General features: G+C 41.7%; 31 protein-coding genes and 1 long non-coding RNA gene across 62 annotated transcripts; 11 read left to right on the forward strand and 21 right to left on the reverse strand.

Annotated features, from left to right (window-relative positions):
* Window positions 1–17,177: 17,177 nt before the first annotated feature.
* LOC6549222 lies at window positions 17,178–17,640 on the reverse strand. The gene has a single exon (XM_001974420.3). The coding sequence runs from the start codon at window positions 17,539–17,541 to the stop codon at window positions 17,353–17,355; it is 189 nt and encodes a 62-aa protein (XP_001974456.1). The 5' UTR covers window positions 17,542–17,640; the 3' UTR covers window positions 17,178–17,352.
* A 7,602-nt stretch (window positions 17,641–25,242) lies between these two features.
* On the reverse strand, window positions 25,243–25,880 carry LOC113564302. Its single transcript, XM_026980680.1, has one exon. The coding sequence runs from the start codon at window positions 25,706–25,708 to the stop codon at window positions 25,487–25,489; it is 222 nt and encodes a 73-aa protein (XP_026836481.1). The 5' UTR covers window positions 25,709–25,880; the 3' UTR covers window positions 25,243–25,486.
* A 42,344-nt stretch (window positions 25,881–68,224) lies between these two features.
* LOC6549221 lies at window positions 68,225–68,982 on the forward strand. Its single transcript, XM_026980683.1, has one exon. It carries the CDS (start codon window positions 68,342–68,344, stop codon window positions 68,906–68,908), a length of 567 nt encoding a protein of 188 aa, XP_026836484.1. The 5' UTR covers window positions 68,225–68,341; the 3' UTR covers window positions 68,909–68,982.
* A 3,632-nt stretch (window positions 68,983–72,614) lies between these two features.
* On the reverse strand, window positions 72,615–88,671 carry LOC6549220 (leucine-rich repeat and calponin homology domain-containing protein 3). Of its 2 annotated transcripts, XM_001974418.3 has the most exons (8): window positions 87,957–88,671; window positions 78,980–79,497; window positions 78,345–78,922; window positions 77,673–78,285; window positions 77,476–77,613; window positions 77,335–77,412; window positions 75,521–76,489; window positions 72,615–73,015 (listed from the first exon to the last, which is right to left on the reverse strand). In XM_001974418.3, exons 1-8 carry the CDS (start codon window positions 88,279–88,281, stop codon window positions 72,824–72,826), a joined length of 3,411 nt encoding a protein of 1,136 aa, XP_001974454.1. In that variant the 5' UTR covers window positions 88,282–88,671; the 3' UTR covers window positions 72,615–72,823. The 2 variants fall into 2 exon arrangements, with proteins under 2 accessions (XP_001974454.1, XP_015012090.1); XM_015156604.2 differs by lacking the exon at window positions 75,521–76,489 and having other exon boundaries at window positions 87,957–88,669.
* Window positions 88,672–89,084: 413 nt separating this feature from the next.
* Window positions 89,085–117,635, forward strand: LOC6549219 (restin homolog). Of its 16 annotated transcripts, none has more exons than XM_026981104.1 (18): window positions 89,841–89,907; window positions 89,984–90,316; window positions 102,255–102,317; window positions 106,417–106,536; window positions 106,667–106,708; window positions 108,283–108,438; window positions 108,502–108,717; window positions 108,781–108,946; window positions 108,999–109,176; window positions 109,400–109,465; window positions 110,226–110,336; window positions 112,538–112,648; window positions 113,202–113,268; window positions 113,337–114,793; window positions 114,851–116,848; window positions 116,914–117,044; window positions 117,205–117,413; window positions 117,483–117,635. In XM_026981104.1, the coding sequence occupies exons 2-18, from the start codon at window positions 90,052–90,054 to the stop codon at window positions 117,527–117,529; spliced, it is 5,403 nt and encodes a 1,800-aa protein (XP_026836905.1). In that variant the 5' UTR covers window positions 89,841–89,907; window positions 89,984–90,051; the 3' UTR covers window positions 117,530–117,635. The 16 variants fall into 16 exon arrangements, with proteins under 16 accessions (XP_015011928.1, XP_026836905.1, XP_026836906.1 ...); XM_026981105.1 differs by having other exon boundaries at window positions 109,403–109,465; XM_026981106.1 differs by lacking the exon at window positions 109,400–109,465.
* A 184-nt stretch (window positions 117,636–117,819) lies between these two features.
* LOC6549404 (DNA-directed RNA polymerase II subunit RPB11) lies at window positions 117,820–118,568 on the reverse strand. The gene is made up of 4 exons (XM_001974416.3): window positions 118,396–118,568; window positions 118,234–118,323; window positions 118,002–118,176; window positions 117,820–117,926 (listed from the first exon to the last, which is right to left on the reverse strand). The coding sequence occupies exons 1-4, from the start codon at window positions 118,446–118,448 to the stop codon at window positions 117,891–117,893; spliced, it is 354 nt and encodes a 117-aa protein (XP_001974452.1). The 5' UTR covers window positions 118,449–118,568; the 3' UTR covers window positions 117,820–117,890.
* Window positions 118,569–118,777: 209 nt separating this feature from the next.
* Window positions 118,778–121,660, forward strand: LOC6549402 (putative E3 ubiquitin-protein ligase UBR7). The gene is made up of 2 exons (XM_001974414.3): window positions 118,778–119,760; window positions 120,933–121,660. Exons 1-2 carry the CDS (start codon window positions 118,923–118,925, stop codon window positions 121,307–121,309), a joined length of 1,215 nt encoding a protein of 404 aa, XP_001974450.1. The 5' UTR covers window positions 118,778–118,922; the 3' UTR covers window positions 121,310–121,660.
* On the reverse strand, window positions 119,779–120,926 carry LOC6549403 (radial spoke head protein 9 homolog). The gene is made up of 2 exons (XM_001974415.3): window positions 120,373–120,926; window positions 119,779–120,315 (listed from the first exon to the last, which is right to left on the reverse strand). Exons 1-2 carry the CDS (start codon window positions 120,718–120,720, stop codon window positions 119,818–119,820), a joined length of 846 nt encoding a protein of 281 aa, XP_001974451.1. The 5' UTR covers window positions 120,721–120,926; the 3' UTR covers window positions 119,779–119,817.
* LOC6549401 (dorsal-related immunity factor Dif) lies at window positions 121,385–140,937 on the reverse strand. Of its 5 annotated transcripts, none has more exons than XM_015156601.2 (7): window positions 140,533–140,914; window positions 128,134–128,181; window positions 126,664–127,233; window positions 126,190–126,572; window positions 125,784–125,859; window positions 123,389–123,496; window positions 121,385–122,504 (listed from the first exon to the last, which is right to left on the reverse strand). In XM_015156601.2, exons 2-7 carry the CDS (start codon window positions 128,159–128,161, stop codon window positions 121,669–121,671), a joined length of 2,001 nt encoding a protein of 666 aa, XP_015012087.1. In that variant the 5' UTR covers window positions 128,162–128,181; window positions 140,533–140,914; the 3' UTR covers window positions 121,385–121,668. The 5 variants fall into 5 exon arrangements, with proteins under 5 accessions (XP_015012087.1, XP_001974449.1, XP_026835877.1 ...); XM_001974413.3 differs by lacking the exon at window positions 140,533–140,914 and adding an exon at window positions 135,457–135,987; XM_026980076.1 differs by lacking the exon at window positions 121,385–122,504 and having other exon boundaries at window positions 123,460–125,859; window positions 140,533–140,937.
* Window positions 140,938–141,538: 601 nt separating this feature from the next.
* LOC6549400 (protein CROWDED NUCLEI 3) lies at window positions 141,539–143,451 on the forward strand. Its single transcript, XM_001974412.3, has 4 exons — window positions 141,539–141,825; window positions 141,873–142,419; window positions 142,478–142,944; window positions 143,009–143,451. Exons 1-4 carry the CDS (start codon window positions 141,665–141,667, stop codon window positions 143,346–143,348), a joined length of 1,515 nt encoding a protein of 504 aa, XP_001974448.1. The 5' UTR covers window positions 141,539–141,664; the 3' UTR covers window positions 143,349–143,451.
* Window positions 143,452–143,479: 28 nt separating this feature from the next.
* Window positions 143,480–144,185, reverse strand: LOC6549399. The gene is made up of 4 exons (XM_001974411.1): window positions 144,123–144,185; window positions 143,914–144,072; window positions 143,691–143,855; window positions 143,480–143,635 (listed from the first exon to the last, which is right to left on the reverse strand). The coding sequence occupies exons 1-4, from the start codon at window positions 144,183–144,185 to the stop codon at window positions 143,480–143,482; spliced, it is 543 nt and encodes a 180-aa protein (XP_001974447.1).
* Window positions 144,186–144,416: 231 nt separating this feature from the next.
* LOC6549398 (embryonic polarity protein dorsal) lies at window positions 144,417–158,085 on the reverse strand. Of its 7 annotated transcripts, none has more exons than XM_026980279.1 (10): window positions 157,532–158,067; window positions 156,960–157,032; window positions 150,272–150,625; window positions 150,036–150,214; window positions 149,572–149,966; window positions 149,432–149,510; window positions 146,846–146,953; window positions 145,783–145,845; window positions 145,044–145,645; window positions 144,417–144,935 (listed from the first exon to the last, which is right to left on the reverse strand). In XM_026980279.1, exons 3-10 carry the CDS (start codon window positions 150,604–150,606, stop codon window positions 144,645–144,647), a joined length of 2,052 nt encoding a protein of 683 aa, XP_026836080.1. In that variant the 5' UTR covers window positions 150,607–150,625; window positions 156,960–157,032; window positions 157,532–158,067; the 3' UTR covers window positions 144,417–144,644. The 7 variants fall into 7 exon arrangements, with proteins under 7 accessions (XP_026836080.1, XP_015012084.1, XP_026836081.1 ...); XM_015156598.2 differs by having other exon boundaries at window positions 157,885–158,066; XM_026980280.1 differs by lacking the exons at window positions 156,960–157,032; window positions 157,532–158,067 and adding an exon at window positions 155,474–155,726.
* Window positions 158,086–160,590: 2,505 nt separating this feature from the next.
* On the forward strand, window positions 160,591–164,671 carry LOC6549397 (golgin subfamily A member 3). Its single transcript, XM_026980430.1, has 4 exons — window positions 160,591–161,125; window positions 161,189–161,398; window positions 161,557–161,846; window positions 164,391–164,671. Exons 1-4 carry the CDS (start codon window positions 160,901–160,903, stop codon window positions 164,668–164,670), a joined length of 1,005 nt encoding a protein of 334 aa, XP_026836231.1. The 5' UTR covers window positions 160,591–160,900; the 3' UTR covers window position 164,671.
* LOC113564280 lies at window positions 163,136–163,801 on the reverse strand. Its single transcript, XM_026980432.1, has 4 exons — window positions 163,622–163,801; window positions 163,512–163,559; window positions 163,318–163,446; window positions 163,136–163,254 (listed from the first exon to the last, which is right to left on the reverse strand). The coding sequence occupies exons 1-4, from the start codon at window positions 163,772–163,774 to the stop codon at window positions 163,174–163,176; spliced, it is 411 nt and encodes a 136-aa protein (XP_026836233.1). The 5' UTR covers window positions 163,775–163,801; the 3' UTR covers window positions 163,136–163,173.
* Window positions 164,672–165,790: 1,119 nt separating the features above from the next.
* Window positions 165,791–166,746, reverse strand: LOC6549638 (CD209 antigen-like protein E). The gene has a single exon (XM_026980587.1). The coding sequence runs from the start codon at window positions 166,736–166,738 to the stop codon at window positions 165,971–165,973; it is 768 nt and encodes a 255-aa protein (XP_026836388.1). The 5' UTR covers window positions 166,739–166,746; the 3' UTR covers window positions 165,791–165,970.
* Window positions 166,747–169,867: 3,121 nt separating this feature from the next.
* Window positions 169,868–183,482, reverse strand: LOC6549637 (protein bicaudal D). 2 transcript variants are annotated; one of them, XM_001974407.3, is made up of 8 exons: window positions 182,338–183,482; window positions 173,187–173,552; window positions 172,987–173,124; window positions 172,055–172,905; window positions 171,765–171,982; window positions 171,456–171,710; window positions 171,202–171,376; window positions 169,868–170,871 (listed from the first exon to the last, which is right to left on the reverse strand). In XM_001974407.3, exons 1-8 carry the CDS (start codon window positions 182,569–182,571, stop codon window positions 170,754–170,756), a joined length of 2,355 nt encoding a protein of 784 aa, XP_001974443.1. In that variant the 5' UTR covers window positions 182,572–183,482; the 3' UTR covers window positions 169,868–170,753. The 2 variants fall into 2 exon arrangements, 1 of the variants encoding a protein (XP_001974443.1); XR_003407947.1 differs by having other exon boundaries at window positions 170,840–170,871; window positions 171,064–171,376.
* A 214-nt stretch (window positions 183,483–183,696) lies between these two features.
* LOC6549636 (small glutamine-rich tetratricopeptide repeat-containing protein beta) lies at window positions 183,697–185,156 on the forward strand. The gene has a single exon (XM_001974406.3). It carries the CDS (start codon window positions 183,847–183,849, stop codon window positions 184,849–184,851), a length of 1,005 nt encoding a protein of 334 aa, XP_001974442.1. The 5' UTR covers window positions 183,697–183,846; the 3' UTR covers window positions 184,852–185,156.
* Window positions 185,157–185,197: 41 nt separating this feature from the next.
* LOC6549635 (apoptosis inhibitor 5 homolog) lies at window positions 185,198–188,192 on the reverse strand. Of its 2 annotated transcripts, XM_015156597.2 has the most exons (8): window positions 187,947–188,192; window positions 187,694–187,855; window positions 187,056–187,589; window positions 186,781–186,981; window positions 186,519–186,721; window positions 186,265–186,451; window positions 185,938–186,198; window positions 185,198–185,876 (listed from the first exon to the last, which is right to left on the reverse strand). In XM_015156597.2, exons 1-7 carry the CDS (start codon window positions 188,013–188,015, stop codon window positions 185,938–185,940), a joined length of 1,617 nt encoding a protein of 538 aa, XP_015012083.1. In that variant the 5' UTR covers window positions 188,016–188,192; the 3' UTR covers window positions 185,198–185,876. The 2 variants fall into 2 exon arrangements, with proteins under 2 accessions (XP_015012083.1, XP_001974441.1); XM_001974405.3 differs by having other exon boundaries at window positions 185,198–186,198.
* Window positions 188,193–188,513: 321 nt separating this feature from the next.
* On the reverse strand, window positions 188,514–191,123 carry LOC6549634 (conserved oligomeric Golgi complex subunit 5). The gene is made up of 4 exons (XM_026980877.1): window positions 191,053–191,123; window positions 190,365–190,988; window positions 189,241–190,311; window positions 188,514–189,182 (listed from the first exon to the last, which is right to left on the reverse strand). Exons 2-4 carry the CDS (start codon window positions 190,968–190,970, stop codon window positions 188,604–188,606), a joined length of 2,256 nt encoding a protein of 751 aa, XP_026836678.1. The 5' UTR covers window positions 190,971–190,988; window positions 191,053–191,123; the 3' UTR covers window positions 188,514–188,603.
* A 154-nt stretch (window positions 191,124–191,277) lies between these two features.
* LOC6549633 (ragulator complex protein LAMTOR3 homolog) lies at window positions 191,278–191,909 on the forward strand. Its single transcript, XM_001974403.3, has 2 exons — window positions 191,278–191,455; window positions 191,515–191,909. The coding sequence occupies exons 1-2, from the start codon at window positions 191,412–191,414 to the stop codon at window positions 191,843–191,845; spliced, it is 375 nt and encodes a 124-aa protein (XP_001974439.1). The 5' UTR covers window positions 191,278–191,411; the 3' UTR covers window positions 191,846–191,909.
* Window positions 191,910–192,266: 357 nt separating this feature from the next.
* LOC6549632 (glucosidase 2 subunit beta) lies at window positions 192,267–194,372 on the reverse strand. The gene is made up of 2 exons (XM_001974402.2): window positions 193,227–194,372; window positions 192,267–193,156 (listed from the first exon to the last, which is right to left on the reverse strand). Exons 1-2 carry the CDS (start codon window positions 194,227–194,229, stop codon window positions 192,513–192,515), a joined length of 1,647 nt encoding a protein of 548 aa, XP_001974438.1. The 5' UTR covers window positions 194,230–194,372; the 3' UTR covers window positions 192,267–192,512.
* Window positions 194,373–194,537: 165 nt separating this feature from the next.
* LOC6549631 (mitochondrial inner membrane protease ATP23 homolog) lies at window positions 194,538–195,661 on the forward strand. The gene is made up of 2 exons (XM_001974401.3): window positions 194,538–195,288; window positions 195,351–195,661. The coding sequence occupies exons 1-2, from the start codon at window positions 194,641–194,643 to the stop codon at window positions 195,549–195,551; spliced, it is 849 nt and encodes a 282-aa protein (XP_001974437.1). The 5' UTR covers window positions 194,538–194,640; the 3' UTR covers window positions 195,552–195,661.
* Window positions 195,662–195,994: 333 nt separating this feature from the next.
* LOC113564265 lies at window positions 195,995–196,398 on the forward strand. Its single transcript, XM_026980243.1, has 2 exons — window positions 195,995–196,245; window positions 196,306–196,398. The coding sequence occupies exons 1-2, from the start codon at window positions 196,179–196,181 to the stop codon at window positions 196,344–196,346; spliced, it is 108 nt and encodes a 35-aa protein (XP_026836044.1). The 5' UTR covers window positions 195,995–196,178; the 3' UTR covers window positions 196,347–196,398.
* Window positions 196,399–196,536: 138 nt separating this feature from the next.
* LOC113564344 lies at window positions 196,537–196,894 on the forward strand. The gene is made up of 2 exons (XR_003407933.1): window positions 196,537–196,661; window positions 196,727–196,894. It is a non-coding gene; the product is annotated as an uncharacterized LOC113564344 (long non-coding RNA).
* On the reverse strand, window positions 196,820–207,835 carry LOC6549251 (villin-like protein quail). 3 transcript variants are annotated; one of them, XM_026981077.1, is made up of 8 exons: window positions 207,535–207,835; window positions 207,354–207,402; window positions 199,703–199,912; window positions 199,443–199,645; window positions 198,470–199,382; window positions 197,406–198,404; window positions 197,148–197,345; window positions 196,820–197,086 (listed from the first exon to the last, which is right to left on the reverse strand). In XM_026981077.1, the coding sequence occupies exons 2-8, from the start codon at window positions 207,378–207,380 to the stop codon at window positions 196,973–196,975; spliced, it is 2,664 nt and encodes an 887-aa protein (XP_026836878.1). In that variant the 5' UTR covers window positions 207,381–207,402; window positions 207,535–207,835; the 3' UTR covers window positions 196,820–196,972. The 3 variants fall into 3 exon arrangements, with proteins under 3 accessions (XP_026836878.1, XP_001974436.1, XP_015012082.1); XM_001974400.3 differs by having other exon boundaries at window positions 207,354–207,835; XM_015156596.2 differs by lacking the exons at window positions 207,354–207,402; window positions 207,535–207,835 and adding an exon at window positions 201,846–202,350.
* Window positions 207,836–208,599: 764 nt separating this feature from the next.
* Window positions 208,600–209,426, reverse strand: LOC6549250. The gene is made up of 2 exons (XM_001974399.3): window positions 208,983–209,426; window positions 208,600–208,871 (listed from the first exon to the last, which is right to left on the reverse strand). The coding sequence occupies exons 1-2, from the start codon at window positions 209,422–209,424 to the stop codon at window positions 208,639–208,641; spliced, it is 675 nt and encodes a 224-aa protein (XP_001974435.2). The 5' UTR covers window positions 209,425–209,426; the 3' UTR covers window positions 208,600–208,638.
* LOC6549247 (dynein heavy chain 7, axonemal) lies at window positions 209,297–236,320 on the forward strand. Its single transcript, XM_001974396.3, has 24 exons — window positions 209,297–209,367; window positions 211,982–212,522; window positions 212,582–212,806; window positions 214,512–214,674; window positions 214,738–214,971; window positions 215,030–216,609; window positions 216,669–216,791; window positions 217,058–217,211; window positions 217,328–218,623; window positions 218,683–219,129; window positions 219,216–219,329; window positions 219,389–220,902; window positions 221,019–221,805; window positions 221,882–222,064; window positions 222,308–222,654; window positions 222,741–223,580; window positions 223,643–224,008; window positions 227,082–227,369; window positions 227,432–227,847; window positions 227,915–228,093; window positions 229,091–230,467; window positions 230,885–231,134; window positions 235,486–235,637; window positions 235,701–236,320. Exons 2-24 carry the CDS (start codon window positions 211,990–211,992, stop codon window positions 236,205–236,207), a joined length of 12,075 nt encoding a protein of 4,024 aa, XP_001974432.2. The 5' UTR covers window positions 209,297–209,367; window positions 211,982–211,989; the 3' UTR covers window positions 236,208–236,320.
* Window positions 209,919–211,691, reverse strand: LOC6549249 (elongation factor Ts, mitochondrial). The gene is made up of 3 exons (XM_001974398.3): window positions 211,065–211,691; window positions 210,693–210,941; window positions 209,919–210,586 (listed from the first exon to the last, which is right to left on the reverse strand). The coding sequence occupies exons 1-3, from the start codon at window positions 211,239–211,241 to the stop codon at window positions 210,056–210,058; spliced, it is 957 nt and encodes a 318-aa protein (XP_001974434.1). The 5' UTR covers window positions 211,242–211,691; the 3' UTR covers window positions 209,919–210,055.
* LOC6549248 lies at window positions 231,632–235,493 on the reverse strand. The gene is made up of 3 exons (XM_001974397.3): window positions 235,049–235,493; window positions 234,750–234,987; window positions 231,632–234,691 (listed from the first exon to the last, which is right to left on the reverse strand). The coding sequence occupies exons 1-3, from the start codon at window positions 235,233–235,235 to the stop codon at window positions 231,676–231,678; spliced, it is 3,441 nt and encodes a 1,146-aa protein (XP_001974433.1). The 5' UTR covers window positions 235,236–235,493; the 3' UTR covers window positions 231,632–231,675.
* A 6-nt stretch (window positions 236,321–236,326) lies between the features above and the next one.
* On the reverse strand, window positions 236,327–239,808 carry LOC6549246. The gene is made up of 4 exons (XM_001974395.3): window positions 239,368–239,808; window positions 239,252–239,311; window positions 238,956–239,190; window positions 236,327–238,897 (listed from the first exon to the last, which is right to left on the reverse strand). The coding sequence occupies exons 1-4, from the start codon at window positions 239,642–239,644 to the stop codon at window positions 236,395–236,397; spliced, it is 3,075 nt and encodes a 1,024-aa protein (XP_001974431.2). The 5' UTR covers window positions 239,645–239,808; the 3' UTR covers window positions 236,327–236,394.
* A 270-nt stretch (window positions 239,809–240,078) lies between these two features.
* On the reverse strand, window positions 240,079–242,738 carry LOC6549245 (cilia- and flagella-associated protein 91). Its single transcript, XM_001974394.3, has 3 exons — window positions 242,510–242,738; window positions 242,211–242,448; window positions 240,079–242,158 (listed from the first exon to the last, which is right to left on the reverse strand). The coding sequence occupies exons 1-3, from the start codon at window positions 242,736–242,738 to the stop codon at window positions 240,079–240,081; spliced, it is 2,547 nt and encodes an 848-aa protein (XP_001974430.1).
* Window positions 242,739–262,902: 20,164 nt separating this feature from the next.
* LOC6549244 (casein kinase I) lies at window positions 262,903–264,339 on the reverse strand. The gene has a single exon (XM_001974393.3). The coding sequence runs from the start codon at window positions 264,182–264,184 to the stop codon at window positions 263,000–263,002; it is 1,185 nt and encodes a 394-aa protein (XP_001974429.1). The 5' UTR covers window positions 264,185–264,339; the 3' UTR covers window positions 262,903–262,999.
* Between the last annotated feature and the right edge of the window lie 14,223 nt (window positions 264,340–278,562).

A 278,562-nucleotide genomic window follows, 5' to 3' on the forward strand; every position in this document is an offset into this window, starting at 1 on the left:
CGCATATGACGAGCGAATGCTTATAAGCTCAGTGGATGCGACAAAACAGCAGCATAAAAGTGACGATGACGAGGAGATGTCCTCCATGCTCTCCTCCACTGGCTGCTCCACGCGATGATGGCGTTCCGATGTTGTGCCCTGTTGCGAGGTGAAGATGATGATGATCATCAACCTCACGGTGATGGAGATATAGGCGATGCCGGCAAACAGTCAACAACTGTTTTCCAGCTGCAGTTTTCCTGCCATGTTTGATTGCCTCTCTGCCGGAGACGAAATGCGATGTTGATGCGGCTAGGAAATTTTTCCTTCGATTTACGAAATTGCAGTTGGCCCGATTGCATTTCTTATGTGCATCAATCGCAACAATGTGCAGTGGCAGCAGGATGTGAGCATTGCGTATCCGCAACTGTGTATCTGTGTTTGAGTGTCTGCGTAGCTGGGTATCTGGGTATCTGAGTATCTGGGCATCTGAGTATCTGACTATCTGAGTATCCGTATCCGAAGCTGTGTCTGTGCAAATTCTACGTGCAACGCGCCACACACATATGCGCATAAGTAACAGCTGTGAGGTGAGAAAATCGAACGGGGCCAAGGAGCCTTCCTCGCTTCCACATATCAACAGGATTTTATGGCAAAATCATAAATTTTCCTCGACTGCTCGGCTCTCGTCTTCCGCTATGCAATGCAACATCCGTTTCCGCAAGAAGTTGCATCCAAACCCCCGCACATTTGGCATACAGTGAACTATGAAAAGGCAAGCCGTCTTTCCCCTTTTTTCCTCGACTGTACAGTCAATCTTGGATTGAGGAATTACACGGGACTTAAAATAAAAACATTTTGACAGTATGTCGCTGTAAGTAAAATGGGTTATGCTATGTAATTTGTTATTTTACTATTAAATTCATTTCATAAAGTTTATGGTAGCCATTGAGTGCGTGGAAGTAAATATATTTAACTTTTTACTACTTTTAAACTTGTTCACATTTTTTGAGCCCTTAATAATTATGTTTTACTCTCAGTTCTTTTGGAAGACACCACTTAATCCCTTGCCACTTTCTCACATCTCTCCGATAAATGACAGGATCCTTTAGCCGTCCATCGATGGGATCTACCACTGTATTCCAATTGGAAGCGCAAACGGTTATGCATATTTATTAAAAACTGTCTGCTGCGATTAAAAGCCAATCAGACCAATTGCAAATTCCTTTTATTGGCCTACCACCCCTCCCTCTTCGTTCACTTCGGCCTCTATCCCCCCGCACTCCCCCTCGACAGGCAGTACTTTATAAATATTTAAAATTTAATTTTTGCATTTCCACACACACAGCCCAGTGCCTATCTCTTTTTCTCCCACTCAGTGTTGGTTTTGCAGTTTGGGTCTTTGGACCTGTAAAATTGTGGCAGGCAAGGTATGCACAACTTGTGAAAATAACAAATTGCCAACTATTCTCTTAAATTGTGCGTAGTCTGTGATTAAAAATTTACATGTATTTACATTAAATTCTTTTCCAAAATAATTCTAAGATATGCCAGACTAGTTGTAATTAACAAAAAATTACAAGCTAATACAAGTTAAAAAGAGTGCGTTGTGGGAAAAGATAGATACATAAAAAGAAAAAAAGGAAAGATAGATAGTCGTTGAAGTCTGCATATAATTCTGGCAGTAAGATTAAAATGAGTTTCCCTCTACCCCTTTTCCGATCCAACTTACTGCCTTTGCTGCGTTGCAATCGAAGCGTGAAACGTTCCAAAAGGCAAACACGTTGAGCGCAAATGTACCGCGTTTCCCTTTTGAGCCACCCACTGCTCCACCCACCGCCCACCACCCACTGCACCACCCGCCAAAGAACTCGCAGCCAAAACCAAACCAATACCTGGATCACCTGCAATCCCGTTGTGTTTGCCAGCCTGCGAGTGTGTGCGTGTGTGGGTGTGTGTGTTGGCAGTTAGCTAGAGCTTGACAGCTTGGCAAACAGTTAAATAAAGTTGGCATCTCTACACCGAAACCCCGCCCCTTTCCCCTTTGGGTGTGTTAGCCTGATTATTATACTCTACACATTGGAGAGAGTGTTTTCCATTTGGCTATCAAGTTTGTTTGGAATTCAATTTGACTTCCACTGAGGGGGGCAAAGTTTAAGTCTAAAGTCTTGGAAGTTGGGCCAAAAAGCATATTTATAAAATATGCTTTAATTAAAAGTTTGACTGTTTACCTTTTTTCGGCTTTTGCATTATGACATTGGTAATTGAAACACCAGCTATTAATGGGAAAAAACAAACTGCTTATATCGTTTCTCGTCTACGTAGCGGACTTAGTTGCTCCAAAGAGCTAATTTGATTTGGTTTGCACAACATTGATAAGTTTACCTAAATAGTTGTTTTTTACATGGCTACCATGTTAAGCTAAGCTGAAAATCAATTAAAATGGTGTAAACAACATCACGGGAACCAACAGCATTTGACGAGCTAATGATCAATGAACTATATAGCAATAAGTAAATTAATTGGCTTCAGGCAAAAAATTTAAACAGTTTGTGTAGGGAATAAAATTACACTGAATCCTTGTTCTTTAGCTTCTTTGAAAGTTCAATTAATGTTATGATATTTTTGCACACATTCTCCAAGATCTCCTTCTGGAACTGTAGAGCCAACTTAATTATCAGCCACTTCCCGGTAATATTACAATTTCATGACAATGACACAATGGGGCAGCTAATGAATATGAATTACACGAGTTTCATTCCCTGGGCCCGCTGGCCCCTTTCCCTGAATTTGTTTGGCCAAGGAGCAAACACGCAGCCAGCAGCACGAGCAGCAACAAACAAAGACACAAACAAACAACAAGCCGAACAAGACAACTGCAAACAAACACTGAGCTGATTGTGCGACAAACAAAGAGGTGGATAGGATACTCGCCCAGAAAGAGACGGTCAGAGACTTACCCACTTATGTGAGGCAGGAAAACTTATGCGACAAAGTTTCACCTACCCAGAAAGTCTGCTGTCCTTTTACATAAACTTCATGGTACTTTCTGCGAGTTACTATACTCGTACTCCACTGTCTTTCCGCGTTTTGTCCTCGAACCGAAGCAAACTTCAAGGGACAAAACTCACATAAATTACACGCGCACAAGCAGAAGTCACCAAATGTCAAATGCACTAAGGGCAAAAAAATGGAATACGCACCAACAAAAAATAAAACCCAAATTGCAGGCGAGCTGCAGATGAAAAGGAATATGCGCTGCACTCAAAGAAATTCACCACAATATAAGTGCACACAGTTTTTAATACAACTTTGCGAAATCAATCAACAAAAAGTGTACTCTTTTCAAATTACATTATCTTTCAATTATTACATTTAAAAATCGGGTAGCATAGTATTTGACAACGATAGCAATTCATTTGATCTAAGAAACCAAAAGCTTACTACCATCTCAGGACTGCTCCCTATTTAATTAAGTCAATTTTAGATGTCTCCGAAAATATTAAGTTTATATCAAATTGCTCTTATTTTCATACCAATTTTTCAAGGAATCCTTTTAAATAAAATATATAAGTACTCCTCGGTATAGAGTCATCGCCATCCGCCGAGGTCCAGGCGAACTTTCTGCGAAAGGAAATGCGGCCAATTTGTTGACGCCGCACTTCTTCCCTTTCGGGAAACCCCCTTTTCCACCCATTTGCCGCTATCGCGGCCTTCAAACCTGACAGTCGCCGTGGGCGCTGCAAAAATGAGTAGAAAAATGGCAGCAAAAAAGAGGAAAACATGACCAAACGAAAAGCGAATCATCGCGCAACAATATAAAACGCTAACTATGATTTATGACGCAGGCAAGGGTTCCATCTGGAAATTGCCCTCTTTTTGTTATGGAAAGTTTTACATTGTCGGCTAATTAAAATATTGGAAATATTTCTTTGTCGGGAGCAAATGTATACAGGTTAAAAAATTATATCGTTTATCATTGGAAAATATTGTTTTTAATGGATTTCAATTGTGTGATTTTTAGTGAATTTCATTTTACCAAGTAGATATCTGTACTTACGCTAATTGTACCCATTAATTGTAGACTAGAAGGGTATACGATTTATTCTTAATCTGGATCACTAACCGAGTCGATCTGGGCATTTCCAACTTTTTTAAAAAAATTTAAAAATCCGAGATATTTATTCTTCCCCAACGGGTATCTCATGGTCGACAGGGTTTCCTACTTGTTTTTAGTTATAAATTGCTCTAAATTGATATACAGCAGTTTTTATGCATATCATATGCTACCAAAAAACAGTCGAAAAATTAAAAAAAAGAATATGGAAGTTAAAGCTTCATTTCGTTGTTTTTCATAATAAAAAGTGTTCTTATTCGGTACAAAGTAGTATTAAATGGGCCATTACTGAAAGGGGATATAAACTTCGGCATGCCTTTAATGTTAAAGCTATCTTAATTTGTCAGCACGTTTTGATGTTTCCATGGAAATTCTCATTACCACTATTAGTATTTGCATCCATTATTTCGATAATCGAAACCTGTTATCCGATGGACTTGACTTCTCCATTTACTGTTATCCACTTGCCATCAAAATTAAAATCGGCAAGTTGATTGGTATTGGCAGAAGGGAAACGAGCAGCAGATGCCTTCGATGCTCATCTCAAATGCCTATTTGTTGGTCCATGTAATGAAACACTCAGGATGGAATGTGGTCGGAATGAATGGGCCAAAGTTAGGGGTCTGGCCGAAATGAAAAATCATGCAAATGAGTTTAGAAGCAAAATGACCAGCGGCCGAAAAGCAAACCCAACGAGGTGGAGTGTTGGGTTGGATGTTGAGATGCACTCGCGTATCTCTTTAAAAACCCCATTCACTTCTCGATACTGGAAATAATGGTCTCAATTTACAAAAATATATGGGTCGACACCTAAGATGCCATTCACATTATACAGAATATTATAACATTTTATTAAATAATGTACTCGTCTTAGGCTTGCACGGATAATTTTTAATAAGTTAACCGTAACACGTTAAATAAAGCTAAAGGGAGTAACTTCATGAAGATGAGGAAATGACCAATTGTGAGCAGAACGCCCCAGTTGTAGCTGAAAATGTGGACTCAAATGCGCAGCAACTGGGCGTGAGAATGCAATTTACTTACCACGGCACAAAGACTCGACCAAAAACGGGGAAATGGTTGGTTAACTGACGAACTATCTCCGGCCAGATTTGCAGTCAGAATCCTTGCAGCAGATGCCTGCACTTCAACGGCTTTCTGGTAGTCAAACAGAAGCCTCGGGCTGATTTGCTTCCATCTGTTATACTTTCTCCAATGCTTTCGCCTGCTTTCTTTGTCCGGGAAAAGTTTAACAAGAGTTGGCCACAGCAATTGTAATTAAAACCAATGCAAAGTCAAAGCAGATAAATATCTTCCTTAAAACTACAAATTTATTTAAATGGACGCGAAAGATTGTTTTGCAGTGACTTCCAGTAGCTCAACACGTCATTTTGCGGAATATCAACTTTATGCACTCACTGTCTATAATAACTACGTGAAATAAACTTAAAATGGCCATTTTTAAAAGCTTTAACTGTTGCTAGAAGTAAGACCACTTCACCAATCCCTGCTCCAACTTTTCATCCTGGCACCTCCCGTAACCCCGACTAACCTTATGGAATGACCAACTGGGGAGCTGCCATAATACAATTTATACGACAACACTTTGGTGCAAAGTTTATGCCCAGTGTTTACAACGTGCCATAAAAGCCGGACAATGCGTGGTCCAAAAGCGGGCGGCGAAAGTGGGGTGAAAGTTGGGTGAAAGTGGGGTGAAAGGTGCGAGGGGTGAGATATATGGTGGTTAGTTGGGCGCGTAACAAGTGCAGTTCGTTTAAGTGGTGCGGTTCGGAATAGGAGTTCATTGCCATGCTGGGTTAATTTTCTCACTCTTCCCACCATCTTGCCATCGCATTCTGCAACACTTTCGCCATCTCTTTCCACCAACAGCCTGCCGTCCCGCTTTTGCCATTGATGCCCTCTTGTTTGTCGCCTGAAATTGGCAGCTACTAAAAACGAAGTAATAAACTAACTCCAGCACACATACTCTGTGGATTTTTGCGGCTAAGTACGGTTATGGCTTATGGGCTATGGTCCACCCCAAATAATAACAAATATGGGGATTTTACAACACCATCCCCGATCCCCAATCCCCACCAACGCGCCGGTTTTAATGCCCCTGACAAGTGTGCGTTGTCATTGTGTGTGAATCGGGATTAAACTTCGTCTGGGGATTATTTAAACACATATAGTCCGAGCTGAAATAAACCGAACTGATTTTTAGTCTAGCCAAAAGTTAGACAGGCTATTAAATGTACGCAAAAGTTGGTGCTGGCTGCACTTTGGGATCAATAAATCTGTTTGCCAGTTATTAAGCAGAAGTTTTGTTTTTATGGATTTATATGACAGATTGTTTAGGGTAATACCAGTCAAGAAATATACGTCCTAAGCGGTTTACGGTAAAAATTGAACAATTGGCTATCAGAAAGAAAGAAAGAAAGATTTCTTTATTGTGATGAGTGCTTCAAACAGTTGAAGGAGATTTTGCTCCTAGAGGCTTCATCAGAACTTCCACTATAAATTCAAATATATTTGAACAAGTTTAGCGTATCAAACAAATTCTTCAAAACTAAAAACATTCAGACTAAAATTCGAGGCTGCTTCCAAAACTAACAGATATGTTTCCTGCATGCGAGTATCTTTTCATAGTGATAGATGGGTGGTTTCCCATTTCCAACCACACGAACTGAAGCTAATTGAGATGACAAACGCCAAACACATCGCTCCATCAGTGAGTCAGTGCAGCGAGTTAGAAATTGCTTTTCTGCTTTTCCAATTTCTTGCTTTTCCTGCTTTTTGGCTTTTCGGCGCGCTGTCTTTGCCCGACTTGAGTTCCTCATTTCGGGACCTCTTTTCCATTTTCTCGTCCAATGGCGGTTCGTGGTCGTCCTGAAAAGTTCTTGAACGGAAACGGACTCCGAGGGAGTGGCAGACTCATCGCGAGTGACTCGATTTCCACTTGAGTAAACATTAACGTGCCGGACGCTCCATTGAAATTCAAGCGAGCAATTCATTTCCACTTAATTTTCAACGCTCTTTTTTCACCAAATTTTTCCTTTTCTTTTTGTCTGGCCATTCCTTTTGGGCTGCCTGATTTTTGTCATTTCCCTTTTTGACTCGGTTGATTTTTTTAGCTTTTCCATGTTTTCTTTAACGAAATGTGTCGCAAATTAGTCTGAAGTGTCTCTCCAAAGGCAAATTTATGAAAACTTTGAGGGGCAAATCGTGTAATTTGTGGCACTTTGAGTGGTCAAATTGAAATCAATTAAATGCGGACCGGCACGTGTCACTTTTAAGATTTGATTAGCTTCCGTTTCGGTTAGCGTTTCGATTAAAATTAATGGCCTTTGGAGGGAAAACTTATTTGCCACATTTTCCCGGAGCATAACATAAATTTTCCGGCCTCAATTAAGAACGTCTGGGGGCTAGAACGTATCAATTCTTTTGTTTCAGCGCATCTGTCGAATACATTTTCCCATTGAGCTCTGTTTTTCTAGCTGATGGCCCAGCAATTGTTGGGCGACGAATAGCTAATAGCTAATTTAATTTCTTCTTTGAGGCCTAGGGCTCATTCCTTCCATTGGTCCAATTGTCACCTGGCCGGGCCAATTGATTAATTGGAGCCTGAAAATTAGCAGACCTAAAGCGACCGCAGGCTCTTTCAGCCTCTTGGTTTGATTACATTTTCAATTTTCGTGAAATTAAGAAATTATTTGAGCGGCTCCTGAGGGCCGGTTAAGTGTTACTTTCAATTTTATAAGAGAGTGAAATCAGTACTAAGTAAACAAAGGTAATTCGTAGCCGTAATGTTTATCTACAAAACAAGTTGATTATATTGATATGGATTGTATTTCTGAAGCCTTTAAGGTGCCATTCTCCACGGAATGATTTGCATTGCAAACCTAGCCAGTGTGTAAATCCTTTGATATTCCCTTCAGATAATAACATTTTCATCAACTTAATTATTTTCAAAGCTGGCAAAACTGAGAGAATTGCCACACTATATTTCGAGCTAACTTTTGACCGCCAAAAATTTAGAAGGTAGAGGGGACAGCCATTTCCAAAAGCAGCCGGCACTTTGAAATGCTTCTGAAAATGGGCTCGAAAAACTTTTGATTTACTGTAGGTAAATGTTATTGTTGCCTGCCGCAGCTGCCACTGAAGTTCTGACGATGTTGCTGCTTTTGCTGTTGTTATTTAGCAAAACTTTTCACTGCAAGTTGAGTTAATTTGTATTCTCAACTCAATTGCAAAAGTTTAACCGAGCAAAAGATTTATAAAGTTTATATGCAATAACAAGTCAAAAGGCTTTGGCTGTGTAGAAAATCACTAGCAGTTGGAAAAGCGCCACCAGTAACTGCAGAATACGAGTTCCTGGCGAAAAACAATAAACAAAGATGACTAGCGTTGCCGATTCGGGTGCAATAAGTTTTCCCGCAACAGAGAAGAACACATCAAAGGATCAAGCGAATTCGTGGAAATCCAAACGAACGTGGTGACCACTGAATACTTACACTTGTACAAAATAACTCAGGAAAGCAGGTTTTATTAATCCAAATTAAGCATTTCAAATATGTTTTCAAATTATTAATTTTTTACTGACTTTTCACAGCGCACACTGTATCGCGCCTTAAAAATAGCTACTCCGAAATAGATTGGGCAGCAAGTGAACAGTTCAGCTGGTACTACCCATCTTTTTGTCTGCCAAAAGGCCAAGAAGCAAGGGACAGAAAAAGCTGGCAAAGGACGGCCAGCTGGAGGCATTTGCAATCAGCTTTTGATAAGCAGCAAATGGCCAGTCAAATGATGACGAGTTCGATTCCCATTTGCAATCGATGCTGCTACTCCTCCGATCAGGAGGACATAATAACCGAGCTCGATTGGAGGCACAAAAAGTAGCAGACGATTCGCCGTCGATTGACTTTTATGCCACCTACTGCACCCGAAGGACGATGCAAAATGAAGGGAGAGGGGCGGGACGGGACGGGACGGCAGTGAAAGGCAGCAAAATTAGTTTGGCCTGCGGCTAAAAAGTCAATTTTCATAACAATTTCCGACTCTCATAATGAAGCTTCGTTTTTGTTGTCGATTTTACTGCGCCAAAGGGGCAGCGAAATAGAAGGAAATGCGGCGGAAAAACAAGCCATGAATAGCATAGCTTTGCTTTAGCTTCGATTATTCTGTATATCTCTTTAATGAAAACAATACGTACAATAATAAATATATTAATTTACAGGATGCCACAAGTAATGACTCCAGCTTAAAATATGCAAAGATAATCTAACTTATAGCCCAAAAAACAATAATAAGGTTGTTTTTACCCTCGTTTCACATAAAATGATAACCGCGCCATGTGTTACAGTTTAAGCCAAAATCGCAGTTTTCCCCGATTTTGTCCATGAATTATTTTCCAGTTCCTCATTTGTTTCGCCTATTATTCAAATACAGGGGCGTGGCACTGAGCTCTCCTTGATTTACCGTGCAGCTGCGACTACTCCACAAGGTTTTCCACGCTAGTTTTTCACCATTTACACCCTTTTTTTGTTTGCTACGCTGCCTTTATAAAATATGCATTTGCAGCATTATTAAAAATGGAAGGCGCATTGTTAGGGTTCCTGCTTGTGTAGGTGGCATTGAAACGGTGAAGAAAAGTTTGCAGTTACAGTTTCGCTGGCGGCACACGCGGCGTATGGGTAATGTCGGCTCTGCATATGCATAAAAGATTTGGACGCGTTCGAAATTGCTGCAGCATAATTTCGCATATATTCCGCTGACATTTTTTAATCTATGTTGAAAGTTTTTGTATACTTGCACATACTCGCATATCCGCGCGTTCACCAGTATATATGTATTTATTTCACCATTTGCATAAATCCCAATTGCATTGCACTTTTGCCTTCTTCGGTGTCTCAATGGCCAAATAAAATATCTTCGCTTTCGCCGCGCGACTCTTAAGATGCTCAGCTGGCTGCACTTTAGCCCCGGCCAACAACTCCTTCTCTGGCTCTCAGGATTCATAAAATGTGTATGAAGCGTGCAAAATGTTTTAAATTTATTACAATAAGACGAGCTGGAGTCGCGTCTCTGGGTCGTGGAACGCAAATGCGACATAAAACGCTAAAAGATAAAGCAAACTTAGCCAAGAAGCACGGCGGAAATCCGGAATGAGCAGGAAGTTCGTAATACTCTAAAATAAATAAGTCAGCTAAATAAGCTGATTCCTGAATGAGTGAGAGCCCGCTGTAAGCTACAAATTATATTTATTAGCTGAGCAAGTAATATATTTCAAACTTATTTTAAGAGCTTAAGTTTGTTTTCATAAATAAATTTAACAAATATGTTGTGCCATGCCACACTGTACTCATCCCCTTCCACCTCACCTTTAAAAGGGTATTGAGAATTCATGAACGAGGATCATATAAAATAAACTGAGGGCAGATAGCTATTCCGATTGGGTCTGGCCACTTTTTATGCGCTCCTTAAAGTGCGTCGCATAAAAACGACGACGCATGGAAGAATGTGTGCACAGGTGACCCCAACCGCTCCGCCATCCACCTCTGCCCAACACGACCTTTTACCCTCCTTTCTCCGGTGCTGAATGCAATGCGAGTGACAACACTCGAGGCAAGTTGGGAGGGTGGGCGTGGCGAGTGGGCGGTAGGGTCACGAGGAGGTGGAAGCTGATACATGTCGCTGGTTCTGCGCTTATGGGCCAAAAGCAGAAGTGCGTGAGTACAGGGGTCACTAAAAGTTAAGAAGATTCCGTGATCAAACAAGAGCGGTGGGAATGGACATTAACATTAAATATATTTTAATATTCTGTTGGAAAAATAGTTTACTTAACAATGTGCAAGTCTTAAATGCGTGTTCGTATACACATTAATTTATTATAACATGAATTAAGAACACTTGGAATGGTACTCGATTCGAGAAATTACTGTTGCTCATATTTCGGCTTCCATCGCGTCCTTTGTTTCATTTCTGCGTCTGTTCATCAGCGCCGAGTCCGCAAAGCCTCAACTTTCCATCTGCACGTACCTCCCTTCAAACGCATTTATTACAATGCTTTTGGGCCACTTTTTTCCGGCCTTTTAACTGAAAAATTGGCACGGCGCATCGCCTGGCATGCAAAGCAGTCGTTTTCGGGTTTTTCTTCATTTAGCCACCCAGTTTTCTCCGGTTTCTTTGTTGTTGCCGCCGCTCCTGGCATTGTCAGTTGCCCACGCGCTCATCCTGACATGGCTCAAAAGTCGGGGGTTGGACGGGGGTGTGGGTCATGGGTCATGGGACCCGTCGCCGGCAGTGATGTGGTCTGCTTAGCAGCACGGGAATACGCATCGGAATGCCACAAATCAGCCCTACATTTCATTAGGGCACCCTACATGCTGCTCAAAATAGCCTGAAATACTTCCAAAAAACTACAGTCGGACGTATTATTCTTGGTATTCTTACTGTCGCTATCTTTTTCAAACTAAGATAGCTTTAAGGCCAATCACAGCAGCAGTTGGGCTTAATCCTAGTCCCGTTCTAGGGCATTTGTATGGTTTATCAGCGAAGCGTGTCCGCTTGACCACCCACTTTCACTCTCGAATGCTCATTGAAGTGTGTTCAAAATCAATTAATGGCTTGTCTTGTTGCCCAAAGTTTGGTTTTGGCCAGAGGGAAAGATTCACGCATGGCTTCGGATTGTGTCAAGTGCAAAGCAAACAAAACTTCAGCCAGCGACCCAAAGGGGCAAATCAATTTCCCCATCCTGCGGTGCCCTGATTTCCATTCACTTTGATAATGAGATCAAAACATCCAATATACGAATAGTTGATTCGTTTCAGGTTAGGTCAATATTTGACTCGTTTTCAGCCACAACACACAACACAATTTTTCATGCCGCATCGCTCGAATGGGCCTTGGACTTTTCCCTTTTTAACTTCCTTTTTTTTGGAAAGGACTACTCCAACTCGGCACTGGCACTGTTCTGTTGTTTGCCTTGGTTCACTGAGTAGCCGCAGAAATTTCATTAAGTTCATCTTGCTGCCAGTGAGTGGATGACAAAGGGAATGGGTTAAATGGAAGCCAAAACGACCCCGAAAATATGCAAAACTGCAAAGGAAGGCGGAGTCTCGGGCAATATATTGCATCCCCAGGGAAGCCGAACTGCAGCTGTGTATATGGATGCAAGATGGAGAAGCCACACTGCGGGCAGAAAGTCAGATAAAGTTATCCTAAGGAATTTCAGCTTGGAATGTTTTTAATAAGATTGATAAACAGCGCGACATCAAATATAACAAGAAAATAGAAGCGAGTTAAAAGTACTCATAAGGTTTGGTACTGCAGGCTCGAAATACGTACCAGGAAACTTTCCTTTTGTGTCCTTTGGGTTCTGCTTCTAAATTCCTTGAATTTCCGCCCAAGTGTCCCTGAAACTCGCGCGGCACTCATTAAACATGCCGAACCCGAAGCGGATTCACAGCCGGAATCTGAATCCGGCTCTCAAATGCGGCCAACTGTTGCTGGAACTCAGCTGGGGACTTACTGCAGTGACAGGTCGCACTTCGGACCAATTATACGGTTTGTTAACACACAAAACAGGCAAAATGTAATTACACTTTCAGCTGGGAGCGGAGCCAGAAAGGCGATGCCGCCTTCGAAATCCGATTTAATATTGTTAACTGTGTGCAAAACTTTGTCGTTTCATTTTGGCAATTTCACTTGGCGCATCGAGTGCACGCAACAAGATACGACTATGCAAATGTCGCAGACGTTTGGCAAATGCAAATTGCAATAGCAGCCCCTACTAATGCAATTCCGCGCACTCCCCCCTGCCATCCGAGTGCCCCTACATAAAGCCGCTTTAATACCCTCCAACTAATGAGCCTACATTAAGGAAATTCGAGAGCGCAGCAATTTCGGAGGTGACACCTGCTGCTGATGCACTGAGCGAATGGGAAGTAAAGTTAGGCTGTATCAGCTGATTAGGGAAATATAAATGTATTTTAATTTGATATTTTAAACAGGCCTTGCCTTGAAAAAATCCCAAAATAAGCGCCACGCATATAATTTATTAGCCCTGAATAAAAATCACATAGCTGCTTTCATCGAAGACAGCTTGTTGTAGGTGAGTACTGCAGTTTGTCACGTAATTTATTAAAATGCTATACACACATGAACGGAGGGGGCGTGGTCGCCGGGGAGGGCGGCAGATTGAGCTTAGAGGGACAATTGGCGTAATCATCGTTATGCCATCGTCATAATCAGCGATGCCATTGTATATGCCTCGCCAGCAGCTCATTGATTTGCAATTATGGAACGTGCTACATTTGGGGGGCGGTGGGGATATCGTCCCAATCCTTCCGAAGGAAAGGGTTTCGCACCAATCCGTTCTCTTTGCGGCTTAATTTAAATCCGCACTGCGCTTTATTCGGCAATAAAACCATTAAATTGGGCGCTTTTGCTTAAGTGATCGAGTTAAACAGGTGGTATAAATATTACTCCTTAATCTCCATAAATAAGATTTGCAGTTGCACTAGATTTTCCGAAAAAATTTAATTGCTGCAGTAATGAGCCTTTTTTCCAATACCAACATTTAAACTTAATGTTTATCAGTCGCCTGTTTTCTTAAATGTTATTAAAGATATTACCCCAAAGCCTCAACTTTAATTCCATGAATTCGTTTTCCTTTCCGTGGCTTCTTGTCGCCATATTACAATGCTTAATTTTATTGCTCGCCTTTATTGTTGTAATTTTGTGAAATCTTCGCCTGTTCTCAGCTCCTTTCAATGCTGCTGTTTTCTTATGCTAAAAAACTTTTGCAATTGTGTGCGACTCGCTATCTGCGACGCCATTGTTGTGTCTGTGTGTGCGGGTATAAAAATTAGCCCCATTTTGTTTGGCTTTTGTGCTCTTCTAACCATTGCAAGGAACGCGGGGGGCGGACCTGCAGTAAATCAAAAGTTGAAAATTATAATAAAGTCACTTTTGCTGTTGCTATATCATTGCTGCCCCAAACCATTCCATTCCCATCTGTCTCTGCTCAAGTTTTATCAAGTTCAGTTGCAGCAGAAGCCACAAAAAACTTATTTCCTCGTGCTGGTGTGGCTAATAAAAAGGCAAAACAATTTAGATTAACTGTAAATTGTGTTATTTTGTTTAGCCAGTGAGTGGATTTGACGTCCTTGTTGCTGTAGCTGTAGCTGTTGGTAATGCTCGTTTGAGCTGGTAATTTGTGAGTGCCCCGAGAAGTAGGCAACACTTTTGAGAGCCCTGCTGAAAAGGAAGTCCATACAAAAATCCAGGCGCACTGTAAACGCTAAAAAGCAACTGGCAGATGGGCGTGGTGGCTACCAGCAGCTGCCATTGGGATTAATTATGCTTGAATAATTATGAGAAACATGAACAAGCGAATTTAGAATGGGTCCAATAATATGATTGGGGCTAAATGCGCAGAGGCTTGCTACAGAAATGAGTAACAGATGAACAATTCCCTAACCAAGTGATCCTCTATTCAAAATTTGTTCGCTCTTTGATTAATATATCTATATACGTGTATAAAAGTAATAAAAATACTCTGTTAAAGTAACAACAATTAATCACATTGAAAATTACTAAAATTATTATTTATTACTCATTAGCAAACTGCTTAAGCGACCCTTGGTAGTTTTGCATTGGAAAATAGAGGACTTGACTTCCGCAAATTTCTTGGGCTTCCTCCTCCGCATCCTCGCATCTCCGAATCGCTCGACCTGTGACATTTGACTTGCTTTCGGGGCTGGTTCTTTGTCTACGAAATCGGTTGAAATGGCCACTCAATGCGCTCTGTTAATTTTGCTCCACAAATGAAACGGGGACTCTGTGCAAGGACTTAGGCCGAGCTATCAGTAAATGCGCTTGAATTATTTATAAAAGGCATATTCATGAGCACTGGCGCACTACCAGCAAGGTAGGTGGGTGACTGCGAATCCAAGGGATTGGGAATGGGAATGGAACCTAGGGAAACGGAAATGTTAACTAGTTTGAGCAGAAGCGAAGCTGCTTGACAATGGCATTAGAATGTCGAAAAGTTTTAGCCCGGCAACCGCTTACTCACTCAATTAGCACGGTCAGCTCCCCAGCTTTTTATGCAAATCTCTGTGGGCGGCGAAATTCGTAATGGGGGCGTGGCAATGAGAGCCATTAGACGGTACATCAACTGTACATTAACTTGTCTGTTTTTGTTTCATTAGCAAGGACAGCAAGGGAAGAACACTTGAAAAAAAGGCCTCTTGAATCCTAACCTTCAAGTTAATTTATTTCATTTTAATTAGGCTAGACTGACTAGGCTTAAATAAAAGTATTTAAGAATGAACATGCATTTACAATAACTCTTTAAATTTATTTATGTATAAATAGAAATATTCGAATTTCAATAAAAAGGATAAGGAGTAATTACATTTTTGCTTCAGAATCTCTCAAATTTAATCATAAAATCGTGTGCACTTTGCAGCCAGCTCTCTGCTAGTGTAGGTGACTTTTGAGGACTGGTCCATATCCTGCGGCTTCTCAAGGCCCACGTCCTGGCAGCTTGACAGCGGCAGCCTCAACTGAAGTTGCAACAGCAGGAGGCGACCACAAGCCTTTAACAATGGCCAGCAAGGAGCAAAGGCGAAACCGAGGCAGAAATAATAGGGGACGGGGCGGCATTGCGAGAATGTTATTTGGCTTTTGCATATGGAACGAATGATGATGGCACTTTCAGTGGATTGCCTGAATATCGAGTGCGTATGAAAGACGCACGAGGCAAAAAGGAGCAATAAAATAACAAGAAATATGGCCAATCGATGAATGGTGGTAGTTGCACTTAAAGTGCAAGGTAAACAGCAAAGAAAAATATCTAAGGACGAGGAGAGTGGCAAGGTGGATAAACTTGCAATATGCTTTAACAGAATTTAAAGGACTCGTGCATCGCAGCTTACTGCAATGTTACTTAGTTCACTAGCACTTCCTGTTTCACATCGATTAACTATTAAAATGTAGCCATATGTAATGCGTAAATCAATTAAAACCCGAGTGACAAAATGACATTTCTGGCGGGCATCACTCAGTTTCCCCTGAGTTTCCACCTGCCACCCACTCTTTGGCTTTGTGCGTGTGGCATATGCAAATATGTGTTCATGCATCGCTACCTTGACTCGCTTTTCCCACTCCGCAGCACTCGCGTTTCCTCCGTACAGTTGTGCATGAAATGTTAAATACACAAATCAGGTCACGAAGATAAAACATTAGATAACTAAGGGGATTTAAGAACAGTCGGTAGATCTCGGTAGAGAGTCGCTTAAATAATTATAATTTATAGTGAAATTTATGGTGATATAGTGAAATTCAACTCGAGTTCGGGGATTTTCTAAGTGACCTAACTTTCAAAAACTGCTATAATTGTGGCCCCTGCTATTCATGTTTGTTGTAATCAAATACACTTGCACATCGGCAAAGGGAGTAGCATAAAAGTTAAGTAAATATATAAACACCATTCGGCTTACACATGCCTGCCTGTCAGCCTCTTTATTATTGTTGGATGTTGAATGTGGTTGCTGGTGATGTTATTGATATACGTGAAAATATATACGTATATCGACACATATCTGTGCCGCACACACGTAAATCAAAATGTTTGTAAGTTGAGTAAACAACATTGGAAATCAGTTATGTTTTACTGCATAATAAACTACCCAATAAATGACCCCGGCGACTTTTAACGCCAGTTCACTTTGTCGATTGCTTCGAAAAACGTGAATTTCGCTCTTTATTTTATTTTTTTATTTTTTGCACTGGCCTTTTGCGTAATTTTTACGATAAATTGCGCGTGAATGATGCATAAATCAAACGAAGTTGAGGAATTTTATATACGAGCGTATATATGAGCTCTGTCAAATGTATCGACCGAGTGAAAATTTACATAGCATCCGTTTTGGGTCCATCAAGCTATGATAAATATGTGCATGTTGCTTGGTGATAGGAGGGGGCGGAAAAATATGCACATGCATTTTTAACTGCGATTTAAGGATAACTTTCATGAAAATTGAGCTTGATGAATAAAAACATTAATTTGGATTGACGGCATTAACGGATTTCATTTGAGAGACAACTCAAAGAGCTTTGTATTTGCAGGGCAGTTCATAAAGAACACATGACTCCATAAAGAATGTATTACGATGATTTGTTTTTTTTTTAAATATTTACTTTTTACTTATGACACAGCAATTTAGAGCGGCCCACATTTAGGGATATTATTCCGTCGGATCTATTCGCTCCCGATTTATATGAAAGTAGGCCAGAGAAAGCAGGAAGACGGCCAATCCGACGACTCCGCACCAGAAGCCAAAGGAGCCGCAGTTGAAGCCATCCCGGTATACCTCGCAAATGTCCCCGCCAACAATTAGATTCAGCTTATCCTTGACGCCGGGTGATCCAGCCATGGGATATTTTTCCGGTGCCCCAAACTAGAGCCACAAATTTTTAAATGTTCCAAAGGCCGAGAGTAATTTGTGGGCCACAGGCTCCTGGGATTAGGATTGGGTTATGCCGTGCCTCCTCGAAAAAGTACGCTAACCATGATGAATCATCATGGAGGGCAACAGGATATGCCTGCAAAGTAATTGAATTTAGTGCTAATGATGGCATTGACGATAGCACATAATATTCGACATTAATTCAAGCAGACAGTAATTGATTGATTATTTGATTGCATTATTGTCAATATCACAATTGCAATTTGGTCGCTCCGCTTCAACGGCTCGTCCTGTGTATCCTGTGTATCTGTATCCTTGGTGCCAGTCGAGCCCGACACATTCGCGATATTGAATGTTTGTCGTCGTGCAACAACATTGATAATAATAATTTAGCACAATTTACACGATGACAGCCTTAATTAATCGATGCAATCGTGCCTCCAAAAGCAGTCGAATGTATATGCTTGAAATGGGGCTTATTATGGGCACTGGAAACAAAAATTAGCTGAAGGATATGCTTGTAAAATCTTAGGAATAAAATGAGATATTTCTTGAAATTATAAAGGAACTTGCTAAAATATTATTTTAGTTACCACAAATTCTTTGTAATACAGATTTCACCTGCTTTCCATTCCTTTTCATGTCAGTTCACTGGCTCCCCTGTAGCAGGTGAATATTCGACCTAAGAGCCAGATAAAACTTGCGTTTTGCTAAGAAAAGACGAGGGAAATATTTAATTTACATTTAACTTTCTGCCGTCCCCTTCCACTTAGCAATTATGTGGCCCAAGGAGATTCTAAGCGAAATGTTGGCGCCCTGCAATTATACAAAAATTCTTCTCGGTCTCGTTTCTTTCTCGTATTGCATTATTCATGGGCCGGGGCTAAGCAAATTAAAAGCCAGCTTCCCAGTCCAGCTGGCCAAATAATTGTTTGAAGTTCGCTCTTGGCCTGGCCTGTAATCTGCCGCAGTTTTGGCCACTAATTTCGCCCTGAGACAAAACCGCCTACCGAAAAGAGTACTCCGTAAGCACTAAGCTCAATTGAAATTGCTTTTGGGATAGGGAGGCACTAAGGAAGACTGCTCGAAATGCCGTAGAGTAATTGAAATATTGGCAGCGAGCTCAACTCGTAAATTATGCACTCGAATCCAAGCATAAAAAAACGAGCGAATACTCACAACAGTTCGCTGTGTAAACTTAAGATAGGGAAAGAGCCAACTTTTCCCGAGATTCCCTTTAATTTATAATTTATCAGTTTTGTGCTTTTGAAGCTGTTTTGGCTGCCCAACAAGAAAACTTTGATTGCGGTAATTAGCAAATTGTGCAACTCTCTCAAGGTCCATGCCCCATTTTTCATCTTCTACCTGGGAGGCAAGAAAACCGAAGTGGAAAGTTTCAGTGAAAGTGTACGTGTTTAACTGCACTACAGCATTTAATTGGATGAAAGAAGCTACTTGGTTTGGAAGTTTAATATGTATAAGTATGCTGTAAATTACAAAAATTACGTTTAAAAAACCTGATATTAGGCTTGATAATTATTTATTTATTTCATATATACTATAGTCCCAAACTAGCTGCTTAAACTACATTCCATTTTCGGTTGGGACGTGGGAGCTCAACTAAAGTTGTGTGAAAAGGGTAAACCAATTTGCTCGGGGCCCTAACATATCTGCTTGAATATATGTGTGCCGCACAATGAAATTGCCTATGTGGCAATATAGTTTCCTGCCATATAGCTACTGCAGCAGGTAGCATCAATTTTGTTCCCCCGCCCGGGTTTTGTTATTGTTACTTCGAGGCTGCCACAATCCGATGCCCAACCCCTGCTGCTTTTTTGCCAGGTAAAAACCTAAGCTAAGCAAACATACAAAAAAGTGTTAGTATGCTCAACGCGACTTTCGCCACCACATAACCACATCCCCCATCCCACAAAATGTCCTTTTAGCAAAGGACATATACACACATGCGTATGTAAAAATTTTCGACGTGATGTAAATTTCTATTGAATGCTGAATGGGCAGAAAAAATAGCTTTAATGGTCTTTTGGCCAGCCAAAGCGAATGGGGAACACGGAACATAGGATCCCGGACAAAAGACCAGGAACCGAGGCCCATCAGAATGGACGACATTTGAATGAATTGTCGTTGAAATCGGTTGACCAGGTGATACCGTGCGTTTGGGCACCCAAAACTCCTCTACATATGCCAACTGTTACAGCCTGATTATTTGCTGAATAATAACCAGGAATCAAACTGAAAGCTTGCAGTTTGAGATGAGGTAAGGAATACGAGGATTGGGTTTGGCCAGCAAATAAAGATACGTATGCTGATTGTCTGGTATAATTTCAAATTCCAAAAGGCTTTTGTCCGGAGAGCCAATTTACAATTTACAAGTAGATAGCCTAGAAAACTAATACAAATTTAATTTAGAACTGTTTTTTCCTTGTGAAATTTAATCACTTTCCACTGAAGCAATGGTTAATGGTTACTATACTCGTACACAAACAAGCACATCAACAATTGGCATAATACCATTCGAAATAAGTGCATTAGGCATTCAACCAACTTAACTGGTGAACAAAAACACATGTCGGCAAATCTATCAATGCCAAACAGACCAATCAATTTATCCGATTTTCCCGCCGACACATTTCCCATTTCCATCACTCAAAAAACACTTTAAACCATTTACGTTTTGTCATAATTGCAAATTCCGTTATCAGATCATCACGAATAAACACAGACGCTGGCACACAGGAAACATGACCTTTATCAAATCAAACTTAATTCCCATGAAATACGCATCATCTGCGTGCAACATCGTTGACCTTGCGCTTCATGCAAAGCAGCATAAAACTGAAAAGCAGTGAAAATTCCACACAATAACAGCACACAGCACAAATAAATCGAGAGATAGGGCGAAAAATAAAACACAGCGTGACATGTCATTATTGGGACTTTGACAGGCAAATTCCAAAATTCAAATATTCCAAATCGGGATCAGTGTCCGTGTGTATTTTGTGGAACTCGGGGAAAATATTTGAATATGTATGGTGAATTGTACTTTTGCATAATTTGGCATGTAAAACATTTACAACAATGCGAAGCGAGATGAGGAACGTGCTGTCGGGTCAGAGGGGAAAATTATGGAAATATTGCATCATGTGCCGCATGCCAGGAAAATTGTGCGGCTTTTCTATTTTGATTGCAGTTGATTGTTGTTTCGAACATAATACCCTGGTGATTGTGCGCGCTCCATCGAGCATCCAGTGTTTTCCCTCTTTTTTCTGCAAAATAGCATTTCGAACTGCATGAACTGCAGAGCTAATAAGTTATCAGTTAACTTAAATTGCCTAAATATAATGTATTATGTAATTTTAGGTATCACACATTTCCAACAATACCCAGCAAGCAATTGCCCTCGAATATCGGAGTTTTCCATGTACTTAGACAGCTCGTATTGGGGCTGCATTATAATTATGTACACATGCATGAAAAATAAGAAGTAATATCACATATGGATTGCACTCATGCAGCAGTGGTTCGGTTTTTTACCTGTCCCACGGCGAGCTCGTTGTTTATGTTTTGGTGTCAGGGAGCAAAGTGCAGTCGCTTCTGTATGCAAATATGCCAAGTTTAGAATGCGATTTCGAGTGTTTTGCCCGCTTGGGTAAGATGCCGCCCATAGCCATAAATCCATGTCATAGTCACTAAAATAGGAGCAAAGATGTCTCTAACTAACGTGCATTGCTTTTAATAAAATTGACAAAAATTGTGTAGTTATTGCTTGCCTTTCCTAGCTTAACGCATATGGCACGCACCTTCAGTGCCTTTTTACCTCAGCTTCTTGTCAGCTTGCTTACACATTTATCTTGTGCAAACATTTTGTTGTCATATTTATTTATCAACAAGCAGCTGAATGCGGCAAACTTCTTTGGCGTCGTCTCAAAACAGCGTAACAAAATATAATTCCATTCGCCCCAAAATTTATGTCAGCTTAGATACACATGTACTGTGCAAAATCGGTATGAAATCTGCGGCAAAGTATGTGCACTTCCTCACCAAATTGAAGGCGAACATCTTGGCTTAAAGCTGTCTTCAGGCTTTTGTTTATTTCAATAAAAAAGCAATTTATAAACCAGGCTCGCCTGATCTGCGACCGGAATTCCCGTGCCCCACCACTCGCCCACCTGAGTTATGCAAATATCTTTGGCGCAACCGAAAAGTGCGTCTGTCATATGGGTCATAAAAGACACTTTTTATTGCTCATTCGACAATATGGCTGCACCCTGGGCCCGCCCTTTTTGATGCCAAATCTAAATAATTTGGCAATTTCGTGCTGATTTTATTACAAGCCACAAAAGGGCAGACATTAAAAGGTACCTAAAAAAATAATAGCCAGCCAAGAACGCAAGTTCCCACGAGGCCGAGACATGTCGATAAGGTTTGATTAAAAATGTCCCATGTCATACATGGCGTATGAGCAATCTTTATCAAGTGCAGGGCAAACAAAAAGATCATTGCTTAAAAAGAATACAGGATATTTTAATACGTTTCCTATACCTGGTAAGCAATTTGAATAGGAAAATATTAACACAAAGCCCAACTAACTTGTTGTGTATGTTAAATCCAAATTATTTTGTACATTTCACTCTTAATTAATATCTAACCTAGCCTTATTTAAGAGACTCTTAAATGAACAAAGCTTTATAAAAACTACATTTTATAGAAGATGAAATATATTCCAGGAAGTCCTTTTCAAGTGACTTCTCATCCTGCACTTTTTTATTTTGTATCCAAAACTTTCCCCATCCGGCTGATTAAACTTTGCTACTGCACTTCAGTGAAGTGCAAGACAAGATGGAAGAAAAACTGCATGCGGTTGACTTAATTGCAGACATAAATTTATGCCGGTGGGCTACATGAATACCTGGGGCAAATGACTATAACTTTTTGGGAAATAAGGAAAATTAAATTGTATTTTCAGCAGCTGCAACGTTGTAGTGGGAAATTGTTTAATTTGTGTGCCATTTAACTAGCAAGGTTCAAACAAATTGAATGCACAAAAGAACACTCCTCAATGATATTTCTTTTTGATTATAAAATAACTTTTAGACGTGTTTTTTTGTTCTGGCCAACAGGCTGGACTGGAATAACAAGTGGCATTGTTACTGCACTCGGTATCTCTGTATCTGCTCGCAATTGATGGCCATGCCGTGTAATTAGCCACAAATTGTTTAGGCCCAGTTGAACAGGACACATTCGCAGGACGGAGAAGGGATACATACATGGAGACGGTGACGAGAGGGAGGCGGCAGGCGGGAAATGACACGAATGGAGCGGAAACCGAAATTTGTGTGCGCAAAACCAAAAGATGACACAATTTTGGGTGCCACTAAAGTGCTTTGGCTTGGGCATGTATTTTTCGTATCAGAGATGAGCATGTGAGTATAAATATTGAGAAAATTAAAGGGTAAAAAAAGGAATTAAATACTATTTACGTTATTAAATGGCAAATATGGAATACATAAATCACAGTCACGAGTATTACAAGTATTTTATGTCGTGAGTCCTCGCTCACGTGGCCAACTCCAGAGTGCATGTAAATCCTCTTCCCCCCTCGCAGTTTGCGCTCCCCCCTTTCAGCCCCCCCTGTACCGCCGCAATGAAGTAGACTGCCCATGTCCTGGCAAATTAAAATAAAATTTCTCTCCCATTTTTATTTGGTCGGTTCTTTCGGGCTTAGTCTGACCAACAAAATAATTTTTGCGTGTGTTTGGGACTTGCAACTTGTCGCCGCAAAATGAATTGAACTTTTATGGCTAATGACGTTGCACGTTGCAAGCGGCATGTTGCATGGCACACGTGTCGTATAGGCAATTACATAACATTTTCCGGGGACTTGTCCAACTTGTAATGCAGGGCGGTACTCTATCGACGAAACACATTGTGAGTTTCCAAATGTTGGGAAATGTGGTAAAAATGTAGGCAAAAATGGAAGAATGTGGAATACGAAATCTTTTGTTATATTTAAATAGGAGCTATAATACAAATTTCAACTTGAACTACCACTCAAAATAGATTTTAAAGAGATGAAAGTAGCGCACTTTTTTCGAGCATATAATTTGGAGCCCAATTTTTGCTATACTGTGCACAAAACCCTTACGAGATTAAAATTTTGCACATGACTCTGATATTATATTAAATATGAAACAATTTTTGGTATCCCATGTACATATTTTCGGTCTTCTGCCCTGGTGAAGCGGGGGAAAAATTGCTAATAAATTGCATTGAAATGTTGCGCATACGCAACGTGGCACAAGCGAAAGACAAACAAGTTTGCTCTCCGGCCACATCCTTGCATCCTTCGTCCTGTCCGCCTCTCTGTGTGCGTAACAGGTGCAGTGCGAACGGCAGAAGATGGAGAGGAGATAGAAACTGAGTTTTCTTGCCGTCTCGACTGCTGCTGCTTTTGCTGTTGATGCTGCCACAACTCAATTTATTTCAACATGTACTTTTGCAACAATGAATTTCACTTTAGTTGCTAATGGATTTCGCATAGAAGGCAGTCGGGCTGCAGTAGTAGTAGCTGTACACGGAAAGAAAAACTGCATTTGTGAACAGATAACATTTTTAAATTCAATTCAATTACATTACGATTTAAAAATATTAAAATGTATGTGTTAAAATCTTGTTTTTAGAAAATAGTTTGAAAAACATGACTTGAAAACAATTGAAAATTGCTTGAAGGGTGCTCATTCTGCTCAGTGTACTGCGTGGGTGTGCTGGCATCAGTAGTAGTGCCTTTTTGCCCCCCGTAAGGGTTGATTTTTTTCGGGTCAGCTGCTAAGGAACTGCGTCAAGTCCGTGTCCTTTCGCTCCTGTCTTCGGTGTCCTCGTGTCTGCGGTAATGCATTTTGTTTGCTCGGCTGCGGCAGCGCACCCACAATGACAAATGAAAGTTGACGCACTGCCTTATTGAGACAAACGAGGAGGGACTATGGAAAGGACTACGTCTGATCCTGCTATAATCATGCAAATTACCGAAAGGTTGCCACAAAATGAGCACTTTCCCAATCCCGCAGCAGCGTAATTAGAAATGCACCGAAGGAATAAGAATGGGCCCAGAGGCAGACCGGCTTCACCAATTTCTCGTCTATTTTTTTCATTTGCCTGCAGCGGAACACTTAATTAATTTTCTTTTAAATTACATTTGCCTGGACACTTGTATCAACATGGTCCTGCCATTGTCCTGCCCACGACTGATGCTCATTTCGAAGCCGCCAGACCGGCATTCAATTCATTGTTGACTCGATAGAGCAAACTCAGCTCCAGCTCCTGTTTCTGGTCTTATTTCGTTGCTGAAACAGCAACAATTGCATTTGCATAGTCTGCCAGCACATTGTTCTTGCAGCTAAGGACACTTGAAGTTGTCTTAGTTTCTGTGCCGGGCGCTCTGCCATTTGCCCCAAAATGCAGTTAACAATTGCGTATTACATGGCTGGCAATTTTGCGTCGATTGCGTCGGTGTGGGTTAAGCTAAGAAAGGATAATAAATTCAGCTGGAAAAATAAATGTTTTCCCAATTGCTTCAATAGGCTTTGGGGCACTTTAAATACAAGCCGGTTCACTTTAGTTCAATTGAATCCATTAAGGAGAAAGGACACCTACAATCAATGGTATACATATTCATTTAGAGAAACTTTAAAGAACACTTTACAGTGAGCTGATCTTCTTCGTTATCCTCGGAGTTGTTGTAGTAGGTCATAGTTTCACTCTTATTTCGGTAATTTGCATAATCATTAAACGTTCATAGTCCGCAATTAATTGAATTAACAGCACACTAACTGCAAACCTCACCCCCCGGCTGCATTTAATTTTCGCCCATTTTGGGAGACAATTTCAGTGCATTTCACTGCGGGATATTCATCAGACCGCAGTTTCCGCTTGCTGCTCTCCAGGTGATTTCCCCTCTTTCCCCTCCATTCCGGTCTCTTAGCTTTGTTGTTGTTGTTGTTGCTTGTGTGTGGCAGGAACCACTTTCGCTGTTGCTGTCATCGTTGTAGTTGCTATTGCTATTGCTACTGCGATAGCTATTGCTGGTTGGTGGCGACTCCTTAGTTACACATGACATGTGTCAGGTGCAATCAAATACGGTTTCAAAGCTTAAACGCTTTTGGCGCAATGCGTGAGAATTTCAAACGGTTTTCCGTTGCCACAGGAGCAGCTTTTGCCTCACGTGCCCCAATGTAGGCCTCGTGTCCCCCATCCAGCACTTCCATATTTACTTTTGTGGCATTGCTTACTAATTGAATTTATGTACAAAATTTTGAAACAAAAGTTTGTTGCCTCCAAGGAGGCGGAGTGTGGCGAAAGCAGGTTGCTATAAGGTGGCAATTCGAAGAACAGGCGCCACATGTGTGCGATTGAAATCAGTTCTGGCACTCGCTGCCTTACCATCCTTCGCGTTTCCTTGCCACATTTTCACAGCTTCTTTTTGGGGTTTCCCATTCTACCGAGGACATTTTAAAACAATTTGCTCGCCTAATTTCGAGACATGTAAAGTTTTTTAATTGTGTACAAATTGGCAACAATTTCAAGGCAGCAGCAAGCTCGACAAACTTAGCTCGACCCTTAAATACTTAGTAATACCAAATATATACAAATATTAACTTAAATGCAATATAAAGAAAAAATTAAAATCCTACATGCTATAATTGCTAAACACACTGGAATAAAGGAAACCAAATTATTTATCTTATATCATGTTTTTAGATTTAATTTCAAACGCGCATGGAAATCATATAGCCCACAAATTTTGCCCTGAAAGACGAGAAACCGAGAGACATTCGAAAGTCGTTGCCAAATTAGGCGTCACATGTTGCACTTCTCAGCCTGCCATAATTGCTCCTAATTAAAATGCGAAACCCGCTGCGAAACTGAGGAGAACTGCCAGGCATTCAATTCGAGGGAAGTTCCTCAATTTGGTTGCAATTATTCGAGGGACTCATGTGACTTAATATAAATTTATGCTCAAGCGTTGCAACCGAGAAAAATACTAATTTGCACTTGGGAAATGTGAGAAATGTGTGGGTGAGAAAACCGCAAAGAGGTGGTACGTATGTCCTTGTGTTAAATGGGATTTTTATGCAACACCAAGCTGACCACAAGATGCTGCTCACACACACACTCCACCCCCTCCCCCCGGATTGTGGCTGCAACACTCGACTCCTGCAGGATTCTATTGCCGTAAAGCTCATTATGGACCCGAGGAAATTGCATCTAACGCTTAATTAATGCTCGGCTTACAGCATGCGTCAACAGACATCAAAAGCATTATTTTCCGGCTGACATTGTTATGGTTCTTAGTTTCCACTGCACTTCAGCCCACCGCAGCCCCTCCACTTGCCATGCTTACCCCATTTGCCAATTGTAAACACAGTCTAGAGTCAACTTTTGTGGCTTGACGTGTTTGCGAGTGCGTTAGATTAAGCTCGACTGAAGCTGGGAAAGGAGCAAAACAAATATGAACCGGGGTTGGGTAACTGCAAAATAAATTGCAGTTCTGAAAGTGGAATAGTTCCCTGGTTGGAAATAAATTAGCATTACCGAAACCAATTCAATAGGGACATCCGTACAACTGCATAGCGCAAGAAAAGTAAATAAGAATGGAATATCATTATTGTATTTGAATATTATTATTAAAGCGCTTAGCTCATTGAAACATAATTAGTACAAGGTGCAATATTAGGAGTTAATAAACAAGCTACAAATCTACAATTTAAGCTGGAAAAAATCAGCATATAATTATTTAAGCATACTAATAGTTCGTACATTACCGTGCGGGCTTGAGATTTATCCAAGTTGAAATGTCCTTGCAGTGTCCTCATGTTGATGCTGATGCTGATGACGATGACGATGACTTGGACTTGACTGCAGTGACTTGGCGATGGCTTCTGGGCCTCACTTCCACTTAAACTTAGCGGTGAAGTCGGCCTCGCAAGTGGAAACCCAATGGGCAGGGTGTTTTGGGTGTTTTGGGGGTTTTGGGGGCTTTGGGTGTTTTGTGGGGCGGGAAGGAACTCAGGGGTTCCATGTGAAGTGTGTCATTGAGGCAAGGGATTGGTCTGAAATGAGAGGACGAGTGGAGCAGAGCATGTCCTTGCCGTGGCATGAACTTTTAATTTACAGCTGCACCTCCATCTTTACCCTCCTGTTTCCTCCGTTGATTTAATTTATTATGCAAATGTTTGCGCAGGCAAGACATCGAGTTGCTCTCGCTTGCCTTTTTTCATATCATCATAATTTAAGGAGGGGGCTACCGAAAAAATGTAGACGACGAACTTATGTGCAATAGTCGACTGGAGAGTATACTGCAAAATTTGCAACACAATTTTGTATTAATAAAACAATCTTTCAAATTGCTTTTGCTGACTCTAGCATTTAAATTGTAAGGGATTGTTATAATTTTGGATTTATTTATATGTAATGAAACTTAGCCTGCCAAAACAAACAAAATACATTTCCAATTTTTGAATTTTGTCATCATTTCGTTTGCTAGCCATTATACCTCTTCAAAGAGTAACTTGAGCTGGCGCCTAAGTGAGCGCCACAACAAATGACGGCAATGTCAAAATTTTCTCACCTCGATTTTTCATCTCATTTAGAGAAGCCGTAAGACGAAGACATGTGTGTGCTCACTTGTGTTTGTGTTCGGGTTTATCAGTCACATAATGCCAGCGTGCTGACATCATAACTTATAACTTGATAAATAACTATATGTGTTATCCCTCTTATCCCTTTTTCGGTAGCTCCCTTTGCAGACAAATGACTTGACTGAAAGCAAGAGCCCGAAAAAAGGGGGTGAAATGAGGGGGTTGGAAAACATTTATCCCCTTGTCAGAGTGTGTGTGTTAAGTTTATCCCCATCTTTCTTTGTCTGGAGCGTTTTTCAGCTTCTTTGCCACGAGGCTGCATCATTTTTTATGCTCATTTGTTGATCCTTCGTTCTCATCTTTAGTTTCGTAATTACTGGGATAATATTGTAGTAGCAAAATATTTATAAGCTGCTAAAGCAATTGAAAGTGTCAGTACAATAAATGCAGTATTTCGGTGAAAGATAAATATTTGCTCACCCTGTTTAATCTGCTCAGTTAAATTTTCCTGCGCTCGTTGATGCGTGGTGGAAAAGTTCAGCGCCAGACAACGTGACGTATGATCGTTGGCATGATATGTGACCACAATGAACTCAACCTTGCCTTTTCCACACCCAATCCCACCCCGTGCCACGGCCTTTTTGCTCGCTTTCCACCCTTCAGCGGCACATGCCCCGAATGTGAATAAAGTTTGAAAAATATTTTACACATCAGCTTTGGACATGGCCGAGCTAAAAACAGGTTGCACATGCAGTTAAGGCCCTCAGGCATCCTTCAACACAAACAAACGGCCAACACGTACACATACTCTTGTTTGCACGTGTATGAGTGCTTCTGGAGAACTCTGTGTATTTCAAACACAGTGCATTATATCGGTTTTATGTGGGCTAGTACCTTCAAATGGATACGTTGAGCTGAATTGAAGCAGAAGCAAAGAGTAATGGTTGATGGCAAGTATTGATTGTATTTATAAATAAATAGCCAGACTAGCCAACAAGAATAAGAATAAACAATACTCGTAGTATTGTTCTAATGAGGACCCAGTGAGGTCCGGTAGTCAAGCTAAAATGAGTCCTGGGCCGAGATTTGACCTGGCCAACTTTTAATCCGCCTGATATGGGGCACTTGGGCGGAAAACAATGCCCTGCATAGTTATAAAATATGCAGAAACATTAAAATGTTTTTTCACTACGCTACGCGGGTGGGGGAACTAATGAAATGAGTTAGTTATGCTCGGGGATCGTGCATTTTCCGAGCATTTTTCATAATTGCCCGTTTCAAAGGCAAATGAAAATTGCCAAACAAGAGGAAAGTTTTCCCTTAACCCCAATGGATATTGCGATACTTTCAATAGAAGCAGTAAAATGGGGGCGGCAGAATAAACAGTATTAAAAAGTTTCCATTCTAGTTCAGTCACTGGCTCGCTCTCTTTCTCTTAGTGGAATCCACTTAAATGTGTTTTCCAATTAAAAAACTTTTTTCCTACACTTGAAAATTCTCGAGCATGTGCGAAAATCCTTTATGCGAATTGCATTCGGCATCGGCATAGGGCAACAGTCGTAGAAAGAGGGAAGGGGTAGCAAAAACGAAAAGTCTGCCACTGAAACCTAATGAAAAGTGATTACAAACATGATAGATAAATGCTGACTTGCCACAGCAGACCGAGACACTCGGTGTTCGCCTCCATTCAACACTCCATTTCGCCAGGACTTTTTCCTCTCCAGTTCAGTTTCTTGAGTAAAACATCTTTCGGCTTGGCATTTGCCACTAAATGGTCAAATAAACTTTTTGGCACTGCTATCGCTGTAATGAACTTCTTAAGAGCTTTTCCATTCTACCGCTCCCCGCCATTGTCCCTCGCCCCTATCTGGCTTTAAACTTAATGAAAATCCATTAAAAAGTCCCACATTGTTGTGGCATCGCCCGGAATTATCTCACTTTCCTGGGTCTGCCTCTCTAGCGCTTCTCCGATTCTCCCAGCATTTCTCTACTCGGTGTCGCGCACGTGCTCAACGTGACGTATGCGTAATGTGCTTCTGCCTGACTTGAGTTGTGCGCTAGTGGTTTCTTTTGGCTTGCAGCGGGCCATTTGCCAGCCATCCACCGAAAATTGCAGCCAAATAAGCCAAATGGCTGAACAGGTTCAAGGCGAAAGCGGGTTTATCGTTAAAAATAGACGATGAAAACAAGAAGAGAGATTTACGAGTGGGTACCAAATAACTTGAAGGCGTAAACGCTGAAAGTCAAAAGCAATATCAATGGGCCTGATACTAAAATCCACTTTTAATTGAGCTGAGTAAAAATGTGTTTAGAGTTGCAAGCATATCGATTTATAAGCTTATCTTATCTTATTGAGGGAGCAATCCTAGAAACCGAAGTGTATTAACATGAAATCTATGACAACTTTATAAACACAAAATTCTGCCTTTCAACAAAATTCCTGGCAAAAAATCATGAAGCAAACTGGAAACTCGGAAATGTTAAGAGTGAATTTATGCCCAAGTGCCTGAAAGGCAACACCACCATTTCCTTACGCGCCATTTCAATATTTTTGAGGAAGCTTTAGAGGCTTTCAGTTACACACTCCTCCACGCACACCCTTAAAAACCTTTTGCTCAGATTCAAGGATCAAAAACAAAGGGCGAATCATTCACTTTGAAGCTGCTGTAAGCACCCACAAGTGTCCTTTTCGTCGGCCATTTCACCGGAATCGTTTTCCCTAGGTATGAGATTTAAATCAATGAAACACACATAAAACCAATAAAAAACTTTAAAGACCTAAAAGTGTCAAATGCATTTGGTATCCAACGTATAAAATATGAAATTGTTTTTCCCAGGACAAGATGATTGGAAAAAGGCAAACAAACAGTCGTATGCTGTAATTCATTGGAAAAGGGACACTCAATGTTTTATATCTTGCAGTGAATTTGGTTCATTTTTAACTTTTGGGTCAATACATTGATAAATATTTCGTATTTGTGGAGGAAATATTGGCCAGATTTTCGAACAAGGTAAAAGCTGATATCGCATAAATTTTGTTAACTTCTTGTTTAACTTTTGCAAGAGCCCGCTCAAGCTGCTCAAGGACTTTAAGCGCAGTACAAACTTCGAAATGGCAATCTCGTTTAGTTCGTAACGATGGCAAACATGCCACTCCCCTATACTCAATCTCATTTCGGCATAATCGAAGCGCTTGCCAGATATATCCCCTCTATCGCTCTGTCAATATTGATGCTGATGCATTGCCAAATACCGCTGAAGATGTCGCTAAACTGTTGCACTCAAGGTAATCGAGGGGCTGCTGGCGGCGAGGGGCGGGGCGAGTTCAGCGAGACAAGCGGAAATGACAAACAGTGCAGCGGACAAGGACTCCAATGCAACTTGCATGCCAAAAGCATTCCCACGCCAACATGGCGTCAAGGACACTGCGCAAAATGACTAGAATGAGTTGGTCTCAGAAAAAATCCGAAATTGGGGACTTGAAAATGGTTTGCATAAAGGTAATACCTAAGCACCTTATATAAAAACATGGCAGCTCGACCTAACTTGTTTCCTGGTCGTAACAAAATACACAAGCATTTTTGCCAGTGCGCCCATTCACCCGACACTTGGATCCTCTGCTGCTCAGTGCAGTTTCGCTTGGACTGCGTAATCTGACCCCAAAGACATTGCCAAAGGGTAGCTCCGCCACAGCCCCATGGCGCCACCACCCTCCCACTGCAAGGACACCCCGTCGCGGAACCGCAGAATCTGCTGCTCCTTGGCCAACCTGAGACAGGTACAACACTCACACCTGCACACACAAAACACCCACACCACCAAAACAGGCACACAGGGGGCTCAAGAGTTTCAGGTAAATTTACTTTAATCACTGTTAAGTGCAGAGGGTGGGTGAGAGGTTCTGGGGGGGGTAGCCGGAAGCGGGCAGCGAAGAGAGCAAAACACTTCAAAGAGCGGACGGGCTTTTGTGTTATGGTAATTACTGGTGTCACAGTAACAACAACAACTACATCAACAGCCGCGAAAGCTAAAAATTCAAACTGAGAAAAAAAGTTCAATTTTTAATTTGTATAATTTAAATTCATTTATTAATTTTAATTAATTTTAAATTTCAAATAAATGAAGTTGAATATTCATTGCCTTAGACCAAATTTATGGATCAGTGTTGTACAATACAATTTGAGGTTATAGCTCGCATCGAACTATATTTTATTGTGACGCGAAAACATTTCATTTAGTTTCACGTTAACTGAGATAACAGCATTTGTTTTGTTATCAGAAAGTTTCGCAAGTAATATGGGTGAGTTTTAGCTCCGTGTACAGCAGCCAGAGCTATGGAAAAGTCACAGCTCTGAGTGCACACTCGTATATCCTTTGAGCGGCTTCCTGCGTACCCATGCGACGCCCGCCGTCCCTATCCCGGCAGCCCCCTAAGCCATCCATCCCCACCTTAGCTTGAAATTAAAAACCAACAGTAGCCAAGGCCCAGTGGAAAGTGGAAAGTGGAAAGTCTCAGTGCCCGCTTAACCTACAATAACAAGCAAAGTCTTGTTGACATTTTCCCCATAATTACCCGTGCGCAAAGTGAAGCCAAATTGTTGATTTTATTTTGCATTATGGGAGTCCTTTTTTTCCTTCTGCTCGTCATCCCCATTTTAAATTATATTCCGGAAAGCTTACTGCAGTTCTTTGATAGCTAAAAGCTGCTGAAACTTCATTTATTCTGTTTGTCAGCGAGGAATTTGATATTGGTTCGGGCCTGACAAGAGCCCAGAATTTAACATACAGAATTTAACATAGATTCGGTTTTCACATGACTGGGCGCTTAACATTTCTGTTTCAGGCTCGTAACAGTGCCTGGAATATGTTACCCCTAAGAAGAGTTCATTCTGTGGAAGTAACAGGCGTTGTTCAGCCTGTAAGCTAACAGTGACTGTTGCCAAAGCTGCTTCTCTCCTTCGCGCCTCTGTTAGGTGTCCTTCTGTTAGTTAGCAGATGTTCTTTAAAATTATGTTACAGCAGGCCATTCTAATGACCTTTTGGCTTTCAATTCAAAGCAAATGAAAACCATTTTTAAGACATGCATTCTTTAATTGGAGCCATTTACCCACAATTAATTAAAACTTAAGTTCAGCGTTATTCGATATTATTTATGGAATCCAAGCTATTAAAGCAATCACCCATAACAATAGCCATCCAAAAGTTTAGTATTTTTAATTAAAGCTGAATTGTAAAGTTCAGTCTTTTTGCTCTTTCTCCAAAAACCCGGCTAATAAAGGAATATTATGTACAATAGACCACAATCGTATGAGCCACTTTCAGTAGCAGCCAAACAACTCTTGGTGCCAGCGGAAATGCATTTAAAAATTATACGAAAAGTCGGCAATGAAGGTGGGTACGTGTGTGTTACGCACAGCAGCCCGAACGGATCAGGAAAAAACAGATGGGGAAGGTGGGGCAGCGACATGAGGGGTATCCAACCAAGGGAGGACCACCCGCTGCCGTATCCATATTTGCATAATGGCTGTGCTGTTTCAAAAACTTGCTAAACACTCTTGATAGACAAGATAAAACACTGTGCTCGCCATTTTTGCGCATAATTTATGTTGGGAGGAGCATTCGCGGCAGGACGTCGGAGGAAGTATCTGTGCATTTTTCACCTTCTCTGTGGGCGGTTCTTTTATGCGGGCGTTTCGGATTCCGTCTCCATGCAATGATTTCACTTATTTTAATTAGTTCAACATTTTCCAGCTGTGAGATTTTTGCGGCTTACACGTAACACTGCCTCATTGTGCACTGGTTCTCGGCATTAATCAAGTGCAAGGATAACCATCACGCTTTGCATATATTTCATACGTGGGATTTCACTTACTTGGAAGGTGACATTAGGTGTTATAGACTCAAGCATCTGGTCTGAGTTTCAACAAATTAGTAGGTTACACCAAAGACTAGAATAACAAGATGCGTAATGGTCGTACATTGGTTCTGCACTTTTTTGAGGCGGCAATAATTACGAGAGAGCCAGCACAAAAAATGTTATTCTAATGATTTTGGTTATAATTTTTTTTCATAATAGGAAATGCTTGTTTATAGGAAAAGCTTACTACAACAACAGGCAACATAATCTAATGAGAAATTTAACTACACGATTATGTACAGCTTTTTACATATTTACATAGAGTTAATTTGTATGTAGCCCTAATACAAATTAAGAGAGAAAAAAGGAAAGGCATTAAGTCAAATTCCGGTCTGGGAGGTCTTGAGGGTGTTGATTGGTTATACTAAACTGTGTCACTGAGCATCATTTTTCAGCTTTTTGCATACGAATAATATTTACTTTGATTTGAAAACTAATTCTGGATTTTTTGTAATATTAAATTTGCAATTAATTAGTTGTTCTATTAATCAAATGATCATATACACCTAATAAAAAACGGCTCGACTTCGGAGCACGTTATACATAACGAGCAGGAAGAAACTGGATAATATAAATAAATGTTGTGTGCCCACACAAAAACATCCTTGAAAGAGCTGAAGAACTGGAAACGCACAGCAATAACTTTCTATAAATTCGCCTGTTTGATTTTATTCGGCATTATTCTGTGTCAAGTTCATTTCACAGTCATGTTTCTATGCACGCTGAACAATGAAGGCGAGGGCATATTTATTTTGATTGAAAAATAAATTGAATTGATGAATTTATTATGAAAGCAACGACGGGCAACACAATGGCATTGGCAACGCTTCCTAGTCCTAGTCCTTATCATCCTACGCATTCTGCTGCCACTGCCAGGCATCTCCAATTTGGTGCAGTGAAAATGTGCGAGTACAATATTATTTCGCCCCTCCAGCCAGGCCGAAAGTCCTCCCTTTGACACTTGCACACAGCAAACTTAAAATTTGATGATTTCTCCTTTGTCGCTGCTCTTGGCTCTATTCAAGTCGAAGTAAGGCCAATGAATATTTACTTTAAGCGCCTTATGCGGAGCTCTTTATATGCAGATTTGTGTTTACAAGCCCGCCCAGCCGAATAAACATGCCACTTGTACAACACGTGTAATTCCATCGAGTTTATTTGCCTAATCACAAATTCAATATGGCAAAGTGTATTGGAACAAATGCTAAGTGCTAAACATATTTTTTGCGAAAATGTTTCATACTTATGTTTATCGCATTAATGACAAAGGTGTCGCCTTGGGTAATTGGGTTTCGAATTTGAAAGTAGGCCATTTTAAGAAGTGTTTTATACGTTTGCTGAGTATATAACTGCCAAACATATTAGGCCAATATCCAGAGACTTTTTATTAGCTGTGAATGCATTTTCCAGTATTATTGAATTTTTGCAATTTTATACTCTGGCACTCTGGCACTCTGCATATATTGACCAACCCAATGACCTGCAGCTACTGCAAAATGTTGCAGTTCAAGAGGCTACGACAGCTGCAACAATAATAACAATATCAAGTGCGTACTTTATGACTTGACCTGGACCAGTTGTTGACATTTTGTAGTCTACACACTAACCAAGCAAGCAATAAATACATATAAAATTGTTTGCAAGGGAGTGCTATTAAAAGTAACTGCAAGAACTAAATGGATATGCAACTTTATAGCCTTTATAGTTGTATGACTACATTTAATTCTTTTTGTCCTTTTTTTATTTTTTTAGTGGTCTTGTACACAATCCTTCCAGCTGCTAAATGTTGCATGAATTTTCCGCCTGTTTCTTAGCCCTGTTAGTCTCCGATTTTGTCTTACTTTTGAGTAAATAATTGCTGCGGTTAAGTGAATTAAAATTGCTCCGGCCATTTTCGTATTTACAGAAGCGAAATGAAGTATTTGAAAATTGTGTTCTTCCGTTCTGTGTTTGCATTTTAAACTGTTAACTTTGATTCTTGAACTATGCCGAAGGAACTACAAAAATACAGCAACAATGATGCAGCTAAAACGTGTTTGTAGTAATAACATTTGTGCTTCCTTTTTCTCCATTTGGCCAGACGGCTTTTGTTGCCTTTGCTGGTTGCAGCAGCTTTGTTGATGTTGAATTTTGCAGGGAAAATGCGCTTAAAATCTTTACTTATGGTTTCCCAAGGCAAACACACAGACTCTGAAGGAGACAGTAAAAATCTCAGCAGGGGGAGTCTGAAAATCGTTATAGAGCGGTCGGGCGTTGTTCAAAATGTGCAAAGGGGTGGTGAACAAACACATATTGCGCATATGCCATGTTAACCGAAAGCTTGGCTCCATTGTCAACAGCTGCTTGCCGTCTTAGTCCTGGTCATGGCTGCCCTGATCCTCCGTCTTGCCTCTCTTTCTCCTGCCATTCACCCTCTCTTTCTCTCACTCTCTCTCTCTCTCTCTCTGTCGCTCTGTGCGCTCCTTCATCCTTCTGTCTCTTTCTGCCCCAGTTTTTAATGACAAATGACATGAGCTGTGGACGGTCTCTGCTTCTCTATTAGACTCGAACCCAGATTACACTGTTACATTTGTTACATTTATTTATTATTATTGAAAAAGGCGCGATATATATAAGGCATTGTAGTAAATACATGGAAAATATATTTAAATATGTCAATCTTCCTTTTATACATTTTCACGTTTTTCTCAGTGTAGAATCGTTCTGCACAGATTCTCACAGCTTTCTCTCCGTCATTGCTGGCATTGCTCTTTCCTGCTCACATATGCATAGATGAATAACCTGCCCACAACCCGCAAAAAATGTAATGAAACATAAGAGACAACAACAACAGCAGCCAGTTTTGAAGATGTCTTGTCCTGCGTCCTGCATGTGTGTGAGTGTGAGTGTGGTCCTGTGACAGTATGCATAAATTGTCTAGAGGAAGACAGCTGAGATTGATTTGCAGGCGACAGTTGCTAGTTGCTGCTGCTGCTGCTGCTGCTGCTAATGTTGATGTTTTCCTGCCGTTGTTGTTGCTCCTGTTTTGCAGTTGCTAATGCTAATGCACTAAGAAAAAATACAGATTACCTTTCAGTTCCAACTGTTGCAGTGGCGTAATACAGCAATACTTTTATTTCAAACGTTGTTTTGCTGAAAAATAAGGAAAGTTGAACATATATTACTTCGTTTATTAGAATTTTTAAATTCTAGAATTTTAAATTCACATATTGTACCAATAAATAAATTTTTTTAAGTTTTCTTACTGAAATTTCCTTTGAGAACAAAACATTTTGGCCTCAATTTTATTGTTCACTTAATTACTCCTTTTTTGCTGTGGTCCGCTTGTTGTTATTCTAGCACATTTCCCGCATCCCTTGACCAACATTGAAATTAGAAAATTTAAATTCACATGCTTTCCATTGCCGCCCGAAAATGTTTTCATTTCATTTTATTCATTTTTCACTCAAGTTATTTTAAGCAACAAGAAACAAGCGAAACCGTAAAAGAAAGGCGAAATTTGCATTTGCCAAGCAATTTCGATGGAATTCAACTTGGACAAGATATGAGAGAAAAATGGAAATAAAATTGATTAAATTGTTTGCAGTTTAGCCAGTAAATTCAATAGACACCCCAGCCCGTTTGCCTTTACACTATCAGCCGGGGAAATTATTAAAAAACGATTTTGTGGCAAGGGCTACGGGGCGGGGCTGTAAATAGGGCTCTTGCCACATCGTTGGTTTTTATGGTTTCGCGCACGCACAGAACTTTTGCGAAAACAGGCAACACCAATAGCAAAAGGAGCAACAAGACCCACACCAAAGCCAGTTACTGCCAACAAACCGGCAAACAACATCGGCAACTTTCTCTCTTCGAAAGTTTATGTACTAGGAAATGTCCATTATGTTCGGTAATCATTGGTACCGAGGGCCCCCTGTACTCATAAAATGAAATAAATCTGTGAAATACATTTAGATCTATAGAAATTGATTTTCTGAATTATATTTTTATTTTTAATCAGTCATAGGTGCCAATATTTTGTATTACAGCATACAATTCCATATAATATTATAGCCATTTAAGATCCTCTGATCTACAGTTTTTCCTTACTTTTAGCCATACTCTTGCACGTTGCACCTGAATGGCAGCAACATTCTGCACACCGGCTGCATTAGGGGCAGCAATTGCATTTGAGGTTTCTCCCATTATTCTGAAACACCAACAGAAAACTTTTAACCAACACAAAACTTTTGGAGTTGGCCACACCGAACCGCAGGCTTTCCCAATTCAATTGGTGGTTTAGGCCCGAACAGCCGAACGCAAATGCAGGCGAGCCAAATCAGAGAATGAAAATGTCTTTCATGCGGTGCAGGACTAACGAGAAGAGGGCTAAATAAACCCAGGCCGAGTGCAACATTAAGTGGCACATAATTGCTTAATCTCTGCGGCTCTTACACGACATTGTAATAATTTATTTGACAGCACCCGCCCGCCCCTCCCTTTTCGGGTAGTCCAGAGACACGAAAATTAAAACGAAAATTTTTCAGCCCGAGACGAGTTCTTCAACGACGACAACGTCAAGGCAAATTATGCAGTCAGCATGTCCCCGGGCAGGACTCTAAAAAGGGGTTAACAATACAACCATTTTCATTCCATTTTTCTTCTTCTTGTCCTGTTTTTGGTGAGGGTCAGTAGAGGATTTATGGTCAGCCCAGGAGCGGTTGCTAGACGGCATGAATCAGAACTGAGCTTTGGGGCCAGGTTTCCAGCCACCAAGGACTAGAGTTTGCAGTTTCGAATTCCCATTTTTGTGCAGTTTTTCGGGGATAAAATAAGCCGGATGAATTTAAGCATTGAGTTTATGAACTATATGCAAATGAGTACTAACGAGAAATTATCAATGCGCAGCAAACATAGTTTGCTAAGCCATAGAGTGATGAATAAGTTTCTAATTAAATTATAGCTTGTTAATTAACCAAATGGGCCAGTTCCCAGCGATGTTGAGTGTCAATTTTAGGACTTATCACTAATTACGTCTGCTTCTTTAAAAGGAAACAATAACACAAGTGCATTTGCAAGTGAGTCAATTTACACCTAATCAATGTAATATTGAAATGAAGTTGACACACACGGCTGCACTGCACACACATTGACATAGAAACAGGATGTCTTCAGTTTGCTGTTACTGCTGCTCATGGAAGTGCACTTGTGTGCGTTTGCGTGCTTTACAAATATGCTGCATAATTGCGGGCGCATTTGGAAGATTAATGGATTTTAATTAGAAAACGACCAAATAGGCAGCCGGAATCTTCGGCATTGGCGACCATAAATTTTACAGCTCATGATTGATTGATTGACCAATGCTCTATCATCATAATATTAAATCCGGCTGCTTGGATTCCGGCTTGTGGTTTAAAGATAGCAAAGGTCTTAATTGCGTTGGTTTGATATCGGTTGACTTGCTTTTGAGTTGCTCACCTGCCCCACGTTCATTGCTCTTCCTTATTCCATCATTTAATTACAAAATCAAAGCCTGTCAACACATACACAACTGTGCAGCACTGAAATTATCCTTCAAATATATTTTATTAAAATTGATAAGGATATAATTTCCAAGCGATAAGAAAAGCATGATAGATTTAACCGTAAAATTAATTGAATAGAACAAAAAAGACAAGAGAGAGCGCTGTAGTCGAGTTCCCCGACTATCAGATACCCGTTACTCAACATTCTTTTTGGCATTTCAATAAAAAAAGGCTAGAAAGATCTCGACAGAAGTCTGATCGAGAAAATTTGAACTTTATAGAGTTTGAAGCGCTTTCTTCAACCTGTTTCATACTTTTCAGCGAATCTAATATACCCTTTTACTTTACGAGTGACGGGTAAAATAAAGGTTACTTTTTGGGTTTCACTTAATATTTGGCAGTGTAACCACAAGGACGATATTCTTTTAAACGAATTTTCCGATGCTCTGCGTGTGACAGGCGGCTGCCTTAGGCGTTTATCTGTGTAACATGATGATATCGCTTTTTTGCCTTTTCCAGCTTTTGACGAGGGCGTGGTACAAAACCCACACACGCAAATTTGCACACGCACACTTAGCAAGTGCCGACAGGAGTATAAAATATTCAACCAACGCTGCTGTTGCACTTTTGATATATCGTTTCGAGTATGTGTTGCGTTTATTTACCCAAACCGAACTTCCAATGGAGTCGGAAAAGTTTCGGAAACCCGACACATGAAAAAACAGCGAAAAAGTGGCAACAAACCATGTTCATATTTTCAATATGATGTCATGTCAATAACAGTTGCCAGTATATTACCACTCACTGCCGCTTTTATTTCCCACACACCCACTGTCTGCATACCTGAACATATCAAAGGCATGGAAAAAGGATGTATTAAGTTCCCAGGAGCTTAAAACGCGGATCCGTCTGCAATGCGCTTCCAATTGAGGGAATGTCTGCTAAAAGTTTGCAACCAGGACGGGACGAGGGGTATTTCTTTTAGACTTGATGAGTTCTGGGAATTTTCCTCTGGGGATGAACAGATTTGTTGCTTAATTAATGAGTTGATCTAGCTAAAAATTAGTTACAGAAAAACGTAGACGTTAAATTTCCTATTAAAATGTAATGGAGACTAATAAAGAAATCTGTGAAATCTTTGTATGTATAGATATGGGTCCAACAGTATGGCAACGTTTTTCAGCCCAAGTCGACAATCAGCAGAATTGGAAGAGAAAAATCGCCCAACCGGAAGTGGGAAAAAAGTTGATCAAAAGCCGCCGGCTTGCTTACCGTTAGGACCTCCAATAGAGTTTTCCACTTTGCCAACGATTACTTGTTGTATTTTTCACGGACACCTTGTTTGCCAAAGAACCGCCGTTTGTCAGCCACAAAGTGAGAAACGCTACAAGCGCCAAATATTTCATGGGTAAGCTACAAACACCAACGAACACCAAAGAAAGGCAAAAGTGAGGATCCAGTTGCGGAAACTTACATCGCTACAGTTGGAAAAAAAGGAGGAAGTACCAAAATATATAAAATTATTTAAGTTGCCTTTTTTAGCCTATTAAGTATATATTTTTCCTTGGAAAAGTACATATTACAGCCCTATAAACCACATGCTCATAAGTATAGTACAATATTTCATGATTTGGTGGAAGTGTAGGCTTGTTTATTTGCATCGCCCAAACAGTTCGTTTCAAGAAGAGCAAATGGGAAAACTAGAGAAGCGGAGGATGCACGATTTTCTTTTTTTGGACGGCAGCCAAGAGAAAAGCGCAACACAAATACGCATATCAAATTTCTTAGCAGCGCAAACAGCAAACCGAGAAAAGTGTAGAGCCGAACAGAGAGAGAAAGTGTGTAAGTGCAGGACATGCCGAAAAAAATGGAGAAGTTCACACCAACACACACGAGCTGCATTTAAATGTGTTTGTGTGTCCGCACTCAAAGGACTTTTGACTTTGCGTGCAACTGAGCATATGAGCGTGATTTCTGCATTTGAGCTTTGCTGGGCATAAACGAAAGTGTGGCAAGGGGATTCAAAGGATGCGCAGGACAGTCAAGCGTCCAGTTTGGATTCACCCCACTTTCTCCGCTTTCCTCGGTCCTTGACTATGGCGCTCTTTTCGGAGCAGTAGAAAAAAGCCTGCTGAAATTTCAAGCACTTCAACGTACACAGAGAGAAAATTTAGTCGTTTGGTTCTCAGACGCTTAATATCATTAAATATTTCACTGAATAAACGTATAGTATATTTGTAAATTTTAAAATTGAACATCAGACAGTAAAGTAAAAAATAAAGTAGTTGGAACACCTCTGATTCCAGGCCGTGAGCGTTTGGCGTAGTCTTACACAAAGATTTACGTACGAAATGTTGACACAAAGTGCGTCAAAGTGGAATTGCATTTCGTATGTAACTTGAGTATGCTCTTTTGTTAACACGATGACGATGCTGATGATTTGGGTGATGGTGAAAAAGATGATGATGCTGGGCCACGCTCAGGCATTTTCCGCCTGTCAGCCTCTCCCAACGTCCCAAATTACGGGCATTTTCAACAAGGCATAACTCTGTGCCCCACACACAGTCGCACAAGTGGTTTCCTTGGTTCTCAAAATACTGTTGATTGTTGCATCGGTCGGTGCAAATATGAAACGACATTTTTGCACTCAAAAGTGCTGAGAAAAATTCAAAGAAATTCCAATTGTCCGAATGCCAAACACATGCAAATTTCTTGGCAAGCAAAATTATGAATAAAATTGAACAAGTTTGAGGCACACTGTGCTTAAAGCAAGTGTTTAAAGACCTATTTCGATTTAAATGGCCGAAGCTTAATCAATAGTTTAAATGGAATGGCAATGTCAATCAACTGGGGAAAAATTGTATAACTATCACTATTATTTTATTAATAAAATGTTTATTATTTTCAAATTAATTTTAATATATTAATATTAAGGTTTTGGATGAGATGCGCTTTATATTTTCCGTGAAAAGAAATATTCACTCTTATGGCCTATTTTATTATTGGTTTGGCTAACAAAGTAACTGAAACTATATATACTATTCAGCTTTATCCCCTATCCCAACTCTCATTAAATACTTAAACAAGTTCCCGTGATAAATTAAGACGCAATAATGCGCTGGTCTAGACTATCCTTCAAACTTAAGCCCAGAATTCTCCACCCACTCTCGCTCATCTTTCCACTTTCGTCCTTGTTTGTGCATTAACCCTTGGACTTAGCAGACTCCTTTGGACACCTTGCAAGTTCTTACCTTTTTTCCATTTGTGTGTGAATGTTTGTATAGAGGAGGCGACGTAATTACGGCAAACGGACGCCCAGGGGCACCGCCCACTCTTACATTTTTCAGCACTTAAGTGGCCTTAAACACCTGCTGATGCTGCTTGTTGCAGGTGCAACATTGTTGCCGTTGTTGTCTGTGTCATGTCCTCTGTAGTTGCTGTCCTGTTTTTAGCAGCCATTAGTGCTGCACCTAAAAACAAAGCGAGCGTATTTCTAATTTAAAAAGCCTAAGTATTATTTAACTTTGTATCAACTTAGTAAGCACTCTTTTAAATAAATAAATTTTATTACTTGTCACAAGAAATTATCTTATTAAAAATATTTTCAACATTTTTTAAATGAATCACATTTGGCTATGAAAAGAGTTTAAGCTCGTTCAATTTAGTTCTTTAGTATTCAGTATCATAGCGTTGGTGAATATTTGTTTCCAGTGCAGTTAAAATCCAAAGCGAACTCTACGTGACCATAAATAAAATTGACAAATGTGGTTTGGGTTTTTCTCTGGTTGTAGGTTGGTAATATTTCCTGGATAGCCAACCGCATTTCGTGCGAAAATCGCTAAATTAAGTTTGCTTTCGCTGACAAAAAATTGTTATGCAAATCGTGGAGCGGAATATTTTAGCAAATTATGTATTCTATATCGCGATTAGCTTGAGGCAAACTCAATTAGTTGAAATGCAAATCGCTCGAAAGGAAGACGTCGAAGTCGGAAAAAAATCGAACCAAGATAATGATTGGATTATCATTTTCATTATCGTTCCTTTTTTGTTTTTAGCTGCGAAAGTGAGTGGAATTTTTGATTTCGCCGGCAGGCAGTTGTAAGTACATTCGATAATCGCACAGCTTTTGTTTAAAAGCTTACATAACATTTAATTTGATTGCTGCATACGCTCAGGCGCTCAGACGCTCAAACGGCCATGAAAACATATTGAGCAGCAGCAACAAAAGGCAGCAATAGCCCCCATAAAAGGCGGGTTTATTAGCTTCCATACAAACACATTCGTAGTGGGAGTTTTGAGTGGGCGGAACATCTGGGGAGGCACTGAGGCGGACGGAGATCCTCCGGCAATACAGCAAACGGCAGGAAACAAAGTGGCCTAAAAGCACATCAGCCAACAGAAGCAGGCACTCGAACTGGAACTCGTTCAGGTGACAAAAGTTTCACGGTTTGAGTACACCAAAAGCTGCGCTCAAATAATTAAAATAATTAAAAAATTCTATACACCAGATTACCTAGATCTTAAAGATGCATTTATATTACGCTATAAGAAAATAAGCTGATAAAACTCTGAAAAATCGCATTATACTGTGATAATATATGAAATATTGGTTCGCCAGCTTTTGTTGTCCGTACAACTATACAACGCATGAACGACAATCAAATACTTGCGCATACATACCCATACACATGCGTCGCACACACAGATAGGTATAAGCACATACAATTCAATTTCCTCAAAATGCCGTATTTATTATTTCCTCATTGCATTTGGCGATGACGTCGTCGGCGGAGTTGGTCCGTAAATCGGAACAGTTAAGCAACCGAGAAGTTAACTCGGTGGGAACGGGGGGAACACATGCACAGTTGGGGTCAACACAAAAGCTACAAGCAATTGTTTTAGGTAATGATATTAAATATTTATATCATTCCATAGGAAGAAATACCTGCAAAATAAGTTCTAAATTAGCAGATAAATTGTAGTTTTAAAACTAAAATAATATTTGAAAAAGTCCCTTGCTTTTCCCACCGAATCATCTCAACTGTATTTATGAAATTCGACAATATTGTTGGCATACAAAAGGCAACATCCGCGCAGGTAAGGAAGACAGACGTGGTCTGTGGGCGAAGGGGGGCGTAAGGGGGGCAGAGGGCGGGGTGACTGGCGGAAGGAAGATCCTGTGTGCAAGGCTTTCGTGCTTTAAACAATGCGATAAAATGGTATTAGTCACGTTAAATTGAATTTATTTAAGCGCGCTTTTAGGCGCACCAGCGGGCAAGGCTCTTTTAAGCTGCCTGTCTCGCTCTAGCTGCCTCTTTCCCACGCTATCCGTATGGCCCTGTGTGTGTGCGCTTGTTTTGTATTTGTGTGCGAGAGTTAAGCCTCATTGTCAGCATATCCTTTGAGTGTTTTATGTTGCAGCAGAGCTGGCTTCAATTGCTACCTGAGCTTATCTCGCCGTGGTGCTATCTCCCTCGTCATGGCAGCCCCGCCCCTCTCGCTCTTTCCACCTCTCTATTAAATACGAAAATTATGCAAATTATGCGGCCTTATTAGATTTATTTGTGGCTTTCAGAAATACCTGTGCATGTGTGAGCGCTGGCTTTTTCCGCTTTCCACCGTTTTAAGTAACTTCCACAGGGATATGCATGTAGTGTTGGGGTGATGTGAGAAAGAGAGGCCAAATAATAGGCGCGCTGGCCGACAGAGAGGGCAGACGGGGTGCGAAAGAGACGGCGCGTGTTCGCTGGCTATTGGGGTGCCGGGAAATGATTTACGCGCTCCGACTGCGACGAACAACGCTTATGAGACAGTGAATTATGACTGCCGGTGGCGGTGACACTCTTTTGGGGGCGTGGCGGGTGGTGGGCGGAAAAGAGAGGTGGTAAACAAAAGAGTATGGTCATTAAGCAGCGAAGACTTTAACTATTTAATACTTTCATTTAAATGCACTAACAAGGAAATACCCTAATATTTCAGTTTAATAAATACTTGTTGTTTTAATAATATATAGAGTACAATATTTTAGCCAATATTTTGGGATTTTTCTAATAGCTTCGAGACCTAAACGCTCATCCGAACAGACAAATAGAATTATAAGCCTTGTAAGCCTAGCATTTTTTGACGTAAAAATTGGTAACTTAAATACTACTCCCGGCTAAGCTCCGAATTCCTTGACTTTCACTCGCATCTATGCAAATAATTCCCTGGGAATGTAAACAGCTCCGACAAAGGAACATCCCAGATGCAAATCCCACAAAAAAATGTGTTGATCAAGTGCAAATGCCCAACACAGCCACTAAACCATTGCAACACATATGCACATGTGCGTATTGGAGAGCGGAAAATGCAATTGAATGGGGGCGAAAAACGGAAACAACAGTAAAAAAGGATTAAGCCTTGTTGTAATTGTTTTGGTCTGAATCGGCTTTTGTTTCTGTCTCTTTCTGGTCAGCCCTTTCCCTCTCTCTCTCTCTCGCAGTCTGCTGGGTGTGCAGCTGCTCTTGCATAAATATTTAAAATTTAATTGAAATTGCGTTTGCTGCGAGCCATCGAGGGGGATGTTGGATTTCGGGTTTTGGGTTTTGGGGTTCGCTGAAGATCAAAAGACAAGCATTTGGCAGTTGTGGAAATCAACGCCCGAGAGCTACTAATACACTGAGGGAAATAGAGCGCTTTTCCGTCCCCTGGAGCGCCCGAAAGTGTAGAGACTGTCGAGGGGTGACGGTATCCGCTTATCGTCGTTGCTATCAACGATTCGAGCTTGTTTGCTGGTGTCCATTGGTGGTTCTACAGTGATAACATGACAGAAAAACCCTAAGAAACAAAAAATGTGTTAAAACATCTTTATAGTCAAAACAAATTACATTTTGTGCTGTTGTTTTCGTTAAAAGTTTTTAGCAAATCTACTTAAGTTGGTTTTTCTATTTGGTTATTTTCAAAGCAGTAATATCTCAGGAAATGTAAATACTTTTTGGTGTTACCTGAAAATTACGTTTAATTCTCGCTTTAATTCTCGCACTGCCAAGCTGAACTTTAACCGCCCAAATGCGCTTCCTTTTCGGCAAAAGGCACAGGCAAACGAAGTCCTGCCTGCTGGGTCCTGCGACACACAGTGCGTATGCGTTATACGGCTTGTTATTTATCTGCAGCCCATTGCTCTCGAGGCCATCGTTGCCATCGCAGGCACTCCGATGCCAATAAACAGGACCTAAAGAGACGGGGGCCATGATATCGGAATGGAGGCGGGGGGCGTGGTTGGGCGGCGGCACTCAAGGGCGTTTAATTGAATGTACGTGACACGGCACGAGCCATGAATGGATCGGCATCGAGTGGAATGCCGCCGTAGACACATTAACAGTGGCAATGTGTCTGACCCACCTTGACACCGTTCCATTGTTGCTGCAGTGCAGGTTGCCCACTGCAGGCTGCTGGTTGCCGATGTGCATGTTGCATGTTGCATGTTGCTGCTGTGCCCGCTGTGCGTGTGCCTGCTCCATCTGCCGGCCATAAATCAATGGAAATTACACTTGCCAATGCTCAGGCCGCCTTTGCATTTTCTCCTCGCCAGCTTTGCGTCGTCCCTCGATGCTCAACACATGCTTCTGCGGGGCTGGCGGGTTAACGAGATGATACTGGGCTGTAATTATGCTGAAGCTCAAGGAACTCATAATAATAGGACGATGCAATCGGTGAAACGGTTAAACATTTTTTAAATTTCTTAAATATTAAAATTAATATAATTTTTGAGAAATACTATAGGTTTCAGATAGGCAAAAATACACAGCTTATTTATTGTAAGTTAACCTGAAACTTACAGATGAAAGCATTTTGGCTTTTAATAAATGGGATCATTTGGAAAGTCGACTGCCCTTGCTATGATCATTTTCCACACAACAACCAGTACAGCTCTGCATTTAATCACTCACTCAAAGAATGCTTACAATGATATAATCTTTTCGGTGGTCCCTGTGCGTCCTTGGACTCCCCTTACATATGTATGTGTGCATATGCCGATGCAAATATGCTGCTGCTGCATGGGTTGCAATTCCCATGCATGTTCAACATGATTAATTTCTGTAATAACTCGATTGGAATCACGCGCCAGCAGCAACTTTTCCATCACGCATTCCACCAACATGCACATTCCCACTCACATACCAATCCAACGTTTACATTTGTATGCAGATATAGAGATATACATTTGTGCATGTCCCTAGTGGCCATATCCACGTCCCGTTTTTCGACGGATACGTGAGGACGATCGCAGGTCATGGTCATGACCATAAGGGATTCCACACGGATTACTGGGAATAGATTTCTTTAGTTCTATCATTATAAATTGGGACATATTCCTAATTTTATGAGAATTTATGCTGTTTAGGAACAGCCAAACTGACTTCAATACGAATGAGTTTAAAATTCAAATTTTAATAGACAGTTTCTCATTCTTTCAGATATTTTGGTTAAATACCAAGATTTTAAAAATAATTATAAATGATATTTTAGTTATTTAGTTAATAATCCACAAATATTTTCGAGACTTTGGGTAAAGGGAATTTTTCAACCATGTATGATGCCAGTTTTACTACACTTGCCCCTCCCGACCTACGCCCCTCCACTCGCTCTACACTCTGCGGCATTTAGTATTTGACTGCAGTTCGTCAAGCGAGCAGGGGCGGTGGGGGTTGTGGCCCAGGGGGGATTGGGCGCCCATGCTCTAGTTAAGTAATTTGCATCCGCATCGAGAACCCCCTTTTGCCAGGAATCACCCTGCCACCCATCATGCAGTTCAATAAGTTTTAATGCACTTAATTAATTCCCTGTGCGCTGGAGAGAGAGACGGAGAAATGGAGTGCGAAGGAGAGAGCAACGTTTGCCAGTTCAAATTGGATTTGAAAAATATTTCTTTTGCTCTTGCTGGAGTTTGTCAACAACATTAGCATTCCTTGCACTCAGATCAACTCCAGCACTCAGTATGTTTACCTAATTTAAGTTATTCTAATTCAATTAGTTCATCGTCTAATTAATCGCATTCGTCAGGGTTGCCATCCCTCAATTTATATTTCTATTCCTCGTTTTCAAGTCAAATGGAAAATGCAATTTAGTTGGGTAAATATGATGGGAAGGCTGCATGTTGTAGATCCAGACGATTGCCGGATGTTTGTTCAGCGCGTTGAGCATGTGAAAAAGCATTGGGATGATTGAGGAATATGATAAGACCGTAATTACATTTCAGATACTATTTGTTTAATAGTCGCTGGATAGTTTCGGCGGTCCCACGTGAGGCCTTTGATTACTGAAAATCCAGGAAAAATGTAAGTCAGTCACAAAGTAAGTCACAAAACATGAAATGGGTATAGGTATTTAAAATTGATAATCATTTGAATTAATTTTAGTTTGTAGTTTTTAGATTATGTTCTATAGTATAGGTCGAACTTAAACCATCCGAAGAGATAAAGTTAGTTGAGGCTAGGGAACATTTTGAAATCCCTATAAAGCGTACTTAACATTTTGCGGTAAAATATATGTATCCCGTTCACCATCAGCTGAAAATGAATCTTGACACGTCATTGCCTTGCTTCCACCACTGACGGAAATGACCAGTGGCAAATAAGGGACGCGGGTGGGTTTGGCCAAATCTCATCGTGCAATTCAATTCCCCGAGCTTTCGGCCCGGCTTTGCTTAAATTAAAAGCAAAGTCAGACTCGACTGCCAGTACAAATTGGCGGAGAAGCGTTTATTTGTCATAGGATTTGGCCGACCAGCCAAGCAGCGACCAAAAGCGGAGTGGCAGGAAAAGCGGCCAAAGTACAGTAAAAGGGGAAAATCGGAGCGGCAGCAAAGCAACAATACAAACAGCGCATTGACAGGCGCACCGAAAGGAATAGCGGTAAAAAAAAAGGTGACCCGCTGGGTGGCAGGTGGGTGGTGGTGGGGCGGAAAACCCGATATCCCGCCATGGACACAGCGGTTAGCAGTGGCGATGACTTAACGGATTTTCAATCTCAGTCGCTGCATCCCCATTTCCCATTTCCACCGACATTTCTCCTCGTCTTTGCAGGACTCAGCGCAACTGAAGTTGGCCAACAGGTTTAGCAGGGTGTTTAGGGTTAATGCGGAGTTGGTAACAATGCCAGCGCATTATATCAAAATAAAGGATTCATAACCATTATTTCGCTACCTCAGCTTTTGCACCTTTAAGTAATAGAATAATAAATAGAATGTTAAAGTTCTTCAACAAATTAATGATTAGTACTGATAAGGAACCATGTATAAGTGTGCTGTTCGATGCACCCTATATTACAGGGTATTGCATAGCCTAAGCTTGGAACAAGCCTTGCTCGGAGACCGCCAGTGTAACGGTTACGGCTGCTGGCCACTTTGCAGCCGATATTTATATTTATTTTATTTTCCTTGCTCCCCGGCTCCTCCCCTGGGCCCCCTGGCCAGTCCACCCTTTTTGTTGTATTTACACTGGACAGCGCTTGTTTGTTTGTTTGTTTGTCTGCTCGTCTGTCGCTTTCTCTGTTTACTGGCAACTTTTACTACGGATGGGCGGAGAACTGGACAGAGGAGGCCGACGGGGTGTTACATCCGCAATGCATTTCCTTGCGGAGTTAAAATAAATTGCGAATAGTAAAAACCACCAATAAATTGTCATTTCCGTAAGAGGGATATTACATTTTTTAAATTTATGAGCTCGTGTGGACTTTTAACAGCAACAAAAAAGAAGTACCAAAATAAAATAAAAACTCAGTGTAACCAATGTTTGCATGTCCAGACTTTTCAGTGGTACCCGTAAAGTTAAATCGAAACGGATGTTGCGAAAAAATAATGGCAATAACTTTCAACCGTTTTCCGCACGAACTTCAATTGGCGAGAACTTCAATCCGCCGAAATTCTAATTAACTGATAAACAAAAAGCCCACCCGCCAGTCCTAAGGACAGGCCTTTGGCCTCCAGGGAATATTCCGAAATGGAATATTGTTCATATCTATGGACATTGTGCAAATGGCCAAAAAAGCTGCAGCAGACAGCGCCGATCAGCTGACAAAAGGTCCGACCACATGGCGTATGTGTAATATGCAACAAACACTTCACCACTGCAGCGCAGAAAAAGCGACTGCAACCATAACAAATTATAATAAAGTTTATCGATTAATGTGTAAAACAAGGGGCAGCCAGTGGCCATCCCTCTGCCATTTTCCGCCCCGCCCCGCCCCTCGCAATTGAAAATGGCATAGTCATGTAATAATTTCCCATATGCTCCCTCCCACATTTGAATTTTCCCTCCGCTGGCCGGAAAAGCGGTTTTCATGGCAAATTTATGTTTGACCAACATAATTTTTTTTGCTTGGCAGCCAATCGATAATCGGAGAAAGGTCACTTTAGATTTTTAATGATTTTGTTTACATGACGCGATGTCGTTATTTAGATCACATAAAAATGCAAATGTCCTTTATTTAGTTTTTTCGTGTAAAAAAATTTTAGAAAATCTGAAATTGTAAATTTGTAACATGCTTAATTAATTTGTTTGTTAATTTTGACTTTACTTTTTTTTACATACGAAATGTGTTCTTTTGTTAACAAAGTTAATATTTTTTATAAAGCTTCCCTGCTGTACCCAAAAAGCCATAACTACTTTAAATATCTAGATTTTAAATAAATTAAAATTTAAGAGGAAAAAGTATTTCGATCACCTACAAACATTTTCCTTTTTCTGTTTTGTGTACTCTGCGGTTTTTGCAGCAATTTTCGTTTTGACATCTCTTTTGCACCAAACCCAGTTTTCCAGCTTTTTTTCGATGCAAAACTCGTAGATTATTATTTGCACATTTACCAATGCAAGGCGTGTGTATTTGTGTGTGTGTGCAGTTGTTGTTGTTTGTGTTATTGCCGTTGTGGGTTGGCAATTTGCATGTGGTTATGCGCAAATTTCATTGTTAAGCGCCGAAGCCAAAGCCATGCAAAGGGCAATTGCAGCAGCTCAGTTGAGTGCAGGTGTTCGCTGGCAGGACAAACAAACGGCTAAAAGGACTGGGGCAACAAAAAAAACACGACTGCATGAAAAAATTGTCCCCATCGAAGGCAAAATACCCTAGAAAAATAATAGTTTTTAATGCAAAGAAAGGGAAATCAACCACACCTAAATAACATTCACACTACTCGTAGAGAGTCAAGTAAATAGGTATTACCCTGTACTAATAATACTTACTTAAGCTATATTGTTTTGAAAAGTTTGGGGGCAATGAAGTGCAAAAATAACCTTATTTACCTTAGCATTTTTTTGTCATTTTAACAAGCATAATTAACTCGTTTTTAGCTTATGGCTTTTAGCTCTGCAAAAAGGCAATTCAGGTTTGAAATCGACACACAGTTTTGAAATGTCATCGGAAAACTAATGAGAAACTACCAGTTGTTATTTGCAATAAGTTGCGGCGACGAATCCGCACTTTGCCCATGTTTATGATAAGTTTTCGGAGTTGCAGCTCCAGTTTCGGCTAAATCTAGCCTCTCGCCACTCGAAATATGAATATTCATTCTGCAATTTGTGCATTAGTGCTTGCTGTAGGTGTTTTTGTAGTACTAGCTGTTGGTATTGCAGCTGTGGTAATTAGGTGCTAATGTTTCCCGGTTAGAGGGAGTGGGGGAGAGATGGAGAGATGGAGTGAGGGAGAGGGCTGCATGCAATTGGAGCAGTGCATGTAATTGGATGCGTCAGATTGCAAGCTAATTATAGGCAATGCAAATACAAATACCGGCAAGCCGCAGAAACTCATCCGATTAAACCTCTACCCATTCCATAGCTTCAAGGCGGTTTATGGCTGTTCCTTTTTTTGGACGGTGTATATATTTATATCCAAACTAATAGCTGCTTATAAATCTGGCCGCGCGCACCGCCTTAAGCCAAAGAATAAAAGCATAAAACTTTTCACGATAAATTTCACAAACAAACACCTGAGATACATCATTAGATTAAACGCAAAAGATACCGCGCAATGAAGACAAGCGGCGGAGGGCGGGAAAACGAAGACACAAAGAGGTTTCCTCGAAAAATCACCAGGGGGAGGAGATTAGCTTTTCCGTACAGTGGCGCACGACTAACAAAATTGTCTAAAATATACATATACTTCACTTTAGGGATTAACTAATACAAGTTGCTTCCAAAAATATATAAGAACAATCATATTTTCTGCAAAAATTAAAAAAAAAATGCTCTACTATATAGACATTAAATCGTGATGATATGAAAAACCACAAGTTTTTATTGCATTAGCCAATTCAATTGGCGAACTCCAACCAGAGATTACCTGTAAATCCTGTACACCAGCGATACTGCTCCTGATTTGCCATCCACAATTTTCCACTGCGAACTGGCAAGCTCATTAGTGAAAAATTACTTTGCGGTGACTTATGTCATTTTGCATGAATTTGTATTTGTGCTTTTGTTTCTCGCATCTACAGTGCTATTTCTGTTGGCTTTTACGCTGTGGCTGCTTTGCATTTGTGGCTTGCGGTTGGTCCTGGCAAAGAAATGGCTGGCCATGAATCATCATCTGCATCATTTGGCCGACAAAGACACCGAGAGACAGCGAGACAACTGTGAGGGGCAAATCCTTTGCCGGATTTTAAAGACAGCCAATTTTCCTCCTCGGTTACGTGCTGCAATTGCAAGGATGTCAAGCCATGCTTTGTGTGACTTTTGGCATGCAAATCATTGAACAAAATGCCAAACGCTCGGAGATTTCCCACTCAGTTTTTTAAACCGTAAAATATGTACATTTAATGAAGCCCGTAAATACGCAGACACACGCGTCATGAAATATTATTAACGCTGATGTTGCTGCTGCGGCTGGTAATTAAAAAATTTCTCATACGTCACGTGAGCCAATCTCTCTTGTTTTAATGTTTTTTCATAAATGTTACGCGTACGTTGCACCATGGGTGGCTGAAGTCAGCACTCAAATGTCAACAGTAAATGGTGAAATTTAATAAAACACAAAAATGAGCAGCCAGCAGAATGAAAAATTAAAAATTATAAAACACCCTGCGGACGCAGGCGAAAAAATTGTATTTATATTTCATCAGGCATTTAAACACTTATACGGAGTGTCAAATCTTTCTGTTGAAGCTTTAAGCCGAAGGGCTTAAAATCGTGTGCAGATCAGATGAAAATCTCGTTAATTTGTTGCGTTACTTGGCCACATTTACATGTCAAATATATATGCATTGAAAACAAAGAAAAAGGGCTCTCTCCAGGTGATTTAAGCGGTCTAATTACTTCAATTTTAAAGGAAGCGTAAACAATGTTCTTACTAGTTTACGAGTTTTAAAGAAATTCAATTTAATTACCTAAATGAGCTTTCTTTTTATTTTTGTTGGTGTCAATATAAAATCAAATGTAAACTGTAAACAAGTTAAAATGCAAATGCCATCACTCACTTATATATATAACAAACATACAAAATAAGCCCTCACGAAAAACGCAAATTTAATTCTGCAATAATTCTGGTTTGCGCAAAGCAAAACTCTGCATTTGACATTTTTGTGTTTGGGATCGGGTTAAATAAATTAAATTGTTACATGATAATCGCAAAAAAAAAACAAATAAATTGAGATAGAGATAAAAACAAGAATTGCCAGACCAAACGTTCCATCAATGAGGAATTTCAGTGTGTGCAAATTAAATTAAAATGCCAGTGCGCAAAAAGCTGGCGAAAGAAATGTGTTTTCTTGTTAGTTTTTCGCAGTTTTTTGATATGTGTGTGCGAGTGTGGTTACTGGTTTGGCCAGCAGATGGGTATGAAAAAAATAGAGGAGCAGTACTGAAATGGGCAGAAGGAGTGGCAATAGTAGCCTCGGCACGCTTCATATTGCTCACGCGCTTCGCTCCGCTTCTATTGAAGCAAAGGACGAAGGACGCAGGACGAAGGAAGAGCTCTCCTTTTGCCACCCAAGCCCCTCCATTGCAGTATTTTCATCAGCGCAGCGCGCACACCGCGTTGTCATTTATCAAAAAAGCTAAAGGAATATATTTGCATTCTGAAATATGGCATTTTTATTCATTGGTGTGTTGCATTTCGCAAAACGGCAACAACATGCTGCCATCCCTTCGCCCTGCCAGAATGAAAAAATTTCATATGAAATACGAATTCATAAGGCGAGAAATACGTGTGTGTGCCTGTGTTAGTTTGCGGTTAGCGTTGTGTATACGCCACGTTGCTCGCAATTTATTCAGACATTCACTTACATATAACCACATAAACACACACTCACAGCCGCACACTCGTTACATCAACACACACCTACACATGCTCATACATTTGCTTAATACTCGCCGGAAAGAAAGTTTTGCCCTAAGTGCATTGGCCAGTCCTTCGCCAAACTAATGACTGGCTGAGCTGCGAACTCTGAACTTTCTATGGCCGCAAATTTGATGGCGTGATCTGTAGTATAATCATAAAGCATACATATACTTATACTTATACACTTACACATTAATTTTTTTGAAATTAGTGCTGTTTGGCACTTGGATAATATTTTAACATCATTAAGAATCTTATGAAGCATTAATGTCAACAGACGTAACATTTTGATTATTATTATAGCTTTTCCTGTCTTTAATTAGCATTTAGAAACAATAGTGACATCCCAGCAAAGAAAACATTTGCCCAAACAAGTTGCTGTGCACAAATGAACACTGGACAGCCAACTAGTTCAATGCTATTGTAGATGAAGCTGTTCCACAAAATATTCCCCCAGCCATGCATAAAGACACAAATGGCCGGCATAAAATACAAAGCTTAATGCTTTAATAAAATGCCTCATGGGCTTACATACTCGCACACATGTTATTCAATTGCCAGCAGGCAGAAGGAGATCCTCTGGCTACGCCAACAAATTAAGCATTGACTACAGCTACGACTACACTATCCTGCGACAGAGATGGATGCTGGACCCAAGAAAGGGACAGCGAATTGGAGCACATGGAGCACGGCCAGCGGCACATGCAGCAGCACTTTAAGCACAGGTCGGGCTTAACACTCCACCACTCGTCTGAGTTCTCCTCGCCCAACTCCGACCCGCAACCACCTGCCAAAGTTACACTTTACTTGGCCAACAGTGTTTGCAATGGCCATCCGATACCCAGTGGGCGAAAAGTATGCCACATAGTCTGCCAACATAATGTTTGCATGAAAATGTACTAAGTGATTAAATAGGCCGGGAACTTTTTATTCATATCACATTTATTTCTTATTATCAGTTATCAAACTATTTTTGTTAATTTCCTAACATTTTAATGGCCAATTTTCGTATTTATTGAAGTTGTTTACTTAAAAAATTATTGCAATAAAACCCTTTTTAATAAGCATCAAGTTTTATGTATGTATATATACCAAGAATGGAACATTTTCTTTAAGCCGCCGAACCAATATTTTTCCCCGTTTGGTACACAACTTTGTGCTTGTCCTGTTGCCCTTCTATTTTACTCCTTACATCTGCTGGGCAATACTTTTCCGATGTTTACTAATTAACCGAAACATGCGCTTCTTGTAGTTACGCCCTACTTTGCCACTCCCCTTTGTGCCGCCCACATGAGCATGTGTTAGTGCGTGTCCTGAAACGTGCACATGTGTGTGTGCGTGGCATTGATGAAAGGCCTGGCCGAAATTCCAGCATCGGCTCTGTGTCTGTATTATTTTGCAATTAAGAATCTTCGCCCCAAAGCAACGCCCATATACTTTTAGCTTAACAGAGACCGGAAAAAAGAAGCATGGAAATCCAAAAGGAAGCGGCCATTTATTGGCTTTAAGGCTTTGGGCCGACTGGCATTACTCATTTCGCAGTCGTTGTTTTCTCTGTATACTTTTTGTCGGGCAAACACTTTAATTGCAAATTGCAAATTGCTCGTTGCGCATACGCCCCGTGTGTCCGCTGTTAATGAGCTGATAATGAATTTATTAAATTTACTACTCGTTTGCATTTTATAGTCCAGTCGATAGATAAATTAACTGTACGTTTGCTTTTTTTGCGGCGTTTGCTACTATTGTAATGAGCCAGCGAAATTATTTATTTATTATTTATGCAGAGACGAGCCATGTAAATTAATCCGAGTGTTGGTTCACATTTCGCCATATATACGATGTTAATTTATGCACTTTGTTTAATACCTTTAATGGTGCTATGAAGAAGGGAACAACAAAACTTTGCAACACATAAATCATTACCATTTACACAAATGAACAACCCACTGCACACAGACAAAAAATAACGATACAATAAGACCTAAAAGAGGAGTTTTCAATGTACTCTGCGATGTTTTTAAATTAAATAAATAAATTAGTTAAATAAAAAGGTAAACAAGTTTTGTATTTTCTTTGAACAGCGGGCATATTATACTTGTACAATGGCCATACAAATAAGAGATAATTTTATATAGAACTGTATATTATATTTTATTGCCCATTAATATACGCTAATCTACATCCTGGCTGTGGTTTTCCGGCTCGGCCATTCAAAATATAACATAAAATGTGAACAAGGCATATAATGAAATACAAATTAGGTGAATTTTATATTGATTTATTTATATGCATATATATGTATAATTTCTGCACACTTTTAACTTTTAATCCCCGGTATTTTACCCAACCCAAGTACCTGCGTTATGCCACAAAATTTGTAAGCATTTAATGCTAATTAATTTTAAATGCAATTAACTGCAGTGCTTGATTTGTTACTAACTGCCTTTTTTTACAAATAACAACACATATATTTCAAATTATATTATAAATATATATGCATTTTAATTGCCGTTTTATTTGGCTTAGCTTAAAGCGCAGTAATTAACGACGTGATGTGCATTGATACTCTTTTTTCTGCCCTCAAATTGCAGTTAAAATGTTGATTTAATTGGTTCAGTGAACTATGACGTGATGTTTGTGACCAAATAGTTGTGGCATTTTATTCCGAATTGATACATTTGTTATGCAAAGGTGAAACAAATTGTGATTTATAACGCGATTGAGATAGCTGCGTGCGGCTTGATATAATACCTTGACCAAGCTTGTTTTAAATATAGTATTTATTAATTCACCAGTTTGGCACATTAAAATAAATGTATTGATTTATAATTAACATCACATTACACGCAATGCATATTTTGTATACTGCAATAAAACAACAGTCCACAAATACATTTTCCATGACGACTAGTGTAATGGACAGCAATTTCCAAACCCCGCACAACGTGGATCACACTGTGCAAAAGTCAATACCATGTTTGCAAGTGTTGCTAGCATCCAAAAAGAGATTAGGTGCCTCTCCATATTTCTGAAACTTGAAATGGAACTGATTTTTTTAAAAGATACTCAATTTTATTACAAAATTACAATTGGCCTCGGCTTAAAAGGTTTCGGTATTCGGTTTACATAAATGTAGCAGAACTAATCGGATCGTTAAATGATGCTTGACCTAATTTTAAAGGAATATAAGCTTATCAGGCGTGGCTGAATCAACTTGAATTGGTATAAAACATTTGAATAATGTTAGGTACTCGATAGCAGCAAAGTGAAAACAAAATCATTTCATTCATTTATAGTTTCTGCATAACAGGTGCGTTCAGCTTAAGCTCTTTGTTCATAGCTATGTATAGGCATGATCTTTAACTAGTCATCCATTGTTGAAATAGTATTAGTTTTGGGAGAAAGTAAATTGATAAACTTACCTTACAATATTATTAATTTATTGTTTCACAACGGTAAGGAATGGAGCACCGCCTTGCAATGACTAAGACTATTGCAACAGTGCAAAGAAAAAATGAAGACATTTTACTAGACCACATTTTTTTGTTAATGGTTAAAACGCGCCTATACACACTTGAAGTACGAATGGAGAACATTTACCAATGTTAAGTATTTATATAGTTCATGGACTAATTGAGATGCTTCATAATGTAATCAAGGCACGAAGAGCGTTTCAAATTAAATACTTATATGGTAGAACCAAACACACTAGGATAAAAGATGCGTAACGCCATGCGATTTTTTTCCACACGATTTTTCCGGGCTGGCTCCAGGCTCTTTCTAATTTTTGTTCAAGAGCCAGAGGGAGAGCGCTCTAGAGCCAGCAGCTCTAGAAATTTTATGAAAAAATATTAATATTTTTCTGAAAAAAAAGGACAGATAGAGGAAAAAAAAAGGAAAAAATAGCGTAACAGTGTAGGGTAATCAATTTCTTTACATACATACATTCATACATACATACATTCATACACACACACATACATACATACATACATACATACATACATACATACATACATACATACATACATACATACATACATACATACATACATACATACATACATACATACATACATACATACATACATACATACATACATACATACATACATACATACATACATACATACATACATACATACATGCATGCATGCATGCATACATACATACATACATACACCGGTACGACATACATACCTACATACACCAGTACATACACTACATATACACTACACTCACTGCTCGACCGGTAAGAGAAAACTATTTTCCGACTCTAAATTAGAAGGCATTCCTTACAGTCTGCACTAGAACTAGTTGGGAATTATAGGGCTACAAGAAAATATTTTTCCTAAGCAAATAATCAAAGCGGCAATAATTATGTCTTCCGACAGTAAGTTAAACATTCTTCAGGCTTTAATTAAGACAATTTTTACTACTTTGTGCAAGTAACACATACACTGCATACATGCATACATACATGCATACATACATACATACATACATACATACATACATACAAACATACATACATACATACAAACATAAATGCATACTTACATACACCGGTACATACACTACATATACACTACACTCACGGCTCGACCGGTAAGAGAAAACTATTTTGCGACTCTAAATGACTTACATGCCTTACAGTCCTCACTAGAACCAGTTGGGAATTATAGGGCAACAAGACAATATTTTTCCTAAGCAAATATTTAAAGCGGCAATAACCATGTGTTTCGACAGTAAGTTAAACATTCTTCAGGCTTTAATTAAGACAATTTGTACTACTTTGTGCAAGTAACACATACATGCATACATGCATAAATGCATACATGCATACATACATACATACATACATACATACATACATACATACATACATACATACATACATACATACATACATACATACATACATACATACATACATACATACACCGGTACATACACTACACACACTGCTCGACCGGTAAGAGAGATTACTTGAACTATTTTGAGACTCTAAATTAGAAGACATGCCTTACAGTCTTCACTAGAACTAGTTGGGAGTTATAGGGCTACAAGAAAATATGTTTCCTAAACAAAAATCTATATTATTTGTACTCTGGCAATCGAGTACAAAGTACTCGTTAGTAAAAAGTAAAAACTCGAATTTTAGATTGCCTTAATATGATAATTATTTAATTACATCATAGAAATAGTAATAGGTGAATAAATGTACATAATAATTGTTGGGCAAATATAGACAATGGTTAAATCCTCTTGTTCAAGGTATCAACCTTATCTGAAGCATTGTAAGCAGCAACCCAGTCCAATGCGTTCTGCGTTTATTATTTATTTATTTAAAAATTTCCGCCTAGTCTCCGGTATGCTAGCCGCTATATTCTGGGCCCTCTTTGTGGTCCAACCTTTTTAGCCACTTTCGTTTTAATGTAATCAAATGAACGTGCCTCGCATTATTCTGTTGCCAATAAACTTCACGAGGCAAATAGATGAGGATTGGATACCAGTCCCCAATGGTTGTTGGATACTACTTTTCGGGTCTCGGGGGCCACCCACTGGATTTTATCGTGCTGCATTGCGAAATGGTAGTGAGAATAATAGTAATACATACTGGCTTCGACCGGTAAAACAATTATCTTAATTTTGATATAAATAACTAAATATTAAGAGTTTAAAAATCATATATTTCAATATCTTTTATTATTACAATTGCATTTTTTAATACACAACGTATTTCCAATCGAAAACATTTAAAATTAGTTAATATTTAATGAGAAGACTTAATTTATTATTAATTTAAAAGAAACACAACGTTTCTTTTATTCGATTTCCGCACAATTTATTTTAAAAAAACAGCTTATCTTACGAAAACTAAAGTTGTCTGAAGCCCATGATTTTAGAATTATTTTTCTCAGTGAGTATTCCCCCGACTCTTGGCCAACTCCCACGAACAATAACAATGAGCTGGCTTCGATTCTCAGTTGCTGTTGTGGAAACGCCTTTTCTTTTGGCCAACGTGTAAAATTGAAAAATTCTCTCAAGTAGCCGGCAACAGGGGAAGAAACGAAAACCGCAGGGTCCTCGAAAAGGTCAGGGGGTGGGGTGTAGTGGGCGGCAGGGTGTCCTGGGAGGAGGTGGCGGTCGCCTCTTATATAATTGAAAGGGACAACACGTCGAGTCGAGGCTATTAGGTTCGCTTTCTGCGCCGCTGCTGCGCCCTTTATCATTGCTCTTGAGACTCGGCGGCTAATGGATTTCAGTGGCACTCCCTCCAGATACACAGAGATATTGTATTTATGTATGTATTTTTTGGTCGTATATTTATGTATTTATTTTCACTTACAGTCCAAGTACTCGAAACGGCAAAGTAAACAATGCCAAACAACATTTCAATTCACATATCCGTACAGCGGTTCAAGGGCTTCCCCTAAAAGCACACCTCACCGCCCTCTAAACAGTAGTGAACTGGTCATGGCAAATATGCAAAATAGCTGAGAGGGAAATATTTCTATTATTTATTAACTCACACTCCCTATTTGCATTCGACTGTCCCCATCAACGATAGGGGATCTAAGAGAGGTGAAGGCACAATTTAGCGTACGAAGTGTGTTTAGAGGGAGTTTCCATATTTTTTTATTTTCTTTTTTTTTGGAATTTCCTCTTTTGTATATTTTTCATATTTTACACTTAGCCAGTGTCGAGAGACAGGATCAAGCTATGTCCTTTTTGTGCCACTCCATGCACTACAGGCAATCCAACCACTTTTAGAGTTAAATTATTCGCTTACACAGTCCGATTTGGCATTACCACAGATTATCAAGTAAAAAATATGGGCCTGCAACGAAATATGGGGTCCAATTATAGGGCCTTTCATCGAGCCAACCAGTCGTATACGCAATATGCATATATTTCCATTCTAATATATAACAATATATTCAAAACTATAAAACTTGGCTTTGCAACACATCTACCCGGTTTGCAGCTATATTTATTAATTTCATTAAAAACGTAAAATAAAATATATATTTTAATCATCTATAAAATTATAGCTTTAAACTGGTAGAAAATTATTATAAAAGTATAATTTTGTAAGTCCTTTTCAAACACAAACTACAAAAGTCTGTCAAAATCTATAGTTTAAAATCTCTCCCTTTGGACGCAACAAAGTGTGCTAGAAAAACGGAAATGCCGCGCACGCACACACTCAAAGAAAAAAAGAGTGAGTAGAAAATAAGAGTGTGAGTGAGCTGCGACATTGTAGAGCAGCTTCCATTTTTGTGTTTAGAACTCTCAATTGAATCTTGATGCACGTGCCCTGGCACAGAGCCCATATATAATTCCTGGGCGGACATTGCGATGGCATCGCATTCAGGGCATCCCCGGTCCCAAAGGATACAGGGTACTTGCTCCATGCCTGTGCCACACGCATCCCAATTTATTGGGCGGAACAAGGGGACGGTGGATTGCCGAGGGGGCTGGCAGTAGCCCAATGGGTTTTTCTTGTTCTTGTTTCATTCATAATAATTTTTATTATGGGTCATCGGCCATTTGTTTAACGCTATCCACATGCGAAGAAAGGGAAGAAAGGGTGTTCTGGTGGTTAAGTGGGTACAGCCGAAGGGCTCGGGCCCATTTCATGCAGTCCATCTATTAGAGAAAATGTATCCTGGGTCCGTTTTCTCATTTTCTCTGCTCTCCTTTTGCCGCTCCTCAATGCTTTTTATTTTCTTTATTTTGCATATTTTCATATTATTTGTTTTATTTATGGGTCCATGACTCTGATAAATGGCCGCAACTTCATCCTCCGTCCTGCCCACCTATCAACGTGTTGGTGTGATTTCTTTTCTTCACTAGATACCTTCTGAAGTTTCTCCGTTGTTTGGCCGAATTCGCGACATGAAAGGGCCAAAAATATGATAATGAAATATGTTTAAGTACCTCAAAACTAAAGGCCTACAACAATTGAGCAAATAATACTGCAAATTATTACTATTTTGGCATTTGGTTTACTCTAGAAAACGTATTTATTAACGACATGTTTCTTGCCACAAGTAAAGCTAAAATACAGAGTATCAAAAGTTTGAGCCTGCCATTTATAGCATTCGCCCACATTTTATCTACGCTTTCTCCGAAAATTATTTAAATTTCTTATGCAGGCCCTCGTACAAAAAGTGATTGACGGAATGGCACAGGATACAAAGAAGGGTGAGAAATACATGTGGGTCGGCGGTAGCAAATTGATAGATGTGCTGTCCGTCCGTTTCGAGGACCCGAAAGTGGCAGCTGCTCGTTGTCTGCACAAGAATTATGACGGCTAATAACAGGTCTAAGTGGTTGCTCTACGGTGTTCCATCAAAAATCGCATACAGCTGCTAACCAAAAATGCAATTGATTCGACATTTGGTGATGGTTTTCGACCATGGGATAAACCAAATATGAAAGTGCAGTGCGCAAATGAGTGCGCCACATGATTTATCGCTGTTTACATTTTGCTGTATATTACTTTTGGTCAGACGCAATTAAATTGAGCTTGATGCGGCATCAGAGTGAGGGCCCCATTTTATTTAATTTTTTTTTCTTTTCGTTGATTGTTCTGGGTGCAGATGTCAGGACATCCCGGTGTCGCTCCTCTCGAAGCCGAGATTCCACCCCTTTTGCATCCTGCCATGGTTCATCACGCTCGGCTACGTTTTCATTTTGGTTCAGTGTGCAGCGAAAAAGTTTTCCCTATGACAAAGTTTGTATCTGCGGATGCTCCCATCCTAACGTCCTTTCGTTGCGAGTGTTTTATTTAATTTCCAGCACGCGGCCATTCGCAATTGCAATTCAAATTCACATTGCAACGGAATTTTCGAGGGGCGACGTGGGCGTTGTAATTGGGCGGCGTTGCGGAGTGTGGGCGTGGCTGGGGTTTTGGCTTACTAACTTCCTCCTCAATTTTTGGTCCATCAAAGACACTGGCGTAGCTGAAATTGAATAGCTGTCCTGGGTTTTTGGGAAGCAGTTTGGTTTTTCGTTAAGCGTGGCGTCTAATAAATTACTTTATTGATTGATTTAGTTAAAGTGGTGAGGGTAGCTAAGAAATACGAATGTTTAAGAAATGCCAAAAAAATGTATTTAATAAGTAGCAATAAAAACGATTACCTTCTTAAATGCGTAAGTAATTTAAAGTCAATTTCAAGAATATGTAGAATATGATAGGGCTGACAACTTTTTGTTCTACCCATTACTTATAGGCCAGACACGCCCCACGTTGGGCGCCACTTTTTTACATTTAGCACTCCAATGTGCGCAGTGCTGCTGTTAAGCCAATCGTATTACTATTTGTTTAGTAGATGGTTAAAGTGGAACGCCAAAGGCTATGACCTAATTGATTTTATCCAAAATAGGTTAGTAACTCATGTCGAATATGTAACTCTGCGGGTTTCGTTTAACTGACTCGCAAACGTTTTGCTTAGCCAATTTGCAATTGTCTAGCTGAGCGACAGCCGGCAATTAAACATGGCTGCGCCGCAGGCGTAATAGCAAATGAAAATGTACCAAGCAAAATGTAGAGGATTGTTTGGCGGAAAGTTGTCGGCGCTTTGAAGCATTATCATCGTGTCTTGTCTTCTCCTGTGGCAATTCCATTGAATGTCCGCAGTCAGCCCACAATCTGTTTGTCTATATATATACACCTGATGATACTCCGCTTTTCGCATCCATTCGGGAAACTCCATGAGCATTTTCCACGCTCTTACCCTACTGCAGTGTGTGTGTGTTGGCAAATATGTCCTGCGTCTGTTTGCTCTTGTTGCGCTTTAATTTATGCCATCCAGCAGCAGTAGAAACAGCTCCTGTGGATGCACTCTACTGTTTTCCACCCGTTTTTTTCTCGTTTTTCCCCTCAAAACCTTCCTCAGTTTGTCTGTTTGGTGAAGCGAAACCTATTTTCTTTGCAGCTGATTGCATTTTATAGCATTGCAACCTGTCAGGCTAACAGCTTCAAACTCCCGACTCCTTTGGCCCAGGAATTTTCAGCTACACAACGCAACACCCGATCCCCCCTTCTTTTTGGCCAGTATCGCCCTCCGTGCTCTATGAATTTTTTAGCACCCCTCGCGTGCTGCGCTCAGGCTGAAAGAGCAAAAAAAGGCTGAAGACCAGCGGGTCAGGCAGTAAAATAAATAAAAGTTTATTTAGCGTGAAACCTACAGTTTCGGTACACTTAACTAAAAATAAAATCAATCACGTGAGTATTACTCATATTTTGCACATAAAATTCGATCAGACTTACGCACATTTAACTAAAGAAATAATAAATATAAAGCATTTTATGTCAGACCCCACTTTGCTTTTGAACATTTTATATAAAATTAAACTAAAATGGCATCCAAATCAAATATTTGTAAAATTTCACCGACTGAAAAATAAACGTCAAAAGTTAATATCTTGACCTAATTACGCAGAAACGACACACTTTTATTTTCATCCAATATCCGAATTTCCACATGATTTTTGTGTGCGTTTATTTGAAATGTATATTTGCTCACCTGGATTCGGCAGACATCGAATTTATTGGCACAAATCGCGTAACAATACGCGTTGCAGCTTTTCCGCTTTTAGCCATAATTTGGCTGCAATTGTTTTAGACCCGCGGCCACTTTTTCTGACACGAATTTCTATTTCTTTTTTAGCCGTCACCCTCTGAATTCGCCCTCTTTGTGTGCCAAGTGGCGTTATGCGATTCAAGTTGCGTTTAATAGTTAATGCAAAGCTTTTAAGCACCCAACAGCAGTCAACAGCAACAGCAAAATGGAAAAAATACAAAATAAATAAATGAAAAAAGAGGAAAACCAGCGCAAGAAATGCAAAAGTCACGCGGGGAACTCAAAGCCTCCCATACCCTCGAATTGGCACACATCTTGATTAAGTAGGTGGCAAGAACATTGTACGCCTTTCAATAAAATACATTCCTTTAGTTAGGCAGACTTTAGAATAAAATGGAAAATTATTAACAATAAGAAGCTTACGAGTATGTGCATGCATTGCAGTTTGAGTGTCTTTTTTTAGTTCAGTTCACTTCACTAAGCGTAACATTAAGTAAGTAATAGTAATAGTAATAGTAATAGTAATTTTTATTTCCGCTCCATACCTTGCTAATACTTGTAGGAATTTTTATAATGCACATATACCCGCTTCTTCTCACCTTTTAACGCTCAACTGGCTCTAACTGTTGGAATTAAATTTTTAGGATTTTCTATTGCAGACTGGGAGTGGGAAATTCCCGTCCTTTCAACTGCAACAAGGCGAAACAAGTGCGGCATGTAATTACATTAGCTTTTATTTCTATTATGCGCTCATAACGTATTTTTTATTAATGCAGCATTCCATTAAAGAACTTAATGGCGAACAAAAAAATAAGGGTCCTGCAAGCAGGACCTGGCGAGAAAATCGGAAAGAGGGCTTGGCCGGGTAATTAAAAATGATCGGAAAGTTGAGCCAACATAATGATGTGCTTAGCACAAGTACAGAGCAGTAGAGAGCTCGGTTGCCAGTTCCGTGTCCATTGCCCAGTGAAAATGATTTGCTCATTGGGCAGAAGAGATGACGATGACCCAACAAGTTGTTGAATGCTCAAGGACCTGTGGCAATATTTGGGTCAACAAGTCGCAGCTCACATCTGGAGCACACAAAAGCACTAAAAATGGGGCAGCACCTAAAGGTGAGTAAGGTGCACGTCATCTATGCATTTGAGCCACATATATGGCAGAATACAAACACTTATTCAGACTGTAACTCATATTTGCACAACTTTAAAGGAATAATAAACACCTAGTCTTGTTAAATAAATTTAAATGGCGCACATTTTCAGTTCAATTAAGTTTACCCAACCCATACAAGGCAAAAAATAAATTTAAAAGCTTAGCTTCTGTCCAATGTCTCTATTATGGTACATACAGTGAAAATTAGTGCAACAACTTAACAATTGAATATAAAATGACCCCGCGAACGCAATAACTTTAGCATTTAATTTATTTTTCATAACCCACAATATGCAGTCGCCCAACTGCAGCAAAACCAGAAAAAATCAAAGCTGAAAAAACACTAAAGAATATTTTAGCGGAATCTGCAATGGACCTACCATTATGATACACACAAAAAAATCAATTTCTTTTAATAGACAATATTCTCCTCCCGCATTGATATTCAAAAAATTTTTTATAAACTGGGTGAAGTTTATTAAAAAAAAGGATGATGGCAATCCACCCTTTCTGAGTGTCGCCGGGTGGCCAGCCAATATTTTATTCATTTCATTTTGACATAAACTGCGAAAAGTGCGGTGATAGAAAGAATTGTTCAATTTTTAGTTATTGTAAACGATCGGCCAAGTGTGAAAATGGTTTTCAGTTCGACTTTGAGTTTATTAAAATTTCTTGTCCGTCGCATTTTGCTATTGTTATGAAACGTCGAAGTTTGGCAAACGAACGAGCGCGATAACAGAAATTTCAGATATTTTCCATGGATAATTAAAGAAAATGGTTGAAGCTGAAAATTGACTGCGAAATCGAAAAGTGGAAACATTTAGTAAACTGCTTTTAAATTGGAAATTTAAAAAAGTCTTATGAATCAAATCTCTTATTTACTAGAACGGATAATTAACGATTATAAAGTAGTACCAACTAACAAGTACAACAAAAGTCAACTATGTTTACTCATCATATTCATAGTTTTATCTATACATATAAACATAGGTCTTAGAAAAATCAGATCAATTAAGCAACTGAACTATCTTTAAGTTAATTTTGTACTAAACACTCCTCCTAATCAGCCATACTAACTAAATAAGCTTCTTATTGGCAGACAGAGAAATGTAGGAAATTGCTATAAGAGGCGATGCTGCAGTTGGCAGCTTGAAACTTGGCCCAAAGCAACTTGGCCCGTCAAAAGTTTATGGCGGAGCGTCAATGCTATCGTCATTTTGCTTTGACTGCGCACATGATTATTACACGCGCTCACACACACTTTTTCACCCACACATACATACGCACCGTTTATACCCACACACTGACAGATAAACACATGCAAACTTTGAGCCAAAAACTTGCCGCAAAAAGTTTTTAAGTAAACGGAGGGGGCAAGCCGTAAAGGGTACGAAAAAATTAAACTAAAAACCAAACTTTAACTTAATGAAAATGCAATATTTGCGAGGGTTGTGGGTGGCCAAACTTTTCCTGCCTGCTGGCAATTTATGCACCAACGTAGGCCAAGTCAAGAAAATCAAAATGGAATCAAGTTTCACTGTTCTGTGTCCCTGATTTATACCATACACAATCAAAATCAGTAGTGTAGTAAGACTTTCCAAAGGCAAAAAAAGTCAAATACTCTTGATTATGGCAGAAAAGAATAGATCAAACGACTTAAGTCAGAACGAAGCCGATCCCGGGGATTCCGCTTTGAATGCAGCTGGCACCAAAAAAGATATGCACTTTCAGGGAAGAGGAAACAAATCTAGGAAAACGTCGTCTGAAATTAATAGGAAAAGGTCGAAAGCCTGTGAAAGAACATTTAAAACTGGCGAGAATCCAAAAAAGCCAAAGTCGTCACGGAATTTTGAGACAAAGAATATTTCAGGAAAAGTATCTGATGTCTCGCAGGCAGGCACTTCCCGAAATCAGGATGGTGAATCCCTAACCATAACCATCGATAAAGGAACAAAAGGTCGTCTGCAAACTGTCTTGAAACTGCTGGATCTTCTAGAGGGCAAATATGACAGTGATAGCGAGTGTTCGATGGATTCTAAATCTGGTTCAGTCAAAAGAAGTAGTCGACGACTGCAAGCTATGCAGGATATCTCGCACAGGGATTTTATGGGTCTGTGCAGGGATTGTCGAGCACGGTGCAGAAGTTGTGGAAGACGTCCTTCGGCAGTCCTTATGGCAAAACGTAGAAGATATTAATGCGGAAAATTAAAAATGGTATAACCGTAGATGGCAGATGCCTAAGTTTATAACAAATATATAACTTTTCTTACTACGAAGCACAAAGTACCTGATTTTCACAACTATATTCTTTAGCCGAACAAACGAGCTGCGACACATTCGAAAAAGAACTTTGCATCTTTTATGCCCTCCCCAAAAACACACAGATACTTTTTATGCGTCTCACAGCAATCAGTTTCTTTTTGTGCAAGTCTAGGGGAGTTGCTAGTTGGAAAAAGGGCGCTGGGATAATCCAAATCTCATTACGCGCAAGTCGTACTTAAGATTAAAAATAATTATTTCAATTTCTGTGCCAGGCCATCGTCACGTAGTCGCACAGGTGAGCTGCAGGGCGCTGGGAGCGGGGGGAGCGGTGGGAGCGGTGGGAGCGGTTGGAAAAAAGTGAAAATTCAATTAGAATGCGCCAACTTCATGTGAACAGGCAGCCAGGCGAGTCTAACTGTCTGGCTGTGGAGACGGCGTCCCTCTGTCTGGCAGGCTCCCCAAAATGCAGTGGCGGCATGTTTTATTACAGGTGGGTGGAAAATGGGTTGGAAAATGGGGTGGAAAATAGGGCGGAAAGTGGGGCGGTGGGTGTTAGTGGAGCGGCAAGGCGGAGATCCACCATCGCGTAATCCTTTTGCCAGCCTGCGAGCAACCACAATAATTTGATTTTACTTTGCTTTAACTTCATGAAAAAGTTTCAAGTTTTTTTGCCACACACACACACACACACACACACACACACACACCTCTGCTTGCTGCTTCTGATAAACTTTTTAATTTTGCTGCTGAAACTCATTTAGCGCAACGAAAGTGCGAAACTGCGGCGGCATCAGAGGATGATACGTGTTTTAGGATCGTCTGCTGCATATTTAATGGGGTCTGCAGGCCCCCACCAAAGGCCTTTTAAAGACCTTTTCCTACACATAGAAATATATATATTTGTATATATGTATGTATAAATATATATACTTTTTTGTATTATTTAAATTTTGCCTACACTGCGCCCAGGGCGCAATGAAAGCCGGAAAATCAACTGAGTTGGAACTTTGGCCAAACAAATTGCATGAAATTGCTACACGAACCGGATAAATACACAATCTACAAAAATTCATCTTCATTATAATGCCTGGTGGGGATGGAGTGGGTTTAAATGCATTTAAATAGGGCATAGCGAAGTGAATAATTCGGCGGCTTTTAAGCCACAAGCAAATTAAAATTGTTATATACTTTTGGTATAAGTCAAATTAAAGGATTTCTGTTTTTCGCAGCGATTTCGAATAATTCATTTATAAGTTTATTTAGTGTAATTCAATGTAGAAGCTGCATTTACTTAACTTACTTATTAATAGGGCATGAAATTTTAAATGTTCATTGTAATTTTTAATGGCAACCAAAAGCAACAATTTATCGTTTTGAAAATCAATAATTAAACATGAACTGTGGATTGCATAATTACCACTTTCTTCGATTTGGTTACTTCAACATTATTTTTTTAATTCATTTCGGATTAAAAAAGTACGAATCTACATCAAACACTCTGAAATGTCATTTGGCAAAAGCTGTCGCCGTGATTGCGTTTTCTAGTTTACTTTTGATTGCGTCCAACTTCAATTCGTGGCAGTAGTGAATTCCTGAATTCGGAACACAATAGTTGAAAAGCTATCCCTTTGCCAAGGTAAAATATTTTCCGATTGCTAAAAACAATGAAATGCAATTTTTTCGCCACAAAAAGAACAGCCAAACATTTCCACCCCCCGTCTTGCTCTTTCAAAAAGCAATTCTATTTGATGCGGTGGTAAAAGTGTTTGGATTTGAATTAATAGGATTAGAACGAAATGACTTTCAATGGGGGTAAATAAATTAAAGTGCTTTTTGCCATTGAATTGAATGCAAATGTTGATTCCGTTTCGTTTCTCAAAAGGGCTATGAGCAAACGCACAAGAACACACAGAGCTGACAGAGTTGATGTAGGAGCAATCAGATTATTTGGCTAAAAAATATTTCCGCATGTAGCAGCAGCAGTGGAAGTCATTTTAATTATCTCAATTCCCCAGGGCGCAGTTCAACTAATTGCCCTCTCCTGAGGCGGTTTTCCAGCGGAGGGGTTGTGGAGTTGTTCCGATGTCACAATTAAACTATGGCCCCAGCCGAGGGACACCAAAAATGCCGCCCATAACACTGAAAGGAATTCGAACAAGCTATATTTTGAGTGACCAAATGTATAATGCTAATGAGTACGATTGTTCTCGCTATAAGCTGAATAAGCTATAACCATATTTTCATATAATTATGTGTAATAACAATGAAAAGCATTGAATTGTAATAAAAAACAAGCCAGGAAATGCACAAAAACTATTGAAATATTTAAATGGTACACACAGTAAAGTTTTTCTAAGTGCACCCTGCCACTTTGGGGCGCTTTGTTCCTTTGCCTTATCAGTGGCTGCAAACGGCAAAAACTGCCGGAGTACCCCTAATAGGAAACCACAAAAAAAGTCCGGAGCAAACTGAAGTTCAGAAGAAGGCGCGTGTTGTTTGTCCTGGAAAAATTAGGCATTCCGTGCGAAATGTAGATACGAGATAATCATTTTAATAAATTTCACAGTGATAAATGACTCGGAGCCACTCGATGCCTCCACTTGCTCCTGCCCAGGTCCTTTTATTAGTCCTGTGTCCTTGTTCCATGCCGTAGGCTTGAATTAGTAATAGGTGCTGCTTAGCTTATGTGCTGACTAATTGATGAGACACAAATAGCAGAAAGTTTCTGCTGTTTTTGCTACTTGCACAAGAGCATCAAACTATTACCCTTACTAAATAATATTTAAGCAAAATACTTCCATACAAAAGTGTTACTATTATTTAAAACCTACTTTGAATACGTAACATTTTTTGTTGAATATTGTTCTGCAGTTAACTTTGCCAACATTTACCAAAATGACTGTCATTGGAGCAGCTGCTAAACAGAACTGGCGGATGTGTCGAGTGTTTTTAATTTTCGCTTGAGCAGTTTTGATTCCGCTTAAGCCTCCCAACCACCCAAAAAGTCAATGGTTTGTTTGGCGCATTATGCAAATTATGAAACTACAAAAGAAACTTTCAGGATTTTTACGCCATTTTTTGTTGGGCCACAGCTGTTGACATTTTGTGCCAATTTTCGTCGAGCAGGCAAGCAAAAATATTTTCCCCGATTAAAGGAAAATAGTTCTTACTTATGACTGACAGTTTTTCTCCGCTTTTATTTGATATATATTGTATTTGTATAATCCAAGACTTAGGGGTCTAGTACAATTCGATTCGTAGAAATGATGCAGCGCCGGTAGAAAATGTGTACCACAGTTAATCGTAGATCTACATCTAAGCTACATAATAAATATGCCATAATAATAATTCGATAAATATCTAAATATTTGGATGTTCATACATATGTGATTCATACTTAAAACAGTATTCAATATGCAACTAATCGCTAGTCGTAATTTTGGCCCGATATTTCGCTCGTATGGGTGTGATAGGGAAATTTTAACAAAAAATACAGCTGACGATTGTAGCACATGTATAATTAAATCTAAACAATTGCACAAAACCAAAACTCGCATAAATAATTCGTGACTTGTGTGATTTGATTCGATATATGTTCGATTGTTTTGTGCTCTTTGTATTTTGGTTTCTTTAAGTGTTCCTTGTGAGTGTTGTTGTGTATCTACATAAATGAACTACGAACCTAGAAAAATGAGTGACATATAGGTATCAACAAATCATACATTTGGCATGTACTTTATGTAAGTGTGTATATGGCGGCCATTAGGAAACCCATTTCGCGAACTCATCCAGAATATCAGGAATATCCTAGAGTCCCGATTCCACATCCACGTCCTGCTTCCACCGATCCTAAGCCAATGGCGTTGGCGACATTGTGGCACGTGTCGTTCTGGTGGGCGACTTCGTGGGCGTGGCGGCTCCACTGCTGTTGCCACTGCCGCAGCCACCATTTCCATGAAGCCGGAAAAGCTCACCAACCGTAATGGCCACTTGGACGGCACCTTTTCCCTCCAGCACGTCGGCAGCGCAGCAAATTAGATTCTACAAAAATAAGATTTACACAAATACATTAAGTTTTCATAGGGAGGTTGAGAACAATCTGGAAAACCTCCTTTGTGGTATTTTTGTAGCAGGCGTTTAATAAAGAAATGTGTTATTATTTCCCTTATACGGAAGTCAGATATAAACATAAATGCAAACTGTGAAAGTATTCAAGTATCAAGTTTAAGCGAACTATATTTAAATTGGCCATAAATAAAATAGGTTTGTGGTAATTAAATTAAAAGTTAATTTGGTTTTTAAGTCCTAAAACACATTGCTTTCATTTAGTAAAGTACCAATTTCCACAGTTTGCAAGCAACTGGAGCAGGTATGGGGCAAATAATAAAGCATCGATGGGTTGAGTCTTAGCTAAGACGCAATTACTGTAAAACTGTAAACGTGTAGTTTTTGGTATATTTTTCGTATATTTGCTCTTTGATTTCACTTGTATATATAGCGCTTATTTGACATTTTGTGCTTAAATTTAAATGCAACGGGATTCATTTTCATTTGGTTTGGAAGTATATGCGTATGGAATATTCCACTGACAAATGTTGACAAAAAGTTTTGGCTTTAATTTGTATTTTGGAGATTTCTTATATATTTTTAGGTATATATGCATGTTAAATACGTGTTGTCTTTCATAAAAATGTATGACTGATTACAGCTGCCTCAATGCTTTGTCTTCCCTTTAATAATTTTGTTAGACAAAATATATGTTTCTGATTTTAGACGCTAGATAAATATATATGTTTATCTTTTACTTCTGAGTGTTGGAGATTGTGTTTCTTTTAGAAATTTGATTAGATTTCAGTTTTCATCGTTTAAGTACAATAGTATGCCTAAATTAATAAACTTATAATAGTGTTAGGAATGCTGTAAGCACATTTTGAAATTAGGTCGTGTGAACTTGTTTGCAAATTAAATTGATACAGAAAGCGTCGTTTGAAAAATTATTGCTTTTAGAAGGATAGATTGTAATAGATCATCTGGGCAGACTAGACTGTCGCCGCTCTTCATTCAAAGGCACTGTTTTGTGATTATTATTTATATTTAAGTGGTCGTTCCTACATGAAAGTGTGCGCATTTGAATTGGATGAGAAAATAAATTTATGTTTGGTGTTGCACTTTTTAAATATTCGGATTCTTTGTTATTTTGACACAGTTAATTTGTACATAAAAAGTACTTGCAAGATGGAATTAGTTTGTATGCTCTGCTACCTTTATAATGTATTCAAAAATCATTAAAACGCAACATGACTCACTTAATGCTGTGTACCGGACAAAATAAACTTTTCTCTAACTTCTCTCTGGTCAAACGAGTCCTTTCAACGGGTACATTGGTTGGCTATAGATTTATGTCTTCAAATATAACTGCTACAACTATTTTGAGTGTCCCTGCTTCAAGTAAAACCACACAGCTTCACCTTCCTCCAGTAGTTCCATTTCACACTTACTACAAGAGTTGGCTGTCCATCAAACTGTAACAAGTGTCCTTCCTGCCCTTTCATCCTAACCTTCTAACTGGTACATGTTATTGTATATTGTATCGTTCCTATGTCTACAATAATTCAGTTTTCTTATGAATGGAACTTAAATCGATTTAGTTTCGTTGTAACTTAGGTCAATCATACTTCAAATGGTTTGCAAAATTTAGTGAAATGAAGCGCATTGTTAATGTTTTTCAGTTCATGTCAATTTCCAATTTTTTCTTTAATTCTAAATCCAATTTAGAGTTCAATAGCTTGTACATGAACTAGGAATATGTGGTTACGGGGGGTATTTGTAAAACGGCTATATTTGAATTATTTTCTACGGGTATGCACAATCGAAGTCGTTGAAAGGTAGCTTTGCTTAGAGTCGAGTTATATGTAGGTGATATAAAAATAAATATGTATTTATGAAATGCTAAATATAGTTCAATAATATATATATGATATAATGATAATATTTAGTCCAGAGATTATTATAAAATTTGTTTATCTTACAGCAGTCATTATTAATTGTCATAAAGATTCAGATTTTAGTTTTAAATTATAAAATTCTATTAAAATAAAAACATAATACTAGAAAAGGTTTTTTGAAAGGAACTTTAGGTTGAAACGCAAAAAGAGCATTTGTAATTTTTGGAACTTATATTTGAACAATTCAATAAGAATATATTTTATATATGATTGTGCACACCCTAAAATAATCAAAAATAAATACGAGCCAAATATTGATTTGAAGTCTTTACGTTTCCTCTCATTAAATGCCTCAAAGTTTTCTGTTGTCTTTTGGGGAATTTCAATTGCTTAGGCTAAAAACTAGGTATAGAATGCTTCATAAATAGTGGAGGTAATCCTAAGCCATAAACAAAAGCAGCCTCAAGAACTCACTACCAAGTGGAAAAGCGCAAAAGCAGCTTTAACTCTATTGTTTTTAGATCTTAACTCTACTGGCAAACCAAGGCGCTAATAAAATGAAGCTGTACTATATAGACTAGCCAGGCAGCGGGAAAAACACCAGCCAGAGGAAGGTGGCGATGAAAACGCATGACAGGATCACTGTCAATGTGTGGGAATCGTGCTTTAATATTGAAGATCCAGCTTCGATGGTTTTTGCTTTTATTTTCTGCTCCAGCTCCAGTTCCTTGGTTTTCTCCTTGGGTAAGTAGATGCTGAAGACCTCCAGCTTTTGTTTCCCACTCTTTTGCTGCTCGAAGAACTCGATCCGCTTGCTGATGGCTTCCTTGGTTGCGTTGCCCAGTGCGACTGCATCCTTTGGGTCCTCTGACTTTTGCTGATGCGGTTCCTCTTGCTTTTCGTCTATTATTTGATAATGACCCGCCGGTCCTGCAGCGGCCACATCGTGCTCATTCTCCACAATCGTGTGCAACATTCTATTGTTATTGTTGCCCTGGAAGTTATGCTGACCATGGGCACTGAGCAGATTGTGTTTTATTTTTTCATATGTTTTTTGCTTGGCCTTCAGCAGCATTTGACCCACAGTCGCTAGTTGCTGCTGCCGCTTGCCTATATCATCATCACGATCCTCAACCCCATCATCATTTTCAGCCCTTGGCTGGCCATTCTCATACAAAACATGCTCTAGCTGCTGCTGTTGCTGCTGCAACTGCAACATCTGTTCTTGCTGTTGGCTGCAGGTAGTTGGCTCACTGAATTGCTCTTGCTCGAAGTGTTGCTGCTCCAGCTGAAGATGATGATGAAGCTGCTGATGATACGGATTTTCATCCATGGCAATCAGAGCGGACACTGTGCGCAGTAGGGCCAATGCATTGGGCACTCTATTAACATGGTTGCTGCTGCTGTTGCAATCGTCGCTGCATTGCATGTGGCTGCTGTCATTGCTGCTGCTGATGCTGCCATCATCTTGGACATAAACATCAGCATCATAGTCATCGTCAGCACGGGGCAATTGTGGTTGTTGCGGTTCAATTTGTGGCACAACATCTTCACAGGAGCAAATCAACTCCTGCAACCAACACCAATAACAGATGCATCAGTTTCTTGTTTGTATTCTGGGGTATTTTATGTGGGTGTATGTGTATGTGTTTGTGTAGTGTGTTTTGTGTGTGTTGGGGTTCAAATACACTTAAATCTAAACTAAAATTGTCTAGGACAAAAAGCGTTTGGAAAGCACTCAGAATAATAAAGCATTCAACCAACGCCACCTTGAACCTTGAAGCTAAACAATAACTAGAGCTACAGAACAAACAAATTCAGTGTACAGTGCATCTTGAGTCAAGTGAAATATAATTAAATAAATATCAGTCATTTTTAATCTTGTAATTGCATTAAATTGTCAGTAATCAGAATGAAAGCTAGCTTCGGCAAACCAAAGCTTATATACCCTTGCAGTAAATATACTTCTCGAAAATTAAGTAATTACCGAATTAGAACACTGCATGTTTTCAAAGAAAGAAAACATGATTTCTTTTCTATTACATATTTTTAATTAATCTTCCGACTTCCTTGCCAACTACATGATAAAGCCCTTCTTTTTTGACTCTCAAAACTGATGTGTTAGGACACTTTCTGATTAAAAACATTGAAGTTATATTTTTTCATTTAATTTTTAGTTATTTCTATGGTAGCTATAACAAGTATTACCGGACCAAAATTCTGCCTGGAATAGATATACGAATCAAAAACTAAAAGACTAGTTGGCGTAGACACGACGGACTTCTGACTAAAATCAATTTGCATTCTGCAAGTGTATACAGGTATTTGTTTAATAATAATTGAGTTGACTCCTTTGACTTTCACGTTTCAAAATGCACTATACTTTTACAAGAAGGAAATAATTTTTCTACGCACCTCATCTACGCCAATGCGTCGACACGCCTCCAGAAAATTATCCACATTCCGCCGGCACCTGGCCATTGTCAACTTGTTCTGAAATGCAGAAAACAAAAATATATAACAATGCAAAATGAAATTAAATCACAGAACACTCACGACACCGGGAGATGGCACATGAATGCTGGCCACCGATCGCGGACGCACATAGTTGGCCAAATGGCACAGAATAACACCATCCGTCAGGGCAGAGGCTATATCCACAGGCAACGTCATCTTCAGACGCGTTTCAATGATCTGTATAAAGAACGAGTTAAACTAGAGTCCTCACTTTTAAGAATTCCGTTCACACTTACAGTTCTCAGCTGCGACATCAATTCGGTTTCCTCCCTTTGGCGATCAAACTCCCGGCGCATGGTGAAGCTCAGCTTCTCCGCGGGGATGTCATGGTTCCAGGTCACCGAGCGATGTGTCTTGACTGTGCCAAGTTTGGTGGTGGAGCTCACTGGTGATTTGATGGTGGTGCTACTGGCGATTCCCACTGTTGGTGGCACTCCTCCACCATTGGACGTATTAAATTTGCTTGTGCCGTTCTTCATGGGACTCTGTGGCTTAACGTAGCCCAAGCAATCCGATGAGTTTGCGGAGGGAATGCCGGATGTGGATGCTGGCTTTATTTCTGTAATCCGAGAGGGAATCACCTTCTGGATGGGTTTCTTTGGTATAACAACATCATCGACTCCATTTCCGTTTGCGCTTCCATTTCCATTCCCATTGTGGCCAATTTGGTTGCTATTCTGTTTCATAATAGACTTTGGCAGTGTGTTCGAGGAAGATCCGTTTGAGATGGCCGGCGGTGACGGAGAAAGATCTTCGTCGTCATTGGGACTGTGGTTGGCATTCGGGTGCTTTTGCTTATACACGCTGATCTCTTGGTTTCGCTGCTGCTTCAGGGCCTCCTTGTACTCCCTTTTTCGGAATGAAATCCACAAATTAAAAGTTGATGAGCTAAATACTTGTCTACTTACTTGTAGGTCTGAATATTGCCAAGCGCTTTTCCGGACTTGCCATTAGCGTGGTGAACAGTTCGCTCCTGGTGGTCCAGCATTATGTCGTCGTCCTGATCTGGCGACGATCCATTACTGGAGCTATTCGAGTGTGCATAGCTCAACTTGCAGGGCGATGCTGTGGGACTCAAAGTGAGACTCTCATCCACAATGGTACTAGTGCTGGAGGTAAGGGATGCGTCCATTAGATCCGCTTGCGAATGAACCGCACTTGGCAGCGTCCTCGGCAAAGTGGCAGCCGCCGAATTGGAAACGCAGTGCAGCGGTGAGTCCGTTTTCGATTTAGTAGGAGCATCGTGCGACCAGCGCTTGTCCAAACCATCGCTGGTGTTATATCCCGAGTCGACTTGATGTCTCCGCTGGTTGTTAGTGCTGCCAGTGGTGCTAGCTTCGAGGACATTGCCGCTGGAATTGTGCCGCGGGGCTCTTCGCAATGTGGTGTATCCATCATAGTTGCCACCTGACCGGGATCCCTTCTCGTCCTTCGTGGCCTGCGTTTCCAAAAACTTGAACACGTGCACCAGTCCGCGCATGCAAAGCTGTAAGGTATTATTTTAAATATGGCATTCGTGTATAATATTCATTATATAACTCACACTAGCTGGAGGCGAGGTCAGAGGATTGTTCTCTAGCTGAAGCTCTACCAAAGTGCTCATGTGACGAATCTCGAGTGGCAGACTAGCGATCTTGTTGTTGCTCACGTCCAGTGAAATCAAACTCAAGCAGGTAAGCTCCCTGGGCAGATACAGCAAGTGATTGCTCCTCAACGAAAGCGAACGCAGAGATCTAAGCTCCCCCAGACGAGCGGGCAGATTGGCCAACTGGTTATACGAAGCATCCAGATCGGTCAGTGTCTGATCCAATCGACCCAGTTCATCTGGTAACGAAGACAATCGATTGTTGGAAACCAGCAGAACCTGAAGAGGCAGGAAACAAATCTCCCGGGGCAGCGAGGACAACTGATTGCTGCGCAAATCCAAATAGGTTAGCGATGATAGCTGCTTCACCGACTCCGGAATGCTGCGAATCGTATTGTGATACAGTAGCAGGGTCTCCAGGAAGGCAAAGGTAGTCACTTCCTCGGGCAGCTCGGCGAATCTGTTCCGGGAAAGATCTGTAAATGGAAGCAGAGGGAATACATTAATTTGTATCCAGCTGGGGGATGTTGAGTGAACCCGAACCCTGTTCCATTTGACACGCACTTCCATTTCCATTTGCACTCCACGCCACAGTGGAGCGCCTGACCTCAATCTGCCGGCAATTTGATTCGCCCCTTTCCAGCCAACAGAAAGAGTAATGCTAATGAGACCGGATTACTCGACTTTTGAACTCCCTCGGCTCTTTTCGTTTTATTTGTATGACTATAGAATTACAACAAATAATAACTATTAAAAAAAATACATATCGCAGATTTCCTAACATGTTTTGAAAAACTGGTACGTTTTTGTCTTTGGGGAGAGTCGAAGATTTTGAAATCCCAGCATACCCTTTGCAATACCGGAGAGAATTCCAAAAAGTGGGCAAGTGCGTTCGGAGTGGGCAATTAATTTACTAAATGAATTTGCATGCAAAATGAGCGCAAACAGCACGAAAACTGAGACTTTGTGGGGGAGTGGTTATGAATAAATCAACAAAAAAGGAGAAAGAGAAAAATACAGAGGCGGACTAGTAGGAAGTTAATATTAAATTTAATATATATTTTACATTACTACTTTTTGTGTTTATAATGACGTTGATTGTAGCATTAGTGAGAATACAAATTGGAATATAATAACTTGACAAAACAATCGTTTTTTTCTGTGTTTTTTTTTAAATCAAAGCAAACGTAATCAACGTTAAATTGTGTGCAAAGATTCGGGAAAACGGAATGCAAAATTGGGCAGATCGAGATAAGCGTTTAGAGAAAAGAATTTTTAATTTAAATCGCTCATATTTTCCAAAAAGAGAAAAGCTTTTTATATCCGATATAAAGCCACCTGTTTTGAAGTTAATTGCAAGAATATTCAGTTCGATAGGGAATTGAGATCAAACAAGGAAATGATTTTCAGCCAGCGGATGTATTGGACTTGTACCTCTGCCAGCTGAACAACAGAATTTTAGATTTGACTTGTAATTACAAAACTCCGTATACCTACAATGTATTTCAAATGGTAGAAATTTAGTATGTGAAAATTTAAGTAAGGTGTCTGCTGCTCTTTCAAGTAGTTAAAGTGCTTGGCCAACAGTGCGTAAGAAGTTGGTGAGTTTTAATAGCCATATCGTTAAAATTAACGACCCGCGGACCAGTCTGGTATTGCCTCCCCACCTTCCTTCAGGCGCATTTTACGCAACTTGCCAAAAACACAGTGAAAACCAGAAATGAGCAACTGATGGGGCAACCAAAACTGGCTAGCCTGAGCAAGTGACTGATTGACTGACTAACTGACTGAATAACTGACTGCGGACTGGCGACAGCTGCGAACTGATTTACTGAGACTAGACTTTGTAGACTAAGCACATACATCTTCCTGCGAACAAAGCCGTTGAATGAATGGGAACTTGACTTCGGTAGCTTCTAGACATTAACCTGCCACATGGAGAGCTCCTACTGCTGTTGCATACAATATGAGCTCACAGTGATGCAACGCTAGGAAGCGGCAACAGTTCTACACTAACAGAAAAGGTAAACATGTGCGTCTTACGAATGACAAAGAAATATTATTGAACTTCGCCTAATCAACAACGTATACTAACAGTACTAAACTCAAAACTATATATCTGAGCATATCTAAATAGCTGTATGCAACATGCAACATTTTTTTCATGAGTGCATAATCCTTTTCTTTTTTTTTTGTTGCATCCTCTCAAGTTGAATAAACCTTTGCCGGCCAATGACGTCGGGATGAGATGGCTTGGGTTGAAAAGTTGTTCGAGGATGCGGAAATTGGATTTCCCCGATGCGGAGGCATCAATTTAGGACAAAATGGGACCAGGAGCGACTTTGTACTTTGAACCTGCAGACCCGTGACGAAGATATTTTTTATCTCTAGCGACACCTGCTCAATTCTGCTTTCACTGGCAGTTTTCCAAGAGTTTCCACTCTATTTCCCCGCTCATTCCCCCTTTTTATGGCCCACAGCTGGCTTTTGGCCAACTTCAACGCAATGCGACAGGCGAAAATGTGTTTTTTACGTCTCGCAAAATAAATCAAATTGTTTGACGCGCCGAAAAAAATTCAAAGTGCCATCATTGTTTTGTTTGCATCTCTTAATATTCGCGTTACTTTTTAATTTTCATTTTTATCTGCCCGCCTGCCATAAATACTGCAGAAATTGTCCTCGCACCACGCAGCCATTTCATCCAGCCAAAAACGGGGTGCGCCTGGGGATTTGGAACAAACATGGATTCGAGCAACGCCCAAAGTCAACTTTGCCAACGGGTACGGACAGCCGTGGAACATTTGATGATGTAAGTGGAGCAGGGAACGTCTCGGTTATGACGCTCCTTGGAGGTAATGGAGATCCAAGCCATTACATTTACATAAATTCCTCTGAAAAACTGAATAAGCCCGTGGAATTTGGTCATTACTTATGCCATACATAAATAAATATCTAAAAAAAAATTTGCAGTTTATTATTGCCATATATTAACAGTTTAATGATTGACGAGAAGATTTATGCCATAAATAGATAGATTTGAAGATAACGTTGCTATCTGTTTGATATAGGCAAAAGTTTGATAAGGCTTTATTAAGCGAAATTTCAGAAACCTATCCAAAGTATCCATGTCCGTAGCTATCTGAAGCCAATAAATATACATAAATATTAAAAACAATTTGTTACTACTAGATTTCTGCATTTTAACAGTTCACATCCGCACATACCCTGCTAGTGAAAAAGTTCAAACCACAAAAAAAAAAAGGCATGTGGCAGACATTGACTGGCATTTCCATTTTGAAGGGCGTGGGCCCCAACCGGAAGAAGCAAAAAATTAAATTGATGGCGCTCCAACTGTATTGGCAAATGGAGCTTTATATCGTTGCCCTCAGCTGTTTCATTCCTCGCAACTCTTTGGTGTAGCCATGTGGGCGGCGGAGTCTCCATCAGCACGGAATGGAGCTGGAGCACGGTGCCCATACCGTAGCTACTTTATTTGGCTTGCGGGTTATTTTATTTTGGATGTGGAAGCCTCCACATGTCTGCACATTGATATTGACTGACCATTAGGAAAACGAAGGGGCACAAACGGGCACAGTGGATTCTATTGATGGATTTATTGAAATTAATTTGTCTGAGTGTTATTGCTAAATTGGTGGGCCTTAAGTGGGGCGATGAAAATATGAATCATAAGGCATAGGGCAGGAGAAAATTAATGGGAATTTCGGAAGCATATGCTGGAGCAGGGAGCCAACTATATCTATATATTTTACATGAATGGAAGACACACATAAATGCTGATAACTATTTTTTATCGCAGAACATTTTTCCAGAATCAAAATATAAGCAATTCTTTCAGACTCAAAACCCCCAAAGAGGCCACTTAGCAATAAAGTTTTGTTTATTTATATTACCCTCTAGAACTGTATTGGAAACCACTTGAGAAAACCACTCTCATATATAGGGCAATGTCCCAACTATCAACATGAATAATATGGACAATAGCGTTTGCTTATTGCTCCATCGATTGATTACTTTTTGATATTGAAAGCTGGAAGCACTCAAAACACAGATACACACAAGCATGCCGATTTTAAGTACCAACACAAGCACACACGCCCACTTTCCTAGAAAAGTCTGTTCCACTTTGTTTACTGTAGACGCTGCAATTTCGCGTAGCATTACTTCTTCATCGCCAGCCAGCCTGTTCTCCATGCTCATTTAATCGCAGGGCAAACAGTGGAAATCTGTGTTGGCCAAGTGTAAACATTCAGGAAAACAAATATTTAACAAATGTTTGGAAGCAGCTATGAATTCGTTGTTTTTCTGGTGCTGCTGATTAATGTTTTTCCTTTAAATTCAAAGTGTAACAGCTGTGTTATTCTCAGTCACATATTTCCAATGCAAAAACAAACAAAGGAATAAAAGGTTTTTCTTACAGTAGTACCTCCTACGTAAAGGACTTTTTGAAGTTCAGATATCGTAGTTTTTAACCAAAATGTAACTAGGCATATGTAAATATGTTTGCATTGAGCACATTTATCATTCTATAAAATAATAATATACGAGCTAATAATTCATTGTAGCGTGTGCCCACTGTAGCTCCCTTGTAATCAGATCTATCTTTTTGTTCTCTTAGATTCTCTTTTATGAGCGCGTGCTGTGCCCAGCAATTAAGAAACTAGAAACATTTGCCCGTCGCCTGTTAGATAATGCTTACATTTATAAATTAATGGAAATGACTCAATGCATAATACGCGTTTATCTGTGTCAAGTTTGCACTGCCCTCAATTTGCCAAGATATGTATGTATATATATTTATACATAAGTCGTTCAACTGCAGATAAGCAAATTGCATTTATCGCTGAAATAATATTGTTATTTTTAGCACGCAATAAGCAGAATGAGGGTGCGTTTAGAAATGGATATAATATAAGGGGTACGTGATCCATGTGCAATGGCCAGGAATTGTGTGTGTACATAGTAGGTAGTTTCTGCTCATTGAATAATTTGTTTACTAAGAAGCTTTCAGCAAGACATAATATTAGTGTGGGAAAGTCCATTTGAAAATATTCCCAGTAGCTAATTCTTTTTAATTTTGTGCACTTTCCACATAATATTTTTTTCTTTAATGCCAAAAATTTCTGTGGGAAGTTAGGCTGTTAAACGAAGATAGTGTGTGCTGTTCAATTGTCTGTAATGGATTGGTTAAATTTTCTTTCACATATCAATTTCTAGGGTATTTATTTCACAATCGACTTTCGGGGGAAGTTCTTTATCATGATACCATCGCAAAGTCCAACGATTTTTTTTTTATGTTTTTCTTTCTGCATTGTGCATGCAAGCCATGAACCGTGCAGTTTGACAGCCACTGGAGATAAGCGACGTGCTGCGGCGGTCGCATTTCCTCTTTTGTCTGCTGCAGACGGAGAATAAATAGCAATAAAAGTACAAAAAACCAGACTAGCTGTCTTTTTATGCCCCATCATATTTACAATGCAAACAACAAATATACGCGTCGGATACACACGACAAAAGCATTTCCCCTCGCTCTATAAGTTTGCTGTTGTTTTGTTTGCCGGTACTTTGACTTCCCCAAACAGAAAAGATTTCTTGTTCTCGGTCACTTGGCAGACATTTCACTCAGTCTACAAAAATATTCATGAAAAGTATTATGCCTGCAGGAAAATCCGCACCTAGTGTCTGCTGTAAGAGTTTCAATAAACCCCTTGCTATTAATGATTTGAATTATAGTTTTGTTAACTTCCCAGCAACTTACCAGATTGCAATTACAAGCATTACAACTAATAACTATATGTAACTTAAATTCCAACTTTGGCAAAGGTTTATTACCATTATATCTTACTAGACCTTAAGTAATCCCAAAGTACACGAACAGTGACTTTAAAAAGTAGGGTGGAAACCCTGTATTATAGCACTGTGAATCCACTTAGTGACGAAGGAGACCAGCAGTTATTTTGCGACAAACTAACAGACTAAACTGGTAGATGGTTAAATGAAGTTTGCGTTATACAGAAAGAGTAATCCTAAAACTCCCTGTTAATGGATAAAAAAATTGTCCTATTGGGCACTACTCCCTTTAGCAGCTCAAGTAAAGGAAACTGCTGTGCACTTAGTGACGCGGCACTGGTGTATTGGTATACGAAATAGGTTATTTTGTAAGAACCTCCCTGACTATGGCTATAAAAACTCCAAGTGGGCAGCACTATCGTCAGCTGCTGATTCCTAAGCCGGCGCCAATGTTGCGGTCTGCGCAGCTGCTGTTGCTGCTGCTGCGAGTTGAAGTTGCTGCTGCTGTTGCTACCTTCTTGCATTTCCTTGGGCTTCTCTTCTCACAATTTCAGCTGAGGCCAGCTGCAATTTTGTGCCCGTTTTTGCTTTTTCCTTCTCGATGCAATTACTTTAAACAATTTCCTGCTGTTGATTTTTCGCTCCACTCGATTGACTCTTTCTTGTGCCGGCCTTTGTCTAGGTTTTGTTTATGGTTCTGTTTGATTTGCGTGACACGCGTGTTAATTAAACGCCCCAAAGGAATGCACTGCGAAAAAGTGTGGGTGGGGTGGCCGCAACAACAAATGATTTTAGGAAATGCTGACAGGCGCCTGCCCATTCCTCTTAACTTCATGCCATTTCGGGGGTTGCAAATGGCATGCGTGCAAATAAAGAAAGGAAAATGGTCGTGTATCCCCATTTTTTCAGCTTGTGCTTCTGTTTCTTTGACTTTCTTTTGCTTTAGAATCATCGATTTCTTGGAAACTCGAAACCCTTGTGGTTGCAAGCCATTAAGGCTAAGAGCCGTTGCCACCTCTTAAGGTCCACCGCCCCCACATGCGAAAACCCTTCGCCGAGGGTGGCTTCACTTCATTGTTCTCGAAGAGGCAATTTGTAGAGGTTCTTCGCTTGGGTGTATTTACAAATATTTTCCCTATAGATTAACCCTTAACGAGAGGTTCAACGTATCTCGATTTCCCCCTGTTTACCATTTTCCACATGTCCATTCACACCAAATCCAGCATTTTAATTAGTAATTAGTCACGCCTTCGCAGCCGATGACTCAATTGCTGGTGAGAAAACGCATAAAACTTACTCGAAAATGAACGGAAAACCGGAAGCTCTTTGGCTCTCCAAGTGGGGAAGTGTTTTCCAAAGAAGGGATCGTTTCCCCATTTCGAACAGATAGCGCGTGACCATAAGTCACGGATTGTCACAGCTTAATTCAAAAACCAAGTCACGTAGAAGGAAAACGGGGAGCAGAGCGGATTGAAGGAAATTAAAAATATATTTCCTAGGTTAGGAAGGGAAAAACTTTGAAAATTGTTTACAAACTGTTTATAAAATATTTGATCTCTTTATTTTAAATAAATTAAACACTGCTGATATCCTAATGTTCACTTTCACTACAAGAAAACCACTTAAATTTGTTACGTTGTCTTTTAAATAACGAAGTGCAACTTTCAATTTAGTTTACTTAATTTATTAGTTTGTATCTGCGTTACACAAAGTAATTTTAATTGAATTAATGGTAGACAAACTACACGTTCTGAAAACTGCACTTTGTTTACTTTTGTTAATTTTCAATTGTCGGATGATATATAAAAGGCACAGGGTATGTGGAATTTTTATTGAATTCTTTCCCTATTCTTATACCAAATTAGTTTTCAATTTATGACACAATTTATTTTTATCTCTCTGCCAAGGCAATTAATCTTCGCAGTCCAAAAATAAAAAGTTCCCTTCTATTCCAGAAGTTTCCATAGAAAAAACATCAAATACAGTGCGTCCTCCGAAAGGCGACAAGCATGGTTATTGGCATATTACTATTCATTATTAAATATTAATAATACCTCTTATGTAGATGGAATTTTCATCGTAAAAGAAGAAAAGACAAAGAAGCTAAAAAAAATACTGTAGCATTTTATAGTTTAAAATTGTTATCATTTCAATGAACATAATCTTATGTGGAGGATGGCTAAACGATAGGATATAGATAAATTGGCATATCTTGCTTTTTCAGCGATTAGAATGACAGCTAACCTCATGTACGCGTCCTTTCGCCTTTCACGGCGTTCACTGTATGTGTATACAACAAACACAAGTGAAAATCGATGAGAGACATGTCCCGTTGTGAGAACATCTGTTCGAGGGTAGCAGCAGCTGTGAGAGGGGGCGGGGTCCTGGGAGAGGAGAAGGCGGTGGATTTTCTGGGTGGGTATTTCCCATTTACAATTTCTCTGCTGGTGCATATTTTTTGGCCCTAACAAAAACGAAAGTTGGTTGAACTTCCACGAAATGTTCATGCCGGCTGCAGCGAAAAAAAGTAATAAGTAAGGATAACACGAATAGTGCAAAGTGGCGGAGAGCGAAAAACGGCGGTAATTATTGTCCTTGAGCGCAGTGCAAAAAGGGAGAGAATGGGAGAGCCGAAGAGAGAAAGAGCAGCTGATGGGAGGACAGAAAAGGAGGAAGAGGATGAACCTCCGACGGCTGCTGCAAATTATTGATTTTCAAACCACAAAAGGAAACTTTGCCACTGCAACGGAGATGGAAAAACTTCGTTAGCGCACCGGCAACACAACTCCTTTTCTTAAGTGCCGCACCCTAAAGGTATACATATGCGATATTTAGTTAAATTAAAGGCTTTATCAGGCTTTAACAAAACTAATTTTTCACTAAAAACCATTTCCAAACCTGTATGGTTAAGTATGAAGTATTACCAACCAACATTTCTATTAGGATTCAGTATTTTAACATGCAACTATGTATATGCCTTTCCAATAATATTTTATTCAACTTTTTTTTAATTCGATTCGTGTATTAAATATGGTTATCTGATGTTCTATGGCCATGGAACCTGCTTGTAAAGCACCTTTTCTTTGTTCTCCCTTACGAATATACACTGTACAAAAGCGGTACGCACCTGCGATGACGGTGTCGGTAAGAGAGTACTTCGTTCCAGTCCTGGGAAAGTCCTTCAGCTTGCGATTGGTCAGGATCAGTTCGCCGCTGAAGTGCGCCTCTTCCAGGATTCGTTCCAGGGAGCGCGTCAGCTGGGAGTGGCTGAGCAGGGCGGACGAGGTGGAGGAGGAGGTGTTTCCAGAGTTGCCTATTCCAGATCCCGATCCCGATCCCGCTCCAGATCCAGATCCTGGAAACGAAGCCGACCCGCTGCCGATGGCGCTGCCAGCGGCGCTGCCGACGCCGACTGCGACGCTATGTAGGCGTTGGTAAACCGTTGCTGCCATTTCCCGTGTAGGCGTGGCGACACTTCCACACACTTGCACACGCACACACACACACGCACGCGCTGAACTATCACACCGATAAGGAAACGGAGCGGAGTGCCGACAGAAACCGAAACTAGAAACTAAATTCGCTCTACTGCAACACACGCATCTCGATTATTTTCCATTTAGTGTCCGTCTTCTTGGCTCATTGATAAGATTTCTCGGAATTGGCTTTTCCTTTTGCGGCTTCCTTCTTGCTTCCTCTTCTTTGCCTCCTCGCACACACGCGCACTCACACACGCACAAACTCACGCAGCGACGAGCAGCAACGCACAGCGAAAATCGAACAACAACTGAATCGGTTTATCCGATGTTTCATGGGCAGCGCTAGAAACGTCGCGTGTTTGAGAGCAGCGTGCATGTGAGCACTATCGATAAAATACCACAGTGTTATCGGCACGCGAGCGCTCGATTCCTATCGCTATTTGAAATGTCGACAATGTAACTGTTAAAAGATATTACCTTAATGGGTTATTTATTTATCTTTATCTTGCTTTATTAATATAACGGAACATTTCATTCATGATATTAAAAGGAAAAGGGCGTATAATTTAAAAAGTAATCCGGCACTCTAGCACGGCAATAATCGATCGCCTTATTTCAACTCTATATATACACAGAATGCCTTACATACATCATGTTGAATCTAAATGTTCGTTACCCATGGGTTTGAAACATGTGGCTCATTTCCTACAGGGTGTTTTGGTATGACCGCAGTAGGCGGAAAATACCTCGGCTATATATAGCCGCGACTATCGATAGGCGCACTGCACTGGAGCTGTGCTCCCATCCCTAGCCCAGTGCAACAACAAAATTCCAACGCAACGCCAACGAAGTGCAAAAAAAAAGCCCAAAATTAGTGTAAAACCGTACAAAAGAGCCAAATCGCGTATATTTCTAAATCGTTTTGCAGTACAGCATGTAATGTACGCCAGCGTACCTAAGTACTGTGTGTGTGCGGTAAACACACAGCAATAACAGTGCGTTTTCGCGTCCCTTTCACCCTTCTCGCCTGCTTCCTCTTCTATAACTGTGTCAAATCAGCAACAACAATAAAATATAGAACAGAGCTGAAGCGCGCGTGTGTTTGTGTGCGTGTGCGTGTGTGTGTGAGTTGCACAAATTGATAAGCAATTTGATTCTATTTAATCTAGTTTAAATCAGATGAATATCAGCGCAAGCAGCGCAACAGGAAATTATAAATAAAAAATTACTAAGCCATATAAATAGAATACCCTTGAGTGATTTTGTTAGCCGCATAAAATTCAGCACATATTTTGGTTCCGCATTTTTTGAAAATATAACGAAGTTCTGGCCAACGGGAGCAGCAACAAAAAGCGGTTTTGTTTGTTTTTCAAGCTCAACGAAAAAAAGAATAAAAGAAATCCGCTCTCAATCAGCTGTTTTAAAGCAGCCGCCTAAGTGCGAGTGAGATAGCTGCCTGCGCGCCAAAATAAAACAACAGCAACAACAAAAGTGGCACAGTGGTGCAAAACCTAGCTGAAATAAAAAATCTTTTAATTTTTGTAGCAAAAAAATTTAAAATAAAGGAAAATTAAGCGAATTATACCTAGATTTGTTAAGGTAAGTGATCAGCATTCAATTCATTCCTTCAATTCATTCATTCAAATGATTATCTATCACATGTTTCTTCCCCAAGTTTTTTAAATCGTTTACTTTTAATACGCGTGTGTCCAGATAAGTGAAGTAATTAGATTAAAGTGAAAAATGAGTGATGAAACGAGCGTTTCTGGCGGGGCAAGTGCCCCTTTTCCATCGCCAGTTACTGCGGACCCGGAACCTGGAGCCACTGCCTCCAAATTACCGGGTCCCATCAGATCGAATATTCCCACGCCCGCTGCTTCTGGCACCGGAATCCCGCAGCCCAGCAAAATGAAGGCACCATCTAGTTTCGGATCGACGGGTTCTGTTTCCAAAATCGGAAGGCCGTGCTGCAATCACACTACTCCCAAATCGGGTCCACCACCAAGAGGTAAGTTTCAGTCTTATTGTGCAACAATCTGAACCAGTTAGTATTGTGGCTCACAGAAAATATGTCATTTATAAAGTATGACTATAAGGGCTTTCTAATTTATTAGTTATCAATTTTATTAGCCAGATTTGTCCATTTTTTAAAGCAAGATGGAAATAAAACAAATTTAGGACACCAATGGGTAGTCAACAAGATCCCCTTTGAAATCATTGTCAATGTCACATAAATATAAACATCTCAACTAAGTACATCAATTTCACAATTAAAGAAAAGGGTTTTTACCGTTTTCCACTTTTATACGCGAGGAAAAATCCTTAAATTTATTTGCTTTACGAAAAAATGTTCAACTAATTACAAACAACCGACTATAGTTTCACAAAGTGCTCATGATATTGAAAAACTTGCACAAAATGAAAATTGTGGCAAAACAGAAACCCAAACAAAATGGTGAGTTTAACATCGGGCGCATTAAGACAGCATTATGCACTTTACTTCGACATTGAAAAGGGGTCATTACATATAGCTTAGTCTAGCTTCAATACCCGAGATTTGAATACTTTTGTGTTTACAACTTGGGCTCAACCCAGTCGAGCATCCACCTACATAGGCACCCACAAGATATAGCTTGCTATATACTATACGCGAATGCAATGATCTAATGAAAACGATGAAAGACCCACTCACTTGCTAAAAATATACGTATGTATGTACATATGCGCTGACCCCACCCATTTTGAGTGCACTTTTTGCACTACATTGAACTTTGCAATTATATTGGGAAAACTCGAATAGATAATGTTAATTCCTCTTAGAGAGCGAAACCATTTATAACATCAGCTTGTAATTCCCACCGTCAACCGTTTCGTGTGGTAAACAAATGCTTCACTTATCTCAATTATTTAATCGTTTGAGACACCAACGCGCAGCTGAAAAATAAACAAAACAAATTGCCGCCCACTCTCAACTCTCGATCATAATTATAGAGCTGCCCCGAAAAGTGTTTTTTGGCAAGGAGAATTATGGCCAATTAGGCAAGAGCTGCTACCATTTAATTGATCCGCCCAATGTGGCTCATTTCAGGCACGTAACCACACCGCAGCCGTCAACATTCGACGACCCACTAGCCCATATAGCAAACGATCTGCCAAACGATCCACGGATCGATTGACGGGTTTTCTATTTCGCGGGCACACGCGTTCCATATCCGATTGGCAGTCGCACTGCAACCGCAAAATCGTAGAAAGCCCCCTGCAAATTTACCCAAAAACGCAAAAATGTGTATTCTAAGGTTACAGATAAAACTGAGTCACGAGGTGTATTTAATCCGTACCGTAGGTGTGAACATTTTCGCACCCATCAAAATAGTTTACACGGGCCTGTGAGCACTGTGTCCGTTTTGATTAGCACTTTGTATTAGATTGGTTCTATAACTAGTTTGTAATATAATTACCATTTTGGACCATTCATAAATTATACCCGTTACTCGTAGAGTAAAAGGCTATACTTGATTCGTTGAAAAGTATGTAACAGGCAGAGGAAAGCGTTTACCATATAAAGTATATATAATCTTGATCAGGATCAATAGCCGAAGAGTCGAACTGGCCATGTCCGTCCATCTGTCCGTATGAACGCCTCGAGCTCAAAGAAGCTGGGTTCGGGAAAATGGAATTTTTGAAATTTGAAAGGTGGAATCGTTTGCCCATCGTTTGCCCATGTTTGCCCACCAATTAGTTTTTTTTGCCCACGTCCAGTTTTGAAGATATGAAATTTCGAAAATTTTCGAAAATTTTCGAAAATCAAAAAGTTGACTTTTTTGAACTTTTTTTTTTTTAAATCGCAATAACTTCGTTTGCCCACGTTTGCCCACCCTTTAGAATTTTGAAAAAACTTTTAGTTTAGAAAATATAAGGCCTTAAAGAATTATGCATTTTCCACCTACTAAAACTAAATATTTTCAAAAAAAATCTTTTGCCCACCCTTTAAAAATGGTTCTAAACGTTTGCCCACCCTTTAGAATTTTGAAAAAACTTTTAGTTTAGAAAATATAAGCCCTTAAGAATTAAGAATTTTTCATACCTCAAAACTAATTATTTTCAATCAAAATCGTTTGCCCACCCTTTAAAAATTGTTTTTTTCGTTTGCCCACCTTTAAAAAAAAATATTTTCGTTTGCCCACCTCTTAAAACTAAATATTTTCAAACAAAATCGTTTGCCCACCCTTTAAAAATGCTTTTTATCGTTTGCCCACCCTTTAAAATTTGTTTTTTTTCGTTTGCCCACCTTTAAAAAAAAATATTTTCGTTTGCCCACCTCTTAAAACTAAATATTTTCAAACAAAATCGTTTGCCCACCCTTTAAAAATGCTTTTTATCGTTTGCCCACCCTTTAAAATTTGTTTTTTTTCGTTTGCCCACCTTTAAAAAAAAATATTTTCGTTTGCCCACCTCTTAAAACTAAATATTTTCAAACAAAATCGTTTGCCCACCCTTTAAAAATGCTTTTTATCGTTTGCCCACCCTTTAAAATTTGTTTTTTTTCGTTTGCCCACCTTTAAAAAAAAATATTTTCGTTTGCCCACCTCTTAAAACTAAATATTTTCAAACAAAATCGTTTGCCCACCCTTTAAAAATGCTTTTTATCGTTTGCCCACCCTTTAAAATTTGTTTTTTTTCGTTTGCCCACCTTTAAAAAAAAATATTTTCGTTTGCCCACCTCTTAAAACTAAATATTTTCAAACAAAATCGTTTGCCCACCCTTTAAAAATGCTTTTTATCGTTTGCCCACCCTTTAAAATTTGTTTTTTTTCGTTTGCCCACCTTTAAAAAAAAATATTTTCGTTTGCCCACCTCTTAAAACTAAATATTTTCAAACAAAATCGTTTGCCCACCCTTTAAAAATGCTTTTTATCGTTTGCCCACCCTTTAAAATTTGTTTTTTTTCGTTTGCCCACCTTTAAAAAAAAATATTTTCGTTTGCCCACCTCTTAAAACTAAATATTTTCAAACAAAATCGTTTGCCCACCCTTTAAAAATGCTTTTTATCGTTTGCCCACCCTTTAAAATTTGTTTTTTTCGTTTGCCCACCTTTAAAAAAAAATATTTTCGTTTGCCCACCTCTTAAAACTAAATATTTTCAAACAAAATCGTTTGCCCACCCTTTAAAAATGCTTTTTATCGTTTGCCCACCCTTTAAAATTTGTTTTTTTCGTTTGCCCACCTTTAAAAAAAAATATTTTCGTTTGCCCACCTCTTAAAACTAAATATTCTTGCATCTCACAATTCGCACGGAAATCTTTCTTTTTCTCTTTCTTCCTCCCAAAAAACGATCAGAGACTTGAGGTTTCTTTGCATATAACCAACATATACATATAAATAAAACACACATACACATTTTCGGTTCTGGTATCTGCACTGAAAAAATCAAATTGAATAAAAAATGAAAATACATATTTTTAATGCTTATGAAAACTCCAAATTATTTTAGATAATAATACAAATAATACAGATAATAATAATGCAAACACATATTTGTTTTTAAATAATACCTTTTTTTCTGGGTTGTATGTATGAAAAACAATTTGCTAGCAACGAAACGTACAACTGATTTTTAGCTATTTAGCAGTCGGACAGCAACTTAACGGTTAAGCATGTGAAATTGTTGTTGCTCATCATACAGAACTAGTGAAGAATAAGCAGAATACACAATATTGTTTTTGTAATATGTACGCATGTATGTATGCATAGCCAATGCGGCAAGTACCACGTGTGCGTATTTTAAAGGGTGGGCAAACGATAAAAAGCATTTTTAAAGGGTGGGCAAACGATTTTGTTTGAAAATATTTAGTTTTAAGAGGTGGGCAAACGAAATATATTTTTTTTTAAAGGTGGGCAAACGAAAAAAACAATTTTTAAAGGGTGGGCAAACGATTTTGATTGAAAATAATTAGTTTTGAGGTATGAAAAATTCTTAATTCTTAAGGGCTTATATTTTCTAAACTAAAAGTTTTTTCAAAATTCTAAAGGGTGGGCAAACGTTTAGAACCATTTTTAAAGGGTGGGCAAAAGATTTTTTTTGAAAATATTTAGTTTTAGTAGGTGGAAAATGCATAATTCTTTAAGGCCTTATATTTTCTAAACTAAAAGTTTTTTCAAAATTCTAAAGGGTGGGCAAACGTGGGCAAACGAAGTTATTGCGATTTAAAAAAAAAAAAGTTCAAAAAAGTCAACTTTTTGATTTTCGAAAATTTTCGAAAATTTTCGAAATTTCATATCTTCAAAACTGGACGTGGGCAAAAAAAACTAATTGGTGGGCAAACATGGGCAAACGATGGGCAAACGATTCCACCTTTCAAATTTCAAAAATACCATTTTCCCGAACCCAGCTTCTTTGAGCTAACGCCTCGATCTCAGGAACTACAAAAGCCAGAAGGTTGAGATTAAGTATGCAGCTTCCAGAGACATATATTTCATCTCCTTCGCACTTCCACTAGCTGAGTAACGGGTATCTGAGAGTCGGGGAACTCGACTATAGCATTCCATCTTTTTTATAATTTTTTTATGTTATAATGTTGTAGAAATTCAAAAAATTAAGAAATTTCCCAAGGATAAAGTTCTAAGCTCCATAACTCAACTTATCTTAATCGAATTTTGACGTGTTATACCTCTAAATGTTTCTAATACAATTCTCTAAAAATCTGCATTTAAATTTAGAAATCCTCTATGTAATTTTATTGATGTTATGATTGTAGAAATTCAAGAAAGCAATATTCTCTCCCCTACCTTGCACGTATATTAGTTTTCAGTGCCCAAGTTTTGATATATTTTGTTTTGTATTATTATTAACATGAACCATATTTGGCGAGTAAGCGAAGTGATACACAAGATTGGCACAAATAGTTGGACTATTTTGTTCAAATTAATGCAATTGCTTTAAGCCAACTCAGTTCCAAGCCGAACGCCTTGATCAGCTGCCTATATCAGCTTTCTAAAATCTCTCCTGGCATTCTAAAACAGACTGTTTGACTCTTTGCCAACTCGCGTCATTTGCCCGGCAACACTCAATGCCAAAAGTCGGCGAAAATGTGCTGAGCTCGAAAGCTCGAGAAAACCTGGCGACCGACCGGCCGGCAATCTTTCTCTACGTCGTTCCCCAATTGAATTTGTTCTGCCGATGACACAGAAAACACACTCAAAACGTATCTGCTAGCATGTCGCTGAGTTCAGATATTTTGAGGTGTTTTTGCGCTGCGCATTTGATGCCGGGTTCCGTTCTCATCCGATCTGATTTGAGCATTGCGGTCGTGGTGCTCGTGGATGAGCTTATGTCACTTTTATTGGTTTCGATCGGAAACAAAAGTGGAGTGAGCCTCTTAGCCACCCATAAAACAGAAAGCTCATTTGTCTTCGCATTAAGATAGAATCGAAATCGCGTTCGGGATTGACGTCTAATGGATGAGCATCGTCTGGCAGGGGATTACTCCATTCGATTCTAGATTGAGCCCAGTTCTGTTTACATCACCGACTCAGTGGGAGAGTCAATATTGATGTTATGATTAACCACTTTTTGTCTTACTTATTTGACTTCACATCATTAAGTCGTTGAAATCTTTATAATTGAAGACACGTGTTGAATATTTAAACCGAAAACCTATCGGGTTTCAACCAACAGCAAATAGTATCTTTTCCAAAAGGAAATTTACAGTTATGCGACTCGTGTATTTTCCATAGTTTAAAACATTCTATGAAATACACGCTCATTGAACCACATTATCTATTTGTGCATTGTCTTAATAGCTGACTCACACAATAATCTAATTATTCTGATTCTGATTAACTGGCATTTAGCAATTGAAATTTAGTATTACCACGTTGTCAATTGTTACGTGGAAACTTTTAATTTAATATGACTCAAACCGAGTTTTAAACTTTATCAAGTGAATCAAAACTTTCAACAGTCATTTCGAAAAATTCGTAAAATTTAACCAAATGTGCAAAGAAACTAAAGAAAAAAAATAAAATAAAACTTCTTCTTTTATGATATAAATAAATCAAAACTTTATCAATTTAAAAATGTTTACATTTTATTCCTTGAAATTTGCAATCAAAATATAACTATAGCAATAACTAAATATTTAAGTTTTTTTTATATCTATAAAAACAAATTATAAAAAGAGATTTTATGTTTAAAAAACAAAATTACAAGGGAAATCTAAGGGGAATCTTAGTTGTTCAAACCCTTGACTTATCTTCTTAATTATTTTTGTGCCGTTAATGCACTTTATTGGAAAGTGCTGAAAACCATTGAGTTATCGATCTATATCGGATCGAAAAAAGCGAAAATGCAATTGAAGCCATGTGGCAATTCTTTGTTTGCTGGATTAACTCAGTTGGCGCGTCCGTGCAAAAGTCGAAAATAAAAACAATTTTTTACGGCTCCTACTTTACGCGACGTTTATTCAATAAAAACGCTGAAAGTGTGGAGCTATTGCCACAGTGTTTGCAATTCAACACTGGCCAACAAAGCTGCGATGTCGGATTGGCAGTCGGCTTCGTCGCTCTCTCGCTGCGAAAAAAAAGTATCTCAAAGTTTGCGCTGGCTTCGCTTCGCGATTGGCTCTCGACGTTCAGTTACTTGAACGACTTTTCGCGAGGCGGACGTGTTTCAGACGCGGAATTGCAGCTCAGATGGCAACCAATTGAACTTGATCGGCTCTATACTATAGCTTATATAGTGAACACGCAAACGAAATTGAAAAATCCAAAATAGAAGCCAGCTTTAACAGAGACTAATTTATTGTTATACAACTCACAAAAGGTGATTTGGCGTGCCAGGAAAATTACAAATGAAAATTACCAATTTAAATCGAAAACCCCAATTAAAATTTAAGGCTCTCAAAAAAGAACTGTAAAGGCAAAAGTTTTGTGAACCTTTTCTTCTGTCCTTGCCGATGCCCTAAAAGGATACGAGTTTACTTCAGTGCAAGATATTTTCGGAAACTTTTGTTTTTCATATTTCTGGCGACAGCCTTTGACCTTGGCTTTGTCTGGTTGATAACCAATTGTTAATCAAATTTATTCTTTTGTTCCTACGTGAAACTATTCTTCGGCTTTCAACACAGTGGCCTCATAAATATTTATTTCCATTTGTGTCTTAGCCAAACCCAGAATATTTTCATTTTTTTTTGTTTAATTTGGGTTTATTGAGTTTAGAGATAAGATACAGCGTTAGTTGATATCTCCCCTTTAAACTGTTTGTTTATCATGTAGCCGATTTTCTTGCGCCTGGCCCATTATGTCTACTCAATTTAATAGCAGCGATAGTTCGGCATAGGGAAAAAGGCTAAAAGTAGTTTTATATTTTTCAGTTTTACTTGTTTTACCTTGTTACTTTAAATATAATTATTTGTATTTGTAGCGCAGAAAAAGCAAGTGGATAATAGCAAGGAGTTGGATAATTTTAATTAAAGCTGAAAGCAAGCGAACTAAACTAAAGATATTATAGGAATGTGGTTTAGAAACGATTGTTTGTTTTCATCGAAGCAACGTTTCTTCCAGAAACTTGAAAATAATAGAAGAAACGACTTTACAGACAAGGTTTGGCCCTTGGCATTTGTGCTTATATGTACTTTTGGCCCTTTCCATTAGCCATTGTGGATGTACTGAGAACGAAGCTAATTACGGATTTTCCGCTGGCATCCGCTTTTTCCTGTTTACAAGTGCTTACGTAAGTAAATTGACGCACAAAAACTTGTAAATGGACTAAGCACGTGTCCCCAACCTCTCTCTCATTGAAATGTCGGCTAAATCGCCGAGATAACCTTAAGGCATTCTATATCTCCAATATCTACGATAAACTCTAAGCGACAACAAAAGTTTATTTGCCGAAACAGCAATAACAAAGTTCGCTTGCGGATTGTATTGAAAATTTGCGGTTAACCACTAATTAGATATACAAATTTGCTATTGCTGATTCGTATTTTGACTGAAAGAGGCACAAGCGCTGATCGGTCTAAAAATACGTGCATACATATGTATATATGTATATATGCGAAATGGAATGACTTTCACAGCGGCAATATTTGCATATTGCCTAAGACTTTGATTTTTAGTGCAATTTGGTTTTTGTTTTATTTGTTTGTGGTTTTGGGGCGCGTCGTTGACGTCTTATTGCCAAACCAAATTGGCTTCCACTGGCGGCCAACACCATATGCAAATTTCAATTTTTTTATTTAGTTGTCTGCAGCTGACTTTCTTTCCGTCTTGCGGCTTTCTTTTCACTGCCACGTTCCGTTCGCATAACGCACATTTTGTCTCTCAATTGTCTAGGCATTTTGTACCAGTCCAAGTCAAGTGCTTTCATTCGCCTTGGCATTGTTTTTGCTAACTGGTATTTTATCAGCTGTTATTATTATTTTGGTTTCGTTGAGAGCGACGCAGAAATGGGCTTTTTGTTTATTGATAAGAAGAACACATTTTTATTTTGGGTTCCATTCTCACTTCCACGCGACATTGCCAGCCCAAAACTCTTCAAATTTTGCTGTTGCCACGCTATCTTTGAATTAGAACTGAGCGTGAGATCGGCGCGTTATTTCGCTAGGTAGTGAAATTGTTACTCTTTTTTGATGCCAAACTCATTTGTTATTTACAAAATAACGGAGAGCCAGAATGCAAGATAGCTGGTTTGAATGTGTACTTGATAAAAGAGGAATTTGAACTAAAATCTTATAAGCAAATAGAGAATTTAGAGATATAGAGATTTTATTTCGGAATGATTAAGGCTTCAAAAAGAGTTTCTACGTATGTAAAAAATTATATATATCCAAATATTTTGTATATTTAATATTAAAATGTTATATTCATTCGTTCGAAGTTGTATTTAGCTTCTTATTCTTAATACTCAATATTTAAAGGTAAATATTGAAAGTAAATAAGACACTTTACAGTTTAAAACGTAAAAAATGCACAAAAGTTTCGAGGCTACTGCTGCTTACACAAATGGAATGGAAATATGGAGACTTTGTATTTAGAACCAGACATTCACATAAAGATTACACAACCCACCTGTAAAAAGTTGTGGGCGGGTGGGTGCGATGTCATAAAGCCTTTTGAAGGCATCACCTTGACAGACTGATCATCCCATCTGTCCAACTGGGATACATACCCATATATTTCACACCGACTTCCGAACACATTCTATATACTTTTATATATTTGCTGTGGATCCCTCCACCGGCAATAATGATCTGTCGTCATTCCACTCAATTTAGTCGGTTTGTTTGCACAATGTTATTGTTGCCGTTGGCGTTTGTTATATTTGATTTATATTTATATATGTTTTTGAAGCTCCCCAATGAGCTCAGCTTGGTATTTGTTCTGGAAATGTTGGCATAGACGACAGGTCGACTTTTCGTGGGTGGTATATGTGGCGTATGAGTAATGCATCACGTATACGCACATTTGCGCCATGCTAATTTGCATTGCACTTTGTATGACACTGATTTAGAGGCATTTAATTGCGGTAGATTTTCCCCGCCTAATTGCGTTTCACACGCCTTGAAAATGATTTTTAACTTATTGTTTCGCCTGTTTTCTTTGCTTTTCCGCCGGCGGCACCTTTTACTTTTTTTCACCGACTTCCCCGGCAATTAAATTACAGTTTCTTTGACTAAACACAAATCGGTAATGAAAAGAGAAAAATTGAAAAAGGTGTAACCACCTTTGGCTAATTAATTTTTATGGTCCGCACCCGGTTTCTTTTTTTCGATTATGAAATGATATTTCAGTTTGCACCTGTTTTGCTTGAAAATCTTTTCAAATGATTTATTGTCACAATTGAGTGAGCCGAAGACTTCCTCTGGATTTTCGTGTAAACAAACCCATTATTGCCTTCATTTTTATACCGCTCTTCTTATTTTTTTGCTTAGTTTTGGCCAGCTTATTTGTTTGTTTTCTTTGTCGAGATACTTTTCTGCTTCTAATGAATTTACGGCCTTCAATGTTTTCGTAAGCTTAATGGAAGTGTTCATTAAGAAAAGTGAATGGCTCTTAGAATGCAATGTCCCAGTGTTTAAAAAAAGAACTACAATTTTAGCAACTAAGGCACACATTTTTCATGCTTTTTATAAAAGGAATACCTTTCCCTCTTTAGTTTATTTTCTTGTTTCATCAAGTACCAGCCAAGTTCTGCTCAAATGCCTAACAAATAAAGTTTAAACAGCATTTTAATCACTTTCCTTCAATTTTGTGGTTATTTTCTGTGTTCTCCATGTTTGCCCATTGTTTTGCTTACACTTCAGTGCTTTTAATTATTTCGTATGCAATAAAAGAACAGCAAAAGTCAAATAAATTAACACGTCACTTACACAATTCTCGGACCGAACACTTAAGTCTCGCTTGGAATAGCCTCAAGTGCTAAGTTAAAATGCTCAACAGAAATGCGTACTTTAATATATTTTTTGCAGTAAACGATTTAACGATTACCGCTCAAGGGCCTAAAATGTATAAATGAGGTGTGGAGAAAACGCTTTCCTATCAGTATACCTTCACGATAAAGACTTAAATGCCTAAGAACTAATTATAATTTATTTGTACTCAAAAGATAAGCAAAACACTAATTAAATTTTAAAAATAATAATTTAATACCAACTTCACAATATTGAAAACTTTAGTGACTCCCATTTGAGATGATGGATGTTGGGCTCTCCTTTAATTATGACATTAATGTCTATTTTGGACTTTTAAATACAGTAACAAATTGCGACACGCCCACTTGTTTAAGTCTGCGATCGAGCGATCCATCCAAAACAAAACAAAATAAATTCCAATCGTATTTATGCGTGGGTTGCACAACCGAAATATTTTATGGCAACTGACCAAATACAAACCAAATTACTTTCAGCATTCTTTGCGGTGGCTTTTTAGCCATAAGTTTCTGAAAGAGACTCTTCATACTTCAAAATAGCAAACAAACAATAATTAAGTTGTTTTTGCTGCTTATCTCAAGATCGAAAACACACGCGTCCGTTGGAATATTAATTATTCACAAATAAAACATGAGAACACTGAAGTTGCTTATTTGACTAACTTACCTCGTTGGTTTGTTAATTATGGGTATATAATAAATGGGTAAACAATATATTGATTGCAGGTGGAAAAGTCAAATGTCATTCGTGTTTGAATTTCTGTTTTCTTTCGCTTTTTTGTAGGTCATTAAGTGGTGTCTAGTTTCGTTCTCTTAAAGGAACTTGTTTTTTCAGATTTTGATGGATTGCTTTAGGTAAAATGCAAATTTATGCTGCCGAAACCGAGGGGAATTCTATATGATCAATTTTATAGTCATTGAGTATTGTGGATCAGGGACTGCGCGCTTAACTTGACGGTGTTGATGATATCTTCATAACAACCACTTTATTTATTAGACGTTTAAAACCGATTTATTTAAAAATCTAATTTTGTTTTAACTTTGCATTTTGTATGCCAAATGAATCAAATTTTAAATTCGCCGCAACAGAGTTAAAAATGTTGTAGATGACTGCAGACATTTGGGTCTGCGGAAACGCTTTGCAAAGCGACCAATAAGTTTTATTTCTTCGAAGCCATTTCAAGAAACCTTCACCGAACACTCTCCCGGTTATCTAATCTCTTTAAAATGAAATACGACTCTTTTTGGGTGGGGAGGTTGATCTGCCAGAGCGACCCATAGCTAATTGCCACTTTGCACTTTACATTTTCTTTTTGCCTTTTATTTTACACAAGTGTTTGTTTGGCCGAGCTTTCTTGGCCCGTTACCATGGCCTGAATTCGCTTGGCTTAGCCCCCAGCCCTATGCTGTAATTATAATATAATTTTAAGCTAATATGTTTTGTGCTATTTAATTTGCCATGCTCACTTTGCGTCCCTTGCGCTTGTTTCCTTTTTTCCGTTTATCATTTTATTTTTAGAAACCGCCAGCATGAGTCGTGAAAGCGATGACAATTTGAGTTCGATCAATTCGGCTTATACAGGTAAATATGTTTTTACGTTTCACTTATATTTAAACTGATGCATTCATTTGTTATTTTAAATTGGCATCTGTTCAATGCGTTTCATTTAATCTCTTCCCATGACATTATTAATTTATAATTAATACTCAATTAATTGCTTGTTGATGTGGGCGAAATTAACACATCCGTGTTAACACCTTTTTGGGCATGACAATATTAGTTTCGGAATTTAATGAAAATTATTTGCAAGGCTAACAATATCTTTGAATTTTACGCCATTAATAATTCATTGACATTTAAAGATATACGAGTCAGAGTTTATCAAGAAAAGGTAAAGGGGTTCTATTTAAACTAAACAAATTAAAACATATCAAGACTTGCAATTATTTTAAAAAACTGAAACTGCAAGAAAGTAGCTAGATACAATCTGAAGATATATCTATTAATAAGCAAGTAAAAGCAAAATTTAGAAACTGAATTGTATACACATTGAATCTTATCGGACCTGTTTACTTTTATCGACCTAGAAATCATTTCCATTTAATTGAGAATTCGAATACCTCAATGTAATTTGTGTTAGCCCTGAAAAACACACTGTTCCTTCCTCCCATCACTTTTGGTTCAGTGATCTCCCAACGAACAACAGGCATTTCATTGCCTTATCTACTTGTGTATGCAACATCTTCCCTCAGATAGGAAAAATGTCAAGTCAAGTCTCACGATCTACGACAGTTCCCAGATGGTATCTATTTACCAATCAGGGACCCATCGAAATCAACCCTAATCAGTCATAATTTTAATCGTTTTTTGCCTTAGCCGTAGGGCAACTTCATTAGGCTGAAATCGTCTTTATAGTTGCTGTGTTCATTGGAATGTTCATTCAACTGTTTGCCCTTCTGCCACATGTGTTTTTGTGTTTCGCATTCGAAACACGTTCTAAACTTAAACAAATTTTAATTGTAATGCGAAATACGCGACTCAATCAGGCGCCCAACCGGATTTTTTTTTTGGGTATTTGCTATATAGTAACATCTATAATTTATAGTATATGGGACACGCCTTTAGGCGATCAGCCCGATCAGCTCACGTAAGCATCTTCATCGGGGAAAACCAGTTTTCTATTTGGTGAAATTCTAGTTTGTCGCTCAAAGATTCCTGTTGAAAACATTTAGCATTTAAAGTAATGGCAAATAAATATTCAGATATATGCATTGTCGATGCAATTATTGTGTGGCCAGAACAATGAGCAAATTAAATCGATTGAGATAAAGAATGCTAGAGCAGGTACAGTGGCCATATTTTAAAGCGAATGTGTAACGATTGAAATACACTAATTCAAGATGCCCGGAAATACAAAGATAAAATCAGGGCTTGTAACTAAATTACTTTCAGCCCCACCTCTGAATAAAACTTGTATTTATAACCGTGCTATATTTACTCAGATGGCTTCCCTCATTAAAAGCTTCACTGTAAATGCTCAGTGGAAATGTTAGTTCAGCCCACAGTGATCGGGACTTTGAGATCGGCAATCAGCAGCTAATAATCAGTTTTCGTCGGCATTTCCCACAGAGACTTGCAGATGGATTTGCATCTAACACGCCGAAAAGTCATGTAAGTCATGCGCAGTTCAAGTTGTGAAAAACTGATCGACATGTGGGTAGCCAAAGCTGCAGGAACAACTGTCAGAATTCGGTTAAAATGCAGGGAAATACACTCAAAACTATATTTAGGATTGGGAAAAAATAGAATCGTGCTTATCCAATGAAGACTTTTATAGCAAAATCTTTATTTTTTATATGTTTATTAAATAGGATTTTATTTTATTTTCAAAAGGAGTAGCACACTTTTTTACCGTGTAGAAGCCCACATTAAAGCCACTTACGAATCGCTCAGAACTGCATTGCAACCTACACAGGGAGCTGGAAGCGATGGAGAGGAGACTGGGAGGTGTTTCCCAGAGCTGCACAGTTTAGTTTAATTAAATGTTGTTTAATCATCTCAGAAGATAATGTGCTATTGACATGACCAGCACTGTTGGCTGTGTTGGCTGATTTATCGCTGGTCAACGCGCGATCGATCCGCCATAAATGGCTGGCGAAATATTTGTTTTCGATTTCGAAGTATCTCCCTGGCTGCTTCATTTTGGCCAGAATCGTGAGCAAAGTGGGTCGCAGCCGGGCCGGGCTGCCTTTTGGCCAAGTCAAGTCAACTATTGGCGGCGCCACACTCCACTTGGCGTTGGCCTGGTGAGCGGTGCGGCGCTCTTTGATGATTCATCTGTCAGATACATGAGTTCATTAGCAGCGCTGACACTGAATGTCAACTGCAAGGAAATTGTTTGTCATCTAGGTGCGTGCGTATTTTTAGAATGACGACTTTTCACAGTTAAATGTTGCAAATGAAGTGAGGCGGGGGAAAGGTGTTTCAATTAGCGAAGGTAAAGTCAAGTCTGATTTATTGCCTGGCATTGGCTGCTTTTACAGCCATTGCATAAAATACGAGCAACCGAATCGAACACAGAACAACAAAGCCAGTGATTAGTGAAAGTTTGCAAATAATTGTTTCTTTTTTTTGTTTTAATTATTCGAAAAAAAGGGAACCACTCACAAAAATACACATACAAACTGTTACAACGCCCAATTGAGATAATTAAAAAAAGTTGTTACGAGCATGTAGGATACAGAAAATAAATTGCTACCGTCATGATGTATAATAGCAAATAATAACAAATTGTCTTGCACGATCGGCGAACGGTAGCGACGGCCAGCATACGAGTATATCTGCCAGATACAATATACTCACAATTGAACCTTGAAGCCGGCTGGTCCGGCCAACTCATGTCATGTCACGGCTGGGCCAACGCAGTCGGTTGATTAGCCAAAAGCAGTGGTCCCCGAGATATGAAGCCGGTCGAAAGCATCTTCAACACACTCGTACTCAAGCAGAGCATGTCCGAAGTAAATCTCAAATGAAGAAAAATTAAAAAAAGGAACGGGGAAAATAAGCGCAATTTCAACTGGCAAAAACACAATTAACTACATGACGTAGACCGAAGTTTTCAAAGCGCACAACTGAAGATGGCGCTAGTGCACAGGAAAAAAAACACGTTTAGAAAAACTATTTAAAGTATCATAAAATCATTGGTTGAAAAATATTAAAATATGGCATGGTTTTGCTTTAGAGAGAGCAGTTTTTTTCCGTGCATCAAAGAGTAAGTGGAAACCGAAATCGTGCAATTGATAAATTGAAATCTTTTGTCGATCTGCTTCCTTTTCGACAATTGCAATTGTGTTTTCAAATCCGCTGCTGTCTGTCATTCAATGGCTTTGAAAACGTTACCAAACTGTCGACAATTTAATTGATTTATGCTTTTATAGCTCTTTCTCGTGGAGTTTTGGCAAAAGTATGAATTGATTTTGAAAGTTGCAGTTAAAGGAGACAATACGTTACACACAAGATCCACAAAGCATTGGACACACACAGTTTAGAGAATGAATGTTACAATGGTTTATTGATGAATAAATTGAATTTATAGCACGTCATCATTATGAGTTTGTTCATGTAATTTTAAAAAAATACGAACAAGGGGTAACTTTTTTGTTTGTATTGTTTTTATAACCAGGAGAAATTTTATTAACGTGTTTCATTACAATCATATAGCAAGCACACGCCAAACTCTTTCTCTCCACTCAAGCCATACTTATAGATACATACATATGATTTGAGCTTAATAACATCTCAGATTACCGTTCGCTATTTTTTGTGCTGGCATCTAACCTTTACCACAACTGCTTGCGGCTAAGATCTTATTAAAGACAAGAAACCCTAGCACACAAGCTGTCGAAAAACTTTCACAACCCAAAAGAGCAAATTGGGCTTAACACAAATGCGCTAATTTTTAACCAATACCAATATAATATCTATATAAATAAGATACACATATAACAAAGGGGAAAATGTCAGGAAAACTTGCTGCACAGCTTGCTCAGTTAACACCCACAACACGAAAACACAGCGAAATGCTAAGCAATTGCCAATGCATTTTATGGACTCACATTTGGGGCGACTCGTGTATATATGTATGTACATTTGTATATCAACAAACCCGTCCTGTCTATAGATCTCTATCAAGAGACTGTCAGGCGCTTCACGCGATCTTCACTCTCACCCACATCCGACTGGGATCGCTTTTCGCCCGCTCGACGCTCGCAAAAATCGGAGGCTGGAAGTCGCACATCTTGTAAGTTCTTGGCCGCCATCGTCATTGTGCCAGCCGCATGTATCTTTGAATGGTATTTCGTATCTGTATCTGTATTATTTCTGTTTGTTTGTTTTGCTTTCGTTACTGCTTGTTGTTTTCCAACGCCAAGATGATTATTATCTAGAAGCCACTGGGCGGCGTCGCAGCTCAGGTAAGCATTCGCTACGATTGTGGGTGGACATAAATGAAACTTTGAGTTATACACAGGATTTTGTATGGGGAACTTTGTGGCGAACCATTACGCTTTTTTGCATTTATTTTGTATGTGTACCGAAAATACTTTTGCCAGCTGTATCTTGTAGCTGCAGAGCGTGTCTAGTTCTAGCCATTTGCGCAGGTGGCTGGCGTTTATGTATCTATGCATCTAGGCCAGTTGCTCGCTCCTTAAACGGCCATTCTGCAGAAACGTTAGGAGCGCAAATTTATGGCCAAACTGTCAAGTAATTCCCATGCAGATGGCATATATCTCGGCATCTTCGGTAGCCACAAGTATTGTCAAACCAACAAGGCCTAATGAGCCACTGCAAACGTGTTTAATGTTACCTCTCACTGTGGGCGTAATTGCGCCTCTAATGAGCCAGTGCTGTGACAATATTTACACTGCATTAATGTATCAAGTCAAGGTCTTTATAGGGTTAACTATGCGCATTTTATTTAATGGTTGCCAAATTAAATTGGCCACGTCTGTGGATTAATGAATTTGGGGCAAGATCGTTACGGTTTTAATGTTAATCAAATTGATGAAGAAACGTAATCCATAAAAACATGAAACATTATTAAAATACAAGGGGAACACTTTGAAAAGATTGGGTTATGTTAATTTTAGTGAAGGGATTTGATTATTTATTATTTATTGTTTTTTTTTTTTTTTTTGAATACCACCTGAAAGATTAATATAATATGTAAACATTAAATAATTCATTTAAAAAGTAAAAATAATATAGTGGTACCTGTTTCGTCATAACCAGTTGTTTATTTAAAGTTGTAAACGTGCTTAGCAATATGTTTTTTAGTAACGAAGCAAAAATCCTATACATAAATTCAGCAGCTAGCAAAATAATTTCACATTTAATATAAAATACCGATTTATGTTATATGAACTTATCTGAATGTGACTGAAATGCAGTTTGCAGTCCAGTTCATTTTTAGCAATGGCAATGGGAAAATTGTGAGCAAGTTGCCATATCTAATAGACGTGGGTGGATGCAGTCAACAGCAAAATTAAATTAACTGGCACGACAGCCAAACTTGGCAAAATGTTGTTATGACTTCACTGAGCTGGATGCAATTTTTATTTAGCTTTTTAATCCGCTTGTTTCCTGTAATTTTCCACTTAATGCTTTTCCCTCCCGGACACAGTAGATATAAATGGGTATTTAAAAGTGAAATCGGAGGGAATTCATTGCCACTTTTAACTTAGAAGTGGAATATTGAACAGCTTGCAAATGTCAAGTTTACAATGCTAAGATCCGTCGAAATAATTTATATTCATTATGCGGGGGATCGTTTTCAATGGTTTTCCATTGAGCAGGCGATATGCAAATATGCCAAATGACATCATTCCCAAGTGGAACCCAGATAAAGAATGAACTGTATTGGAGAGATAAATGAACACGCAGTCTAGCCAATTTTAGCATTGTTTTTAGACAGTACTATGATTGATGACCTAACGTATGATACTAATGGGACCCCCCAACTCGATATTATTGCTTTTCCAACGGACAGATCACAACAGCACCGTGCTGACAGCAAACACAGAGCAGTTCATCATTGGCCAGCGGGTTTGGCTGGGTGGCCTTCGTCCCGGACAGATTGCCTACATTGGAGAGACACACTTTGCACCCGGCGAATGGGCGGGTGTTGTCCTGGACGATCCTAATGGTAAGGATGGGCTCCATATTCTCGCTCCTAAAATTCCTTATTAAAAGTTAATGCTTTTACCAGGCAAAAACGATGGCTGTGTGTCGGGCAAAAGGTACTTCCAGTGCGAGCCGAAACGAGGCATTTTCTCACGCCTCACTCGTCTTACCACATATCCCATGTCCGGAGCCCAGACGCCGACCTCTCCATTGGCCAAAACCTCCCCGGACAGATCGCGCACGGTTTCCCCAACTGCGAGTGTTCGCAGCTCTATGCTTCGCAGTCCCGGCATTGGAGGCAGTAAGTACTGGATTTACGATTAACGAAAAAGCAGTATCTTTACAAAAACTTGTGTATCTCTAGAAAATGGAATGGCCGTGGGTGATCGTGTGATCGTCTCCTCTGGATTTGGCAGTCGTCCTGGCATCTTACGCTATTTGGGAGAGACACAGTTTGCTCCCGGCAACTGGTGCGGTGTGGAATTGGATGAGCCCAGCGGCAAAAACGATGGCGCTGTGGACGACATAAGGTATACCCATAGAAAATGACAGAATCCACGAGCTAATCCACCCTCTTTGCAGATACTTTGAGTGCAAGCCCAAGTACGGGGTGTTTGTGCCTATAGCGAAGGTTTCGCTGTCGCCGTCGTCCAAGAAGACGCGACTTTCGAGGACCGGATCCAGGGAGTCGCTCACCTCGATTGGCACCATGAACAGCATCGCCACCACGGCCACGTCGCGCATGCGCATGAATGCTCAGGTATAAGCGGTGACCTCGAAGGGATCACCTCACCACCCAGTTCTCCCACAGAAAGAACACCCACAGTACCTACAAAAAAAAAAAAAAAAAAGAAAAAACACACACCGTTCTGGTTCTGTACTTTGTTAATTTTTATATTTTACCCACTAACCTACTTGTTAATTTTTTTGAGCCCTGGTACTAACGCGTTCCAATTCTAATCGCAAATCCCTTCCGTTCCTAGCAGCGCAAGTCGAGCACGCCCGTTAAGCCAATTTTAGCGACGCCGAAAAGCCAATTTTCCATGCAGGTATGCTAACTGTTCTACAAGATCCACAAATAAATTGTATGGTACTCGCTGATGGTTTTCCTTTTCGCTCTACAAAAAACTATTAGTTTGCCGAGCTGTAGTCGCTGTTAGCAAACCCAACCCATTAACGTTAAAATGTTTTAAGATATTGTACGCAGAATTTATGGTTTGGCTATTACCTATTTCAAATTAGGGTATAAAATGTACAAAGATTTTGACGTTAATGGATCTGTGCATTCTTCTGTATAAATGTGGTTTAACCCCTAGAACGTAAGCGTATAACTAACATAAGACACTAACCCACACAGAACACAACACAAAAACACACCCCAAACAAAAAAAACCCCACCAAATCAAACTATGTAAATTAATAATAAATGTATGCCTATGAAGTCTCGATGCATCTTATGCCATGTGTTTGAGTTGGTTTAAATCAATACAATAAAAATATTTAAATACTTCCTGCACGCTTTCGCTGTTCAAGTGTTGATTGTTCAATGTTTTTGTTAAATTTGCTTTTTTTTGCATGTGTGTTCGCTGTCGCCGGTAAAAGGTAAAGCCACAACAATGTAATGAGTGTTATTGCTACCAGCCGCACCCTATTTACCTACCTGTACATACACCCACACTATATATGTATCCGAATCTGTATCTGTATCTCTCCTTCTTGTATCGTAATCTGTGTGCCCAGGCATTTCATAAAAGCTTGCTTTGTCCTCTGTGCTCTGTTTATTTTTTGGTCGATCGATCGACATTGTAGGATCTGCTGCGCGAGAAGCAACAACATGTGGAGCAGCTGATGGTGGAGCGCGACCTGGACCGCGAGGATGCCCAGAACCAGGCGCTGCAGCTGCAGAAGAACATCAACGAGGTAATTATCTTCACCGATACCATGTACGCTCCGCTGCCCTATGCGGATAGATCGCGACCCTATCGACCCGCCAAGAAGTCGAGGGTTAAGGTTCCACACCAGCAACAGCAACACGTCTGGGTGCCCACCACCCTGAGCAGCAGCATTACCACCAGTACTAGACCAACCATAGCAGCAGCAGCATGCAACAGACAGCCCCTGCAGCAGCAGCAGCAGCAGCAGCAGCAGCAGCAACAGCCACATCTGCAGCAACAGCAGGCCAAGCCAAAGAAAGTTTGGTTTTGCGATAAAAAGAAACTCTTTCCAGTTGGCTGAGTTTCAGTTCGAGTTTTGGGCCCAGTCAATGTTTGCTCAGTCATTTGTGCAGTTTCGGTTTCGATTAATTGTGTTTTGTTTTCGTTTGATTTTATTTTTGCATTGCACCCGCGCTGGCTGTTTACAAACAAACATACACAACCATTTTCACTTTTTCTTGATTTTTCACAAATGTTTTTATGATTTTCGCCATTCTCGTGTGTTTATTTGTTGTTGATTTAACTCAAACTCATCTAATTTTTCGCACGTTTTCTTTTATGTTCTGTTCTTTAACCACAGTGAAGACACAACTCATCTCCAATTGTCAGTCATTCTCCCAAATTGATTCATCAAATTAACTTGGAACGCTGAGAAGAGTACAAATTTCATAAGTTTAACTAGGCATGAAAGGTTTTGGGGGTTCAACAGCATTTAACTCGGTCAAAATTCGGCTAACAATGGGTTAAGGTTATTGTTGAAATGTATGCAAACTAAATTGATTTTACATCAACCTGTATACATAAATTGTATAATTAATATTCTTGCATTTTGTGCTGGCGCAAAATTTGTATTTACCAATAACTTGCATTCGCGAAGTTTGAATGTGCTTGAGATAACATTTTGTTTTATTTTCCATCCAAAAAATTTCATGAGTTCATCTCAGATTTTTACACTTAAATTATCATGTACGCAATCTCAAATTACAGCAAGAAAAACGCAAAAAACCTATATTTTAATTATTTGCATTGTTTATTGGCACTTCGCACTGTTAGCTTATCCACACAGTGCTTTTGGAGAAAACATCTAGCACACAAATATACCCTATTATGGCTGAAAGTTCCCTATATTTTAGCACGGACTGTTCACTTTTATGTGCTTTTCGCAACCGCTTTTGGGGATTTTCTAGAAGACGACTGTCTGGGATGATTGAGTTTTGTGCTTTCTGTTTGGTTTTGTTTTCAATAAATTGTTTGTGTTTATATTTATATGCGGATACGTGGTAGACTTTTCTATTTGTCGAGCGCACTTGTGAGTTTGAGTGTTAAATTAGCAACAAAATTATCACCTGAAAGCCAAATCCATATTTCCTTGCCCTGCTCATCCACTGACCTGTCCATCCTTTTTAACGCAAAACCAAAACGACTAAATCTGACTACCTATTTGACCAAAATTATGCTGGCCCTTTGGAATTGAAATTCTGTTTGCACAAGACTATTTTTGTATGATTCTTATAGCAAATACTGATCGAAGCGGATCGCTGGAGACGCCTGATAGCGAGACACAGCATAAAGGTATCCGATCTGCGACGCGAGTTCCGCGGCTGGTCCGGAAAACACGAGAGTCACTGCATCCTGCACAGTGTCCTGACACCGCTGCGCATCAAGTAGAAATCCGGGCTAGAGGGATGGGCGACCACAGTGCTCAAAGCTATTCGATTCGATGATTTTTGAATTAACTTTCTTCGCACCGAGAAAGGAACCACTGAAGACAAAGTTGAAGTCTGCACAGCGTTTTAAGCTGATACAACCAAATAAAGAATTAAAGATCTTTAAAATACTGAAAAAAAAGGAAACCCTACAAAACGAAAGCCAAGCGAAAAACCAAAACGAATAAAGTTAACTTAAATGGTTTAATTGGCGTAAAAACATTAAAAACGAAATTTAAAGGAAAAATCGGATATTGGAAAAGTTGACAATTTTCGACCGTTTCGACGAAAACGAATTTTTCTTGCTGTTGGTTTAGTTATTACGAAATATACGATATACACTTAAATACTATCTACATATATAAAGAAAAATACATTAACAATATGCAATCATTTATAGAATCTCCAAATGTTGTTTTATTTATGGTTTTAACTTGCGTGCTAATCTCCTTTCCTATTTCTTTGACCCTTCGATCCTCAGCTGAAAGCAAGAATCGTTGAATTGGAGTCGGCATTGGGCGATGAACGAAAGAAAACTGAGGAGTTGCAGTTCTCCATAGACGAAGCCCAGTTTTGTGGCGATGAAATGAATGTAAGGAATAACTGAAGTCGAGTCTGGAAATGTACATTGTCCTGTAATGGGAAAGTAACAGCTTTGTGGGGTTGAAAAGTGGTTTTCAGATATCATTTTTAGTTAACTATATTCGCGTTCTAATTCTTAAATTCTGAAATCATTAAGAAACGTAAGGCTCATAATGCAGTTTTGATATTTGAATTTTGTAAAACCATGCTTTTTTATTTAAGCTGCAAACTAAGCTCATCATGAATTTGTATACGTGTTTTCAAGCGTTTGCAGAATCTAAAAGTATGCTATAGAAATATTGGCTAAAACAAACTCCTAGGTAAAAAAGATTGGAGGAGGCTCAATATTACGTCACCCACTAGAAGATAGTAGATAATGCAATAGAATATGACAAACTAACAAGCAGAATTTAAATATAGTAGCCAATAAAAATATAGTGGCTAGCGGTTATTAAGTGGAAAAGTCATAAATCTTCAGGGAATGAGTAGAGCAAGTCAATGTACATTTCTATACACTAAGCACAAACAAGGCCCCTACTAATAATATGATTCCTACATAATAGGCTCAGTCCCAGGTCTACAAGGAAAAGATCCATGATCTGGAGTCAAAAATCACACAGCTGGTGTCCGGTAAGAAAGAACAATATTTAATTTTATGCGAATAACTCGTAATACCTTCCTTGGTGCATCCTCCTTAGCCACGCCAAGTCTTCAAAGTCTACCACCACCCGCTCCACCTTCAGATGATAGCGCTTTGAAGGAGGAAATTGCCAAGCTGCAGGAAAAGGTGACCATTCAGCAGAAGGAAGTTGAGTCGCGGATTGCGGAGCAGCTGGAGGAGGAGCAGCGATTGAGGGAAAATGTGAAGTACCTACAGGAGCAGAACGCCACTCTGCAGACCGAGTTGGTGTCCAAGGATGAGGCCCTGGAGAAATTCTCCCTCTCGGAGTGTGGTATCGATAATCTCCGGAGAGAACTGGCACTTCTCAAGGAGGAAAACGAAAAGCAAGCTGAGCAGGCTCAGGCTGATTTCACGCGAAAACTGGCCGAGAAATCCGAAGAGGTGATACGAGTCACTTCTGAATTGCAGAGCCTGAAAGCGGCATCCGATTCCCTGGAAAGCGAAAGGGTAAACAAAACCGATGAATGCGAAATTCTTCAAACCGAAGTCCGAATGCGGGATGAGCAAATCAAAGAGCTAGTCCAACAACTCGATGAGGTTACCACACAGCTCAATGTACAAAAAGCGGATAGTTCCGCTCTGGATGATATGCTTCGCCTGCAAAAGGAGGGTACTGAAGAAAAGTCGACTCTTTTGGAGAAAACCGAAAGGGAGCTAGTGCAAATCAAAGAAGAAGCTGCGAAAAACCAACAGGAAAAAGAACAACTTGAAAAGCAGTTATCAGATTTAAAGCAATTGGCAGAACAGGAAAAACTAGTCAGGGAAAAGACTGAAACTGAAGTCAATCAAATAAAATTAGAAAAAGAAACCGTAGAACAGCAATTGGCCTTAAAACAAAACGAACTGGAGGACTGCCAAAGAAAACAGTCAGAAACAGAAGTTTATCTTCAGGAAATCAAAGATATTCATAGCAAGAAGGATTTAGAATTAGTTCAATCTGGTGAATCCTTTAAAAAACTGCAAGAGCAATTAGAAGAGAAAATTCAAGCCCATGAAAAACTGCAAACTGCTTTAGAAGAGCTAAAAAAAAGTCAGGAGACGATCATAAAGCAAAAGGAGCAGGACATCCAGCAACTCCAAAGCAAGTCAGCTGAATCCGAAGGGTCTTTAAAGGCCGTACAAGTTCAACTAGAGCAACTTCAGCAACAGGCAGCCGCATCTGGTGAAGAGGGTTCCAAAACAGTGGCCAAATTGCACGATGAGATTACTCAGCTCAAGTCCCAGGCTGAAGGAACTCAGTCCAATTTAAAAGCTACGCAATCGAACTTGGAAGCTAAAACCAAACAATTGGAGTCTGCAAATAGCAGCCTAGAGTGTGAGGCCAAGAAGTCAGCCAGTCTGCAGGAACAGGTCGCCAAACTTAAATCTGAAGTGGAGGAGACGCAGGCAGCACTCAGTTCATGTCATACGGATGTGGAATCCAAAACTAAGCAACTTGAAGCCGCAAATGCAGCTTTGGAGAAGGTCAACAAGGTAAGTCCATGTTATAAACAAAGATATTATATTTCTTACACTCCTTTAATCAAACAGGACTACGCGGAATCCCGGGCGGAGGCATCGCATCTGCAAGATCAGGTCAAGGAGATCACCGATACGCTGCATGCTGAGCTTCAAGCTGAACGTTCGTCCTCCAGCGCTCTTCACACTAAGCTGTCCAAGTTCTCGGATGAATTAGCTACAGGTCAAAAGGAATTGACCAGCAAAGCAGATGCCTGGAGCCAGGAGATGCTGCAAAAAGAGAAAGAACTGCAGGAGCTGCGACAGCAACTTCAAGATAGTCAGGACTCGCAAACAAAACTGAAAGCAGAGGGAGAACGGAAAGAAAAGTCTTTCGATGAATCTATTAAGAATCTTCAGGAAGAAGTCACTAAGGCCAAGGCGGAGAATCTAGAGCTAAGCTCTGGCACACAGGCGACCATAAAGGACCTGAAGGAGCTACTGGAAATCACCAATGCGGAGCTACAGCACAAGGAAAAAATGGCTACCGAAGATGCGCAAAAGATTGCCGACCTTAAGACTCTTGTGGAAGCCATCCAGGTGGCTAATGCCAATATATCAGCTACCAATGCGGAGCTCTCCACTGTATTGGAAGTTCTTCAGGCGGAGAAGAGCGAAACGAATCACATATTCGAGCTCTTTGAAATGGAAGCTGACATGAATTCAGAGCGGCTGATCGAAAAAGTTACTGGTATAAAGGAGGAACTAAAGCAAACGCATCAGCAACTGGATGAGCGACAGAAAATGTTCGAGGAGCTGGAGGTGAAATTCAAGCAAGCTCAGCAAAGTGAACAAAATTTGCAGCAGGAGTCCCTGACTTCCAAGGAGCAACTTGCGGAACTACAACAGTCCTTGCAAGAACTTCAAGATTCAGTAAAGCAAAAGGAAGCACTTGTCCAGAACCTGGAGGAGAAGCTTAGGGAAAGCAGTTCCATCATAGAAGGCCAAACCACTTCCTCTCAGGAAGTACAAGTAAGGCTAGAAGAAGCACAAAGCAATGCAAAGAAGCTACATGAAGAGGGTGCCAAATTGAACGACCACTTACAGCAGCTGCAGAAGACTCAGATCGAACTGTCTGAATCCCTTAGGGAAAAAGATGAACTTGTGCAGATCCTAGAGACAAAATTAAAGGAAAGCAATGTTCAGTTGGAAAGCCAAACTTCTTGTTCAAAGGAAGCCCAAGATAAATTGCTGGAGTTACAGCAGAAGGAAAAAAGTTTGCAGGAAGAGGCTGCTAAATTATCCGGCGAACTGCAGCAAGTACAAGGGGCCAATGGAGAAATAAAGGATTCGCTAGTAAAAGTGGAGGAACTAGTTAAGGTGTTAGAGGAAAAGCTCCAAGCCGCCACCTCCCAGTTGGAGTCCCAACAAGCGGAAAATAGGGAACTCCGGGAGTTGCTGTTAAAATCGCAAGAGAACGAGGGAAATCTGCAAGGAGAATCTCTGGCAGTCACAGAGAAACTACGTCAACTGGAGCAGGCCAATGGAGAGCTGCAGGAGACGCTATGTAAAAAAGAGAATAGTCTTAAAGAACTTGAGGGTAAACTTCAGGAAAGTGGTTCTTTATTACAAAGTCAACAGAAAAGCCACAACGAACTTCAGGATAAGTTAGAAAAGGCCCAGCAAAAGGAGAGGACTCTTCAAGATGAAACATCCAAGTTGGCGGAGCAATTGAGCCAATTAAAGCAGGCTAATGAGGAGCTCCAGAAATCCCTGCAGCAAAAGCAGTCACTCTTAGAAAAGGGCAATGAATTCGACACCCAGCTGGCAGAATATCAGAAAGTCATCGACGAAATGGACGATGCGGCCTCCGTTAAGGCCAAGCTGCTGGAACAGCTTCAAAATAGAGTTGTGGAACTGGAGGCCGCACTTCATCAGGCCAACGAGGCCCAAAAGACTGCTTATCTGGAGACTAAGGAACTGAAGCGTAAGCTGGAATCGCTGGAACTGGAGAAGTCCAGGGAGATTTTAAGCCTTAAGACTCAGATGAATGGTGCGAGCATTAGGTCCGGAAAGGGAGATGAACTGGAGGTGGGTTTCTTTCTCTAATGCAAATAAACCATATTTTGTAACTAATGTCCCTTGTTCCTTTCTAGTCGCTGGACACGGAAACCAGTCTTGCCAAGATCAACTTCCTGAACTCAATAATTGCTGACATGCAGCAGAAAAATGATGCACTCAAGGCTAAGGTGCAGACGCTGGAAACCTTGCCAATGGATTTCACCAAGTGAGTTTCCTTCTTTTCTTCACGACTTTGGTTGGTTGAAGCAATGCCGTTTTTTACTCTGTAAAGATAGAAATAGAAAATGTGTATCAATATATCGTAATACTGGATTTTGTAAAATGTGACCTAAAATTATATTTGTTATTCATGTACCATATTTAAGACCACATGCCTTCGATGTCCTGACCAAGCGCAAGCCGGCTCCCAGACTTTTCTGTGACATCTGCGATGAGTTTGATCAGCACGATACGGAGGACTGTCCAATCCAGGCTGGCGAGGATCGGGACTACTCCCCCCCGCCATCCGAGTCCAACAACAACGAGAAGGAACGGAAGCTACCTGCACCCAGGAAATACTGTGATTCCTGCGAGGGTAAGTAACATTAAATAAACTATACAAATACCTAAGTTGACCAATATTTAACATTTTTCCCAATTGCAGTTTTTGGCCACGATACGAGCGAATGTGCCGATGATGAAACCTATTAGCTCTAGTTAAATTCTAAATTATTATATCCATTTTACTTTGTTTTAGACTCCATAGCATAACCATATTGCGAGATCCATCAGATGAGATAACTTTTACCTCAGCAGCGCTTCACTCAATCACACAAGGAACATTCTCTATTTCAAATTGTGATCTTGCGTTATGCACACATTCATGGATAGTAGTCTATTTTAAATTGTTTTATTTATTGAATGCGATTCGTGGCAAACACACAATCGGTTGTTTTCGTCATTTTTGAGTGTATACATAGTGTAAAAAATAAAATCAAGAATGTGGAAGAAGAGTCGTCCATAGTTTTATTGGGTTTTCATAAGTCTAAGGAATTTATTGGTAATTATATGTTTAATCGCCGCCCTCCTTCTTCTCCTTGATGGCGTCCTGGAACAAAAAATAAGTATGGATATAAGAAATCAATATTAAAGGGTTATTTCTAGCACAGATTGTATGTAATACTTTGAAACGCTCTTCGAAGAGAGATAATTCTGCTAGAAGATCGGTAATGGCATTCATGAAGGCTTCTTGCGGCGAGTAATCGGCCGTCGTCTGGATGCGGATAACGAACTTGTGCTCCAGAGGATGGGGAACCTTGTAGCCGGCAAACAAGACATTGGGATCCTTCAGCAGTTGGCTGCAGAGCAGAATGCACATTTAGTTTCTAAACAGCGGGGCTTATGCAGCAACATACTTGCGGATCATGTTTCCCAGCGTGTGATCCTCCTTGTTTATGGTGAATATAGCCGCGTTGGTCACTTTGGTGTCCAATTCCTTGATGATTCTGAAGCCGCGCCATACAAACACAAATACGGGTTACAGGTGGTCATTGGGGAGGTTCGTCTCGTTTACTCACTTTTTCTCGCCTTCATAGAGCAGAAATGACTCGAAGGTCGGCGGTGCGTTCATTTTGATGCCTTATTTTTCGTTAGCTACAGCAAATTATTAATTGTTTATTAAATTCAGCAGCACGCTCAGCCAAATTCTGCGGTACAGTGTTGAATAACGTGCCAGTGCACGGCACGCTAGAGTAGCTATATCTAGCTAAAAGTAGCTAGAAACCCTCACCTAATTGCTTTAGCATACTAAATTTAATTTGCAATATATAAACATTTATAAATTGAAAATGACATGTCTTCTAAAATGTTAATTGAAAATAATTTAATTTGCTCTGTTTTACGGCCATGCATAACACGTACTTTGCAACGCAACCAAAATTGCAGCCGATAGCTATCGCGTAAACAAGCTGTTGTCGGCCATCCCTAAGTTTAGGTGGTTGAATTATTTGCAATTTTCATCCAATCGCGCCAAACGCTGCGCATTCCGCGACTTTCGAGAAACTGACACGAAGCCAAGCTCAAAATTCCTTGTTAAACTGTTGAGATGAGCGAGTTGAATGCCAAAGATGGTGCCCACGAGGTCGACGAGGCCAATCCACTGGAGCAGTCGACCATTACGATGCTGGATGTCCTGGAACAGGAAAAGGAGCTGGAGGACGAATACGCCGCAGTGCTGGGCGCCTCCGATGAGAAGTCCTGCACTTACGCCAAGGGCGCCATCGGTCGGCAGGCCCTGTACTCCTGCCTCACCTGCTGCCCCGAGGCTCGCGAGGATCTGGACAAGGCGGCAGGAGTCTGCTTGGCCTGCTCCTACCGCTGTCACGAGCACCACGAACTGGTGGAGCTCTATACCAAGCGGAATTTCCGCTGCGACTGTCCCACCCAGCGGCTGGGCAAGTGCTCCCTGAACCCACAAGTCGAGGGCATTCAACCGCGCAACGTGGGCAATCTGTATAACCAGAACTTCCAGGGGTTGTACTGCAAGTGCAGGCGACCCTATCCCGATCCCGATCGCACCGTTGAGGAGGTAATGCTGCAGTGCGCCATCTGCGAGGACTGGTTCCACTTGCCGCACATGAAAGCGCCCGGTGCCAGCGAGAAGTGGCTGGATGTCTGCAGCGAAATGATCTGCGATGGCTGCATGGATGCCAAGCCCTTCCTAAAGGACTACGCTGGACTAGCGCTGCAGCCTGTGGTAGATGATGTAAAGGAGGCCAAGCCGGAGGCTGAGGATCACCAGCTGAAGAACGAGTTGGATCGCAGCATCTGCGATATCATGAAAGTCCCTGAAGGCGAATCTCAGCCAGAAGAGGGCGAACCCAGCCAGAAGCGCGCCAAACTGGAGGATTGTCGCAGGCCCAAACCAGCCAAGCAGCACCAGGGTGAGTAAATTGATATATTATATGCTCCAAAACACAAATTTTAATGCAAAAGCAAACTTAATACATGAAAAGCAGGTCAAAGTTCTTTTTGCCATCGCCCATGTAAAGGAAACCATGCTTGTGGGAGTTCATTTTGTGAAAGAATGTCATGCCCAACCAAAGGCACGACTTGATTATCACCAAACCCTCGTTTCGTTGCATATTCAGGGCAAAAGCCTGACACAGTGGTATTACACAGTCAATGGTGTCCAGAAAGTCAATAGCATAGTTATAGTCGCTCCTCTTGGCCAAATTGACTTTGAGATCATTGCGGGGCAGGCGGTAAAGCTGGTAATACGATTGGTTGTCGATTTGCAAGTCATTCAGACCACGAAACATCTGGTTGGGTATAACACGGCCGTCCGTCATCTTGTAAAAGGCTCCCCGTGGACAAATGGCACACTCCTCCGTTATTATAAACACAATGGCTGCCAGCCTTTCCTCCTCCTTCAGCTTGACCACTTCAGGGCGGCTGATACCAGCCACCTGATTCGCGACAATGTCAAAAGTGGGGTCCTGTGTGGGTTCGATATGAAAAACCAATCACCAGCGTATTTTGCACTATCAACTCACCAGCTTAACGTAGGTCATCAGGCTGGGATCTCCTATAAATGGCTCCCTGGCCAATATAGTCGCCTGAAAGATCTTGGGGCTCTGTACAAACGGCAACAACTGCCACTGGAACTGGTCCAGACTGTAGAAGTACTTGCGATCCTTCAGGCAGTCATTGGTGTAGCCGAAGGCAATGTAGTAATCGTTCTTGGTGGCCGTAATGCGACCCCAAAGATACATGCCCGTAAAGCGGTTGTCATTTTGCAAAGTGATCAGCGAGTTTTCAATCAAGATGCGCTGCTCCGGCGAAAGCTTCATGCCACAGTACATTAGGCTGTCGAGGCCTTCAGTGAAGAACTCCAAATTCATGACGATTTTATCCTGGCAATTTAAATGTGAAGTGTTGAAATAAAATGTGGATTCCAGTGGCACGAATATTTGAAAGAAATCTCAGAACCCTTAAATGTCGGTAGGGGAAATTTCTTGTTGGATGGTTGATTACATGGCATGAATAGCTCAGCACAAACTCTTTGAACTGCCAATTTCAATTATTTAATCCTCTCCCCTTTTCCTCTTTCAAGGAGCCGCTTTCTGGACTAATGACTGGCGAAAATCGCTCTGCCAGTGCTCTGAATGCCTGTCGCTGTACAAGGAACTCGCCGTGGAGTTTCTGCTGGACGCCGAGGACTCGGCGAAGACGTACGAGGAGCGCGGCATGAAGCGGGCGGAAGAGAATTCCAGCTATGAACAAGGAATCCGGGCACTGGCCTCCATTGACCGGACACAGCAAATCGATGCGATTACCGAGTACAACCGCATGAAGGACAAGCTAAAGGAATACCTGCAGGCATTCGCCGCTAGCAAGAAGGTAGTGACCGAGGAGGACATCAATCGTTTCTTTGCCGGCATGCGCAATGAGAATAATGCCAACCTGGGTCAGCCCTATTTCTGCCGCTAAACAGTTACCACTCTAAATTATTATAGTATTACCCACATTCCCCCATGGAAGAGAAACATACATACATACATCATGTAAATTCCTAAGTTATTTTTTATTGAAACAATTTACTTTATATTCAACTTACTTGTGTCAACAACAAAAAGTCGTAACAAGGCATAGGGCAATGAGATTCGCATTTCCCTCTATCTGCTATCTATCCAAACAAATTTATGTACATCGCGGTGAAGTAGAATTATATAAGACAGGCTTTCTGTTGAAGTTCATCTTGGATTGAGACCTTTTTACATAGCTCTAATTGGTTAATTTCCGGTATATTTTATGAATATATGTACACTAGTATTTAGCAAAGTTATTGTTCACTTGAATGTCTGAATTCCTAAGCTGTTGAGCTCAGCCTCAATGCCCTGGATAAGTTCGTTGGTGTCGATGGGCGCCATGCCTATGCTGCCACTAATTAGATCACTGAACGACTGGATGGGTTCATCTGCCAGAGCTTGCTGCTGCTGTGGCTGCTGTGGCTGCTGCAGCTGATGTTGCTGGTGGTACTGCGACTGTTCTGGCTGGGATTGGGCCAAATATGGAATGGACTCCGGGTGCGATTGAGGCAGGAACTGCTGACTCTGTTGGTACACCTGTTTGATACCAAAATTTCCTTGTGGCGGTGAGCTTATGGCACTCATTTTTTGACTTAAGAAGTCATTGTTATTGTTATTAACCAGTATGTTGTTGTTATTGTTGATTGGAGTCATGGAGCCACCACTGAAATGGGTGGGACTACACCCGTTAACCGGAAAGTTTGAACCCTCCGGCAGATAGAGATGGTTATTGCTCTGTCCGATTTGAAACGGCGGAATGCTATCCACTGTGCTGCAGTTGGAACGAGGCGATGCGAAATTCCCATTAAATGGGAAGTTTGTAGCATCTGGCAAATATAGATGATTTTGCTTCTGCCCGATTTGCATCGGCGGTATGCTATCCACTGTGCTGCAGTTGGACCTAGCCGATGCGAAATTGCGTTCCACTGACGGACACTGGCTACTCTGGCTGTCCATGTCCATAAATCCATTCTCCATCTTGATATCCTGCACGAAATTGGGACTACCGCCGGGAAAGATCAAAGGCCTACCAGGCGACACCTGTGCTTGCGGTGCTGTGGTCGCAACTTGTGGAGTGGGAACCACCGTATACTGGCCTAAAAAATAAGAAGAACAGTGTTAGCCGTGTGTTTGTAGTATTAAGGAGAAGAGCGCTTAACAACGGAAAAGCATTAACATAATTAAGGCAAAACTGAGGTGAAACTAAAGCAATTTGCGGAAACTCAAAAAGGACGACAGCAAGCCACAACATCAACTTGCCTTGGCAGTATCCACTTACATTATTTGATGTCCAACTTTGGTGGCAAAAATGGAGTTCGATGAAAACTAGACAGAAATTTAAGGGGTAGACACTTTTTCGGTTGTCCGAATATTTAGAGATACCCTTGCCATTTAAACCTTTTGCTTAAATTACTAGATTTTTGATTTAAAAACTAAAAATTTAAATATGAAAAATGAAGGTGGCGGCAAAAGGTTTTACAAGATTAGAAAACAAAAACATCTTAGCGGACGAATGTAATCGTTATAAACTATTCAAACAAAGTAGTACCACCTTTTTATTCGATTTCTTTGCAGGCAAGGGCATTTTAAAATTTTAACAAATTACAAAATAGTTCAATGTCACGACTTTTACGAAAATCTTTTATTCATCAATGTTGAATACAATAAGTATGGGTGAAACAAACATTTTTCTATTCGAACGACCTATATTAATAAATGGTTCTTCGACTACAACGTAACATTTCCCAACAATTCTGAGTCGACAACAACTTTATCCATTGGTCCACAAGTTATTAAATCCTGTACTATCAGTAGTGCGTTTTCAGCAAACATTTTTGCCAATCAATATAACCATCGAGAAATGAGTGTGTGTGCTTTTGCGTGGTAAATGTGTTTTCTAGGAACTGCATAGATGAAAGGATTCTGAGAAGGAACCCAGTCCCAGCACCAGTATAAATGCGGATAATTCTTGAAAACTTACTGGAGTTCTTAACCAGCTTGGATGGATAGAAATCGGTGCTCATGAGACTGCGCTTTAGGCTTTCGACTGTTTTTTGGGCAACCCGGCGGTTGTGCTTGGTTAGGAGTTCTACAAAGATATTTAAATTTAAGGGCGATTAAAAAAGATACATATACAATTGAATTTGGTGAGCGATCTCAGAGTTGCTTATCTAGAACGTTCTGTAAGCATTATAACTTATATATTTGGTTTTGTAATTAATACTGAAAAAGAAGACGACTAGAAAAGTTTAATTTGCTGGTGCAGTTGTGTGTTTTGTTGTTTTGCACTAACTAATGATAGGGTTTCGGTAAACTGATTTGATTACGCTTCAGAAAGGGTATTTTTAGCTTCGACAAACTATACAAGATCTTCATTTACTTTTTTAAATTAAGCCTTGGGAAACCGCGCATTTGAATGCCTTCAAGGTTTAAAGAAAGTATCTTGTCCCCAAATCAGTTATCCGTAACCCTAAGCATCTACTCCAAGCCATTTGCCTCCGCCAACCGTCGTGCTATTTCATCCGCACTGAGAAAATCGGTCGTATCCACTCCGCCGGCCGCCGCACCACCTGCTGCTCCACCATCGCCGCACTCCCCGCCAAATGGTGGCTCCGGGCTTTTGCTGGTGTAGAGAGCAAAGTGTTCCGCCTCGGAGAGATCCACACTGGGATCCAGCACCACACCGTAGGCGCCCTCGCACAGATTCTTGATGCTCTGCCTGTCGGCAATGGCTATCAATTCCATATTGCCGTCACTAATGGGTATATCCGCCAGCTGCAGAGTGCTCAGGGTCTTCCTGTCCAGCGGTCGCCCGTAACTAAGGGTGCTGGCATTTGAGTAGCTCTCCGGGCGCAGCAAACTGTTCTCGCTGTCGCCCCCTTTCAGTGGTATGTGGATAACATCCGCATCCAGATAGGCAGGTCTTTTTCCCGATACACTGCTTGAACTGCGACCGACTGGCTTGCCATTTCTGCCCTCGCTCTTGCCCAGTGGCTGCATCGATCTCGTGGAGCTGCGATTGGGATCTCCCAGAGAGAAGTGCGCAACGCTCGGTTCCCTACTGCTAGTCGGTGTCGTGGCCTTTGATCCGCCTGGCAGTTGCTTATTGGGGCTGCCACCAGGCGTCAGAGAATCCTCGTCATCCGCCTTGCTCCTACGGCGGGAGAAGAATCTCGAGAAGAAGCCCTGACGCTTCTTAGGCGACGCACTTGGCGTTGGTTGCCTTTTGGTGGGACTTTGATCAGGGGTTCGCATTATAATTATGGGCGAAGGTGTAGTTCTATTGGAGCTTAGGCTGCCGTTTCGCGATCGGCTTACAGATATAGAATCACTGACCGCACTCAGATCCTGGGAGTTTCTCTGCGGCTTGGGTGGCAAGGGAGGCAATCTCTGATCGAAAACGGGCGACGGAGTTCGGGGTGGCAATGGCAGGGGCGGCGAGGAGGGGGGCGTGGCTGGTGTCTGAGCAGCGTTCACTTTTATCCTGGGAGCTGGTGGATTTGTCAGCACCACCAATTCAGCATCATCTAGCTGACCAAAGGGATTGGTGGCCGGATAAGTCGGGGCTGTCTGCTTGCTTTCTTTGGGCAACGCTATGTCTATGGGATTATTAAAGGCAATTTGCAGGCTCGTGTAAGTGGCTGTCTCGTCGAAGTTTTCGTCCAAATCCATAGAGGCCTGGGCACTGGCTGAAACCATTTCCGGTTCCTTTTCATTTTCGGGCAGCTCTTTCACGGCGGGATTCTCGAGGGTGTCCCGGCGGGAACCATTGGCCAAAAGACCGTGGGCCTCCTCGTCCAGTTGGTTCGTTATGGTCGTATTGGCAGTCAAGCTGCTGACATTGGTGAAAGCTGTTTGGGCCGTGCTATTGGACAGGGATTGCGTGTCCCCGTTCTCCACCGTCAGGCTATCCGTTCTCTCAAACTCGCTGCTCTTCATCCACTCGGTGATGGTTTCCACATTGGAGAGAGGTCGCGATTGCAGCTGCGGATGCTGCAGAATCTCCTCCATGGGCGTGGATGTCTGGGTGCAGTCGTCGGCCAGTTGGGGCAACAATTGCGGCACTTCCAGCTCGATTTCCATGTCCGGTTCGTTATCGTTATCCGTGTACTCGGTGACCGTGCCACCATCCATTTCGTGCGATTCACCCCTCTGGCGCATTTGCATCTTCTTGACGGCTATCTCGAACTCGTTGAGAGTTCCCGAACTCTGTTGGTCGTCGGATGACACCGTGTTGTTGTCCTCCTCCAGATCCATCGGTGGGCATGAGTATTTCGTGGCCGTGGTTTCGCTGTCTAGGGAAAGGATCTGCTGGAACACGTCCAGTTCCTGGCGGCGCTTCAACTTGCGCTGCAGCCGCGCAAAGGTTACTGTACCTGGATTCGGGTAGTACTCGAATGGCAGTGGGGCACTCGTCGCTCCGTCCGAGGGTCTCACTAGCTTCAGCTCCACCTGAAAGGGAGGCATACGGAGGATATGATACATTTCGTACTAAAACATATAAGGAGGTTAAGGTAAGTGTATAAATCTAAGCAAATGATGTTAATTTGGAACGCGAAAACTATTTTTAGTACATTTGACGTGATTTAAGTCCGTTATATACAACATCGGAAACTAGTCTGGTTTCTTCATTATATGCACATTTTAAATGGCCGCTTGACATGCACATGTCATTCCAGTCATTCGAGTTTTTAGATAATTGAGATAAGCTTAAATAAAGTATTCAAATTGTTACAGCTTGAATTCAGCATTATGTATATGAATCCATACAACTGAACTTACATTAACGCTTTGTGTGATCTCGGTGTTCCTGTAGCGCGGCGTCTTGAAAGCTATGGCCATCTGCTTGAACACGTCCGTGGGTTGGAACTCGGCGTTGGCGAACCACGTCTCCCGCCCATCCTTGTCCGTCTCGTAGAACCGCACCTCGATGTCGTCCTTGGCGATCTTCTCGCACAGCATGATGATCTCGTCGCCGCCGTTCGCAGTGGCCGCGCAACTGCACAGCCGGGTGATGGTCAGCTCGTTGCTCTTGCCGTAAATCGGGGAGGATACGATGGGCTTCAGGGGCACTTTCGAGTTGCCCACTGTGATGAAGGCCTGGTAGCAGAGGCGCAGCTCATACCGATTGATCTTGTCGACCTGGTCCTTGTGATCGAATTTGGCTGGGAGAAAAGAGTAAGCAAAGGGGTTATTAATGAAGTTGGAGTTCCAGATGTTATTTTTATGATTTCAGTAACTTGCGTATATACTCACCATTGAAGGGATCGATGTTCCGCCTCTCCCTCTCCACCAGCGAGTCGCGCATCTCCAGCTTCTTGGCGCACTGTATGCCCACTTTTTGGAGCACCAGCCGCCGCTCCTCCGGCGGCAATTTCTTCTGGTAGATGCCCGACTTGCAGGCATCCGCCTCCTCCTTGCTGACCAGCCAGTGGGGATGCTGGCGATAGGGCTCGTCGCTCGTCACACAGGAGACCACGATGATGACGGGTCCGTCGTAGTTGCACACCTCGATGGTGGGGAAAGTCTTGCCCGTATCCGAACTGGAGCTCATGCCCGGAATCGAGCCGGCGGTGCGACCCTCGCATTTGTAGCGAAAGCGGATTATATTGCTCGTCGGCTGCTCCACGATGCGCAAGTGGGGTCCACTTGCACTTGGCTCGGGCAGATTCTGTAGGTGGAGTGGAATGTGCGACGGCATTACCGGCAGGGAAGTCGACTGCGATATATTGTGATGTGCAGCACCGCCTCCGCCAACTGCTCCTGCCGCACTGCCTCCTCCGGTGGCGCCACCATTCAACTCCATGCTGGCATTGATAATTTCCTCTGAGGAAGGTAAGCATTAAACAGAAATCAATAAGTCAGAGTGCCAGAAACAATTTAGCTTAGGTTAAGGAAAGAACTGAATAAGAAAGCTCGAAACGCCCTTCAAGATTAAATAGAGTGCCTGCGCATACCGATTTCCTTAGACAACCAGGTAGTCACCCTTCTTACAACAGAAATATTTGTTGCAAAGTATCTCAAACAAACTTCTCGCTCATGAGAATAATATTCTTCTTTGCCCTGACATATCTCTAGGATTTTTAAATCCATTTCATATCATATTTACTAAAAGTAAGTTGTATTATGAATAGTATAGATCCCTGTGATAGTACAAGTTCTTATTCGTCTTTCCAACAAAACATAATTCACCCTGCTAAATCGAAATAGAAAAGTCAAATTGCGGGTAATTTGTATCCATCAGATACGCATGTATGAGGGGCATTAGGTTGCCATTGTTCACTGCGGAAGGGTGATGGCTCGAAGGCTTCCTCCTTCCAATTTAGTTCAACTTTGTTTTTGCCAGATGTCGACTATGCGATGACGAGGTCTGACGTCAAAACTTGCGCAGCTTTTTGCCAGACTTATTATGCCACTTTTTCCGATATTTGTTGTTGCCGCTGGCGTTTTATGCCGAGGGCAACAGCAACACCAAAGTCTCTATGGCCAGGCCAAGAGCAATAACAATGTTCAATTAGCCACTAAAAATTCCCCACAAATCTGATGCCTTCTGGATGGGCTAATTAGGCGTATTGTCGATTGACTTATGCCCACAGATTATTCATTACCCAGACCTCTTGCTCTTCATTTTTTAACCCAGGATGGGCATTAAGGGGCTCTAGATGGGGATAGGGTAATATTAATTGGGGTTAGTATGTGCCACAATTTATGGGTGTTTGTACATACGTATATCGCCAAAAGCCTCCTCAAACATTGGATTACACTGTTGATTGCCTGAAAATTAAAGCAATGATGGATTGTCATTATTTTTTTGCATTAAGCTGGTGTACAGTGATGGATTATTTTAGCCTCATAGATAGCACTTGCTTTGTCTGTTTTTGATGTATTTTGTATTTGACGTATTCTACCAACGAGTATGTTTTACATAAGTTTGCAACGAGCATGAATTTTATTTTTGATTTTATAATATATACAGCATCATATTTAACATATCACATATGTAAGGCATAAATCTGATTGATTCCACATTAAAGAAGGAGAGCTTCAGCTGGGACGTCGCCTAGATTAAGTCGCTTACTTATGATACCTATACTCATAGTTAATTGAGGTGGGGGAACTCCTAAAACTTTTGCAAGAACTCAAAGTGTAGTGGGATTTTCAAAATCAATACACGATCTGATTTGCTCAGTAGAAAAAGCCAATTTCCCTTGGCAAAGTTGTATTATCTTTGGATTTTTTCTTTTTCAAAATGTCTGCGATAAGAAAATCTGTTTGGTAATAATCTACTAAAGGTGGCAGTGGGGAATCTCTCAGTATTACTTTGGGTTTATTTTGGTGATAGGGTTATCAATAGGTATACACGTCTATTTTGAGGAAATTAGTGGAGTCATTTAAGCTGTGTGTTCCGGCTTTCAATTTAGCCAATTTTTATTACGATTTAAATTAACAAATACTTTTATTAAAGTTCTTTAGAAAAATCCAATATAAATAATAGAAATAGTTGTTTTTGTATGCAATTAGTAATGTAAAACAGTATTTAGCTAAGAATACGATTTAATATGGTATATGGTATATTGGTATATGGTATGGTATATTAAATTGTATTCTTAGCTAAATACTATGTTTTACATTACTAATTGCATACAAAGACAACTATATTTATATTGGATTTTAAGGTCATGGTTTTGGTTGAGGGAAAGTACTTAAACTTTACTTTTAAACTTTTATAAAATATAATGTAAATGTAAGCTTAGAGTTCTTGGCTAGCACTTTGCCATTAGTTCTTCGTTCCCAATAATTAAGTCAAACATATGGCTTTACCACTAACGATTTCCCCTAGCCTTCGTCCTTTTTTTATGTATGTATGTAGGTATGTGTTTAGATACCAGCTACTGCTGTATCGATCAAGGTTATCGTTGTTGGTCGCTTGTTGGGGAGAACAACAGTGTGGGTGTAATGTGTATTTAATAGCCGTGGACTATAAAGAGGCCAAACAAGTCATTTTCCCAGACACATTTTCCCAATTTCGCTCTACTTTCCGGCACTGCAGTCAACATATGTCGAAGTATTTTGCATTTTCTGCACATAACTCAACTTTTCAACAAAAGAAGAGCACACACTCGAGCACTGAGAAATAAAATCCAACAGTCTATTGCTCCAAATGCCAAACGTTGGCGTATACACTGCACGAAAAAGCTTTCAAAAGGCGCAAGAATTTTTTAAGAATTTTTTTTAAAGAATTTTATGTATTAACATTTTTAAAGCTACAAATGATATTATTTTAATCGATTAAAATTGGAAATATATCTTAAAAACTACTATGTAACTACTTTATAATTTAGAAAAAAAAAGTTTAATTACTTTATGTTCATCAGTGTTTGACCACTTGGTTTTTTTGAGTGCAGCACCAATACAACCGCTCACAGAGACATTCGCACACACGTGGGGGCTTGAAAAATTTGCATATGTTAATTTTGTTTACATTTATAGCCTTGCAAAAACAATTTGTCCGCCACTGGATTTCCTTTGTTGTTGCTGTCACTGTGTTTTTTCTGTTTCGGTTCTTTTGCAATTCACACCACTCGCTTACACTCACACTTCGCCACTGAGGGCATGTCCTCCGGATTTGTTTACGAACCGCATGGCGCTTTATAGGTCCACTTCTCCACCTCAGGACGACCAACCCCCTCCCCCTTGCCGTGTGTCGAACATCTAAGCGGAGTAATAAGCAAATGTGGCCACAAAAAAATAATATTGAGCGTTATATATAAAGATAAAGTAAATTGGTAGAAAACTACTTTCTTAACTTCCAGAAAGGATTTCGCAAATGCTGAGTAAAGAGCTTAGAGCCCAAAGTACCCCTTTATTATTATTAACTTGCTTAAAAAATTTGTGCTCAACACAGATTACTTAAACAACATTTTTTAAATACATTATATCATTTTGGTGTCGCAGCTTTTTTGAAGTGTAGACGCCGACGTGGGGCAAATGACATCAGGAAACTTTTAAGTATTTGGCGCTAGCTGCGGCTTAACTGCCACCGACAGCAGCAGCATCGCTTTGCCCCAGCTCGCTAATCTCTCTTACACACAGCATTACACACACCACCACACAATGGGCAACAGGACGTGCATTAGGGATGTCCTGGCGGTGGGGTGAAGGGGGTCATTTCAGCGCCACCGCTTGAATTTTTAAGCAAAGGGGTATCGATTGTCCTGCTTATGGGCATAAATAATAAAGGAACTCAAGTGTGACACACGCAGTAGGAAAGAAAAGTTGGCTTTGCCAAGTAACTTTAAGTTCATTAAATAAGAGGGAATATAGTTAAATAAGGAGTAGTTTCTTTCACATGCCCAAAATAACAATCAGGTGCGATATGTTCATTAAAGCCCTTCCCAAATCCTAATCCAGACAGTCATTAGTGGCCTGAGGGTAAAGTGCTCCTAAAATAGAAAAACAGGCTAATGGAGAAGCTAATTGACTTAGATTCGCCGCAAAGGATATAAGTATAGAATTTTAAGTATGTCAATTAGTCCTTTAAAGAAAGTTTTCGCCGAAAACGGTTTGTTGTCATAGAAATTAGGTTATTGGTGTTTTATTTTAATGGAAAGATTTAAATAATAACTTTTACAACCCCTTTCTACGCTCTACATTGAAAAAGAATTATAATTTAAACTTTTGAAGCACATTATTTGAGCTTAACGAGTTTTCTGAAAATTTAAATGTCTTGCTTCAAACATCGATATTCTAAAAGAGTTTTTCCTTGCTCTATGGATTTGTTTTTTAGATTTCATTAAGTGCCACAAGCGCAAAAAGCTTTCTAAAGCGCCTAATTGCTGGGTTCATCTCCATAGGTCCTGCCACTCCTCAGGACCTTCGCCCACCATTTTTCTTGTCTAGCCTCAAGTTACTGCCTCTGCCGGAGCTCTTCAATTTGGGAATATCTTAAGCTGAATAATACTTTAAGACAGACCGGGCTAGCAACTCTCAACGAGGAAAAGAAAAACCGCCACGCACCAATTTAAATCGCATTTAGGCTGAACGGAGGGTTGGAAAAATTCTGGTGGCATAAATCAGAGCTACAAATTGATGCGTAAATAAAGCAAACAAGAAAGGATGTCGCCAGCCGAATAAAAAGTGAGCAAGGTAAAAGAAAAATGTTAATTAAATGTTGTCAAAAATAGACGGCACCGGGAATGAAGATGTCGGTTTTGAGTTACGATACAGTCGCTGGATCGTATCTGTATACTGGCAAGTAATGATGGCTATGTGACACACACACACACCTACGAGTATTTCAGTAGCTAGAACCTTGTCACGTGCCCAATCGATTGGAAAATCGCGTTCTGAACCGAAAATAAACACACAGCTAAATAGGAGAATATAATGGGAATGGGAGGTGGAATATGATGAGATGGGATGGCTACAATCCCAAAACTCACACACACTCACACACTGCGCAGGCTGACATGTGTGCGTGCCTAGTCCTGCCGGTGTCCTGGCGGTGTCCTGGCGGTGTCCTGAGTGCCTTGCATTATATTCGGTATGTGCACAAAAATTAAATTCAAATAAAAAGTTTCTCCACAGCAGCAATTTCGCCTGTCGTCGAAAATGGGTAAAAAAAAAAAATGAAAACGTCTCCCAGCCCCGAGAAAATCAATATGCGTTGGAAATTATGATTTTCCTCTAGTTCTTTGACTGTGTCCTTCACTGGGCCATGCCCCCGCTGTCATTTGCAGGAAATCCATTTGGCTTTCTGTATGCACGGCATATATAAATAACTAATGTTTGTTTACTCCTAGATCCGAAGTTTACTGAGGTCACAATCTATTGAATTAGTTGCTAATACGGGCAACATTTTGGTTGGCTGTGCTATTTATATGACACTTGGTGGTTAGGTGTAAAAAAATATTTACTACAGAGAGTGCAAACTTATTTGTTATAAATGGAATACCCAGTTTTTCTAAGATCTATATATAAAATTCTGTCCCTTAATATCGCACTTAAAGAATTTCAATTTTGGTAATTTTTATTTCATTTTGCAGAAATTCTGATGAAATAGTTGTTTCCCTCCTTTAGTTTTCTTATTCTGATAGCTCCAAATTTTGTATACAAAACTGCTTGAATGGTTCAGTGCAGAACTTTGAATGGGACTAGAAATAGTTGTTTGCCCTTAACTATAACATATGCGATATTTGACAGCATTTATAGATAAAGCAACTATGAGATACCAGTGGGTGTGCGAACGCGAAAGTTCTACATTCTTTTTAGCGTAGCGATAAAAACTGGCAAGCTAAAATAATAAAATTAAAAAATAACCAAAAGAATTCAAGGAATGGTTGTTTGAATTGTTAGCTATATTTTCAAATTTTACTTTATATCACTTGAAAACGTTTTATGCATACAACTAATTAAAAAGTAATTAATTCGGTTACATTTTGGCTTCGCTCATCACCACCTACATATATTTGCAGCCAAAAGTTAAATTGTACAGTGCCAATCGATTTTCATTGCCTTTCAACCAAATCAAAGGAAACATTTTTGCAGTCAAGTAAATAATGCCCGAGCACCCAAAAAACATTCCCAGAATGCCGAGCCAGACCACATCGCACCAGACCTCATTTGCCCAAGCGTTGGAGCCATTTCCATTCTAATGGCCAAGACAAATCGTTCGTACGTATGTACATTTGCTTTCGGCCAAGGAAAACGACCGACACGCGATGCCCGAAAATTGGAAGAAACCGCAGCATTTAATTATTTTGCTATAAAACTTTTCACGATTCAATCAATTCAGATTCGGTACAACATGGCGTATGCGTAATGGGATTCAGATATTTTTTTCCCTTCCATTGTTTGTGAAATTTGGTGGTGGTGTGAATTGTTTGTAGAACTTGGGCTGCGGTTGGGGATGTAAATGTGAATGACAGATCATTTTAAAGTTTGGTTGGCTTTTGTTCATGCGGAAAAACAGAACAAATATATAAAGTATAGTACTTATTCTTACGGCGGGTTATCAGGGAGACTAGAATATAAAGCCATTCCGGGAATTTCTACTTATTAAAGTTCAAACCTTATCAGTTAATTGAAATTAGTTCAAAGCAATTGCAGTTGCCTTTTGGGATCTTTCGAAAAAGTTTACAAATATTGAATAAATGCTCAAGGTGAGTTTAGTCTTACAAGAAAAACAACTTAGGAAAAGTTAATATACTTGTTTTAAGATAAATACAGTTTCGGCTTGAGTACTGGAAAGTAAAAATACTATAAGCTTGGAAGAAAATAAGCAAACAAACTATCTGTCATTTATTATGCATAATTATTTAATTAATGAGTGGTGCAAAGATTTTTAATCATTCTTCGCAACATATACTTAACCCCCGCTATCCTTTTGGCCATTTCTACATTGTTTACAGATCCAACACAAATGTGTTCAGCCTGTGACCTTCCTACTGCCGCGGGCATTTAATTTACAATTACTTTCAATTGGAAACAAGTCTGCTTAGTACAATCGGCAAAGTTATAGCTATAAGCAAGACTGCGACTTTATATTGTATGTAAGCAATCGCACACACATGGGCCAAAAGGTGTGAAAAGTGCGGATTTTGTTTGTGTTTCGTTTTGTACAATTACTGAAAACAATTCCGCTGCCGTTGGCATCGGTTCATCGCCCAATACAAGTTAGATAGCTGCTGGCTGGGCGCAGATAAATCGATATTTAAGTAAGTTTTGACCATGACTGTTCCATTTCATTCTATTTTTATGGATTCCGAACCGCCCAACAGGCGGAATGTGTGCGTGCGGATAAGGCAAAAGTCTTAAAGACTTTATGGCATTTCGTGTCTTTCGATTGCAGTTCCAGTTCCACGTTCAGGTTGTATATTCCCTTGATTACAAATGAAATAAACGAAATCTTCCAGATGCCACCGCGAATTTTTATAAACTTTTTTCGTGCCGATTTCAGTTGTAAAAATATTTACATTTTGTTAATATAAATATTAGCATTTGCGTAGATCTTTTCGCCCATTGAGCGCATTTTCACAAGTGAAAAATAATTAAATAGAAACTGACTACCCTCCTCCTACTTTCCTTCTTTTTTCCAACGCATTTAAAATTGTCAATACAATTAATTGAAATATGAAGAAAACAGCTCAAGCAACAATTTGATTGCGATAAGCGGTATATTCTTTATAGTTGCATATATAATATTATTGCTCCGAGGAGGAAATGCCTTCTCAAGGGTGCAGTTCCGGCATACGTTATGTACAAAGTATGAAATCTGAACCAGTATGTTAATGATGTTAATCGTAGTCGACTAATCAAACCAGAAAGCAGCACCAGGATTACTAGTAAATACCAAACTGAGTGTTATTCTCCTTTAATAAATCGCAGTCAACCGCCTTCATTGTTTTCAGATTTATTCGCACATATTATACGCCTGTTAGGTTGAAAAACTGAACTTACACTAGCAGAAATATATATTTGCTGATAAGCAAAAACTTACAATATTATCAGTTTATAGTGGAACATCAGCGAAAAAAAACATTTTTTAAATATTGCACAAAATCTATATTTAATATATAGATATAGCTATGCCTATAATGTTCTGGGTGTTTACGGTCAACCAGACAGGAAGTAGATGAAATAAAAAAAATTTATTTAGTCAATTTCCTGGTGTTTTTATGGACAGCACTAAAAAATACAATTCAAAAACAAAGTTCTCTATGTTTTTTGCGATTACGTACAATGCGCCCAGTGAACACAATTGCATTTCTTTTTCACTTCGCAATTAATAAATACAATTTTTTGCACGCGGCATTAGATAAGTAATTGCCCGCACCAAAAATCGTGAATTTATTTATGTATCTGGGATTAAAATTTATGAATTCCGCCAAGTCGCTGGCAGTTTTTTTTTCTTGCAGTGTCATTGCAATCGAACTTGATACGGGAAGCTGTCTGTACCTAAGTCTCTAAAGACGGCTTGTGGACCGCGTACTTTACAAACTGCGCCTTAAACTAGCTGATTTTACTTTCAGAAAATGTATTATAGCTAACCTTTTATGGTGTAAGTAGGTGTGCGGCAAAATGATGTTATTTATTTTGTTTTTTTTTGTTGAATTTGGATTCTTGATCCGAATGCACTGAGTCGGCCAGAAATCGAATTATCTCTTTGTTATGTCGACACGTGTAATTAATTGAATTTGTCTTTTATGATTGCCTGCTTTTCGGTTTGTTTGTCGGCCGTGTCGCGCGCGCGCCAAAAAAAAAGGTGAAGAAATTAAAAACAAAAACAAAAGTTGCTCCCGCAAACGCCGTTGTTGCTCAGCTCATGTATTTTACTTTCGAGCTTTGTTTAATTTTATTATTGACACTGCAGCCGCCTGCTTAGAGCGGACATTGATTTATACACACATCTGTAGTTCACGTTGTAGTTGTCGTGCTGCGTATCATTAACCACTACACTGGCATCTATATAGTCGCGTGCGCCTTGCGCAATATGCGTTGTATGTGAATATGTGTATACTCGTATATCTAGTCGGCGGTTCACGTCCGTCGGCGGCCAAGTTCAGATTGAAACTGAGCGCTCCGCTTCGCACTCGGTTGCAAGAGAGCTTCGGAACGGCTTCGCTTGCTCAGGTTCCATTCTCAGCTGTTCGCTCTCTGCGATCGCTCTCCCTGCACTCAGTGCAGATACTCGATACGTATTACGTATACGTCATACGTATACCTCATACGTATACTTGATGAAAAGGTACTGCTGCTGATATGATGGTTGCTGATCGGTGTGTTCATGTTTAGTCCTGCTTAACTTTTCCTTTATTTATTTTCATTTGCGTTGTGCGTACTCAACGTTTCGTTCTCTCCAATGTGTTTGTTCAAGTGCGTTCCTATGACGCCATCGAGCAAAAAAAATGGTTATAGATTTTTAAGTGGATTTGGAAAAGTGATGAGATTTTTATAACGCTCTGCAGGTGTTTCACTTTCGATTTTCGGCTATAAATAAACATTGATTCCTTTAAAAATGGTGTAGTTGTTGCTAGGAATGAAACTGTATTGATACGAATGGTCTGGAAATACCATAAAAATTCGGAATCCTGAGATGTTATTTCACATGAACTCTTTTCTCATTAAAATTCATTCGTTTCTGGACAAATCAAGATGAAAGGTATCTTAAAAGATCAGATGAGAGGAATATCTATACTTTTTGTGTATCATTCGCGATTCTATGATGAAAAGTCCAAAAAATAATCATCAACTATTAGCCAGATGCATAACAATAGATCCATTTATTTAATATAGGTATGACAGCTGAATATTTTTATTGATTTTCCCAGGAATTGACAGACCTGAAACGAGCTCGACCCTCGGCAAATGTAAATTATAAAATCTATACAACGTGCTAATTCACGCAAGCAAAATTCCCAAATGAGACCGAAAAGAGATTTGCCAACGTCTAAGGTCGAACTGAGTTATTAACTCAATTTTTGGCTTCTGTTCCATAGACAGATTTTAGTCATTTAAATAAACACAAGTGCAGACCGAACACGTAGGGGAAAAATATTTGCAGTTAGCATTGCCAATCGGGTGGAAATATTTCGTTATTGTTGTGCATGAATGAAAATAGTATAAACTATTTCTGCTGGCTCACGAATTTTTGAGCGAAATACACAGTTTCCATGCAGCGTGGGAAAGCTGCGGACAAAATGCATTTTGTGAGCCAATTTCCCGGCCGCAATTTACATCTATATAGGATTGCAATAAAACCTAGAACACCTCAGGACTTGCAAAAATAAAAATGCAATCAACAGGCAGCAGACTAAACTAATTCAGCTCTGGTTTTTGTGAGGTTTAATGTTAGAAAATAAAATAACGGAAATAGGCGATTTAAGGAAGAATATTTCGACCTAACTTAAAATATACCAAAACTTTTTAAACATGCTAATATCAAACTATCAATACCGAACTTGAAGTATTTTGTTTTTTATCAAAAAATATCCCGCGGAAATTTGTTTTAAATTGCCTAGGGATCACTAAAAAGGCTTTTGTCACGGTTGCGCCTATATCCATACATGTATGACGTATGACGTAGCAGCCACTGTCAGTGAACATATCAGACGTCACAGAAATCTCGAAGTTTTTAACAAAACCCCCGAAGAAGAAGAAGAAGAAGAAGAAGAGAGAAGTCAAAGACTCCACCTGCGCCCAAGCGACTCCCCCTGCAATTCTGGCACATGTGCGATTCAAGGTCACGCGTGTGAACGGGAAAGAGAGCGGGAGAGAGCGAGGCAGAGAGACTGCAGAAAAAACAAAGCCAAGCCCCAAAGAAATCGGTCCGTGGAAGGGGGGGAGGCGGGCTTGACGGTGGAGCGCATAGTTGAGCAACCACTTGTTGTCGCTGCCGCCTTTATTGCTCCTCTTCAGCCAGCACCAGTTTAAGGCCACCAAATGCGCTGAGAAAAACAAGTAGCACTTATATCTTAACGAAAGGCATTCAACGATTTTTTTCATCCTACATATAATATCTAAATGGATTTAGTTGCATTTATTACTTTATTGTTCAATTTATTGGCTAGCATTTTATTTAAGTATTTTATTAAAATATAAAAAATCGTATCTTCATATTTCCAAAACTTTTTTTCCAAGAATTATCAATTTTTTCAAGATATGCATATTTTTTACATATCTATTAGATAATGTATTATAAGATGGATAGTCCTTAAGCTAATACTTTAAAACGATACTTTATCGTTTCTTCAAACGATACTTTTTTGTCAGTGATTGGACTAAGTCGAAATGTCTCTGCCGCCCTCAAAAGAAGCCCAGAAACAAAGCGCGTAGTGCATTAACATTCAAGACATTCGGCGAGAAATAATGTTGATAAGCCAAGGAAATAGATGAGGGGGGGCATATCAATAGCACGAGCAGCAAAACTACCAACGAACTCGAAATGTTTGAGTAGCAGAAAAACGATGATAAAGAAATGAGTCAGCCTAGTACGCCGAATTCAGATGCTCTTCGACAGCCATCGCCACGCGTGGTATCGACATACATGCGCTAGCAAACTGAATTCAAGCTAATTTTGACAAATCTCCACGATGAAATGAGCTATGGGTACTTGTTATAGAATTAATAGGAATAGCCCTAGCATTCCAATCAACATTCCAAGCATTAAATCTATTATCTACTGTCTTGATAGACACTACTTATTTTAATTATCACCGGAAATGGCATTTAGGTCAATAAATTTAAGTCTAATCTCCTTTTTTTAGAAGCAATTACTTTGAAGAGCTTGGCCAAAACAAAAGAAAACACCCTGCGAATTGGCAAAACTTTGGCGTGACATAAATGAAGAAAACGTTAAGGTGAAACAAAAACCAGTCCGTCTGCCTTGTCTTGCTTTTTGGCTTTGCGGCACTCGATTGGCTTTTGGATTCCCCGAATCGACGATGAATCATCGCCCCACCAATATACGTATACGTAATTTCTGCGGCTCACCAAACACAATTGTGCCGCTCGCACACAATCACTTTCGATTGGGCCTTATATCGGGTGTACGTGTGTGTTTTGGTGTTTGCCCATGCGGAAATCGGCCGAGAGAAAAGCGCTGGGAGAGCTCTGGCGAGATCATCAGCTTCGGAGAGGGGGAAATTTGAGTGGGGGGAGGCCAGCCTGCCATTCCAGTTCCCAGTCCAGTCACTCTGCTTACCGCATTACATAAGTGGTAACTGCAGGAGTTGTTTATAAGGCCATGGAGTTCCGCATGCAACGCGCAGATTTTGTTACCGATATTGGCAGTATCTTACAGGTGCAAATACGTCAAATAAATTTGTACAAAAAAATGTGTGAGTAAAAAAGAGAGTGTAATTATAAAATTATTAAATATAACATATATTGTTTAAGTTAGGTAAATTGTAATGGTTTACGGAACCATGTTCTTACATTTTTCGAAGTTTAAATATTTTAAAATAGATTTTGGTTTGGTTTCACAAATTTCTCCCTGTGCACACATCTTTTTTGCGACCATATCAAGGTTGTCACAAGTTAAGGTAACGCAAACACAGATGGAGAAAGACACCACTTTTGTGTTGTCTTAGTCTTTTAAGGAATAAAGAACAACATCATCTTCAGAAAAACAACAACTCAGAGCGCAAACACTGTTAATTAATTAATGTGTCAGCGTTTAAAAAGCAAGAGTCGTGTGGGCTAATGTGGATTAAAACTTATTGGCATTTTTCTTTAATTCAGAGTTTTATGGAATTTGCAGTTGTGCATTGCTGCATTGCTTTTCCCGTTCTGTGAGTGTGAATTAATTGTTCAAAGGTCAGTTTTGTTGCTGCACTTGGCTTCGTTTGTTCACTTTGAAAATGCCCTTTATTTCCCAAAAAATGAGTTCTACACTTTTATACAATGATATATAACAAAGATGATACAATAATTGATACAATAGGATGGCATAACACACTCAATCACAAACAGGTGGAAAATATACTTTTTAAATGTAAAGATTTAAAAAAACCAACAATAATTTGCAGATATTTTATAATTCCGTTTGTATTTCCCTCAAAATGAAAACGATTTGTCACCGTGCTATAAGTACATACAAAATGCACGTATAAAAGCTCAATTAAACCATTATACTAATGTTAGTTTCTCGGTAGTATTATCTATTTATAGGATAATATGATTTAACATATGTATTAACACTGTGACTGAAACGTTTTACTTTTTAACCCTTAATAATGCATTACTTTCCTAGAATTTTACAACGAGAAATCTCGGAATTAGAGGCGCGCGCCGATTTAATAAAAATTGATTCCAGTTAACACGTCAGTATCTTGATATGGGCTTTAATAGTATTCCAGACTGAACCGCAAAACAGGTCACCAGAAAATGACGCTGATTTGGTAAATGATCGAGGGGTGATTTAATACTTGTAATCAAGTAACTTTTTCCCCAACACGTAAGCAAATGAGTAAGATTCCGGGATACCTGTTTAGGTTTTAATAGATCTGCTGGGATAAACCCAATTTCATTGATGTTCTGGCTTAGGTGAATACGCTCTTAATTATTTATAAACAAAACGGAATTTTGTAATCGCACAGCGCTAGATTATTTATAGGCACAACTCACCTAAATCAGAATTTCCAGCCGTGGCAATAATTCAATATGCTTTGTTTGATTTTCGATATTTAGTCGAGACTTTCGAATTTTATGTTCGATTGGAATATTTCGTAGTCACAAACACGTTCACACAGATATGTATATACACTTTGAGCACTTTTAAATGAGATTTTTTCAACTGAATTTTATTTACATTAATTATTCAATGGTTTTGTATTTCGCTTTGGACGTTACTTTTTCGAAATCGCAAGTTTTGGTCGAATTTTGTTTAGGTGGATTTTTGGAGGAGGCGAAGAACCGTTTGCCACCAGCGACGAACAGTTAATGAAGCCGCCGACGCCTTGGCCAACACGCAGAGTAGTCTTTCACCCACCACCTCCTGCACAACCCCCAATCCACCACCCAGCCACCCCCCACAGCCAAAAACAACAGCCTACCAAGTTGTCGTAGGGCCGAAAGCTTGTTCTGCCTGCGCACACGCCGCCACAGTGGTGAGTTTGCGGAAAAAGCTCAGTGTGGTGAACTCGGTTCGAACGCATATTTGGCGCCCAACGTAGCGGAAACTGCGGCCCCAGGGAAATGGGCCGCAAAATGAGAAGCCGGAAGCTGCTAGCGCATCATTTTCCTTACAATGTGTGAGAACCAAACCGGATGTCCTGGCCAAGGGGTCGGGGCACATCGCAGCAGGATATCGTTTGCCTTTGAACCCAATGCCTACTTGCGCTATGACTTTACAAAGGAATTCCTTTTCTTACCTATAGAATAAAAAACGTATGCTTACAATTTACTTGTAATTTGCCTAAGAAAATATAGAAAATTGTTTTTCTTGGTGTATCGGCTTTATATTGACTAAGTAGTATCTTACAAAAAAAATTTTGCTTATTCAATGTGAATTATTTTAATATTTAATATTGTCTTAAGCAAACCCGTTAACTTTTGCTTAAAACGAAACCTATGACAACACATACTTTTTAATTACAACATTAAGTAGGCCCCTTCCTTGACTTCATTGGATACTTCGTGTGCTTCTATTGCTTAAATTCAGTTTCTTATTGATTTCTGTTCGTCTTGAGCAATTCACAAAAGTTCTTGTCAGCTTGTCATTGCTTCCAAACAAGTTTAAAAATTATTTTTATTCGGTATGTTCCCGAAAAGTCCACGAATTCGCCAGGGCAAACAGACTGGTTTGACCAGAATCCCTCAGAAGGGATCGCCCCGAACCGTTTACTCCAAATCTCTTCTTTCTGGACAGGCAAAGAAGCGCCCCATTTTGGGACAGCGCTACTTGAAAAAGGAGAATGCGTAAGTTAAGAAATAGTTGAGTTTTTCATTGTGTAAGCCCCTATTAGCTTGGCAGACAAAAACAAGCAACAGTTGCAAAAAATACCCGAGGCGGTGCTACTGACACCCTCTTCCTCGGACAACTCCTTGACCACCACAGTGTCTAGTTCTGGCCAATCGGTTTATTCGATTATGCCCAAGACCAGTCTACTCAGAGAGCCCTCCTCCTTGACCCCCTACTTGACCCTCAAGCGTCAGCAGACCTCGACCTTGCTTAATTTCCGAGTGCGCAAATCGCTTTCCCAAATGGATTTCAAAGAGGCGCGTCGCACGGGAAACTATCAGGTGGTGGCCCATGTGGGTTCGCCCCGGAAAGCTGTTCAGCAGCAGTCGCAGGAAGTTGATGGTGTCTCGGGATTGGAGACCAAGATGGCGAAGTTGGTGCTGCAGGACAACGCCCTAATTGAAGGACAGATGAGCTTTGTGGTGGGTCCAGATCAGGATGCCCGAGTGGCCAGCTTGAGAATCTTTAACACCATTATGCTGCACGCTTGGCGCAGGAGGCGAGAGGAGGTTCGCCAACTTACCGATCAGGTGGAGGACTACAAGAAAAATGTATGATAATCAATGTTTCCTAATCGTAAGTCCTTATACTAAAGCCCTGATCCTCCAGTTCGTTAAGATTCGCAACCAATTGCACGTTTACAATTCCCTCTTTTCCGTGGAGAAACGTCGCAACGAAACCTTAAATGATCAGCTTAGGCAGTCCTTTCGTGAAAATGCCCAGATGAAACTCTCCTATGAAGAACTAAGTGTAGTGCTAGAGCAGACCAGAGCCGAAAAGGAGAAGCTTGCCGAAGAGCTGGCAACCAAGGACCGGGATATCGAGAATCTCCAGGAAATACAGCAGCAACTGAAGAGCGAACTCTTCCATGTGCATTGCCAGCAGCGGCAGGAGCTTGAGCAGTTGACTCGCTTGCAACGCGAGTACCAGGCAAGCCAATCCGCTCAGGATGAACTGGTCAGCCAATTGGATCAGCTCCGTATCGATCTGGCCCTCAAGCGTGACTTGATCGATCAGTTACGCGAAAGCATGGCCAAGCTGCAGGATCTCAAGCGGGGATCTGACGAGCAGTTCAGGTGAGTAAACCATACTTACTTGTACAAATGGGGTTCCATAGTGATCAACAATCGAATCCATTAGCAAAGTGCTGGAAAAAACGTTGAAACTTGAGCAGGCAATTAAGGAAAAGGAGGAGCAGCTGGTCACCCTCCAGAACTGCCTGGCCGCCACCTTGGGGCAAAGGATCCGCCAATGCTTCGCCCAAAGTCAGGCCTATCAGCATGCCACCTATCGCATGCTGCACTTTGTAGCCCACTACATGCTACCAGGTACTCCGCCACCTGGACCTTCGCTTCCTGGGGCGGTAAGCAAGCTGAAGGGTTTTTTTTTTAGGGGCTCGCAGCATGAGGTGCACGGTATAGATAGTTCTACAGATCTGGAGGAGGCCGGTAAAGGTCAAGAACAAGATAAATTCACCTAAAAGTTACCTTTATTTCGTTTTTTAGAGTTGGTATTTTCAATATTTTGTTTCGATTTTCAATATGTTACCTTTACATTGCTTCATAAATCATAATTAATCCTTATTTCATTTACTTTAATGCGCACCGTACATCATGTAAACGAGAAGTGGACCCTAACACTGACTCGATTTGAACCATTTACAATCCAGTTGCTGTTAAATACATAATCGCCCTCGGGAAATGGTATATATCCGGTAAACTGGTGGTGTACGAAGTGGGTGGGCAGCCTGTCCACCAGAAGGTCGTGCTGGAAAAGATCTCAGAAATGGTACAGGATCAACATCAGGTATGAAAAGGCTTACATCATAGGGACAGGAGTGGTTGATGTTTGAGTACGGCTTGAATAAGGAAAAGAGAAATGAAATCATTCTATTTCCGGCATCAGCCACCATCTTACAGCCGTCAAAAGTAATGTTTTGGTTAAAGGGCATTAGACCATTTGATCGCTTGCGTAATGCCAGGTTCACCTAAAAGTAGTACTAATTTATTAAAAAGGTTTAGGCAGGTAAAATCTCTATCTCGCACCGTAAATTGATGTACAGGTATCTTAAGGAGCCGGATCTTGAGTGATAAGTATTTGTAAGAGCGATTCGCAGCTTTCAGAAAGCAATATTCGATGTTACTAAATTCTTCGTCCATTGAAGAACATTTTATATTGGTAAATTCGATACGACGACTTTCCAGCTTAAAAACAATGCAATTAGGGAAGCACTTGCACTGTGAATTGTACTTACGAAATGCATTTCATAAAGCATTAAAAATATCACACCTGCTACTACAGTATAATGTAGGTTCATCTTAGCTTATGATTCAGTTTTAACAACAGTATCGATACGATTTTTGGATAGAACTGAAGCGGACTACTTTGCTTAAAGCCATTAACAACTCATTATTTCAAAGGCAAATTAAAATTCAATTATATGCATGGCAAATTTACCCACCGATTTAAACACATTCGTCGATTAATGTAGATAGATATTTAGAACAGTATTGTTTTTGCCAACCAAAACAAAATTAGTTTGCCATAATTGATTATTACTTTCTGCTAAAACGATTATTTTATTCATATTTAAAAAACCTTACTTCCTACAAAAACACATTACATTTCTTCTTAGGACTAGTTATTACAGCACTAAACAATCATTTAGACGACGACCAGGTCGGTTAGGTTTAATTCTACAACATTATCATATCATCATCCTACTGCCTCCCCCGTTTTATGCTCTGTCTGCATTGGATTCGTTTTCAAAATGGTATTACGTGGATATGGAGAGATTTGATATCTGCAGATCTTCCGAGTTGAGGCGCAGTATCTGCTGATCCTCTGAGTTTATGTGCACCAACTGCCCGCTATCGAAGCTGAGCAGATTGCTGAGCGTTGGCCCATTATTATCCGCTTGGTTGCCAGCGGCGTTATTATTGTTATTAAGGTTGGCATTGCCGTTGTTGGGATTGTTATTGCTGGGCGCATTGTTGTCGTACTGCTGCTGCTGCTGCTGCTGCTGCTGCTGAAGTTGCTGCTGCTGGTGAAGCGTATGCTGGTTGTGCTGTAAGATGAAGGGTTTTGGGTTAAAAAAAAGCCATTGCCGTAAGAAGTTCGATATATGCATATTTAATTTCGAAGTATTTCAAAGTAGGCTTCTTGCTTTACCCACCAGATGATTTGTGGTCAGGTTCCAGTGCAGATTGTTGCCGTTGCCAGGACCTCCGCCCGATGTCAGCAGGTTGTGCATGGTGAAGGGATTGTTGAGATTGCTGAGATTATTGCTGTTGCCGTTGGCAGGTGCTGCTCCTGTCGCAGTTGCTGCCGCTGCTGCCACAGCTGCCGCCGAGAACTTGCTTTCCCAGCTGTTGCCTCCGGGATTGCCAAAGGGATTGGCATGGAATTGCAAGGACTGCTGCTGTTGCTGTTGGTGTTGCTGGTGTTGCTGGTGCTGCTGATGCTGTTGCTGCTGCTGCTGCTGCTGCTGCTGCTGTTGCTGCTGGGCAAGGACCTGCTGGGCAAACGGATTGTAGTTGCTCCCCAGATCGGGTGCTGCATATTGCTGCTGTTGCTGCTGCTGCTGCTGCTGCTGCTGCTGCTGCGGGTGGTTGGGCGACATCAGTTGCTGCTGGCCATTGGTGGGCGTCACCGCCATGTTGTAGGGCGAGGGCGTGCTGTTGTGGTTGTAGTTGCTCGATGGCGACAGCGGCTGCGGCGAGGGGGTGAGCTCGGGAGGCGCTCGATAAGAAAGCCCGAAGGGCTGTGGCGAGGTATCTATAAGACGAAGCGAGCAGTACTTAATATACGTGCATATATGGAACAGTCGAAACTTCATTTGGGAGGTAAAAATAGGGGATATTGTGTTTATGGAAGTTTGAACTTGGGTTTTAGTTTTCATGCTCTGAACTCACCTCTTGGTTCCGTTTTAATGGGCGGTATGTTTTGGGCATTCCAGCAATTCATGTTAGTTTGTCCTACAATAAAACAAGCATTCAGAGTTACCAAAGAGCAAATCAAACATAAAGTTAAAATCAAACAGCAAACAATATTACGCAAAACAGATACAAGCCAAAGAAAGAAGGGAATCATAAAATATAAGATAGTTTTCAGAACCGTTAGTGGAACAAAGCAATTACAGACTCTGCCTGGCCAATAATAAAATAAAAAAAGTCGCTGTCATTGCTAAAAACTAAATGAAAATAATAATACGAAGTCATGCAATTAGCTCTTCAAAACAAAATAAAACAGCCAAAAAAACGAAATAAACTTTTGCGAATTCTGATAAAAACTTACTCAGAACTGTAAACACTTTTCCGAAGTAAGAAATCCTAGAGCAAAACTTACTTCAACCTATAAGCAGTTCCTTTTTAATAAAAAACCTGTATTTTATTTTTGAATTTTCTTGTTTTTTTTCGGTTTTATTAAGCTACAGTATTTTATACAAAATATTTTTACCAAACTTGTAATTTTCCGTATATAAAAATATCAAATATTCTTCGCATGTAAACGAGTAGAAAAGCGACAAAAATTTCATATTGATTTCAAATCAATTTCTCTTCCTTGACTATAATTTCGACTATTCGTGTAAATCAATATATAAATATAGCGAGGACATTCTTCCCTTTACGTAGATTTCATGGTGTTCTGGTTGAGTGGATTGTGCATTGATTGAGTGCTTTCTAAGAGTTTCTAAGAGTCTATTCGAGTAATACGTCATCAGAGGCGATGATTTGTTAAGTAGTCTTTGGTATACCGAAAACATCAAATATATGATGATTTGAGGATTTGACTAGGTAGGATTCAGTTAGATGGCTGGCATCTCAAAACAAAGTACTCGTATGTACCCAAGTGGATCCAAGTGGATCCAAGTGGAGCACATGCACATGGTAAAAGTCGACTCAAAGTCGCGACAGACACAATAGAGGATAGAGAAGACCGACACCAGTTTAGGAAAAATCTCAACAGTCAACTTACTGCCATCCTGGTGGTCATTCTGCAATTGCTGCTTCTGCTGCTGCTGGAGCAGCAGGTGCATGGGATCACCGCCAGTCTTCTGACGTTTCCGCCTCAAGTGCGCTGGATCTATAAGACAAAATATACACACCGTGTTGTAGGTACATGTGATCGAGTTTGCGGTTTCAATTTAAACAATATATTCGCTTCCATTGGAAAATCTTACGCTACTCTGAAAATTGAGTGTTTTCGCTTAAATACAATAGTTAGGTTGGCCCCTTTAAATGGGCCACCTGGACAACAAACAAATCATTGGGTTTGACCCATTTCTTGAGGGTCTTTTGCCTGGTATCACTTACAAATTATTTGGGGATACTTTTAGCACAATTATCAATTATAAAACAAATTCAAATTCATGAAGGTACTGAAGTCATTGCGCTCCAGCCAGCCTTACAACAAGTGGACAATTTGTGGTGCCAGGGTTTACGGAAATAGTTTCCCGGAAATACAATACAATTTCCACTGGCTTGAAGCCAACTTGCTTCGTTATGGGGTTTCGTTAGAGGATTTTCCTCGGTTCGTTTGCCTATAAGGAATATAAACAATCAAATCAACAAATCTAGATGCCATTTGCAGCGGCCAATCGCTTGGCCACCTCATCCGGCGTTAGGATCTCGCCAGCATCCACGGGAGCATAGTAGGCGGAGGTCTCATCAAATTCACTGGCCGCCGCAAGTGGCGGAATACTCGTGTACAGGGCAAAGTGCTCGGCCTCGGTTAGGTCCAGATTGGGGTCCAGTTGGACATTGAAGTGGCCTTCGATGGAGCTGACCAAATTGTGCAAGCTTTGTCGATCGGCAATGGCAACCAGTTCCATTCCGCCCTCGCTAATTGGTATGTCAGCCAGCTGAAGGGCAGATGCAGTGCGTCTATCCAATCCTGCTCCCACCGAAATCGTGCTGGATTGGGAGTAGCCCTCTGTTCGCTGCTGCTGGGGCAAACTATTGGCACTGTCACCTTTCAGCGGTATGTGCACCACATCAGCATTTAGGTATGTGGGTCTCTTTCCGGAAACACTGCTCACACTTCTGCCCACTGGCTTGGCCAGCTTTGATCCTGGTTTCTTGGCCTTGACAGGACTGGATTTTGCAGGCGCCGGACTCGAGATGAACGGGGCGGCTGACTTGGAGGAGCGCAGAGATGCCCTCATCGGGTCCTGCATGTTAAAGTGACCTATACTCGGCTCCCTGCTATTTGCTTTGGAATCCATTACGGAACTGTTCTCCTGCCCCTGGGCCAAATCTGGTTTGCTCTTGCGTCGCGAAAAAAGCTTCGAAAAGAATCCCGGTTTCTTCTGCCTGGGCAGAGTATTGAAGTTCGGGTTCTTTGGAGCGGGAGGGAGTCTTTTGTTTAGCGGAGACTCGCCTGTAGATGGCCTGGTCTGAACCGTATTGGCCTCGATTGAACGATTCTCAGCATTGCTGTCCTGCTTTCGAATCCTTTTCGGTGGCAATGGCGGTAATTTCTCCTCTTCTGGTGGAAATGGAACTGTAAGAATCGGCGGCGGGACTGGAGGAACTGGTCGCAATGGAGTCGCCGGCTTACGGGCCTGTGAGTTCACCTCCACGGGATCGTAATGCTGATGGGCATCTTCGGGAGCGCATTGCGACATGGGGGGAGTTGGAGGCATGATGTCATCCATGGGTATGAGGACGGGATTCTTGAAGGCAATCTGCAGGCTCGTGTAGGTGGCCGCGTCATCGAAGCTATCCTCCACCTGCAGCGGAGCACGACCCTCAAATCCAGCCAACTCATTTTGTATGGTATTCTTGTACGTATCCCTCTGAACCTTGAAGTCCGTGTATATCTCGTCCAGTTCAGCCACGGTCTCAAGGAGTTCGTCGAGGGTCTTATCCGTCTTAGATATCTCAAGGGCGGAGTCCAATACATCTGCTTCAGCTGTGGGGCTGGGTTCATGGACTTGCTGTTCAATTTCGCTGGACTTCATCCACTCGGTGATCTTATCGTTGGCCGTCAAAGGACGTGGCTCCAAATGCTGACCCAAGTCCAGTTGCTCCAGTTCCCGTACCTTCTCATCGATTATCGTGTCAATCTCTTTTTCCTGCTCGGATCGCAGGCGATGGGCCTCGGCTTCTGCCTGAACATCCGCCGCCTCCATGTCCTCAGGAATATGATCAGAGGCGTGATCGGGCAAACTATCTAAAGCCTGATCGAAAGATTGCTGCTCTGGTAGTTCCTGATCCTGCTGCATCGGTTCCTCCAGCTGAAAAGATTGCTCCTGTTGTTGCTGCTCTAAATATTGCTCCTGCTGACATGATTGCTCTTGTATATATTGCTCCTGCTGCACTGACTGCTCTGACTGCTCTTGGTCAAGAGATGGCTCTGACTGCTGAGATACCTCTTGACTAAAGTCCATTTCCAAGGGTATCTCACGTGGCACCTCTATTTTCGGTGTATCCAAATCGATAACCTCAATCGTTGGCGCCTGCACTTCCCGCTTGGCGTCCAACCTGAGGATCTGCTGAAAGAGATCTTCGTCCGGCTTCCGCTTGAGGTGCCGATGAAGATTCCAGAATGTATGTTTACCTGAGTCCATTGGCACGTACTCGAAGGGCAGGGCCTCGCTGGTAACTCCATCCGAGGGACGTCGCAGTTGGATGAAGACCTAGGGAACATATTTTATTGGAAGTGCTGCTCTGAACCGTTCTAGATTAGCATTTACTCACCTTGGCGGGCTCGGTGATGTCCAGGGTATGGTAGCGCGGCGTCTTAAAGGTAATGGCAGTCTGCTTGTGGACATCGGTGTGCTGAAAGTCACCATAGGCCTCCCAAACACTCTGGCCATTCTTCTCCTCGAAGAATCGCACGGAGATGTCCTCCTTGGCCACCTTCTCGCAGAGCAGGATGATCTGGGTATTGCCGAGGACGGTGGCCGAGCAGCTGCACAACCGGCAGATGACAAGGTCGGACATGGCCTTCTTATCGAAGATGGGCTCGGAAACCACCGGCGGCAGTGGCGAGGTGAATCGACCCTTCTGCTCGCTCTCCATGAATACTTGAAAGCACAATCGCACCGAATTCAGATCAATGCTCGAGGGCTGGAAACGATGCGAAAAGCCAGCTGAAGGTAGCAAATGAGAGTGGTAAGTCGGTCGGTCCTAAATTATTTTTCATTGCTAACAAGACTCACTCTTGAACGGATCCACGCGGATCTCCTCGCGCGCCTTGAGCGCCGCCTCAATGTCCTTCTTTTTGACACACTGGATACCCAAATTACTGAACACTGCTCGCATTGTCTCACTATTGATCTCCAGTGTGCAGACGCCCTTCTTGCAGCCCTCCTTGCCAACTAAATTGTGGGGATGGGGACTGAAATGGAGGGTATTTTGAATAGCATACATTATAGATACATTCAATTCAACTCACCGATATGGCGTGTCCTTGGTGACGCAGGAGACGACAACCACGGCGCGTCCCTTGTAACCCACAATCTCGATGGTCGGATACGTCTTGTTCTCCGGCGTGGAGTTCACGCCCGGAATGGAGCCCGCCGAGCGGCCCTCGCACTCGTAGCGGAACCGCAGCGCCTTTCCCGCCGGCTGCTCCGTGATCTTTACGTACGGTTTCTTCCGCACATTTTTCGTGGACTGTGACAGTTGCTGCTGCTGCTGGGCGGGCAGTCCGTTGTAGTTGAGGCTCTGTTGGCCATCGGCCGCTGGAACCTGCCCAGGAGCGGCTCCATTGTTCTGGTTGGGGAACATGACGTGGCCGAAATATTAACTGAAATTAAATAAAAGGAATATGCGTTAAGAGAAGCCTTGAAATATTTACACACCCATTACTTATAATGTGAACCAACTTGTTAATTTCAGAAGAAAAAGAACAATATTTTGATTGAAATATTTGGTAATATTTGTTCCTAATGCATATGGCTTTTGTGTTGCTGAATAGTATCTATCGTTACATCGTCCGCCCTTCCAATTTAAAGTTATGGCCAATGGCAACGAGACACAATTCCTTGGCAAGCAATCGAAGGCCCCCAGACACGCCAAACGATGACGACGCTGATCGAAAATAAAGCCCGCAGACTCGTGCAGTGATCTGCTTTATAAGAAAGATTCTCCTGACCACTGGCTATGACGAACCGGACCGTAAAACGTCTGGCAGAGAACGGAAAATGTGGAAAACTCTCCCGCAGACCGCACTTTTCTGCGTGGGTGGTAGTTTCTGTCTGCGATGCACAGAATTAATTACACTTTTTAGGGGTCATTAGGTAAATTGTATATTTTCATAATTTGCAGCGGCGGCTGATGCATTTGCAGTGGGTGCGTTTCTCGATCTGTTTCTCCTTTTGGCCGGGTCCGGGTCCGGCCCCGGTCTGGTCCGGTGTAGTCCGGCTAAAGCTCCGGACGCCTTGTTTAAAAATAACATTTTGCGTAACGCGGCCACAAAGCGACAAAAACTCTGCCTCCCATATATCAGGTGGTATATGTAGATGGGCCGCGTATATATACTTGTACATAGATCGCCTCGCAGATTGGCCTCCCCGGAGCTGGGATGGCGTTATAGTTTTATTTGTTTTATTTATCGCGAGATTGGAGCAATTCAAACAAAACATTTTATCAATGATGGCGCGGAGCATTGTCAACGACTCGCTTGCCGATCATTCCAATACGCACTAAGATCTACTAGATATAGATGGCTGTGTGACCTCAGAGATTGTTCTCAGATCGTGTCTAGACATTGGTCTGCCGTGGGCCAAAGACGTCAATGGCTAAAAACAACTAATGCCCATGCATTGGTCCGAACCAAACTGAGCTGATTTGTCGGGATAAGGGGATAAGGGGAGCCAGGAAACGTGTGCCAATTCTGTTGATATATGCAAATTTAAATTACAGGAAAAATATTTAAAAAAAGTTGTATGACCGAGGCTAGTTTCAAATTGATACCATATAAAGGATAACATTTATCTGCCATTAGCCACATAGTCATCAAGAGTAAAAGATAGACTCATGAGCAGTTTAATCTGTAAAATGCATAATATTTATTCAAACAAAAGAAAAACATAGTCGATAGCAGCGATAAAGGTTAATGTCCTCATATATGTCATCATGTACAATATGTACATATATATAACTTGTAGCCTTTTAAGTAGTTTTGTTTGAAAATTGCTATAAGACTCCCTACTTTTCCTAACATTTGTTTTAGCTTATCAAAATTTATACAGATACCATTCACATCTGTTTTATTTCTAGCGGAATTCGGTTTTCCGATCGAAGTTTCGCAGCTGCCAAGCACTTGTTCTGCGTCAACTAGAAATATTTTTCTTATAAATCAAGTCCATTGGGACAATGATCAAAATTAATTTAACGAAATAAAATATCAATGGACCCAGCAGAACGAAATCCTACAGATATATAATAAATCAAAAGTCTTTTCCCACGTGCTGATATTTTACCATTATTTTAATGAAATTTGGTTTCGCTTGAAAATCAATTGACGAGGACAAAAACCAATCAGCGTGCACAAAATATTGGGGGGAGAATTACGTCATGAAATAATTTAAGTTTTGGCGAATATGAAAAGCTAGTTGGACAAAAGCCAACAAATGTAATACATATGCAATTCAGTTCATGTATATATTACACACACAAATTTATCTTTATTTAATTTATGAGAATTGGCGATTGATCACCTTTCAGTTATCACGGCCAAACGTTGATGGAAAAAAGTTCACCACACAGATAAAATAGAAAATGTTCCGATATTCAATAGGTTTTATTATATATTAATAATATTATTTACAATACGAGTTGACGAGTTTACGAGAATGAGTTGTTTTTATAACTTTTTAATCCGTCTTTTAGTTTCTAGCTTTGGTCTTCAACTGAGCACCTATGTATCTACTCGTATCTATAGGTGTTACCGAGAGAAATGTTTTGTAGAACCGATCAAACACACGCGGAAAACGTCTTGAGTACTCGCCAAATGCCTGAACACTGAACAGAGAAAATGTTTTTGAGAAGAAACACAGAATTCTTTACGCACTCCTGCCTAGCAAAAGTTTTGTCGTCGAGCTTTCTGCTATTTTTATTATCACTAATATTTTAAAAATGTATTTTCTTAACATTTTTGGCTTGTGAGCATACGTATGTACATATGTGTGTATATTTGTATCTCGTCATGAATTTATTGCTTTGCTTGCAAGGAATTTTCTCTTTCGACGAGCAAGTTGTCCCAATTCTTGAGGAACTTTTACTTGCAGCGTGTGGCAAGAAAATGAAAATTCAGACTTCATGTCCGATGTCAATAAACTTTTGCTGGCAATTGTGTAAACGAATTTAAGTTATTGAGATTGGACTCGCCTTTTATTGATTTGTAAGCGATTGACTCTAATGTTAATGAAAGCTTGTTGCTTTTTATTACAATGTACATAAGTTGTTACTTTGTATTACTATGTTAAGAATATTTATGCTTCTATTTGCCGGGTGATATATTCGAGCACTTTGAATGAAAACTAAGTAAAGTCGGATAAAAATTCCATCGAACTTCTGTTTGTTGCTGTTCACACTTTATAATGTGTTGACCACAACGAAAATGAGTCACCTTTCATTGAATCGCACAAAATGCGCCTAATCTAAGCAAAAGATGCAAAGGTATCTCAAAATCTAAAAATTAACATAAACTGCATTAACAGTGTATCGTTTGTTTTTGCAGTGAATATAAACAAACTATTCAAGTACATTTGCTTCTATCGACCGTATATATAGTAGGCATATGGTTTTGGGCTTTGGGATATATTGGCATTTCCGTTTCAATATCCACGCAAAAAAAAGAAAAACGAAAGAAAGAGTCGCCACTTGTCACCGTTCAATCTACCTTGAGCACTTGGCGCCAGTTCAGAAAGCTCTCTAATGAGTTTGTAAAACCCAATTATACGATCTATGCTGGGCAGAGGATATATAAGATATAAGTACATATGCCTCTGCCAGAATGAATGAATGCATTATATTCGTACGAAGCAAAATATCTCGATTTTGACTGGGCCGCGAATTTCCACGAAACACAATGAGTCACAAAACAAATTTCTTGCTATGTACATGCATAAACATATATACTGAAATATGCCAGGAATTTGCTCGTGTGCCACCCACTGTTGGCAAAAATCATTCACTAACTACGTGATTTTGTCATTGAGAACGTATGGAATTGAACTAGAATAGGTCAGTTACCCTGAAAATTAAATCGTATAGTTTGAGGATATCATAATACCGGAAATTCCCATAGTTTCCAATCGATTAAAATGAATAAATCTGCGACCAAATTTAATTGCAATACGAGTTGACGCTTTTTATACGATTGTTTCAATCGCAGCTATGTATGTATTCGTATGTACATACATACATATGTTGAGATTAGAACCATTTGCAACCAAACAAATTTGCCACCGTTTAGTTTATTCCCGTCAGATAGAACCTGCAGAACGGTCGTATTTAGTCTGATAGTGCTCAGGTGTAGCGTAAAAAATCCGAAAAAAAACTCAAAGATAACCGAAAATAAGATTAGAATATAAAAATACAACTGCATGACGATGGCCTGAGGATGTATCGATAGCTCGTTTAAGTGTTATGCAGACGGGTTATATTGTATCTTCTGATATGGTTTTGCCCTTCATTTGCTCAGAACAATCCGCACGATAGTTTCAGAAGTATGTATGTATATAATCCTAAGCGTAAGCCACTCGTTCGGCGATAACTACTTTTGGCGAAAAATAAAAATGTGAGGTAAACAAAATAAAGCAAAAACTTTTTGTTTCGATTATTTAACATGCTAATTTTATGCAATTTCCAATAGCTAAAGCACACAGAAAAAAGTTCTTTTGGCGCCAGCACCACAAATTAAGATTAAGATCAACATCAAAGCATCAATAGCAGCCAAAAATTCCTCAGTAAAACGGGTTCCGCAAAAAAAAAAATAATAACTCCAGACAGACAAATGTATTTTAACGATCGTTGGCGTCAAGCAATTTACAGCTCAAATAAAAATAAATAACCGATATGCTGACAAATCGATGGAACTATCTAGTTGCCAAAAGTTATGTTATGCATGAACGCAAGAAGTCCTTATCCTTATCCTTTTATGCCAGCCCAAAATATGCTGGTTAAATTAGCAGATCGGGGATAATTGTGCACATGTGACTTCCGGCAAAAATGCAGATATCTTATCCGTATCTCCAATTATAACGGACACGCTTTCTTATCGAGTGGTTTAAATGATATTTGCCTAAAATAGAATCCCTATTGATTGATGATTTGCATAGAGGGCCTTACCCAGCGTCAGATCGTATCAATCATGGGTCGGATTTAGCATACGGGGAAACTTCCAGTAGATATACGGAATATCATCTATTGACTTGGCCTTAGATCTCTGTTAGCACACAAATCTCTACTCGAGCTTTGTAAATCGCCGATGACTTGCTGGAAACGATTCCAGCGACTTTAGCGCTTTGTTTTTCTTTGGTCCCGAGACCAGACTCTGATATCATGAGTCATCACCCGGTTTGCATTTAACTTGGCTGCATTTCGCGAGTTTACACCGCATTAGCTAAAAGCCTTTCTTCATAATTACCTGCGAATTAAACCAAGGACCAGTGAACACTCATGACGTATTTTCTTCTTTATTTCTTTTTTCTTTGGCCACCACTCAACGCACAATAATCGCACTTTGTTCTCTAAAAAGTTGTAATTTCCAATAGACTAGTGTGCAGCGCCCAAAAAAATAATATCGAACCGCAAGTGAATTTGAAAAGTATTTTTGAAATAACTGAATGTTATCGCAAACACGACCGAAGGCGCATCGAGTCGATCTTAGAATGAAACAATTGAAAACCTCTCCGGCGTATTTGAGTGGCCGCAAAAAATAAATAAATACAGGGGCAAAAGCTTTTCCACGAGCCCCACCCCCTCGGACCCCAGGCCCCTCACCACCCACGTGCTCGTAAGAAACTTTCATTTATGGCGACGTCGAAAAGCCACTGCGACTGCGCTGCCATGTACACAGGTGTTTCGGTTGTATTATTTAAGTTTATCGTTTGCATTCACCGTAGATTATTTAATACGCAGGTGGGTAATTGCACCAAAAAAAAAAACACCAAAAACTGCCGCTACACTGCAAAGGATGTTCTATGGGGTTTTGGGAAATCTATACCACAAATTGCCATGCTGCAATTGTGAGCCATTTCAAGTTGAACCGACTTAAAAACTTTGAGTTCTTTCAGAAATTTTGTACATACATATGTCAAAATGCCAAAATGTCGAGTTCCCCGGCTATCAGATACCCATTACTCTGCTAGTGGAATTGCGAACAAGAAATTTCAACATTTTTCTTGCATATCGAAAGAAATACGTGGACAAAATAATGAAACTACAAATAATCTTGAAACTTGTTTGTGGGCGTTGCAATTTTGGGCGGTTTGTAGGCGATAGAAGGGGCGTGCCAACATATGAAAATATTCTGCGACTATGTATGTCTCTGAAATCTACATGATAATTCTCAACTTTCTAGCTTTTATACATAGTTCCTGAGACCGAAGCGTTCATACGAACAGACGGACATGGCCAGGTCGACCGGCTAGTGATCCTGATCCCTGCACTTTATAGGGTCGGAAACGTTTCCTTATTCCTGTCACATACTTTTCAAGGAATCTTGTATACTCTACGAGTAACGGGTGTGAAAACTACGATTGAAAAATATTATTAAGCGAGCAAAGTGACCAGTCTTGTTTTATCAGACTTCATATGTGTGAATAATGGTTGATAAATAACGATGTTATTGCTGTAAACATTGTTCCGAAACGGGAATGCTGCCAATGACTCAATATGGTTATATTTTGTTGAATAAAAAATGAATTTCCTTGTAATGATATTTTGCAACTTTGAAAGCAATAGTGGGGACATACATGTATGTATGTATTGTATGTATGTACACTACAAATACAAATATCGAGACCCTTCTCGAAGAACCCAGCCATTAGGATTTTCCACCGCACTTAATAAATCCGCGTTATCAAAGTTCACAATCAATAAATAAAGCTAGGCTCTATAAGGGGACTCACCTTAGTCAAGGAGTGATCTGAAAACTTGCTATAGGCATTGATCACACTGGGTTTGTTAAGTACAATCGGACACCTGAAATTCAACACGAACCAATAAGTACACTTTTATTTGCATTATTTGTTTAATTTGTATTTTTTTTTAATTGGAAAATTAGTCAGATGCAAAGGCGAGCTAAATAAGCCATTTATTTATAGTTGAGAAATATGGCGCTTTTTTCATGTTAATGTTAACACGCACACACACACACACACACGCACGGGCAGGAACCGGTTTATTTATTATTTTTTATATATAAAATATTTGTCTTCTCTCTCTCACTTTCTCTCTTTCTGATTCTTTTTATTTTATTCTTTTTAACTTTTGCGCGCGCACAAAGCGGGTGCGATAATATCGATAATAACGACAAAAACAACGGATGGGGGAGAACAGTTCGAACAGAAACTAATGAAAAGTTAAGAAATCGAAGACCGAAGAAAGAGAGAGTGGGCAAAGAGCGCGAGAGAGACGTGACGTCGATTTCTTCTAGGGAATTCCGGGCTTTATGCTTATGCGATCATCGACTGAAGACTACCTTTTGGTTTTGTTTTTCGAATTATTCGATTACTATTATTTTATAGTTTAGTTTAATTTGTTATTGCGCTCTGGCACCCATTTTCTTTGACGATTCTTGCGATGTCTGTGGTTAAACTGTGGATGTGCCGTGTAATCTAATCGGTATACCGTTCAGTTTTAATCAAAGTTATCAATACGTGCGACCGAGTTTTTTTTTTCGTTTTTTGGTCCGTTATATTTGTGGCTCTCTTTTTTGTCACTCGTAATACGAAAAAGCAAGTGAAACTTGCTTAGAGCTCAATTGAATTTATGCGTTTTTATGCAGCTCTTTTACTTTTCTTTTTATTTTTATCTACTGGTATTTCAACCTGCCTTCAAACTCTAGAAGAGCAAAAGAGAGCGTGAGCTTAAAGCACAGCGAAAAAGGTAAATAAGCCACAATTGGACGTGGAGATAAAATCCCCGCAACACACGCACTACCAACCGATCTCGACGCCCGCGATTTGAACACTAACTCAAAAAACTGCCCCCCAAGAAGAAACGGACGAGCCAAACATTCAATACCGTATGCGCCACTAAAAATACCGCAAAAGTTGCAGATCGCGAAGCTTTCAACGGAGTTAAGTCGCCAGTTGTCAGCCCCACAAGCTCTGCTCTGCTCTTCGTCGACTTGACTTAAGCTCAGAAGAGAGCCAATCCGGCGAAGAGAGCGAGATCTGCCTCTGCGAGGCTGAGTCACTTACGATTTGAGTTTTCCACTTGCTACTTATAGCTGCTAACTGATGTCTACATCTTCCACAAATCCGAGTTTCGAGGAATGCGCGATAATTCCATTATGACGAAACAATATATGTACATATTTCATTAATTTATATTTAAGTGCGTTTATCTGACTGAGATAGTTTTGTCGGTATGCAGGCCAATTTTTTCTATTTAAAGCTTTTAAAATGTGTCACCTTCTTAACCCAGAGTATATACTGTATTGAAGGAGTGCTTCAATAATTGCATCGAATAACTCTTTCAGGGAAATGAATCAAATGGAACATGAAGAAAGTATAAATTATACGGTTTACTTTTTATTTTAATTCGATTAAATAAAGCATTTGTACAAAATTATGTATAGTTTACGTTTAGTTAATGAATCCAAGAAGAATTGAATTAGGAGTTTGTTTCCAAAATGAGCTCCGTTTAAAACGGCAAAACTGCATGTACATAAACGTACAAGAAAGTAAATAATGGTTTATTAATAACGAAAAAAATGCACATCCAACTGTTATAGTCGAGTTCATTTATCTCAGTGTCTTTCACTTGTGACTCATCTCCACGAGCGACCGCCTCCGAAAAGCTTTTTAAGACTTTATGAATGAAACAGCACGAATCACTTACTATCTGTGAGTGTGTCTGCGAGCCCACTTCCACCCATGGGGTTGGGGCCTGAATCAGCGTACGATTCCTGGAAAAGGATAATATCCTGCGCCGGCATTTGTTGTGGCATTAATTTCCACTCCGGCAGAGTCTCAATGCCGTGACTCACTTGCTTCGTGCTCAGCATTCCGGAGCAGCTTTCACTTTCCGGTCGGAGGACCTCTGACATTCAAGATTGTTCCGCGGAATTTCATAATGTTGCTGATTAGCCTTCTCGGGAAGTGGGGTCAGTACGGTTGATAGTGGAATGTATCAATAAAAAGGTCGAACCTTAGATAAGGCTTGATTTTTTTCGGGTTTTGTTAATTAAACCAAACATTTATAATGAAATAGATCATGAACATACATATATGATGAAATATTACATGGGAATAGCGCAGAAAGTAAAAACTGTAATGTATCAATTTTTATATGTTCAATATATGACAGATAAGGATTTTCAAACTACTTTTTTTTGGGTATTAAAAAAAATTACTGAAACAATGTGAAATTAACTTTCTTTGGAAGACATATATCATCAATCATGCGCTTTTAACACTTGTAATGCAGAAATAATATTATCTGAAATTGGACAGTCGATGACTGAAGATCTACTTGCACGCTGAAAAAGTTCATCCCCGTGCGACCGCTACCTAAAAAAGGGGGCTTTCCGCCATTATCGTAAATCGTTATCAAAAACCACACGGGCACAAAGGACATGCAGCCTGGCAGACTTACATACATACATACATACATAAGCGCACATGAGCTAAGCACGAATAAATAGGAATTATGTCAAATGTTAGTATTGAAATTCCACATAAATTGCCATCGCCACCCGTTGCATGGGAGTGGGAATCGCGGGACTAAGCCAACTCGCAATGTCTTGATGGCACGAACGTAGAACAACAACCCGGTTAATGGAGTCCAGACATCGATCAAACAATGGTGGAAAAGCTCCCACTCACACAAAGCCAGCAACCAATTGCAGCGGGTTTTCCATGAAAATCACGCGATATTCGTCCAGTCCCGCGAGGTAATTTTTAATGGATCCTGCCCCCTTATAAGCTGACACGTGCTGAGGCAGTCGTTTTCATGTACATACATGTGTACCCTGTGTATACGGGGCGTTATTGATTTTTCCGGTTGTCGGACTTTCGCCTTAAACTCTTTGAACTTCCTGTGGCACGTGTCCTTGACAGCGGCAGGGCAACTAACCCGACAATGTTGTCGGTGTCCCATTCAATGTGAAGGCTAGAGTGAAGTTGGTATTTACCCCCATAGCCATGTACAGATTCGTCTGCTTATAAGCCCTTTCACTGTACAGCTAACCACGCCTCTGCCACAAGGACCTTGCACAGGTTGTGGCAGCCAGTGCGTCTGGTATTTCAGTCAATGAGTTGCATAAGCACACCGACCGATTCACGAACTTGGTAAATAATAATTCCACAAAGCGTTAAAACCAATACATATATTTTTTTGATTAACAATTTTTTTATAAAGACGGCAAATACTCTTGTTTAATCTAACGCATCTCGTAAGTCCCATTTTTTAAATCCATTGAGAGTTCTGCTTAGACAATAAAAGTAATGAACTGTCCAGTAATTTAGTTTAATAATTAAATAAAATAATATAGTATTTAATATATGAGTGGGTATTTTAAGGAGTGTATTGCACTTCGACACAGTATGTTAAGCCGAAAATCCTTGAGCACCATTCGAGTGTGCGTGCAAATCGCCAGTTAACCCCTGATGTCCTTGGCCGATTCCACGTATTTGTTGCGAAAAAACCAAGGAAAGCTTATGATTTAACTGCTGTACACTGAGGTAGCGTTGATTAAAACTTCATGATATTTCTAGTCTTTTTTCGAACTGACAAAATATTTAGTAGGGAATGTAAGGCCAATTTTTGTATATTTTTGAATTTGCTATAGCAAACGCAGACGCTATACAAGAAAATTTAAGTTTTTTTAACACTTTAATACATGACTGAGTTTATGGATAGGCAGGGTGCTTATAGTAGCTCTTGGGCGATAGCAAAAGCCCCAGAGGATCAGCAACGGGTGATGGTATCCACACCGCAACTGTGCACCCAAATGAAAACGGCTGCCAGCCTGAAGGTATTCACCATGGTAATGTTGCACTCGTGGCGCCAACGGCGAAAGGAGGTTCGTGAACTCCAAGAGGTGGTGCAACGCCTTCAGGATAACGTTAGTATTGGCGGTTTTATCAATTTTGTATGCTACCTATAGGATAATTTGACCACTTTCCAGTCCATGAAGTCCAAAAACCAACTGCACGTATATGGCACTTTGGTACGAGTGGAGGAAAAGAGGAACAGGGAACTTCAAATGAAGCTAAAGCAATCAACGATGAGCATTGACCAAGTGAGGTCCTCCTGCAAATCCCTCGTTAACTCGGTCCGTGACCTCACAACAGAGAAAAATCGATTGCAAACGGACTTGGACCAGCGCTCACAGGAGGTAAGTTGGATTAACAATTAGACAATAAGCAACAAGAAATTAGTACTTTATTTAGTCAGGGTCCTTAATTTACGAAAATGTGCTAGCAATTATTTTAGGAGTTGTGAATGTGTGTATTTAATAAGAGAGAATTCATAGAAATATTCCTTGATTTACAGTACGATGAGCTGGAGGAGATGTCTGGCAAAACCCAACGCCTGCTCTTCACCGCCTACATGGAACAATCCCACCTGAAACAGCAGCTGACCGCGGAGCAGGGCATCAGGCGGAAACTGCAGGCGGAAAAGGAGGAGCTCATCCAGGAAGTGGTGCTGGCGGAGAGCAGAGATGACAAGTACCGCCAGGTGAGGGACTGGTACCAGCATCAACTGGATAAAAAGAATGAACGCATTCATATCCTGAGTAGGAGAATGGTTTCGCTGGAGGAAGAACTGCGTGACATCACAGAGTAAGATTCAATTTTGACTTACAAAACTTGCAAACTTTTTGACTTGCAATATTTTGACCTATCGACACATCCACTGTTTTTACCTATTTCTATATTATTCGTTCAATATTCACAAACATTTATTTGGTGAAGGCAAACAGATAGTTTTATTTTGTGCATCCAGTTTGAAGGGCGATTTAGGGAAAAGAAGCGCCAAGTTGTTGGCACCAGTTTCAAGGATAAATTCAAAATGACACAAATGACATTTGGTTTAATCAGGGATCCTCCGGCCCAGTACTCTCCTTTGAGGAAAAGAGCAACAACCCAAGGATACTGTGCTGGCCATGCTTGATAAGAGGTGACTCCTGCTAAACCTGAAAGCCATTTGGGTTGCTAGTGCCGCAATGCATTGCATAATCCCTTAATCTGGGTTATTCCTGGCGGGTCCGCGTTTATTCGATGGTAGTCTTGGATTATTATCTTTGGGGCCATTTGGTTCAATTAAAATTGCACTACCAGGCTTTTCTTCGCCTATAAAGTTCTGCAAATAGTCACGAGAAGAATAAATATTATAGAAAAACATTTTATAAGCTTACCTCTCGTAAAACTGCACAGCAAATTTGATTAGTACCGCATTTTTTTGAGCGGTGATCAAATTCTGATTCCGTATGCATTGCCCATGAGGACGTTTGCTAAGAGTAGAGTTCCGATTGCCCCCCAATGCCTCATGTTTGCTCCAGAAAACTGAGTACACGGCAGGATGGGGGTATTATTATATTTACATCAGCCGACAAATATATAGTCGATATTCCAAAGAAACGACAGAGAACACTAAAGTCAAGTCCCTCGATTTTCAATTTCCCATTACTTAGCGAGAGTTGTGAGGGAGAAATTTCAAAATTCTTTTGAAATATCGAATGAAATTAGCAAGAAAAAGTATAAAATAAAAAAAGTGAGGAGGAAATATTAATTTCCATATGTAAGAACCATAAACTTCTATAGTTCCCGAGATCACACAGTTCATACGGACAGCCTGACAGACGGACAAACGGACATGACCAGCTTGATTCCTATCAAGTTTATACTCGTATAAGCTTTATAGTATCTGATAAGCTTCCTTCTTGCAGTTATATACCTTTTAACATACCTAGTATACCCTTTTACTCCGCGCTTACAGGGTATAAAACATAAGAAAATTGCATTATATCAAACAAGCTCCTGTTTTATTCAATGAGAGGAAAGAAATACAAATATACAAAGAAATAATCATCTGAAATATAAATTTGATTGAATAAATTCTTGATTTTGATGTGACATGAAGATTCTCTCCTCCGAGGGAAAGAACAATTTAGACCCACGGGGTATTCCATTCCCTATGTTGGGGTGGCCAATACGTAATGGGCACGCTCTTCTCTTCTGAAGCAGATGACTGGGAAAAGTTGAAAATGTAAGCTGTAACATATCCAGAACTACAATTTAAAAAAAAACCTACTTTAGGCTCTACGATCTGTGCACAACAGACTTCATTGTCTTTGCACACATTTATCTGTTTCGCGACTAAGCACAGGTCTCTGTGAACACAATCGTTCATGGGATCGCTCTCCTCTTCTGAAGCAGATGACTGGGAAAAGTTGAAAATGTAAACTATAACAGATCGATCCAGAGATACAATTTAAAACAACTTACTTCAGGCTTAGAATCCGGTTGCTCTGGTCCTTCTGTGCAAAAAATATTCTGCAAATAATCAAATATTGAGTCGAATCTACGCACAGAGCTTCTCATCAAAATATATGCACATCTATGATAATGTCACAATGAATTTCTTGGGTTTTGCACATTGGTATATTTTTCGGCACCGAGCACTGGTTGATGGGAACACAATTCGTGCAGGCTTCGCCCAAAATGACGCTAACTAAAAGAATAGCTGCTGTGGCTACGATCGACTCCATGTTCGCTCGGGATGATTAAATGGACTGAGACACAGAAGCTGCTTTGGTCGTGTACACAACCCAAAAAACTCTTATCAGTCCAAAAAATAAAAATAAGTAAAGTTCAATTTTTTACTTGCTATTCAAGAAAAATAATACGAACATATAATTTGCTTTTTAATAAGGCAAAATGGGTGTACTAGATTTGTGGTAAAGTGTGTAACAGGTTTTATAATATGTATCAGATCCTATATGATCCTATCCTGACCGTATGAAGGTCGGCTATAATTCCTTAAAAGTTAAGACCCATAATAACGGTTATCAAAAATCGCCATACAAATCTCATTTATCTCCTGAACATTTACACAACCGCCATTAAAACGAGCCAATGCCAACTGAGTCTCAGTTTTAGAAGAATTAACTCCTGCTTATCACAAAAGCAATGTTTCAATGTCGCCAGAGTTGTGAGCAACATATGTATATTCAAATTGAAACTGAAAAAACATTTTCATTAATATGTATACTTATGTAATAATCTTAAAAAAACATCTAAATCCTTTTACTTTCGTTTTGGTTGAATTATAATACTATAGGAAATGACACATTGTACTGACTAATCTATTTTTATTCACTTAAGGCGAACTGGAGAATTGGAACAATTGCGTAAGAGTGCTCAACAAATGTCAAACGAAATCACAGAGTTGCGCCAGGAAGTCAGCCAATCTCGCACCAGTTTTTTCAGCATCCTCGGTCATTCCAGTAGTCGTCCAAGTCTCAAACGTCTCCAAGACCATGTGATTGCGCCTTTTCAAGGATGCCAAATGTGGACCAAGCTTCGACGCTGTTCCTTGAAAGTGATGTATTTGTTCGGTTTGTATCTGCTGTCCGGAATGCCCGTCAATCATCATCGAAAATAAACCAAATTTAATAAACTTTCTATAAAAATGTTACCAAATGAATCTCCAGGAATCCTATATTGCCTCGAAACTGTGGAGCAGATGCCTTCCGGAAGTGACTTTTCGAATTTCGCAAATATTTTAATTTATCGGCGATAAAAAAAAAACCCTCTCGAGTAAGAAAATATTTGATATGTTGATTTCAGACTAAAATTGTGTGCCAGCGGCGATGTGACTGTCACGATCCTTGAAAAATTGGTTCAATTTTCACTTTTGTAATATACGAGTCGATTTTTGTTGTTCCCTGGATGGATTTGAAAAGAACTGTTTTCGTTTTCCTAAAAATCGATTCAAAAAAAGTCTTTGTTCGGGCCTCTAAAGGTAGTTCTCCCCTTAAAAACTGTTTTATTTTTAAAGAAAATGCGGATTGCAAATTCAAATTCGAATTCCAATTTTCAATTAAAGCGCCACATGCGGCCAAGCGCTGTACCAGAAATTAACGGGCCTTTCCATTGTCTACATGTCCATATTCTACATAATACATTTTACACATATTACAATATGTCACAACGTTACTTATTTCGCTTGTGCTTAACTGGGAGACGTTACAGATGCTACAGAGCAGGGCAGATTTCTTTGGTTACATAATCAAAATCGGTTCAATCACATAAGGCAAAGGAATCACAGTTAGCAAATGATTGGATGATTTAGGCAGCCAGGAGTTTAGTTGAAACGAAGGATCTTGAGAATTACTACATTACTAATCAGATAATGTTCAAGGACCCAGACAGAGAACTCAAATGTAAACCGAAATCACTCAGATTGTTCACAGGCAAGATAAATCGCCGAAGAAGACACAGGATTTGGTGGAGAAATCCTTTTTCGTGCCAAAGTTGAAAGTCAAAGTGCTGAAGGTAATTGGAAGTTGTGTTGAGTGCATTTTAGTATACGCAAAACCAGGTATTCCTCCGGAATATCTCAATCCCATTGATAAGGAGACAAACCACTTATCACTTATCATATATAGATTACGTAAGAGGTACGTAGGACAGCACTGGAGTACAGGAGAGAGATGGGCGGTAATATTTGGTAACCCATTCAGGACCATGGTGCAGCTTTCACATCACATTTGTTCAAGGAATATTCCGACACACAACAGATCCATCATTTATTGATCGCTATAAGTGCACAACCCTGGAAATCGGTAGAAGCATGTGGGTAAGGTTCAGCAATTGATAAATAATATCGAGCCAGGAGGCACTAAAGTATCACCGATCAAACTATTAAAAACTTTGACTGTTAGTCGGCAGTTCCGAGACCTTTAGTCCAAGCTATCATCGTCCGACTGGCAAATAAAGTAGCTCAATCCTTCGCATTTATTGTCGTACATCAGTCCGTCTAAAAGATCAACGCAGTGCTGATCGCCGATGTTATTCGGCTGACCCGCTCTCCACTTGAAGAAGCTGGGTTTCTTGCCGGAAGCAGATACCCTGAAGTCCCCCTCCTTCGCCAGATCGGTGATGTCCAGCCAGTAGTGCCGCTGCTTGTTAAGCTTGGCCTTGAGGGAAGCCAGCTCCTCCGCACTGCGAATGGTGGCCAGTTGGGCGCCCATCTGGCGACAGCAGCTGACAGCCGAGGTCCAGTTCCTTCGCCTTTCGTCCTCGATGTAGAAGTACCTCGAACCGATCAGCTCGAACTTGGGCGGAACTATTTTCCTATCGAACTTGGTGAGTATCCGCGACAGCGCCGCCTGCTGACTTTCCAGCCTGTCCAGCCTCGCTGCGATGTCCTTGGGCAAGCTGCTCGTCCACGATTCCTGCAGGACCTGCTGACTGATGTGTATCGCCGTCTGCATACCCTCGATCCTGGCCAGTCTCGCCTCCGTTTCGTTTGCCTGCAGAATACTCGAGGTCCATTCGTCCTGGTGCCTGGCAATGTGATCCAGCATGGGGGTCAGTACTGTGAGGCAAAACGCGCCACATTGATGCGGCTCATCCTGCAGCAAGCACACTGACTGCGTTGCAGCTGAAGAGACGCGCGACTTGCAGGCAACAAGTGCAAGTATCAGCGAAATACTGAGCTTCTGCATATTCTGTATATCCGCAAACAATGAACACCGAACGCTCTCCGAACGCGCTTAAGTAATGCCCGCCAAAATGAGTACGAGGTTAGCCCATTTGAATATTGCTTTTAATGGCATGCATTTGGTTAATTCTGTGTTATTCAATTCAACCCAATAAGAGTGTGCTTGCACGACATTTGGTCTTGGTTGCCAGCTTAAGAATCGGTCCTTGCTTTCTGGAGGCCGTCACGAATACGCCTTTATTTCGATCTGTCCAAGTGCCCAGCCAATATCTGGTTATTGGCCGGAGTTCGTTTTCGTTTCGGAGCACTCCTACTTGACCGCCCTTTTTGGCGACAGGTTTCTCCGACATCAGTCCATGATTTTGTCTCATTGTGTCTCAAGTATCTGAGTCCAATCTTCTGGAAATCAGGCGGCACGGTATTGGCGGATTCAAGTCTCCTCTCGGTGGCAATTACATTCGCCGCAATGAAAATCAACAGGTCCCAAACATCCTGATCCTGATCATCCCATCATCTTCACTATTTCTTCTTGACTGTTCTTCTTTGGCTGGAAGTTGGCGTACTGATCATGCAATGCTGAGGGGCATCGCTCAGGACCCAAACGGACTTGCTAATGGAGTGTGCCACTCCGAGAAGGATGGAGAATCCAACGACCGGGCACAAAAAACTGGTTCGCAGCACACACATGTTGCGAAAAACTCAATTGGCACATATTTGCCGGATTTTGGGCTAGGAAGCTAAACGAAAAATGCATAGGCAAGAGCCGTAAAATATATATTTTAGGGAATCAACATCTTATTTTTCTAAAAACAAATTATTGAAAAAAAAATGTTTGCCATAAAATACGATTAAAAAATACGATTTCAAGCGAATAAAAATTAAAAATGAACTAAAGCATTTTTATACGCTTTTTGGCAGTAATGACTACGATATATTATTATTACTATGAAAAATAGGTTAAATTTCAATTTTCACTTTTGTAAAAAAGTTTTTTTCATTTCCTCACTCTAAATAATTATTATATGGATTTGAAAAGAAATCTTCATTTTCCAGAAATTTAATCTCGATTTATATTGATAATAGGCTAAGCAAAAACTAATCGAGTTTTAGTACAATGTACCTTTATGGGCATTTTAGTGGCCATTTTAACGTTTTGAATCAAGTCTCAGCTTTATTGAAATTTTTAAAATTCATACTGACTTAGAAACGGAGAAACATGATCAGGTTTACACAGTAATATAATATATATACGTTATAAACGTTTTCTTTCTCCATGATAACGGGCTTAAAATAATATACCCCATCCCCTTAGGTGACGGACCTATTTAAAGATGTAGTGCAAAAATAACCAAACTGACTATGTAAGAGATTTTTAAGATATCACTCTGAACGGCAGTCCACGTAGTGACGAAGCCGTCCTAGCGATTATGCGAAGGCAACTACAAAGTATACACGAAAAATTAAAAATCTGTCATGAAGAGTGATATTCTAATGGGAAGGTAGTGCAAAAACTGAAGGATTTCATTCCAAGACTTTGAAGTTTAGAATACTTAAAATACTTCTGCACTTCGAGTTATAGATACACTTTTTAAAATGTACTCATTCGGCTTCCTTTATTATAAAATGCACTCGACCATCAACAGATAAATATTTTGATAAAGCGTGTCGAATGAGTAAATTATATTTTATATAATACGTCAAAAAAGTTGTTGTCAGAACTTTTGAATTTACACGCACTTCTTTTTAACCTCTTTAACAGGAGTTTTTGTTTGATTTGATATAAGAAAGGAATCAATATTGTAATAATACCATCAAAAAAACAATCCAAACTCATATTTGCTAGTTTGTTTATTTTCACATATTTTGCAATGAGTATTTGTATAATTTATTTTTATTTCTGGGCTATCCCTTGCACACTCGGTTGCATTTTTCATATGTCCACAGTTACCACATGCAAAGTTATTGCAGTTTGCCGGCATTTTATCATAAAACTTACATTAAATATCCTTCAAATCTTAAATTCAATTGCTTCACTATTACACTCTTTCTTAATCTTTCGTTTGGGAAATAGAAAACTATTTATTTTGCTTTCACTTTATTTCATTTCATTTCTGGCTATCAATAATCTCTAATTGAAGAACTCTAGTCTCGAGTTAATTTTATGATTTATGTAGTACGCATATTGGCTATCAATACTTTGGCTTGTTGGATCGATGTATGAGTTGAATGTGATCTCGGACTTTTGCTTGGACACGAAACTTAAAGTGAGTTGTTTCATTCCTTCGTTATTGGTTCAGTGAGTTGCGTAAATAGACTTTGTATTTTGTATTTGTTCGCAAAAAGGGACGGTAAAAATTACAATAAAATCATTTGAAATATGTATGCAACTTGTTTTGTTCGCTTGTTTATCATTCGAAATATCTACTGACTTCAATGTGTATATAAATATATTTACAATTAATTAGAGGCCTTCTCTTCACTTTTCTGGCACGTTGCATAATTTGTATAGGCAACTCCAAAGAGTTAATATGTGAATGCATGAATGGACGTTGTGTATCAGTATGTGTGTATCTGTGTTTATTTAAATATAAATTCAATTTAATGGCTCGGTAATTTACACAATTCATGATCTTGTATATAAAAATTTCATGTAGAATATCGATCTTCTCCGATTGACAACGAAAACATCAAGAACCCAAAAAAAGCAACCAGGTTTGTAGGTCTTAGGCTTTTTGGGGTGGATTAATTTAAAAACACTACAGAAAGTGCTCTGACTGATATCTCTACCTTTTATGTTCAATTAGCTACTACAATAATATTCTTTAAACTTTAACGCTACTCTTATGTTGGTTAAGCTGCTGGTAATCACCATAGTTATTTATTTCTGATTTAAACATATAATATTTTCAACGCTGTTGGACTTTTTGCTCGACTGTCTGAAGTAAATCAATAAAATAAATTCTCATCCATTAAGTTCTTATGAATGTGTAAAAGGAAAAACATCCTCCTGTTTTCCATACTTTTGGGCGTAGTTTCATTATCTTCTTCTGAATCAACGTTCGAACAATTTAAGTTTGTGGACATTGAAAGGGAATCCACCCTTAAATTATAAAAATAAAAAGAAATTAAGTTGTTTACTTGCTTAATTTTGTTGTGTTGCAATTTATTAATTGTATTAAATAATAATGCACAAATCATAAGTTATGTTTGCAATTAATATAACTAAAATAGCCACAAAAACTTAGTTTTTTCAATTGCAAATTATAATTAATTTCCTACAATTTCTTCATTTCATGGCGACCAATTGCCGCTCAATAAATACAAAAATCTTCATCATCATTCAGAATCGTCTTTGAGACGTAGCCTGTGCTACTCTAGATTCAATGGCTGCGAGCCATGGCTAATATACATTTCGAAAAAGAATCTGATCTCTTGATTTTTACGTACACCTTTGTTGGCCACTCAGCTTGAACTGGTTCTTGGAAAAATACTTTCGGTTATCGGGCCGTTGTCAATATCAATACCTTCTGCTCAACATCCACTTATGTATCTTTTTAGTTTGTCAATTTATTCGCTTGCGCACAGCGTTGTTAACAAAAATCAAAAAATCATCGCGAAAGTTAACAAACTCAGATCAAACCAATCAGACGTCTTCAAGACAAGTACGCCAGTGGTTTATAGAAAAATACAATGCGTAACGTTATTATTTAATCTTCTTTAAAGTTTTTGTTTTTAATTAAATTAATTGGACGTTTAAGTAACTAACCGTTAATAACTGTTTGTTGCTCCCTTGCCTAACACAAAACTTTCGTCTAACTAAACTTTCAATAAATACAAGTACAATACAAACATAGTTATAGTAGTTGGATAGAGCTGGGATATAGCTTCGTTCTCAAATACGTTAGCAGTATATCATGTGATTTTTGGAATCTCTCTATTCCGCAGGAACTCCAACGATTTTACAACTTAAGCAAAGTATAAACCAAAGCCAGAAGTTTACGCTGCACGCTGATCTTATGTTAGAATGGGTTGGCGTTACTGCTTGCTGGATTCCTGCTCGAAGGCCTCGTGCTGAAGGAGGACTTGCCGCTCGTGCCACGCTGGGCGGGCATCGGCCGACGGACGTGACGCATTTCGCTGTTGGGAGTGAACAGGATATTTGTTAGTTGTTAATTGTTAATTGGAAACATACATTTAATCAAATAAGCTAAATCAAATTAAAATATTAATCAGCGCACAACGGTTTCTCATGAGGTTAGGCGGTTTCCAGCAGCAGGTTAGCAGGCGGGCGTGCATGCAACAAAATTTCTGCCACTTGCAGGGGCTTACCAATTGCTGGATTCTTAGGGAAGTTTCAGGGGGAAATCAGGGATATTGGGAGCCCTAATCAAGAAAAGGATGAATGTGTTTTTGCTTGTGACTGCGAGTGGTGATGCAGCTGACGTTTAACGACCCAAATGCACCCACCGGTCCATTTCCATCTCCTCGAGTCGCTGAGTGAGCGCCAGCTTCTGCTGGACAGCCAAGCGCAACAGCTGGTTTAGAGTCTTTTTCTCCTCCTCTGCTGCCTCCAGCTGGCGGTTGAGATCATCCACCTGGGTCACATACTCCTCGCAACGAGCGGCGAACATGGCACGCAGGCCTAAAAATATTGGGAATCATTGTAAGTATATATGAATCATTAATCATTTCGCATAGAAAACTATCTTTCAGATACTCACTTGAGAAAGTGGCTGCATCCTCCTTAAGAAGCCTGAGCTCATTACGTAGCTTGGACATGGTGTCGCTGACAATGATCTTCTCGTTCTCGTACTTCGACTTGAGATTGGTCAGGGCTACCTCAGCGGTTTGCTTGTTTGACTTGAGCACGTTGCGCAGAGTTCCAATCTGTTCGCGCTTCACGGACAGCAGGCTCTTCAACTTGACTATCTGCTCCTGCAGTTCTTCCATCTCCTCTGTGTTAACCTTCTCCAGAGCTGAAATATATCGAATTTAATGGAAATTTCGATGGCTTTGAGGCGAACACATACCATCGCCACCCTCGGAGCGGATTTTGTGTTTATTCAAATCAATGGTATGCTCAACAGCCGTCTTCAGATACTTGATCTGATCGCTGACTGTATCCACATACTTCTTAATTTCAACGGAATCCGCCAAGCCTTGCAGATCCTCGACGATTTGCGGCTTAGCAGTAAAGACATCCGATTTGAATTGCGACTGGATGGCAGTCAAGGAATCGTTCTCGAAACTGAAACGGTCAAGTTAAGGAGATCAACAAGTCGCAATAAAAATTTTATAGATTTTTATCCATTTAACTTACCTCATGTCATCGGTCTTATGATCGAGCAGAACACGCGTTGGTGTTTCTCCGTTGACTGTGCAAACTAGGTGATACAGCTGCGCCAGATCGTCGCTTAAGGCCACCAAAGTACTGCGAGCTGAGCCCAGACTTTGGCCAGCGTTTTGAGAGATGTGCGTAAGAGTTTGAACATCACTCTGCAAGTCCAGTGACTTTTGCTCGGTGGCAAGAAGCTTGTTCTTAAGATTGGTCACCTCGTTGCGCAGCGTAGTGGTGGCGTCCGTGTAGTTGAGTCCCTTCTGCAGTTCGGCAATGTCAGTCTTAAGGCCATCGATCTCCTTCGCGGAGAGCGTAAACCAGTTGGCGTACTGCGAGATTAACGCTCGCAGCTGCTGCTCTAGTTCATCCTTCTTCTGGTCACCTTCCTTGCCCTGCTCTTTCACATCGATCTGCTTCTTTAGCTGAACTAGAGCATCGACATGGGCTGCTAGAAGAGCCAGTCGAGACATAAAGTTCTGCAGCTCGTTTTGTGACTTGTCGAGACTCGACTGAGCTTCCCTTAAATTGGCCGTCAGATGAGTCTTCTCACTCTCCATGCTTTCCAACTGCTTCTCGAGTTTCTTTAGTTCGTTCAGATGAATCTCCGAGAAGAGATCGCATTTGGTGCCGTCGGGAGATTTCAGTTCGGTGCTCAGATCAGCCTCCAGACGCTTTAGAGCCAGATTTTCCTCTTCACCGTCCGAGTTGTTGCTGGCGTTGTCTTCCATGTTGCTGCGTATGCTGTAGGCGAGGTTGCTGATGTGGTACATGGACTCACGGTTTAAGTGTCCATCCAGCTCCTTCTTCAATGCATATTTCGCCTCACGTTCACCCTATTAGACAGCCAAATCAAGTTATTTTGAATAATCGGTAGAATGTTTACAAGAGTGCTCTTTGAAGGAGCATATATTCACCTGCAAGGCCTCTAGCGCCTCCTCCATTTGCTTCTCGGCAATCTTCTTAAGATTTGCTAGCTCGTCGACCTGTTGATTCAAAAGCTCAACTTCTTCGGTGAGACGACGGATCTCATGTTTGGCACCTTCAAACTCCACCTGGAATATTTAAACAAATTGTCAAAAGACATTTTTAACAAATATTTGTATTCTGACTGTACCTGTGAGCTGCGCAGGCTGGAGACCTGCTTTTGCAGCGATATGTTCTCCTCCTCCAGCTCCGAGTATTCGCTGAGCATTCGCGTCTCTCGAAACTTAAGGTCCTTCAGCTCGGACTTGAGGCGCAGGCGGTCTGCCTCGCTGTCGCTCTTGTCTCGCCCAAAATCCGAGTTCTCCTGCAGCATCCTATCGCGTTCGTTCCGAACCCTTTCCAACTCATGGCGCAGTTGCTTAAGCTCGTTCTCCAGATCAAAGATTTGGAGGTTGAGCGATGTCTCCCTAGCTGCGGATTCGTTCAGCAGTGCGTCCTCCTGCTCGATGCCCGTCTTGTTGGTCACTTTCTGTGAGGTTTGAAACTTGGTCAGCGCCTGGAAAAATCACAAAAAGAGGAGGGGGTCGATATGAGTAACTGTGCGGAAAGCAAAGTAATCATAAAAGTTTCCTGCCTGCCCACCGAATGCCGGCGATTTTATTGCATTCATTTGCATGTCCCACAACACAAGGGTAGAAATTTGGGGGCGTTGGCCACTGGGGAAGCGCCCCAGTCTGCTCCCTGCATTTCACTACGCTGTTTTATTATATTCCCTATCTGAGATGCCATGGAAAAGGTATCATGTAATATAATGCATATATGAGGTATGATGTATATAAATATCATAATATTATATAAATGCATTTTCTTTTTAATTATGGCGTGAAATATATATTTTTTTTGGTTGCAGCACAAAGTTAAGCGTATTTGGAATGTACGCATGGCCAACGTTCGTATTTCGTTGGGGAACGTCACTTCCTTCGTTCAGATATCCCAGTAGTCCAGATGCGCCACTGGGAATAGGAGATGCGTTAGCCCGCAATTATTGGATTTTGTTAATTGCGACTGTCTCGCTGTTGGTCGTGTTATAACCGCCCAAGAGCACATAAAGGTTAACGGCGACCAGGGACACACCCAGGATTAAAAGCCAGCGGAGGTAAACACGAATACAGAATGTTTATGGGGCCGGACCAAGCCCTTAACTGGGCGCTGGAGACCCTGTCCATATGGACAGTCGGGCGTAGTGAAGTGGTTCGTGGTGGTATATAATCCTGTGGCGGCTTTAATTGAAATCTCAACCCCTAACGACGCAGCTCGTACGGATTTTATTTTGAATGGCGTCCATTTGGAGTACGTGCTTCGCAAGTTCCACCATCATCAGCATCATCATCATCGCCATCAAAATTGTGCCCAAACGAGAGTCTCAAGTGGCACGAGTGAAATGACCACGATTCACGGATTTGGCCAAACGGAAACTGCATCAAGTCCTGGGAAAAACTTTCCTTTGGCCTTACTCTCTTAAATGCCGTGTAATTAGCAGGCGGCATACAAATGAGTCTCAGTTTCCACGCCGCATCCTTAACCCCTTGATGAGCTACCGAGTTCCCAGCTCCTAGTTCACATCGCCCCTACCCTCCTCCATTCCCCCACCATAACCCCTTCACTCTTTTCGGTTCTAGCTTATTCAAGCCATATAATTATCGTTGTGCGACGTCAGTCGCTGTTCTTGCTTTTGCAATCTCTATTTGACAATCACACGCCCACAAAGTAAACCCAAAAAACCCCGCATTCAACCCACTTTGAGCCAAGTGCATTTCGTTAATTAGTGTAATCCGAAGAAGAAGAGGGAGAAGAAGAAGAGGCAGAGTGGGGGCATTGGGAAGCGGAGAAGCGGATGGGCTTTACTACCAGAGAAAGCAAACAAAAGGCCAAGGCGGGTCCAAAGCCTCGGATGGAATTTCAGCTGCCTAAAGCTGTCACACATTCAGGCAACTAAATTGCAAGGCACCTCTTAAATTAGAAAGAGACGGGCAAGAAGGGCTAGAGGGGGACGGGAAGAGATAGTGTGAGATAATCATGGAACAAAGGTTCTACACTAGAGGCGGCTTATCTCAGATCTCTTATCTGAGCTATTCAGCAATAATCCGACTTTAATTAACGCGAGTTTGCTATGGATCTATTTTATAAATCCAATGAATTTGAAAATTAACATTTTAATGGCTTACAAGGCTGTTTATAAGTTGAGTGATTAAAAACGTGCTAAAACAGTGAATTTTGAATGTATGTATGTATGTATGTATGTGGGTATGTATGTATGTATGTTTGTATGTATGTATGTATGTAGTGTATGTGTTACTTGCACAAAGTAGTAAAAATTGTCTTAATTAAAGCCTGAAGAATGTTTAACTGACTGTCGGAACTCATAGTTATTGCAGCATTTAATATTTGCTTAGGAAAAATATTTTCTTGTAGCCCTATAATTCCCAACTAGTTCTAGTGCGGACTGTAAGGCATGTAAGTCATTTAGAGTCGCAAAATAGTCCACGTAATCTCTCTTACCAGTCGAGCAGTGAGTGTATTGTATGTACCGGTGAATGTATGTATGTAAGTATGTAGGTATGTAGGTATGTAGGTATGTAGGTATGTAGGTATGTAGGTATGTAGGTATGTAAGTATGTATGTATGTATGTATGTATGTATGTATGTATGTATGTATGTATGTATGTATGTATGTATGTATGTATGTATGTATGTATGTATGTATGTATGTATGTGTGTGTGTGTATGTATGTATGTATGTATGTAGTGTTTTGTTACTTGCACAAAATAGTAAAAATTGTCTCAATTAAAGCCCGAAGAATGTTTAACTTACTGTCGGAACACATAGTTATTGCCGCTTTTAATATTTGCTTAGGAAAAATATTTTCTTGTAGCCTTATAATTACCAACTAGTTCTAGTGAAGACTGTAAGGCATGTCTTCTAATTTAGAGTCGCAAAATAGTTCAAGTAATGGAAAAAAATTGTATGGCGTTACGCATCTTATTATTCTAGTGTCTTTGGTTTGCTGGTGTTTTTAAAGATATTCCTGACGATTAAATAGACATAAAGCTCTGCTTGATTTCTTGCAGTGCTCTAGTTTGTTCAGTGGCGCCATCTATCGGGCACAGGCCACAAACAAATGACGGCATAAACTTTATGCAAATTAGAAAAGATTTTTAATTAACTTGCGTAAATATTAACACAGTTTACAGAGGCCAGACAAGAGCAGAGCAACCGCACGCCACTTGGCATAGGCCAGACACCGGGTCTGCTCCTCCTGCCCACCACCCCCTTTTCGAAGCACCCTGCCCCACTTTGTATCTGTTGGATAGCTGCACAGTGGTGCTGTGCCTGTGGTTTCGATTAGAATGAAGGTGGCCTATCCGCCCAAATAGCCTACGTACACACAGACAAAATACTGTATGCCTTAAAGTATTAAAAAATCAGCGATATTTCAAAAAATCATGAATTACTATATGGAAATTTGAAAGCATCCATTCAGAAACACATACCCATGTAACATGCGTTTCCACAGATTTCATAAAACTCAAAGCATATAGCAACAATTAGCACGGATATGTTTTCCCAGTGCATGTGCAGATGGACTCCTCGCAGCAGCAAAAGCAGCTGTTGCCATCAGTTCTCCGGATGACTGCAATGAAACTCCTCCTGGCCGGGACCACTAAAAATAGAGCAGATTGCCCACATTATGGCGCCGATGAGCTGAATTTTGGAGCGCAATGTGTGTGTTGTGAGGGAGAGCACTTAGGTGGCAGAGCCACAGTACAACAACAACAACAGCATCAACGACATCGGGGGGCGAGACTATAACAATTTCCTCCTGGTCACAGATGTGGGTGGCTCGGGCTGTACTCCCGCTGTGCACTCCCCAATGCTGATAAAGTATGCCATGAATGACTGAACAGATTGTGCCGAGCGGGGGGAGGGCGGTGGACGGTGGCGACACCACGCCCTGTTCGTTAAATGGCAGCTTCACTCTCATGGAACGCAGGCGAATTTAAATGTGAAACAGCCTGCGAATGCAGTAATAACCGCGTGCACAGAGGACAAAAGCTGCGCTGAACGTTTAAGATAACGTTTTAATAAAACCCAGAAGCGAAATCAATGGGATAGTAACATAGTTTGTGTAAAGAAAACTAATTTAAATAAGTAAAAGCCTTCGCTCAACATAGTCCTTTTTTTTCGCAGTGCACCCCTTTGGTGGCTGTGCGCAATTTTAAGCACAACGCACATGCAAACAACGAGAGCCCAAAAAAAGAATGGCAAATGGGGAAATGGAAAATGTGAGAACGACGCATTTGTGGCCATCATGTCAATGCACGAGCTTGACACTCGGTCTGAATTTGAAATGTCGCCTAAATCGACAAAAGGAACGGCGGCCGGAAAAACGACGTAAACTGCAGGCGGAAAAATGGGAAAACCTGTATGTGGGAAAATGTTGATGCTGCGGAAATTTTCAAGCTGCCGCCACAATAGGACTCAAATTATGCTCTTAACGAAATGGGAATGCCCGAATATTCTGGCTTTACGGGTTGGAAAACAAAGAAAGCTGAAAAGAATACCCTTTGAATTTCGCACTAACAGGATGCAAAGAAAATCTAGTTAACAGCAACCGCACCCGCGAGTTTGCTAACAATGAAGCTGGATTTTTAAACGACGTTTAATGCAGCACAGCCTATGTATATATTTTTAAATATTTTTCATGTTAAAAATGCAGAAATGCTGTAGAAAAATTCCAAGTTCCTCAAATCGATGCCAATTCTAAGTATCAAGTTGCTATGATTATGATTTGATTATATTATTTTTTACTGCTTTCCTGTATATTCACCCCAAAAAATGAGCAAAGAACCGAATCATACATAGAACTGAATATTTAAATTGATAAATATCATTAGGTCAGAGCACGGGTAAAAAATGTACGTAAAAAGATAGACCTTTGAGATTCGTAGTATTGATTAATAAAAATAAGCAGCATTCAGAGATAACCGGCTGAAATATTCCACAAAAAGTACACTGCCTACATAATAGCGCGCAGCAAACATCATCAGGAAATGCGAAATGGACGCAGCGGGCCATGGGAAGTCCTTGAAAGCGCGGAACTATAAAAAGGAATAATATCCATTTGCTCCTGCTGCGAGTATCTGTGCCTGTGCTGCATCATATACTGTACATATGTGCTGGGCAAATATCTCAAGCGCATTTAAGAGCCAATAGTCAGCGCAGCGCTTTCCAGGACGTGTTGATGGCGGCGGTTCATCCTTTTGCGAGCTCATTGCATCTGGCATCTGGCAGTGCTCCAATTCCCCGGCGAGCCTTTGGCTGGGGCCAAAAAGTTTACGCAAATAAATTGCAGCGCATTATGCAGCAGGACGAGAAAACTGCAATTGTCACAACAGTTTTACCCTTGCATCCGTGCCCAGATTTTCGCTCATCATCATCGTCGTCAGCGTCGTCAGGAAAGTACAAGTCTGTGTGCGCATTTACATTTTCATTGCTGGCAATCCATTGGGGAAAATCGGAGGAGGAGCCATTGCGGAAAAGAGGGCGGAGATGGCCTCCGTTGGCGGGAAATACAACACTTTTTTCCTACTCATTTCCCTTCAGTCAGGCCAGACAGCGGCGGAAACTTGTTTTGTCAGTGCTCAAGCGGCGCATTTAACCCCTGCCAACCCGAGTGCCGGTCCTCTTAACCCATCCACGGCCCCGTTCCGGCCGCTATTGTGAATGTTTCAGTTGCTCCTGTCCGGGAGTTGGCGCTCCTCCGACTGCCAGTTTGATTGCCATAGAATTGCAATTTGCGCCAAAAGAACAGAGCATCAGTGTCAAATCATTATACATTTTTTCTGCTCATTCCCACTCCGTTTCCTCTGACCTCTGGCTTTGATGTTGCTGGTGCTATTCTAATTGTTATTGTCTAGCTGGGATTTGGAAAGGATAAGCATTTGGCAGGACGCCGAGAACCGTAAATTAAGGACGTATTTGGGCAAAGTGTTGGAGAATTTAGATTACTGCTTTGATTATCGTGCAGCAAAATGTAAATGTTTGTAGTTCTGCTGTTTGCTTGTGTTTTTTAACATTTCGAACAGCAAGACTTGCACTTATTAAATTTATAATAACCCTCAGAAACAATTCATGCATTTTGAAGAACAGTTTGAGTTTTGAACAAACTTTTACAAATTTCCCCCAGAACTTCGGTCCACGAGGATCTCTTGCCGCAAACAAAAACCTGAACAAATAATGCCATTAATTATTAAATTTGTGTTAAAAACTTTTTGGGGCGGAAAGTAGCAAAGTCAGGCAGCCGCAGAATGCCAAAATACGCTGCACTCTGGAATGTGACCACCGGACGACGGGGTGTCCTTGGTGGTGGCGCGATGTGAGCCATGATGTATGGCCACCACCCGCGCCCAAACCCAAACCCAAACCCACTCACATGTGGCACAAACCAGGACATCGCCCATATAAGGGGCGTACATGTGTTGTTGCCACTGCGTTCGTCGTTCGTTTTATGGCCCTTGTTTCGGAGCCTTTTAATTGCCGCAGTTACAATCGCCGAAACAACAACGTGTTTTACCGCCCCATCCGCATTGCATTGTGGCACTAACTCTCTGATTCAGCTAACTGAATAAATTGCCAAATGCGGCTGACAGTTTCGACCGCCCGATGTCCCGAAAACTGGCTAAATATTTGTATTGCGGTCCTGCAGTTGCAGTTGCCAATTTGCAGTCACAGTGATGGCACCACAATTAGCACTTTCTTAATTGGACGTATCAGCAGATTGAATTAAGTACATGTTACACAACATTTACGAGTTAAATAGGCTGCTTAAGTCTTTTAAAATAATGCAAAAAAAAAATCAAGGACCACCAGTGCTTATATGTAATATATTATTTAATACGTATACACATTAATTTGGAATAATAATAAATTAAAGAAGGTAATCCACTTTAAGAAGCTATCCAATTTGCTGCACCAAGTGCTTAAACAGCTGCCCATGCCAGAGTTTTTGGAATTAGCCCTCTAGCCTCTGGACCTCGGAATAATCGAAATTCTATTGCATTAAAACGCAGTCGATGGGAAAATTTTTCGCGCCTGGGGCTCTTTGGAAAATACCAGGTTAATTTCAGTAAGCTAATTTGCAGCCGAAGACGGAAACTTTGCCCTCCTCCGCTGCCGTCCCCGCTGATTTATGTCACTTTATGCTGGGGTCGCCCACGGCAGATATCTTGATTGCAAGTGGAAATATGTCCCCCGTCTGCACATAGCTTACATACCCTACCCCTTCTTACTCTGTTTGTGGGAACACAAAATGCCCGCAGTGACGTGCTGGTCGGCGTTGCGAACATTTTTTGTAATTTTTAAGCATCCATTAAAATGTGTGTGTGGGTGGGTGCGGGGTTCCTGTTCCTTTGGCCTCGCACTCTTTTTGTGTTCTCGTAAAAGTTCAGTTGAGTTCAAATCCAACAAGCTGGAAACTATCAAGCCCCTTGCAAGTGCACCGCCACCTGTCCAACAATTAATTGGCAGGCTTTTTGTTCCGCGCGCATAGAAATGCATGAATATACGTATTACGCACATACGGCCATTTGTAAAAAGGTAAAAAGGTGTTGCCTTGTGGGCTATATTGTGTGTGTGTGTGTGCAGGTGTTAACGCCCTCGTCGGATTTTAATTCCAGCTAACTTTCAGGCCCTTGGGTTATGGAACTTTATTGCACTGCTAGCTACTTGGGGATTCTAGAAGACTATGCACCTAATACATTAGGTGCAACCAAAACATCAAGATGTTGAAAGAAATCTAAATTTAACAGCTGTGATACGCCTACCATATGGGTTTTTTTATTTGCGTAATACAATAAATATGTGTGTACTTGTTCTGATCTTTATTTAAGCAGTTGTATTTGCTTTATGCTTTAATTAACAAGATTTCAACCTCTCGTTTTATTTACCCTTCTCCAACAAAATCGGCCAATCACACCAACTTTTTGTTTGGCAACAAGCAAAACAAAGCAACAAGAAGCTTGGGACAACAGTCGGAAAAGCCAAAGCACGAAATGATAATAAACGGCAGAATGATTATGGACTGCTTCCCCCATTCGATTTTTACCGAGGAAAGGATACAACTTTCCCTTCCGTCTGGCAATGCAGGAATCCACGGCCAGGAATCCACGGCCTGTGGAAATTCCAAAGGAAGTGCTAGGCGATGGCAAGGACTAATTGGAAAGGAAGGGTGGCAAAGGAACGGGGAGATGGATGGAGTGGCGGTGTAAATGAGGCGCATGGGGCGCTAAAAAAGGTGTAAGGTGAAATGGCAAGCGTAGATTGGCCGTATTGCAATCGGCCAACTAAAGACAGGCGATTTTTGGGCCCGAACCATGTTTTGTTTATACCAGCGACAAATGGAGCGAGATCAGTGGAGGCAAGAGAAAGATAAAGAAAACAGAGCTTTGGTAAATAAATAATTCTAGCAGGTTTTAAAAACAAGTCAACAGAGAAACCTATAGTGCTGAGTCGCGACTATAAGATACCTCTTACCTATCGCTTTCTTATATTTGTTTTACGAACTGTTAGTTAACTTCGAATAATATCTGGCTCAAACTCTTGAGTCCGCTTGCCATTCTCTTTGGCTTTACACGGACGGACAGAGAACAGACAAACCGATGGTCTTGGCCATCTCCATTTGGCTAGTGATCCTGATCAGAAATATATATACTGCATGGGGTCCGAAACGCTTCCTTCTATTCCTTAATCTTCTATTAATATCGCAGCTGGTTGAAAATTTTGAGATCTGGTTTGTAGCCCAAAGCACGGACTTGAATAGTTCACTCAATCGAATGACTGAGTCATCGCCCTAAGGCGTTCCACTGTATGTGTAGGTACACAAACAGCACGTGACCATATGGCCAGTTTCCGATTCCATGATCAGAGAGCGAATCCCAATTATTTCTGCTAGACCAGACAACGGACTGCACAGAGCGACAGAGTCGCTGGAAGAGAGTCGAACTGGCCAACAGGTGAGCGAGTTAGTTTGCCAGCAAGACAAATTGATGGCCGTTGTGAAAAGGTTTTCTCTCTCTATGTAGGTGTGAGCCCGAAAGTGTGTGAGTACGAGTGTGGGCCAGTTGGGCGATAACCGCCGACTGCTTGGAAACAGATCAGAAAACTTAGCGACAGTGGAGGAAATTGACGGGCACTGCAACCCATTGAAGCACATAAAAACCGCGTTGAATTGAAGGAATTGAGTATAGAAATGACGGGTTGGTCGGCATGGCAGCAAACTCACCTCCTGTGTGATGTCCAGCTCGTGGCGCGTGTTGTCGTAGAGCGTCTCCAGTTCCTCGCACTTGTGCTGCAGGGCGGACTTCTCCTCCAGCAGGGACAGTCCGTACTGGGCGGACTGGGCGCTGGCGGAGGACACCTGGTCCAGTTCGCGCGTGAGGCGCTCCACCTCCATTTGCAGATCCTGTACAGATTGGCCCGCCGATGGGACGTTATCCGCGTTGCTGGAGCTGGACATGGTGATGATGGATGGATGGCTGGTATCCTTAGTGGTCGGGGAAGGGGGGTGGTGGTGGTGGTGTTGGTGGACGGTACAGCAGCCCGTGGGCGTGGCAGGTGATTCTTCTCGTTGTTGCTGTTATTGCTTCAATCCTGGGCGGAATCTTGTCGATACAATTTTATGTTTTGGAGGGAAATCGATAAAAGTCGATTTGTTTATGCCGCACTTTTTTTTGTTGTATTTTAGTGCTTTTTTTTTTAATATTTTTATCGAAACCCCACCACTTACACAACTCCACTCGCGGTGTGCTTTTTGCGTGTGTGCGTGCGTTTCACCTTTTCTCTTTTCCGTGTCTATGCGAACGCGTGTGTGTGTGTGTGTGTGTGTGTGTGGAATGGTATCTGTGTGGGTTTTCTCCTCTCACCGCGCTAAATTAGTAAATTAAACAGCGCTTAATGGCCAATTAACCGTGCGCTTTTAACGGCAAATAATTCTGCACTATATATGTAAGTCACACACACACACCAGCGCACTGTCGCACGCACACATTGGCGCTTATAAAACAGTTGGCAGCAGAAACTGAAACGCAGCGCAGGAAGTTGTTTCAATTAACTCGAAAAGAAACAGCCGAAATGACATCACACAATTTCCCCTTTCCTTTCGTTCGCTGGCGAAGTGGGAGTTTTTCCCATTTTCCCTGCGCTTTCCCCGTACGCACGCCGTTCGCTGCTCTCTGCGTAATCTCGTTATCCGTTGCACAATTGCGGCGTAGACGGCTTAATCGGTCCGGTCGTCGATGGAGGCGAAATTTTCAAGCAAGTGCAAAAACAAATTTTGTCCGCAATCACGTCGATTCTTGGCAATGTTTGTGACGGAATTTCAGTGCGACCGCAGGCTAAACTTTCGATAATGCGGGCTCTGGGGAAAAGCGTTTAAAATGCTCTAGCTCGGACTCGAACCTCGCGTGAGCAATAATACGTGTTTCCACTATTTTTAGGAAATGATTTCTGGTACAGCTTGCAAGAACAATTTGAAGTAACAAATTTATTTGTTATGCGACCTTATACATAATTCAGCCGAAGCATGGCTTGCAAACTGGTAGGACCTTTTCCGAAACTTACCTATAACACTATCAGAATGATAGACGATACTCGATACACGTCTCACAGCTATCGGGCTCTCTGGCACTTCGATATTTGAATTCATACTCACATTTCGCCTAATCACATTTACTTTTTCAACTTGTCGGTCGTTCGAAATCGAGCAAGCACAAATATAACGAACAGAGCCAACATGCCGGACGCAGTGCAGCAGAGTTTTGTGCGTAGCTTCATCGACTACCTGAAGAAGCAGGTGGACGTGATGTCTCCGGACCAGAGCGAAAGCATCGAGGTGGCGATCCAGTGCCTGCAGGCGGCGTTTGACTTGGGCGATGATGTGGAGGCGGTGCCGGTTGCGGATGGCCAGGAGCAGGCCACCTCACAGAGCACCACTGCGAGTGCACCCGACAGCGATGCGGTGGCCAGCGGCAGTGCTGGCATCGTCCCCAAAAACAACATCGATATGTTCGAACTCTTCCAGTCGCTGTATACCGAGCGCAATCCGGAATCCCTGGCCCTGGCCGACTCCATCAAGAACGAGGGCAACCGGCTGATGAAGGAGAGCAAGTACAATGAGGCACTGTTGCAGTACAACCGGGCCATTGCCTTCGATCCCAAGAATCCGATCTTCTACTGCAACCGGGCTGCAGCCCACATCCGGCTGGGTGATAACGAACGCGCCGTGACCGATTGCAAGTCCGCCCTGGTCTACAACAACAACTACAGCAAGGCGTACTGCCGCCTGGGCGTGGCCTACTCCAACATGGGCAAGTTCGCGGAGGCGGAGCAGGCCTACAGCAAGGCCATCGAGCTGGAACCGGACAATGAGGTCTACAAGAGCAACCTGGAGGAGGCCCGCAACGCCAGGAATCAGTCGCCCTCGTTGTCGCGAATAAGAGACGACCTGGGCTCCATACTGTCCCATCCAATAACAAGGAATTTGTTAAGCAACGCCGAGATCGACGTGCAGGAGCTGCAGTCATTGATCCAGAATCCGATAGTTATGAGTACCATTGGCCAGCATTTCGCCAACACGGGCAACTTGCCGGCCCTGCCCAATGACATGCAGGCGATGGTCCATAACATCGCCAGCCTACTGGCGGCCAGCCAGCAAGGAGCCGGTGCTCCCAATCCGAATGCCGATGACAATTCTGGCAATGATCAGCAGCCGGGCAATCAACCTCCACCGAGCACCTAGGGGGCTGGACAGGGGGGCTCCCAGCCAGGATCGGCGACACACAGATAAGTTTTTAAGCTGAAACTATAAATGTATTTTTAATGTTTGAAAGGCTTTTATTAACGCATATATACATATATATTTTTATTAATGGTAATAAAAAAATGCATAGAATACGCCGAGAGGCCCTGACGGTGCAAATTGTCGCTGTTGTAATCGAATTTTCAATGGATACCAAAAGAAAATGCGTTGCTCCATATTCCTCGAGTGAGGCTTGATGCCTATAGTTTTAATTCATTCTTTCTAGTTCGCTCCACGTGGCGTTTTCCCAGTGGCTAAGTAAATAAAACAAGCCTCCGAAAGTGCATGTATTTTAATGTTGCTTTTATTGAATTCAAGAAATGTATGCTTTCTATGTGGTTTCTTGCTGAGTTGCATCTCTAAGTGGTACAATTGTTAATTTGATTACATGTTAAATAAAAACTAATGGTTCAAAACAATTGTCGATTTTCCGACCAATTTGTCGTTTGAAAATCATTTTCTTCAAATCGGTCAACTCGTTTTTCCGCCGACTTGAAACTATTTTATATATTGATATTGCGGAGTTGATAACTGGTTATCGTTATAATCTTATATTTATGCGTTTGACAGAATTGAGAGTAGAAACTGGAGCGTGATATAAATTCAAAACATTGCCAGCGCCTTTTCTTGAAAAGTATGAAAAAAAGGCGTGGCGTGATTCGGAAAATTTCACACTTATTTTAGCAAAAACATTTTTCACGAAAATAATAAAAGCAATGCGTGAGTGTGTGAGAAAAATGGATGTAAAAATATTGCATTTACTTTCCGTGAGAATAAGTTGCGCTGAAATGAAACAAAAGGGAGACAGTTAATTGAAAATTGCATGCAATACTCACCATTTTCCGGGCCAAAAATATATTTTTTTGTTTCCTTTAAAATGCTCAATTGCTTGGTTGCAGCATCGTTTCTGCGTTTGTTTATTCTGCACGAATCCAATATCTGGTAGTGTTTTGTATGTCTACGGACTAGGGACAAACCATTCAAGTGAAGAGTTCTTTGCTGCTTTTCTTCCTCTCTAATGTTTACTTAGTACTTGTTGAATCTCCTGTTTCTGTAGCCGCCACCTCCACCTCCGCCGCTGCCGCCGCCGCCACCGCGTTGTCTCGTGCGATTGTTGTTTCCGTAGTTTTGGTTCACCTTGTTTGAGTATTTTCCAGATGGCGGCGAGTAGAACTTCTGATCATTGGATGCCCGCGCTTTCTTCTCTGGCTCCTGGTCCTTTTCCTTGCCGTTCGCAGCTCCTTTTTCCCCAAAAGTGATGGGTGCATGGCGCTTGCCAAGCTTGCTCTGAGCGCAAAAATATAATTCAAGTTTTTAAATATTTTAGGTGGAAAAAGTAGCTAATGTCCTTACATTTTTTGGCACAATCCAAGAAAGCACAATATCATGCTTGAATATGGGCGGCGAATGAAATAGATCCCGGATCAATACGTTGATGTTTGATGTTGTCTTTAGTGCCGTTTGCTTCAGTTGGTTCTCCTCCGTTTTGAGCTCCTCTCCAGTCTTGCCCTTGAGCGCCTCCTCCAGCTTCTTAATATAACTGCAAGCGGGCAAGTATTATAGGTATAATAAATTATAAATACAGAATTGCAGTTGTAGAAGCCTACCCCTGTGTTCCCCTCGCTAGATATTGCAATCTAGCTCGGAAGTCTTTTAGCTTCTCCGCATCCTCGACGAAACTTAAACTATTTGGATGATTCTTTCCCAGTGTGTGTAATGCGTACAGCAGGCACTCGGCGTGCGAGAACTGAAACGACGGCGGGGTATCTCCCAGATCCTCGTCGCTCAGCTTTGGCAAAGGCATGTATTCCTGCAACATATTTACATGTTATTCTCTCGTTTTTGCTTTACCAAGTACCAAATACTCACCAGTAATACATGGTAGACTGCATTTATGCGTTCGCTGGCATTGTCGAGCTTGTCTGTGTTGGTTATCATCTCGGCGAATACCTTTAGTAATCTAAGTTGGATTTGATCTTGCGACACTGCAGTTGCGATCATGTTCCAGGTCTTGATGGGCAGCAGTTTATCGCAAACGTGAGCCACAAAGGCCGTGGACTTGATGGTTTTCTATAAAATGGCAAGAGATTCGATTTAAAAGCTCACAAGAGTTGCAAATTCATTTGCAGTTATTGAAAAATTACCGAAAAGTAAGGCGCCGCAGCAGTGGCACACTGAATAAAACGCTCCACCACCTCATCGTCTACGGCAATAATGTCTGTGTCTGTGTTATTGAGCTCCGCCTGCTCCGTGGCCAGCTTGACGAGCTCAGCGTGTCCTGTGATGGTGCTTCCTAGTTTGGTGGCTCCCAGAATGGTCATGCATAGATGGAACTCATCCGCGGTGACATCCTGCAGAGCCTTTTTGATCTCCTCCACGATAAAGTCCTCGATTTCCTTGGTAATGACTGTGGGGCCCATGGTCAGCAGCTTGGTGGCTATGAACTTGAGGCAGCGTTCCCTTGTCGTTTCATCTCCGGTGGCGATTTGTTGAAACAATCCGGTGACGGAGCTTTTGGTGTCCAGCTTTATGATGGCCAGCAGAGAGTTGTTGACCTGCTGCAGTTCCGTGGGATCGTCCAGGATTAACAGCTGGGCCAGAGTATCTCCCACTCGGATGGTGGCATCTGCGTTTCCCTGACACAGTTTCGGCAGATCTTTGATGGCCTGGCGGCGGATCTAAGCGGATGCAACATGGTTAGTATGCGGAGTAATCTTATGTTGTTAAACTGAGCCAGTGCATGATCTAGGTAGCTTTATAGGCTTACTAGCGTTCCACCCACCTGTGTGTCGTCATCCTCGCACAAGTCAAACTGCGCGTCGATGGCTGTGTCGGCCAGATCCGGAAAGTGTTTGAAGAAGTTTCCAATGAACTGCGACGCCAGGCGCTTCTCCTTCGACGTGCCCTTCACGGCCTTAAGTATCTCCGTATATTCATCCACATGCTGCAAGATGGTGAAATAAAGCATAAATATGTGTGTACATACATATATCATATACCGTTCTTTTGCGGCACGTTTTCCAATGGCGGCTTACCTCGGATATTTTATCGCCCGCCTCGGACAGAATCTCGTAACATTTGTACAGTCGCTCTATGTTGTCCATCCTCTTGGCCGATAATCACTATATTTGCGTAGTTTTCAAGCGTATGTTGTTTACTTTACACCGTATTGGCTTCAGCTAAACTGAGTGACAGCGTTTTTCCCTTAGATTTTCACGTTGCAAACAAAATGGTGAGCGGGAGAGAGTGACCAGAGCTCCGGAGAGCAAAAATCCAGAACAATAATATATCGATATCCCATAGGAAAAATGATTTCACCGTTATTTTGCGATAGTCGATAGATATAACCTTGAAAAAATTTTATATCTACCGATATTCTGAAAGAATTATTTTCTAAAGAGGAAATTCGAAATGCTTTATTTAAATCACAAATAAGTAATAATTATTTTTTGGAATAATTTTTAAATGCTGCAGTACAAATCATTAATGTTGAATTAGCGAAAAACTACCTACTAATAATAGTAATTATTTAAATAAATGACAATAACCAACAGGCCAAATTTATAGTACTTTGCTTCATTTAGTGCACGGAACAGGCTCAATTCCAATTGTTGTGAATGGTGTCATACGTTTATTATAACCACATTCGAACTCTTACGTACTTAGTTATAGATACAAAATACATTAGGCATTTACGGAATTGCCTTCAAGGCCTGTTCAAAATACGCCACCATCATGGGGTAAACTTCGTCGTACTGCTGAATATTCTTCCGCCTGGCATTGTCCCGATACCGCTGCAGTGCTCCCGAGATCAGCTCCAGCTTCTCCCGTTCAGCCGTGTGTCCATCGAGCCATTCGATCAGACGCTCGTTGGACCAGTTGGCCGTGGTATGTGGCGACTGCAGATCCGCGCCAGCGTGTCCGAAGAGCAGCAGCAGCACTATATAACTGGGTACTAGAGAGTCCTCCCCGATTGTCTGCTTCACCAGCTCCTCGGCCGTCTGAACGATCAGCAAGGACATGGCTCTCAGCAGGCGCGAGGGCTTCCCCAGCTCGGCGAGATTAGGGCAAAGGGGTTTCAAAGCCTGCTCCATGTGCTGGCAGTCTTGCTTCAAACGCTGCCTTCCGGAGGAGCTCAAAGGCCGCAGAATGCACACGTTATGCAGGAAGAGCTCTATGCAACGTTTGGCCAGCTCGTGACCACACTTTTTAGTCATCTGCTTGTCATCAAAGAGGGCTATGTGATGCGACCAGGATCGGTTGACAAACTCCTAATAGTTTGATTGAGACATATTACTAGCACCTGATCAAATTCAAGATCTCACCCACCTGCAGTTCCTTCATGTACATCGACGGACCTGTGGTAGACATCCTCTCCGAGTTCAATCCGGGCTCCCTGTGCATACTCAATACAATGATGCTAATGGTCGTAATAATCGACTCCATTATCTGCTGTAGAATGGTGCCGATCAGCAAATCAGCCTGTTCCAAGGATCGCGATATAATCTCCCTGGCTGTACCCGGTGTCTTTTCAAATTGCACTTGAAGATCACTAAGCATGCGACGCACTGAATCCTTATAGTAGAACAGAACATTCGCCAGCTGAGTGTTTTGCTGCTGCTGCAGGTTGGGCAGATCCACGACCTGCTTAGAATCCGCTCCCAGCTTGATTTGAGCCTCTAGTTTTGTGCACAATTCTTTGCCGCAGGCTGCAAAAACATTTGCTATGGCATTCGTGAGACGGGAATCGATCAAAGCAGCACTAAGCTCAGTTGAAGCAACACGAATGAAATTGTCCACAGTTTCGTTGCCGGGTAAATCGACTCCCGCTAGACAGGCCTTAAAGTTGGCAGCACACTTGCTAACGTAGCCCACTTCCAGGGGAGCGAATAGCTCGTTGTCAAACTGAAACTCGCCATGCAGACGCTGCTCCAAGCCACGAGCGGAGGTAAGGAGCTTCGAGAGTCCCTCCTGAAGGGTCTGGGTAACATGCTGGGGGCATTCGTCAAAGGATTTACGCAGCAGCTGCTGCACCTGCTGCCAAAAACGCTGCGGAATGCACTGATCCGATGATTCAGATGTATAACCAAACTGGTTGATCTGCTCGAGGGCCGTTTTAAGCAGCTTGATTTGCGTGCAAGTCTCAAAAAGTTCATCATAGAGCAGCCAGTGCAGAGATTTCCAGAACTTGGCCCGGAAGTTTTGAGTGGTCGTCAACTGGGGAGTTTTTCCCGGTCCCCTCGAGGGACCTGGTTTGCTCACGTTATGCGTAGGCGATTTGTTCAGCACAGATATATCGTTGCCAGCAAAGCACTCTTTAAGAGATTGCTCCATGTCGGCAATAAAGGTAGCCAATAGGTTCTCCAGGGATTTTTCCAGCGTATTGAAATTCATAAAGATCTGAGGAATAGGGACTGTAAAGTAGGTGTTAGAAAAATGTTTGTTATATCCACCTTCAGAGCATTAACGACTTGATTTTCATTGCGCTCCTGGAGCCCCGTGACCAACTGCATCTGCGTGAGGTTTCTTATCTTCTGAGCAGAGCTAATTACATAAGCTCGCTCCTGCTGGATAAAATCAATGTCCTTCAGCTCCTTGTCTTCGATAAGTTGGCCCAACTCAAAGTGGATTTCGGCCAGGCGTAGGACATCCTTGGTCCCTTTTAGTTTGGCCGTGAGGTTCAGTAATGTGCCAGCCGAGCGGAGCAGGTGACTGACATCGTGCAGACGCCCCAGCACTTGCGTTTGGTTCTCCACCTGCTGGTACTGCGTGTCCACCTGGTTCTTCAGCCGGTGTCCAGTTTCCCTCACCCGCTGCACATCCTCGGCGAGCGCGTTTAAAGCCGCATCGAAGCGTCCTGCGTGGGTGGCCTGCTGCAGTAGAGCTCCGTGCTTGTCCCGCACCTGCTGGTGCAGCTCCTCCTTGGTGTTCTGCAGTTGTTTGGACAGCTCCTGAATCTGCTGGCCAATTGTCAGGTGAGACATGGATGCGGTGTAGTCGTCATCATCTGAAGCCGCTGCGTTCGGGGACTTTGTTGCTTCCGGGTCTTCAGCCACCATGGTACAGGAAGGTTTAATCTACGGTAATTCGAATTAAAAGCTTGTACTACACTTTTGTTTCCATTAGTTGCAGCGATTTTACATATTACAAACAAACTGTTTTTCCACGCAACCAAATGCGGCCTGCAATCGATAAATTTCCAAGTGTGCGTACTAAACATTTTAAAGGGGTTTCAGCTAAACAAATAAAATGTATTGTTCGAAAGTCTAATAAGCTTATACTTAAATCGAAAATTTAATCACTAACCACGTATTTTAATTTCATTTAGTTTAAATTATTTGATTATTTTGTTTGACCCCCGACTACGCCCCTGAATCTTGAACTTATCGATAATTTGGGTCAGCTGTTGCTCAGTTTGTTTTGTGTAAATAATTGGATGCGGAGAAAAACTTATTATTATTGCCATAAGTTTTCTAGTCTTGCACTATAGCACAAATCCCATGTCGGACGACATCAAGAAGTATTTAGACGGCCTGCTGCAAAAGTAAATATCCCACTAGAAAGACTTTCCCGGTGCAATTTTCTTATCATTTTCCCCCAAAGGGTCAGTGGGCTGTACGTTATTCAGATTACGGATCGCGACGGAGTGCCCCTCCTGCGGGTCAGCCAGGAGAAGAACGTGGACTTCGCCCTGATGCCCTCGTTCATACCCACATTCACCACCGCCTGCGACCAGGCCAGCAAACTGGGATTGGGCAGGAACAAGACCATCATCTCCATGTACTCCAAATACCAGGTGGTCCAGATGAACAAGCTGCCGCTCATTCTGACCTTTGTGGGCGCGGAGAACTGCAACACGGGACACATTCTCGCTCTGGAGCACCAGGTCGATGGCTATTTGGAGGACATTAAACAGGCTGTCACCGAGGCCTGAAATTAGTTTACACTGTAATATGCATACTTTTAATATTTACTAAATGTTTATACTTTATTGAGAACAGAATTAGTTTTTGGGAATCTCAGGAGCTAGTCTAAAACACCATTGTACAATTCCGGGAATTTACATCTTTCACATTATGCGAAGGGTGTTTTCAAAAATGAACAAAATTCCGAGTCCCCCGTTTCGGCGACATTTTTTTGTTGCCTAAATGTGTACACCTAACTAAATTTCTTCATATAGTGTTTCCCTTATAATATACTTTTTACTACACCTTGAAAATCGTCTGTGCTGAAGTATCACGAAAGTACAGGGTAACCTAGAATACTTATATGTTTGAGCTCAAGGAAACCGACTTTGAACGAATCGTGCATCCCAATACTCAATTGCGCAGCGTTTATTGATGTGCTTCGCTATATCTCTTTTAAAAATACTAGGTGTTTACACTTTATTCAGAATGAAACTTGATGTACTTTTTGCTTAAATGCATATGTATACTGAGTTAATTTGCTACAATTCTTGATGGTTTTCCTGCTGCAGTTTGGGAATGATCTCGACAAAATTGATATTCTCCTTTAAAACTAAAATACAATCCCCAAAACTCTAGTCTACGCATGCCAAGCATACACATTATCCTTCGGCTCCTCCTCGATTGTTGAAGTTTTCAGAGTTCGTCGTGAAGATTCTCCGCCTCAGACTGGAAAGCTTCGCTGTCGCAGGCCGCGGGAGTTTCGAACTCAAAGTAGTATTCACAGCGGTTGGGTTCGCTGACGGCAGTGATCTTGGGTTCCAAAGCACAACTGATGTTGATGACGGCCGAACGGTTGGGGCCATTCCAGCAGGCAGCTCCATTGGTGTACTTTTGCTGGGAATACTGCTTGGGCTCTCCACTCCATTTATCCCAGCGACCCAGCGTAGTTTCAGGCCCACCACTCCTCGACTTTTGGGAAGCCCGATCGAAGGGACACAGAGTGTACACATACTCCCGATCCTCAAAGTTGTAGCACTGGCCGTCGTGTACAGCCCACTCCTCGGTCAGGCCGTAGCCCTTGTTGTTCTGCTCGTCAATCTCGTTAACCTCTTGCTGGATCTCGCGCAGGCTGCGGTCCACTTCCTCAAGAGCATTCCGTGCCTCATTGGCCTGCTGGACCAAACGCTGCGTCTCCGGATCGTAGTTAGGTGGCGTGACCTCTTCCACATCCGGAGAGGCTTCGCCTACGCCCACATCTGGTTCCTCATCGTCGTACTGATCCTCCTCACCCTCTTCATCGGCTTCAATATCTTCATCACCAGCGAGCTCAGCTTGTTCTGGAATAGTTCAACAAAAGAATATTCTTATCTCTGCTTTAGAAGCTAAATTAAATGCACTTATCATTACCTTCGCTTAGCTTTGGTGGAGTGGGCTTGATCTCTTCGGTGGTGACCTCTGCCTGCTGGGCAACTTCCTCTGGCTGCGGCGGTTGGAACAGACCCTCAGCCAGCATTTGCAGAGGCTTAATCCGTGGCCAGGCCAGCGTTACAAAAGCGTCCAGATCCACCCGTTCGCGCTCGTCCAGGAAGTACTTGGCTTCCTCCACAGTTACCACGCCGTTGCGATCTCTGTCCAAATTCATGTCGACCATCAGTTCGGTGACCTCAACGAAGCCATCCTTGTTGGTGTCATAGCGCACGAAGGTGAGAGAGGCCTCTTGGCGCATCTGCTGCGGCTCCCGCTCCGCCTGAGCAGTATCAGCATCCACCTCCCGCTGTTGTTCCTTAAAGATTTCAATGGCTTCTGCCTCCAGAGCCTCAGCGGTTTGCTTGAGTTGCTCCTTTTCGGCGCGCAGGAGTTCCTGTTCCTTGCGTCTTTGGTCCAGCTCAAGGCGGCGCGCCTCCCGCTCGGCCTTCATCTGCTTGCCGCGGGAAATCATCTCCAGACGCCGCACAGCTCCACGCCTATACAGCTCTGCTGCGTTCCGCCTTTGGACAGCAGCCGCTGCCCCGAGTTCCAAGCAGGTATTGGGGCAACCGACCACCTGTGACTCGTCGCTGCCATCGCAGCAGTCACAGATGCCGTCCTGCACTTGGGAACTGGGTATATCCACCGGCTGGTGGCCCTTGTTCAGACAATGGAACCGGCCCTGCGGACAGGCCGAAGTGCCCGGCTCATCGCTTCCATCCGCACAATCGCAGTAGTCGTCGTTGATGTGGGTGAAGGGTATGCTCCGGCTGCCATCCAGGCAGGTCCAACTGTTTTCGCCCGCCCGTGGTTGGTACAGTGGAGCCTTGGCCAGTGAGACTCCCAGCGGACGTGGAACCTCGATGGCAGAGCCGCCGTCCAGGGCCATCAGTGCCACCACGAGCGGCACTAGCACCATTTGGCTGAGTTGCAAGCTTTGCATTTTGGCTGTGCTTAGTACTACTCCTAATTAATCTCCTATTTGAGCTGCCTCCCGAGTGCTGTAAACCTTACGTGGAATTTGCTTTGGTTTTTTACGAGTCGTAAAATGCCGGTGCAGCACTATCGATGGCAATGGAGACAACTATCGATAGCAGCAGCCAGTGGCGGGCTTTGAAATGGCTGAAGGGGTTTCGTTTGCATGACCAGCACGGGGGAATTGGTTAATGTATTTTAATTTGATTAAATTTCGTTAAGGTATTACGTATTATGGTATGATGCAAACTTACTTTCGATGGGTTGAAAACATCCAGTACTGCTGACCCACTGTCCCTTCAGCAATGTGGCAACGCTGCCAAATCAGCTGCCGGTTTGTTATTTAATCAAGGTGGAGGACTAAATAGCCCATGAAATAATGGAGTTCCTGACTAAAGTGTGGGCCAAAGAGGCAACTACGCCGGAAGCATTAGAAGCCGTCACCGGCGCAGCTCAGAAAAACCCACAACCAAAGGCGGAAACAGCGTCTGCCAGCAAGGAATCCACCGAAGAAACCACAACTGCTCAGAAGGATTGGGGCTACGACCTTTATCCGGAGCGGAGGGGCGAGACCTTCAAGCCCAAATGGACACGGGTCTTGTTCGGATTGGAGGGGCAGGAGAACATTGATCGCTTCAAGTGCGAGGAGAATGTCTACTGGTGTGTTAAAAATGGCCCGCTGGTGAAACTGATGATGGGAGCCCTGAAAAGCTCCGGTTGTCCCATCGATCTGCGCCGACACATCTCCTGCGAGGTGTGCGACCCCACGGTCACCGGCGGCTACGATCCCAAGCTCAACCAGATCGTGGTCTGCCAGAATATGGCCAAGAATAAGAGCATGGTCCATGGAGTGCTCACCCACGAGATGATTCACATGTTCGACTACTGCAATAACGATATGGACTTCCGGAACGTGGACCACCTGGCTTGCACAGAGATCAGGGCGGCCAACCTGGCGCATTGCTCCTTTTTGAGCGCAATGTTCCAAGGGGATGCCTCGCCCTTTAATGTGAAGGAGGCGCATCAGGTGGGTTCTATACGTTGCCCCTCTTCGAGCCAAAATATATAACTTTATTATTACTTTTTCAGAACTGCGTCAAGTCCAAAGCCCTGGCGTCAGTGCTCGCTGTGCGCAATGTATCCAAAGAAGATGCCGTCGCTGCTGTGGAACGAGTTTTCCCCAAATGCTATTCAGACTTGGAGCCCATAGGGCGGAGAATCCGCCGCAATTCGACGGACCAACAGAAGGCTTTCATGGAGGCACCCATGTATGGCTATGATGTGTATTAAATTGTTTTATATGGCTTCTTTTTTAAGTACCTACACAATGTTTAATAAAACTATGTTTAACGCTCTGGACATTTTGAATGTCACGCTGCCAGACAGTTTTATATTTAAACGTAATCGCTTGGTTATTTATTAAATTATGTACGATTAACCATGAAATGTACCAAGTTCATAAGATAACTTCGATTAGTACAATACCCAGCAGCAAAATCGTATATAAAACAGGCTGTTAAGACTGATGTTTTTAGTGCAAGTTCTAAGAGCAGAAGAAGCAAGGGCATGGAGGATTGTGAAATTATTGGAATGATATTCGAAATCATTGGGGATATGCTGTTTGGCAGTAAGTTGGAGGATTTGGGAGAAGAGGAGCTGGATAAGTAGTATATAAATAGGAATTTTTAGTCAATTTATCAATACGTAAATGGAACTCATCTAAAAACTCGTTTTTACAGGTGATACCTCATCAGATTATGACGATGATGAGTCAAGCACCTAGATTATTATAATCCGCAAACCTAATAGAAGTAATCAAGTGAATTATTCCATAATATATACAAAATAAATTAACCTTCAAATTAAAGCTATAAATACAAAACAAAATTGTGAAACTACCAAAGTACAACCAACAATATGGACTTCTGTGAACTGCCGGAAATATTTTTGGGCTTCCTCAACGACCTCTTCTTCTCAGACATAAGTAATGCATTTGTAATATTACCAAATAGGGCTGTAATCATATTATTTCTTGTTTATAAAGCCGATGAGGAGTACTTTGGCGATTATTACGACTACTATTGAAATAGACCAGCGATCGTGAGCAAATAAAGTTGATATGAGCATTTATCTGTAAAAGCTTTTCAATAGACATACACGTATTATACTCGTATATTTTATGTATTTTTGACCCAAATCATGCAATCGTTTCTGAATCGTATTAAGTCCGAATTGGTTGAGCGTTTTTGTCATGGCTCATTAAAGGGGTATGGGTCAAAACAGCTCTCGGGCGGCAATGCCATTGTACTTGGTTACAAATCGTTGACAACACCGGATCGAAAATGTTTTGGGATCTACTCGGTGGAATTTTTGAGTTTCTTTTCGGGCTCTTGTTTCCTAGTAAGTATACTTTGGTCACCCAATATTAATTTCAATGGCCATATATAACTATCTTTGTTTGCCAGGTTCCGGTAGTGGGGACGAGCCAGACTCCGAGGAGGTGGAAACCACTTAATGGCCTGGCCTACACATAGGTTAATTAATATCTTTCAATGAGATGATTTTCATGTTTTTGCTTTATTACATCTACGTAAAATTTGTATGTTAAACATAAATTGCTTCAACAGCTACTATTTCTTCATAGTATTCATTATAAGTGAGGAGTATGTACAGTGCGCACTCGTTACACGCAATTCAACAAGTTAATGAGCCTAAAAAAGTTTGAATTGCTTTTTCAGCTCCATTTTCTTCCATTTGGGCAGCTCGTCAAATTCATAAAAAGACATTTTAAACACTGACACGAAATCATCGTGTGTGAGATGAACCTGCGGGTGGAAAGCAGACGTTAAAAAGCCGATATGGAAATTGATGTTTAGTTGAACCCACCTCCCTCTTTAGCGGATTAATTTCCGGTGGCAGCATATCCATCTCCTGGATGAGCACGGTTAATGGATACTTTTTGTGACCATCAAAGTCCTTCTGTCTGTTGTTAAGAATCTGAGCCGATCCATCGCTGGCGATGCTACAGGTGCTGGGCACTTCATTTCCCAGATCCCTCCGCATTTTCTCGTAGGAGAGAAAGTTCTAAATTATACAAAATAATTAGGTTAACATATGAAATCTTAAAAACCTTTTTTTATTTACCTTGCCGTAATCGTTCTGCCAGGACTCAAAGAATCCCTTAAAAACATTTGGCTCCTGAAACTGCCTGACCACGGCTAACGCTGTCGCTGATCTGCGTCCGAATGGCGCATTCTGCACATAGCTTTGGGCAATGGCTGTGTAGCGTTCCTGGTTTGGAGCTTGCGATCCCAGCCAGACGTAGGTGAGGCTGCCAGTGTCCAGAATATAGGTGCAATCTGAACTGAGATCCTGCTGATCGAATCCGAGAATCTCCTCGTATCTCAGCGAACTCTGTTGCCACCAGACCAGAAATAGTTGTACAGGAGGTCTCGGTTTGCTCGGAACACTAGTGTTTAGGTAACAATTATTGCTGAGAGTGGGTGAAATGTTTCCACCGTTGGAGCTGCCATTGCACATGCTTCCTGCGCCACTGCTGCTACTAGTGCTGCTGGAACATGAGTTCCCATTTCCGTTGATCACTAGAGTTTGGTTGAAGTACATAGCGACCGACTGCCAGAACTCCTTGCTTTCTTTGCCTTCGAGGACCAGAGAGTTTTCCCCCAGTAGAGCTCCCACCGATTTGGCCATCTCGCGGGCGTCTCCCGTGCTACTTTGCCCGCACCACACCCACACATGGTTCGTTTTGATCACATAGCAATCTTTGGAGCTGATCGATGACAGATGTGTCTCCTCCACAGCCTTAGCATTGTAGCTAGCATCACCGTAAACTTTCAGCAGAAACGTATCCAGCAAGACGTTAGAGCTCCCATTGTAAGGCATCTCGCTCCGCTGACCGCGCATGATAATAAGTTTTCCCTCGAAGATCTGAAGGAAGTGCGGTGGCTCATCGAACTCATAGAGCTGCACAAACATTCCAGGCTCATTGAGAGCATCAAAACTGGCCTTGGCAAACTTGTCCGCCCGGGAAATCGATTCCGCAGAAGCTTCCGAGCCATTCCACTGGTAAATGATTGTTTTTATGCCAACGGAGGCCAGATCCGCGGGAACAACAGTAGCGCACTAAAGATTATTGCAAGAAAAGTGAATTTTAAAATTGTCAAAACAACAACTGAGCTTATTCTTACCTGGACGCTGTACTTGACCACGAAACTGGCATTGGTGGTGAACACAACCGTTTTTGAGATGGGTACCTCTTGCACCTGATCTCCCATAACACGGTAGATTATTCTTTCACCCCTGCCATCGTCAACGAGCTGTGTATCTGCAGCCATTTTAGGGCGTTCACATAGGGAATGGGCATCTAGTTTGCCAAACTTTGTGGATACTGGCTTGTGTCCCCTGGTGTTCTCCTGCCAAACATTTAGCCAGTTGGCAAAGAGGCGCTTAAACTCCACCGGTTCGTGACCCTCCAAAACTCGCACCACCAACGTATTATCCGGATATTTCTTCTTTTTAACAAAAGCCCTTCCATTTCCCATGGCAGAGAGGGCATCCGCTTGGGGTGCCTGCGCTCCCACCCACAGCCAAATGCTCTGGCCGTAATTGTCCAGTAAATAGACTCCATGGGCATCGCTTAGATCATCTTTGGCTGGCATGCCCACATCCAATTGATCCAGATGCAGCCTGCCCCGTTGATTGCACTTATAGATGCGGAATTTATTGCTGTTGTAGTCGGCGTATTCGCTGACCAAGTGACTGGCCTGGCAGACCATCCGTTTCTTGAGCGGAAGCAGGGAGTTCCACAGCTCCTTATTCTCCTGGGACATGGCCTGTTCATATCCATCATCGACTATTGTGATTGGCGATCCACTGCAGTGCTTTTGGGCCCAGTCGAGCGCACTTCGCCGCTCGATTCCCGAACTGGAGCGGCCTATCCACACGTAGGTAAGGGTATCCGTCTGAAGGACCATTATGTAATCAGAGTTAAAGTGCGACCAATCGATGGTGGCCACCTCAATGGACCGCAGCCATTTGCGGGCGTTCAATTGAAAAAGGCGTGGCCTCTTGGGCGCGTTTATTAGAGCAGCCGATCGAACACTGAAAGGGAATCAGTTTTATTTTTATTTTTCCCATCGGCCAGAAAAGCAGAAGACTCACTCGTAACCCTTCTTGAAATAAGAAAGAAATCTCGCACTCTCCAGATTCTGGGTCTCGCGGTAAATAGAGGATGTGTTTCCCAGATAAGAGTCCAGCTCCTGAATTTTATGGACCACGTTGGATCGATTCTGCTCGCTTACATTCTTTCCCAACCAGTAGTGGATATATCGCTCAAGAATCACATTCGGCTTCTGTTCGCGTGTCTATAAACATGAATATTCGTTGAAAAGTTGGTTAAACAAGCCACGTAAACTACTTACGATGGTTTCGTGGTTGGCATAATGCCCCGACAAACTCGCTGCATAGATAATGTATGCGCAGCCATCGTAGAAGGTTCCGTAATGTGATCTTGGGACTGCCTCCAGGCGATCTTCGTCTATTTTCCAAAGTGCAAAGGTAATCGCATGTTTGGCCACCTTCCGAAATGTGGCATCCACCTTTAAATCCGGAATGGTGTTGGGGCGGACCTCCTTGAATAAGTAAATATTTCACATTTTTAGATTACAGATTCTTCAATTGAACGATTTTTAAATCATTAATGGTGTTACGTGCTCTGCTTAATAGTGGAATTTAAAATCACATTTCTGTCGCATGTTAAAACTCTTGAGGATTGCAACCAATCGTACAAGTCAGGTTTATTAAAGGAAATTTTAGATTCATGTGCAATTACCATTCGATGCTCCCGTTTTCTCTGCCAGGTGACAATGTCACAAGCAGGTTGTTCGAACAGCACTTGCCACGACATTAAACACCTTTCAAACGACCGCCAATTGTTGCTGTCATGAGACACTTTTCACAACCCCAAGGATGAACGCAAAAATTGAGCAAAAATTGAGCAAAAAATTGCTAAAAATTAGCGAATGAAAAGCAGAAACCCGAATCCGAGCCCGAACCCGAACCCGAACCCGAACCCGTCTGCAGAAGTGCTCTGTGAAAAAGTGAACAGGGACGGGCGTGAACCACATCTAACCACATCACGTTGGTGGTGCAGCCAGTTTTTGTTGGCCGCCGTCGAACATTAGGTTTTTATTTATTTATGGAACGCAGCAAAGTGGAAAGTGGTTGGCAGCCATTGGGTGCATACAATAGACGCAGATGCACTGCATCTTCATCTTCATCTTCCTCTCGATCTCGATCTTGATCTCGGCTAGCGGTTTGGGGTCATTAGGCTGCCTTTGGCTAATTAATGTTTTGTCTGGAGTCTGGAGTTTGAAGCCACGATTCATTTGGACGCCACATAGCTACATGATTACATAGTGGCGTGCTCAGTGACCAAACACAAGTTCATGCTTCGCCGGGCAACGCTTGCTACTCCCACAAAATGACATTTCATAGAAATCACAATAGTAATGACTGCCTTTTTCTGGGCCTGCTCATAAAAAAGCAATGCATAAAATGCGCTGCACACCACATAACATAACATAAAGGCATTTTAATTGTCGCCTGCGAATGGTGAAATAACTCGGATTACTTTAACTGGGCGCTGGGGGTTAACCAGGTTTTCCAGCTCTCTGGCTCCATGATTGATTGATCTTCGCTGCTGACAGCTAAACTACATTTCTCATGCTCTCGCACAAAAAATATAAAAAAGTGCCACTAGTAAATTTTCTCTGCGACCGCTTAGCAAATTATAACATTTTTTCCACACTTTGTTTTTAGAGTAGACTTTCACAGCCGCCAATTAGCAACAATAATCTAAGCGAAAGCTGATCGCCGAAATGTTCTAAACAGAATGCCGAATACCGAATAATTTCAGATTTCAGACATCTATCTTAAGTAAAGATTGGTGCGCAGCTCCAGCGACAGCTATTGTGTTAAATTTTTACTTTCCTTGCGGTGCAGCTATTAACTTGATGGATGATGCTCAAAAGTTTAATTGTCGGCCATCGATTGCTTTAAACACTCGAAGAATTTGAAGCACCTTGCATTCACAATACAAGAAAGTTTGAAAATGTGTAAGTAATTGAGGTTTGCATTTGGAGTTTTAAGTAACTGATTTGAAGGACTGATTACAAGGAAATTATAAGGACAGATTTACAGCGAACTTTCTTATATCGTTTGGATAGAAAATAGAAAATAAATTGACGCCAATGATGTTGAAAAACTTGTCCAATTGATTATATCAAATAAAAGACTGTCAATTTCCTCGTGAAAATCTTTATTAATTTCACCCCTAATTATTGTGTCAACAAATCTTTTACAAGACCTGGGCAAACACCATCGTCAAACAGAAAATTGATTTGTAATTGATAAGCAAATAATGGCCAGCTCGTAATTATCAGCTGAAACTTGCTAAATAAACTTGTACAAGCTGAGGATCGGGCCAAGATACAGGTAAATATAGGAGAGCTGATGGGAGAGATTCGAGACGCGAAATATGCATAATGAAAAGCCAGTAGTTACCGTTTCCTTTGGTGACAGCGATAGCTCCATGTGCGCGAATGTATCTGTATCTGAAAGATACTGCACAGCTGCCTTGAACTAGTTTTGTTTCTCTCAAAACTGATGGCAATTCCAATGGAAGCCGGCAGAAGCGCGGCTCAAAGTGAAATCCTTGCGAGTTTTCCTTTTCCCAGCGCTTTTTAAATGCGAATGTCGCCGCACACTCACTTCAAACACACACGCAGCAGCTTAAAAGCGAACCGATGGATCAAAAACTGAGATACAATTTTGAATGGGTGTTGATATCCCAAAAACGTAACCGAAATAAAGGCGAAACTGAAAGTTAAGCCAAATGCTAGCCTGGATTCAATCCGATTCGATTCGATACGGTTCGTATTCGTTTTCCAGACACTCGCGGTTCGCGTTCTTTTTCCCCTCGAGGTTTTCCCGAGCCACTTGCGAAGCGTCTTTGCCAGCAGAAAGCCAACTGCAGACTGGTCGCCACGAAATGCCGCGCTCCAAGTTTATGGCCAGGCCAGCTTCGGAGTATCGCAGTATCGCAGTATCGGGCCAATAGCTCCGAGCCAAAAGAGCAAGTGGGAAGCTCCAGCGACTGTGTGACTCAGAAATGAATGAAAATTATCAGTTAGATTGTCGGTTTTCCTCTCCAACCTTTCAGTTTCCAACCGAACTGGCTGAGAAAAGCAGAAAGCGCAGCGCACTTTGTTGCGGTTTCTTGGCCGTTTCTTTAACTTGGCCCGGGTCTTGCTCTTGCTCTTTCTCTTGCTTTTGCTTTTGCTCTTGGTCTTGGGCCAACGAAACCTGGCTCTGGGCTAAAGACTATTCCAATTCTTACGGGGTGTTTGCTAATTCCTTCTATTAGCTTTCTGCGGGTTAACATTTGCTTGGATGAGGGACTTTTGCTGGTTCCATCAGCTAACGGCAGTAGTTTGGTAACAATAAATGCCTTATACTTTCAGCTCAGAATGGAGCTTAATTTCCAGATTGTTTTCTTTTTTATAAAATAATTCATATACAGGTTTAATCTGTAGCATTAAAGCATTAAAGTTCCAAATGGAAACTTAGACCTAGCAACATTCGCTGCCCCTCAAAAGAGTATCAATGCTGCCACCCAGTGGACTCCACTTCGTCATTTTGTGTCCAGAAACGACTTGTTCCCCGCTGACTCCACACTTTCCGCTGCACTGACATTCTCCGCAGGCAATCAAGCACAAACAGAGGAGCTCGGCGATAGGGGAAGTACTTACTTATGTCCATATCGGTGTTGTATGTTATACTCCATCGATTTGCATCTCTCGGGTTTCCTACGGCTTTTGTCAACCGAGCTGACGCGCTCGACTGGCTTGAGTCCTCACTTTTATGATTTATGTTTGGAGACGGGCAGACGTCCATTTGACGGCCATCATTAACACGGCTGGAGGGGATCGGATTTTGGGGATCGAGGATGGTGGTGCCAACTGCGCCGGAGAAAAGTGCTTAAATTATTTCGGGGGAACAATTTGGCAGCGATTTGTTTGGTAATTCAGAGCCGAGTTTCGACTCAATTAAGTCAAAAATGTCTTGTGTATGACTCGGTAATGAGTCGAAATGGTTTTCCAGTGTGTTCCAAAGCGTGAAAGACACTAATGGGTCTGGCCCAGAGAACCGTGTATCTTTGTATCTCTGTATCTGCGTATCCACGTATCCGCATCTTGGCAAGACAATGCAATGCCTTTCAAAAAACAAAACACAACTCTCTTTGCTGGCCATGTTTCATGTTTCCATGATGTTTTCCCCCAACTCTGGCCAACTCAAAACTCTGACAAGTTCAATCAACCGTTGAGGTTGAGGCGTGAACTGGGGAAATGCGAAAAACATAACTAAAAAATGAAAGCAATTGTATATGAAAATGTAAATTGTAAATGCAAAGCATTTTTTCCAACTGAAAATGTGCGACTTTTAGCATGATGAAAAATGCAATTTACGATTTATGATAATTACACACGTCAACCCGCAAGAAGACAAACGACCAGGCCAATTGACTTTTCCTTTTAAGCCGAAAAAAGGCAGCAAACCATTTGATTGTTTGCCTCTCTTTGTTGCCAAACACATTAAGACCATTTTGTGGCCACACGCGACATTTACGTAAAGTCTGGCAAAGCGTCTGAAAAGCGACTGAAAAGCAACTGAAAAGCGACACAATAATGCAACATCGACTTGTGGCATTTTCATTTTCCGCAACTGCCAACGGGAAACGACCAGTCGGCAATGTACCGCTTTTGAATCTTATTTTTCTCTTATTGTTTTCCTCCGTTTTCCCTAGCGGTGATTGTGCCAATGGATCTTTGCTCTTTTCCAGCCTTTTCATTAGCCAATTCTGAAGATGGCCAAGGAATGGCAGGCATGCCACTGTCAGTGGCTTCTCGATCTTCGGTCTAAAAGCGGACCACATTAATTGCCAGCTGCTCCAGATCCAGGTCCACATGCAGGTCCAGATTCAGGTCCAGACCAAGCTCCAGACCAAGCTCCCAGACGACTCCTCTCAATGGGAATCTTCTGGCAGTTTAAGCCATGATCGATGCATTGGAAAGTAAAGGTGGGATAGAAGTAGTATAGCATATATCTCTCGACGAAGAACCACTTTTACGAGATACTTTAAATATGCCTACCTATTTTACGAATTTAGCATAAGTTACATATATAAAGTTGGCTAATAGCTGAACAATTTACAGTTGTAGCTATAAGAGTTACTGCATCGTAAAGTTTAAACCAATAGTTTTATGCTTATGAGCGCGGCTAAGAAAAATAGTATGCCGGTTTACTTTTCCGTATTTCAATAGATAATTGTAGTTATCTAGACTAGACTTTGAATGTCTTTTTCTTTATGAAGTGATTATAAGACTTTATGGTTAAAGATTCCATACAAAGCTGCAAATTGAAATGTGATTTAAGAACAACATTGACAAAATGAAAATAAAAGCATATTAACTTAAATGGTCGAAAGACAAGTAAATAAGCAATGAAACACTTAATTAAAGTTAATCAATCTAAAGCATTTCTATCGAGCAAAAGAAGATCATTGCATCTACGCTCTTTTAATTGCGCTTTTTGCCAACTGTAGCGTTTTTTAAGCCAAACACGTCGGCAGATCGGATAGCAAAAACCGAATATCAATAACAATAACAGGTGTTTTGGCTGGCAGTGCTTTTGATTAGGCATTAATAAATGGTTAATTAGCTGCGATAGGCGGGCACAAAGCTGGAGACCACAAATCATAATGGTTTCGAACGGCGTTCGATCTTTGGATTGAAAATCGAATTGGATTTTCTACAGCCGCAGTCGATTTGCCGCACTTTTCACGAAGTAGCTACCGCAGATGTTGTTTTCCACTTCTTCTGTGGTTTTTACTCCCCCCTTTTTGTTTGCCACTCGAGGCAGCAATTTGGTATTGTCGGCTTCCCACGCCAAAAAAAAAGATTAAAAAAAAACCAAAAGCTAAAGTGTGGGTGAATTAAGCACGAAGAGTTCAAAAATAATTTCTTCATTGAAATCGTAGGAAGTGAAAAGTTGGACAACAATTGCGCTGGAAGCTGAGCGTTTGGGAGGCATAAGCAAGGTAACCCTGCCTAACGGTTACTTAACTGTTACTCCACATGCAATTAACCCGGAGTTAAAAACTGAATAATGCAAATATAACCAGATTCGGTTCGGGTTCAGCTGCGCAAATGCCGAGATAATCTATTAAAAAACAAAGAAAACACTCGGACTACACGCAGCTGTGCTGCAATAACTTTCTAACTAAGGGGTCATTCGTCTTAATTATCACACGAGTGGGAAAAGCGTTTGCTCGGAAATTCATTAGGCAGACCCTTAAAAGATAGCCGGGCTATAATCAAACGCTCCTCTGGACCAAGATCCAAACAAATCCAAATTAGTGGGGGAAAAGCCATAAAAACATAAAGAAAGCTGCGGATGGGCTGGGCCACGAGTTGCGTAGAAATTCTTCCCACCTTTATGGGTTGTTTGCCCTTTTATGTAGATGCTGGCTTAGATTCTTTGGCTTCGTGCTAGTGCGTAGTTCGTCGCAGTTCTCCCAAGATCGCGTTTCACATCTCGACATTTAATCACCGGAAGCTATCTTCAAGCATCGCCAGAAGCCCGCCTAATTAGGCATAATCTGTTTTGGGGTCAACATTTCTCGGGGTTTCCAGCTGGGCGCCACGGATGAATCCATTTTCGTTGTGCATTTCATTAGTTTTGGTCCGAGTTCGTTTACCATTTCCCGTATTACATTTTCTTTGTCTGGAGTTGGCCAGTTAGACACGTTGTTTGTGTGCTGCCTGTCTTCCAAAGATATGGTAAATTGGAGACCGCATCGTTTCAGATTGAATGGAAAGTGAAGATACTTTGTGTGCTCTGATTCATCTGTTTGCCCCAGCTCACTTTTATTCTTGGAACAGTAGCGATATGGCCATTAATTGATGAGAAGATGGAAGGTCGAGAGTACTGAGCTCTTATCAGAGACATTGCCTTGATACATTTGATAACACCTATGGCATGTTGATATAAGGAAATTAGGTGATCTAAATTATACTTTGTGGAAAAATCATACGAATAGGAAATATTAATTTATGCATAATACGATGTCAATGGGTGATCATGACTTAGGGATAACAGATTGTAAATATTCCCGTTACTCGTAGAGTAAAAGGGTATCCTAGATTCGTTGAAAAGTATGTAAAAGTATTAAAAGTATGTTCCCGACCATATAAAGTATATATAGTCTTGATCAGTCCTGACCGTCCGTCTGTCCATCTGTTCGTATAAGCCCCTCGATCTCAGGATCTACAAAAGCTAGAATGTTGAGATTAAGCACGAAGCTTCCAGAGACATATACGCAGCGCAAACTTGTTGTCCAAATGTTGCCACGCCCACACCCACACTTTTGAAAAATGTTCAAGAAATATAAATTTGCCAAATTATAAATTGCCCACTCAAACGCCCACAAACCGCCCAAAACTGTCACGCCCACACTTTTGAAAAATGTGGTATTTTTCACTTTTTTATATATTTTGTAAATTTCTATAGATTTCAAAAAATTTTTTCCACGCTCACACTTAAAACAATTTTTTTTTTATTTTATCATATTTTTCCCAATTTCTACAGATATTCCGGATATGTTGAAATTTGTCGTTTGCACTTCCACTAACTGAGAAACGGGTATTTGATAGTCGGGGAACTCGACTATAGAATTTTATCTTGTTTTGCATCTGCGCTCGGTAAAGTGGATGATTTTGCTTAACTCCCCTGGCTCACCCTTTGAGTTACCACTGTACTTCAAGATCAAAATATCCTTTATACATACATTGGTTAATTGGTTCGATTGGGTAACGAACATACATATCTTGTTATCGATTTCAGCATCAGTTGCAAATGCATCTCGACATCGCTGTTTTCTTGCCGCACAAACGCTTAATTAATTACTTTGCAACATAAATGTGTGGCAACACCTAATTAATGCGCACTCACCTGCTTGATGAAATTAAACGGCGGCATTTTGCGGTCCAATTTGCGGCTGCTGCAATGCAAATTAAAGTATTCGTTTATTTTCCTTTGGTGCAGGTGCAATTTTAGTTGCAAATCCAAAACTAAACAATCTAATTAACTTTTTCGCACTTCGCGGACTATTTGCTGTTTTTATGGCTGTCACCTTTTGGCGTTGTTCGCTTAGTTTGGCCGCCTTTTTTTGCAATTTGCTTTCGCGCGCTTCTTCGCGCAGTTTACCGTTAGCGGGGAAAAGAGAGCGACACACAAGTGATAACGCGTTTTTGGCACTGCTGCTTTTTGCGCACTTTCCAAACAAATTAACCCGAATTAACGTAAGCGGAAGTCAAAGAAAAGGATAAATTCGTGCGATCCGGTCGCTGATCGGTGGCTTTAACGTCAAACTTAACCCGTGAAAAGTCGGCTGGCGACTGAACGTGAAAACTTCAAATGAAGCGCTCCGATCGCAGTTACATACATACTTTGGTGTTACATACATACATATATGTACATACTTGCTATGTACAATGGATTGCCTCTCTGCCGACGTCGGTGAATGTGACCCTTTCGAGTTCCACTTTGACCATGGCCAACTTTTTGAGAGGGCATGCTCGACCACTGGGCGGCCTAAATAAATAGGTAACAATTACGGGAGCTTGTATACCAACTGACTGACAAAAAGTTGGATAATTATAATGGTCAGTTGTAATGCTTGTTGCAAACTTAGGATGTGGAAAGTGCATTGTGCATTGTACATACAACTGTACATACTGTGAAGAGTAATAAACACTAAATGGTAGGTTTAAATTGCTACGAAATTCCAATACTACTGAAATATAATACAAACAACTTTACTCTCGACTTTAAAAGAAGAAGAATGCTTTATAGTAAAAGTATGTGATGAACGAAGGCATGTACAAATGTGTATCAAATAAGTGGAAAGTAACCCATTTTGCAAGTGAATAACCATCTACAGGGTATAAACTGTTAGCTAGCACCCTCCACATTCAGCTGGACAAGTTTCGCGCTCCGCTGCTCGCTTGTGTCAGAATGCCGGCCACTGCCGCCGCAGACATCACCTAGTATCACCTGGTCGTAGTATTTGGCTACTCCAAAGCCATTGCCCCACCATCATAGTCGAACCCGTGAACACCGAGGGTTCCCAGAACTCCCCGATGGCTTTTGTTATTCTAGTCTTTTATTGTCGTGCCACTCGCAGTGCCGCAGAGGTGTCGTCAACAATGCGCAGATGTACATGGTGGTCATGACGTCACTCTTTGGTGGGGGCGCCCTGGAAGTCGGTATCATCACTCTCCTCCTCTCCTTGCTGCAGGAGCAGGAGGCACTGGCGCACTTTTAGCCTGGCTTGGGCTATGTCGCGCTGCAGGCGCTCCTTGGGAGCCCTTAAGCCCGCCATCGTGGCCGGCAAATTGGAGCGCATTTCCCCCAGGACATTGAGCAGATCGGAGTACTTGTCCACTATGTTGGCGTTCTCATCGCGATCTGTAAAGGGTGGGATCTTGAGGATAGGACTTATAGTTACATAGTTACTTATAGTATATTTATGCATTTAGATGGAACCGAAACTAGAATACATTTTCTCCATTTCCTTACTTGTAGATGTGCCATACAGATCGCAGTCGAGGCCAGAGGCACCTGAACTGCCCCCTCCCTTCGCAGCGGACATCATTTGCAGCTGAGCCTGCATGCACTTGGTGTACTCCAGCTTGGCCATCACCTCCTTGTACTCGTTGGCGTAGGCAAGTGCGACGCTGTTTGGCTGCTGCCTGTTGCGCTGCATCATCGCTGGATTGGCGGTGGAGCCACTACCTGACGCGGCACCTCCATTCACTCTCGTTATCTCCACGCACGGCGCATGCTGCTTGGCTTTCGTCTCCTGGTCGGTGGCCACTGCTGGCTTATCGTCCGCTTTGGAGCGGGATGGCACGGCCGTGACGGTTATGTCGCTATACTTGGAGCGGAAGGACTCAATATCCAGGTAATCCATGTCGGCAATGTAATCTCTCACGACGATTGAAGGTTGATGATTGGCCATATTTAAATGACAGCAGGGTTTTGACAGGAATAGCCAGTATTTCATGCCGGCTCAGTGCTGTAAACTTTTTAGGGCTGGAAAGTATTTCTGCAAAACACTTACTTCTTCCCGACAATTGATTTCCTTCCCTGACCAAACTTACTCATATTTCCATAACCTGAGCCCCAAGCGAGTGGCTCGGTTAAGTCATTAAGCTTGTTGTTTTGGTGCTCGTTTTGCCTTTGCCCCCACTAAGATCTTTCCCTTTTGCTCTTTCTTTTGGGCTATCGCATGACCAAGTGGGTAATTACGAGCTGCGGAACAAAACACGTTTGTAAACAGTCCATTCTGCTGGCGTTGTCCATTCGCCCGTTCTTCCCGCTGGTTCCGCTGCTCCCACTGCTTCAGCCGCCGGAAGCCGCTCAAGCGTGCTTCCCGTTCTGCGCAGGCGCCTTCCCCTTGGTCACCCCAATTTTTTGCCATGACTCATGGAGTATTCAAATAACGGAGGCGGATCTGATCTGATCGTCGTGGTTGTTTTACTTGTTTCACATGCAAATTTTAAGCAGAACTTTGTCCACAATTTCGGTTTTAACAATCTTCAGCTGGCGCTAATAACAATTTAGTGATCTAGACTCTGCTTAATGGCTAGTTAATTGCTGCTCTGGTGCTGGGAGCGAATGATCGCCTCCAGGCTGCGTTCCGTCTGCTCGCCACACTCGAAGCGATGGTAGTCAACGATCTCGCAGTTGTGCTCCTGCAAAGCTTCGCCCACCGTCTTGTCCGCATCGAGCAGATACTCCTGGTGAATCAGGCACGTCTCGTCGTCCTTGTTCTCCGCCGGCTTGTCCTTGTCATACTCCCCGATCTTCATCGGCTTCATGCCAATGATCTGCTGGCAGATGCTCTTGTGGAACTCAAAGTCCAGCAGCTTGTGCGTGGATCGGTAGGCTACGATCGCGCCGTATTTGCCCACCTGAGTGATGCCCTCCGTGGTGCCCACATTGGTGGGTGCCGGATGAGCGTAGCCCACTAGTCTCAGGTCGTTGTTGGCCTTAAAGCACAAGGCCCGTCGGATGGTGGCATTCTCCCCGATGGCGCCGATCAGCAGGGCCAGGTGGTCGCCCAGTGTGCGCCCCTCCTCCGTGCGCAAGTTTTTGAGGGCGTCCGCATCGAAGCCAAGCTGGAATGGACAGACACATTCGTTCGTTAGCCACTTCGTTTTCTTAGCAATGGTTGCTAATGGAACTATAACTCAATTATAGTAGTATCCGCAGATCCACTCTCACCTTCCACAGATCTCCATCAAAGTCCGTCAAGTCCGTGTAGTGCAGACACATGCAGGCGACGTGGTCTACGAACCGCTTGAAGGTATCGTTCCTGGCCACGAAATCCGTCTCGCAGTTCAGCTCCACCATGGCGCCCCGGTTGCCGCGGATGAGGACCCCAATCAGACCCTGGGCAGTGGCTCGATCTGCGACCTTGGTGGCCTTGGACCAGCCGAGCGTCTGGGCCTGCTCATGCAGCCACTTTTCAGCCTGCAAGGAAAGGTGATTAGTGGGGGTGCCATGACCAGGGAGGAGTTTGTAAGCGTTTTCGTGCTCCCTGGAATGGAAGGCTCGTCGCACCGTTTACAGTAGAATCATTAGCCAACTACCCACCAAGCCGACGTCGTTGTTGTGCTTCTCCAGGGCCTTCTTGCAATTGGCGAAGGTGTATCCGGTCTTCTTCCTCAAGGCCGCCAGGGCACTCTTCTCCAGGCCTCCGGATCCGCCAGATGCGGCGTAAAGATGCCGCGTGGAGTGTAGCGCCCGGGTGAAAATCTTTTGTAGCAGCATTTCTCCAGCCGAAATTTACTGGTTGGGTAGCCAAACCGATTTGGGTTGCTAGCGTTAGTTGTGTGTGGTGGATTGAATTGTTGCTCTTTGCCTGCTGCCAAGGGCAACTCGCCGGCTTGTTTGTTTTTCCGTTTTCCGACCTGTCGCTATGTAGTTGCCCGGAAAATCAATTCATTCCAAACAACTGATAATCCTGTGTGTGACTTGCATTTGATTTCAACTGCTTCGTATGCTCGGATCGCGTCAGGTGAATTAATCGCGTTGCGGCGCCAATTAAGCCAAACCTTGTGGTAAGTGTCGTTGGGTTACTTTCCGTGTGTTATGTGTGCGCTTGAAACGAGCAAATAATTTGGAAACTGGTAATTTTGACAATTTTCCGTGTTGCACAATTCGGGTGTTAGGGATGGCAAAAGAGCCGGCAAGGCGCGTGTGTGCTGAACAGCTGTTCGCGTGCTATCGATAGGCGCGTTGAGTTTAGTGGATACCACAACCCCTACCGGTTACAACCGATTCAAAACGGCTTGAAACCAAATATTTAAAACTTAAACCGGATTTTTCGTAGTTAAATAAATGGTTTTTTAATTCTAATTTCTTACAGCTTTTAGCTTTTAATAATATTTACAGTAATAGTGATTTGATTTTTATTGGGCAAAAGAGGTACAGCATACAATCGTATTATGTTTCAAAAATAATTCGTTTTCTCCACTCACATTTCGATTCGAACTTTCAACCGATTTCAGGCTCCAACATGCAGGGCCGACAGAATCCGAATCGGGAGTTCAGCATCCCCAGCTTCACGTCCATATGCGGCGGCCGCCGCCTATGCGAGAAGTCCAAGATGCTGTACACCCGACCCAAGCCGGATGTGCTGCAGAGCATCCTGCAGTCGAAGGCCAATCCGGAGTACAAGTCGCGACGCCTGTGGTACGAACTGAATATGCCGGAGTGCGCCAGCTCCCTGCTGGACGGAAAGATGAAATCCGACCTGCCGGACAACATACTCTGCGCGAGGAAGGAGCAGAAGAGGCGGCAGAAGAAGCGGGAGAACGGCGTGGCCAAAGCCAACTACATGACCATGCGCCTGGAGCGGGAGCACTTCCGCCGGAAGCTGGTGGAGCTCATCCTCCACATGGACGACGACCAGGATCCCGAGCTGGCCGCCCAGTGCGCCGTGCCCTTTCCCGACCAGGAGGAGCGCGAGATTCTGCGCTACTACTACTACATCAAGCACGGCATCGACACCATTCACGTATCGCCGTTGAGCAAGAAGATCCTCAAGAGGTGCGTCCCATTGAACCAGTCCTCCCAGTCCATCTGACTTATCTGACTTCTAACTGCAGGATAACTGATCTTGTACCGCCGCTGCTCTACAAATGGCAGACGGCCCTCAACGAAAACATAGCCGAAGTCCGGGCGGACTACGTGTTCGCCATGAAGAAGGCCGTCGTGGACTTCGTCCTGCGGCACACGGTCCTCGATCGGCTGACCAAGGAGGGAGTGGGTGGCAAGTTCGACACCGCCGAGCGCAGGGAGGTGCAATCCATGACGAACTTTTGGCGATATCGGTGAGTCGCCCTTTGGTGCTATTATATTCGACCCAAAATGACAGCTTCCTGGATTTGCATTCGAAAAATGCCGAGAACTTTTTCTCCCGAGCTCACAAAATAAATGCTTTTTCAATGAAAAAGATCCTGCAGAGCAGCTGAATCCGCAACTTTCCTTAAGCTAAATTGATTTTGAGAGGCAAAACCAGAGTTCCCTAGTTGATATTGAAATGCATGCGTTGTTCCAATGCAAGCGAAGGGCGAAATTAAAGTTAGAGTTTGCCAGCGAGTGGGAAATTCAAATTTTTTAATTAAAATAAATTACACCCGCAGCAAGTGGCAAGTAAATTGTGCACATTGCACAGAGGAGGCAGGCAGGCGGGCAAAAAAATGGCTAAAAGAAAAAGTTGCCATAATTGAGTGCGAGTGTGTTGTGTGTTGTGTGCTGTGCGTTGTGTGTAACTTCCCTTCGCATTTGGCACAAAAAGCGTGCAATTGACATGCAATTACACCCAACCAGACAAAAATTACACGCGGGCCGGGATCACGCCCCCTTTCCCATATGGAGTTCTGTACTCAGGGATGCCCTGGCTTTATTGCGGATTAAAAACCCGATGCGAAATTCACGAATTTCACGAAATGAATTGTCCTTTGAGTCGAGCGCGCGCGAAATCTTATGAAAATAACTGACAAAGTTGCCGGGCAAAGGGAGGAAAAAAAGCGGTGGGAAAGGCGTTAAGAAAATAAGGAAAATAGCGAAAGTCGTGCGACATTATTAAAAGCTTCTTGCGATTGGGGGAAAACGCGAGAAATCGCTTTGCGGCGTGCCAAAAACTTTTTAACCGCACTTTTTCAACTACAATGCCACGGAAATGGAAAAGTGGAAAGGGCTGTGTGGGATGTGGGACGTGGAAATGGAAGCTCCACAAAGTTAAGTCCTCCTGTGTATTGGTTTGACATTTGATGAGCAACAGCATTTCCAGCAGCTGCAGGAGCATGGGCTCCTCCATGGGTACTCGGCTCGACATAAATTGCAAGCTGAATATTCTTAAATATGAATCCTACTTGTTTGGGGCACCAAGGGGATGCGATTTTGGGGCCCATCATCTCGCCTTGTACGCTTATCGGCGATGGCTTTCTGTCTCTTGTGCAGACTGCCAACAACTTGGGTTATCTGTTTGCTTGAAAGTTGCACAAAGGCCGTATTAGCGCTCAGGATTGATCTTCAATGTATCGCCGAAGTTATCATCTTATAGTATGCAGAATACCTTCCTTTTGCGGCCTTTGAAACATTTAAAAATGTTCTTGCTTAGGGAACAGAAGGAGTGCAGGCGTATTTCATTGCTGCTTCTCCATTACGTCTCCTGTGCGACTTCAACCTAGTTTTTTTGGTTCCGAAGTGGGTCGAAGGACCATCGACGTACAGGTCCGCGTGAGGTTTGCTAATTTATTGCCTTCGAGCATTTGGCATCATTAAGGAGGGCCTCTGGATGCCTTTTGTGATTCGGTCGGTGGCTGGGTGGTTGGGTGGTTGCCCGCTGGGTGCTCCCGTGGGTGCTCCTGTGGCTGGGCGGTTGCGGTTCCCTGCACTGTTTAATGGGCTGTGACGGAATAGCTGGAGTGAAAAGTTTCCCTCGCTCTCGAGATAATTTGCATAAAAAGACGTTACTAACTGTGGTCGCCATCGCCTCATCTCCATTCCCATGCCATCCAATTTATCCCGCAGCTACGACGAGAACCGCAACGTTCTGATGAAGACGCTCTTTTGCATACATCGAAGTGTGGCCAGCATCTTGGAGCTGTGGAGCATGAAATATAAGGATAAGTCCCTCATCGACAGCAAGGAGTTGGCCAAAGTCGAGAGCCCCTTCTCATTATTCACATTTGTGGTAAGATTTTATTGGGATTATCCAGTAATTCATTTGACTTTTTATTTTCTTGCTCTTCACCAGTATCTGTGTGGTTCCCATATCGACAATGGAAAGACTTTGCTGGAGGAGAGCTGGTATGGTGAGATCCACTCCTCCTTGCTGAAGGCCAGCAAACGAGGACAGTTGCCGGACATTCGGCGTTTTACTCTGGTCAAGCGATTCTTTAACTGCGTGGCCGCTTTGATGACTCAGCAACTGGAGGACATATGCATCAGGAGTCTGAAGGAGTACGCCGACTTTATATGCGACTATGGGGTGAGAATTGTGAACAGTGAATGCAATCGTAAAATCATATAACATATACCTTGTCTAGCACTCGAATCCCGGGTTCGAGATTGCCGTGATGCTGGCCGACGAAGACACGATCCAATTCAATCCCAGCTTCTCAAAAGTCCAGAGTGAGCTGCTCCGCGTCATAGACTCGATCATGCTGAGTATACAAATGCTGCCCCGCATCGAGAGCAAGCTGTATACCGATCTGATCGTGTCGAAGAAGATCTTCCTCACACCCACAGTTCCGGACAGCATTGTTCAGGAGACGAAGAACCGGATATGCGCCATGTTAGAGGAGCAGCGCATCGGTCCAGAGCTGCGACTGCAGGACTTTGATCCCTTCATTGATTTAATCAATGGCAGCGATGCAGAGCGGGTGGGGAACTTCATGGAAAGTGATGCCACCTTCGAGCAGTATGCGGAGATGGTGTACGAGTACAAGGAGAAGGAGGATCGCATTGCCAAGGAGGTGTGGGCTGTCATCCGGATGGGCTTCTACGAGTTTCACAGGGATAAGTTCATCACGCACCTGGAAAGCTTGTGCAGGCAGTTGCAGTTGGACTTGCTGGCTAGGATGGTGACCGACCAGCAGGCGAGGATCAGTCGATTGGGCAAAGAGTACGATGCTATTGCCAAGAAGGCTCTAACTGTGCCCAAGGACACGGCGGAATTGATGCAACTGAAGGCCTATGTGGTCCATGCCGAAGAGAATTTAGTGCCCGAGATGGAGGCCAGACTAAAAGTGAATATGAGCGAAATTCTGTGGCTGATGGATCACACTTTGTATTCCCCTTTGGAGATCAAGAACAACAGTAACTCCTTTCAGTGGTACCTAAAGCTGCCGTCCATTTTCGAGCAGCATCGTGCGATCATTGCCGAAAAGGTGATCGAGTACCAGGAGCTGCTCAAGAAACGCATCGAGCTGTTCCGACGCGAGCTCCAAAATTACTACGAACAGGTGCAAGCCTACGACACGTGGGGCGACATTAAGCAGCTTTCTAGGTACAAGAAGCGGGCCGGGGTGCTGGATCAGAGATTAGTACAGGCCATGGAAACAATTGATCAAATTAACGAAGAGGAGACGTCCTACGGCTGGGATCTGTCCCAATATCCCATGAGAAAGAAGGCCCATGACCAGCTGAAGCCGTATAAAACACTCTTCGATGCAGGGCAGGACTTCATGGACAAGTGGGACCTGTGGATGCATTCGCAAGTGGGCTCCTTCGACCCCGATGAGATCGATGGCGATGTGTCCAACTTTTATCGCATCATCCAGAAGCTTGACAAACAGATGGGCGATCATCCCATTACGATGCAGCTAATTCAGGACGTCAAGGCCCAAATCGAAGCCTTCCGCGAGCACATGCCTATCATCAATACGCTGGGCAATCCGGGAATGAAGGCCCGTCATTGGGAGCTGGTGTCCGAGATTATTGGGTTCCCCATTAAGGTGTCGCCTGAACTGACGCTGGAGAAGATTATCGAGTACCAGCTGGACGAGTATGTGCCCAAATTCGAGGCTATCTCCGAGAGCGCCACCAAGGAGAACAATCTGGAGAGGGCAATGGCCAAGATGGTCAACGAGTGGGAAGGTGTGGAGTTCTCCATTTCCCCGTACAGGTGAGTATTCTGCTTTCTGTTTCGGGGGATATGGCCTATAATTGAAATGCCTCCCGCAGGGATTCCGGCACATTCAAGCTGGCTGCCGTGGATGACATCCAAATACTGCTGGACGATCAAATCATCAAGACGCAGACGATGAAGAGCTCACCCTACATCAAGCCGTTCGAGGCGGACATTATGTGAGTGAATCGATTTAGACGGTCATCATACAAAATGTTAGGCTTTGACGTGTTCCAGGAAAGTTTATATACTTATGCCCAATGCGTTTTCAGAACTGGTAGAGAAAACATTCACTTTAAATCATTTTCCTATTCCCATTCTTTATTGTAGCTCATAGAGTAATAGGAATTCGTGTTATTGCGTTTTTTTCTTCACCTCTTTGTTGGGCCGTCAATGTCAGCGGCAGACAAGTCACACGTCGCTAATCATTGTTGTCCTTTTGCAGCAAGTGGGAGGCCAAGCTCATGCTGCTCCAGGAGATCCTGGACGAGTGGCTGCGTGTGCAGGCCACCTGGATGTACCTGGAGCCCATCTTCAGCAGTCCTGACATTCAGCAGCAGATGCCTGAGGAGGGCCGGCGGTTCAGTGCCGTGGATAAGGTGAGTTCGCCACAACTCACTCCCCTTAGCTTTGGTTTTAAGGAGTAGTGAGTACTTAAAATTGGTTTCGACTTGGTTTGTTATATTTAAATAATAATTACATCCGTTTGTGGCAGATATGGAAAGAACTAATGAAGCAAGTGGCGCAGGATCCCAAAGTCATGGTGGTGGTGCAAATCGACAAGATGAATGACAAGCTGAAGAAGGCGTACAGTCTGCTGGAGGTCATCCAGAAGGGTCTGAACGCCTACCTGGAGAAGAAACGCCTCTATTTCCCGAGATTCTTCTTCCTGTCCAACGACGAGCTTCTGGAGATCCTATCGGAGACAAAGGATCCGACTCGTGTCCAGATACACTTGAAGAAATGTTTCGAAGGCATCGCCACGCTGAACTTCACCGAGGAGCTGGACGTGACTGCGATGCGATCCTCCGAGCGCGAGGAAGTCACTTTGGTGGATGTGATCTCGACCTCCAAGGCACGCGGCCAGGTGGAGAAGTGGCTGCTGGAGCTGGAGATCGATATGAAGAAGAGTGTTCACCACAAGGTTGCAGAGGCCTTCTACAGCTACTTGAAGATGTTGCGGCATGTTTGGGTGCTAACCTGGCCGGGCCAGTGCGTCCAGTCCATCTCGCTTACATACTGGACTCTGGAAATCACCGAGTGCTTCGAGAGCGAGGAGCCCAAGGAGAATCTTGCCAAGTATCTGCAGAAATGCGTCTTGCAGATCAACAAGATTGTGGATTTGGTGCGTGGTGACCTTAATACCCAGAATCGTATCACTTTGGGTGCCCTGGTGGTGTTGGATGTCCATGCACGTGATGTCCTGGCCGAAATTGTGGCTAATCAAGTAGAAGACCTGCAAGACTTCCAGTGGCTATGCCAGCTGCGCTACTATTGGGAGGATAATAATCTAGATACGAGGATGATAAACTGCTCCTTGCCGTATGGCTATGAATATCTGGGAAACACCACGCGGCTGGTGGTTACTCCACTCACAGATCGTTGCTACCGCACCCTGTTCGCTGCCTTGAATCTGCATTTGGGTGGTGCTCCTGAAGGTCCTGCCGGCACTGGCAAAACCGAGACGACAAAGGATCTGGCCAAGGCTGTTGCCAAGCAGTGTGTGGTGTTCAATTGTTCGGATGGATTGGATTACCTCGCTTTGGGTAAGTTCTTTAAGGGACTGGCTTCTTGCGGCGCGTGGTCCTGCTTCGACGAGTTCAACCGAATCGATCTGGAGGTGCTTTCGGTGGTGGCGCAGCAGATTTTGACCATTCAGCGTGGCATCAACTCGGGCAGTCCCACGTTGATCTTCGAGGGCACCACACTGACACTGGATCCTACTTGTGCTGTGTTCATCACCATGAATCCTGGCTACGCCGGACGTTCTGAGTTGCCTGATAACCTCAAGGTAGGTCTTCAAAATTCAACTCATCACTTTTCTATAACCGAAATATTCTGGCACTCCAGGCTCTCTTCCGTTCGGTGGCGATGATGGTGCCGGATTATGCCCTGATCTCGGAGATTGAGCTGTACTCCTATGGCTTCCTGACCGCCAAGCCACTGTCCGTCAAGATTGTGGCCACCTATCGCCTGTGCTCGGAGCAGTTGAGCACACAGTGTCACTATGATTATGGCATGAGAGCTGTAAAGTCGGTGCTGAAAGCAGCCGGCGCCCTGAAACTTCGCTATCGGGATGAGAACGAGAATATTCTGGTGTTGCGCTCCATCAAGGATGTGAATTTGCCCAAGTTCCTCAACCAGGACATTCCACTGTTCCAGGGCATCACCTCTGATCTGTTTCCTGGAACAGTTTTACCGGAAGCGGACTACGTGCTATTTAATAAATGCACACAGCTGGCTTGTGATAAGCAAAATAAGCAGTGCACTCCATTTGTGCTGGAGAAGGTGCAACAGGTGCGTAATGTAAACTTATTGAGTCACAGTGTTACTCAACTGGTTTCGATATTCGAAAGTAACCATAAATTGTCGTATCCTTTCAGTTGTATGAGATGATAGTGGTGCGCCATGGTCTTATGTTGGTGGGCTATCCATTCGGGGGCAAGACAACCACATATCGCGTCCTAGCTGATGCCTTAGAGTGCATGGAGAAAACGGTTCGTTAGTACTTGCTATTGACTTTGGGAGTTATTTAACATTTTATTTCTGTCACAAGGATGGTTCTGAAAACAAAGCTATTTTCACGGTGATAAATCCAAAGGCCATTACAATGGGCCAGCTCTACGGCCAATTCGATGCAGTTTCCCACGAGTGGAGTGACGGAATCCTGGCGGTAAACTATCGCATCTTTGCCGTGTCAGATTCCCCAGATCGGAAGTGGCTAATTTTCGATGGACCCGTGGACGCGATTTGGATCGAAAACATGAATACCGTGCTAGATGACAATAAGAAATTGTGTCTGATGTCCGGAGAGATTATCCAGCTATCCAATACCACAAACTTGGTGTTTGAACCCATGGACTTGGAGGTGGCCTCACCAGCTACGGTGTCTCGCTGTGGAATGATCTATCTGGAGCCCAGTTCGTTGGGTTGGGAGCCCTTGGTGGCCTCTTGGAAGAACACTCTTCCCCCGGCTTTCCACACGGTCAGCAAGCAACTGATATCGATGCTAATCTCCCGGTTTTGTCCTATACTCCTGTATATTCTGCGCAAAAGTCTAAAGGAAATTGCACCAACCTCGGATGCTAATCTGATGGTCAGCTTGATGAACTTCTTTGAGTGCTTTATAGATGACTTTCGGGACGAGAAGTATGTGGCTAATGTTTCCGACCTTGATTTTCGGGCCCAAACCGAGGGAATATTCCTTTTCTCTTGCATTTGGTCACTGGGCGGTTCATTGGATGCGGACAGCAGGGAGAAGTTTAATATAATATTTAGGGCACTCATGGAGAAGACATTCCCACAAAGCCTATACGACACCTATGGAGTGACCGAGGATCTTTACGTGGAGACCCTGGCCAAGCCGTTTATATTCCCTATACCCAAACAAGGATCAGTGTTCGACTATAGGTATATAAAAGAGGGAAAAGGCAAATGGAAACCCTGGCAGGATGACGTTAACTCCGCTCCACCGATTCCTCGAGATATACCTGTCAATCAGATTATCATCCAAACCAACGAAAGCGTACGCATCGGAGCTGTTTTAGATTTGCTAAATCGTCATGGAAAGCCCATCATGTTGGTGGGTCCCACCGGAACTGGCAAAAGTGTCTATGTGATCGATTATATGCTCAAGAAGATGGACCTATCCATTTACAAGCCCCTGCTGATCAGCTTCTCCGCCCAGACATCCGCCAATCAGACCCAGGACATCATTATGTCTAAGCTGGACAAGCGTCGCAAAGGCGTCTTTGGTCCACCTCTCAACAGCCGCTTTGTAATCTTCGTGGACGATGTCTCGATGCCGCTGAAGGAGAACTACGGCGCCCAGCCACCAATTGAACTCTTGCGAATGATGCTCGATCACATGATGTGGTACGACCGCAAGAACATCGTGCCCATGAAGCTAATCGACCTGCAGATGATCGTGGCTATGGGACCTCCATCGACGGGCAACACGGTGACACCTCGTTTCCAACGCTTCTTCAACGTGATATCCATTGATGATTTCAACAACGATATATTGAATACCATATTCGGTAAGATTGTGCTGTGGCATCTGGACACGAGGTAAGTTTTTTTGACGATAACTTTATGATCTTAAAAGAAATTGCAAGCTTCGGTGTCCGAAGTTCTTGTCTTAAAATATGCTTGATAATCCACTTTCCCCAACTCAACCAACCCAGGGGCTTTTCCAAGGAGTTCGATCCTTGTATTGACGAGATCGTAGGCGCCACCCTGACCATATACAATGACGCCAAACTGAATCTGCTCCCCACGCCGGCCAAATCCCACTATCTCTTCAATCTGCGCGACTTTTCGAGGGTGATACAGGGTGTCCTGCTGTCCGTTCCCGAGGCAACGGAAGACGTCAACTCCATGAGGCGACTGTGGGTGCACGAGGTGTTGAGGGTGTATGGGGATCGATTGGTTGAAGATGCCGATCGCACCTGGCTGTTTGAGAATATCTGCAGCACAGTGAAGTCAGCCTTCAATACGGACCCCTCTCGCCTCTTCAGTCGTCTTGTGGAGAAGGACAAGCAGCTGCAGGAGTCCGATTTCCGTCAGTTGATCTACTGTGACTTTACCAATCCCAAGGCGGACACCAAGAACTATGTGGAGGTGCAGGACCTGGAGGAGTTGCGCCGCGTGGTGGAGGCATATCTGGTGGAGTACAACAACATGTCGAAGAAGCCCATGAATCTGGTGCTTTTCCGTTTCGCCATCGAGCATTTGTCGCGCATATGCCGCATCATAAAGCAGCCGAGGAGTCATGCTCTACTTATCGGAGTTGGAGGCTCCGGGCGCCAGAGCTTGACTCGATTGGCTTCGCATATATGCGACTATGAGCTGTTCCAGGTGGAAATCACGCGATTGTATGGGCCGTACGAGTACCACGAGGACATCAAGGCGATCCTACGCAAAATTGGGGCATCCGAGATGCACGGCGTTTTCCTCTTTACGGACGTTCAGGTGGGGTACCGCAATTGGCAAATCCGACTGTGTCCTGGGCTTCCTTGGTCTCGCTAACTCCTCTAGACTCTTTCAGATCAAAGACGAATCCTTCCTGGAGGACATTAGCAATTTACTGAACTCCGGCGAGGTGCCCAATCTCTTCTCCAATGAGGAGAAGATCGAGGTGCAGGAGAAGATGGCCCAAATCGACAAGCAGAGAGATAAGGCCGTACAGACGGATGGCAGTCCCGTGGCCCTGTTTAACTTTTTTGTCACGGTGGGGTCTTCTAGCAAAATCTTCATAGCTTATCCACAAATTCCATTCCTTTGCCTATTTCATCTTTTTCAAAAAAGATTCAAGCTCCAAAGTTAAATAGTTCTTCCATTACGATCTCTGTTGTTGCTGATGCGAAAACTAACATAATATTGAGTAGCTGTTCATTTTCATTCCTCATAAAGACTAACGCACTAATAAGTTCTAATTGTCGCTGCTAATACATGTATCTGATTTGCACCACAGACTTGTAAGGATCAGCTTCATATTGTGTTGGCCATGTCCCCCATCGGAGATGCGTTGCGGAACCGCATCCGGAAGTTCCCCTCGATCGTCAACTGCTGTACGATCGATTGGTTCCAGTCCTGGCCGGAGGATGCACTTTTGGCCGTCTCCACACGCTTCCTGGCCAGCGAGGATCTCACCGCCCTAGAGCGTCGCACAGCCATTGACATGTGCATGGAGTTCCACACCTCAACCCAAGAGCTTTCCGCTAAGTTTTTCTCAAGGCTGCATCGCTACAATTACGTAACCCCCACTTCGTATCTGGAGTTGATCCAGACCTTTAAGTCACTGCTCAGCCAAAAGAGAAAGTGAGTGTAAATGTGTCATTATCATATTCATATTCATACATTCGTTCATGCCGATAAATTACTCATGAAATTCATATTTGCCTCAGCAACATTACAAATAATCGGAATCGCTACCTGACCGGCATTTCCCAGCTAGACATAGCTGCCCAGCAAGTCGCCGTGATGCAGGAGCAACTGATCGCCCTGGAGCCCAAATTGAAGGAAGCCTCGGAGATCGTGGCTGAACAGGTGGCCAAGGTGACAGCCGACAGCAAACTGGCGGAGGAGCAGCGGGAAATTGTGAAGCTCGATGAGAGCGCGGCCAAGGAACAGGCGGCAGTAGCCCAAGAGATCAAGGACGAGTGCGACGCCAAGCTGGGAGAGGCGCTGCCCATTTTGGAATCCGCCTTGGCCGCCCTAAATACTCTAACCACAGCGGATATAGCGGTGGTCAAGACCATGAAGAGTCCACCAATTGGTGTGAGGATCGTCATGGAGGCGGTTTGCATCCTGAAGGACGTGAAGCCCGACAAGGTGCCGAATCCGAGTGGCTTGGGCACCGTGGAGGATTACTGGGGTCCCTCGAAGCGTGTCCTCAGCGACATGAAGTTCCTGGACAGCCTGCTCAATTTCGACAAGGATAATATTCCGGTCGAGGTGATGAAGAAGTTGGCGCAACGCATACTCAGCAATGAGGCCTTTGATCCCGACAAGATTAAGAGCGCGTCCACGGCTTGCGAAGGTCTGTGCCGTTGGGTTATTGCGCTGACCAAGTACGATGTTGTGGCCAAGATTGTGGCGCCCAAGAAACTGGCTTTGGCCGAGGCCGAGGCCACCTATAATGCGGCCATGAAGACGCTCAACGAAAAGCTGGCCATGTTGGCCAAAGTGGAGGCCAATCTGGCCGCCATCCAGAAGATTCTGGACGAGCAGCTGCGGCAATATGGGTGAGTCTAAAACAGATTTACTTATGTGTAAGCCCGTTGGGTTATTGCCACACTCCTTGCAGCATTTTGCTGGCGGAGCACGAGGCTTGCACCAAAAAGCTGCAGCGAGCACAGGAGCTTATTTCTGGCCTGGGTGGCGAGAGAACCCGATGGTCTGAGACGGCCAAAATGCTGCAGGCCAGCTTTAAAAGTGTAACCGGCGACGTACTCATCTCATCTGGCGTGGTCTCCTATCTGGGCCCCTTCACCATCGACTTCCGGCTGGATCAGATTCGCAAGTGGGTGACCAAGTGCCTTAATTTCGGTGTAACCTGCACACCCGATTTCCAGTTGGCGGTCGTGCTGGGCGAACCTGTCGAAATCCGATTCTGGAACATTTGCGGTCTGCCGACGGATGCGTTCTCCGTCGAGAGTGCCATCATGATGAAGTGAGTACTAGCATTTTTATAATTTACATTTAAGGCTTTAAATATGGATTCATCAATCATAAGGAGTAGCTTCCAGTGCGAGCTTATAGAATGTATATTTGAAAATCTGTACTTCAATTTGTATCCCAGTGCCACATTAACCACAAGCCATGGCAACAGCTGGTAGTGGTTCCCTTGGAAAATCCCCCGTGGTGATCGCTAAGCCAGCTATCGCATCAATTAAACAACCTGACACGGTAATTATAGTCCTGCCTCGCCCGTCAGCGGCACGGAAGTTGCGAGTTTGTGAGTCCACGGCTTCTCTGTTTCTTCGTTTTCTAATTACAAAACATGAAACGTTAGAATTCACGCGTATTAGGAAAATTAAAGATACGCCTCGTGCTGACGCGGGTGGAGGGTGTGGGAACGGCACCGGATGCTGCACAGGACCGCGAGCTGGAACGGCGTCGGGAGTGGGGGATTCGGGATTCGGGAGTCGGAATGGGAATGGGAATGGGAATGAAAACAGTAGCTGGGGGTAGGTGTTTAGGCGGAAAGGGGGAGGGATGCATGCGCGCATTAAGCAGTGTACCCGCATGTGGCTAAAAGGACTCGTTGCCAGGACACGCCATCTCGGTGGTGGCTGCTGTGCCAGCCAAAGGTACAAAGGGCACAATAAACCGAGATGTGATGCACTGCCAAAAATGACGCATTTAAATAACAAATGCGTCTTTATTTTAAATTCATTCAATTATATTTGAAGAATTAGCACAATTATTGGGGCAAAAACATTGCAATTCTGCTTAAAAATTATCATTTTCTTCATCTCAAACATATTTAAGAGGGTAAAATTTCTACGTTGGCCAATACAACAGTTTGGAAATTTTATTTTAAATGTAATTTGACTGCCATTTTTATCACCAATATTTAGTTTTCAAAAGTGTTTCTCCTTTTCTCACCATGTGAAACGGGAGGGGAGGCTGTCGGGCCAAATGTTCATGTTTGATGCGTGTATTACGCATCTGGTGGGTTTCTCGGAGGTCAGGGAACGGGCCACATGCCACTCCAAGTCGATTTAATAAAGGAAATTCCTGGCCGCTATCCACGAAAGTGTTCAAAGTAATTTGGAGCATGCCCGAAAATACCTGAGGGTCCCCGGGTCTCCTGCAAGCAAGAGGCGAATGCGGGCAGGAGGGTAACTCCAGCTTCCAGCATCCAGCATCCAGAATGGCCCTGTATAAGCAATTGATTAATGTGCGCCCAGAGCGGATTAGGTTTAATTTCTATACAGCCAGAGGGGTAGCTGCGATGCGATGGCTTCCGACGATTGCACATCCTTGGGGATTGGCTCTCTAGTTTCTGGGTCTTTGTCTATCCGTCTGTCTATATAGACGAATTTGTATTTGCACTGGGCAAATATCCGGAGAGCCACCCTGCTGGCTGGAATGCTGTTGTCCTTACTATTAACATTCATTTGCCTAATATTTTGGGTGACACGTAGCACATATGGTGACCTCCGCACCATTCTCGCTGGTCTCCAGCCTCGTAAAATGCGATGGCTGTGTATTGGGTATCAGGTGTGCCAGCGGGTTTTTAGGATACTGTGAAATGCGAGGGCCGTGCCTTTGATTAAATAATGTTAATTTGAAAAAGGCAAAACAATTTGTATACGTTCATTTTGTGCCCTTTTGGGGGCCTGCATTTTAAGTAGTGGCAAGGAGTTTGGGCGGGCATGTTTTACATTAAACAGTTGCAAATAAGATGAATGGAATCTTCAAGATATGTAAAAGTAATCAAGTAAGCTCTATATAAAGTGGTTTCTACTTGAACACGATTGAATATAAGACAATACTAGCGATGGAAATAGTGGAGCGCTAAAAGATTTGCGCTTTTCATTTTGTCACCAACTCCCTATTGAAATCCCCAAACTCCATTTAGCAGATTCTCAACCAGCTTACAATGCAAGTTGTGTTGCATTTTTAACAGCATTCCAACTATTTGCCGGAAAAAGTACGCTTTTATTTTGTGACAAAACTTGTATCTGTTCCAATCGCAGCTCTTTATTCCTCCCTGTTGGGGGATGCGCTTTGAACTTTAACCGGGTATTCACATGGACCGACTAACACCGAGTTCCCAGCCTCCATGGCGTTTCTATTGTATTCCGTGTCCTGGCTGGCACATCGCACACGGCTTTCGGCTGGACTGTTGAAAAAATGTTGAAAAAATTGTTGGCACTTTTATTTTTGCTCTTGGATTTTTGGATACATGTGCCGACTGTGGCGACGACGTCGGCGAAGGCATATTGGTCTTTTGTTTTTCCATCAAATATTTTTCATTCATCAAGTTTTCAATTTACAAAAATGTTCATTCATTCGCACGAGCAATTTGTATTCGGTGTGAATTTGTCATGTGTTGGCTGCTCCTGCTGCAACATTTAGCTGTTTTTCTCGCTTTCTCTATTTTTCCTTGTGTCCCGATTTCCACTTCCATGTTTTCCGTTTTTCCACTCTGGCTGTGAGTTATCGCATCAGTTAAATATATACAAGTACGTATGTATATGGAGTACCCGGCACATCCAGCAGCCGCAATCGAAGTATACATAAATGTATATTTATGAATCAGGGGCTCAGTCCGGGAAATTTACGAACTTTGCATAACTCCTATGTGAATTCCTTAGTTCAACATGATGGCTTAAGGATTATTCAGCAGATTAGTTTATTTTAAATAATCAGTATCTGATAAGTGGAAAAAGAGCGACCCCCTTTCGCAGGGACTCTGCCCAAAGTCCTTTGTGATATAGTCCTGTTTGTGGCTTAACCATTGCATGATGTATTGGCATGATTGAAGCCAGAGGTTTTGCTCCCGTTTGAAACCCACAAAGCGAGCAGAAAATACATATTTCTATAGCATTATTCACGCTAATGAACTATTGACGTAAATATTGAATGTGTATTTCTGTGGTACTTTCTTTTTTAATATTCCAACTTCAACTAGCTGATGGGCTTGTTGCGGTGGCAGCTGCATGTTGACAAATTGTTTGATTTTAGTTGTTTGAAGTGCAATTGATAGGCAAACTTATTGAAATGGTTTTCAGAAATGCTCGACGTTGGCCCCTGATGATTGACCCACAAGGACAGGCCAACAAATGGATCAAGAACTATGAGAAGAACAACAAGCTCTGCGTGATTCGACTCAATCAAGCGGATTACACCCGTGTCATGGAGAATGCCATCCAATTCGGTCTGCCCGTGCTCCTGGAGAACATTGGCGAGGAACTGGATCCCGTCCTGGAGTCGGTGCTCCAAAAGACGCTTTTTAAACAGGGCGGTGCCCTCTGCATAAAACTGGGCGACTCTGTAATTGAGTATAATCATAATTTTAAGTGAGTACTCTCCTTAACTGATGGAAATGGAAGTTTATACCGATTAAATCACTTTCTTACAGATTCTATATGACAACTAAGCTGAGAAATCCACACTATCTGCCCGAGGTGGCCGTCAAGGTTACCCTGCTGAACTTTATGATCACCACTCAGGGACTCCAGGATCAATTGTTGGGTATAACGGTGGCCAGGGAACGACCTGATCTGGAGGCGGAGAAGAACAACCTTATAGTCCAGGGCGCTGAAAACAAACGGATGCTGAAGGAGACTGAAGACCAGATTCTGGAAGTTCTCTCATCGGCTGAGAATATTCTAGAGGACGAGACAGCCGTTCAGATTCTGAGCTCAGCCAAGGCTTTGGCGAATGATATTAGTGAGAAGCAGGTCATCACAGAGGCCACCGAAAAGCAGATCGATATCGCGCGATTGAGTTACGTGCCTATAGCCGAGCACTCAACTATATTGTTCTTTACTATAGGTGGGATATTTTTAATTTATTTTGTTTGACTAGCTAACTGTCTGGTATTAAAACCATTTATTTACAGTGGAACTGGCCAACATCGATCCCATGTACCAGTACAGCCTGGTGTGGTTCGTCAACCTGTACATGTCATCCATCGATAATACGGAGAAGGTGGACGACATAGCGGCGCGTCTGTTGGATCTGCGAAATCACTTCACCTACAGCCTCTATGTCAACATTTGTCGCAGTCTCTTCGAGCGTGTGAGTGCCCATTGGATTAACGCAATTATCGTCAAACGCCGGTCCGATTATTCGTCCTCTGTCCAGTATCCTGGACCTCTAGCCTCGTTAGTCTCGTAATTGCGCATAATCTGATAATGTGACATTTGAAGCGTGGTCCTTTGCGTTTCATTTGCTTTGTGGCTGAGCATCCTGCTCAGCTTGACTTGACTTGACTGCTTTTAAATAATATTTAAGCACTACTGTGATGCCACTTCAGCGAACAATGCAGTTTAAGCAGTTGTCGTAACTGAAAACTGAGTGGAAACTGTGGATAGCCTACACAAGATCCGTAAGGAAAAATATTTGAATTATCAACATTATCAAATTTACATTGAGAATGAATTGTGTGCAGTGATAGCACCAGTTTTAAATAAGATTTTGCTTCATGTACACGAGTGTGCTCTCCTTTTCGATTCGTTTAAAGCCACTGTGCAGCTGCCTGAATAATGTTATTACATTGCTGGTGCAATCAAAGGATGTACCTAGCCAAAGGAAGCCGGGGCTAAAAGGAAATAGTAATCCAAACAAGTTCTGGCTAGCTTTATGCTGTTTTCAGTCAATTATGCCATGGCCTTTGCCCCTCCCTTAGCCTTTGCCTTCGCCTCCTGTGGCGACCCTTCCGTCAGGTAACCTTTGATCCCCAGTTGTTAATTTTCTTGCGCACAAAATGAAACCAAGCGAATTGCTATCGCAGCTTGGCTTGGAAATGCTTTGATTTTGGCGGCCAACCTTTCCGTGTAACCCATTTAATGTGAAAGTGAGCCTCTAAGCCCTGACCCTGAAAGACCCCAATCACATTACATCGCCTCTTGTCCCTTTCTCAATTGCACAGTCAGAGAAATCTTTTAGTACTTTGCACTTGCTTGAAATTGCATTATTGTTAGCTAGATAACATTTTCAAAATGTAGTCAACGCCCATTCTTGTAATACTGTAACTAATTTTCGAGTGTAATGAACTGTTTTCAACTTTGAACAGGATAAGCTGCTGTTTTCGCTCATATTGAACATCAACATGATGAAGCACGACAATCGGATTGACAATGCCGAATGGATGTTTCTGCTGACTGGAGGCGTTGGATTGGAGAATCCGTTTAAGAATCCAACCACCTGGCTGGGCGTCCAGAATTGGGATGAGCTCTGTCGCCTGACCAGTTTGCCCAATTTCAAGGGCTTACGCGAGGACTTCAATGACAATTCGGCTCAATGGAAGCCTTTCTTTGATTCGAAGACGCCGCAGGACAATAAGGACATACCGAAGTCCTGGGAAAAGCGAGTGAGCATATTTCAGAAACTTTTGCTACTTCGCGTTTTTCGGCCAGACAAACTGGTTCCGGCTGTGCTGAATTTTGTACACGGAGAACTGGGTGAACGATTTGTGGATCCGCCCCAGTTCGATTTGATGGCTTCGTTTGCTGACTCCCACTGCTGTGTGCCCTTGATATTCATCCTGACCCCCGGCTCAGATCCGACGGCCACACTACTTAAGTTTGCCGAGGATCAGGGTTTCGGCACGAATCGATTGTTCTCGCTGTCCTTGGGTCAGGGTCAGGGCCCCATTGCCATGAAGATGATAGACGAAGGCGTCAAAATGGGTAATTGGGTGGTGCTGCAAAATTGCCATCTGGCAGCTAGCTTCATGCCCTTGCTGGAGAAGATCTGTGAGAACCTTCTGCCAGATGCAACGCATCCGGACTTCAGGCTGTGGCTCACCTCCTATCCGGCGGACCATTTTCCGGTTGTGGTCCTGCAGAATGGCATTAAGATGACCAATGAACCGCCAAAGGGCTTGCGATCCAACATTCTGCGCTCGATGATAAGTGATCCCATCAGCGATCCGGAGTGGTACGAGTCCTGCACGCAGCCAAGGATCTTCAAGCAGCTGATATACTCGCTGTGCTTCTTCCATGCGGTTATTCAGGAAAGGAGATACTTTGGCCCGATCGGCTGGAACATACCATACGAGTTCAACGAGACCGACCTCCGGATATCCCTGATGCAGCTGAGGATGTTCCTCAACCAATACGAGACTGTTAACTATGATGCATTGCGATATCTGACGGGCGAGTGCAATTACGGAGGACGGGTTACGGATGACTGGGATCGTCGCACTCTGAAAACCATTCTAGATAAGTATTATTGTCCCGCGGTTATTGATTTAGAGAAGCCGTACTATCTGGATGAATCGGGTCTGTACTATGTGCCGGTGTTCAAGGAGGTCGATTTGTATCTGAACTTCACGAGAGACCTGCCACAGATCTCGTCTCCTGCCATATTTGGTTTCCATGCCAACGCGGATATCATGAAGGACCAAAAGGAGACGGACATGTTACTATCGCACACTCTGCTCACGCAGGTGAGTAAAATTTTGGTGGTGTAGAAAAGAATTTTAGCTTGAGTAGATTCTGTAATTGCTATTCTGATTGTTAAATATTATTGCTTCGTATTTGCCTGCTTCGCTATAAAAGGAACGTTGGGTAAGTCACTTTAGAGTTGTCCTAAACGAATACACATAATAATTGGTACGGTTTTGTTGCAACACTCTACACAGGACCTCTATGATCGACGCGTAAGTGCCGGCTACTCCTAAATGCTTTAACATTTCAGACAGCTACTTTAATGTCCTCTTGTTTAACACGCCGCGCTTTAGAAATTGGAGAAACAGCAAAGGGTCTATACAGAAACGCTTAGTAAACGCTTTCCAGAAAACCTTTCCCTACCCACTTACCCCACCTGTCCTCCCTTCCTTGCCCTCTACCAAATGCCCCTGAAGGATACTAGTGCCACCTCGGATGACAGTGGTGGCTCCAAGGCACTAACTCCCGAAGAGGTTGTCACAAATGTGGCCACCGATATCCTGGAGAAGTTGCCAAAGCTATTCGACCGAGATGCGGCCCTGCTAAAATATCCCACTCTCTATCACCAAAGCATGAACACGGTGCTCGTCCAGGAAATGGTGCGCTTCAATGTCCTACTGAACACAATCCGAACCAGCCTTATCACGCTGCGAAAGGGTATTAAGGGTGAGTAATTTACTGTATTTATTACACCCTTGCAGAGGGTATATTACATTCGGCCAGAAGTTTGCAACGCAGCAAGGAAGACATTTGCGCCGACTTAAACTTAAATTCGATATGGTCATGTCCGTCTATCTCGGGAACTATAAAAGCTAGTGTTGAAATTATGCATGTGCAAATTTCTTTGAGATGGTTGTTACGCCCACTCTAACGCCCAAAAACGGCTCAAAACTGTAGCGCCAACACTTGTAAATTTTTTTTTTAATTTTTTGTTTTATGTTGTTATTTTTCTTGCCAGTTTCTATCGATATGCTAAGAAATCTTGAAATTTCTCGTTCGCACGTTCACTAGCTAGGTAATGGGTATCTAATAGCCGAGCAACTCGACTTTGGCGTTCTCTCTTTTCATTTTCAACCTTTTTTCCTACCAATCAATTTCAGAAAAAATCATCTTATAATTACACAGCAATAAACCGAATTATTCATTTATTTTGCAACTGACAGACGGTTCACTTTAGGATTCTCTGTTCAAAACACAAGTTTAGTTTTTATTCAGATTCTGGTACCAGATTCTGGTTAATTGTGTTCTTCACGGTTTTGTCATCTATAGGGGCAGGGTCTTCGTTTGTTTGAATGGGGGGAGCTGCGTCAAGGGGTTTATGGGAGCCTAAGGAGCCTATATACCTTTCCTCAACTTCATATTGGTCGTTTATTTTTCTGCTTTTAGTCACCTTAGAAGAACGCGATGCTCTGTCCGATTTAATGAGAAATAAATTTTTGACCGCCGAGGAACGTACGGGTGGGATGAAGGAATCCTGTTCCTCCGAAGACTGCGGAAGTTCGAGTTCCGTTCCGGCATCGGAATCCGGACCGGCATCGGAATCCGGTCCGGCATCGGAATCCGGTCCGGGTTGGGGCTCAAGATTAAAATCGACTGCCGAGCGCGTTTCCTTGTCCGTGTCCGTATCTCGGTCTAAATCGTTTGTGATTGTCTCGCGGGATGTTATGGCACTAGAGCCCACGGAAATGGGTATCAAATTCTGAGAAGCCGATTCGTTAACGGGTTTTAGTTCAACTGGAGTGGAGTCTTTAGTATCGGCATCCCCAGGAGATGGGATGGTTGACGAATCCAGTGGTTTTAAGTTGTCTTCTTCCGGTCGCTCGTCGTGGGATGTAGATGCTGCTGAAATCCGCGATCCTAATTCCGTTGCCGACTGTACTTGATGATATGATGCTTTTGGCGACACCATACTAGTCCCTGTATTTCCGGAAAGCCCCAGTTCCAATTCAAATTTGTCTGCATTATCCTCTGCAATTGGAAGTTTTGCCACATCAATAGTGGGATTTCTTTCTTCCTCACTGGGCAGCACTACTCTGTAGCCCCTGCCTACAAATGAGCTGAAATTTGAGGCATGCGAAACATCGAGAGTGCTTCTGAGGCTGAACAAGTCACTTGGAGTGGTTGTCAGGATCGGCATGGGATTGATTACTTGGGATCTTATAAATATATCGCTGCCAGATGTCGGGTCACCCGGTAGGGGCTTATCAAAGTTTTCTAAATTTCTTGTGATATGGTCAGCTTTGTGTTTTTTTAATAAGTTCAACATCTGTTTCCTTTCAAATTCCGATCCCGGCAGTGAGATGTCATTGTTGGTATCGAAGATCTCCTTCTCGCGGATGTTGTCCATGCAATGGATGAAATTATGAGAGACAGTCTGGCAGAGTTCGATTAAATCGGAGGGCTTGACGGACGGAGGATTCTCCATCTTGTCAAATATGCTTGCGAACACGTCGTCAAATAGATCGTTATAGTTTTCGATTACAATACGCTCATTTACTTGAAGCCAACGATCGCCAGGAACTGCCCGTCGGATGGCCTTTCTAATAATGGCATAAGCTTCGCACCAGGAATCCTTTTGCGGGGTTTCACTTTCGCTGTCCGTGGACATGAGATACAAATCGTTGTCGATTAGGCGATCTATGAGGTCACTCGTTAAAGTACCTGCTATGTCAAAGGGATCTAGTTCCTTCCACACCTTTGGGAAAAGCACATCCTCCACTACGTACTGCGCGATCAGGGAATTCTCGTAGAGCTGCAGAATCCTGTTCATATTGGGCGAAACCATGTCGTTCAACATTACTCGTAGCGGGACATAGGTGAGGGGGTTCTGTATCAACTTGAAGCTCTCCAGCCATCGCAATATATCCTTATCGATCTGCTTGGCCAGCTCACTCACCGTCTCGCCAGCCAGGTCCTCGGCCATATTGTGCATATCAGCACTCAGAATGTTGGCGAAATACTTATTGGAGATCTCATTGTGGACCGCATTGCTATGCTGGAACAGCTCCTCGTACAACAGTCTCATTTCGTTCTCCTTCTGCCGCAGTCCGGCCTCAGCGGCCTCGCGTCTCCAGCGCTCCTTTTGGGCCATAATCGAGAAAAAGTGCAGCCTCCGCAGCTCCGAGAGGCGGGTCATCTCCTCCGAGAGGAACTGCATCACCCAACCCACGTAGGTGCCCTCATATATGTTCAGCATGTGCTCCATTTCCTCGCGCTTCCTGTCGTTCCTCAAGTGCTTGCTCTCTGACATGTGGCTCCCCTCCGGCTTGGAATGGGGTGAAACTGCACCGACATTTTCGGAATCGCGCCCTTTATCGTAGAGGTCAGTTAGATAGGCCAGGGTTATTTGGGATGCTGCTCTGCCTAACTCGGGCTTTCTTCGCTTTATGAGACATTTTGGTTCTTCTCTCTCCGCATTGGCCTGTGTTCTAAGGCCTTTCAGGGATTCGAAGAGCTTTTGCAGATTGTCCTCCTTGCAGAAGTTGCGCTCGTACTCCTGGTCATACTTCTTGGGCTTTGACCAATCCCTGAGCTTTCTAAACGGACATTTGAGGTCGGTAATGTGGACCCGCTTCTCCAAATTGTCGATTCTCATGTCGAAGGCATTTTGTGATGTTTTCGACACAAAGTTGCGGCGCGCCGGATCAACGCCGTATCTGGAAAGCGGTGCGTAGAACTCGGAGCACGGAGATCCCAACGAGTACATGGGACTCTGCTTCTCCCACCTTCGCGGATTCTTCTTAACTTGGAATTCCAGTCGGCGCATTCCCCGCTGGAACTCGATCTCGTTCTTTCGCAAACCCGCCTGGCGTCGCTGCTCGATTCGCTCGCAGGCTTTCGCAATTCGTGACTTTGAGGCGGCGTGCATCTCCTTTTCCCGCTTGTCAAACATTTTGATCACGATCTGGAGACGCATCATCTGGCACTCTTGAATGTCCTCCTCGCGCTGTATCCACTGCTCCCACTCAAAGGCTTCCAATATCTCCTTGAACTCGGTTTTTATGGCCACTTTCCTGGCATCTTGAAGCAGTCTTTTGAAGTGGATCCTTAGGGCATCACTGAAGGCCCATCGCTTTCTGGCGCGTTCCAGAACCTCGACATCATGGAGTCCTGGTCGGTTTGCTACTGGGAATATAGACGGCAGGGAAAACAGCTCCAAGGTTTTCACACCGTCTTCTTCTAAAATCTCCGGCAAATAACTCATTGTCTGCGCAGAGGATTCCCTAAAAATAACATGCAATTATACTAACAAGGCTCTTAAAAATGTATCTTAGAGTGCACCTGTAAAGTGTCTGTGTAATCTTATGCTTAAACGGTCGCCTGTCCTCGGCCTTGGCAAAGAAATCACATTTGTGCCTTAAATCCTTTTTCATGACTACCCTGGGGCTCATCTTCACCTCATGGTTGTTCACAGTTGTATCTTGTTCGGTAAGAAATCGGTATCCCGGGGCTTTGAACTGACACTCGCTGTCGGTGCGAGGCAGTTTTCCAGCATTGCGCTGCGCTGGGTCATTGGCACCTAGAAAATTGACCACCAAATTATTGAAAGTCCAGAAATACCTATTTTTAACATTGTATACCTCCTCCGATACGCAGATCGGACGAGCTGGTGATCAGACAAGATGTTAGGCCATCAGACTTGAAAGTGCCCTTTTTCCGTTTGATATCATCCTCTTTGTGCCTCGGTGATTTTAGAGATGTGGGTGATCTGTCCTGAAGAACCCTAAACTTAACCTGCTTTTCCAGGCGCGTATTGTAAGTGGGCATTGTGCTTTTTTTTGGTTTTTGTGTTTTGTATTAGTATTTTTTAATGTGGGTTTTGATGAGTATTGTGTCAGCAATTGGGTTTCATATTTAATTAATTTGGGGCTACAATTTCAGTGGGCTACTAAGTTAACTCATTCATATTAGGCATATGCTTCTCTGACAAGTATTACTATGATTGTATGTCTAAATGATTTAACACGAATAATTATGAAACCAGTATATCTTTGAAATACTTCCTTTTCACCAACAGGTTTGGTGGTAATGTCTGCCGCTGTTGAGGCCGTCTACAAGTCCGTCCTGATAGCCAAAATACCTGCAATGTGGGCTGGAAAGTCATACCCAAGTCTGAAGCCACTGGGCAGTTATGTGAACGATTTTCTGCGTCGCCTTGAGTTTCTGCAGGTGAGTGATATGGAGAGTATGCAACGATAGAACCATAAAGAGCAAGTTTTTAACTTTTTTCAGCACTGGTATGATCATGGAGCTCCTTCCACCTTTTGGCTCTCTGGATTCTTTTTCACTCAGGCCTTTTTAACGGGTGCCCAGCAGAACTACGCGCGAAAGTATGTCATATCCATAGATCTTTTGGCCTTTGACTATGAAGTTCTTTCGGTGGAAGAGTCCCAGAGGCAGGGAATGTCGGGACCCGAGGACGGTGTCTTCGTATATGGCATTTTCCTAGAAGGCGCACGTTGGGATCGCACTGGAAAGTATCTAGCCGAGTCACGGCCACGGGAACTGTTTGATACGATGCCATTGATTTGGCTAAAACCACTCAAGCGCGTTGATCTACCCGAGCGTCATAACTATCTGTGTCCCATGTACAAGACTGCCGAACGCCGAGGAGTGTTGTCCACCACTGGTCACAGTACCAACTTTGTGGTGGCCATGTTGCTGCTCTGCAATCCGAATACACCAGTCTCGCATTGGATTATTCGCGGCACAGCCTTGTTGTGTCAGCTGAGTTTCTAGGGATTGCATATTTATTCGATTAAACTATATTTGTTAGGGTCTGGTTGAGGCTCAAGAGGCGTCGCTTACAGAAGAGTTCCCCAAGAACATACGAACTAAATAAATATATTTTACCACTATGTATTCGTAAATTTTTTTTATGTATGCGTATGAAAGTAACGGAAATTGAAATCTGGAATTTGAACATTTATCTGAATTTGAAGACCTGCGATTCCTTGGTGGAGTAGACAATTACCTCTCCTCCAGTGTCGGTATGCTCTTCCTCATATTCATTGTCATTTATGGTTTCTAAGTCATCATATTCGCTTAAGGATTTACCAGTCACCTCCTCTTGTTCCAGTTCTTCAGCTTCTACTTGTCCCTGCTCCAATTCGGGATATTCATTTTCTTGTTCCAAATTGATAGCCTTAACTTCTTCGTCTCTACTCTCGCTCTCATTCTCATCTGCTGAAGGTGCAACCTGTAAAGTCGAAGATCCGCGCAGATCGTCTAGATTTTGGTCGTACTCGGCGAGATCAACAACACTTGCAATGGAAAATATGTCGGGCTCGCGCACTGGAGATGGAGAATTAAGGAATTTCGAGGCTTGGATCACTTCGTTTTTTATATAGTCGTCAAATAGTTCGTCATCATTTTCGGCCAACTTCACTTTCTGATCAGTCCTCTCCAACGCTTTGGTTATCTTATCTTCTTTAATTTTTTTAATTAGTGATAGAAATTGCATGCGCAGCAGATTAGTATTTTCCAATGCGTCCGATTGAGACGACTCCAAATGCTCCAAGGGCAGTCTATTCGGAATCTCGTGGGCAAATAAAGCATATGATTTACTTGCACAAAGCTGCAGAAGATCGGTGCCCCGAACTGGTTCCGGATTTTCGATTTCAAACAGAATATTGGCAAACACCTCGTCAAATAGGCTGTTGAAGGTTTCGCTGGCAATCCTCTCGTTTTCCTCCTTCCAGCGTCTGCCCGGAACGGCTTGGCGAATGAGCTTTCGTATGATGGCATGGGACTCTGTCCAGGAGTCTCCGTGTCCACCATCGCTTTCGCTGTCCGATGAGAACAAGAACAGATCGTTGTCAATAAGGCGATCAATCAGATCGCTGGTCAAAGTGCTGGCAATATCGAATGGCTCGAGTTCCTGCCACAAATTGAAGAAGATCACGTCCTCCACAATGTACTGGACAATCATGGAAGTCTCGTAGCGCCGCAGCGTGGCGCCCATATCCGGAGACACCATGTCCTGCAGCATCAGGCGCAGTGGGGTGAAATTGAGTGGATTCTGGATCAGTTTGAAGGACTCCAGCCACCTCTCGATGTCGGCATCAATTTGCTTGGCCAGCTCGGTAATCGTTTCCGCAGTCTCCTCCTGCACCATATTACCCACATCGGTGGTCAGTATGGTGTCGGCATATTGCTCAGCAATCTCACCGTGGATTGCATTCGTATGCTGGAACATCTCCTCGTAGAGCAACCTCATGCAGTTCTCCTTCTGCCTCAATCCCGCCTCGGCTGCCTCACGGCGCCAGCGTTCCTTTTGGGCCAGAATGCAGAAGAAGTGCAGCTTGCGCTGCTCCCTCAACCGATGCATTTCATCCGCGAGGAACTGCATTATCGTGCCAATGTAACTGCCTTCGTATGAGCATATCAGTGTCTCCAAATCCTCCCGCCTAATGACCGAGTTCCTCACGGACTTCTCAGTCTTTGGTGGCGCCAGTTTTTTGTCTTTCTTCGAGTTACGCAGCCCATCGGGCAGTTCCACAAACCGAGATTTGCGAGCCTGCCAATTGTAGTTGCGATAGGAATCGCTGGAGCTATTACTAGAAGTTCGACGCTCAATTCGCAGTCGTGTTTTCAGGCAATGCGGTGGTTCCTTGGCCAAGTCAGCCTGCGTTCGCAAGGTCTTCAAGGACTCGTACAGCCGCTGCAGATTGCCGTCATTGCAGAAGTTGCGCTCATACTCTCTATCGTACTCCTTGGGCTTGGACCACTCCTTCAGCTTGCTGAAGGGGCACTGCACATTGCGCATGTTCACCCGCTTCTCCAGCTCATCGATCCGCATGTCAAATGCTTTGCGTCCAGTGTTGGACTCAAAGCATCGTCTGGCTGGATCAACTCCATGCCTTATCAGGGGGCCGTAGAACTCGGAGCATGGGGATCCAAGCGCCTGCATGGGGCTCTGCTTCTCCCACTTCCGAGCGGTTTTGGCCAACTGAATGTAGTTGCGCCGCACTCCCCGCTGGTACTCAATTTCGTTCTTGCGCAGACCAGCCTGCCGTCGCTTTTCGATTTGTTCCACGGACTTTTCGATTCGCGTCTTGGAGGCGGTGTGCATTGCCTTCTCCCTTTTGTCAAACATCTTGATCACGATTTCCAGCCGCATCATCTGGCACTCCTGTATGTCCTCCTCCCGCTGGATCCACTGCTCCCATTCGAAGGCTTCCAAGATCTCCTTGTACTGCGTTTTTATAGACACTTTCCTCGCCTCACGCAGAAGTCTCTTGAAGTTATCCCTCAGTGCCTCACTGAATTTCCAGCGCTTGCGGGCCCGCTCGAGAAACTCCACTTCATGCAATCCTGGTGGCTTGTCGCCTGGCAGCAGCTTGGCCAGAGCATAGAGCTCCAGCGTTTTCGATTTGTCTTGGTTCAGAATTTCGGGTAAGAAGGCCAAAGTCTGCGCAGAGGATTCCCTAAATACGACAAGCTGGCATTAAATGGGTTCAGTGAGCTCGCCCTTCCTAATCCTACCTATAGAGGGTTTGTGTGGCCTCATCCTTGAAGGGTCGGTCGTCCACATATTTCGGGAAGAAGTCGCACTTGTTCTTCAACTCCTTTCTTAGTGGCTTCGAGTTCAGCTTGACTTCCTGAGTGGCGAAATCTGAATGGGGTTTTTGCAGGAAAAATATTCCGGGCTCCTTGAACTGGCACTCGCTGTCGGTCCTCGGTAATTTACCAGCATTCCGCGCCGCTGGATTATTGGCACCTGATCATTTTTGAAATTAGTCGTATTTACAAAAAAACAATCTTATTCAGGTTAAACCCACCGGCCGCCAATCGTGGATCTGGGCATTTGCTATCTGTACTCTCTGCTGGGTTGTTGGCTCCTGGAAAAACGGGAAGCCAATATTTGGTAAGACACTTAATTTCCGGGTAAACCCACCGCTCGATAATCGGGTATCCGAGGACCTGGTAATCAAACAAGATGTCAGGCCCCGCCCAATATAGGGCTCCTTTTCCTTGATTTTGGCCGAATCCCCAATACTCCGCTGTTTGCCATGGGTAAATGTGACGCGTTTTTTTTGCCTCAAAGTGTCATCTTTTTTTACCGAAGGTGGCTTTAGTACTGTCGTCGAACTAATGGGCATGAGCTCCCTGTTTTCGCGTATGAACTGCAGGATTCTTTCCCTCCGCAATCGATTTTCCTTTGCCGAGGGCATTTTGAACTTATGTCGTGTTTAAATTCCGTCTAATATCTTTTTTGGTTTTTTGTGTGTTCCTACGGTTTTCGTTACAAGTGTGCTTAGTTTTTAGTTATATAAGTGGCCTACTAAGTGAACTGCCCAACTAGCTCGCTATTATGCCCAAGTCCTACTGGATTGTGGGTAAGTCGGTCAATCTGGAGCAAATACTATTCGCCAGGCAACCAATTTGCTGCTAGGGAGTCCTTTGTTTGTTGGCCAATCGATAGGCGGCGCATAAAAACTAGTTGGAAAATCGAAAATCAAATCAACCTTAAGTATTTATATATATCAATAAAACTAAGATACACGTATTTTCGGAAATATTTATTTAAAATATACATAAAGTAGATAGCTTTAATACAAATTGGAGAAAATGAAAATTCTTATTATAAGCTATAGTTTTTGTTTTTCTATAGGATCACAATGTCTTCTAAGACTTCCTGGGATGAAGTTCGACTCCTACAATCTGGAAGCCATGGCCAAGGATCGTCTTCGGCGTCGTATTCCATGCCGAAGAACTTTGATTCAACAGAATTCGGTGGAGATCCCTTGTAGGTTTTATCTGGACCCTTAAGTGTACTGCTTTCATCGCTGACCAGGCTTTCATCCGAATGTGCTCGGCTAACCATGGCTGGCTCGATTCTCGATGAAGCTGCAAATGTGCGCAAAATTTCATCAAAAACAATATCCAGCAGGTCGTTATAGTTTTCATAAACGATGCGTTCGGCTTCCTCCTTCCAACGTCTGCCGGGAACAGATTGTCGAATAAGTTTGCGAATTATGGCGTGCGCTTCGTACCAGGAAGTGTTCTGGTTTGTTTCGCTTTCACTGTCAGAGGAGAACAGATACAGATCGTTGTCGATGAGGCGATCGATGAGATCGCTGGTCAGCGTGCTGGATACGTCATAGGGTTCTAGTGCCCTCCAAATTCGGCCAAAGACCACATCCTCCACTATGTACTGCACAATCATGGTGATCTCGTACCGCTGCAGCGCAGCATTTAGGTCCGGACAGACCATATCGTGCAGCATCAGTCGGAGTGGAATGTAGTTGAGCGGATTTTGTATGAGCCTGAAGCTCTCCAGCCATCGTTCTATGTCCATATCAATTTGTTTGGCCATTTCCGTGACTGCCTCCGCTGCCTCGTTGGCAGCCATGTAGCCCAGATCGGTGCTCAGAATACTGTGCACATAGTGATCACTGATATCGGTGCTGGCCGCATTCGTATACTGGAACATCTCCTCGTAGAGCATCCTAATGCTGTTCTCCTTCTGCCTCAAACCCGCCTCGGCGGCTTCACGTTGCCAGCGTTGCTTATCGGCCAATAGTGAGAAGAAGTGCAGCCGGCGCTGCTCCTTTAAGCGATTCATTTCATCGTTGAGGAACTGCAGCATGTAGCCAATCAAACTGCCTTCGTAGGCCAAAAGCATGTTCTTCAGATCGTTTTTCTGTATGTCCCTGGCAATTTTTTGGTAGGGCTCGGCACTTAGCTGATCTTTCTTCCTCTTGAGATGTTGCCTAATAGCTTCCTCTTGCGCGGCATTTTCCGATACCCGTGCGTTGTAGAAATGCCTCTCATAGAGATTACTATAGCCACGGAAGCATGGCACCAGTGTACTCCTGCCAGGTTTTTCTGATTTATGTGTAAATAGTTCCTTAAGGCAATGGGGCTTCTGCTTACGTTCCATATGGGTGACTCGCAGCGTTTTCAGCAAACGGTGGAGCGCCTCCAGATGCTGCTCATTGCAGAACCGATGCTCTATCTCAGCCATCCGTTTTTTGGGCCGGGACCATTGCGTCAATTTGGCGAATGGACACTCAATTAGTTTCATATTTATTTGTTTCTCAAGCTCGTCGATTCTCATGTTGAAAGCGCGTGTTTTAGTGGTCGAGGCGAAGTTTCGACGTCCTGGATCCACGCCGTATCTCATGGGTGGAGCATAGAAATCGGAGCAAGGCGATCCCAGCGAGTACATGGGTGTCTGCTTCTGCCACCTAATCGAGGTTTTGGCCAACTGCTTGCTAATACGCCGCATGCCGCGCTGGTACTCGACTTCATTCCTTCGCAATGCCTCCTGGCGACGCTTCTCGATCAGTTCGCATCCACGCTCCATACGCGTCTGGGATGCGGCATGCATTTCCCTCTCCCGCTTGTCGAACATCTTGATCACGATCTCTAGCCGCACCATCTGGCACTCCTGGATCTGTTCCTCCCGCTCCATCCAGAGCTCCCACTCGAAGGCCTCCGCCATGGTTGCGTACTGACTAATGTCAAGTTTCCTGCCATTCAGCCGTTGCTGGTTTAAGTGCATCTTCAGTGCATCCAGGAATTTGTGACGCCTACGAGCTCGCTCGAACACTTCCACCTCGTACAGACCAGGTGGCCTATTGCCCGGCAGAACTGAGGGCAGGGTAAACAGCTCTAGGGTACGGGCTTCGTCTCTATTGCAGATTTCTGGCAAGTAGGCCACGGTTTGCGCGGAGGATTCTCTAAGGATTGGTTTGAGGAATAGCCGCCTTTACTGTACTTAAATTCGGTTACCTATATAGGGTCTGGGTGGTTTTATCCTTGAATGGCGAAGGGTCCACATATTTCGGAAAGAAATCGCATTTATTCCTCAATTCCAGCCGCTTCGGCTTGGTGGGCTTTAGGAAAACTTCCTGGCAGCTGATGTTTGCATTATGTCCTTTTAGAAAAAATACACCCGGTGCATTAAATTGGCATTCCTCGTCGTCGCGAGGCTGCTTTCCAGTTCTTCGTATGACGGGGTTATTCTCGCCTTGGAAAATACAAATTTGCTAATTTATGAAAATATAATTTACTACACAACTGCAACTCACCGGCGGCCAATCGCTGGTCCTGTAAAGAAGTTGCAATTAAACATGATTTGAGATTCCTTTTCGCAGTTCCTGTCTTTTTTGGAGGCGGTTTCTTTTGAATCGCAGGGGCTTTTTCCCTTGGGACATCAACAGATTGGGGGGACTCTCGGTTTTCTTCAAGAAATTTTAGTATCCGTTCCTTTCGTTCCTCCGCTAAAATCTCTTTTTTCGCCAGCTTGCGTTCTCGCATTTTCAAAGTGCATAATTTGTTGAAAGTTGAGTATCGGAAATTGATTTTTCATTTAGCAGTAGTTCGCATAGCCTGCTGTTGCTCACAATAATTGAATTTCGGTAAAAGCGAATTTTTTTCACCTTTCCAAACTTTAAATTTGAATTAATTAAATCACATAATCACTTTGGACGGCAGTCAGACTAATCTAAGTAAGTAATCGAACAAAAAGGTATTGAAAAAGTTAATTGGTTCGGAAAAGGGGCGGTAGGGAAGGTGCTAGTTCTTTAATTTTTGCTATATTTAATAACTATTGAATGTAAATATAAACTATTAAATATATTTTAAGGAACTTTTATAAATAAAACGTTATTTAAGTGTGCTGTAATCAACAGTTAAAAGTTTTAATAAGAAACATCTTTTCTGCGTTTCTACTCATTTTCTCGACTATTTTCTCTCGTTGAAGATAAAGTCATTGGGATGAAAGGCATATAATTATTATTTTCTTTTAATTTGCATAAAAGAGCCTACCCTAAATGGAATTAGCTCATCAATATCAATTTGAGTCATTGAAATAGTCCGAAAATGTTCCCTGGGTCCAAAGACATGTCCTGGCTTAGAAAGTGAGGGCCATAGTGAGATGTATACAAATGACCCCAAATGGGTTGCCTTCCTTAAAATCTGACCCACCACCTCGACAGGACGTTAATCATTTATTATCCGACATGTCTGTGATAATTTAGCTTTTTGTCTTGGCCCGGCTATAACTCATTTTCTTTGCAGGCTTTAAATTTTTTAAGTCATTGAAAATGGTTCTTGGATCGTCAGATTTTCCCCGGCGAGGGCGCAACTAATTTTGTGTAATAATTTATGAGCCAAGTTGGCTCGAGGCTTGGGTGGAAGGATATGCTTTTCGATAAGAAGTGCTTTTGACGATTAAGCGCAACACTCAGGCAAGTTGTGAGGCGTAAATTGTTGTTTTTTCAGTCCCAGCTCGAGGGCTTTAAGCATTGAGGGTTCTTTTGTGGGCAATTTAGGACTGTTCTTGTTTGGAAAAGTTTCTTGAAAAGGCGAAAGGCACATATTTGGGGGAACGTTGGAAAACTTGACCCATTTTGACAGCTTCGCAGATTGCCAACTTTTAATTGGCATCAATTTTTATCAACTCCGCAACCGATGTTCAACGTTGCAATTGCGAACTCATGTTCCAGCTTAGCAGCCACATTAATTATTGCCCGAAAGACTCATCGTCCCATTTCAGCTTCCCGCCTGCACTTTGCCATCAATTACCTTTACTAAGCACTTGGCCCATTTATCAGACTCCACTTCGTCCTGATTTTGCTGCTCGGTAAAGGGTATCACGCTATTCGCTGCCTGCGTGACCCCATCAAAAATAATGATCCTAATTAGGCAACAGCTTTTTCGGCAAAAACTTGAGCCGATTAGAGCCAATGTTTAAATCTGCCAACCCCTTCGTCGCTCCTTTCGCATTACTCGTATTGTAACGTCAACGGTTTAAGATGTATTTATGACCAATAAGGCAGTTTTTAAGTATTTAGTATCGCATTCAAAAGAGCGCCATATTTAAGAAACAAACTTTTAAAAAGGCAATACACTTAACGGTGCGACTAAAAAATTTTTAAATATATTAATTGTTTAGTGTATCTTAAGAATTAAAGTCAAAACCAGCAATTTTAAAAGAATTTCGAATGATATTAAACCCCAGTTTAATGATTAATAAATTCTCAAATTCTAGAACTTGTATTATAATAGGCATTAGTAAGACTGCGACAAATATTACAGCACCATAATGAAATTAAGCTAGAGAGAATGCTATAGTCGAGTTCCCCGACTATCAGATAGTAGATTATTCAGTTAGTAAAAATTTAAACATTTTCTGGAATATCGGTAGAAATTGGGGGAAAAATATAATAAAATTAAAAAAATGGTAAACATTTTCCAAAAGTTTCGCTTTTGGCTCTGGAAGCTGCATGCTTAACATTCTAGCTTTTATAGTTTCTGAGATCGGGGCGTTCATTGATCCTGATCAAGAATATATGTATATACTTTATATGGTTGGAAACGCTTTCTTCTGCCTATTTCATACTTTTCACCAAATTGAGTAAAAGTGCAAAGTATTTTATGTGTGTTCCACGTATTAAATCTGAAAAATCCGCCTAACAGCTGTGAGTTATGGATGTTGATATAAAAATATTTCCTAATTTAAGCGAAGGCAAGGTATCAGATATTATATTGTGTTTAATCAGTAACTTGAGGTGAGAACTAAAATCAATAAATGAGGTAGTTTTATAAAATGAGAAAGATATATTTTTAGGAACATATACCAAATATTCACGATGTGAATATGTTACTATTTGAAGTAGTCCCTTTATCGAAGACATATGTATCTCCAAGCCTTTCCATGCAACAACCTTAGGAAATGGAGGCAGTCTATCAACGGTTTCCTTTGTTGACTTGCGCCTCTACTTGAACTTTTTTTCAAAGTTCATTAAAATCTAAGAGGAAAGCCTGCAATCTCTGGCTAACTAAAATTAGTTCTACGCGAGCTTTGCTCCGTTTTCGCTCGCTTCTGGAAATGAGGTGCTTTTCTATTTTCATTTCCAAATAATGCGTATTTATGAGTAAACAAGGAAATTATATTTACTCTCGCTGTGTCAATATTTGCATGCAATTAATTTTCCCATCCTAGGCGGCAGCAGCATAAGCAGGGTGGCGCTGGTGGCGCTGGTGGCGCTGGTGGCCATCATAAACCATGACGAGCAGTGAAAAATCAAAACCAAACGAAGCATGGAGCGAGGGCAAAGTGCCGTAACGTGTGCAGAGAGCCGCACTTTTCCGAGATGCTGGAAAATGCCAACCCACCACTCACACCCTCACCCACATCCACAGTGTCCTTGCTCCTGGGTCTGCCGCAATTTACTTTAAAAGTATTGCTAACGAAGGAATCGAAGACGAGTGGCTTGGGCATCGACTTTGCGTTTTGTTGTTTCTGTTATTTTCGTATCCTGACGCTGATGATGGGCGATGATAACGAGATGCTCCGCTAAAGTTTGCCAAGCTTGTGGCGTCTCTTCCTTTGGCGCATCCTTTGTGGCGGGTCCGGAAAGTTCGGGCTAATGCCAGCCACATTTTGCTTTCCCTTAAAAAACTTCGTTTGCATGCTTTCGACTTTTTTAATTAAATCTTCGGGCAGAAGACAAATAGAATTGGCCAAAGTGCGGCTGAATATTGGGAAATGTTGGCAGAAACCACCACCACCACCACAACCAGCCGGAACCAAGGAAACAGTGAACTCCTCCCAAAAATGAAGCCATTAAACTATATCCAACTCGTTTCGCTTAATGGCCAGGCCGTTTAAATTTACAGGCCTCGTCGGGAAATAACAACAAGAAAAGGGATCTCAGGGATTCGCATGGCTTCATTTAATGTTATCAAAAATATTTTCAGGCACTTAAATTAATTTATAGCTCAACGGGCTCCCCTTAAAGGACTAAATATCAATATATTTCCGATTGCTAGGGAGCTCTTATCGGCAGCGCGGCAATGGGAGTTTTAATATCAATCAAATTTACTGCGCAATTTTTGATCTTAGAGGTGGATAATTATATGTTTATGAAGGCCCTGCAGCATATTGATCGGAATTCCGATTTAACTTCATTAATATCAATTTAATTCGAGCAAGTTTGTTAGCAAGGTTACATCCGTTACATCCCCAATGTAAAGCTGGCTTCGCCTACACCCCTGTTTTTTCCTAAATTAATGTTTTCCGCGCAAAAAATTGTAAATCAATATTTATTGTAATGCCCGTTGCTTGTGTATGCCGCCAGCTAAATGAGTTGTAGTAAACAGAAACGAAATTCCCAAAAGCTGAAATATGGAACACTTAAATTAAAAGTAAAAGAAATGTAAAAATAAATAATGTCATAGTTATGATTAAGTTTGATATCAAACGCTGAAAGTGTGTTGTTTAAAAGTAGAATTTATGTTAACACAGGAAAGTGTTTCAAACTTAAGGGTATACAATTTTCGACCCATATCCGGTTAACCCCCAGAAATTCCCCTATATTGTGGTTTTTTGGGATGTTGGCTTTTGTGGTGTTTTGCCCTTCGCGCGTATGTCGTAAAATTTATGACTCGAAATGTTTTGGCATTACTTTCGGGCGGTTTATCTGCGGCCATGTAGCACTCGGAAAGGTGGGCGTCTCGTTAGGCGTGGCAGCTGGTGGGGCCAGCCCCTTCTTGCCTTTTATTCTCGATATGGGACAGGCATAAAAAACAGCAGCCATATTTATATATGAAAATTTGTTTAGATTTATGCACAGAAATTTGCATTTTTTATGCCCTATGCTGCTGTTCTGAATTGTTTTGGGTATGAAAGGGATTTGGATTTGAGTATTCCATCGGCCATATTGTCGGTGTGCCATTTATCAACTACTTCGCCTCGCCGGCAACTTTTTGGGGCCAAACATAAAATTGCACTCATGCAGGCAGCGGCAGTGGCAGCGGCAGCGGCAGCGAAGCAACCAATCTAACCATAACCAACCAACCAGCCATAACCAAAGCCCAGCCAAGTGCATGTGGGCTGCTCCCCCTAATCCCAGATCCTTTTTCGTCCTTTTGGCGAAAAACTATTCTCGCATTCGAAGCGCACATCTTGAGTTGCTTGGCTGGGTATTTGTGTGTTTTTCGACCGGGGAGAATAGTTGGCGGCAACTTCCCAACCCCAAAGGCTGAAAACCACATAAATTGCTTTAGCACCAAAGGGATTTGTGTCAAAATCAGACCAAAACAGTCGGCTCAAAGACAAGAAGCCTTCGGTGCGCTTATCCGGAGTGCTGTCTATAAGAAAAAGTGCCTATGGATTTATGATGAAGTTGCTATTCCCTTCTGGAGAGCTGGCAGATTTTAGAGTGGACTAAAATACCCCTGAGCTTGTAATAGTCCCATTGAAATTTATAATTTGACAAAGTAGTTTTTAACACACTTAAGTAAAAGCGTTCTGTTGATTTTCTATTGTATGTCCGACAAAAAAACTTCTATAGTTGAATGTTATGTAAGCAGTTTCGACAATTTTGTATGAAAACAGTAGTACGTTAGAGTAGGAAATGTCGTTTTGTGCATCAAGGCTTGTTTCAAACCAAAATATTTGTACTAACCTTCAACCATAATCAATCCTTCGACCAAAACATGTTCCTTATCCTTATTTTCGCCAACTCACCGAACTTCATTTGAAATGTATGAGACCCTCGCTAATGGCATCGCCGAAAAAGGGAATTCATGGCAAAGTTTTGCCTTAATTTTAAGCATTTGCTGTTGCTGCTCCAGCCAGAAAGTTTTTCCACTTCAATGGGCGAAGGCAGAAAAGGCGGCACACACACATATGTGCGAATATCCTGGATGAACATATATGTTCATATATGTATGTATGTACATATGGGCGTATATAGGGCTTTTGCGGCTGTGCACGCCCTAGCAAATCAGCTTACAACTTAAATTGAGGCACTTTCGTTTAGCTTCACTTTGCATGGTCGGTTCATTGCCGCATATCCTTGAGTGGTTCGGAGGCCTTTTTGGCAAAGGCGGCAGGATGTGGAGATGTGAAGTTGTGGAGTTGAAAGGAAGCAAACAAACCGCCGGTGGCACAATTTAGTTCCTCAGGGAAAAGCTCAAGTTTTCCCCTTGTTGTTGCGTTTCTTTTTTGTCTGTTTGGGGAAGAGAACTTTTCACTTGCTCTATTTACCAGGATATTTCTTCTGACCACCCCACGTGTACATGTGTGTATAAGTATTAGAAATAAATCAAGGGATTTTTGGGCTTTCGGTTTTTTGCTCTGCTTCCTTTGGTTCGTTGCTTTCTGTATGCCCTTTCCATCGCTTTTCCGAGCAGATCTCAGGTTTTTCCCAGCGGGGTATTAGTTTGGAAAATTGTTTTGACCACCGCAGGCCTAAGCAGCATTTTCCCGTGTTTTTCTTAGGTGGTCAGAGCTGTTACACAAATACCATGCAATTACAGGCGCTTTTTCTTGGCATGACAAAAAAGTTTTATTTACTAAACAATCAAATGAAAGTTGGCTTTACGTTTTCACAGTTGATTGCCGCTTTTAACTACTAATTCAATTGGTACGTTATAGTCGGTTCAGTTATTCCACTCCAAATCCATTCCCCTATCTAAACATATAGAAGCTTTGGCCTGTTTAACCAAATTGAATGGAACAAATTCAGCGATGACTAGTTTCTGTGAGTAACTAAATATGTTTAATTAAACATGCTAATTTGATTTGGCTTTAATGTGCTCACATTAATTCGGGAGAAACACGAGCTTCCCCAGCAAAGTGCATCCAAACTGACTAAACTTATTAGCCAGAATGAAATTCCTTAGCCATTTCCACAACAGCCATTTCTAAATTGTGAACCACCAGTGCATTACACTAATTACAGGACACGAAATGGCGAAATAAAGGACAAGCATACAGTGCTGTGTTAACTATCGAAGTGATTTGATTCGATCGAATGTGACTTTGGTGTTTGGTGTTAATTAAAGCAACATTTGCTGCCAGTTTGCCCCTTGCTTAATCAGCCGAAAAGCCAAGAGAACAGAACCAAGCCAGAGGTTCTGTGCATTATTGATAATTTGCCGAATGTCAAGGCATGTCTAATTAGCGGATGTGGGAATGTGGATTCGTAATAGCGGTGGTGGGGTTCTGTAGATTGTCTTTGATGTTTGCGGAATGTTCTTTGACAAATGTGGTTAATTAAATGTACTCACATGTAACGAAGATTATTTCAAACAGTTCGACTCTTCTCTGCAGCTTGTGTGAATGAGCAGGAAAATTGTTGTTTGTTTTTACAATTTCAGCAATAACAAAGTGTGCCAGATACCCGCAGAAAAAATAGCTGTGTTCAAACTTATGAAATTAATGAAAAACAGAAGCATTTCAATGCTCACCATTGCAAAGGACATTGCTGGTGCTTTGGAGCGTAAAATTCTATACGGGATAGGGATAATTGTGCACATTTCAAAACGAATTTCTGACAGTGCGGAATAAGAGAACTTTTTGCCGGAGGGCGTGGTCGCTTAACATGCATTACAAATTGAAATCTAATTCGCGAAATATTTAGCCAGGATGAACAATGGTTTGCGGCACCCAAATTAATTAGTTGGTAATTAAATCCGTACCTGACCAACACATTGGCCCGAAATCTGGACTGAAAATAAATGGATTCATTGCCAACGATGCGTATGCGCAATAAGTGCGCGGAAATGTTTTCCCTTGACAAGAATAACTAATTTATAAACTTGGAGCCGAATGTGAATGGTTTCTATATTTAAGGAAGTTGTGGGATATCATTATTTGGGCTTGCAAGCTGTTTTGATTCTAGGGCGCTTAAAGTTATGTTCGACTATTAAGCTATTTCGATTAGTGGTTTTTCAATTGCATGAAATTGCGCAGCCAAATGGAATAGATGGAAAAATCGAATTTAATTCACTTGACTTAGTCAACCGAAAATGCCGAAAATTAAGTCATATGTTTCGGTTCCCACCTATTCAAACCACTCGTCATGAAAGCCCTCCCCCAATGGATGAAATCAAATTAAATGAAAATTTTTAGCTATGCCAGCAGACAAACGAAATGGAATAAATCGAATATGGAATATCCGTGGAACAGCGTCCACTCGACCAGAGCCGCTGTTGCCAAATGCTGTTCAAATCAAACGGACTGTCGGCCAGCATTTGACATTTAATTAAATAAGAGTCGCAGTTGGTCCTGGTGAACTGAGGATATACATACATATATATTTGAGCGGCGACGGGATGAGTAAGTGCATAACTTTTCCACCTACATTTTGGAGCATGTTGGTCCTTTTTTGTTTATTTGCTCAACTTTTTTCATTTATTTGCCATGCTGGTCACAGCTGCGTGAGTGCGCACTTCCTTGGCAATATTTTGCCTTTTCCCCACGCTTTTTTCTTGCCTCTCCGGCTGCTTGTGCTTTGTGACAGCTCATAAAATGTGAGCGACACGCATTAAAAGTGTATGCCCCTCAGTGGGGCGAGGGTGTTCCATGGATTTGACACTGAGGAATGGCCTTTGGGGGACTCCTGGACTCCGCTCCCGGCTGGGGCAATATTATGATGCAAAGAGCCTGCAAAGAGCAATATGAAAATGAGGAAAAGCAGCGCGGGCTGGAGCACAAAAAGGTCCTGGTCTCAGCGAAAGATATGTCCTAATAATCAGAAAGCCTGGGGTACGCACTAATGCCGCCTGTAAAAGCGGATTGGGCGCACTAAATAGTCCAGGCATTTATTTAATTGAAATCTGTGCCGGGGCCCCATTTAATGATTGCTCATGTATCAAGGCGACCGAGGCGCTAATATTAAATTTGCACACGACTATCCCGAGTATACGGGTGTATTTTGCCGCAGGAAAAAGAGGCCTTAAAGCCAGGCTGAGAAGAAGAATTAAACATAACAATTACACGCAATTCCGGACTGTACGCACTCATTTGCAGCATTTCCCGCCGAATTTCCCACCATTTCGAGCATCCGAACTTTATTTTATATTAATTATCGCTGTATTGAAAGACGGGATTTTTGGTGTTTTATTTTTATTTCATGTACATTTGTATAGCGTGTCCTGGCATGGCAGCCATTTTGTGCGCAATTAAATTGCGTAAGCGTTTATTGCTCCCGGGCGTATATGGATTTTATTCGTGTATTATGCTTTCAGCGAATTTATTTTTATTTTTAATTGGTTTCGCTGCTGTTGGATTTGTACTTTGTGTTTTTATTTCGGCCTCATAATGAGCCGGTTGCCATGCAGCATTAATGAGCATTGCGCCCACACTCCGATTAAGAAGGGAATTCGCGCCCAGCCATCCGGCCAAGAACTGGTTTAAATGAAGTGTTGCTTCATTAAATATGAAAATTAATGCAATTTATTTTGATTAAATATTCATTCCGTTGCATTTCCTAAATGCTATCCAATGCTCAGGTGCACCCATGTATAAACATATTATCCGTAAAGTCGGCAATCATCTGCGAAGTTTGATTTGCCTACGCAAGCGGAAAGACATTTGCGTCAGGAGCGTAAAAAACATTTATGTAGAGCAGCACTTGAATTCATTCGCGTACTTATTTACAAATATTCTGCAATCTATTTAATCTGTTCAAAAAGATGTATGAAGTACATTCTATTTTTTTGATTGATTTCATTAATTTCGCGTACGTAACGCAGAACATAAGCAGTGCTTTTTATTCAAACAGAATTCTTTCTGCCCTTGTATCTAAATGTATGCAAAAACTTTCAATGAAACAACTTTGCCATGTAAATTTTTGGAAACCACCAACCAGCATTGACTTTTCACCATTTTATTTTTTTTGTGGCACATTAATCAAAGGCCAGCGCGAATAAAAAATTAGAGCCCTTCTTAAAGCTTTGACCATGTCCAATTGCCCAGTTTCCAAGGAAACTGTTTGATGAAGCGCGCAGCATTGGGAAGCATATAAAAAGTGTCCCTTTGACGCGGCACAAAAGGCCAGGGGCTCCGGCAGATAAACGAGGAATGAGTCTGATCCCCGGATCCAATCGCGTAGTCCAAGCCCTATTAAGGCCCACGGCGATGGGAGCGACTGACTATACGTATCTGACAACTGTCACCAGTTCGATTGCACCCCTGCCACCCAAAGTAGCAGCATCATCATCAACGGCAGGCGGCCAACCCCTTTTTGGATTTTTCGTTGTCTATCAGGCCGTGCTGGTTGTGCAACCCCCGCCAGATTATGAAATGCAAAACTAGATTCGAAAACTTGCTTTTATGTTTATGTTTAAATTTAAATCCCCCCGATCCCCCGCTTCCCCCGCTTCCCCCGCTCGAGATAATAACAAAAGAGGGCTTTCAATTTTTTCGGCCAAGGCTGGCCCTTTAATGCCCGAAGTTGCCCCGGGTAGTTATAATGGTGCTGTACCGTGCCACACGCTTTATATGCCCAATCGTGCAACTTGTGGTCCCGGTTGGGTGCTGCAGATAATATGGTGATTCCGATGATGCTGCTCGCTGTGTAATTTGCCTTTAGCTGCAGAGATTCTGTTTAAAGCATAGACGAGTTACAGTGGAACAAGTTGCGGATGTAATGGATCAAATGGACACAAGCACAAATGGTAGTCAGTGCCTCAAAATTAGTCTGCATTAGCTGATTTTGAAAATGAAAATAGCTTTTTCAAATACCTTTAATAAATGTCATATATTTATATATATTATATATATTATATCGCATATATATGGCCACTGTAGACTGCAATCCACACTCAAAAACCTAATTAAATTCAGTTCATAGTCTCGTTATGCTTCGCCTCGCCTGTCGTTTCATATTTCTTCTAGTCTCTCCCTCTTTTCAATATATTATTATGTATTCTGGTTAGTTGATATTTCAGGGCGTGAGTAAGTTTCATCTGCAGCTGCTGAAGCTGCAGCGCCCACCTCGCAATCCCACCCCCTTTGGTTTCCCTTGGCTTTGTCATGGCGGGAAAAGCAAAGGAGAAGGGAACGTTTTTAAAAGGTATTCCAGTGCAGACCACACTTATACGCAAAGAGTGCGATAAAGTAACATTCAAGGAGCATAGAAAAAAATAGAAAACTTCTGCAATATTTTTATATAAAATGTAGTATTTGTAATACAAAACTTGATTGTGCCAATTTCTAAAGTTCTTAGTGATGAGAATATGCAGTTTACTCGTTTCCAAATGAAACGAATTATTAGTTTACGAAGCAGACAGTATTATTTCAGTGTTCTCCTCTGCTGCTTTGCAGATTATATTTATTACGTAAACTACAACATTCCAAGTGTTGCTTCTGCTAATTGCCCAAAGTAAGCAGGGATAATTTTTTGCCGTGCTGACAGAGTGAGTGCAAAGCAGGCACACACACATCCTGCTGGGGGTCGTGGCCCTGGACCGAAAGCAAGGTGCCACCCGCTGCCCAGCAGCACCCCCAACCCCAACCCCCCTCGTCCAAGCCCCAACCCCCGCTGCTCCTTCCGCCGTAATCACGTTGCTGCACAACGTCGGCGTTTACTTTTTGACTGCCAGAGGCAATTGCTTTATTAAGAGTTTCTGCTCTACTTGATACAAGGAACCCACCCCCACCCCAAAGTGCGCCCAGCAACCCCCTGGCCAGCCCACCACCCACCACCCCGCCCCTTCTTACACATTTGCGCCCTGCAAATGTCTGTCTGTGTGCGTGTGTGTGTGCGTTGGTAGGGCTTAATCTTACTTAGTTAACTTTAAATTAAATCTTGATATTCACATATCGCTGCCTCAGCCTTCCTGCAACCCACAGCCCTCTCTGCACCCTTGTGATATCCTTTTTGTGGGTGCTGGCACAACATGGCGTTGTTTTAATGTGCACATGCCGCTGCATTTGTGTCTGTGTCTGTGCCTGTATGTGTGTATGTGTGTGCGGTGTTGGTGTGATGCCAATTTTAATGTGGTCTCTGGCTTGGGGTCCCCTCCGCAGTCCAAAAACTGACGGGGCTCGGCCAACTCATGTTTTTGCCATCAGGCAGACAATTTCGCATTTTACTTCATTTTATTTCGTTTTTTCACTTTTTTACAATACATGTGGGCATTATGAGTGCTAGAGCGGGTTTGAGTGGGTGTGTGTGAGCTCAAGGAGCGGTAACCATAGAAATTTTATTTAATATTTTTTTAATGAGCATGCTAAAAATTTAATACATTTTCGCGCAGGCGGCGTCAGTTCGGCTTTCACCATTTTTCGCTACACTTTCTTCATACATTAAGGGGCAGTTAGGGATGATGGACTAGTGATTACGTTTGCTTAAAGCGGTACATTCTAACTGATGGCGAAAAATAAAGCTTGGCTAATAAGCCATATAATTTACAGATTTTCTTAATTAGGGTATGCAACAATCGACTCTGCGATGTGGCTTCGCGCTACTTTATTTTAATTTGTATTTTTGGGTTTTACATTTTTGTTACATTCTCGTATTGCCTGCATACTTTGCTATGGATGCTTGCGTGGATTCGGGACCGAGGTTTTTGGGGTTTCTGGTTAATGTAAAGTTTTGGCCCAGCAATTTTCGTTCACTGAGCGCCCGGCTGGCATGTCAGTTATTTAAATATATATTCTTTTGCCCGGTATTCCTCGAAACTAAAGGCTGCACGAGAAACTTGAATTAAACAATGTGTGGAAATATGAATTGCGCGTGTTTGAGTGGGGGGAAAGTATTGCGTGGGTGTTGGGAGAGTGAATATAATTAAATATTCTGCGAGGAGTAGAGTACACTTTATGGTAATTATATTAGGGTTACCCGTTTGGAGTCTCCGCCACTGCAAATTCGAATCCAGCTAATTAAACTAGCACCAGAAATTGAAGCTGGCTTAAAATAACGATAGGTGTGGAGCTCAAGTTTGTTCAATTTGAATAACAGAGCTGAATTAGGTACAAGTTACACTAAGAATATTAGATAATTATCGTAAAGCTTCCCGTTTACTTAGGTACTCTGAAAATTTCTAACCCGCGAAAGGAAAGAAAATTAAGTTGTAAATAACTCCTGTGACTTTTCAGTTGCCTTAAATTGATTTGCACAGCTCCTTTGTTCGACTTCTCATCTGCCTGTCCAATTGGCTCCTGAATTTTCCATTTTTCTTTTGAAATGCCAGCCTTGGATAGGGAATGTCTCACTCGATTGTGCTAAGCTCGTTAGATTCCTGTCAGCCTGCGATATGTACACTTTCAGCTTAATGCCAGCATCTAGCACATGCATTACATTAAAACCATTTAATTGACACATCGATGGGGGAGTGACGATATAGAAAAGCGGCAAGTAACACCTATAGAGGACCATTGTTAACATCGGCGAGCTCCCTACTTCTTTTGCTATTTTCGCTGGAAGTTGAAAGCAATTTCTTCAATGGCAGCGAATTTGTTGCCAACAATTTGAAACGCTCATTTGCTGAGGCATTCAGAGACCTCCTTTGAACCTGCTGCTGCAAGTGAAAGCAGGAAAAGCTAAGGAAAAGGGAAAACGGAAAATGGAAAATGGAAGAAGTGAACCTGCCGTGCCGTAGTGAAACGTAATGCAATGGCAATGGGAAACGGAATGCGAATGGGGATGGGCTTGGGTTTGGGTTTGGGTTTGGTTTGGAGGTGGGAAGTCGGAAGTATAACGAAATGAGTCACGTAGTAAATACATTGCCGCTCACCCAAAACAAAAATAATACATACTTTTCAATAGTAACGATAGTTTTTTAATTCTGTTTCCAAATATTATATTTTTTGGCAATATTCTATTACCAAAATAGAGGTTATTTATAGGCTTTAGGTTTACTCCAGTGCTTTGTTCAATACTTTTTATTTCCAATTGATTGCAAAACAATTGCATTTTTTTTTACTAATTTTTATTATTATTATTTAAAAACTCAAACTGTTTTCTTTGCCGTGTAGCCAGAATACCCAACCTACCTATTGACGCCTCTAGTGGCTGTGCAATTTCTTGTAAAAGTGCTCAATGAATCGAAATTAATTAGTAAGGGAAGCTGAAGCAAACCAACAAAGCAAGAGAAGGACCCAGAAATAGGAAAAAATCACAGAAAGCTTCAACAATTTGTAAGCTGAAGGAAACTGACTAGAAGGACGAAAAATTAAGATTTCCTTTTTATTATAACCATTTTTTCCGTTGCCCCCAGTTCCTTTTCCGCACGCATAGCGTTTCTATTTCTTCCTTAAGTTGGCTTTTCTCGTTTTCGATTTCGGGTCTGGTTTGAGGACATTTTACACATTGCCAGCGCTTTGAAGTGTGAAAATTTAATTAAATTCAGCTGGCGAAGGGCAAAAAAAATTCAACGGTGGGGCAGAAAGAAATAAACTAGGCGACAACACAATTTCCAACGAGACGAGGGTGCTGCGTGTGCTAGAAATTCGCACTTAATTAGAAATGCGATTACCGGGTCTTAGCTGACTTCTGCACTCTTTGCCGGTTGCCACTTTTTTTCAAAGTAAATTAAATTCTTTCGCTCCTTTTGGGACACATAAATTTTGTGGGCCAAGAAGTTTGGCAGTAGCCGTTTTTTTGTTCAGCAATTTAACGCCGATATACAAATAAATAAGCTTATATTATTTATTAAGCGTGCTAAGCCAGAGGGTATGGTATCAAATATAAATTGCGATTAATTTGTACAACAAAGAAATAACTAAGTAAGCCAAACATTTACGCAGAAAAGAAAAATAGCTAATACCACTTTTGATAAAATAAGGATAATTGTGAACAAGACATGACTTCACATGCACATTATTTATACATAGAAACAGTCGGAAATCTTAATTAAACACAAGATAGAATGCTATAGTCGAGTTCCCCGACTATCAGATACCCGTTACTCAGCTAGTGGAAGTACAAACGAGAAATCTCAAAATTTTCTGGAAAATCGATAGCAATGGGAAATAAATAATATTTAAAATGAAAAAAAAAACTTTAAAAGTGTGGGCGTGAGACTTTTGTGTGGCTTGTGGGCGTTAGAAAAGAGATGATAGTCTTACTGTTTTACCATTTTGTTTGAAATACATAATTACTGCAGGGGCTCATAAGGTTCGGCACTTAAGTCCTGGCTTCCGGTCTTGTTTATAGTTTTTAAGTGACCATATTGCTCCGCCCTACTACTATTAAGTGTGAAAATATTCGCCCAAGGGAAACTGCTGCCCAAATGGGTCTGAAGCCCATGTTATTTGCATACTTTAACGAGATTTTTCATGGCATTTGGCTAGTTTCAACTTTTCTGTTAATTCTTTGCTATATTTACAGTCCACAACAATTATTGTCAATGGCTGCCAACATCCGGCGTAGCATAAAAAAATTTCCACTCGACTGCCTTCGAGGGTTTCCGTTACGAAGCCGTTATTACTTTCATACCAGCTTGTGGTATTTTCTTATCCTGGCCCGAAAGTAAGGGACGAAAAGCTTGCTGCTGGACGGGAATGGCAAAAGTTATTCGGCAGCAATCTAAATTACTAATGCCACTAACTAGCGAAGTCGGTTGGGTACTTCATATGGAGCGGTCGGAGTTTGGGCCGCCATCTTCATCTCCTCCAGGGCCCTTAGGCAATGGCCAAGAGGCACTTATTTTTATTAACTTTTTGGCAACCAAGTGCACTTGAAAGTCGCTTGTTTTTCTGGGTATGTGTGTGGGTACTTTTCCTACTGGCTGTTGCCATGTGTACTGCGTCTGCTTCGCCTGGCCGTAAGAATTGTGGATTGTAAATATTTTTTAAACTTACTTTTCCTTAGCTCTACAAAAGCAAAAGCTCTTCTTTAAGAAACAAAAATATGAAAATGAAATATACGGATTGCCAACGGAAGATGAATTTTGGTTTTTATTCCCATCAATCTTTGGCAAGCGAAAAATTTCATATCGTTGATTTGGCATCTAAAGTTGCCTACACAAGCAATAAGCTTCTGCTGCAAAACCAAAATCCTGTCTCTCATATCGACGAAACTTTTTGGCTGACTTTTGCAGAAAGTTACCTGACTCATCAGGTAACCTCAACTGTTCAGGTGGATGATGGTTTTGCCTGCTACTCAGCAATAGATTAGAGGGTACATCATTTCCTTACTTCACGTCACAATTTAATATTTTGTTTTGGAGATATGCACATTTTGTTTCAGCAACTTATACCTAGAGTTTATTTTACATAACATTTTTGAAATATTTCAATTTAAATTGGTATGTTACAGTTACAGAAACTTAATTAAAAACTCGTGAAATGCTTTCTGAATATAGGTGAAAGTTATTTAACATTTTTGGAATGCTTCTGTGGCTCCGTGAATTGGGAATCACCTGTTCCTTGCCGTACGCAATATGGGCATCACATTGGCGGAAAATACTCTATGTGCTTGTACGAGAAGTGCAGGGATATGGGAGCAGAAAGCTCGCAGGACATGGTCTCCATTTGGGGGCTTTCGCCCCCATTTGTGTGTTTTCCACCGCCCACTCTTTCGGCAATTCGACTGGCAAAAACCTGAAATTGAATACTCAAAGTACATGGAATGGTATTGCCATTATGGGCGCCACTGACATGCATATGTGCGGAAAATGTTCAAACATTTTGTTGCCTGTTTGCAAGGGGAGGGGGGAGCGGATGGAAGCTATATTCGGCTGGCAAGCAAACATTCAATTAAAGCATACTTTTGTACGCCACAAAATGGCGTCGCAGCTTTTCACACTGCACCGTGGGCAACGGCCACTTTTCGACTTCAAACTCAATATTTCTTTTTAATATAATTTACTCAATTACTCCATTTGAAATTACATTTTCTTTTGAGACTGCAGTCCAAACGTTAAAGTATAAAAGTGGCACTTACCTGACTTACGGATGATATCTTAACAAAGGCGCCAGTCACATTGCAGATCAGTCTGATGTCAACAAATTCTAGAATGACATTTAGGCCAACAAATGTGGTCATTGGCCCCACAGTGATTGCCCGCTGGAAACGCACGCTTTGTAGCAACGCTTTTATTCTATTCTCGTAAGCAAATAAAATGTTGTATGCAATGGAACGACCAAATTGATATTTCAATTTTGCTTCTGCGAAAAACTTATAACCCTTGCATGCATAAAAGCAAGTTTGAAAAACAGATTTGGCATTTGCTTTGGGAGCAATGTCTGACCGGTTTCGACATAATTATCATTTCTTTGCTTTCATGCAACAAACTATTGAGTTGGGGCTCATTTTCAATTCTGGTTTTATGCTTTCAATAAGGATATGACTTTAACTTTATTTAAAATATTTTGAGACTCTAATTTAGTGGGTGCAGCTGCATCATTGGTACTCGAAAGCATTACCTCCAAATAAAAAGAATGCAACGAATTTTCCTTTCTCTGTGCAGCTGGAAAAGTGTTTGCCTTCTGCTGATGCAGTTGCCACTAATTGTTTGGCAGGTCGTAAAACATTGTTGCTGCTGTGCCGAGGCCTGGCACTTCGATCTAAGTTGGAATCGGCTTGACTTTGCTTTGCCGCTTAGCTTCGCACTGCTCCTGAATCCGAATCAGTGTCTGTGTGATACCAACAAGCTCGTGGCTCATGCTTGTGTGCCCACCATGGCGGAAACTTGCCAGGCAATTTCCGCTTTAAGTACCATTAAATTCGTATTCGTTTTAATGAGCTCTCAACATGATGCCCCCTTCGGCGCAACGTCTCTATATTTTTCAGACAGTCAGTCAGTCATCCGCACTCCCTGGGCCATCGTTTAATGACATTCGATTCGTGTATTGGCTGTACCATGCTGAGTCTGCTCTTTGTTTAGACAGCATGAGACTGTTTTGGAATCCCCTTTGCTTTACGACCACTTTGATGGGCTTTTCGTTTAATTTCGTACAATTTTCGACCAGTCAACGGTGAAATCTGCTTAAGGTGCACGCCACTTTGTGCTTTGTGGGGGTAGCACAGTGCGAATCAATATCGAAAATCGAGGGGAGCAATGTATTCTAAGCTGACACTGTTACCATGAGATATCATTTCTCTTGCTAAAATGATCAAAGGAAATGATTGCACACTGGGTTTTTATAAATATATAAAACAATATTAATAATTTACAAAAAGTACCACTAGTCATTCAGTCAGCTTTTGTTTCCAGTGTGAGTGGTGGCTGCAAATCGATTACATCGCAAATACAAAGCGACGCAATGGCTGTAGGTAAACCAATTAATTTTCATGTCTTGGCCAAGTCTTAACATTGCGCATACGCCGCGTTACACATAATTACTTTGCTTTTGCTCGCAAAATACCCGATAAATAATTCAGAGCGCATGTGAAACTAAAAACAGGAAACATTGCGAGTTCAGATACGCAACAAAGAACCTGATTCGCAGAAGTTCGGTTCGTGCTTGCCACTTATCTGGCCAAATGGATTATGCTGCAGCATTTCTGGGGCAGCTCAAAGCGGGCTGAGTGGGAGTTTCGCCCACTTTTTTGAAATCCCCATCTATTAGTGCCAGTAAAAGCAATTATTTGAGTGGAAACTTCGGAGCTACCGCTGGAAGCTAAGAGCATCTCCAAAAACTGCGGCCCCTGGCTTGCTTTTCGCTTGGCATTATCTCTCGTTGTATTTAGTTCGTGTATTTGGTTAGTAAATGCAGCTAAAGTAGGGTTGGCACAGCAACTTTACAACCTGCTCCATGGCTTTACTCTGAGGTTAATGGCTTACCTTTGCGGATGCGGTTGAAGGAGGCTGTGTCAAATGGATTAGTTTTGCAATTTTTCAACTCAACACCTTGGGAGTTTTAGTTGGTATGGGAGGACAACTGATTTCTAATCGATGTCCATATACATTAAAGAGGATTTTTGCTGGCTTGTATGCGTCTAAACGGGTTATACACGAATGTTTATTTGGCGACTATCAATTAAATAAAATAAACAAATATGTTGGGATTTGAACTTTTTATTTATCTGAAAGTCACAGATTAGTTTTCCCGAATTTGTGTGCTCCCACGTTTATTAAATTGTTTAAGGTGCAGCGAAATGAAATGGAGCTTGCATTTTAGCTTTGAATATGTCCAGCATTCAGCTCACATTTCTCATGACTTTGGCAATTTTCTTTCGAGTCCTGGCAATTTATATTCCATGGACGGCACACCATTCCCAACTATTTGCCTTTCAAGTGCAAAACGCTGGAAATTGTCACATCGAATTGGACAAACTTTGAGCAGGCGAATGGCATTCACGTAGACACATTCACTCGGCAAATTAAATAAACACCTCTTTTAGCATTCACACAACGAAATGTGCAATTACATTACCGACTAGGAGTATCGTTTTGTCCTGGAAAGGGTTGGCAGCTGCCTGGTCCTGGCTTTGAAATTTCCATAACACTCGCTTCACCTGTCGGTGGAGCAATTTATCATATGCTGACATGCCAACTGTCACTGTCCGGATATGCGAAAGGTATCGAAAATGAGGCGGAGGATCGTCGAGGAGCCGGAGCAGCCACAATGTGGCATTTTGTCCTCCACTCGCCACTTGTCGAGTGGCTTTATTAGCCACATTGTCCGGGATTTTCAACTATTTTGCCCACTGGTATTTGCAATTTTCCGTGCTTCGTAGCGCTATATACTTTTCTCTATCCATTTTTCTCTATCTACTGTTTGCCATGTCAACTGTGCACCCAACTCAAGACAACACTTAATTATGTTTTCTGTTTCTCTGAAAAGTTTCGCGGCATGGGAAAATCGGGGGATGCGAGCAGAAAGAAAAATTACTCCAAATGGCAAAATGATTCCGGCGCTGCTTTCTCCTTTGGCTGCTGCATCATAAATTATTGAAGTTGCCAGTCTGTCATAGCCATGTAGTTGTATTTCCGTCCCTCTTTATTCCACGCTTCCTTCTCTTTCGTTTTCTCTGTCTCCATCTCTGTCTCAGTTCTGCAGCTGGGAATTTAATTTGCACCAGGTGCCAAGTCGCGACCCCGTCTTTAAGCAAAGCCATCGTGCCAAGAATAAAACGAAACTTTTCCACTTATTTTTGCTGCCACCAAAACGGACAAGAGAGGAAACTAATAAAATGTTTTTTTTTCCTTTGCGGTTTCCACTACTATAAAATTTATTTTGTTTTCGCATAACTCGAGCATGTTTTTCCCCACTTTTCTGCCCGCCACTCAATAAATAAGTAGCGTAAATAAACCCACCTCCTTTTTTGACCAGCTTTTCTCGAGAGGTAAAAAACTTTCGGTTGGCAGCTTTGTCCCGTTTACATGACAATTTGACAGTTTATTAAGTTTCCAGAGTCTTGTCAGTGGAAAAGGGTAGGACTCCATCCTAGTGGAAAACGTAGAATGAAGTGGAGCCTCACCAGGACACCGAACTAAGCCATAAACTATTCAATTGACTCGAGTGTCTAAGGGGTATTTTGTAAAGCGTTGATTGCCACATAATTGCGTTTAACAGTAGATACGCGTGTGTTTGATTGGCTTTTACCTGCAAGGTTAGTTTTATAACTGGGAAAAACTTCAAGTAGTGAAACAGTGAAAAATTATAGTCGGAAAGTCGTATTTGTCGACTGTAATGTAAGCCCCAATCAATATTTAATCGTAACTTATTGACAAATATCTGATATGGAAAAGCATGAAAAGTTAAATGTTACAAAATATATTTGCGAAATAAAGGCTTTTAACAGGTTTATTTAGGAAATAAAACCACTACGGGTGGGGCTCCGACATAAAGTAGTAAATTTAAATGGAATTAATTTGGTTATATGTTACTTTCGCTTGCTAATGGCTCCATCGCCAATGCGATCATACCGGTTTGTTAGATGGCCATTAGAGCGATTTGCCTGTTGGGTGGAAGTTCTGTGCATTCGATCCTGCTCCCAATCCTTGTATCGCTCCCTGTCCCGCTGACGTTCACAACCCCGTTCCCCGTCGCAATCACGATTCCGGTCGCGATCCTGTTCCCTTGCCAGATCCCGTTCTCGATCTCTGTTGCGGCGGATTTGATCCTTTTGCTGCTGCAAAGAAGTCCAGTCGTATATATAGTCGTAGTGGTGATTCAGCGAGCGGAACAGTATGCGGAATAGTTGGCGAAGATAAATGTGGTCCGGCGGTTCCTTGAATCCAAGATTCTTGACGTAGTTCATGAGCAGGGAAAACTCGGAGGGAAATCCCTTGCAGAGTTGCTGGATGGAGACGCTTGTCTTCTTCTCCAATATCTTCTCGTACTTTTGCTTCTTGTTGGTGGCCGTAATACCCTGCCAGGGTAACTTTCCCAGATTGAAGTACATCAAACAATAGCACATGGACTCCATGTCATCCCGCCGGGATTGCTCGACGCCCTTCTGTGCATTTATCGAGGCATAGCGAACAGTACCCGTTAGATTCCGATCGTTGCGATAGGGTATATGCATATTCGACTCCATGTCCTTGTACCTCTTGGACAGGCCAAAATCGATGAGGTACAGCTTGCTGGCGTGGTTCCCCCGACCCATTAGGAAGTTATCTGGTTTTATGTCACGGTGGATGAACCCATGTTCGTGGACACACTCTATTCGCATTAGCAGTTGGTCGGTCAACATGAGTACGGTCTTTAGCGAGAATCGGCGCTTGCAGAGGTTGAAAAGTTCCTCCAGGGAAGGACCTAATAGGTCCATAACCATGGCATTGTAGTTCTTCTCGCTTCCATAGTGGAGTAGGTTCGGGAAGCCCGGACTGCGGGTCAACTGTTCGTACACCTTCGCCTCGTACATCAGCTGCGGATACTTGGCATCGTTCTTCTCCACCTTGATGGCCACCTCGGATCCATCCGTGATGCTCAGTCCCAGGTATATATCACCGAAGGATCCGGACCCAATGGGCTTCACCAGCCTATATTTTCCACCGATCATCTGCTTCTCCAGATGAAGAGTTGCATTACGAACTTTCCCATTGGTTGTGTCTTGGTTGGCCATTGTTATGGCATTCGGATTTTCGCCTCAATGTCTTCTTTGAAGTATTATTTTTAATTTTCTGTGGGAGCTCTACTACGATTTTGACATTTAAGGCATTTTGTGACTTGTCTGCCCAGGACTAGTACTGCTCTTGGAACACTTTTCGTAGCTGACTGTTGTTGTATCCAGCCACTCTGACTAGATACTAAAAGCTACATGTATAAAAGTACAGGATAAAGTCAGAGAGAACGAAAGAAGTTTCAAATTTCTTTTAAAATATCGATACAGTTTGGCAAGGAAAGTAGTAAAATCGAAGCATTTTTAAAAGTTTGTAAGAGTGGGCGTGGCATACTTTCACATCGTAGGCATCACTATAATCTCCCTACTTAATCTAATTTAACTAAGTAGCTTTACTACTTCTGGAGATCTCGAATATATATACTGTATAGAGTCGTTAACGTTTCCATCGAAGATATTATACACTTTTGATATTCGAGTATTATTATATTATCTTTATAACTATTTTACTTCAGGGCCATGATTATAATGCAATGTTTTGATATATTTCATTTGTTACTTTCTGAGTGAGTTTTGCCCAATTACAATACAATTTACAACAAGTTACATTGCATATACCACAACTGCACAAAAAACCCCTTTAAAACAAAAAACAAAATCAATTGAACAGCTGGAATGGGAAATTAAATATGCCAGGTGGTAATGTTGAATTGCATGTATATGAGAGCGCCACCATTTTAATGGAACTAAGCTGGATATAAATATGAAATTAGATGATTAGCTTAGCAGTTTGGGAAGAGAAAGAAACTTGGAAGTATGGTAAGGAGACCAGGCAGAGAGTGAAAATTAAGCGCTACTAACAGTAAATAAACAATGAACAAACACACGCAAAATAAAGCATTTATAAAGCCGCTTATAATCAACATAATGATCCTGATGGTGATGATGGTGATGGTGTTGGTGAAGTGTTCCTGCTGGTGGTTGTTGGAGTGTGGGTGGGCTTGGCTATGTGTGAGTAAAGACAATGCCCGGACAGAACAAAGCAACTTAAATGCAGTTGTGTGTGTGTGTGAGTGTATGTGTTTGGGCAGGTGCATTAAATGCTATTACCGCTACCCACCTACTCCTAACCCATCGCACTCCCCCCAAAGGTAGAAGCACCTTTCACTTGGCAACGTCCATTGTTAATAATTTTGAAGACAAAAGGCCACACTAAAACAATAACTAAGCACGCAATAAGTAGTAAGTAAGTAGATGACAATGCCCTGGAACCAACAACATCAAGTGGGTGGGGTGATGGGGTGTTGTATCGCGCTGGCGCAAGATGAGTAAAACGGGATTGGGCTGAATGGCCAAAGAAGTTAGTTACGTGCGCACAAAAGTGCTTTTGCCCAAAAACGTAGGAAATAGACATAAAAGCCAAAACGAAGCAGCACAAGTACCAAGAAGCTGCTGCAAACGACGAAGACGTGGCAGCAAATAAAATAAAACAAATATAATGAGATTTCGTGCACCGGGTGGAACAGCAGCCAAATAGCAGTCGCAAAAATAAAAGTATACGATATGTAATATATTAACAGTAGTATTTATTTTGTATTTATTGGTGTATTATAATAGCATTAAAATTTAAATTATAATACATAACTACAGTCAGATGTTGACAGAATATGAGAAAACTCAGGGACAACTCTCCTCCCGAAATAAATAAATCCAAAAATAAATAAATAAATAAAATAAATATATTATTTTACTTTTAAGCTAATAAATTCGTCCCACAAATAGAACAAAAGGATGTACATAAATGCGTTATATAGGTTTTCTCGCAGTGCCGAAAAGCATAGCATACTTATCAGCGCCGTCAGCAGCGCAAAGATGGCGTCGCCCGCTATCTTTTGTCCGTCTTCTTTGGCAAGTGTCTTTGTGTGCGTTGGCTCACGCTCACAACAACAACTAAATTTATTTTAGTTTTAACTATTTGCCCGGGACAAACGGCGAAAAAGCTACGCCAAAAGTAATGCGATGTCGTTGCATCTGTAACTGTGTCTGTGTGTTTCGGGCCAAAGTATTTGACACACACAAACAAAGCTCGCTCACACATACACACATTGAACTACAGAAGCTACTCACACATACGCCGACACATTTTCACTTTCCACAAAACGTAGGGTACAAAAGCCGGCTGAGGACAAAGGATATTATAAATTACATACCAAGTTTTCTCTTTTTATTCTGTTTCTTTTTTTTTTTGTTCTTTCGGCCTCGTCGCCTATCCGTGTGTGTGTGTGTGAGTTGAGTGGTGTGTTATTGTTGCTGTTTCTGTTGTTGCCGTTTTACACTAGTTTCCATTTTTTGTCGTCGCCAGTCCACCGCTCGTCGTGTTATTATAATTTTAGCAGTTTATTTTCTTTTGCTATGCAAACTTAATTCCATTTCTCTGTTTATGTGCTTACACACTTGTTCAACTTAAATATAGCCTAATGCAGGGTGTCCTAGTTGTCCGTCGAACATTCTCCAATAACTTTATAAGCTTTCATTTTTAATGTTGTATAACATTTTCCTCTAATTATTTTAATTGTATTTATAATGTGCATTATTATAATATGTTTACTTAGGCTAAAAATACTTACTAGTTATATAGGTACTGTAGAAAAAATGAATGTGTCATAGAAATCTGTTCGAATAAAGCTAACATTGCATTAAAAAGTTTCTATTTGTGTCGGTTGTCCCTGAAAAACACCCTGTTTTCTAGCAATCAAACAAGGGCAGCAGCAACAACAATGTGAAGCACAAAAAAGTGGTTACCCCGCACAGTCAAAAGTCTGCTCGTCTGGACAGATTGGACGGACTCTATTGCTGCTGCTCGCGTCGCTGCCGCCGCCGCAGTCGCTGTCGCAGTTGGCTGCTGCTGCTGGCAGCGACTGTACCAAACGTACTATAGCACGCAAACAACACTCACACAGACGCACTGAGCAGAGAGATTGGTATGTACAGACGTGCAATACATACAGATGGCGATGGCGGCATATGGCAACATTCCTCGCGCTCACTCAAAGCCGCTCTGCAGCAGAAGCGGCGGCAGCAGCATCAAAAGCACAGCAGGCGCAGCAACAACAGCTGTGGCAGCAGCAACAGGAACAACAGCGACAATAACAGCGGAGCAACATTAGGGCAGCAGCAACTGCAGCAACAGCAACCGACAAAGTGCAACAAAATAGGAAGTACAAGTCAAAGTTTAGCAAGTCAGCAGCAACGATTTAAGCAAGAGCAGCAGCAACAGACACAACAGCAGCAGTAACAGCAAAGCAACATTAGAGAAAGCTGAAACCTCAGCAACAGCAACTGATAGGCGAGAGGATAGAAGTCAAAACCATTAAAGAGCATAGAATTTTGAACAGCAGCAACATTTTCATTAACAAATATCAGCAACAATTTTAACAAAAGCAGCAATGTTAGCAGCCACAGAAACAACAGCGACAATAACAGCGAAAGAAGCGAAAGGACACAGCAGCAACTACTGAAAAGGAGCAACAAAAGAGGAAATTAGAGGGAAATCTTTAGGAAACCCAAAAAACCCAAATCAGCTATATCAGCACAAACATTTAATACAGCAGCGACAGCGAAAAGAAGAATGCTTAACAGCAACAACTTTTGCAAGAACAGTTGCAGCAATAACAGCTGCAACAGCAGCAACATCAGCAGTGTAAAGCAACAACTACAGTTAGCCAGCAGGGCGGCGAATTTTCATACATTTTCGGGAACCACCACCACACACACACACAACCACACACACACAGCTGAAACATCAACAGCACCACCCCATTCCGACCCCCCAGAAAATCAGTTTTTGTTTTTTTTCGATTCTGTATTGCCAGAAGTGGGGTGGTTTTCCTGTGGTGCGTCCCAGAGGCACAGCCGCAGCCTCTGCCGGACTATAAAAAGGGATTTTTATTATGCTGCTGCCGTAGCGCTTGCTGTTGCGCTTGCTGCTGCTGCTGCTGCTGCTGCTGCTGTGCGTGTGTTGGTGCTGCTGCTGTTATCTCTGCTGCAGAGTTTTCTCTCACCTTACTGTTTGTAGCCAAAAGCAGAGATAGCAGAGAAACTTCCTCCCGCTCCGCAGCACTGTATGCATGTACATATGTGTGCGTGCATATAGTCGTAGTTAAAGCGCTCCTTTTTGAGTGCTTGTTTGGCATAAGTTTGTTGTTTAAGCTGCGGTTTTTGAAGAGGCTGAAATACACTTTAGTGGGGTTTTTGAAATAAATTATAGAAGGGTGAGGCTGTGAAAGTTTTATCGTTTGATAGTTATGTTGTTAGGACTCATTTTGAAACAACAGAGCAGATTATCTAGCCTGTAACTTAAAGCATTTTCTAAATAATGTTCAAAGCCGAGAAAGTTGAAGAGAATTAATTTTCAACATTTTTAAAATTTTCGCATTTTATACTTATTCATACTTTGATTTATGAGAGGATGACTTTCGTAAAGTGTGCAATCCGTTCAGCACACAAGTCTGTTGGAATTCCATTAAGCTTTTTTCCATTTCGCCAGTATGCCAAAAACCCAATAAATCTATTTTATTCGCCTATCAAAAATCGTAAAAAAACTATAAAAATGCCCTTTCGTCGAGTTGCCTTTAAAATAATACACTCAGTCTCGATTGAAGGAAGCTTCCACTCAAATCTAAAGCCGGCAGCAACAGTCTGCTTGTGTATGTACAAGCCAGCCTCACACAGATACAAACGCACACACACAACAATGGCCAGCATCAGGAGGAGTACATAAGTATCTATGTAATAAAGAGGACCGGGCACGGAATGAGGCCCAGGATGGCAGAGCTTGCCAGTGCCACCACCCCTCGGAAAACGTGGCACTATTGGGATTAAGTCGGCGGCGGCGGCGGCGGCGGCGTGTGTGTGAGTGGGCTTGAGTGTGTGAGTGAACAGGATGCTGTGAGCGTATTTTGTATTATTTTGTTTTTGCCTTTTGCCATTTTGTACATAAATCACCAGCAGCGAACTGAGGCTGCGAGCTGCGAGCTGCGGACTGAGAACGCCAGGATGCTGCTGCGCAGCTGCTGCTCTGCTCTGCTCGCAGGATACATCTGTGTGTGTGCGTGTGGGCAACGGTGTGAGTGCGAGTGTGCCGCCATTTGGAATTTTTCGAAATTGGGGTTCGCTACAACAAACGCATTTCGTAGTAGACGTTTAGGCGTCAACTAGTGCGCTTGGTGCTGCGCTTACACGTAAAGCACGCTCTGCTGAGGAGAACGCTGAATTTGAATCATCAGAGGCTCAGCCAGAGACTGAGTCCTGCCAGGACCTCCTACACCACTAAACAACGACGGCGACAACGACCAACTAACACCCAAACGCCGAGACCCACACTCACCAGTAAAGCTTAAGTTAAACAAAGACCATTAAATACATATTTCCAGTGACAGACTTGCATTTCGACAGCCACACTATTTTTTAAAACATCCTAACATCATCTATAGAATTCAACGATACAAAAAGTGATAATGGTGTGCCAAAAATTCAAAATAAATTTATATAAAAGTGTCACGGCCCGATGCCAAAATATGGAAATGGCCATGAGCATTCTCTCCTAAATAATTAAATCAGTAATTGATTTTAATGCGTTTTTCGAAAATGTGCGCGTTATATAAAATATTTCCATGGGTATGTACTTGATGTTGTAATGGAATATACGTCTTCTATGTAATGCAAATTTTTGATGTGTCCTTTGATGTCAATGTCGTTGTTATTTTCGTTATTGTCGTTGTTAAATATTGTCCGAAGGAAAACAACATAAATCAGACCCTTTGGCCACGATGAGTGAGTATAAACGATATTTTATATAAGCCCATTACAATCCGACTATTTTTAAGTACTAAGTAAGTTAAGATAAGCTTTAAATGAGGGAAGCACTACTATTCGCCTTAGTTTCAGTTAGAAAAGTTTTAGTTTTATTGATTATCAAGATTTTAGTTCAATTGGTAAGGAAATCTCAATTTATTATTCGTCTTAAAGTTCAAGATATTTATGATTAAAATAAGTTCCCCAAAAGGTCTAACAAGATTATCTAACCGCACGTAAAGTTGCGTAGCCACGTCGCTACTTTCAGAGAATTCTTATGTAATAATAATAAGGATTCTGGGAAAAGAGATCTCTAATGACCCAAAGAAAAAAGTTTCTTGATCAAACGCAATTTGCTGCTGGAATTACAAATCAAATGTTGTCCAAAAGGCCGGGAAAGAAATCAAGTATACGTCCAAGTGAAAACCAAAGGAAAACAGCAGAAACGGAAAAGTGCAAACAGAAAAGTTTCAACGAGCTGAATTTGTACAACTCATCAAATATTCCTTAGCCGGGGCCTGTGTGGGCGTGTGTTGAAACTACGGCAACTGCAGGACCAGCAAGGACAGCTCACAGCACACAGGACATCGGCAACGCCGAGTCCTTCTGCTTCGAGGGAATGAACGGCTGCCTGTGGGGGGCGGGCAGCCTGTCGTAAAATCGAGTTCATCGTGAATTCGAAACGAGAAGCCACAAACGGCAGGCAACCCTGCGAATCTCAAGCACTCGCAGGATGCTGGCTATCCTTGCAAACACTCACACACACACACACACACACACGCATACACCCACATACACCAACAGACCGACTCACACACCAACACACTGAAGCGAGTGTCATGCGTCGTACGCGATGTCAAGGACCGCACCCAAAAAACTTTTTTCTCGCAACGCGAATTTCTGACGAGCTCTGAGCTCTGATGGACGGATGGATGGGTTTTGGGTGCCGCCGACTGCCGATGATTTGTAGGAGCAGCTTCTCTTTTCGCGGAGTGTGCACTGAGCGAAATCGTAGTTCAAAGCCGCAGTTTTGGGGGTTTTCAAAGTATTTACATACTCGTACACGCAGCTATCAAAATAGAAATTGAGTTCAATCTAGAATGTCGAAAACTGTGATTCTATATATGATAATTAAGATCTGAAACTGGAAAATTGAAAACAAAGATTTCCATTCTAGATTTTATTTAGTAGTTTGAGGCAGCTTCGCTGATGGGAATTTAAAACCTGTAATATTTTTTAGAAATAAAGAAAGTTAAACGAAGAGATCCATATAATCACTTGGTAGATAGATAGATAGTTAGGTTTTAACTATTATTAATATAACTATATTATTAATAATTAAATTAAGTAACATATTTTACTGTATTTGGAGATCCAGTTAAGAACATATATGTATATAATTTATGTCTATAATTTAAAGCTGCATTCTCCATTTTTATAGTGCACCGATTATAGAGCATGTTACGTTAGTTACGTTAGTTAGCGGAAGGAAAAACATTTTGATGTGTCTCATAGCCTTCGTCTCGGCAGCTAAAGAACTTTGTTCCTTCCATAAAAACGTACGAGTGAATAGAATGCGAGATTCCCGTGTTTTATTATCCTGCACACACTGTATTCAGCCGGGTCTTCGTTATCTCGTTCGCTCGGCTGGAGTACAAATATGTTTGGCTGCGTTTTTTGCTCGATTTTCCCACTTTTCTGGGGGAGCTGGTTTTTATGAGTGCCTTGCCATCACGGGTGCTTTTTTGTCCAATTCGTTTTTGGTTGTCTGCACTTGCTAGGACTTGGCTTTGTGCGTGCACGGCAAATGGCTTTCATGGGCTTTTTGTCAGGTAGAAAATAGTTTTATTCAGTTCGCTTGGAGCAAAAAGTGTTTCAAGTCCCTCCATGGAATGTTTTTGCTTTGTGTAAGTTTAAAGCCGAGAAAAGCGTGCAGAGGTCAGATGGGTCTTAAAATATATTTTTTGTATATATAATATTTTTTATTCAATACTAGCTTGCACACTATTTATAGTTTTTTAATATTTCAGATTAAATATTTGTTATGATTCCAAGTAAAAACTTACTTTTAGTAGTTGTTAAATTGGTTTGCATTTCCTCGCTTTATTTTCACAAAATCGATCACCGCTTTTAAAACGTAGCCTTCATTGCGTGGCATTAAATTAGTCGGGCAAATACTTACACATAATAAATTGCTTAAAATAAGGCAAGGAAAAATCCATAAGCAAAGCGCTTTGACCTCCAACACTTTCATCCTTAAGCTCGGCAAACAAGCTGGCAAGCTGGCTGGCATGTGAACATCCTTTGCTTTTAGACATTGCTCCTCTGGGTGTCCTGCTGCTGTCTGAGGCAATAAAAGCCGGAGGAGGACGCAAAGCAGAAGCGAAACCATTGACATTAAAATCATGCATAAGTGCTCATATGGCGGCAATGCGACAGTGATGATGCCACCAGCAACTACAACAAAGGGGGCTAATTGCCAGGCATTGAAATAAAGTGACAGTGGGGCAGACAGTGAAAGAGAAAGGGCCCATTGGGAGAATGTCCTTTCTATGCCGACGATTCAAAAGTGCAAAAGACACATGCTTTTGGAGCGAGATAATCAAGGATATTCATTTCAATATTTTAGCAAACGAAAAATTTGAGTAATTTCACTAGTCCAACTGCAAAATCCAAGATTTCGGTTCTTTTCTTCGAATATTAAAAATATGCTTTCAGATTTTTGTAATCAGAACAAAGCCTTAATGAATAATAAAGAAATATTTGGATATATATGAATACCTTTAAACTGGATTAATAAATATAAATGGAATTTATTTAATCGAAATAATATGTATATTTCTTGCATGACATAAATATACCAAAATCCGGTTCTGAGAAATCTATAATATAATACTTTGCATCGCTGGGATATCTCCTTTTAAAATGCATATTTATTTTGTGTATTCTGTGTGTTGCCCAATGAAGCGAATTCTAGGGCGGCTGGCAATCGATAAATGCCATCAAAAAATTATGAAGTGCCGCTGACAGACGAAGCGAATAACTTAAATAGCTACAGCGAGCACAGAGGGTAAAATCTATAAAGCCAAGGCTGCTGGGAGTTTGTCAGCTGTTTTAATTTCCATTCATCGGCACGAAGGCAGCTGGCTGACACTTTCCACAGCTGATTGCATGCAATTTTCATTGTCACCGCTTTGGGCGCCAAATGCGATGCAGGAAAAACGCTCAGGGGCAGATTTTCCCTCAGCCTATTGTCCCTTCAATGTGGATGTGTGTCACGGGCCACGGGGTCCGCCGTTTTCTTTACGGCCTATTCAGCTTGCTGTTTGCCGATCAGCTGCTGCAAGACAACAATGCACACAATGCCGCTTTATTTTCCATCCCCATCCCCATTTTCCTCTCCAGCCGCCCCTGTCCTCTGTGCGATTTTCCTCTGCTGTGCATTTTCCAGATGCAACCGGGATTTCTTTGGGTCTGTGTGACTGATTCGCCGTTTCGGTGTGTGTGAGAGCATTTGAAAAAGGGATATCGATCGGAAAAGCGATACATTTTGATCTGTAGCTGGTAAATTATTCACAAATGTGACATATATGGTTAAAAAACTAAATATATAATGTTAGCAAATGGCATGAGAATGACTTAGCTTATTTTTAAGTTTCTTAAAAATGTAAGACCCTGTAAAAGGCGCAAGATACCAAGATATTGGTCAACATTGTCAACAATAAAAATTCCTTCAAATAATTCATCTTTACAAACTGTAGGGCTATTGTTATAGCTACAGATATTGAAGTTTAAGCAATAATGTTAAAAGAAAGCATTTATAATTCTTATTGCCATATTTTTTTATCGTTATCTAAGGAATGAATAAAAAGTAACCACGATTTGCACAGAGTAAGCTTAAATCTCGTTTAAAATGCAACCCAACAATTTAGCTTTATCGAGGTATTACAATCAGCACAAAACCAACTTAACGCCAGCAAACAATATGAGACTGTAAACATAATGACATCGCGGCATCCGTGGGCTCAATCACCTTTGCCGCTGTACAGCTGCCACCATTGGAGGTGAGGGGTAAATCACGGTTCGCATTCAATGAGGAGACGGGCGCATAAACAGGATATAAAAAGTGCATTGGCAGCGCTATAAAAAAGGAAACGCAAAAGGATACACACGGCTCCCATTCAGTTACGCACACAGATGAGCATAATCGTAAAATCAGCAAGGATAACAAATATGCCAGGCAATCGGTGAATGAAACCCACTGGCAGCTGGCCCGCCAGGACGAGAAGCTGAGCCAAAACCGGATCTCTGGCCTAAACTCAGAGAGAGAGAGAGAGAGCGAGCGTGAGCCTATGATCACCCTGGAAAAGGATCGTGATCCTGTTACCGTTCATCCCCTAAATGTGCCCGGCACTTTCCATCCCGAACGTGAGTACTTAAGGACATGGCCGGGATCGGGGTTCTTGTATCGCAGCTCATTCGCCAATCCGGGCAGTTCGATCGCGACTTTGGTGACGAGCGGATCTCCATTCTGTGTCTATTAAAATGCTAAAGTTTGAAAAAAGAAGAAAAAAAAAAACATTTAAAAGGAAGACAATAAACTCAGGAGAACGTGAGAGTTCAAACCGGTTCGGTTCTCGGTTTCACTTTCGTTCGGTGACCTCATGCGGTTTCGATTCGGTCAAGGATATTCTCGCCATTGGATATTTCCGCAGCTTCAGTGAGTTTCGTCGTTATGCAATGAGTAAAGCCCAAGTGTCCTTCATCATTTGGTACGTTTTTCTCCTGGTATCCACTGTAGGCCTATATGTATTTCCACCATAAGGCACGCGGTGAATGCCAAGAGCGAACGCAGTTCTACAAATTACTCATACCCAATGATAGACCAAAAGTGTTTGAAGGCCCTAAAACTTCAATAACAAATAAAATAAACGAAATTTCACATATTACAGAAATTTACCAACGTGTGGAAAAATAAAGATAGGATACCGAGTAATGTGAAATCGATATTACCAATATAAAACCTCTTTTATAATTACCTAATAAGAATAACATTTTATATTTTAGGATAAAGCATCGAACAGTTTTTAACACTAATATATTTATCTGTGCACTCTAAATAATCATTTGCAAAATTCGAATTGCTAAAAACTAGACGCTTTTGAAAACTACGTAATTGATACACCAAAAATATAAAAAGGAATTCCACAAATTGTTAATTAACTTGCTTATAAATGATTCCGATAAGATGTTTATGTTGAGTATCACAAGTTAGTGAAGTAATAAGAAATAAAGTAAGTAAGAACCATAGAAGTAAAGAAACGCAGAACTTCTCCTTTTTCCTACTCTACTTCCTATAAATTAGATGGCTTAAAATCCCAAGCTCCACACCCAAGCTAAGGGCCTTTATAGCCGTAAGTTTTTTATTAAATCGCAGGCATAACTTAGAGGATGACGTCGAAAAAATGCCAGCGAGCTCAGCCAAGCAGCGAGCGAAGCGAAATTAAAATTTCTTTAGCGGAAATTAATTTAACGTCAGCTACATGCAAAATCCGTCGCACAAATATGCATTAGACGGGGCTTAGTGCAGCTGGCAAGGCGACGAGATGGGATGAGAATCAACGACCGTGCAAGGACAACCCCAGGTGGAAAAGGGCGTGGCACATCCGCCCATTCTCGCTCCCACCTGCCACCCATAAACTGAACGAACGACGCTGTCAAGCTTCTAAGTTGTCAAAAGAATGAGCAACTAAGGAGGAGCAGCACAGTTGGTAAGTAGGAAGGGCGCATTATCCTTAAAGGACACAAAGCCGGGAAAATATTTAATATTAAAACAAATCTGGTCAATAATGCAAAGCAAGTAAAAAAACAGCTACAAGCTGATAAAGAACAGAGATAATACTATATCAGAGGTCATCGACTAACGGATACCCGTTAATAAGCTAGTGGAAGAAATGCAAAATAGGAACAAGTAATTAAAGCACATTCATAGAACTGCGTTTATGTTAGAAATGGGCAAGACAAATAATAAAATAATTACCTAAACAGAAAACAGTTTTTGATATCCTGATCAATAATATACTTCATTCTACCTGCTACGTTATAAGGAATCTAGCATACCCTTTCACTCCACGAGTAATGCGAATAAAAAGTAAAAACAAGCTCCTAAAGTGCTGCGACTTAGTGGGTGTGAGGTGGAATGGGTTTGGCTGCCATGAAAGAGTTTTACTTAGTTACACATCCGAGGCCACACCCACACGCATACAGACTAATGTACACACACACATCAGTGCAAATTGTTCCCTCTTTGCGCTTTTCTACGCGCTGCTCAGATTCGCATATCCTTGCACAAATACACTGATACAATGATGCCAACCTGGCACGATTTGGATTTACTCATTAAGGGGAATTTAAACTTCAATTAATGCTGACTTATCGTAAGTCATTTCAACATAACTTGTGCTGGTAGAAAGGAAAATATATGTACAACTTTCAGAGGTTGAGTTAGGTCAATAGTTATATTTTAAAAATATTTATATATATTCGTACCTCGTAATCGTCTAAGAACATTAAGCTTTTGGAATAAGCCAGCTAAATTTGTAAATTCTAAACTCGCCTTTGGTCCTTTGCGTTGGTCCTTGCCTTAACTTAAAGATTTTCTCCTAGTGTTTGTGTTTCCACCCACACAGATGCTGAAGCACCCAGAAAAGGTGTACATGTGTGTATGCCTGCTTGCCTGAGGGATTTATGCAGTAGTGGTTGCCGTTTTTGCTCTGCCTTGGGCTGTACCGCTTTGGCATGCAAATTTGTTTGCATGGAAATGAAGGCTGACTCGCATTTCGCATTTCACTTCTCGGCTCCCCGGTCTCCGGTTTAGCTCTCAGTTTACAGATTCCAGTCCTGGCTCCTTCCGCTCCTTCTGCTCCTTTTCAGAGTTTTCAGAGGCAGGACTCGCTGAGCAGTCGGGCGTATGCGTTCCATTTCGCATATGCATAAAATGCTCCAGCACTTGGGGGTTTGCACAGTTTTCTGTTTGTTTTTCGGCCCCGGGCAACTCGACTGGCTCCTTTGTGTCTCTGGGATCCAGTGGCAGCTTCAGCTTATGCTGATCCACATGGGTTTCTTGCTTTTTGGGGTTGTGAAAACTTAATAACCGTTCAATGTAGATTACTCGCTGCATGCCCAAAGCAAGTTTAGTTCATACACTGGCAATCGATCGAAACGAATGGAAATGGAGAAAATTTTGATTATTCTTAGAGTTCTAGTTTCCAGTTTTGAATATAAGGGGTTCATAGTGAGGTTATTTTCAATTTAAGCCTTGTGCTCTCATTGAAAACCTAACTTAACTTAATGAAAGGCTTCTCGTTGCGTCAAATCACTTTGCGAACAATTTCAAGTCGATAAGTTGTTCCACACAAACTTTCCAAGCTGCACTCATGGAACATTTTCGACAGCTAACTATGGAGGATTTCCCAACCGATTTTCCCGCCTGCCCGCTCGTTATGTATGCCTTAACCCACCCACGCCCCAAGGCAACCACATTTTGATTGGCATTTGCATAAGCAGTTCAATGCATTTCCACTGCGGCACAGAACGGGTTAGGATCTGACTTCCTCCTCGGCGGTTGGAGTGCCCAAACCAATGGCATTTTGGAGCATATGTGGTGCTGGGTGCAGTGTTTGCATAGTCCTGGTATCCCTGCACACATAGTTATTGCCGTTTATGAATACCGAGACCATTTGATTTGGCCATGCATGAAAATGCACACTCATAAGGGCGGAAATTGAAAATATATAAATTTTGCACACAGGCGCACAAGGGCGACTGGATATTACATTTTCTGGCTGTGAAAAATATACCATTTCGAAGTGCCTATAATTAAGATGGCTTACAAGTGAGTGGGAGCGGAAGGAGATGCCTTTTGAAATGTCTGCCAAGCCCGAATAATGAAGAGTTTTTGAAATAAATTCTCGATTAAATCGAAGGAGCGTGCTTCAAATGAAACTGGAAATTGCAATGGCTGGATTCCTTTGATGTAGCTCAATAATTTCCTTACAAAATAAATCGCATATTTGCATAAGAGAAAATTACCATTTTCCGCCTGTCTCTGACAGTCGATTGAATTTCAACCATTAATTCATACATACTCCATGCGTTGAGTGAGTTGTGAAAGTAATTTGGCATATTAATATACATTTTCATAGCTTTTGGCTAAGTAGATATTCCAATTAATACTAATTGAATTCTGCCCTGTATATGTGGATGCGATATATTCAGGCCAATCAAATTGAGAGGAAAGCCGAATCAAAATTTAGGCCCCATGCATGTGTGCTGGCATGTGCGGCTCAAAACAATAAAGCCAGAAAGGCAGAAACAAAAAATAAATCATAAAAGTTCCGTCCTGGCCATTAAAAGTAGCAGAATAAAAGCAGAACTGCAAGCTAAGCTAAAAAGGCTTACGACTTTGTGCTGCCCAATGTCAGAACAGCAACACCAAAATGTATCTAGTAACCCCTCGCAAAAATCTA

Source organism: Drosophila erecta, unplaced genomic scaffold, assembly GCF_003286155.1.
Source record: "Drosophila erecta strain 14021-0224.00,06,07 unplaced genomic scaffold, DereRS2 tig00000092-arrow-pilon, whole genome shotgun sequence".
In the NCBI taxonomy this organism is placed as follows: domain Eukaryota; kingdom Metazoa; phylum Arthropoda; class Insecta; order Diptera; family Drosophilidae; genus Drosophila; species Drosophila erecta.

What these genes read in the sequence shown, in the direction of transcription:
- LOC6549222 (XM_001974420.3), bottom strand. Translation starts at nt 17,541, where the DNA reads ATGGCTGGATCACCCGGCGTCAAGGATAAGCTGAATCTAATTGTTGGC.
- LOC113564302 (XM_026980680.1), bottom strand. Translation starts at nt 25,708, where the DNA reads ATGTCATGTGTAACTAAGGAGTCGCCACCAACCAGCAATAGCTATCGC.
- LOC6549221 (XM_026980683.1), top strand. Translation starts at nt 68,342, where the DNA reads ATGGCAGAAAAGAATAGATCAAACGACTTAAGTCAGAACGAAGCCGAT.
- LOC6549220 (XM_001974418.3), bottom strand. Translation starts at nt 88,281, where the DNA reads ATGGCAGCAACGGTTTACCAACGCCTACATAGCGTCGCAGTCGGCGTC. An exon ending in TACCGACACCGTCATCGCAG is followed by an intron (nt 79,498 to 87,956) that starts GTGCGTACCGCT and finishes TTCCATTTACAG; the next exon opens with ATCTTTCCCGGAACAGATTC. An exon ending in TCGCCACCTTCCTCTGGCTG is followed by an intron (nt 73,016 to 75,520) that starts GTGTTTTTCCCG and finishes TTATTTTTGTAG; the next exon opens with AATCTAATTTGCTGCGCTGC.
- LOC6549219 (XM_026981104.1), top strand. Translation starts at nt 90,052, where the DNA reads ATGAGTGATGAAACGAGCGTTTCTGGCGGGGCAAGTGCCCCTTTTCCA. An exon ending in GATCAATTCGGCTTATACAG is followed by an intron (nt 102,318 to 106,416) that starts GTAAATATGTTT and finishes TCCTGTCTATAG; the next exon opens with ATCTCTATCAAGAGACTGTC. An exon ending in CAGTCCCGGCATTGGAGGCA is followed by an intron (nt 108,718 to 108,780) that starts GTAAGTACTGGA and finishes GTGTATCTCTAG; the next exon opens with AAAATGGAATGGCCGTGGGT.
- LOC6549404 (XM_001974416.3), bottom strand. Translation starts at nt 118,448, where the DNA reads ATGAACGCACCGCCGACCTTCGAGTCATTTCTGCTCTATGAAGGCGAG. An exon ending in CTGGGAAACATGATCCGCAA is followed by an intron (nt 118,177 to 118,233) that starts GTATGTTGCTGC and finishes TCTGCTCTGCAG; the next exon opens with CCAACTGCTGAAGGATCCCA. An exon ending in TCTTCGAAGAGCGTTTCAAA is followed by an intron (nt 117,927 to 118,001) that starts GTATTACATACA and finishes TTTTTGTTCCAG; the next exon opens with GACGCCATCAAGGAGAAGAA.
- LOC6549402 (XM_001974414.3), top strand. Translation starts at nt 118,923, where the DNA reads ATGAGCGAGTTGAATGCCAAAGATGGTGCCCACGAGGTCGACGAGGCC. An exon ending in ACCAGCCAAGCAGCACCAGG is followed by an intron (nt 119,761 to 120,932) that starts GTGAGTAAATTG and finishes TCCTCTTTCAAG; the next exon opens with GAGCCGCTTTCTGGACTAAT.
- LOC6549403 (XM_001974415.3), bottom strand. Translation starts at nt 120,720, where the DNA reads ATGAATTTGGAGTTCTTCACTGAAGGCCTCGACAGCCTAATGTACTGT. An exon ending in TGATGACCTACGTTAAGCTG is followed by an intron (nt 120,316 to 120,372) that starts GTGAGTTGATAG and finishes GAACCCACACAG; the next exon opens with GACCCCACTTTTGACATTGT.
- LOC6549401 (XM_026980076.1), bottom strand. Translation starts at nt 128,161, where the DNA reads ATGTTTGAGGAGGCTTTTGGCGATATAC. An exon ending in GAACATCGATCCCTTCAATG is followed by an intron (nt 126,573 to 126,663) that starts GTGAGTATATAC and finishes CTTTTCTCCCAG; the next exon opens with CCAAATTCGATCACAAGGAC. An exon ending in AGATCACACAAAGCGTTAAT is followed by an intron (nt 125,860 to 126,189) that starts GTAAGTTCAGTT and finishes CCTCCCTTTCAG; the next exon opens with GTGGAGCTGAAGCTAGTGAG.
- LOC6549400 (XM_001974412.3), top strand. Translation starts at nt 141,665, where the DNA reads ATGTTCCCGAAAAGTCCACGAATTCGCCAGGGCAAACAGACTGGTTTG. An exon ending in TGGAGGACTACAAGAAAAAT is followed by an intron (nt 142,420 to 142,477) that starts GTATGATAATCA and finishes CTGATCCTCCAG; the next exon opens with TTCGTTAAGATTCGCAACCA. An exon ending in GGATCTGACGAGCAGTTCAG is followed by an intron (nt 142,945 to 143,008) that starts GTGAGTAAACCA and finishes CGAATCCATTAG; the next exon opens with CAAAGTGCTGGAAAAAACGT.
- LOC6549399 (XM_001974411.1), bottom strand. Translation starts at nt 144,185, where the DNA reads ATGAACCTACATTATACTGTAGTAGCAGGTGTGATATTTTTAATGCTT. An exon ending in TGCTTTATGAAATGCATTTC is followed by an intron (nt 144,073 to 144,122) that starts GTAAGTACAATT and finishes ATTGTTTTTAAG; the next exon opens with CTGGAAAGTCGTCGTATCGA. An exon ending in TACCTGTACATCAATTTACG is followed by an intron (nt 143,856 to 143,913) that starts GTGCGAGATAGA and finishes TACTACTTTTAG; the next exon opens with GTGAACCTGGCATTACGCAA.
- LOC6549398 (XM_026980276.1), bottom strand. Translation starts at nt 150,606, where the DNA reads ATGTTCCCCAACCAGAACAATGGAGCCGCTCCTGGGCAGGTTCCAGCG. An exon ending in ACCAAGGACACGCCATATCG is followed by an intron (nt 150,215 to 150,271) that starts GTGAGTTGAATT and finishes CCTCCATTTCAG; the next exon opens with TCCCCATCCCCACAATTTAG. An exon ending in CCGCGTGGATCCGTTCAAGA is followed by an intron (nt 149,967 to 150,035) that starts GTGAGTCTTGTT and finishes TGCTACCTTCAG; the next exon opens with CTGGCTTTTCGCATCGTTTC.
- LOC6549397 (XM_026980430.1), top strand. Translation starts at nt 160,901, where the DNA reads ATGACTGAGTTTATGGATAGGCAGGGTGCTTATAGTAGCTCTTGGGCG. An exon ending in TGGACCAGCGCTCACAGGAG is followed by an intron (nt 161,399 to 161,556) that starts GTAAGTTGGATT and finishes CTTGATTTACAG; the next exon opens with TACGATGAGCTGGAGGAGAT. An exon ending in GAACTGCGTGACATCACAGA is followed by an intron (nt 161,847 to 164,390) that starts GTAAGATTCAAT and finishes TATTCACTTAAG; the next exon opens with GCGAACTGGAGAATTGGAAC.
- LOC113564280 (XM_026980432.1), bottom strand. Translation starts at nt 163,774, where the DNA reads ATGGAGTCGATCGTAGCCACAGCAGCTATTCTTTTAGTTAGCGTCATT. An exon ending in ATTGTGACATTATCATAGAT is followed by an intron (nt 163,560 to 163,621) that starts GTGCATATATTT and finishes GATTATTTGCAG; the next exon opens with AATATTTTTTGCACAGAAGG. An exon ending in AACCGGATTCTAAGCCTGAA is followed by an intron (nt 163,447 to 163,511) that starts GTAAGTTGTTTT and finishes AACTTTTCCCAG; the next exon opens with TCATCTGCTTCAGAAGAGGA.
- LOC6549638 (XM_026980587.1), bottom strand. Translation starts at nt 166,738, where the DNA reads ATGCAGAAGCTCAGTATTTCGCTGATACTTGCACTTGTTGCCTGCAAG.
- LOC6549637 (XM_001974407.3), bottom strand. Translation starts at nt 182,571, where the DNA reads ATGTCCAGCTCCAGCAACGCGGATAACGTCCCATCGGCGGGCCAATCT. An exon ending in AGCTGGACATCACACAGGAG is followed by an intron (nt 173,553 to 182,337) that starts GTGAGTTTGCTG and finishes TGATTTTTCCAG; the next exon opens with GCGCTGACCAAGTTTCAAAC. An exon ending in AGGCGCTAGAGGCCTTGCAG is followed by an intron (nt 172,906 to 172,986) that starts GTGAATATATGC and finishes GCTGTCTAATAG; the next exon opens with GGTGAACGTGAGGCGAAATA.
- LOC6549636 (XM_001974406.3), top strand. Translation starts at nt 183,847, where the DNA reads ATGCCGGACGCAGTGCAGCAGAGTTTTGTGCGTAGCTTCATCGACTAC.
- LOC6549635 (XM_015156597.2), bottom strand. Translation starts at nt 188,015, where the DNA reads ATGGACAACATAGAGCGACTGTACAAATGTTACGAGATTCTGTCCGAG. An exon ending in GCGAGGATGACGACACACAG is followed by an intron (nt 187,590 to 187,693) that starts GTGGGTGGAACG and finishes GCATCCGCTTAG; the next exon opens with ATCCGCCGCCAGGCCATCAA. An exon ending in CTGCGGCGCCTTACTTTTCG is followed by an intron (nt 186,982 to 187,055) that starts GTAATTTTTCAA and finishes GCCATTTTATAG; the next exon opens with AAAACCATCAAGTCCACGGC.
- LOC6549634 (XM_026980877.1), bottom strand. Translation starts at nt 190,970, where the DNA reads ATGGTGGCTGAAGACCCGGAAGCAACAAAGTCCCCGAACGCAGCGGCT. An exon ending in AAGTCGTTAATGCTCTGAAG is followed by an intron (nt 190,312 to 190,364) that starts GTGGATATAACA and finishes CCTATTCCTCAG; the next exon opens with ATCTTTATGAATTTCAATAC. An exon ending in TGTACATGAAGGAACTGCAG is followed by an intron (nt 189,183 to 189,240) that starts GTGGGTGAGATC and finishes TCAAACTATTAG; the next exon opens with GAGTTTGTCAACCGATCCTG.
- LOC6549633 (XM_001974403.3), top strand. Translation starts at nt 191,412, where the DNA reads ATGTCGGACGACATCAAGAAGTATTTAGACGGCCTGCTGCAAAA. An exon ending in TTAGACGGCCTGCTGCAAAA is followed by an intron (nt 191,456 to 191,514) that starts GTAAATATCCCA and finishes TTTCCCCCAAAG; the next exon opens with GGTCAGTGGGCTGTACGTTA.
- LOC6549632 (XM_001974402.2), bottom strand. Translation starts at nt 194,229, where the DNA reads ATGCAAAGCTTGCAACTCAGCCAAATGGTGCTAGTGCCGCTCGTGGTG. An exon ending in TCCACCAAAGCTAAGCGAAG is followed by an intron (nt 193,157 to 193,226) that starts GTAATGATAAGT and finishes GAACTATTCCAG; the next exon opens with AACAAGCTGAGCTCGCTGGT.
- LOC6549631 (XM_001974401.3), top strand. Translation starts at nt 194,641, where the DNA reads ATGGAGTTCCTGACTAAAGTGTGGGCCAAAGAGGCAACTACGCCGGAA. An exon ending in ATGTGAAGGAGGCGCATCAG is followed by an intron (nt 195,289 to 195,350) that starts GTGGGTTCTATA and finishes TTACTTTTTCAG; the next exon opens with AACTGCGTCAAGTCCAAAGC.
- LOC113564265 (XM_026980243.1), top strand. Translation starts at nt 196,179, where the DNA reads ATGGACTTCTGTGAACTGCCGGAAATATTTTTGGGCTTCCTCAACGAC. An exon ending in CCTCTTCTTCTCAGACATAA is followed by an intron (nt 196,246 to 196,305) that starts GTAATGCATTTG and finishes TTGTTTATAAAG; the next exon opens with CCGATGAGGAGTACTTTGGC.
- LOC6549251 (XM_015156596.2), bottom strand. Translation starts at nt 201,875, where the DNA reads ATGGAGCTATCGCTGTCACCAAAGGAAACG. An exon ending in CGCTGTCACCAAAGGAAACG is followed by an intron (nt 199,913 to 201,845) that starts GTAACTACTGGC and finishes TACTTATTCAAG; the next exon opens with GAGGTCCGCCCCAACACCAT. An exon ending in TATTTCAAGAAGGGTTACGA is followed by an intron (nt 199,383 to 199,442) that starts GTGAGTCTTCTG and finishes ATTCCCTTTCAG; the next exon opens with TGTTCGATCGGCTGCTCTAA.
- LOC6549250 (XM_001974399.3), bottom strand. Translation starts at nt 209,424, where the DNA reads ATGGCCAATCATCAACCTTCAATCGTCGTGAGAGATTACATTGCCGAC. An exon ending in TCTGTATGGCACATCTACAA is followed by an intron (nt 208,872 to 208,982) that starts GTAAGGAAATGG and finishes CACCCTTTACAG; the next exon opens with ATCGCGATGAGAACGCCAAC.
- LOC6549249 (XM_001974398.3), bottom strand. Translation starts at nt 211,241, where the DNA reads ATGCTGCTACAAAAGATTTTCACCCGGGCGCTACACTCCACGCGGCAT. An exon ending in ACAACAACGACGTCGGCTTG is followed by an intron (nt 210,942 to 211,064) that starts GTGGGTAGTTGG and finishes CTTTCCTTGCAG; the next exon opens with GCTGAAAAGTGGCTGCATGA. An exon ending in TTGATGGAGATCTGTGGAAG is followed by an intron (nt 210,587 to 210,692) that starts GTGAGAGTGGAT and finishes TGTCCATTCCAG; the next exon opens with CTTGGCTTCGATGCGGACGC.
- LOC6549247 (XM_001974396.3), top strand. Translation starts at nt 211,990, where the DNA reads ATGCAGGGCCGACAGAATCCGAATCGGGAGTTCAGCATCCCCAGCTTC. An exon ending in TCCTCTTTACGGACGTTCAG is followed by an intron (nt 221,806 to 221,881) that starts GTGGGGTACCGC and finishes AGACTCTTTCAG; the next exon opens with ATCAAAGACGAATCCTTCCT. An exon ending in GAGTATAATCATAATTTTAA is followed by an intron (nt 227,370 to 227,431) that starts GTGAGTACTCTC and finishes ACTTTCTTACAG; the next exon opens with ATTCTATATGACAACTAAGC.
- LOC6549248 (XM_001974397.3), bottom strand. Translation starts at nt 235,235, where the DNA reads ATGCCCACTTACAATACGCGCCTGGAAAAGCAGGTTAAGTTTAGGGTT. An exon ending in CGATCTGCGTATCGGAGGAG is followed by an intron (nt 234,988 to 235,048) that starts GTATACAATGTT and finishes TCAATTTTCTAG; the next exon opens with GTGCCAATGACCCAGCGCAG. An exon ending in ATTACACAGACACTTTACAG is followed by an intron (nt 234,692 to 234,749) that starts GTGCACTCTAAG and finishes TGTTATTTTTAG; the next exon opens with GGAATCCTCTGCGCAGACAA.
- LOC6549246 (XM_001974395.3), bottom strand. Translation starts at nt 239,644, where the DNA reads ATGCCCTCGGCAAAGGAAAATCGATTGCGGAGGGAAAGAATCCTGCAG. An exon ending in AGATCCACGATTGGCGGCCG is followed by an intron (nt 239,191 to 239,251) that starts GTGGGTTTAACC and finishes AAAAATGATCAG; the next exon opens with GTGCCAATAATCCAGCGGCG. An exon ending in GCCACACAAACCCTCTATAG is followed by an intron (nt 238,898 to 238,955) that starts GTAGGATTAGGA and finishes TGTCGTATTTAG; the next exon opens with GGAATCCTCTGCGCAGACTT.
- LOC6549245 (XM_001974394.3), bottom strand. Translation starts at nt 242,738, where the DNA reads ATGCGAGAACGCAAGCTGGCGAAAAAAGAGATTTTAGCGGAGGAACGA. An exon ending in GGACCAGCGATTGGCCGCCG is followed by an intron (nt 242,449 to 242,509) that starts GTGAGTTGCAGT and finishes GTATTTTCCAAG; the next exon opens with GCGAGAATAACCCCGTCATA. An exon ending in ACCACCCAGACCCTATATAG is followed by an intron (nt 242,159 to 242,210) that starts GTAACCGAATTT and finishes ACCAATCCTTAG; the next exon opens with AGAATCCTCCGCGCAAACCG.
- LOC6549244 (XM_001974393.3), bottom strand. Translation starts at nt 264,184, where the DNA reads ATGGCCAACCAAGACACAACCAATGGGAAAGTTCGTAATGCAACTCTT.